This window comes from Apus apus, chromosome 11, assembly GCF_020740795.1.
Source record: "Apus apus isolate bApuApu2 chromosome 11, bApuApu2.pri.cur, whole genome shotgun sequence".
NCBI lineage: Eukaryota > Metazoa > Chordata > Aves > Apodiformes > Apodidae > Apus > Apus apus.
The window spans coordinates 7,506,441-7,794,798 of NC_067292.1; the positions used below are offsets into that span (position 1 = coordinate 7,506,441).

Sequence of the window (288,358 nt, forward strand, 5' to 3'; positions counted from 1 at the left end):
TAAAGCAGAAATTTCACTCAAACAAAATCAAGAAGACAACAAAAGATGACAGACTCTGCTTTGTCCAGAAAATACTATTTACAAACCAAATGAAAGGCTTCCTTCTTTCACTCTTTACTTGCACCCTCCAGCTTAGAAAACATCTTTTTCTTTTTTTTTTTTAAATAAAGATTGATGTTCTCTGATTGTAATATGTTATTTCACTGCACAATTATTTTATATCAATAAGAGGAAGAGAACTTCAGCACTTTGCATTTACAGTTAGCACTCAAGCACAGAGTGAATATTTACATGAATGTTTCCTTTGCTGTTCTAAGCTTTCAATTTGTACTCAGAACAGTGAGCTTTATGACCATCTTACTTTATTACTATTACCATACTTTCGTTACCATTGGCTACTGGCAATTTTCAAAAGCATGTGAATTTGTTGGTTTTGTAGCATCTGTAAAATTTTTGAGAAGATGAGTTTCCAACCATATAAATTAAACCATTTTGCATGTGCAAACTACTCAACATCGCAAGTGAGTTGCCTCACATGAGTGTGAACAAAAATTCTCAGGAAACAGTTGTCTGGTCTCATAGTTGAAAACCAACTGAGCTGCATTATATTTTCTTGCAGAAAACCGCTGCAGTCTTTTACAGGAACAATTTCACAAAGATTTCCTGGGACATATTGAGGGAATTACCATTAAAAAGCCTCAAGAAGCTAGGACTCACTGCTGAGAAGTACTAGCACTATTACATTTTTAACTAGGCAACCACTTCAACAGAATAATGATCACAGTTTTAAAAGTGGACTGACACCTCTGGTCAAGTGTGGGTCCTTCCCATTTTTTCATGTGCTTTCACTCATAAAATAGAAAAGTTAAATTTAGAAGACCAACACAGTCAGTTCATCCTTATGTAACAAATCTGCTCCAGATGTGTTTGCTCTGATACAACAACAACAACAACAAAACATGTGATATGGTTTTAAGGAATAAGTATGTAAGAAAATAAGATCAAGGCACAGTCTGCCAGTTTAAGTGGAACCAACTGTAATCTGCAAACAAAATATTTCAAGAGGCATAAGCTAGATTTTTTTTTTTTCATATTTAGTGGGTAGGGTCAATTTTCCATTGAAGTTAGTAGAGAGGGTTCCAGTTTGAACACTTTTTCCATCTTAGGCAATAAAAAAAGTACAAGCAGGAGGGGATAATGCTCCTTACTCACTCTGATACAGTAATTTATTTTCCATAGTGACTCAGCAGTAATAGTGACAGAATCAGCAATAACATAAACCTGCTATCTAAATATTGCTATTTGTACTTATTAGGAGCAGTTTCACCATCCCTTGAGCTCAGTCATTTATGCAGCTACATCAACAAAAAAACTCACATCCAAAACCAGCAACAGTAATACTAGAAAAAATAAAAATAATCAAAGCTTTGAAAGGCTCTGATATTAGATAAACTTTCATCTGCTTACAAAGAGGCCTTTAGCTCTGCTGTCAAGTAGCCCATCTCTTGTTGTAAACACTGATCACAAGTCCCTTTGTAAATGTCATACTATTCTACAAAATAAAGGTTTATGCATATACCTTGTGAAGAGAATTACCACAGTGCATATTCAGGGGTTAAAGAAAACCTTCCTTTATTTGATTTTTATACCTAATATTTGTGTTGATTACAAACAAAATAGTAAAATTAATCTGCAGTTAATGAAGAAGGCAGACATACTACCGGAGTGGGGAAGGAGGATTCCCACCCCCCACAATCATTCATTATTAACTGTTCAGATTGTAATTACAATTAAAATTTCTGTGGATTCTCAGTTTTTTTAATTCATACAACAGAACATTCTACTGATAAATGGAAAGTGTGTAGATATTTATTAACCTACTTAAGACATACTTCATGGTTCTATGTTGTGCCTAATAAGGTTAGTACCCCTATAAACTCCTTCACACCCTACCACTCAGATTTTCCCCAGTTGCTTCCTGATAAGGGCACTTTTTCCCTGCTTCTAGCAATTCCCAGTAAGAGATTTTAAGTCTTGGACCCTTTTATCCTTTCCTCCCAAGAGGCCTCCTGAGAGATACTTTGCTGGTCTATCAACCTAAGTATATGCTCTATACAATAAGATATTTGAATTTCCCAGCTTCTATTTATCATATTCTCTTCTGAACTTCTCACTCACAGCAATCCCCAAATCATCTCAGTACTTGAAAAAAACTGAGTAGTCTCTTTTCTGTGGCAAGATTATTTAGCTCTCCTAATTATCTTCTACACTGCATCACTCTTCTTCACTGTTGCTTGAAACCCTCTGAACAGAAAATCAGCTTTGTAGTTTTTGCCTTGATATCTTCAATTTCTGAAGCTGTCACTGGTAGTTAGTGTCAACATAAATAACACAGTTTAGTGTTTGAGAGCATGTCTTTTTAACAGCTGGCTGTATCCCAGTTTTACCATTTACTGTTGGTCACAAAGCTTTTCTCATTTGGAGAGACTTGCTGTTTACCTTTCCCTGCCCAGCCTTACGGCAATACTGTTTGACAACACTGTTTGACAACATGAGGAACACTATGCTACTTTGTATGCATTTATAAAGCCAAATTCTGCCTATGGAGACTAATTTGGTTTTTATTATAGGTAGCATAACTGACTGATCTTCTTCACCAGCAGAAGCATTTATGTGGCTCAATACAAACAGTGCTTTTAATGCTATAAAGGTTTTTTACTGTAGTGATACTTTCAACAGTAAATGTGACATCTCTCTGCATTGTTTCTGGGAAAATTGATTGTGCCCTGTGTCAAACCACACATTCAAAAGTGCAATATCTAAATACATTTTAATGACTGTACCCATCACCTGCTCACTTGGCCACTATAAATATTGCCAAATAATTTGTCTCTAAAGAAATGGGCCTTCTAGCATCCTTCTCAACACCCTATTAAATTTGTTGAGTTTCCCAGTTCTGAATCAGTATCCAGTTTTGAAGCACTTATGAAACTTTTTATACAATGTAAGCAAGTTAGATACACAGTACTGGTTGATGTTCTGTTTTACAGGTTTCACCAGAGGCAGACTTGATAACAAATCCACTGTCAGAGCAGCTTCTCATTTATTTTTTAAATTCCTATATTTTTTTAAAATACCAAGTACGTTATTTGTTCAAACACCTTAAATCAAGTTCCTTCCTGTCATCAAATTCATTACCTGGATCATTTTTCATTACTTTACCTCAGGAAGTGATGTTTCAAAATAGATTTTAACACCAAATCAAAAATACACAAATATTACAAAATTCAAAATTTAGATGGTTGCTTAAAGAACTAATGTGAAAGGAATTTAAGATTATTCTTTATTTCAAAATTGAAGCAACTGTATAGATAGACAACATTATATCGTCTGCCTTTAGGTTTAACATCTTTAGTAAACACTGAAACCGGACTCCTCTGTTAAGAAAGGGTGATTGGTTTAATTTCCTATTCCTTAAACAGGATTCAAAGGTCTTTATAGACATATGACTGCACACATAAATGCAAACACCTTAATGCTAACATGTATAAATATGTTCTATCAGTATTGACAGTTGGCCAGACAAGGAGAAAAAGAGTCAGATTTTATTAGGCAGACTGCTTCCTTCTAATAACTGGCCCTCTGTCTAATAACTGGCCCTCTGACTGAGGGGCCAGACTCTTGATCATACTCCATAATTGAGAGCTGATAAGCCTATCACTTAAAGATTATGTACAGTTCCAAGCAAAGCAGTGCCTGAATTAAGACCTTGCCTTGTACTTATCTAGAAACAATTGTCTTTTTATGTTTGAAGATTCTCAAAAAGCCAGATATTTGCCTTTGAAATGCAACTATCAGTCAGTGACTTTGCTGGCAGAAAGGTGAAGAAGAAAAAAAAAAAAAAAGGAAGCTTGTGCTATGTTTTGCATAATAAAATTGCAGAACACAAACCTGATGTGCATAATAGATGTTACATGTATCAAATTACACATTCACAGATAAATTTTTCAAAAGGGTGACCTTCTACAATCTCTTATGCATTCTAGGGCAGTGTTAAAAACACATCTAACATTTGAAATTCAGATTGTTACAGTTATAAAGCTGCTGACTCATAATATCTGAAAATGTAATAGCAAGTAGGATTTTGATGCAAGATTTACTGAACCTTTATAATTTATATAAACTATTAAATTAACTCTATGCTACTTAGATGCACTTGTACAGAATTTCTCATAAATTTGAGCAAGTAATACTTGTATTTGGCCTATTTTCTTTTTATTTTATTTTTTTCTTCTAAATTTAAACACAATCAAAATATCTCAAAGCTCCTCTATTATTCTCAAAATCCTCTGAGAGGAGAGGGCCAAAATAATAAATGTATTATTGCATTTGTTTTGCAGGCAGATGGACTGCAATCCAGTCTAATGAGGATCAACTGTCTTTAATCCTAATAAAAGGCCAAATTCTGCAAAGCACAGCTGTGTGACCTTGGCTCAACTTCAAAGCAGAAGACTACAGCTGAACTGACACAAAGAAAGCATATAAGCTAACAATTTTTTAGTAAATTGAAATAAACAACAGAAACTTTCAAGTTGGTAGTTGTTCACAACTCAATTAGAGAAAAACACAGGCACGAAGAGGCATAAAAACTTGAGAGGGAAAATAAAATTAGTTGGGAGGCAGTGATTCAGGAAGATCAAGAATCACCAAATTCCAACAAGCAACATGGGTTGACACAATTCCACCTGACTGATGACTTCCTTGCCAGCAGTGACTCATGGGTGAGTCCACCAAGGGCAGTGAATACTTAGCCTAACCTAGTTCCAGCCACTTGCTTTCCATATTAGCAAATAAATAGCTCCTTTCTATACAATCAAAATCATATCTTCCATTCTTTATGACCTTTAATGACTATTTCTTGATTTTTTTTGCCCTAAACAAAATCAGACTAATAATTCTTCGAGACCCAACTGGGTCATTATCAATACCTTGTGCTTTGCTATTTCTGTGGGTTCCGACTGCCTTCTGATTTTCTGTGTTCTAGTTCTTCACACACAACTCAGTTGTCTAGAAAATAGGTGTCTACCTCTACTCATTTCATCATAAAGATTTGCACTACTCTACTATCTCAATTTTTCTATCATTGCTTTCTTGGTAACTATTTTGAATTCTCAGCTCATTTAGTCTTTCACGCATTCATACCTCTGCCTCACATGTTCCTCAAGGTTTCACTCCTACAATCAGTTATCACCCCAGTGTTTTGTACTCCCCTCAAAGAAACTGAGAGGGGAGGTGTTTTTGTGGTGGTTTTTGTTTTTTGTTGTTTGGGTTTTTTTTTTTTTTCAAAATAGGTCAAGTAATCTAAAAGGTAGCATGTAAAATTCCATTCAAAAAACAAATTATGGACAAATAATAATGCACTTAAGACATACAAAGAGTTCCTGGATACATGCATTTTAGAACTTTTTTAAAGCTCTGGTTGCAAATGAGTGAAAAACATCTGAAGTTCATTTTTTTGCAAGGAAATTATGCATTCCCTGTCGGCTTATGTCATAAGGGTCTTTCACAGCAATTTAACACACTGTTAATTTTAATTTTCTTCCAAAGTACTTCTCTCCCATTTACCTCAATCTGACATCAGTGAATGATTTCTTCACAATACCTGAATTCTGCTCTCATGAAAATGCACCATTTGCAAGGACGTCAAAGCCATTAATGCTCCAATACATTTCCACAAAGTATCTGCAGGGTAACATTGATGCAAGGTCTGAGACCTTGCATAAGTCCTCTGCATCAGGAAAAAAGCTCAAGCATGTGCAAATGCAAAGACAAATATAACTGCCCCTGACGGTCCCCAGAAAACCCTTCAGTTGTACTTCTGATCTGCTTCATTTCCTCTACTATATCACATAATTATATCTTTTGTTTTGTATTATACCTTCACATTATTAATCAACCTATGGATAACTGTGAATGTGCATTATCTACACTCCACATCAATCTTCAATTTCTTCATGCAATCTTCAAAACATCTCTTGTTCCTTATACTTCAATATATTCTCTCTCATAGTCCCCCTGTGATTTCCCCTACCATATCTTTGAATGTTCTCCCACCAGGTATCAACATGTTCTGTAACCTTTATAGCTTTCCAAAGCCTAAGATCTCTTCTTTGCTAACAGATACTCCCACCCATATTTTAAATTATTTCTTTATTTTATTATTTCTTTTTTGTTCAGCTGACTCTTTGTGACATGGCTCCTTCTCACCCCCAGTCTCAGAGGACGAGTGGCTCAGTCACAATCAGCTCTCCTTGATTATTCAGTAAAGATGGAAGGCACTGTTCAGGGGTGTATCTTGAACAACAGGCAAACTAATACATTTTGTATGACTGCTAGTAATATAATTTCCTGCTAAGTGATTTCCAAATATTTTTCTTATTTACTAACTCAGATACAGATGAAAATCACATAAACAGTGTCTGAACAGAAGGCTACATTTTATTTACACCTATATAGAGAGACTTTTATGAAGTGGTATGATTTCCTGTGCTTAAATACACTGTTGTTACTGTATTTGGACAATTCCAAAATCTTTAGGCCAGTCAGGAATCAGTTTGAGAGGCAGCTTGGCACATTAGTATATGAAGCTGAAGGCCTACCAGCCCAACCTCTTACTTGCAACAAATTGGAACCGAGCTACAATTCAAGCTCTCTCAAGCCTTCTACCCAATCTGATTCTGAAAAGCAGCCATTATTGACCTGTATACATCAGACACCCTAACTAGACATTACATAGTTATATCTAGTCAACCTATTGAATACAGTTCTAGTATTATCTAAACAAATACCCTCATAGTCCACAAACAGGTATGACCATTTGCATAGTATTTTCTTGTGAGCAATTTAACAACCATGTAGTTGAGTACAATGCATGCTTTGATAATGCACTGCAGCCATGTGCTGCAGCCTAGTAATTTCATCAGCATTCCTGAACCATAGAGAAGGACCATTAGGGTGTGAGCAGCAGCACCTGTAGCCATCACCCCCTCTATCCTTTTCAGCTCTCCATAAGATAGCTTTCTATAGTTCTGTCCCTCACTGCTGGACAGAAGGCTGTACTCTAACAGCTGAGGCCAGGAGCATAACTTGGTCTTGATTTAAGCTAACTTGGCAGCAAAGCATTAACACATTGCAAAGCTTAACTTCTATTCCTCTAGTCCCTCGTACTTGGTTTCATTTGCAAGATGTTTCCCTTACTGAAACAATGGACAAAGCACAAGCTCTCAGACTTCTGCCTCATGATTAATAGTATCATTTGCTAGTTATAAATCTGATTTTAGTTCTATAAATAATTCTAAAATTTTAACAAAAAGGTACCCTGAAACAAAAACGTAATGAAAGCAAACAACCAAAGAAAGGATAATTGGATTTTTCTCAGGCTATGCTAATCTGTAGACTATAAGTGCTGTCTGGTTACACTTGAATAATGCTAATTTGCATGTAGCTGGTAGCACTGGCACGAACCACTCACACATTAGATCACAACACCTGACACTAAATGCTCTTTCAGACACCTAGAATTTCATACCGGAATTAGTTAATGTAGCATACTTAGACACATAAAGCTACACTTCCTCTACATCTATAAATCACAGGAGATCACTTCTAATACAATTTTTTAAAAATCCAGCATGCAAGTATTTGATCCAATATTTCTAGTAAGCAGAAGCTAGCTCTAATCTATGTATGCAATAGCTGTTCATGCTTTGCTTGGTGAAAAAAATCATTCACACATTGGTATTCAGACAGTAAAGATCATAATGCTAATGATTGCTTGCTGAAAAATCCAGTTGTTCCCAGCTGTAGTGAAAGCAACATGGCGCTAGAAGCAGCTGCAGCACATCTTCACTATCTAGTCTTAACTGAGATAGGATTCCTATGCAAGCATATCAGTGAACGATCACCAATGAGTCCCAGAAAATGTACCAAGCATGGGAATCTCATGTTTGCATTGAACATTAAACAAAATGAAATTAAATTGGTATCAAAAGTCTTGTAATTCTTAAATCACAATGCCACCTTTTCAATTGGTGTGTGTGTGTGTGTGTGTGTGTGTGTGTGTGCGGGGAAAGAAAAAAAAAAAGCATTCTCTGAGGTTTCCAATAAAGCTTTCTTTGAACAAAGGATTTGCTCATTAAATCCAGGGCAAGTCACAAGTGTTATTCAATTGTATTAAAACATTACATTAAGTCATACATATATTCTCACATATATTCTTCCTTATAATACCATTTCTCTAAAGAAATTAAAAACCTATTTAAATTGCTGAATATTTTAATCTTGCTTAGGCATTTTGAAAAAGAGCAAAGTTTAAGAATCAAATGAAGAAGAGTTATGATAAAAGAACAAATCCACTGTTTAGCCTGCAATCAGATTGAGGTGTCCAGGACCCTTGCATCAGGCTCCCTGGTTTCACAGCAGCACTTGAATCTATTCACAGGGACTTGATTCTAGAATCAGAGCCTAGACCATTGCATGCTATAAACAAAAACTCTTACATACACCCTTTGAGCTACCATAAGCTCTGCAGCTAGAATGAGGGCTCTCTATATTGTTATGTACTTACTTACAAGTTGGCCTCTAAATATACTGCATCATTCTGTCCTAATCCTGGCAACCCATCAGCAACTAAAGGCATAGTCTGAAACAATAATGAAAGTATTATAATATTTTAAAGCCTTTATAAAATATCACTTTGCAATGCAAAATAAAATATATAACTAAATACTCAATCTCAAAATACAGCTTATTAGACCTACCAAAAATACTACTTTCACCAGTCCTTCCTTCTCCAAGGAGCTCAGAGCTTCAGTGAGAATTGCAGGGGTTATGACTGCTCATTCTCTAACCACAGGGAAGAGTCTGTTCCTGTTTGGAAGCACATTATAAACACAGTGTCCCAAAAATACACAATCCTGAATTGAAGACCAGTTTTAACAACCAAATTACACAGGAATATTCCTTGTTGAGCAAATGCTGGCTTACTCTGTCCCAGGGATCTAATTGTTATGCTCAGTTTGGTCCTAGCTTCTCAGTCACACAAGATGTTGTCCTCGCTCTGGACACCCTTGATCTTTCTGTTTAATCCTCTTAATCGGCTAGTATTTTGATCTACTTTCATCTTCTGATGTTATCCTCTTCTCTTGTAAAGCATCTGATTCCAAGACCATGTCCATCAAACTACAATTTCTTAGCCTGATGATTTAGTTCACTGCATGCTCTATGATCCTTCATGAAATAGTTATAACACTAGATATACTACAAATATTTCTATAGTTTCGTAGTTTACATTCCTTCATATTTTGGGAGTTTTTCACACTGCAACATAACATACTGCAGTTATGACAATAATTGTATCATGGAAGAGGGACTACAGACAGCTACTTTGGAATCCAAAACCTGAAAATAGAAACATTTCTACTCTAAGAGTGAAATACCACTGATATCAGAATAGCCTAACTAGCACAGACACAGGACTTTGGAGTCCAAAGTTCAGTTTCAGGCTCTACGAATCACCTCAATGACTTAAACAAGTCACTTTCATTTCTGTGGAGGACTACTGCAGTGTAAGAGCTAAGTGATACAATGCTGACTATTGGTAATAATAGCACAGAAACAAATATCAAACTCTGTCAGACTTCTGCTAAAGCCAAAAAATGCGAAGAGAATTGTTGACACATACTTGACATCATTAAGTTTTGTTTTTTTCTGGACAGCCATCACAATTACAGAGTAACCAGGAACACTGATGACTGCTACTACTGCCACACAGTATTCTTACATTATGTTTTGTTGGGGGTTTTTGCCCTCCCACACCCCTCCCCTTCACGCTCTCATTTGAAATATTAAGTCTAATGACTTTGTATACATAATCCACTTAATTTCCAGGAACACCCTATTCACCTACTTGTTTAATATCAAAGGCTATTGTTTTAAATAATGGAAAAAGATTGTTTTAAGCTGGCTTGTTATCTAGCTGACAGATTTTATAACATGCTTGTTAATGCCTGACTACTAATAGCTTCTTTGGGACTGCTTTTTATCTAAAGATTCTAGAAGGATTGGAAAATCATATGGAAGAATTCTGAAACCAATTCCACCTTTACAAAGAAAAAAGTAAAAAAATTAATTTAATTTTGTAAATAGTAATTGTATCCATATAGAATTCTGGAAGTGCACAACCTTACTGCATTGAGTGTGCAAAAATAATTTAATTCAATTTTGTTACAAAAATCTGAACTTCCAAACTTTTACTTGGGGCTATAGTACTGTTTGTTCATTTGCCCATTACCTCTCCCTTGTCAAGTATTAAAAACAGGAGGAAATTTTGGGACTGATATGGAGTAGCCTGTAGGTTTAGACTGTTTATATGTCTTTCATGTGAATCTGCAGGTACAGATATAAATAAAACCTATACTTCTATACATCATGGCCTCAAGAATTCAACAGTGTGCCTTGAGAAGTACTGATGCACAAATTTCAGTGAACTCAGTTGAGGAGCAGCATTCAGAGGTACTTCTCTGTCCCAACAGCATATGTTTAATTAACATTTTATATAGTGTTTTGCAATGAAGTTTACAGGAAAACTGCATAGGATAGCCTCCTAACTTTATTAAAACAATTTTTATTATTTTAAATTCTAGATATTAAAGTTTGTCTGCATAAAAGTGTCTCAGAATCAAATACTCAATCACCATTTTTTAATATAATTTCAAAACTCCTATTGGAGAGAAGAATCTTATTTTTGCACATAAAGAAATTTCACTAAAACAATTCACTGCTTGAATTTAGCACTCTGCGCTCATTAGATGCTTTGTATTTAGCCCAATGGGCTTTACTGATGCTACAATTTTTTCAGCATCATATTTTTCAAATAGATCCCATGATGAAACAAGTCACAGCTTCCCTAGGCAAGTCCAAATATTGGCTGTTACACCTATAAAATACTTGCCTAGTACACACAATTGCAATCAACATCCTTCTAATGCAAATGTTGAGGAGAATAATATTTAAAAAATCAGTGTATTATTTTCTTGGGCATTGCACATAAAATTCAAAGTCTAAAACCAATTTGTTATTCTGGCAACAAGCAATTTTGTGAATAATCAGATCCTGAGCACCTTTCTGAGATGCCTGAAGACTAATAAGTTACAACGGAATTGCTCTATGTCGACCACCACAAAATTTATAACTCATTCTGTGAAGGTGTAATCACTTGTTTTCCACCTCCTGGTTACATAGAGATGCATCTCTTTTTTTCTTTAAGTTAGCACAGCCATCTCACTGCTTTAGAGCAGTGTAACACCTACGATAAAGCCAATAAGCAATTCTAACAAACAGGTTTTAAACTAAATTTGAATGCAACTTTTAACAGTGCATACAGTTTGAGACTGTGCAAGCCACCAAAGTTACATTAACTTACTGAAAAGTCTGACTTTAGTACCAGAGACTTCCCAAATGGCACTTCAAAGAAATATGAGTTTGCCTATAGCCTTGATCCCAGTTGTAAATAAGCAATACTACTCACAGCATGTGATTTGTAACTTTCATCTTCAAATTATAGACAAGATCCTTTCCTGCACCCCAGCCACTTGGGTACAGGACAGACAGCACTCAAGAGGATAAAACCTTCAGACATCTGACACAAATGCCTCTCTCTTTCTCAAACATTTTTCAGCTGCAACACCAGTAAAAAGTGTCTTTGTATTAGCTTTGTTGTTTGTTGTTCTTTTTCCTCTCTTTTTCAAGTGTACTTTATATATGGGTGACTCACAATGTAAATTCTCTTCCAAAATAGTAAAAGACGACAGGACCCTGTTATGATCAGTAGAGAGATGTGAACTTTGTAGTAAAAGAAAATTTTGTTCACCTCTGTTTGCCAGAGTTAAACCCCAGGTCCTGATAGTTTTAGATATACACAAAAAATCTAAGCATATGGAAAAAGTGACTGTAAGGCTATCATCTGGCAGTGACACTAAGAGACTGAAAAAGAACATCTACTGAAGGGTAGACATTTTCCCCAGTACACTTACAACTTCAAAAATATGCCTTTACAGCTCACTTGCAGAAAAGCACTTCCAGAAAGAAAGCTGTAGCTATATAAAATTGAGGCAATGGTAGCAATTTTCAGATTTCAGGAATTTGCAACTTAAACAGACTTATAACAAAAGGCAAACACTATTTGCCTTTGGGTTAAAAAAAAAAAAAAAAAAATCAATGAAAACTAACACATTTCTGGAAATAAAAGAAAGTGCCACCAGATAAATTAAATATTGGTTTCTACTATTCACTTGCTCATACAAGATGTCTTTAAAGTGTAGATAGTCTCATTTTTTTTAACATCTAACTTCCAACAAAATAAACTGACACAGTCAAAAAAAGTCTAAGAAAAAAAAAGCAAACAGCAAGTCACATATCATGCCTACCTAACTTGTTAGATGCCTGATTGTCATTAAGATTCTAATGCGTATTGTTTGTTCCCAATTCTGTTATTTGTAAAAAAGGACAAATAGTATGTCTCTATGTGTAGTACTCACCCTGACAGCAGAGTGTGCAAAAATAATTTGGTTAAGATTCTCATTACCTAAACATTAAAAATTACAGAGCTATTATGTGTTTGTTTGTATGCATACATAATAAATAATATTTGCTGTAAAATGAGCCAAACTGATGAATACATTGCATGGTTCAGGACTTTTAGCCTAAACGTCCCTGTGTAGAACCTTTTAGATTTTCAAGAGATTAAGACAAAATACAGCTTGAAGGAGGGTTTAACTTGGTACTTAGGTGGACAGATTCACTGTTCTTACTCAGTTACCAGGAAGCAACCTGAAGCTATGTAGAGCATAGTGAATTATCATCTTGAAGTAACCTCCACTTTTTACACCCAAAATAAGAAAAGAAGCCATGGTACAAAGTGCCAATTGAAGATAAAATTTTGACAGCTGCTCGTTGTCAACAGACACAGCTGATAAACCTGCTTGGATGCAGCTCCAGTGGAACATAGTTGTATATACTTGTCACTAATGCCCCAAAATATATTTAATTCAGAAAATGCATTATTCTGTAGTGTGCTCTTTCATTTACATCCTAGCATCATGGATTCTGCATTCCCCATTAAATCCTCTTTATCAGAAATGGTATGATATGCCTCTCAGGTGTAAGCCATAGATTTAGACCCATTATAATTGCAAGTATATTCACATGCCCAACCAGATGACTGGTACTTTCTGAAAGCTCATCTGTATTTGCAGTTCCTCAACTTTTCTTAAAAAAAAAAAAAAAAAAAGACAGTGACTTGAGAAGAGAGTAACCATATGAGGGTGACTGCATACAAGGTAGTAATGCTCCTGCATTTAAATAACTGCTCACAGTATTTTGGTTTTCTAACAGTCTTACTGCTTCATGGCAAAAAACATTTCAGAAGTAAATAAAGATCACTTGAACAAAGTTCAGCTTAAACATCCAACACAGCTACCTCAAAAATTAGTACAAGCCAGCCTGGTCTTCCTCCTTGTGCTATTAGGAAGCCACTAAAAGACAATACAGACTTAATGTAAACAAATAAACAAAACCACAACCCCCCAAAAAACCAAAAACAACCAAAAAAACCCCACAAAACAAACCAACAATGAAAAACAAAAACAAACAAACGAAAACCACAAAAAAACCCAAACCAAACTAAAAACCCCACAAACAAGAAAAAGCAACCCAAAACCAAAAAACAATAACAGGGAATGAAGGAGAATGAGCTCTTATTGCAGTACAAATGATTTGAACTCATTAGCAATAAAACATAGGTACACATTATAGTTCTAACTTAATTGCATTTTTATGCATTTACAAGCATGTATATTTAGAGAAAATAAAACCACTGATACTGGATTAAATTCAACAAGAATTTGCAACATGACTCACCTCTTCTTCTGCCTTAATACTTCAAGAATTAACTTATCTATGAATTATCTTATAAACATCAAGCTTTAAACTGGCTCATTATTTACAAGATACTTTATACACATAGACATTACCATGAAAGAAAGAAATACTAAAAACATCACATTTTGCACACTGTGCCTCAGTTCCCCAAGTCCATATTTTCTTTTTCTACTGTGTTTTTTGTCTGCTATTTTCACTATAACTTTTTCAGATTGCTGCCATGTGGTACATGGAAAAAGTATCTTGAATATACACAGAGATATGCATGCAGGTTTTTTACATACATACATACTGTGCCTGCATATACACACACTCGGAAAAAATTATTTCCGTTTCTCTCGAGAAAAGGAGTAGAGTTCTTATGTTTTTCAACTGGCACTGAACAGAGCAGCACAGAAAAAACACCACACAAAAAAATCTCTGGCAGATGATCTGGTAGATCTATGCCAAACATGGGTTTGAGCAGGATGCAGTCCATGTGCTTCTCACCTTATGACAATATTTATACATAATTTTTTCATAAGCTTTATTTTTACTGCAGCTACTCCCTGTAAAATTAACATTTGTTCATGTGTTTGAACACACCACTGCAATAAAGAAAGAGTTTGAAAAACTCTGAGTAGGATTACTATTCTGCAGTGATACCTCATTTTTCAACTGTGCCAGTGTTATGGAACACTGAATATATTTACTGTGACAAGTGATCTAGTCACACAGCTAAATCTCTAGGGAATGATGGTTTTGCCCATCTGTCCAGGACCAGAAACTAGATTGTATGCCACAGTATTTCCTTTTCCATGCGTTAGTCTGAGCATGCTAAAGCTGAATATCTATCACATGCCACAGATAAAAACAAAACAAAAAAAACCAAAAAAACAAAAAACTGCAACCTGTTCAAAGAATTTCAGTAACAGAAAACATGTAACATAGGTGCAATCATGACATACAGTTCTTGTTATAATTTATTGCCAAAGTTGTTCAGCATAGTTTATACTGTAAGTGAAATCACTTAACAAGGATACTGAATAATAAATTTTAATGTAAATGTAACCGCTCTACTGTTCTGAAAAACAAACAGAGTAGCTTCCTTATTGCAATTAATATTTACAGATTTATAATATACTTCAGTTGGAGCTCACCTCAACCTGAAGACAGTTCTGTTTATGAATAAGCTGTTTAGTTCCAGTTAGAAAATCTGAAGTTTGGAGTTTTTTTGTTTTGTTTTTGTTTGGTTGCTTTTGAGGGCTTTTCCTCCCAGCCTGTTTAACTAATGAGTTTTAAATAACTGATACAAGTTATGGACCTTCCCTTAGCCACCTTGGGAAACCATCAGCAAGGCAAAACTTGTTCTCCCACAACCTGAAAACAAATTCCAAACAGATGACTAAAGTATATGAGATACTATGAGCTAGATTAAAACCTGACAGGATAATCTGCAGAGCACAAAAGAACATTCTTGAGATAAGAAATAAAAAAAGATTCACTGCAAGTAGAGAAACTGTTGTATGCTTTGCACTTAACACATGTAACCTTAGAATCACCAGCACATTAATATTCAAACAATGGGGCTTGCAAAATATCTGATGCCTTAAACATCCTCCAACGTTTCTGAGGCCTCACTAGGGACACACACCCTCGATATCAAGGTTACCAACATACTGCTAATAGAACAAAACCAGATTGTCTTGCTCATTCTCTTCCCATAAGACAAATATACACACAGGTATACATGTAATCCTTGCTAAAGTGTTTAACTCCTGTATCAGTTAATTTAACTTTCTGCAGACCTCCAATGTTATCTACTAGCAAGGAAACCTATTTGTCCAGTATTGTGTTCATCTCTATATTCCTAAAATAAGTTTTCATATTCCTAAACTAGAAAAAAAAAATCCACCAAATTCGAGTCCATTAGCATTTTATTGTGAAGATAAATACTGAATCCTCTAAAAGTCCAAAAGTGCTTCAAGTAATTCAATTTTGAAGGTCTTCATAATATATGTAGGAGCATTTTACCTGTAGTGGCAGTAATATTGATCTCACACCATTAAGGTTTGCAGCATTTTTAAAACCCATTACTTTTCTGCATATTAGCTCTCACTAGCAGAAAGGACATCACTTTCACTGTTAACTTCTGGCAGTCATCAACACAAAAAGGTGATTTACCTGCTAGAGAGTCTGCCTGACTGCTTGATAATGTCAATCAATAAGCAAAATCACTTTCTTACAGTTATAATAAAACAAGATGTCTGTTACAAATTCAAATACAAAAGTGATCTTTGAGTATTCAAAATATTAATGAGCCTTAAAATACTTACTTGTACATCTACTAACATACACTTCATGAATAGCAGAAAATACATTAATCCACTACTTTTCATAAAGCAACAGTGGCTGGATGACACCAGAATGGATTTACAACATTGACAGCCAGTGTGTACAGTAGGTCACCACAGACACTACTGAATCATAAAAGAAAGACCTGTCAGGTTTCAGATAAAGCTGGCACTTGATGATGATAAATTATTTACTAGGTGCTCTTGTTGAACCATTAGAGAAATCCTTTCTTCTTCCTTCACCATCCATTCAACTCAAAATAACACCATGTGCTTATTTTAAAACAATATATAGCAAAAGAAAACACATTTTCAGGACAACAATAATGGAAGTCAGTATTAGGACACCAGCTAGGGATAATGCTGTGTTACAAATCTGAAAGTGTCAGGTTTTTATTAGCAATATCAAAATTGTTCAGAATAATGTGTCCTGTGAAGGGTTATCATGGGGTTAGCCATACCCACTTGGTGGGTGTGAAAATATTGAGAATGCACATCTGAAAAAAAATATTAAGAGGCATTGCTGCACCTCTGGTATCAAAGATTTTTCTCTGAGTTCTTAGGATTTCCTTGGAATGCCAGAAGAAAAGCATATCTATCTTCGTTCCCAGACAAAATCAGGAGATTATTAGGTCAGAAATAATTTCTGAATAGTAAGCATTGCTATTTGTGTCCTTCATACCCATTTTCAAGAACAGTCTTTTTCTACCCTATGAGCTTGCTGCTGAAGTCTGAGCTGTGCATGCAGGTACCTGAAGGCTTCAGAACACCAAAGAAATTCAGCTCCATTACCAGCTTGTCTGAAATCCAAACAATTCCACCAAGAAACAACATATTTCTAGGTTCAGACATCTCTAGTAGCTACTTCGGACCTCAGAGGATTTCAGACAACATCAGTTAAGTGCCTTATCAAAAGTGGGTATTAACAGAAATATTTAATAAAAAAGTTATGTAGGATTTGCCCAAACACAGATTATTTTGAAAATGAATTAGTAATTTGTTATTCTTCAAATGCAAAAAAACCCCAACAAAACACCAAACCCTTCCAATTTTGAACAGGCTACAGGTTTTCCTCACTATAGTAAAACTAACACACCTCAAAAATCACAGCAGGAACCTTTTAAGCTACTCTGGGATAGTGTATAATTAACTAAAAACTGAAATAACTTGAAAGCAAACAGGTATATAGTACATGGTATCCATTAGTGCATTAATATCAAATGAACCTAGTACATTGTTTCCATGTACTAAGATAATAGGATGCTGAGAAATCAATCATATATAAACGTCAAGAGAAATTACAGTATCCATGATGTTTCACAATAATTCAGATTTTAAAAGAGATCAGTGATTCCATACATTGTGTCTACATTTCTAGGCATTCCATTCTTAAATTATACCAGGCAAGCATACAGTTTCACCTACAAAATTCCCAGGTGAAAAAAAAATATCAACAGAAAAAATTTCAAAAGAAAAAAAAACCTCAAAGACTACTACAGCTGGGGCACATCTTTTGTTCCACTTCAGTCACTCAACCTATGAGAACTTACACCAATATAAGATTTGTCTCTGAAAAGCTGCATGCCTGTAATATCTATATGCAGGTAGGGAGCTGATCTCTGAGCACTCAAACATGCACATTAATGACAACACGTTTTTACCAAATACTCCATTTGAATCTAAAAAATACAGCTTTGGGAGTAAACTTCATTAAAAATCACATATTAGTCCTATTTATTCTAAACTTGAAGCCACGAAAATGGAAAGAGATTTTAATGTAGACTTGTCATTGTCTAGGTACTTCACCATGATAAATAATATTAATCAGGATTCTTGCATACAAGTAAGCTGGAGCAAGACTTTAAAAAACTTTAGTCCCTTAAAAATGCACTTTCAAAATTTTAAGTGTATAACAATTTACAGAACTATTTTTCCCATTAGATTTCAGCATGCTCTAATATTCTACCTAGTGCTATAATTACCCTAGAAGACACTTTCAGACACTTGCTAAAGGGACTGCTGTCTTGTTTGGAACCTGAGACTTTTCACCCTTACATCCACTGAGACTTGGCAGCACCATGTAACAGTGACAATTTTATCCTAAACAGACAGTTCCAAAAAACCCTGATCATCTATTAATAAAATGCCTGCCTTACTCTGCTCAAGGTACAGCACATGACCCCTGGGAAAGATCCAGGGGTCATACATCAGTCCATACTGCAGTATGCATCCAAGTGATACAAGTTCTTCACACAGATTAAAAAAAACAGAGAACTGCTATTTTTAAAATTCAGTCATAATTGAATTCCTTATTAAGGGAACAGAAGTAACGTAGATACAAGAAGTTCTTAGCTTTCATCTATTGTGTTCATAGGAAAAAAATACCTTTTATTTCCTCTACTTACTCTAAATAGAAAGAAAATCCTCACAGAAAATATGTTCTTTCACAAGATCAGGAGCTATTGGAGCTCAGGCCTTCCAGAGAACCTAATCCAAAGTCTTGTAACTGTTGATGAATGCTTCTGTAGGCTTCAGTGCTTTTCCATCATGTTAGCCCATAATTAATATCACCTTCTATGAAAAAGACTTAGGTTACTAGACATGCTTAAGTATAAAAATCAAAGCTCACTTGCAACAAAAGGATTATTTGCTTTCACTGCCTCAGAGGTCAAAGGTATTTTCAGCTTTAACAAGTACGCTGATTACCTAGTTCATTAAATACATAGGCGATTTAAAAATAAATAAATATATAAATAAATATCACAGCTGAAGTTTAATATGATTTCTAGCATCTAATTTACATGGCAAGGTGTTTGTGTTTTGAATTTCTGAACTGCTTCTGTGTGAGAGACAGACTTTGATACGTTTTTAATTAAATTGATAATATCTCTTTAAAAGAGAAAACACCTACCAGTATAAAGGACACAAGTAATAACAGATTTTATAAGGCTTAGCAGCTTTATAAGACTTGCTTGCTTTGTGGAAGAAACTGATTTTGTGAAAAGGTGCATTACCATCTGATAGCTTCTGAAAAACATTTAAAGAAGGTTAGACACCTCTGGCTTTAAGAAGTACTGTGTATTAAAAAATACGGTTTTGTTTCGTATTTCAAAATGGGAGAGCAGTAAACCTTTCCTCCTGAATTAAATAGCTCTGCATTTCATGCTCCTCTCAGAAAGCAAGCATTGCCTGTGTGTTAGATTTTATGCTATCAAATGACATTTCTACTTAATTACATTGTACTTGCAGTTTAACTACAACAATTATTTAGAAAATATTTCTAACATCCTAAGAAAGAGCCACCTTTTAAACAGGTGGATTCCAGTCTGGCTCACTTAAATTAGGTAGTACATCATCTGTGGAATGTTTTACATGCAACTAAAGGAGGAAGAAAGCAAGCAGTTTTCAAAGAAACAAAGAGGCTGTTATTGGGCATGAAGTACCTTCCAACTGAAACTGAACATTCTGAGTTTTAAAGGACCACTGGCAAAATGACTAAATAACTACAAAGGTTAAAAATTGGCAAGACTCCAGCACATCTACCTACATGGAAATTTACTAAACTGAACAGTAGAACTGTACTATATGGGAACAGATATCAACTAAAATCCAAGAATCAAGGTTTCATCTGCCACATTAATGATTTTTGATAATTCCATCAAATTCTCTTCACTGAAAAGAATATAGAAAACTTCAGCTGACATTAACTGGAAAATTCATAAAAGGCGTGTTGCTGAACAGTTTGCCCAAAGTCTCCACATCTTGACCTAATTGACAGAAAAGCTGATTCATATCAGATACACTGGAAGTTATCTACTATTACAATTGACTAGATGTTTTTTAAGTGAAACATCAGACAACAGTAGCAGGAGACAGAGGACATAGGTCAAAGTCAGGCTGTTTAAATTGGAGCCAGATACCTGTTCTTTAATTCAGTCTCATATTTGCATGTCTTACCACAGAAATTCCACTGACATCAACATGATTCTATGCAAAGATAAAATGCATAATTTTTAAGTGTCTCACAACATAGAAAAGATGAATACTGCAATCCTGTCCTTGTTTGAATTAAATATTCAAGGTCTTCTCAATGTTGTCTTAAACCACAATTTAAACACTTATCAAGCATGAGTTTGACCACACAGTACTGTATGTTCAACACAATGAGATTCTGAAATACAAAAGGGCAAGACAATACTGTTTGTGATGTACCTAGAAAGCAAACACAATGTTTTTCTGTATTTCTCTTGGATCCCTATTTTCATGGCAGATTTCCACCACCTTAGCATTTCAGAAGCATCCTGTGACACAACAGATTTCTTCATTTTATAAATACTTTAAGTCCTGTCATTTCTTAAGGAGCACTGAACAGACAGATTAAGAAACCAGAAATTCTAACTAAGAAATGGTTAAAAAGGTACTTCACCAAACACACGCTTGTCTTCCAAAAAATCCTTCCATAGTATAAATGTATTCATTTTGACCTCAAAAGAGAAAACTAGTCCCATACCTTATCAATACCAAAAACATAAGATTAATTCCAAATATTAAACAATTTTACAGAATTGGATTCAATGCATATTATTTCATTTTTAGTTTTGCTACTTTTCTTTCTGAGAGTTTGTATAACCTGACTATTAACCAAAAGTCTGAAAAACATCCCTGCACACATTTTTCATGCTCCACATCAAAACAAAAATTAAGACTTCTTTGTTTTTTTCTGATGAAACAAGTGCAGCACATGTAAGCTCTGGAGTAAAGTCTCTTGCTGTGCATTTGATTATCAAGGATACAATACAATAGAGATCTTACTTATTCCTACAAATAAAAAATTTTGTACAGCTAAAGCAAACTTGGCTCTCCATTTGTATTTAGCATTGAAAGGTGCTATCTCAATTTCCGACAGTGAGAAGGGCTTATGTGCTTTATAACTCATCTAGATTTTCCAACATCTGGTCTAATAAAAGTTTCTGTAAGCCTTGGTCTCCTCTGCTTCCTTAGACCATCATGCCAAAGTTCCATCCTATACAGGCCTTCAAAATTGTTTGAAAATGTTCATTCTCAAAGATTTTACTTTAAGTTTCACTCAACAGAAATTACCAGCAAGTGGAAGGCAAACTACTTTGTAGTCTTCTTTATCTGGTACAGAGACAGGGAAATTTTCTCACTAAAATTGAAATTTGTAGTAATTTGGCTACCTTTGCCTCACTCCCAAGGGAAATATTAATCTGAAATAACATACCTGGGGTGCACATGCCCCATAGTCTTTCCATGATCAATGCAGAGAAATAATAGTTTGATATGTATTTTACCATGGCATTTCCTAAAAGTTGTTTCTGAAAGTGCTCACCTGGAGAGGTCCCTACTTGATTTTTTCCATATAGCAGGTCAGTATCTAAATACTAACCAACCAAGGCCCAAAGTCTCTGATGAACTAATCACCATTTTATTTTTTAGACTGCTAAAATAGGCTTATAACTCAAGAAGTCACACAATTGAAACAGAACTCTAGATCTGCCAGAACTTTGGCATGTTTGAGTCTGTTCTCTTTCATAAAACAAAGTTCAATGATAAGAAGGTCACAGAGAGGCTACAGAAAGCAACTCGCCAAACAAACATAGGAAATCAAACCAGATTCTTGAACTGCTTAAAAATTTCTAAAATAGTAGACCAAGGCAATCTGCAAAGCAACATAGTCAAGAATTGCATTTATTTATAATCTTAGATAGCATTGATAATCAATATTTTGCCCTTCAGGGAAAAGGCTGTCTTAGTAACAGAAATCAAATGACAAACTAATGAACAAATATGATTTAATTAGCTATTAATTTTAAAACAGAGGTCTTTTATATCTGTATATATGTTACTAAAGAACACAGAAGCTGCATGCTCAATGGTTATGCATATGGCCTAGGCTGAAATTCCTGAACTGTGAACCCTAATCTTAAACCAAGTTTCACAAAAGTATAAACATCCCTACGAAAACGGGTATAGTAACATGAAATTCATCCAGACACAACCAAATATTACAGAACCACCCAAAAAATAGACTCCTTTACATTACAACATTTGAACTGTGGTTAAGGTACCACAGTTTTTCATGGCTTTCTACACTAAGATCTTCCTCTAAGGGACTAATTTTAGCAAAGCTGTGAACAGTCTAAGAAAAACAAAACAAAAAAACAAACAACAAACTAACACAAAACATTTTATAAATTCAGGTGGATTTTTGTTTGTTTTCCTTTCCAGAGAGGTTTTCTGTCTAATGGAAAGAATGGCATAGCACTTTTAGAAAAGCCTGAAGAGTAATCATTAGTTAACATTACACAAGAAACTTATCTGTCACATTAAAACCCTACATGAAGATATGCAGAGAGGTAAATTGTTTTGAGATTGAGAGAGATTAAGGTAATGTCTGTGAACTGTGATTCTTATATTAAATAGACAAAAACATTAGTACAAACTAGTGAACAAGAAAACAAACAAAAAAACCCAGCATGGACCACACAAAATGTTCCTCCACACACCCATAAGAACTCTCCTTTTCTTCCAGAGTAGCATTGTAAAATATGTAAGTGACCAAAGTCTGTTTTTCTTTAAGACTTTACCTAGACCTGGGAACAGAACCACAACCTCATTAGAAGGAGAGGTATGTAGCATATGGGATAGCTAAACAAAAACTTTTTCTAATACATAAATGTGGGTGATAAGTGTTGTCCTGCAGATGAGTTACATGAAAGTGCTATGCAAAGGTAAGAATTCTCAAGGCATCTTCTGATCTAGATGAACACCAAACAAGGATTGAAGATACACACAAGAATTCCTCCAGAACTTTTCATAGAAGGAAAATAATGGTTAGCTGGGCTGTGGTTTTTGTGTTGTTTTTAGGTTTGGAGTTTTTTCAGAAGACAGATAACTCCTAGGGATCTCAACATCCCCTCCTTTACATGTTTATGTGCATTAAACTCTTTCTCAAGTCACTTACCTCAGATAATCCCATTGTGCCAATGATCCATACCTACTAATAAGATACCAAGAACAGTGTAATAAGGACTATATGTTCTTTTGGTAGAGCATTTATTTCCCTACCAAGTAAATAAACAAACAAATGTATATACTAAAATATACACAGTATATTTTTCAATATACAGTACAATACAGGGTATAAAATACTTGACTGCCAGTATTGTTGTCTAGACTGCATATTTCAGAATGACTGCACTGTGAATCAGATGCTTGCCTGGCCCAAACTACAGTAAAAGTGATCTTAACTAAGCAGCAGCATTATTAATGTATGACATTTTAACTTGTTTATTTTTTTGTAATCATTTTGATGTATAGTGCATTCTTACTGTTCAGTAAAGTATTACCTGAATAATTTATTTACGGGCAACAAAAATTCGTGTCTGCCTGTCTAAGAGCTGTTCATAAGGCTGTAGGGCTTTCTTCATCTTTCACTGTAGAAAATATGTAGCAAATTAGAGCGAGAACAACAAAAATTTAGGGGAAGATATTTTAGCCAAGTGTCACACAGAAAGAATAATAATAATAATAAATAAATAAAAAACAACAAAAAAACCCCACAAACACCACGACAAAAAAAAAAACCAAAACCCCAAAATCCTCACTTCCCTCTTCTTCCCAATCACTTCTTAATCTCTTCATCTACAGGCCATTTTCCTTTTTTTTTTTTTAAATTGAGATGGCAGCCACAAATAAGTAATTTAAGTTTTGCAAAAAACTGGATAGCCTGACAGATAATTAGAACCCTTCTTAAGAGATAAAAGGATACAAGAAAATCTACCTAAGAGAGACAAGGAAGACTTCTGTACAAGGGTGCTTATCATCATGGATCTGGCAATTCTGCAAGAAAATCCCTCTAATATTAGTGTTTTCAGGACTATTTGCAAGTATTCTTATCTAGAATATAAGAATGCAGCAATGTAAATGCTGAGTATATTAAAAGAGATGGATAGATGTGTTTTGATATGTAGTTTGACATAGAGTTACAAAAATATAACTCCAGGAGTAAGTAAACCCTGGAATAAGGACCAATATTTACAGTGGTAATAATCCAGGAGTAAGTTTTTGAGTTTTAGGCTTTAGATTTCGATAAGATTCTCTTCTGATTGTCCTCCTCCTCTGGGAAATTAAATATGTTTTGATGCTTTAGAATCATCAGTAACCATCAGCTAATGCAAACACCTGAAGCCAGATCAACTGACTTTATCACTGAAGCTCCAGAGCATACCTACAACCTGTTGTCTTCATTGACAGCCTTGGGGAGACATTAAGTAAGCATGTCTTTGTCTGAAGGTCAGGCAGTCTGTCTACACACCACAGTGACTACCCAAATCACCTTACCTCCTGTTCCATTCATCAGCTTATCAAGCTAAAACTAGATGTGGCAATAAAATTGTCCAGTGACCACAGTTACCACTTATTTATGACAACTTCATTTTGCAAACACAAACCCTATATAGATGGTACACAGCCAGGGCATCAATCACTTCTCATACGTCATATCTGAAGGATAGCCCTACTGGAAAAAGACATCTACTTTCCCCTGAATAAATATAATAGGGGGAAAAATAACAAACTTCAAAGTGAAACAGAAGAGTTGTTCCATTCCAATTCCCCAAAAAAATCCAGTGATTGCTTTGCAGAAAGCTCTCTAATCACTGTACTGAAATTTAATCATCTGTAAGACCAGACTTGTCAGAAATCTATTGAAGAAAGTTGAAAGTAAGAACCTGCCTCCATAATCCAAGCTGCTTTAGGTCTGTGCTGAGTCCCAAAGGGGATAATTAGGTTTGCCAGTGCAATCATCCACTGTAATAGAACAGCCTTTGTTCTTACCAAGCAGGCCTTGTTTCAGTTCACCATCTGAGGAATGGGAGTATCTGATGTCAATAGTCAATTGACCTAAAGAAAACATTTTGCACTTCAAGAACTTTAGAGGTTTTGAAAACAAAGAGTTTTCATCCTCTTCTCCTACACCAAATACAGAAATTTGTGAAGAATATTTAAGATTGGCTCTTTGAATCGTAATTATTCAAATGCATCACACAATCAATTACAGATATAAAGTACAGATCACACAGTCTCTCCTTATGTAATATGTAAACAGAATTTGATATGGCCAGATCTGCTGTAAGATTTAAACAGTGTGTAAGTTCCAGTCTACAGTTCCCAGGTGTCAAAAACTTAACAAATATATAAACACTTATGCTACCATCCTTGATATCTCACAGTCTGACCAGGTATATTGAGAATGCCATAAAAACAAAACAAACAAACAAACCTCAAACAAACAGGTAAACATTTTAATTAGACACAAGACTTCTCCCTTGGTGCAGCCTCCCACACTTCTGCAGCAGAACATGTGCTAGACAGAAACAAGTGCACATGCACTTTTCTTGATGTAAATTATTTGTTACACAAATTATCTGTACGTAAGCACTAAGTCCAACATGTACCATGCATTTTGTTTTGCAACAAGTCCACAATTGATCTTGTGAATTCACAAAGTATAAAGTTCTTGGGCTCAGTCTAAAAATGTGAATTGGATTCCTCAATGTCTATCTGTTTATCTGGAAATACTGCTCACTATGCAAACACGTGAAAATTCTAGATACTCCTTGAGCAGTAGATCTGGAAAGAAAAGATCAGCTGCTGGTGGAATTAATTTGCAGTATCAATGAGGACAAGAATTATTAAATATCACACAGTGCGGGCATTTTTTTAATCTTTAAATTACTCAAATATTAACAGTCATTATTACTGTTCCCTAAATGAACCACATTTTCTAATGAATTTGTACACAAAAACATATAGCAAAACACCTGAGCTGGAAGTAACTGTTGCTCAAAATTGTGTTATTTAAATGGTTTCTCTGTTCGTTTAAGCAAGTTGCTCACTGCTGGAAGAAACATACTACATACTGATTTTACATTAATAATCTGAAAGCAACGTATTCTTAAAAGTACAATTTCCCTCACCCTTTTACAAATATGAAAATGCAAATCCACCTAAAAAAATTCTCTCTCTCATTAAATGAAAACTTAAAAACAAATAAAAGGATGTTTTAAATACATTATAAATATAAATACATTATACCACTCCTAAGTTTCTGCACTTTCACTACAACAATGAATTTTACACTAAATACTCAAAGGAGGGGAACTCTCACATAATGTGCAGAAAAGGCCTTAAACAAAAAGCAGGAAATCAGTAGCCTGAAGTTTTAGGCAGGCTTCTTTCTTCTGAATTCTTAAAAGACTTTTCCCCAACACACACCCTTCTTCCAACACACCAGCTTCAACACAACCACTATTCATCAATAGTGCAAGTCAACTATCACATCATCAAGAGTCACTGCTAGATATTTTTATCGAGCTCAGGTTTCACATAATGAAAGAATTTTCTTGAAATGGTATTGTGGTGATAGGCATTACTATACCAAGCTCCTGACACCAGAATAAGTGTTTGTTTTTTTCTTTTTCTTTTTTCTTTTTTTTTTTTTAATTTACAGAACAATAAAAGTCCACGCCACCCCTACTGATAACAAAACACATCATTGAGACAGATCTGGCTCCATGTTTGAAGTCTCTGCATTCTAGACTTTTTTTCATTTTCATTTAGTGGAAAAAGTGGGGAGGGGGGAATCACAGTTGCCAGGGGATGTGACAGAAAAAGTCTTGACTCTGGAGTCCCTCTCTCAGATACCTTTCAAAGATGAGCTTAGAAATTAAAAACAGTAATTTGGATAGCAAACCACTGACTCAATAGAAAGGACAGAGACACTTTGAGATCAATTTCATAAAACTGTAAAGCAAGCATGACTGTACCCTATTCTAGCTATGAAATGAAAAATATTAGTATTTCCTCACTTACTGCATTGCTCCACTTCCTGGGTTGGTGATGCTGATTCCAACTGCAGCAAGCTTTGCCCACTACCCTCTGGGTCCACAGGTAATTCCTCTTGAACTATCTTTGGCCTGTCTGGCTGGGTCTCCCTCTCTGCATAGCAAGCTCCAGTGGCACCATTCCTATCATGCCCTGTGGCCTCTTGAAACTTCCATTCCTTGAGAGCGCCTACTTAGCAGATCCCTTGGCAGGCAATCTCTCCTTTCTTCCAGGAGGGTCCTGTCAGCAGTAAGTTCAAAAGAACAGAGAAAAACAAAAATTAAACAAACCTCAAATATTTCTGTCACAATCTTTCACTTTTCTTAAAGCAATTTTTGTTACACTTTTGAAAAAGCAAAATTGTTCCCTTACCTAGAACTCACAAAAATGTTGTTGGGAAGAACATGAAAGAAATAGGAAAGCACAAAGGAAAAGCAAGTAATTAACCCCTCTCCCAGTAAAAGGTAAAAAATAAATAAAAATAAATTTTTAAAAATCTGTTCCAATAGTATTTATTTAGGAAAATATTTCTTCATTAAAAAAAAATAAAAATAGTCCAGCTCAAACATTTAAGACTACTCAAGTGGTAAGGCTTTGTAGTATATCATCTGGATTCCTTCTCCATTTCAAGGAAGTTGGGAACATTACTGAACATACAAAAAGAATGTAAGAGTGACTCCTCTAACATGTATAAGCTCATCCCTGCCACTGCATCTGATAGAACAGGAAACCTACTAAACAAAATATTTTAGTTTCACTTCTCTCAATGAGCACATTCTGCATCATCTCTTTGCCCCACACTGGCCCCTTCCCTTCAGGAAAGCCTACCAAAGGTCACTCTCAGGAATACAGTCATTCACTTCAGCAGGTCCTACGCTGATGACATTTGCATTTTTTCACAGCTGGAGCAGGGCAAGTGTGAACAATGTCTTCAGATTCAATCTTAACAGAATTTGTAGCAAGGCTGATGAAAATTAAATCTCTGAGGCCACCCTGAAGAATGCTCACCAGTGAAACTTGCAAGCTTAGAACAGCTTTGTTAGCCTGTGGACACTGCTGAAGTGCATACCTCCATGTAGCCCCAAGTTATTTGCAATTCACATAGGCGCCACTGCAAGTGATTCCTAATAATATTATGAACTACAAATAACATTGTCCATTCCATATACCCTTATTTATAAGTTTCATGAAAATCTAATCTTACTTGAAAAACATGACTACGATTAATTCAGTATTTCATGTTCTTGAGCCTCCATGAAAAAGAACCTTGTTTTGGCACTTGCATATAGCGTATCCTTTTATCTATTCATTTTTATAATACATAATAATTCCCCTCACTCCCCTCAAAAAATTAAAAAAAAATAAATAAATTGAAGTTTTCCTTTCCTTCCATAAAATAAATGCTGAGCCTCTACAGAAGTTTCACCTGCTAAACATGAATATATTTACAGAGCAATTAATATCTGGGACATGTATCTCATGGGGGGTGAGGTCGGAAAGCACGATTTTATCAGAAGTCAGAAATTAACCAAAATTCACAAATGATTCTCTACAAAGAGATAGGGCTCACTTCCCTAGCTTAAAAAATAAATATAGTGGGAGTTACACAGTATTGAAATATTTAATGCTGTTGAATTGAAATGAGAAAGATATTGCTTTATTCAGTTTTCTGTATTAATTTTCTTCTCTCTTTTAAAAAGAGTTACTTCAATGTTTTAAGAAGCAGAACATTTTTGGTAGAAAACAAAGAGACTGTTCAACGACTTTTTTGAAAAGAGCTTAAAGAGCAGCAAATTTTCTTCTTATGGAGCATTTGTTTTAAAAAAAAAAAAGGGGGGGGGGGGGTTGCCATGGGTATGAAACAAAAATATATTCCTTCCTGCCTGCTTCAGCTAAAACACAAGTATTTTACACTACATTTGAAAGTGTTTCAAAATGAAAAGAAACAGATACTATGGGTATTAACAATGTAACTACTCTGCAAATGTTTACTAACCAAAGGAAAAATTCCAAGTGTCTTGTTTCCACCACGCCCTGGTTACTTCTGTCGGTTGGTGACCACGCACTTAGGTGCGTAGAAGTTAAAGGCTTCATCGTTAAGCATTCTGGTTTGCAGTCTCCAAAAGCAATTAATAAATTTCGCATATTTCCCCCCATAGAAGAGACCACACCCCATTAGTTTCTTGACAGCTTCACCTTTACGCGACATCAAGAGGAATCGGCAACCAAGCGGGCCCAGGTACCGCTGCCGCAGGGGCTCCCACCCTCACAGCAGCCAGGAGGAGCTGGAGGCCGCCTCCCGTGTGACTCATTTTAGAAACAGAGGTAACAGACGCTCACAACAGCAGAATTCAGTCACACCAAGAAACGAAAACTGTGGAAACAGCAATTCTCACCTTTTTTTTTTTTTTTTTTTTTTTCCAGGGGAGCTTCCTAGCAGCCAAGTCCCCACAGCGCTGGCTACCCAGAGGGGTCAGCCACAGCCAGTTTCACAGCTACCGAGAGAAACTCTGCAGGATGCACAAGGCAGAGAAACCACAGGCAAACAGAACACGTCAGCACGGTCACACCTGCCCCGCATGACCAGAGCCCTTCAAAACACAGAGCACTCTCCGCCCACGCAGCAGCAATCGGCACCAGCTGCCTCCGCTCCACCCCGTGGCTTCCAGAACGTTCGGTTGCCGGGCGGGCCGCGCCTCAGCGGGGCCGCGCTCAGCCAGCCCCGCCCCGCCCGGCAGCGCGAGCCGTTCCCGCCTTCGCGGCCGCGCGTGAGGGGAGAGGCCGCGGGCGCCAAATGGCGGCGGCGCGGATACCGGCCTCCCGGGTGCCCGGCGTCCCGGGGGGTGAGCCCGGGGGAGGGAGGGCGGAGCTGTGGGCATTTCGCGGGTGGAGGAATGTCCGAACCCGGACAACGCTTTACTGCAGGAAAAGCAGAGCAGGGGGCAGGGACAGCCCTTTCCTGACGGCCTGTCAACGTACACGTGCCCAGCTGCCGTGTGCTGCTTTTGATTTTTCTCCCCTGGAGGTTTTTTAATATATATATTTTTTTTTTTTCCTAGGGTTAAAAAAAATAGAAAAATTAGGAAAATTCATACAAATGTTAAGATTTCAATGGTATCTCCTAGACAAGAAAGGAGAAAATACCCTGTCCAAGAATGTACTTTCAGAGGAAAAGATTGCCTTTCATCCCTCAACGCAGGCGAAAGCAGGACTCCACTTTAGGAGCTGCTTGATAGATCTTTTGTCCTGTCTTGTCTTGCACTCTTTTCTCATCCCAAAAATCAGAGAAAAACATTCAAGCTGGAAACCTTTTAAGTTCCATAATTTAAACTTGTTGAAGTAAAAATGAAATAGAAGTAATTTCTTGTAGAGAACCATACCAGAAAACTTTAGTGATAGGTGACTCCATCATTCCCTCAGGTTGATTTCATTGTACTGAAAAATCTAGCAGCAATGACAAACAACCAATGCTCTTAAAGACTTAAAACTATTACTTGAATCTGTGAGGGAAAACTTTGAGAGAAGGATAAATAAAGCAGCTAGAGGAAAATAAGTAGTTGCTAGGGTTAGAGTACAGATCACATGAAGGGGATTGTAGCTACTTGTCCTGTAATTGAAACTTAAAAGGGACTTCCAAGGCATTGGTCTGAGTTTTATATTTGCCCACTAGATGTAAGCTCAATGGACTGTGAAGAAAGGAAGAAGAGAGGAAGAAGAAGAAAGCCTAACTGCTTTTTCTATTGGAACAGCAACAGTGGAGATAAAAGAGCAGAACAGCTCTGAGTGGAAACATGGAGCTTATGAAACTAGAGAGGAACTTCAAACCTCAAGTGAAGTGAATTGCTTTTGTCAAATAAGCCAGTGCAGAAGATATTCTGAGGTAGGGCTTTTGTTCAGGCAATGTGCAGCTCAAGAATGAGGAAATGGCTAGGCCACTTCTTGGCTAATACTCAGTACTCACAGGACCATGCTTGACAGCTACTCCCAGTTAAGTCAGCCTTCTGACAAACATGAAATCCGATTTCCATCATTCTGTAGGCATAGAGCTTTGGGGGTTCACTTTTGCCTGTCCTTCACATTTATATCCCTGTAGTGCAATAGCTTAGAGCCATAGAAAAGAGCTTGGTGTAGGGCCATAAGAAGGAGCTCAGTTTCACAGGTAAACTTTTCCTGAAAACTAATAAGGCTTAGGCAATACTAATAGATAGGTTATTGTGTAGTTACAATGAAATCAGCTAATTAAAGTGATGCCAAATGGGAAATGTCCATGTTCTGTTTTGGCAGGCAACAGAAAAAATTACTCACTGTGTGTATGTATCCCTAAGTCGCTTATATCTCAAATTCCAGACTTCTTTTCTGTCTGATTTAAGGATTAAAATATCTTACGAAAAAAAGTGTTAACAGGACAAAAGCAAACAGGAAAGTTTTGAGATGGTAGTTACATTCTGAAATTTCAGTCTGTAAAGCGTATCCTTCAATCCTGATCAAATTTGATCTCTACAATTCTTCAGCAAATGCTTGTTTATGGCAAAGCCCAAACTTATTTCACCAAACAGTGAAATCAGAGACCAAATTAGAATAAACTATTTTAAATTGCTTTTTATAGTGTTAGCCTTCTGAATTAAGTATGAAGGAGTAAGTGAGATTCTGTCGTGTCTTCTGAAGCTGTAGAAAACACTTGCTGAACGAGGGACACACAATTTGTTGAAGATTTCTGGTTGCAAAAAAAAAAGTTAAAATAAAAATATTATCCTATCCTTTTGCTGCTTAAGGAATATGTGGGACAAGCATGGTGCCATCCTCTTTTCATAGAAGAACAAATGGTTTGACTGGACAACAGCTCCAGTCTGTGGGCTGTGGATCCTACTGACCCCCCTACTGGTGTGCAAGGTGGAGCAATGACAGAATAGATGAGAAAACAAAACAAAAATTACTCAGGAAGTTCACTCATTTTTATGAAATGCTGTGGGTTTTATGAAATGTGTTGTCATGCAACAAATCTGGAGTATGATTTTTTTTTTTTTTTTTCCTCACTGGTATGATAGGAAAGGCCATGATCTCTCTCTCTATTTTGACCTGTAGAGTTTTTAGCAGCAAGAACAGTCTTTAGAAATAATAGGATGAAATACATAAATAAATAAATGTAGTGGACGCAAAAGGTATAGGGATAATGTTGATGAAATACCGGAAATCCGTTTTTCTCAACCTTTCTAAAGGTAGATAGAAAAGCCATTAGTAAAACTAATGTAAAACATAATCCTACAGTAGAAAAAATGACTACATGACTTAATGCATCTTTTCCATTTTTCTGTCTCCCAGAATTCTTTTGGTAATCTTACCATTGTGTAACCATCACAAGCAGCATCACCAGAAGTAATTGTTAGCCATTCTCAGACCACTTTTCAATTATTCACAGCAGCTACGTTTCCATTTCTCTGACTCATTCTTTTAGAAATAACAGGGAGTAGAAAACATGAAAATGGAAGAATTATGACATTACATTTTTAGAAAAAGAGAAAGTTAAAAATCATCTAGTCTACTATTTCTTTTCTCAGCAATGCAGGAAACATTGTCATCTTACTTGACCTACTGAAGCATTAAAAAAACCCAAACAGACAAAACCAAAAAAAAACACCACCAGAATTTGCTCAGTGCTGGACAGATCCGTAGTTTCTTGTCTGCTGCTGTTTTACTGGAAAAGTAAAAGAGTAAAGATGAAACCTTGCTAGGAAACACACAAGACTTCTTTATTTTAATATTAATCAACATCTATGGTAAGAGTAGCCCCAAAGCACAACCTTGACAGGCACCTTTTAGCACACCTTGCACAGGAAGAATGCTTTTAAGTGTCACACTCTGGCCCTCCCCAAATACTTCAGTACTACTTTCTGCTTTAAAGAAAAAAGTTACCAAAAAGGATAATTGTTTCAATTTATGCTTTTTATCAGAGATCCTCAAGTAATTTACAATGATCAGTTTTGTTATCCTTATTTTAGGGAAGAGAAGGCTAGGGCACAAGGAGAAAAGCTCCAAAGAGTTCCAAGCAAAGAACAGACTTGAGGTCTGAAACCCAAAAATCTACACACCAGCTCTCACTACCATTTAGAAACTGGGCAGGTTTAAAAAAGAGAAAAAATTCTCTGTAATGCATTTCACTGTCTTCATAATTCTTAATCTTTTTTGATAGTGTTATAAAACAGGACTGTAACAAATAAATAAGCTGATATTTCTAGAAGGTATGAGAGGGAGAAGACACAAACATGACAAGGGGATGGGGACTCTATAGCCATCAGAGTATTCCTTCCATTAGAAGAACTCCACTATTGTTTTTTAAGTTGGCTCTAGGGCTGTACCCCTTACAGAAATATAGAAAAATACAAGGAAAAAAATAGCTTCTAAAAGGGTGATCTGGCTCAAGATCTGTATAGTAATAAACTATTGGACAGAATGTCTTAAACAATCTTCCAACAGCAATTCAAAATAACTTGGAAAAAAGCCAGCTGGACTGGAAGCTGGCTGAAGAACTGCAAACAAATGGTGATGTTACACAGTAATGTATCAAGGTGTCCTCTCAGACACCAGAAAGAGCAGTGTTCTGTCAGGTCTTATTTAGAGCATTGCTCTGCTCTGGAAAGTGACAAGATAAAATAGCACCTTCTTTCTCAAGAAACCTGATCTATATATGTATCCAGTCATATCTAATTAGTGACAAAAGTTTATTCTTGTTACTCCTGCAGAGCCAAAATAGTTTAGAGTTAGCGAAAGGGCATTGCTGCCAGTACATCACCAAAACAGTCTGGTGGGTTTCCGTCAGTTACAGCTGTACTACATGGGTTACAGAGGTGCCACTAGGGTCTTAACTTAGTAAATTGACTCCTTATTACTGGTAGTAATGCTTGAAATGGGGAAAAACCACCCAAAACAAACAAACAAACCAACCAACCAAGACCAACCTCTCTCTGAATCTCTGAGCACAGTTTTCCAGACTGGCAGCTAGATCCCTCTTCTTGAGGGTTAAGTACATTCGGTAAAGACTCATGCAGTAACAACACATCAAGAACAAGCATGGATCCCCTTAACACTACATTTACCAATAAACTTTTCATAGTGAACTGAAATAGTGAGCTTGTTTGTGATTAAAAAGAGGCCAGCTATGGGAGTTCATCACCAGGGCTAGTGAACAAATACAAAATTATGACCTAAAAAGAAAAGTAATAAAAACCTTGGTAAGTATATAAAGTAGATACAACTGGCCTCTAAGTGTAATTTCAGAATTTAAGTAGTTCTACCCTTGAACCCTCTTAAAATGCTTTTAACATTAAATTTCTCTAAGTGTACACAAGCTGCTTTAACTGGAATGGTTTTAAGATTAAAAAAAAAAGAATATACACTGTGATTGGGTGCTCATTTTCTTAGCCACAATGCTAATGAATGTCCTGGAAACTACCAAATGCAGCAGGTGGTATTGATCTATCTTAAAATAAACTGAGCTAAATAATAAAATAGCCTAAACTAAACACATACAATATACTACAACATTAAAGACTGTAGCATACCACATATAAATGATTTAATGTGGTTCATGAATGTGTCGAGTATTGACTGCTCATAATAGCATCTAGCACAAATTAGGGATGGCAGGAGTCTCTGCAGACTCCAGATGCTAAAATACTGTGAACTTGCAAAAAGTAAACAGGAAAAGTCATTACAAAATAATAAAATTTTAAAAAGAATAAGAAATAAAGAGAAAAAAATTACTGCTTTCTTGTAGCTTTTGATATAATGACTAAATACATCCCCATTAATAAGCAGAAGACTGAACCAGCCGATTCTGAAAGTCATCTTCCCACTTTGTATAAGAATGTTTCCAGCAAATGCCTAGGAAACAGGAATGCAGCCTAGATTATTTTTTCTCTCATGCTGCCACACTTACTACTGCAGAAGGTCACCTGTAATCCTTTGTGAACATGCCTGGTATAAGGACTTGCTTATGTTTGCATTTTGAGATACACGGTTATGAGAAGGCCTTACAGACGGCTTCTGTCCCACAGTCAAAATCAAGACAGCTTTCCATCTATCCTTAGTTTGCCCTCACAGTCCCCAAATGTGAAACAAATCGTTTCTACAGCAACCAAAGACTAAAACACAAAATGAAAATAACACTGAAAACAAAACCCAAACTCCCCCTGCTTACTCATATGAAAACTTAGCAACAAAACAGAGTTGTTGCCCATGCCACAGGATGTTTTTGTTAAAAAAAGTACTATCACAGTTTATCAGACAAGAGAAACTGAATACAAACTTCATAGCTCCTTGCAGAAACGCACCGGTGTTAACTTTCACCATTTTTTGGGTACATTTCAGCATGTTCATACTGCTCCAAACTTTGCAATTCATTCTATTTTTCATTTTGACCTGCAAAATGAGACTGAGACCTAAAGGCTACTGCTATGCTGGCTTATAAAAAGAGGCTCAATAGCACTATCTGCAGTTTAATTAAAGATATTGTTTCTCCGAGAAGACCTTGATTCTCTCACACTCTTACACCAACTCTCAGTATGACTGCTGCAGACTTCTAAAAAGTTACCAGCCATATGGCTGGGATTTGTGCTTAAAGTAAATTGACATGATTACTTCTATTACTTCAAATTTAGTCCCAAAATTAAGATCTTCTTTCAGGAATCCAAAATAGACTGCCATTCTGTGATTCTGTAAGGAACTCAAATTTTATTGATTATAACTAAAGCCCAGTGAGCTTCACCTTATTATCTCGCTTTGTTGCGAGTCAGTGCCCATGACAAGAACTGCAAGGTATAAAAAGTTGTAGTTGTCACTAAAAATCAGTCAATGGGACTGAACAAACAGATAAAATTGGTAAAGAAACTGAAGTTTTTATTACTACTTGTGAATCACGTTGGATCACCTCATAATGATGTTTTGAATATCTCTACAAGTAGATGTGTCCATTGCCTAGTTTATCTCATTGTTAAGGATTTTTTTTTCCCTAATGTCTGATTTAAATGTTTCTTTTTATGCAGTAATTTCATGCTATTGCTTCTTAGTATGCCATTTTCAGCCACTGTCAATAACATAGCAGGGATTCTTGCTGCTCAATTATTTGTAGACATTTACATCCCTATCATAGTCCCCCTTTGACTCCTTTTCTCCTGGCTGTGCATATCAAAGTGTGGTTCTGTCTGCAAAGGGTGAAGTGTATATAATGGGATATGGTATTTATCATCCATCATTTGCCTTTGTACCAAAATGATACAAAATTTGCATGTCAAAAGCCTTTCTCCCACTTCTCCAACTGCTAGAGCAGCAAACTCAGACTAGGATCTGAAATTCAAGCTGTGTTCCTTCTGTTTCATACATCATCTTTCTAATAAAAAGTTCTACAGTGAGACCCAGCTGCATTTCTGCTGATGACGCATGCAACAAAATACATACCAGCTCATAGTGCCATTGGCTCAACACTTGTAAGAGTGTAAAACAAAAGTAAAAACTAGATGCCACTCTAGTGAATGTGTCTTGAATTAATCACCTGGGACAGTGATTTTTGTCAGTAGCTTATGCCCAATATCTAGCACAACACTTTAGCTGTAATTTTTGGGCTCAGCACTGTGTACAAAATATTCTCATTCTAGAATGTGGAGTACATAACCTTACAGCATTTTCTCCAGTTTAGTGACTCATATTTTACCATTTTCTTTTGAGTTGCTTTCCAAAAGACCTAAACTGTCTTCAAATGTACTTCCTCCTTTTCTCACTGCAGGATTTAGACATTGTTCTTCTGACATGTGAGGGGAAAAAAAGAAAATATAAAACTAATGATGAGTTTTAACTGAGTAGCAACTTGTTTAATTTAATCCAGGAGCTATCCAGAATTAAAACCCACAGTATGGGACACAAAATTCCTTGCATAATCCTTCCACCAAGGTATAAATTGCCAGTGGTCATCCACAGCTAGTGTTCAACAACTGGGGACATGGTAATTTTTGCAATTGTCTAGTCCATGCTAAAAACATCAGAAGGCAGATACAGATCATACCCTTCTTGCTGTGAAAATTCCATATCCTCACTGACTTCTTGCTAATCTGAATTTAGATTCACCTTTTAATGGAAGCCCAGGAAAAGAAGTCATAACCTTTATAGAGCCACTACCCTGATAAAAGCTCTCTCTGCAAATAACTGGATTTACATTCATGCTGTGGGATGAGTTAGAACAGTTTTATGTAACATTGTATGCTCTGAAGGGCATTTTTTGTATGAGTACTGTATATTTACATGTTGGTTGTCTTATTAGTTACAGAGTCCCCAGACTTCTCAAAAATCATTGGCTTTTATTAGATTTGTGAAGATGGTCTGGAATCCTGACTGGATTCTGTTTTCTTCCATTTCTTTTCCAGAAACAGATGACTATAAGGAGCTCAGAATTCCTGAAAGCAGCTTTATATTTCTCTGCCTACCCATATGCAGTATAAAGAGAGGCCAGAGGAGCACAAAGCACAGTGAGTAACAGAAGCATCTTTCCTTTGAAGTTGTTTTGATAAAAATGTTTCTCAGGCAAAATGAGGTATTGAAACAAGGGAAAATGATAAGTTAGGACTGGATTACATTTATTTCATGAAGAAAAATTTTTAAAAGAGTCCACAAAATTGAGGCAAGCTTAAACACAAAATGGGGCAAAGACACAGACTTCTGAAAGTGATAAGCAATTTGAATAAAAAACAATTAGTAGACTTTGTATGAGAAGACTGAAACTTAAGACTGAAATACCTGAAAAAATTAAGGCTGAAAAAGCAAAACTATTGAAATGAAGAGTCCCTTTGACATTAACTAAAGTGCTTGTACACTTAAGTTAGTCAGTGCAAAATATCATTAGGCATACTAGAAATCTGGTCTACCTATTCTTTAAGAATGTTACACATATGATGTCACAATGTATTTCTTTTTCACACCACGCTCAGGCTGATAGGTTATTTGAAAAAATACTACTATTTTCAAAATACAGATGGAAACCTTTCCTAAAGCCATCTTCCCAGATTATTGCTTTTAAAGTATATTTAATAAAAACCCTTAGATAATGGAGACTGTAAATGCACTACTGAGCTACTCTATTTGTGGTATTTTAAATTTGATTGAAAACAATTAGCAGATGAGAGAGATGCCTGTGAGCATTCATTAAAATGAGCCTTGTGGATTGTGACTGCTGAATTTTGCTCTGCATCTGGAGCTGTTTACAGTGATGGCACGATTTTCCATCATAATAGAAAAGGGACTGTTCCCTATAAAGGTTATGCTGGCAAAAAATATATTAATTTTTTCCAAAACTTCCCATTGAAAAAGCAACAACTTGTTACCGAAGGGAAACTTCTGTATTGGGTGATGATGGGTCATGAAAAATTTAATTTGTTGTTTAGTTTAACAGCTTGTAAATCCCTCTCCTATAAATAACATGCAATTGTAAAAGCTGACTGCTAACGAGATGATTGACCCTAAAGGTCATACTGGCAGAATCCCCCATTGTTTGCTTAAGGATATAATTTTCATTTCATCTAACTGTAAACTGACATTCAAGCATAATGCAATGAGAAATTAAAGTATTGCATTACTATGCAGTTGTTTTACCTTTGAGAAAAAAAAATAATAAAAAAATAATATATATTGTTAGCTTGGACTGAAATGCTACTAAGGCATTCAGTTGATGAATATGTGGCTCTCAGATGGATTGTAGGAAGAAATCAATACACTGAAAAATACCTAGTGAAAAAGTACAGTATCAAAAGTGAGCATGTTCTGAACTTGAACATTCTATTTTGTTTTTCATGAAAATCAAGTTCTCATCCAAAACTCATCTCAAAGTGAGGTGAGTGGGTAAGGAGTGCTTTTATTAAGGTTTTGATTGGTTTATATTAGAATTTTATTTCATTTTTTTGCTGCCTGCATTTTTAATATTGAATGGATAGAAGAATCTTGGGCAAGATTTAAACATAATGCACTAAAGGATAAATAATATGGACAGCAGTCCTAACTTGAAAACAGTTAATAAAGTAAAAATCTTTAGACTTCCTTAACTAATTCTGTGTATCCAGTAGTGTAAAAAAAATACACAATCAAGCATGAGGCTGCTATGTTACCTTATACTTTCTCAGTGTTTACAATAGTAGGTGTACTCATATTTAATTTTCTTCTGCACTCCTGACTGAAATTTATGCAAAAGAACTCCAAGTCAGTATAAATTTGTTTAGCTTCTACCAGCTGTACATCATCTCCAGCATTGCTTGAATGATTTCAACTACACACAACAGATTTCAACAACTGGAGTTGTGAAGAATCCAATAAGAATACTAACAGAGCTAGCTCTAGGGGAAAGATCAGGATCCCCTCTTAGATTAGCATTAGGAGTTGTCAGAAATTCTAGATGTACAGTAATGAGTCACTACAAAATAACTACTTTGAGAAGTCTGGAATTTAACTTATTTACTCAGACCCAACATTAGTTCTCATACACTTTAGTTATCATTTATGAATAGAAAACATTTGGAGTTTTTGTGTCAATGTGCTTCTTGAATCATGAATTACTTGGTTAATATCTAACAGTATACCCAAAAGTGAATTATTTAACAAATCCAGGAGAGAACATGCATTACTCATGTAAGTTAATCCAGTAAGACTAAATAATGTAAAGTGTGCAATGCATTATAATTTTCAACACATTAATTTGGGATAATCATTGTGATTACATAACCAGCTGTCTGATAAAGATACACAGGAACAGAGCTGTAATAATGCCTCAGATACATCAAATATATTGACAGATAGCTCAGCACCATTGTAAAACTGATACCTTCTAAGAAAAGCATGTCCACAAGAAATACTATTAGTATTCATATATCGTTCTTCTCAAAACACTAGTTATGTAAAAAGCTCAAAATAATAGACCACTAGGCAAAGGTATAATAATTTTACACAAAATAACTTTGTGCATTATTCCAGCTTCTGGGTACACATTTGAAAATTCAAGGTCCTTTAAAAGGGCAGTCTCTGCCATTTAGTTCATAGCAAACATAACGGATATTAACAGAATGACTACAATTAGCACTAATACTCACAAATCAATCTGAAGAAAATTATAGGCTGTATGTAGGTAGATGATACCTAAATTTTGTATTTATGCATATTCAAAACTCAGTAAAAGCTATATGCTCTGGATGTCCCATTTACATCTCTAAAGGTTCAACAACAAAGTATGCAGTAATTCTGCATTACTGCATAATTAACAGCAGGCCACATCATCCAAGCAATGTTTCACATTACCTCTTGATACATCCAGCCTTTACATACAATTACTTTGCTGATACAAGAACTAAAAGTGTTATTCAAGCCTCTTTTTATTTCTTGTTAATACATTTTAAATGTTCTTATTTAATCCTTAAAAAAAAAAAAGATAAGGTGACAAGGAGTTGAGGAGGTTAAGTGATATTAAACTTGCATGTCACAGCATAAAAATGCTGCAAAAAGAATTAAATAATTTTTATTTCCTTAGATTTTGTCACAGCTGATACTTTCACTGCTGCAGAAACATGGAAACAAGGTATTGCAGACTTCTGTTTTGGGGAGAAGTAAAGAGCAAAAGATTAAAGTATCGGAGGCAAACAGACATGTTTTCACAAAAGGGGAAAAGCTGTCACTTTGTCACTGCCATTTGACTTCTGAAAAGCATTGTTTTCTATCAAAAGGCTAAAAACTTCAACTCTGAACAAGTTTCTGAATCTTCTCTTGTGAATTTTAATGAAACACTGATAGTATCCATTCCTTTGCTTTCGTGAATATGCCATATATGTGCCCTTTTTCACTTGCTAGCCACTTAATTAACTATCTGCATATGTTTTTGGAGTGATGAACATGGGTGATTGCATTTACACAAGTACAGGAAACAGTATGTAGTATGTTTGTGTACACCATCTAGGAAATCACAAACTTGAATGCATTATACTTATGGCAGAGACTTATGATTCAACAAAGTGCCTGCAAACAATACTTAAATATTTTCAATAAAAAACAGTTGAAATCTTTACATGACAAGAACTGATTGTTTAATGGTACTGGAGAACCCAGAAGAATTAGCAACTCACTGTGTAGAAATAATTGTTTAACAGATATGAGAGATGGCAAGTTACAACGAGAAGGAATTGAACACTGGGTTAGTATGACATATTAGCCTTATGACTCTTTGCACTACCAAAAATTTACATGAAATTGCAACTGACCAGCGTTTCCCTTTATTCTCCAAAATGGAAACTAACTCATCTTTAAGTTCTCTGTCCTGTGTGTATCTTACTGTGCTCCCGTATCTTAATCATACTTGCTGCTTCCTAGCAAATACTTCACCTCAGCAGTTTCATATGGCAGTACTTGCAGATAGGAGTATATGAACAGAAACACAATATATAGTTTACTTGTATTACAAATGTAGAAATATTATTTCCTTGTATAAATGCAAGTCAGATGGAGATGGGGGTCATCTGCCAGCTTTGTAGGCACACTGACAGTAGGTGGAAGAGCCCATCTGATAGGTTGAGCTTGTTTTACTGACTGCATTCGTACCACTTGGAGGCACAGCTTTGGCTTATAGGAAATCAGTAGAAAGGGCAATTGTAGATGCTGATGTGCAACATACCAGTGCAAATACTGTGAACTGTTCACAGAGCTGTTCTTTGCTTTCTTTTTAAGGAAAAGCATCTACCAGTTAAATGATTTTGGCTGTGGTCATTTGGAAGCAAAAGCTGTATAGTCATTAGACCTTTTCAGAGTGCAAATTTCCCTGCTGGGGAATCCATGATCATTCTCAGGTCAGACCTTAGATTTCTAGATCAGTGTTGAATACTGAGAAACATGAAAGAACACAAGAAAAGCAGTTGTGTTGTGTATCAATGAGAAAATAAGTGTCTCTGGCTAAAAAAAGTTTTACTTCATTCGTAAGCTGGCAACACGGGGTACTTCTCTGAAAGACTTGCACAAAGGATTTTATTGGACTAATTGGAGCCCCTGGTGAACAGGCCTAATTACAAAACTGTCATAGAAACATCAGCACAGTTCCAGGTGATTGATAACTGTTATTTCCAAAACACAGAGAGCAGGGAGAAGGAAATAGATGACAAATAATGCATAAATGCAAGGAGAAATGTCATACCTTTAAAGTATGTTATTCTTTTGTGGAACTACTGTTATCTGATCCTTTTATCAATAATCATCATGAAAGGCAAAACAAAAATCACTTGCAGACATTCTTTTCAGGCCTACTGTTTTTCCTTAAAGCACTGAAGGAAAAATGCCTGGAACCTCTTATCATATGCGACAAATAAAATAGTAAACAAGATGAAAGCAAAATTACACAGATGTTACCAGGGATCAATGTCCATGTGTGAGCATGATTACTGTATTAGAAACAGAGCAGCAGGATATTAGGCAGACCCAGTGATGTCAGTTCTTTTCACTGGCTTCATCTGGCTCTGGACTACAATTTTGCTGAAATGATTGCAGATTCATATCGGAGCAAAAAATGGTGAGAAATCTAGATGGCTAGCTTATGGAAGGTCATTACCTAAAGCAATCTGGATCACAAGTGTTAAAAAAAAAAAAGGCTTGTCTGTTTAGAAAGCCCCCCTGTTTATTTAGTTGAGAACCTTGCACATTACGTTGTAATAAGAAGAACAACAAGGTTGACAAGCATGTTGCATTTCCAGGATTTGAATGAGAAACCTGAAAACTTTCTTCCAGTTTTACAGAGTGTGTTATTCCCTTTCACAAAGCACACACTTCCATTTTTTTGCCCAGGATGAGGCCCTTTGTATTTCCTCCTTGCAACCCAGCTGAGAACAGACAATAATCACCGTTTGTCCAAGATCTCCACATGTCAGAGCTGCTCATTCAGAAGAGTAGCGCCTTGCTATGTATGCCAATCAACATCAGAGCATTGGCTCAGCAGGGCCAAACTATCCAAGGATACACCATATTCACAATGCATGCAGTGCAAGGCTAAGGTAAATATCACCTGCATTTAGAATCCTCCCTCTAGTCCCAAATTCCTCAAAAACATGAAAACTAACCTGTAATAAGTACATTTATTCCCTAGCTTGCAGACAGCACATTCCAGATTCAGGGCATGCTCAAATCACTACTTATCTCTATCTGCTTAGATCTAGAAATACAAAGATATCATTGAAATGTAAAATTTCTGAGCATGGGAACAGGAGCCTGTGCCACACGATCTCTGCTGAGCTTGCTGTAGAGTGAATAAAAGCCAAATTCAAACTAATGACAAAAAAATAATTTTAAGCAGAGTGACCTTTACTCTGAAGTGGCCTTCTATGAAGAAGTAACTATGTGGATAGATGATGGTAGGGTGGTAGATGTGGTTTATCTTGATTTCAATAAAGCATTTGACACTCTCTCCACAGCATCCTCGTAGATAAACTGAGGAAATGTGCTCTTGATGGTCAGGTAGTGTGGTGGATCATGAACTGGTTGAAAGGAAGAAGTCAGAGAGTTGTGGTCAATGGGACAGAATGTAGTTGGAGGTCTGTGACTAGTGAGTCCCTTAGAGGTCAGTACTGGGACCAGTACTATTCAATATTTTCATCAAGGACCTGGATGAGGGAACAGAGTGTGCCCCCAGCAAGTTTGCTGATGACACCAAACTGGGAAATCACTCATCTGAATGTTGAGAAATCAGTTGATCACACTAACATTAGACTCAATGGAAAGTTCTTGTTCACTTCAGTAGAAGCTGAACAACTTCACAACTATGTTAAAACAAGTGATTGTTATCAAATGACAGAAAAATGAAATCTGATATTTTCTAATACACTTTCTTCACTTGTAGTGTGTTCTGTTAATATGTTCAAGCTACTGTATAGTCTGCTTTAACACAAAAAGGAAAGAAGGCTATCCCAGTCTTACAGGACATGCATAGGCTTTAGGTTAAGGTTCCTGTTTTATTACATTTTTCTCTGTGACCCTACACAAGCCCTTTAACATCACAGTTTCAGTTCCTTCATTTGTACAAGGTGGTTAATAGCACGTTCTTACAACACAGAGGTGTTGCATGGGTAACTGTGACAAAAAGTGAGGCATTCATCTTCTACAGTAATGGAAAGTAATAATGTACATTAAAGAGACAGAAGGATATACCTCCCCTTCAATTCTCTTACACTCTTGACAGAATCAATCTCTTAAGAAAAAATTCTTCTAGTCCCTTGAAATCTAGAGCCTCTAAAGTCTGGCTATTAATTAAAACTATTAATATGTTCTTTGCTCCACTACAGAGGCAAATAACCAGGGTTATGCTTTAGGAACCTCCTGTGAATAACAGAAATATTATTTTAACCTCCATTATATTTTTTTTCTCTCACCAATACAATATAATTTACTTCTTTTTTTTCCTTCTTTTCTACCTCTCAGCTAACCTCAGGCAATGTAAGGGCTAATTGTTAATTTTCTTTCTTTATTGATGAGCTAGACTTCAGAAATTATCTAGCTTGAATGCCACATTTTAATTTTTTTTCTATAATTGAAAACAAGTTCATCTTCTGTTCTTTTCACAGAGATATCTATGAACACAGTATCAGTTCCTGAAAAGGACACTATTTTGGCACCTAACATTCCTTTGAATGAATGTTAAATGAACGAAATTGTTATCAAATATCACTTATTACCCAGAACTCAAATGTACCTCAAAACGTGATATTCATAATATCATTTATATTCATCTATCTATAATAGCATAATATTCATCTATACCATACCAAAGGAGGTTATAATTAAAATAACTGAGTAAATGGTGTTCACCTTAGTAAAATACATCTAACTTCTTTTCAGAAAATAGTGTTGAGGTGGGAGAGGACAGCTGTCAGGAGGTTTGATTTTTTAAATTCTGGCCACCCCATATTAAATGAAAAGTTTGGCACGCAACACCTTCTCAGGAACATCATCAGCAAAGCACACAGACAGAAGTCAGGAATATTTTTTGAGAGAACAGCACATAAACAAGGACAGAGTAAAGAGTAATGAGAAATTGACCATTGTTCTGAAGTATCTGCTTGGGAACTGTATAAATCCTCTTTATTGATCCATGTATTACAATGACAATTCCTACTCAGAAATTCAAGTTATAGTATCATATAAATTCTTTAAGCTTATTACATATTTTTATAAAACCAGATCTGAAAGTAATTTTTTCCTAACTTTCAAGAGGAATTATTATTGTAGGGGACTAGATATTTTACATGTAATCTTTGCCTTTCGTGGTTTTGATTCTAATGCCTTTCTTTACTTACACTTAGTAATATGGTCAATATTACTTTAAGAGAGCAAAAAAGTTACACTGGTCCCCTGATGAGACAGAATAACAATTTTTTATAAACCTGAACTCATTTAGCCTATACATACAGTCCTAGGAATACATTCAAGGCTCAGTATCTTATGGCCATATACAGTCTTTTCTGTATATAGCTTTCACAGAAAGACATTCCAGACAGAGCAGGAAGGAAGCCACTATACATTTTGGACTTATTTAGAACTTGTACCAGCAGGGGAATAGATCTCTAGATTTTTCTCAGAACCATTCATTACCTTTCCCCACCTTTATTTGACATGCAGTCTTAGATTTCAGTAAAGCATTTGACACTCTCTCCACAGCATCCTCATAGATAAACTGAGGAAATGTGCTCTTGAGGGTCAGGTAGTGTGGTGGATCATGAACTGGTTGAAAGGAAGAAGATACTTAAATATCTAAATTGATATTTACTTTGCTTTTTAAGTACTTGGATAACAGAAGTCAGATGTAGCTGACTGATCCAGAAATGTTGGGGGTGGGGGATTGTGGTTTGTTGTTTTGGGCCTTTTGTGGTGTGGTTTTTTTACATCTGGCTTACAGAAAAAAAAAAAAAAAAAAAAGTTAAATGCTGAATTCGTCTTGTTGCTTAAATTGCTGAAGACTTCAACTTAACATAATGGTTTAAGCCAGCATCCACCCCAGAATCTTAACCACTTCTGTTGTGAAGATTCTTTCCGTCTCCCAGAACTACCTTTGTTGAAAGTTGTGCTTGTTGGCTTTTGCCCTTTCGCTGGGTTCTTTTGGCAGAGTTTGACTCTGTCCTTTTTTATTACCCCCCTTGGGTATCTGAAGACTGCCACTACATTCCCAATTACCCTTCTATTTTCCAGGGTAAATAAACCATCCTTTTTATTCTCCAGCATGGTTTAGGCTTGTTACTTTTCACAAACATAATATATTTTCAGATATATGCAACTAGAAAGATGTGTAGATGGTTAGATGCACAGAGAGGCTATAGAATTTTCACCCTTGGATACTTTCAAAATTTAATTTACAAAGATGTGAGCAACATTGTCTAATTTTGAAGTCAGGGCTTTAAGAATAAGGTTAGACTAGAGACCTCAAGAGGTCTCTTTCAAACTATTTTTTAATATGATTCTGTGGAAAGCATGAGAATTCTCTCTCACAATTTTTCTGTGATATTCGCTCTCTGCTAGACAGCTCTGTGGTGTGGATGCTCATTCACAGCTCAGGCACTGTTGTCCACAGAGTGTGTATCACACTGAAGGATTCATTGGCAATCAAATTCAGGCTTAAATCTGTGACTTCAAGAAAACCTTTGAGTTATCTAGCTCTTTTTTAGCAGCAATATTAAAATAATCAGGATCATTGTCATTCTCTCCCTAACATTTGAACGAATTAGTGATAATGGGGAAATTCATCTTTTTTGGAAAACGGTCTCTAAAGAAAAATGTATTACTATGTTCCTTTGTTGTTGTTGTTAAATTCTACCAAACTGGAAGAAAATAATTTACCCAATGCTGTTTCTCTGAAACTGACCAGTAAGGCTGGTTTCTTTTTTAAAAAATAAGACAACATCACATATCTGTCCTTCAGTTTTCAATAGGCAAAGAAGCTGTATAAATACCATCAAATCAAAGAAATGAAACACTGCAACATCAGAGAACTCTAAGATGTTTGATTGTCTTTCACCTTTGGGTGAAAGGCAATCTAAACCACAAAGTTATATATAAGGCATAGTGATATGATCAACATATGTTATTGCTCAGATCATGTGACTGATGATGATTCCTTTTATAACAAGAAAAAATAAAGTTGCTGGTGTTGCAGGTAAGAGCAGTGGAAAAAATAACCTGAGCAAATGGCTAAGTTTTCTAATGGTTATCTCACGGGAACAGAAGCGCTTGAGAACTGTACAAGCTGGATCATTAATCCTATTTATAAAGACTGAATGTCAGGGTGTTAAACATCTGTGTTTGCACAATCTTTTTCAAAATTTTGATAATTTCTTTGTCATTCTCTCCCAGACTCCACACTCATACTCTGTCTCATAATGTATATGGGAGAAAGAAATTATGGGGGTTTTATTCTCATTTATACTGCTTTCTGCTCTCCTACGCATCCCAGTAATCACTACATTCCCAATCTGATTTGGGGTTTACTACATACACACTAAAACCAATTATACTCAGACTCAGATTGCAACACAGTGATTTGATGATAAGTGACACTATATGTTTTAGCTGCTCATTCACTTTCAACTCTTGTACATTATTTGAATTCTCACCAGCTGACTGGTACAGTTTTGCACATTTTCAGCTTACACTGCACTACAGAATTGTAAAGCCATTGGGTACAGGCATGAAAGTTACAATGATGTATGAGACTGCCAACATAATGGCAATAGCCTGCAAGTTTGAAGATTATTCTCTATGTTTGTGTCCCAGAGAAAATCACTGAGGTGCTGAGGGCCATATTTTGTGGGTTTAAGTGTTAATTAAGTGGTATATAGTTCTCACTCTGGTACCCTGCACAGGGGAATTTTTACCCTTTGAGCCAGATGAACTATTCACAGCAGTAATTTTTTATTAGGTTTTTTTTTTATCCCTTTTTCATCATTAGCCCCTCATAACTTCCAAATAATAATTTGGATGTTCTACCTAAATCATCAAGTACTAGGAATACAAACAACATTCCAGAAGCACTCACAAATATTCATAATTTGAATTTTAACTTTCAAAGAAAAATGTTTGAGTTCCCAGGAAATATTATTTCTACACACTTACCTGATCAGGTACAAGGTTAGGATGTGTTGTATTACATCTGACTTAGTCCCTCAGTTTGTTTCTTACTGTTTTTTTGTGCTTCATCTTCCACCTAAAAGCAATCAGAAACAAATGGCAAAAGGGAAATTGGCAAATTAGCCATTCTCAGAATACAGCATTCACACCTGGTGTAGCAGGTACTTGCTGGACCTAAGCAGTTCATTACCCTTTTACTCAGTAGTGCATTCCTTATCCATAGAAATCTCTACAGTAACTTATCACACTGTATGGAGCCCTACACACTTCCACCTCTATCTTAGGCTACTGTGGAACACAAGGATTGTTTGCTTCCCACACAGAGTTTGTCTGTCTAGGTCCACTCTTTGAAATGCTTATTCAACCTGCTGTTTTCTAGTCTCATATGAAAAGAAAAAATTTTGGTGAGAAGCATTTAACAGCACAACACTAAAACCTGGAGCAAAATCTGTGTCAACTTTTGTTTCACCCTGTAAACCTCTGGTTCACTCTGAAGTTCTCACCTTTTTTTTTCACCTGTCATGACTTCCAAGAATTGAATGTATCCAAGTTCCCCATGAGGACTGCAGCTCCCATGATTCCTTATTGAAAACTAAATTGTTATCAGGCCATCTAGTTGTATGATTCACATGAAAGACCCACTTCCCCTCAGTTAGCACACTGCCTCAGAGGAAAGGGTCAGACTAGAGTTGGAGTGAAAAAGCTCTCAAACAAGCTGCCACATGGACAAGACCAGAAACCATGCTGAACTTAACCAATTAAGTAATTAATTAATCATGCCCAAAGCTTTCATGAGGATGGACCAGAAAGAAGAGAGTAATGTAGTCTTCTGCTCTGGTCAGATATTAGGCTGGGTCTATACAATAATAGGTTGAAAAAATCCTGTGTTTTTTAAGTATAAAAAAGGATGAGCAGATATTATGCCAGTCTAAATGAAGCCCCTTTTTCACCAACTGTTACTTTTATTTAGGGAAGAAATATTGCATATAATAAAATAAATGGCTACTGTTTCATGTGAAATAGGAGGGTTGGAAAATATCCATGAAGAACTTACAGCATTTGATGATTCATGCTTGACCTTTTTCTGCAAGGATTAATTTTATCTCCTGCTCTGTGTTGCAATGACATTTTACCTAACAATATCCTGCCTTTATTGGTGTAACAGGTTATATTGGGTTGCTACAGCTCAAAACAGTTAACACATGAAATTGCAGAAATTCAAAGGAAGCCAGTGGCCCCTGGAAGACTGTTAAAAATGTCTTAATACAAACACTATAAAGCTACATCTACCTCTCTGTGAGATGACAGGCTCCTGGCCACCTTCATCACTTTACCATGGAACTTACCTGGCAGGAGGCTGGGAAAACCTCCTGCCTTGGGTAACCTACAAAATAACCATGTGCTTGTTAGTTGCAAAAAGATGTCTAGCTTGTATGGAGGGAGGTCATGTGTACTGCCAAAATAACCTGTTACTGACCTATAATCAGCTGTCCACTTGCCTGTATCTTGCTGTTAAGACACTGGACCTGGACTTTGAATCCAGCTCTGGATTCTACTTGTGCATGTGTTTTTGAGTAGAAAAGCCTATATTTTCCTTGTCCATCGGTCTAAGTCATGACATAGTTGTCTGATAAAATACAGGAAACTTTTTCCGTAAGGATGTCTGAAGAAACTGAGGTGTTCCCTTGCATGTAAAGCTCATACCAACTGCATGTGAATACAGCTATACCAGTGTATTTGAAAATTAGTCCAAAAGTGATCGCTGGATGTGTAGGGCTGTTGGAGTTTATTTTAAAGGTGATTCAACTAGTTTTGCATTGCTTCCAATTGTATAAATTGTATTTCAGGTAAAAAAAAAAAATGCACATCTGTTCTTTTCATATTAATTGTTAAAACTGTCAGCCTGTGGAATTTGGCAGAATGAACTGCAACAATGCTGCCATCAGTGAAAATTCCACTGACTAAAAAAGAAATGACAAAAAGACACACACCCCCCAAATATGAGACCTGTTTTATAATTAAAAAAACAAGCTGTTATGATGAGCAGGGAATTTATATATTTTTTTTATGTTAAAAAAAGATTTGGAAGGTAAAAAATCAAGTCTAGACTTACACAACATGAAGACTAAAGTAAGATACTAAATTAGGACGCATTCCAGAATCATCCATCCTTTTACCATCAGTTATCTATGCTACCTGCCTTCTGTCTTTCTGGCTGTTTATTCACAACTCAGAACCTTTCCACATCAGTAAAGAAACAAATCTCTGTGTTCATAAGCGAACATGAGTGAGTCTATGTACAGGTATTCACCCCAGAAGCTGGCCCATGTTCATTTGATGAGTAGGAATTGAATGCCAGTATCGGATTTTGAGTGGTTCATTGGGAGTGCATGGAAAAAGAACAGCTCTATTTTGTATATGTTGAGGAGGACCTTTCCCTGCCCTCATACCATAAATGCTTTCCCCATTAATGTACAGGTAACCTCCACTCATTCCTTCTATCTGCCTGTCATCATCACACAGACTTCATTCAAGCAAGCATCTGAAATAGTGGAAGGAGAAGAAAGGAAATTTTTTAAATTATTACATATCCTCTCTGAAGAGAAGGCTGAAATTTTCATTTTACTCATTACCCTGGTTTAAATTTTGCAATTAGGGGGAAGGAATAGGAGGAGAAAAAAGAAAGAATAGTTGTGTTGCAATGCTAATGAGCACATTTACAAGGCTCTGCCAGAAACTGTGCTTCAGCTTGCTTTTATTAGCCATTTTGGAAGATGTCTTAGTTGCAATTGCACAAAAAGCATTGTCAGGGCTTTTATGTTTTCTCATTTAGAATACTATGACATTATTTGGAGAGGGACTAGTTCTGCAGCATACAATCCAGTATCAGTGTTGTATAATACAGCAGCTAGACTCATTCTGCAGTGTGATTACAAAACCCATCACAGTGAATTATACAGCAAGCTAAATTGGTTTCCACCTTCTGAAAAGCCACAACATTATCTTGCACAAATAGTGTACAAATGCAGAAATAATACAAGTCTAACTTATCTGAATGATAGACTACAGAAAGCTTCCACTGCTCCCTCTATCCATATTCTCTGTCTGCTGCTAATGACACCTGCCACATTCTGAAAGCAAATGCTAATAATGGTGAATATTCTCACTTTTTGTTTTTTTCTTCCCCCCCTTTCACTAAACTTCTATTTACTAGGACATCCTACCACTGCTAAAATTTTTCCAAATCTGAAAAATATTTTTTAAGGAACCTTATTTCACTTTATTGATCAGAAATGCTAGTGAATGTGTGTTGATACTGAACATTATTTTTATTAACTAAAAAGCACTGTCATTGGCTGTAGATTTTTCAGCATAATTTTAAATACAGGAACAGTCCTTTAGTATAAATAAACCAGCATGTTCACTATAAGTCCTCCTATGATAGGTTTTTGAATTGCTTCTAGTCATGCTTTTTATCTTTTTTATGCAACACTTGAACTCGTTCAACTAACAATACATCCTTCTGACTACATCTGAAAAGTAAGCCACCTGCATACAGTTTGAGTTTTGTTTTCATTTTTTAAACAGAAATAGAAGAGAGCTGGGTGAACTTAGCTGTCCTGGCCTGTTTGCTTTTTTCCAGTTACTGAACACACCAACTCAAATCAGGGGAAAAAGAGCTATGTGGCTGTAATTAACTAACTTCCTAACATTCTGTTCACAGTATTACAGATCAGGATAGGTGAATTGGTGGAGAGAAGGGCAGGGAAAAGGAGAAAATTGGTCTGTAGCTCAATTGATACTGAAAGTATATCCCATGAAAATGAGCTACAGAAACAGACTACCAGACAAGGTTTCCTACAGCTGGACAGACCTTGAACAAGCTTTTAAACCTGTTTATCCATTTCTAGAATTCAATGACCATGCAAGCTGTTAGAAAATTTGCTGCACGCAAATGTAGGTACATGCATCTGCATGGATATTGTATAGTTGATTTATTTTTATATATATATTAAGATCAGCAGATCCATCCAGCAGAGCTGTACAAAGTTATTTCAAACATACTGTTTTGCAGATATCTGTCTGTTTTCCAGATTGAGAATTGTTACTGCTGTGCTGTGACATAGCTGATCGTATTTGGAGCTTCCACAGTGTTTAATGCTTCTCCTGTGATCAGCAACTGCTGATATAAATGAAAACCTTCAGCCATTTTATCTCCTGTATATTTCACAGTCCTTTCAAATTCATCATAGACAAAAAGGCATAAATGATACTGGGTGAAAAATGTATTGTGTCTATTTAAGCTTTCCATGACTTGCTTTCAAGGTCACAGCACACAAATAGCATGTGTGTTCTGTTACTGTTAAAGGATAAAACACATTGAAGACCTTTAGTAATTTGTATTATAATTGGTAGTCATGTACACTCAGTCACTTCACAGTACTTGCATTTTGAAATGACTGAGCTGATTTTTGTGTCTGGACAAAGTCCAGGCCAAAAATTTAGAATTCCAGCTTTTATGTGTGGGATGATTTACTTTAGCAGTTCTGACAAATGAGTATGAGACATAGCTAGGTGACGGCAAGCCAGAATCAATGGCACTCTGAGGCATTTGGCACTTGTAAAAGATGTTGAGAATTTAATTCTCAAATTTATCAGTATTAATAATTCTAATTTAATGCATTTTCCTTGTCAATTACAGTGAGTCAATTGCTAATTGAATGCTGTTGAAAAAGATGAATTACCATTTTACATGCTTAGAAAGAATGTCTCTAGTATGTCTAAATCTAGATGTGAAATGTAGAACTATGATTCTAGTCCCCCTAAATACCGTAGTTATCCAAAAAAAAAAGGCAAGTACTGGAAAACTGAATTATAACATTTAACCCTTCAACATGTGTTGATAAAAATTTTATATTCAAAGTACATGGAATTAGTTTGCAGAATGAACAATTTCCCTTTAGTGGAGTAGCAATGACTTCAAGAAAGAGCACGCAGGTCACGACTAGATCACAAATTAATTTTTTTCTCCCCTTTGCATAGTAGATATTCATGTTTAAAACCTGTATAAATGCACAATTTACAGCTATGCCCACCAGTAGTAGCTACCATCTCTTTTTGACTGACAATGATGAGATTTCTGTCATGCTTTTCATCTCCTACAGTGCCAGTGATGGGATTTTTTTTTCCTGGAAATCTTATTACTGAGTGCACTGTTGTGGTCTCATATGGAACTTTCAATCAAAAAGGCAATCAGAAGGTTATCCATTTGTGAGTTTTCCTACAAAAGAGCTTTGCAATACTCTACAGTATGTATTATAACTCATAGTCAGAGCTACTTGCCCTAAATGCTTATGTGACTATAGACAATAATGTGATACATATCTCACAGCACCTTCCTTTGCTCCCAGGAGGAGGATGTAAACTAGAATTTGGCTCAGTCTACGTTTTAGATCAGACTTTTCTGTTTACACTACTATTAGATTGGTCATGGCAACTATGAACTCCAGGGCACTTTGTGCAAGTGAATAGTAAGAATGTGCTTGGCTGTTATTACCATCTGTTACATAAATATGTTTGATTTAATTGAAATCCTGATGACTACTTCTTTTCTATCTTCAGATGACTTAACTACTTTATAGCATTATCAAAATTGCTAGATAAAGTTAGTCAGAGGCAATTTTTTTTTTTTTTTTAACACAGTGTAACTTAAATGGACTGGATACTTAATTCATTTCAATACAATCTTTATAATACATATAGAAAACATGTTAGTGTATTCCTTGGCCAGAAACTACAGCCATTAAAACCAGCCATGCCTCAGCTAGTGTGAAGTAAACGTTTTCAAAACTGGGGGTGATGCATTAAGACATTTTTGTTTGCAGAACAAATAATACCGAGGAGCTTCAAGAGAGGAGATTGTTTTGACTAGCAAGACTTAAACAAAAAAGCATGAGGTTATTTTTTTTAGCATGGCGCAGTGAATTAGACACACTTACCTCCTGTGGTCACAGGCTGCTGCATATCTAATTCTGCAAACACTGTCAAAAATTGCTTCAAATATTATCCTTCTTTATTTTGAGTGTATTCAAATAATAAAGAAGTGATTTTGAAGGAACTACATCCCTCAACAAACTATTAAGTTATTCAGGCAAATTCCTTTCAGCAGTGTAGAGGTAAAACTGAAAGAAAAGCAATAACAAGAAAAGTATTTATAAAAATATATTTCACAAAGTAGGAAACAATACAGGAGTTTCTCTGGATACAATACATGGAGTAAATAAACAAACAATAATATAGCTTCAAAACAAAGTAGAAAATTAAAATGATTTGCATGTAATACATACTTTTATTATACAATTGCTACTTCTAAATGGCAAGTTTGCATTACAAATCGAGTATGCTTGCAGCTTCTAGAGTTGTTCTTTCTCTGTGTGTAAGAGCCCTGGTGCATCACTATGAATATTATAGAAAAGGAATGCTAATAACGTAAGCAGTAAAATTATGTACACACTGGTTCCTGCTCTAATACAGTGGAGAACTATAAGCATGTTTTTTACTGTACTGTGTTATGTGTGGATTTCTAAAAGTCTATAGTTTAAATATTCACATGAACCAGTTTACTTCCAGCTGTTTGTGCTTGTATTAAAAACACCAGGTACTAGAGATTTATGAGGAAGATATAAAACTGTCAAAAGCTTTATCTGGGAAGTTTTATTCCTGCCAGCATTCTCTTAAAATTCAGCTACTGCAAATGGATAGGTTACTGCCTTAACCTGCAACAATTTGTCATTTTTCTTTTCAAAATGTACATGTATTAAACATTCATTATATATAGAAAAAAAAATCTAACAGATATCTTTTAGTTTTCTTCATAATCTTACGCCATAGATTATCAGTCTTAATAAATAAAAGCAGTAATGGACATCAACAAGATATTTGTTTCAAAGATTAAACAAATAAATTCGATCTTTAGCAATAAAATCAGCAATTCTTTCATATATTTAAGTCCAACCCATTTCACAGTTTTTTCTTTCCCTTCAGAAGATGATGCACAGAATTGATCCTTCTTCTAGAAAAAGATTCTTTTATAAAGCAAGTTTTTATAGCCCTGCCTCTGAATCTCTGCACATTAATAGGATTTATTACCCATCACTGGAATGGAATAAGAACATGTGAATATTTTAAGGCTTGACACAATTTTTAAAGATGATATTCAGTCTGTGATTACGTGGCCAACAATTACTATATGTACAATGTATGGTCACTACACAGTAGAAGCCAGTAGGAATTTACAATGCTATTTCTATTCAGCATTGCTAAGAAGACCAAGATATTGCTTTAACATTTCTGTGGTGGGATCTTTGTTGGCAATGCAGAAACAAACTATTAGCTTTACACATACTGGCAGGGCCGACTGCTCAACAGTAAAATCCCTGCAAGTCCATTTTCTAAGAAAGCACCAAGTTCTTTCTGTTCTTTTCAATTCATTGAAGATAATAAAAGATCCAAGTCTCCATCTTCAGAGTGGTCAAGTGAATATCAAATATCCAAAGACTTCTAGACACTCCACATACTTTACTTCACACTCCACAAGACTTAACCTCCTAACATATACTTTTTTTTGGTTCAACATTACAATGTAGTTTTTTTATAGATGACTGGCGCTAAACTTGCCTCTAAAACAAAAAGCCACATTAGTTTTAACTAACAGCAGTGGCCCTAGAATATTACATGACTGTTAACAGTGAAAAAGTTTGTAATCCACTGTCAAGTTTCTTTGTCACTTTCTCCTACGGAGTAAAGTTCTCCAAGTCTTTTAAAGCGAGGACCCCATTCACTGAGGTAGTCAAAATTCTGATCTGAGTCTGATGTAGAGGACTCCAATGAGCTAAGGGAACCAGCCGCTGACCCTCTTCCTTCATAGCCATAAATCTGGATAGAGTCATATGGTGGAGCTGTGGGATCATTATCAGCTTCATGAAGCCTTACATTAATAAATTCATCAACATCAACACCATTTGGAACAGGTGCAAGACCCTGCCTGGGCATAAATTGAAGATCAGGCTTAATATCCTTACGAGGCAAAAATCCATTAATTCCATCTGGATTTTGCAAAGTTGCAATGTCAAAAGCTTCTGTATCTTCTTCTCCACCTCCTTCATCATCATAGCGTATAATATTTTCTCTCACATCTTCATCATCTTTGATGATTAGAGGCTCATTCTTATGTCTTCTTAGTGTCACAAACAGCACTACAATGACTGCAAAGAAAGCATCACAGGCTGATTCAGTAAAAAAATTCCAATCAAAGCACTACATGTGGAACGTGATCAGTTGCTTTTTGTTAAAATAAGAATATTGGTAGTGAAAAGCTGAAATACCTGTAACTTCCACTCCATATGAAAATTTGATCAGAATCTCTGGATAGTCCTCTAATTTTCTATTATCAGCTCATATTTATAACTGAAGTTCCATTTTACACAAGCAGTAACATTTTGCATACTTTCGTTTTTGAGCCTCAAATTCAGACAAGAACTTTTCCCTTTGGAAAAGTTACAAATCAAGGTAAAGTCAAGATACCAACACCGACTGAACATTAATCTATATTGATCTATATTATGGATGGGGTTTTGCAAAATTAGTGGGGATTTTTGGAAAACATATCCCTGATGACTGTTGTCTTTGGTTTTTTTACATGTTGCAAGAGACTCACACTATATAGTTGAAAAGAGAATGAGACAGTAAGGGAGAATGAAGGAGCTTAGATACATCAGTTTTGGAATCATGGACAGCTGCACAAAAAGCTCTGAATTGGTTTCACTTGTTTTTGCAGCTTAGTGCTGAAATGTCAGTTACTGATGTAAATCTGTTACAAAGCGAAGTTGCAAAGTGCAAAAATAGACGTCTTCCTTCACTGTTCTCTCCCTCACTTCTTGATGTCTATACAAGTTTTCTATTTTTTATTAAAATATACAGTGCTTCTTATCTTGTAAAACTGCAATGTCTCCTATGCCATTACAGTCCAGAATAAAGACATACGAGTCTTAAAAAAGGCAACAAAGCCCTTTTCCACCATGTGCAGTATAAGCTCTCTTCACCTTGCTACTTAACACACCTGATCTGATTTTTGGTTTCATATTTCATACCTTACATGTGAGACTACTTCAGATAGTGACTTTGCTTTCTATGCTTTTCTCCAGTTCTTAATACAGCAGAGATGCAGCCCCGACAGGTCTCTCAGTACTGCTGCACATTATGTTGTATCAGATTGTACGTCCTTCTATGTGACTTCTTTGCTTACTTACAGCCACCCAGGAATCTGAAAAGTTTTTAACACTACGCAGTGAAATGCATAAATACCTAGCTGTGCAGTGAATACATACCTAGCAGCAAAATGATGCATGCTAATATTGCAATTAGGGCTCCCATACTGAGTCCAATGGGAAGAACGTATGCTTCAACATTGCAGGACTGGACAGTACCATCACTGCTGCACCCACAGACGCGAATAGTCAGAGTGCTAGTACTGCTCATGGGAGGATTCCCACTATCACTGATTATGATTGGCAGTAGATATACTTCTTGCTTCTGCCGGCTGAATCCACTATGCTTCGCCAATATGCTGAGAGTATTATCTGGAAAAGAGAAAATTTGCATTGCTTCACCACACAGAATAACTAGTAAACGCACAGCTTTTCTTAATGACTTCAGAAAACCTCTGTACAAACACACCTTACTATACTCATTGTACTGGCAGCACGTGACATAGAGGTCCTTCCCCTTTCTGTCTGGCTGCACATGCCCCAAATGAATGAGTGTAATATACACTTTTGCTTGTGCCACGTGGTATGATCATGACGACAAGCCCTCACTTTCTTCTCTGCATACCTCCCTATAGACATCCTCCCATTATGAGTCATCACTGTTTTTCAAGTCATTCAGGCATAAAAATTCAAGCAGTACAACACATAAATGAAATGTTAAGTAACCTGAACTTAATAAAGCACATTCATCAATTAAAATAAATGCTCTGCACACTAGAAGCAGAAATTGCACAATATTTTCCCCTGCTATAAAAGATTATTCTTTTTTATTAATAAGCAACACAAAGAAAAACACAGAAAAGCTGAATGTATTAAAAGTTGTAAACCTAACCTTTGGTGATCTAAACATTTATTAGCCTTGATGACGAAAACAGAACAAACCAAAACAGAATGTGTTTCCTAGGAAGGCAGCCAGAAGAAATAAGTCTAGGATATTCTTACCTCTGCACACATACACTTAATTTTAGAAATATAGAGGCAAACTGACTACATGGCACCCCACCCAGACATGAAATTACTTCTTCTCAGCTCTCATAACACATGTATTGCTATCCACAGAACTGGTAACAGTGCTCAGAAGAATACAGGTAGCACAAAAGCAAAGATGGGGAGATGAGGGACTTGCACAAATACAGTTGGAACTCTCTTCCTTTTTGTAATGGTTTAACACCATTTCAGTAAGGTGCCAAGTTGAACTTCTCACAGGATACCAACAGAGACTTGTTTAGCCACCTAAGTTTAGCCTCAAACATAACAATGAATAAGGCTTTGCTAGTATTAGGACTCAGTCGATTTACTGGCAAATACAGACATTTGCCTTCCCTATGTATATAAAGCTGAGCATTTAACTCATTAATTACACATGCATTTTTTTGTCCTGTTTTGCATGCACAGTTAAACCCTGCACAGTCTCTCAGTGCTAAGTTCACCATCAAAATGATTACATTGTAACTCTTTGCTCACTTATAATTTGGCACGTGATACTTTAAATACTATTAATAATAATTGATCATTGTAATCAATTAAGAAATAAGTTGATTTAAGTTACAGTAATCATACAGATTCTTTTGTGAATAGTTGTAAGAATTATAGATTATAGCCATTTAATAACATACTATCAAATATCAATGATCTTGTATATGCTAGAATACTCAGGTATAAACCATGATTAATGAGAATATCAGATATGCAAAACACTTTGATTTATTTACATACTTAAATGTTCTCTTCAGCTTTTAACTGCTTTATTCTGTGAAATAAATTAGTTTGGTATTATGAGTTAATATATATAACAGAATACATGCTGACTTGTACTAGTTTGATTTTTGTGTTCTTTCATCAATAATAACACCGCAAATTAATAAATTCATTCCAGACATACAAAGTAGGAATGTGGGTGTGCTACTGAGGAAACCAGTGACAATTTAAAAATAAAGTTGCACATCACATTTGGGAGGAGATTGTAGCTCCTTTTGTTAACCTCTCCTGCCCTGTGCTACCAAAGTTAATTTTCCTGAAGGATCAGAGGAAAAGTAAGCCTCCTGATATTTTGTGCTATAGAACAGGCCCATGCAATCACTAAATGCCATTCTACGGAAGGAATGAGAGTTATGTGGCAGGCATAAGGAAAAGAAGAATTGAAAGACAGGCAGTGTTGATATGACAGATACAACAAAGACGTGATTCCTGAATTTAAATCAAAAAAGGTACCTGAAGTGCATGGCAACACGTGTATGCATATACATATAGTGACTGTAAAAAAGCTCTGTATCGACTTTGATCTTGGTACTGGTGAGGTACTCACTTGGAAACATGAAATAGTTTAGAAATGTTTAATTTGTACTGTGATCAGCAACATTTCTGACAGCCCATGGTATTTGTGCAGCATATATCACTGCCCCAGTATAAAAGACACAACTATGCTTGAAATAACTGGCAGTCTACAAAGTACAAAAGACAGAGGAAGATGCAAAGAAGAAAGAAGGGGAAAGCATTAATGAAGCAAATACTGTAAAGATATTTTTCACATTGAAAAAAAAAATGCAGTCTTTTATGCTTTAAGTCCTTCTTAGTAAGGAGGGACATTACTAAACAATAAAGGTTGTTACAGACTATAATGATTACAGTTGAAACATTACCAAACTTTATCCTGTCCTGAACCTCTATCAAGATACCAGTATATAACTCCTATAGTTAATTAATTACTGCCATATGAATGAAAGAAGAAGAAAGATTATTTTATATTTAAGCACATGGGGTAAATGTCTTATACAAGAGAAAAAAGAAGGCTTCTTTTCCCATTCAGTGACTAAGAAACTGAACTTCAAGTAGGCTCCCTCTGAAGTTTAGGATCTTTGATTTTGCAGTCTTACTTTATCCCTTCCATGATGGAACTAATCATAATTCATCAGCCTTGAGAGTTCTTGATATAATTGATATTGCAGGTGATGTAAACATTTCAGCATTTTTCATATCTCCTTGATGATGCCCAGTGTTTTCTGTGCCACTATCATGCAGTGGAAAAGTCAACTGTGTTTTAAGGCAACCATTTTTCCAAGAAAGTTTGGACCAGATGATCCTTGAGGACCCTTCTGACCTGGTATTCTATGATTCTAATTAGCACACATTTAGAATTAAGCAAAACCTGATCACTTCCTTCTTGGTTGAAATAATTTAAAAACACACACACGTGTGAGTTAAACCACTTCCAGCGCGATACTTGCTCTCTAGCTGAACTGCAAGGAACTGTGAAGTTTAGTAACTGTTATGTCAGTAAAATAATGTTGTAGCTAAGTTTTCCTGAATATCAGTGTGTGCCGCTTTGTCAGTGACTACCACATCTATTGTAATGTGTAACAGGTGCATTTTTTATCTGATAGCACTCTTTTCCTCCTCTGCACCCCTTAATCCTTACATCCTTAATCTTTTTGCTTTAACCTTTCAAATGAGAAAAATTATGTGGGGCTCAACTTCCAGCTCTTTCTGTCTTTGAGACAAATCCTCCTCACAAGTGTTACATCTGTGATCTTTTATTCAGAACTCCAGAGATTTTTACAGTTATACTACATAGTGACTTCATGTGCTCTAGAAATCTGTATTGATACAGCCTGTTCCTTTCTATAAGCCTGGCACAGTCCTTCTCTGTCCAAAGTGGAGGTTCCAGCATTCCTGCCCTTTAAAGATATGCAAAAGTGGTAAAGACACCTGTTTTAGGATGAAATGGTAAAAAGAAGCTACTCTTGCTGGCAACAGCTTCAGATCCCTTCCATCTTTTGCACAGACTCACTGCTGCTCTGCCTGGTTCTGAAAATTCTAGCATGACAGATTCAGAGAGTAAAACAAAGTAGAAAAGGAAGAGTACTATAAGGAGACAAATAGAAGAAGGCAGAAAAATAAGAGGAAAGAGGAGGGATAGAGAAAGTAATGCACTTTTCTGCCAATGTGAAGCTATGCTGAGTACATGGAACTACCTGGTTCCAGTAGTGGTTATCAATTCAATTTCAAAAGAAAGAGATAAAGTAAAATATAAGCAAGATATTAGGGACACTACCTGAACTATTCATGTGTAAAAGAAATTCTAATGGTTGAATAGTTAATACTATATAAGAAGAGATGAAAGACAGGGAAAAAAGAGAATAAACTTTCCTTTAAAAAAAACCCAAACCAAACCAAACAAACAAACAACTGCTGTTTTAGACTAAAGCTGAATTTGCTGTGCCTGAGAAGAAACTAGCAATCAGAAGTAGTCACTAAGAAAAGCAAAATTAAGTGACCCAACTGTTTTGTTAGTGGATGGCAAGTACTCAATTTTGCCTTGGGAATTTTGTTTAGCAACAAATTCCTCCCCCTTCTTTGCTATGTCCTAAAATAAATACACCTTGGTGTTGCTAGAGACGTGACTCTTGAGTGAAGAATGACTCTCTAATTGATATTTTAGTTGGCTCCTACAATTTGAAAATAAATCCTAGCAGCTGATAAGCAATAAACTCAATTTATCTGATTTGCTTTCTCCTCTCTTGGATGTTCCTCTTATCCATAGCTGAGAAAACAGCAGGAATCTCCTTCAGGAACAACCTCCAGCACTGCTGCATGAATTAACTTGGCAGCAGGTGCTCAGCTGGAGAGGGGACAATCACTTTACACTCATCTTTCCAATTAACCTGCTGATCCTTCATTATAGCGCTGTTCAGGTTATTTATTTATTCATGTTACTTTTAGCAAAACAAGGGGAATTATACGAAGAAAAAAAGAACCCCTCTCTGTTAATAAAGCTCTGAATTAACCTGCCACAGGCAAAGAGAGACACTCGGCTTTTACCTGCAGTCAGTGAGGTGTATTGATGAGGCCCTTTGACATTCTCAGTTAAAATAAGCCTCTCTTAATTCTACACCCTTCTGTGAGGGAAGGGATTGAAGAATGTCACTGAGATGCCAGAGTCCTATTAACTGCCTTTTCACTGATGATGTACCAACTAGCAGGGATGGCCTAGGAGCTATATTCTGTCCTGCAGGCTTAAGGAATAGTGTAAGATAAGTGATCTTAGTAATTGCCTCAAAATTGTCAAAAATTTTTGCATCAATGTAAGGTCAGAATAACAGTAACACAGCTCCAAGAAAACATAATTACAATTTAGATCTGAGGCTCATTTTTACCTTGTTTTAAATATAAACCCAAATAATTAATTTAAATTACTGGATAACTGTCAATTTCTGAAGTTTACAAGCAGGTTTGCAAAACAAGCACGAAAGAGCCTGCTATGGGAATATCTGGCTCACAGCTGGAACACAGAAAGACAATGCAGAAGGTCTTTGCAAGATGTTCAGTGTGATTCCTCAACAAAAGGAATTTAAATAACCACAACCGAAGACATGCTTACAACAGGGCCAAGTGATTCCTGCAGGTTCCCAACTGTTCTGAAGAGTCCCTGATCTCTTTTGAGGTTCTTGGATGAAAGATTTTGAGAAAAAGTGTATGTCATTTTAATACAAAGCTACTTTTGTATTTGCGGGACATGAGTGAATTTAATGGCATTGACATAAATCTGGATGTGAAATTAGCAGGAAGGAGTTAACTTCTTCATCTTACACTTTGTACAAGAATGCATGTTGCTATTTAAGTCAGACAATAAATAGACAGAAAAAAAGTAAAAACAGAAGCAGTCAGTTTACACCCAACTGTCATTTTCTTTGCACACATTAATGCAATCCTTTACTTTCCTTGTGGTTTCTTTAATATTTCAAGATCAGTGGACTTCCCTGCTGTGTAACCTTTCACCTACACATCTCTTTTTCTGTCTTTCTTTTTCTATCCCTTTTATAATGCTCTCAGAAAGATCAAATAATTAATGGCATTAATGACTTTCTGATAGAAATTGTTATCTATGCTGGATATGTTACTTATGCAAAGGAAGAATTTAAAATGGAAACTTTACAGCTGGAAACACTAGAATGACAGAAATTTATGTTTCTCCATGTTTACTAGAGCTATCTTTCGTGTATGTTTTTTAGTCTAAAACAGATTCTCTCCAATAAAGAGTCCTTTGGCACAAATGGAAGAGCAGCAAGAATATTCTTACTCTGATGCTCCCTGATTTTTTTGATAATCAAAAGGCAAGGACAGCTCATTCATTTCCTTTCTCAGTTCATAAACAGATATTTTCACACAAAGACTTGAAAACACCGAGTAATTAAGTTGTTATCATAAAGTTTTCAGTGGTAACTACCAAAGTACAGGCAGAAAGAACAGAATGTGCAACATTCTAAGAAATGTTAGCTATATAATATTTAGCAGTCACCAGCAAATGCTCTAGAAGATAAAATTCAAGAGAAGAATAAGACAGCATTTCAGTCTTTGCATAACTGTGAAATCATGCCTGCACTGCCTGTAATACTTACTGGTCAGTACTGGAGACCTTAAAGTGTTAAACACAGATTTTCAAAAGATCTGTAGGAATATTGATATTTTTGTTCTTCTTCGAAATTCAAACTAATGACTGAGAAATAGTGGAACATAGGGAAGATTCCCTTTTTAGAGACTGAGAACTAATAAAGTTGTCCAAAGACAGAGAGGTCTCTCAGAAAGTCTCTACTATACTCCATGAGCTAGAAGCCACACCTTAATCCTTATTCTTTTGCATATTTTATCAGTAGTATACAACTTTCTATGAAAGGATTTACAAATAGCACATATTTAGATTGGTAATATCAAGTGCAGAAACAAGACCCATGAATGCACTCACAACAACTCACTAATAATAGTCCCAAGTAGTTAGTTAGAAGTATCAGTTTCTTGCTTCCAAAGGAATGCAATTAAAATGCTTTGAGAGATATACATGTGTCTATGTAAGGAAGTTGTATTTGTTTCTGCCTTAGGCTGTACCACTTTTTAGAGGAAAACCTGATTAAAAGGGAACAATTCTGAGTTAGCGTGTTATAAATTTGCCAGTCATTAGTAGCTGAAAAAAAGCTATTTCATGGATTCATAGAATCAGAATTATTTGGGCTAGAAGGGACAAACACAACTTCCCTGAGCAACCTCTTCCAGTGTCTCACCACCCTCACAGAAAAGAATTTCTTCCTAAAGTCTAACCTAAATCTCCCCTCCTTCAATTTAAGGCCATTACCCCTTCTCCCTTCACTTTATAAAAATTCCCTCCCCAGCTCTCCTGTAGCCCCTTCAGGTACTGGAAGGCTGCTATAAAGTCACCCTGGAGCCTTTTCTTCTCCAGGTTGAGTAACCCCAGCTCTCTCAGCCTGTTCATAGGAGAGGTGGTCCTCCAGCCCTCTGATCATCTTCATGGCCCTCCTCTGAACTTGCTCCAGAAGGTGGATTTTTAAATTAGTATTAGTGTAACAACTTTGTTTAATGATTAAACTTAGTATTTTCAACATGGATGTATTAACGCATGCCAAATACATTTTAATGAGAACTCCTGTATATATGTTAATATATATACATACACACACATGACTGTGTCATGTGTAATATTTTACACGTGTACTAGGAAGACCTTCTCTGATGACTATCTCAAACAAAATCCTGTGTAACAGCAGTTTACCTTTGCCTAATCTGTATGGTAAAGGCATAAGCGTTCTATTGAAGTAGAAGGCTTATAAAATAATCTGAAATAAAAAGATGCCATTTTTATAGTATATTTTGTCTGATTTATGATAGCCAAACCATATGGGCACTGAAGCATTCACAAGTATTTCAAACTGACCTGCTTTTCATGAATGTCAAAAATTTGTGATGTCTTCAAAAAACCAGATTGATGACTGTTATCAAATTTGATAGCAGACATCAGGTTCAAAAGAAAAAAGTTTCTGTGCTATAAAAATTCAGCTGACTGATCAAACTGTGTCTCCCACACCACAGTAAGTCACATGCCATACTGACATATATGATGGCAATTCACACAATATTCCTTTGATACATTAGCAAACATCTGAATTAATTATATTTTTCTAGAGACCTGGACTTTCTGGAATCCCTTAAAAGACCAATAATAATACAGGGAAAAAAAAAGGTATTTAATGGGAGAAAATATAATGATGATGATTATAACTGGAAAATGTCACATATTTTGTTTCTTGATTACTTTTTTCTTTACCAATTGGCCTAAATAATAATAGCTTATGCCAGAATCGAACTGCTGAATCAACTAATGAACAAAAAATCTAAACACATTTTCAGGTCATGTATTCCGCTGCAGAAATAAGAAGAGCTGCTGGGAACTTTGAATCATGAGCAAAGTAATATTTAATAATATATAAGAATACATCACTCACATGTAAAAATTTCTTGGAAAAACAAAAGGGGGAATATTCATGTTAATACCACTGTGATCCAGAAGTTGTGGTAAATAAATTCTTGACAGAATGAAAAAACCCAGACAAATTAACAGCAAAGTGATGGAATAAGCATTTCCTCCTACCTTTTTTCTTTGAAAACTGTGAACTTTAGATAATAGTCTGTATAATTTTTAGTTCTATTCCTTTGGAAAACTGTGAACTTTAGATAATTGTCTCTTAAGTATTCTAAAACTTTCCTTTGACCTTTAGTCCAGCAGAGCTATAATCAAACATATCTATGTGGTCACTTGCAGTCTAGCAGCAACTCTAATATTTTGTACCTTGGTTTTTTAACCCATTGAAGGAAGGACAGAAAATCTCTATCAGTGAAATGATGATGCAGAAGCATGCATTGAGTCAGAAACAATACTAGTTTTATGGTTAACAGGGAAGGTATATAATTAGGACACAATACCTCTCTCTCTTTAATTTACATATATTTATAGCAAGTCAAACCAGGACACTTCAGGCTGCTTAGGCTACACAGTTAACACTGTTGTCTGAACTGTACCCAACACACCTGATTTTAATCTCACATGCTCTCCTGTTATGCCCATTTATCTCTTCCGAAGGCCCTGGTGCCAGTTATGACTGACTTTCCCCCAGTCTGAAGCAAATTCAAGCCAGTGAAGATGTAAGATATGCTAAAACAGCACTGGCTTTTGCCTCTCATTTTCCTCTTCTGTATTCAACAAGCCAGCCACAAACTTCTTTGCTAATAATCACATTGATTTGACATGCTTTACTTTATTCGGATCACCTCACTACATGGCATGTGCATTGAATGTTACATCTGTAAAGTGTAAGAATTCATGCGGGTTGCCAAGCTCTAGTTTAGAAAGAGAGGTGAAATGGCTGTTAAATATGCTTAGCATTAAAAATACATTATTAACACACCAATTTGCATAGAGTGATGGATAATTTTTGAAATCTACATATTCTAGTTAATTCTATTATCTTGTTACTTTAACCAAAAAGTTTCAGAATGTAATACTGAGTTTTATAATGCTTTGATAAAATATTGGCTATATTTTGCATTTTAACCAAGAACTTTCCATTACTGTGTTACCAGATTCCAAAACAATGCTGCAACAATAAATGAAAAATCCCAAGGCTTTGCCACCTGTATTTCTCTTTAGGGATAATGGATTCTTATTCAATGGATGTGTACTTACAAGTGCAGTTTAGGAGGTGAATCTAACAAAATATATCTATGAAATGCATCTAAGCCCCTTAGGTCACTGTGAGATTTAGTTTTACACGTTACATTGATTTGGAGTTCTCTTATGTGTAAAGCTAAGTCTCCAAGATTCAGTGAAAATCATGGTACTTTTGGTAGGTGATGGAAGAGTTCCAAGAATTCCATCTGATGTTCTTCACCTTTCTCACTTCACACACATCCTTCAGTTCTTACTTCAGTGACTTATTTTTAGGATCTGATAAAGTTCAGTCTTCATGACTTATGAAGACAATCACAGATGTTTGAAGTGAATCTTTCCTTCTAGAATGTAAACTAGAAATACCGTGGTAAAAAAAAAGAAAACATAAGCAGGAACATTTTAGTTTTTAAATGTGATGTGTTCTTCGTACTTGAGTTTCACACTAAGGCATGCACTTCTCTGTGTCATGATGATTGTCTTTTCTGTTCCAGTACTGCATGGATCATATACATTCACATGGCAAGAATTTTAAAACAATTTACTAGTAGATTATGTAACAGACCTTTAAAACTGAATCTGTAATAGATCTTATCAACCATATAGAAGTTTAGTTTAGAGAGCTAAATACAAGCCACACTACTGTATTTCTATTTTGTTATTACTTTTTTATAATGTTCATTTTGAAATACAGTGGTAGAAAGTAACCACCAGACTATAAAAAAATCAACCAGCATTTATTGGAATGTCACCTATTTGTACTGGTGTAATAATGGTCTTGTCAGCACTTCCATTGCAAAATGCCAGTTTTCAAGGGTTTATAACTCTGAGATAGCAACTTACTATGAGAAGAAATTTAGAATGTATACTTTCTGCCAAAGAGCACAGAAAGTTAAATGTGACTTATGGTGGCTGAGGAATTTTAAGTCAGAAAATATATTAAAAAAAAACACACCTGACTTAACATTTTCTTGAGCTGGTACCGCTTAAGAAAAAATTGTGGCTTTGATTTAAAAAAGTGCTAGATCCTGCAGTTCTTATATATGCTGAACTCCCTTTAACTTCACTAGTAATAATTTATGTGAGAGAACTGAAAGGATTGCCATTAAACATTTTTGTAAATGTCATCAAGAGTTATATTAGCCTTTTGCAATTTGAAAGAACAAAATGCTATAGTATAAGATTGCCCCCGGGCACACAGGCAGCAAGATAACGACTTTCTGAAGACATTCTCATATGCAGATTACATAAAACAATAACAATTTGTATCATCAGGCCACTAATGGCAGTAATTTATACCTCTGTCTTATATCCAAAGTATACATGTAAGGTCTTAGTAAATGCACACCCCTCAATGGTGCCGTGCCTCCTATGATGAAGATTAAAGGTCACTGGAAATGCAGGGAACAGCAAAATGCACCCAGAGAATGAATTTCAGTAAATGAAAAAAACTATTACCTGTCTACAGAGTGGGATAGATTGTATAAAGTTTTCAAATGAAACATTCCAGATATCCTGGGAACATTTCTGCAAACCATGTAGAGAAAACCTGGCATAGCCAGAACTTCCAAACTAGCATACACAGATTACTGAGAATAAAAGTCTGCAGGAACACACGTGCATATGCATTTAAAGTTCAAGACTGGACATACTGCAAGGCCATAACTTTGCTATATACGTTGTGTGACACAACACGTAACTTGGAAAGAAAAAGGAGCCAGGGAAAGATGTCAACATTTGAATTCTGTCTCACCGCTGTAGGAATATTACAAAGTCAATGCTTATATTGGTAAAAACCTGCAAATTACAGTATCAGTTCATAAGATATTCTAGAGTTTTCATAGAATCACAGAATGGCTGAGGTTGGGAAGGCCCTCTGGAGGTCATCAGGCCTACCAGTTGCTCAAGCACAGCTACCTAGAGCCCAGGATCATGTCCAGGCAGATTTTTAGTATAACCAAGAATGGAGATTCTGCAAATAGTAAAACATTTATCAGTCACAATTGAAATACATGTGCAACAAAAGAGAAGACATCTTATTCATTAATTCTCTTTGTATCAAGCTGAGAAGTTTTAAGGTATAAATATATAATGCATCTCTATGCATTGTGTATCACACTGAAATTGTTCCCTGTTGCCTTGTAACTCATGATGATGAGTCGGACAAAGTAAAAATGAAGGGTATAGACAGAACCTGCAATCAAAATACGAAGCAGGATTAAGTAAAAGTGTTACAAGACAGAAGGCAAATCTACTGGCAAAGGAGAATACATCTTAATATGCCAAAAATGCCACCATGATCATGAAAGAAAACTTAAAAAGGAGAGCAGAAAAAAACAACATATACTTTGAGAAAGATACATGTTTCTTTACTGGAAAAAAAAAAAATATATATATATATATATTTAGAAAAAACAATTCAAGTCCAGAAAAGGCTGGTTTTATACAAAGTTTTGAAACAAGTGGTTCTATTAGACAGACTGCATATAAAGCTTTTAGCAAATACATCTTTTTGCCTTACATATTAGCACAAGAAAAGCACAAAATAAGGGAATGTTGCTTTGCTGGAATTTTTTTTCTCATTTCAAAATAGAAAATAGTAATATAAAGACAGAAGTTGTAATGCTGTGGGATAGATAAAGATGTTATAGAAGACGTACAGCACAAAACTGAATCTAAACTACTTTTCTCTATATTAGTATTTTAGCTTGTATCAAAGATGCAACAGTGCTTTAGCTACAGTTATCATTAGATTGGGCTCCCCCATTTCCTTCCCTGAACTGCAGAAAACTTAATATTTTCTAACTGGAGGTTTCAGAAGAACCCAAAGAGACACTGTAATGCACTCTTGAAAATCTTAGTCTTTACCAGTCCATAGGGAGCTGCTAATAGGTGTCATTAATGTCATATAATGAGTATCAGATTAATGTTTTAAAAGAATGTCTGCAGGGTATACATGGCACAATGACAGGCACAGTGACTAAATGACTTGTCCAAAATCATACAGGAAACTTGTAACCAAGTTATACAAAACTATTCTGAATTCCATAATAATTCCTTAACCAAAAAAGCATCACTCCTGTAGAGTGCCCTTAGATCACAAGGACTTTATCTTTATTGGGGTGAACACAGTATAATTTACAGAATGGGCATATACGATGGATGAAAATGGTACAGAAAGTGACACAAGAGAGTTAAGCAAGGTTAGGGAGTGACAGGTTCAAAAAGGCTAACTGAAATTTTTTGAATCTTATTTCTTATTATTTCCTATACCCTAGCTTTTAGCCTTAATTCTAGGTTAGATTTAATGGAAGATTCCTAACAAAACACACATAAAACCCAAAAGTTCTGTGTATTTTTATGAAAGCAATTTGAAACTGTTATGTCACTCATTATATTTTAAAAAGTAAAGAGAACAAAAAAAGTCAGATCTCATTTTCAAGACAGTCCAACACTCTATAGAATATAACAAAGTACTTTTATCAACATTTAGTGATTATTATTGATGCTTCTTTTAAAGTTTGACTGCAATAACTAACTCCATTCACAACTCCACAGACAGGACTTCATTCCTCACTTTTATTATAGAACCAGATGCATGGAAAAAATAATAATAAAAAAAAAAAAAAAAAAACTACTGCAGTGCTACAGTTACTGCTCAAGAATGTACATAGACCTTAGCCTACAGCAAAAGGGAGGTTTACTTACTTGAGCCCACATTTAGGTTAGGCAAAGCTGGGGTGACCTGACTTTGCTGTCTCAATATGAGCTGACAGCTCCCACTGCTCAGCTGCTTTACTGTACTCTGTGCATCTGCCTGTGTTACCTTCGAAGGACCCCACTAGCTCTCCCTCTTCAACACCATCAAGCAGACATCTGGTCCTTTTCTTTAAGTTCTTCTATTTATCTCTCTGTAACAAGCTGGCTTATTATCTCACTTCAAACAGGGGCCCATCTTCACTCCCTCTATAATCAGCACTGATTACCAAGTATGCACATCCTATCATTTTAGGATATGCAAACTCTCTCCCCAGACTAGACAGGTCAACTTATGCATTTCATTTATTTTCTGCATTTGGCTCAGTATGTAAGATCCTTCCATTCAGTAAAATCATATACTCTACCTCTTTTCTGGCCTCTGAATGGAGTGCTTTCTAGGCGTATTAATTATATAAATATTAAATACTAATAATTACATAAATATATCACTAATTACTGGATGCTCGCCAAACAGAATGCATCCTAATTAGATTGAATTAAATGAAGACAAACAAAGTGACTCATTTTAGAATAAGGGCACCCATACAAATTGCAAAATCAGAAGTCAATGGGAAAATATCATGAGTGGTACAAAAAACCTCCAACCAACAGAAAAAAAGGTTTGTCTCCCTTACTCTTGAAAGCCTGACATGAGAAGCTCTGGTCAAAATGATTAAAAAAAATGTTCATGTTTCCTTCAGTTTGTCACTGCTATATTTGTTCTTCCCAAAGAAATACAGCACATTCTATAACAGTCACCTCCTTAAAAGGAGCAAGGAGGAAACGAAAGGGTATGGAATAAATGTGACCACACCAGACAGGTCCAGGAGAATGTATAGACACATAATTCATCAGTATAATGGTCATCTCAAAGAATGACTGTGATTCCAACAATACTTCCTTCCTTATAGCACTTGTGTAATTTGTTCAAAACAAGATATAAATTTAAACACGGTTCTATGTCTTTTTAGTTCACATTATTTTGTTAGTTGTGCAATAGTTTTACAGACAAGCCTTGAAGCTAAGTGTGAAAAATTAATACTTTCTAATGGAGGAATCATACATAAATAGTCTGTGTACTTTATATCTGTTATAATGATAAAAGGAGATTTTTACTAATCAAAGGAAAATTTAGTAGCTAATGTGTGCTAATTCCTTCTTACATTGTTTTCATTTTTAGCCTGTTTAGATTCTTCCTCTGGTAGAAGAGTGTTTGGATTCTTTTAATCTTTACTGCAGCTGAAACTTTTAAATGGGACTCCTGTGAAGTCTCCCATTAACTGATGAAAGTACAATTAGAGCAACTAATAAATTAATTGGTTTTCTCCCTCAAAAGCCTGTATTTAGAACATGATAAAACAAAGAAACATTCCATAGTGACAGCAACTAATAAACTTACAAGGTGCAAAAAAGGGAAGAAAAACAGTATTGTGGCATGATTATCAATTAGATACTTAGACAGAAAAGCCAAATATTCAAAACAAAGCCAAACAATGAGGTGAAAACAGAGTGGGACTTCTTAAGATGCAATAGGTCTCTGCCAGCTAATACACTGAGGTCTTGAAGGTGTAGAGGCCCTACCAGAACCCTCAGCTCTAGGTCATCATTCCTCCTATTGAATTAAACCCATTTTAAAAGAAGTCAAGCATAGTCAGTGCATTGTCCACAAACACTTCTAGTACAGGAATTGTTTCTTGCAGAAAACCTGGAGGAATCAAATCCACCCAGGAAAACAGAAGTGGTACTTTGGCAGAAATCTCTTAACATATTTTCAGAAGACAATTGATTAAAAATCTGGAAACTTCTTTCCAAATATACTATATTCACTTAGTTATAAATACTGCTACGAACTACTTTTAAAGTCCTAGAATGTAATTCTCATGGCTGCTGCTAGCTTGCAAGAAGTTATCTTTTTAAAGCACTTCAGGAACCTTTGAAAATTAAAGAGCTACTGGAAGAATGTTTCACTGGAAGACAAATTCCAGAGAGGTGGTACTGTAGATCTTATTGTTGTCATGATAGCACTTAGTTGAGAGATCTTGTAGTAATTAAAAACTATGTCTTTCTGACTCCTAAACAGTTGTTTTGAGACCCTAATTTAATGCTTATTTCCTCCATTATGTGTCTGAAATCAAGTTACACTGAAGACTCAGTTTGTTCTTATCTGTTATTTCTTTCATGTATGTTCCATATAATTACTAAAATAGATTTATTTTCATGCTTGTTTGCCAACCAAATTATTTTCCTCTTCTGTTTTATTTTAAAAACTTTTTATCCCTTACTTAGTCTTTGAAACTAATGACTGTTGCTTTCTTTTCCTTAGTTTTATTATGAAATTAAAGAAATAAGCTGGAAAAAAAAAAAAAGAGATAAGAATGTTATACTATTTGAGCATGATTAAAATCCTAGAGCAGGAAAATTTACAGCTGTCCAATCCATCTCCTCATCATGAGTAAGCACTGTCATGCATATGGTGCACAACACTGACCTCAGATCTTTTTCACTCAGATTGCATCTGGTTCTTAATTAGTTTGATTTATAAAATAAAACATAATTGGTGCCTTGGTAACATTACGTTGCTGGCAGCACAAATAACAAATTAAGAATTACTGAAGTAAAAGTCTCCTTGGTCATGTATGCATAATGGTGTGCTGCATATAACAGCGTTATCTTGTATTTCATCACTCACATTTCAATTTGTTTCAGGCTGGGTCATGTTCACATAAATGTCATGAAATAGCTATGTAATTGTGATTGAGTCATGTGACTAAAAAAGTAAAAGGCACTCTCTGTAAGGATGTGATGCTGTGGAAATTAGTCTTATTTTCCAATGTGTATATACAACTATTCTGCAGTTGCCTGAAAGTTTGGTGTTTTTGTGAGGCTTGGAAAGAAGTTGTCATCACAGAACTAAACTACAACAGGACTGAAAGGTTAAACAGCATTTGGAAGAGTAAGCACTCCCAGAGAAACACTTCGCCATGTACAAAACTATAAAAAGTACAGACGTGCTGGGGAACACAGCAGAGCTGAAGAAGAGCCAGAAGATGCCTGAAAGAGGACAATCAGCTTACCAAATGGCCCCCTCCTTGCTGGTTCATTCATCAGCTTGGCCTGTCCAGTCGAATGAAGACTTGATGGATCACATCTGGCTTAGGGCGGAGGAGAGAGGGAATCTGTCTGGAGCCCTGCATCCTGAATACAGGAGAGGAGTGAATAAGGTTTCAGATGGACAGAATAGACAGAATGGTCAAAGCGTGGAGGAGCTTGATAGCTGAGTTAGCCTTTGAAGAGTTGATTCTATTTTTCTGACATTCAGGTTCAGCTATAGCAGCTAAGTGCACCAAGAAGGATTCATCTCCTTAGCCTACCAAAGTGGTGAAATGCACATAACCATTTTAAGAAGGTGTGAATCATTCAGATAGGGCTAAAATGTATGAATGCAGAGGATCTGAACTTAGTCTTCACTTGTTCTGTGGTTCTAATTAGAAGGGAGTCCAGAAAGAGAAGTGATCTGCATGCAAGAAGAAAGATGGGAAAGACAGCAGAAGCAGGTGTCAGTGAAGAAAGTGGCACACAAAGGACGGGAGTGGAAAAACGCTGGTTTCCCATCTACATTAATGTAATCTTCATTTCAGAAACTAACATCACATCCTTCTATTCCAGGGAAGTTGTTTCAAATTGCACTCAATTGATATTCAACATCAAGAAAAAACAGAACATCAGGGAATAACAGAATGTAGTCAATAGTGAAGACAGTAAAGAAATAAGGGGGAAAGGAAGCAGAAAGGTATCAGGTATGAAAGATATATACTGAGAATATTTTCACCGACATTCTCAGACTAGATGGGACTCACACTGCTCTACCATGGAAAAGTGTAACTTCGCCTGGACCACAAAATGGTATAGTTGAAAGGAGCTGAATATATTGCTTGAACTGGAGTGTGAAATTATACAATGGAAATGGAAATGCAGTCGCTGCATTAGTCAGTGGTTAGACACCTTCTGAGCATTCCTGGAATGTATTGGGGTCCCTTGCTAATATCATTAACTTGAAATTCTACCAGTCTTTTAGATTTTGAGAACAGTCTAAACACCTATATTACTGATTTCCACCTCCCGTTGCTTAATACTTTGGCACTAGCAGAAAGGGCTCATGTTTTTGAGTCTTTATACACAGTCTTACTTCACAGGATGATATTTCATTTTAGAATTCTGTCAGATACGTAAATAAGAAAATTCATTACTTTTCCTACAAAGGATGATCTAACATAGTTTCTGATCCAAAGCAGTTTCAATCAGGTCAGCTGTCTAAGGACTAAGGATGAAGGAACCTGAGCATAATAAAAAATAAGGAACTGCATTTCCTCCGTTATTAAATAATCTCAAAGACTCGACACTTAACACCTAATGCACAACCGCTCACTCCATGAAAAGTACTTGCACTGGCTGAATACTATTTTTTGCAGATTAATTGAGTGGAAACTATGATCTGTCCTTTTCCTCTTCTCAGGCCACGATATCCTTGCCTGCCTGATCCAGTAGTGAGGGAGATAAGGTAGTGTTCTCTTATCACCACACAGCCTGATCATAATTCAAGACACACTTGAGATGTCACTCCTAGAAAGGGACTTGGGCCCAGCAGGAGTATAACTTGTAGATCATAAGTAGAATATGGTAGTTCAGGCCTGTAAATCACATTTTGTTTTAAACCGAGAAACATATGTATGCATCCAAAATAGAATCAAGAGCTTTCTGAAATATGTTTTCATGTCATATTAGTCTAAATCCACAGAATTAAAATTATTCATTGAGCTTAGTAACCTTAACTATCACAGAATTTGTTTTGATGAAACTTAGACCTTTCTACTCAGCAAAATATCAACATAATCATCATGCTTTCTTGAACTTCTGTAACTTACAATTTATAACATAAGCAAAGAAGAAATTATTTATCAAAATTTTTCAACCACACTATAAAGGAAATACTTCAGTATTTTCATATTAACAATTTCATTATGAACTATATAATTCATTAAAAAATCAATAATATGAGGTGGCTCCGGTATCCTCAGTTTATAATAAATGTTGAACTTTGCTATTTAAACAGCTCCAGCTTTAATGCCATGCTGAGAAAAAGATTGATTGTATGATATTTATCATACTTTTTTTTTTTCACACTATGAACATTCCTGGAGAAGTATGACCTGTACCTGTGGATGGTAGATTCTGGCACAGAAGTGTCAGATTATAGTTAGTTTGTGTTTGTTTTGTTTTTGTTTTGTTTGTCTGTTGTTTTTTTTGGGTTTTGTTTTGTTTGTGCTTTTTTTAAACATTGGAATAATTAGTTTTTATCTCTACTACTTTCACACTGAAAGCACTTTGCTATGAAAGTAGTCCTTGAAATATCTAGTGACAAAACTATGCCTATTAATAAAAATGCTGTTTCCTATATTAAGCAGCATATTCTTTTACAATTTTAGATGCAGCCTGCTAGCCATTACTCCATACCACTAATATTGGTAGACATGGTAGAAAAGTACACTCATAGGATGTAAGACACATCTCCGATCACATAACTTATTTTACTTTTCAAGAAAACCACTAACAAGGATGTGATTTGGTACATTTTAAAGTTGTACTTTCAAAGTCTTATTATTGATATATAAAAGCAATGAGGATGATAAATAAACACATTAGAAATGTGTAAACATGTGCTTTAAATTGAGGAATGCCATTGTGAAATACCCTCTGGAGTAGATGGCAGCTGAGCCATAAAGTTTCCCAAGGCTCTTGAAAAATTGAATGAAACTGCAAAAATGTATGAGGTTTATTGCTCATATCCAAGGGACCCTATGGGTGTTGTTATTCTAGATGTTCATTGTACATCCATCAAGAAATGATGAGTTTAATGATGTCTTTGCTAAGGCAATTTGTACCAGAGGTCAGTGAGTTAACTTTGAAATTGGGCAAAGTGGAAGGAGGGCAATGAAATAGTAGTGCCACCTCTTAGCTCTCTGAGGTATAGATTTGGAAAGAAAAGTCAATCAAAAACACAGAAGCAGCTTTAGCTGGCAGCTGAGACAATGGCAGAGACCTACTGAGAAATGCCAAGAGAAACTGATTCAGGGAAAGAAACTCATTTTAACACAAGAGTTACTCTTGTGGGAACAAAAGACTCACTCCCCAGTTATGCATTTGACAGATGCTACTAAAAATATTTCAGGAAAAAGATGTGGAAAAAACCTAGGTTTTAATACAATAAAAAAACAGTGACAAAGAAGTACTTAAAAAAATGAGGTGCTAATAATTTGGTTTTATTTTTTTTTATATCTAAAGGAGAGGTTGCACGTAATTGTCATCTTCTACTATTTACAAATAGTTTAGAAGTGTTTGTTTATTAATGGTGAAGAGATGATGAGAAATAGCAAATATTTTAAAATAAGATGTGCAATATTATACAAAGGTGTGCAAACCAGTTAGTGACTGAAGTGACTATACCAGGCTACTTCCTTTTAAACACATGACACATTGTCTATACTTTCATGGCAGCACAATGAGGACATAAATGACAGGTTAAACTTGCTAGATGGAAAGAACAGAAGAAATGGACATTTAAACATGAATACTCTTGGAGCTATTATAGGTATTGTAAGTATAATAGACAAAGCCTGGCACAGAATAAATATTAACTTCATTACAGAGAATCAACAGAACAGTTAATTAGTGAAGAATATATAATGTTTCAACTTAAAAATTAAAAAAAACCCACAACATCCTCTAACATGAATCTAGGCTCAATTCAGAGCTGAAATCACCAAATGGACAGGGAGAAGGGAGGCTGATTACTTGTAAGGCCATTGGACTTCTGCAGGAATATGAATGCTTGCAATTAAAATGGTTCTCTTAATGCAAAGATAAGGCCTGCCCATGTTTCATGCAACCCTGTGATTGCTTCTACTACACAAGTCCTAGTAAGAGGTATGAAGTATCAAACCTATACAGCAGAGATGCACCATTTCTTCTGTCAGAAGAGTTACTGCATTCTAAGTCACTGTAGAATATTTGATTTGGGGATATATATATCCCCAAATATATTTGGGGATTTGATTTCTATTAGGAAACAGAATTTGGCAAAAGAAAAATGAAATAGCAACAGAAACATCTTTTTGGTAAAACTTTAAGTCTCTTTACTTTATGGCAAAGATGTATTTGCTAGGTTTTAAAAGTAAAAGTTACATTGGCAGCATATAAAAATGTTTACATCTGTGAAAATGCTTTTATTACAAAACATTTCTCTCACTTGAATAACCTAAGGAAACCATAAGAACATTAGGAATTCAATGCTGAAAATAGGTATTGCTGTGAGCATCTTGTTTGGGATGCAGGAGGTGATCCATGTACTGGCATTAGATTTTAGGTAATGCTTTGTGCAGACCACTCACCTGAAAAACTGACTATCAACAAATGCTAATTCCATTTCCAGAGGCCTCACTTCAATTTGCTGATGCCATGACAGGACAAAACCCTTACCAGTTGTCTAAATTCTTGTAAGCTTTTTTTTGTAATTTATTGTGATCTTATAGCTTTTTGGAAGGGTTAATTCCATTCAGCTAAGGAATACATAAGACATTGCTAGAGTGTATCAACACCTATTTAAACACTAGATATTTTCATCTGAGGTTTTAGGTTTGTTCTAGTTTGAAGTTTGTCAAACATGCTCCACAAACAGTTATTTTTATTTTTCCCATTTCTGCTCCTATGCAGAAACCCAGCACAAAGACACGTGAAAAGTGACCAGTCATTCTAGAGGAGTTTATGCAGTCAAGGTTTTGTTATGCCATGGACTCAGGTTTAGTCACCAGGACTAACACAGAAAACATAACATGATTTTCATGTTGCATTAACTTATTATATTTTTATTACATAATTTTAGTATTTATCTTCTGAAGGGATAAAAGTGTGTGCATCTGGCCACCTCCATGATCAGTGTCCCTTCCATTACAGTTGGAGAGAGCAGGATTGCTTTACTTCAGATTATCAGTAGCTGCCTGCTTAGCAAAGGCACAAAGCCTAAGAAAAACTACTCAGTAACAGACACTGGAGCTGGGAAAAGAACAGAAAGAGGTCAGGAGATAAGAGGAATTAAGATTTCTAAGAGATGATCCACAGATATTCAGTGAAATGGATGATGACATTTAAATTTACATTTTTACACTACTTACATGAGAAAGGCACTACAGCCTCTACAGTTTTGGGCATCCTGCCTACAGAAGGGATTGTAAATATGCAAATTTAACAGACCAAACAAATACAGGAGACTGGTACATCATTTCAAGGAGCAGCTTCTGCTATGATCACAGGATAATTTCTATAACACATAGTATCTTAAGAGAGAACTGGGGTTTTTTTTTGTGATTTCTGATGAAGATGCACTGCTGTGTCACTCAGTTAAACATAGTTGGCAGTAACAACATAGTTGATCACAATATTTGAAGTACATTTAGGCAGCACAGTTAATTACTGAAGTATCATGTGAGCTTGCCTTAAGGCAATCTGGAAAGTTTAAACAATAGAATTAGCCTGTAGGCAACAAACTAAATTAATTAATGGTTATGCTTATGTTCCATATAGCAATAGAAAATTCCAAAATACATGCATCTAGTATATTCTTTCGTATGAGGGACAGAAACAGAACATCACAGCTTTCTTCCCATGGCAGATGCCAAATTGCATTGTTTGCATACTAGTACCACCAAATCAGATGATGTAATTTCTTAATGCAGAAGTAATTGCCAAATACCACAATGTTACCCAAAGCACAAAAGAAGAATCCCAAAGGCTAACATAATTTCACAGCTGCTCTTAAGGAGGGGTACTTTTGTTGATCTCTGCACTTGAGAGAATTTTGGAGAAAGACAAGATATGAACATAATTTTTAAAAGAAAAAAAATTACTAATTCTAGCCAAGAAAAGTTGAGGTTTCTACATTAGATTTCCTGAGAAATTGGAATACATTTATATGAAGTGTAAGAGGATAGCATTTCTTCAGCAGCCACCAAGGCAGTCTCTGACACCTTGAAAGATTTAGCAGGACCAAGAATATGAGAGGAAGTTGAGGGTGAAGTCACAGTCAAGAAGATGTCAAGGATTTTGCCACCAGTATGAGGAAATATTTTTCTGTTTCAAGTCTAAGTGGGTTATACACTGAACTGACCCTAAGAAACACAATTCTGCAGAAATGAGGGCAGGGTTTGTTATTGACATTTTTGACATTTCTCCTAATAAAGCACACCAAACTGGCTTTTGGGCAGCCCAGACACCTACTAGTACAACTAAGGAGAAATCTGAAATTTAAGTTTAGGTTTTTTAGGAATACCAGGTCTTTTTCAACAAGAATAATCACTAATGCATATCGAGCAGATACATGCAAGACAAAGTCATGGTTAAATTCACTGTTTCAGTGGCATAACCAAATAAATATTTACTAAAGATTTATGATGTTTAAATGATGTGAAACCTCACCTCAACCAAATTATACTCTAATTTTGGCTTTGACAGAAATGTTTGCTTCCTGTGGGAGATGATGTTCTAGCACCAACCATGTACTTCATCCCTGGCTGAGCAATCTTGACAGACAAGGATGGTATGCATAGTTGAAATTTTATTCCTGGATACTGAAAGTTTAAATCAGAAAAGTCTCTTTAAGAGGATTTTTAATTTCAGTAGATCGAGTTGGATGTTTTAAGAGGATTTACACATTCAACTGATTCAATTGCATTAAAAACTGTGTGCAAATGAGTTGCAATGTTGTAACAGAATTGGACTTCTTTTTCTAAACCATGTCACATAGAAAGGTTCCTCACTCCTACTCAGATCACGAGTAATTTTGCTGTTACTAGAAGTAAGAGGGGTCTTAAACAGGTAACAGATTAGAAGGACAAGACTAGTTAGTGATGTGAGCTAAGTAACATGAAGAGAAATGCTAAGACCCTTTTTACTTTGTCATGCACTGTGAAGCAAAGCACGTCACATTTAGGATGCTTAATTAAAGGTGTGTTACACTACTGATGATTGTGAAATGCATTTTCGAGAGATTTGTTTTATCTTCTCTAAGTGCAGAAGACATACAGAGATTTACTTCCTACATGAAAGTAGACATGGAAGTCCAGACACACTCTGTGAATGCTACAAGAGAAAAACATATCTAATGAAAAGAAAATTTCAGAGATACTTAACCAGATGCAAGAATTTAGGTTTTTACAGTATCATTTAACAAAATGGTGCCATCATTCTTCTTGGTTGAAATAGCTAGAACAAAAAATGAAAACAGCATTTTCTCTTTATTTGAGATTCCATGTATTACTTTTACACTCATGCACATATGCCTCAGACATACATCTTCCTTCTAGTAATGGACTAAATAGGGATTTCCTTCATTATAATTTCAAATAAGACAAAAAAGAGATGACCGTGACTAAAATTCCTGACAGGGCAGTATTTTATTAAAAAAAAAAAAAAGCCTAGATGGAAAAACTTTGCTGAATATTCAAGTAAGCACTAATACCTAAAGCAATATTTATAGCATTCTTGTGATCATTCCTAGCTCTTTCTCACCTGACCTTCAAATTTATCTGTGTGCCAAAGAAAAGGATCAGTGTAAATTTATTGCTCAACAATATTAAATGGTCTTTTTTTCCATCATGCATGAAATTCCACTTCTGTAATACTACAAAATGACATTATGCCCTTCCAGAAGAGCCCTAAAGTATAGTGATACAAAGTGCCCTTCCGGGCTTTGCTGATCCAGCAGATTTCTCTTTCTAGTAAACGTGCCTAACTGAAATAGTTTGGAACCTTTATGCACACAAAGGTGTTTCCTTTGGGGGATGTAGTAGATACTTAATTTTACACTCCCATCTATATCAGTCAAAGTAGGGTCAACATTTATTTATCAGCATAGTTTTAGATTTTCATCTTACAGCATATATCTGGAATTTCAAATTAATAGAAATGTAACAGACAGTAAATCCATCCTTTCATTTTATTTAAGCCAATGAGATGTCTTCTGGATCTAAATTCAGTATCCATTTTACTTTCTTCTTGTGTACTGTGAAGATTATAAAAGTAGTTTAAGAGATGTAGTGAAGGTACCATTAAACAGATTATCTGCATTGTAATAGCCCAAGAGAAGAACCAGTAAAGTAGCTGGAAGTCAACAATGCAATTCAAAATTAAGCTCTTCAGATACACATTTATGTTTCATATTTACCTTCATTTTTCTTGATGGTGAAATTTGGATTGTTGACCATTTCAGGTAGAAGACTGTACAGGAAATAATGCCCATTTTTAGGATCATCTTTGTCAATGGCACTGACAATCTGAATTACCTACAACAGAAAATGCTCTCATTAAGTATTCACACTCCTGATAAACACACTGCATTGAAAAAAAAAAAAAAAAAAAAAAATTCATTCTGTCAGACACATTCTCATTTGTCTGCATGCCAGATTAAAAATGTTAATTTATAATCTTGCAAGGCTTTTACAGACCTTAGACTGAAAGTCTGGGGAACAGGGAGGCAGAGAATAAGGACTGACAGATACATAAGAGGGGCCAGTAAAAGCTGCTACTGATTTAGGTAAATAATAAGTTTTTATTCAACGATAAAGAAGGAGGAAAATTGTGTTTCAGAAACACTTATGAAACCTATGGTTGTCTTTCACATAGCTGTGCTTCACACTGGACCAAAATATATAAACTATCTTTAATCCTTTCTCTTTTGCCTCACCACTATTTTTTGCTTCCTTCAATAAATATTTTAAAATCAACTTTTGGTGTGAAGTTTTGCAGGCTAAATAATATAATCTGAAAAAAAAAGAAAGTATCTTAATCTGTATTTGTATTTTTACTTCATTTTAATACAACCTCACTTATTCCTGTACTAGAAACATAGGTTTGTTTTAACATACCACTATTAACAAGTGAATAATGCAGGATACTAAGGCTAGAAGAGGAGAGTGTATTTGGATAGACTGAATAGTTTTGAATAATCCAGTAACTTTGTATGAAGCACCTCTTATGATTTCTATGATCAATGACAGTATCTTTAATATATTTATCTCAATTACCTCTTTGACCTACAACATTACCCAGAAAGATACTGCAGTTGATCATCTTCAAATCACACAAAGCTGTACTGGAATATGAAAGGAAGAAATATTATTTTAAGATAATCAAGAAGTTTGAATTTTTTTAGAGTTTGATGCGACTACATTTTTTTTTAATTTATTCTAAGAGTAGAAACAAAGACAACTATGGATCCAGATCCTGCATTGAGAGATGAATTTTTGGTGGTAGTTAGCTCATGCTAGATGAGGTTTATAAGAAATTTAATGAGAATTATTGACCTTTCCCATGTTTATTGACTTTAATAACAATTCTGTCTTATGTAGCTACTTTTGTAATGCCTAAAGCCAAGGACCAATAATTTCTTGGACAATTAAATTCAAAGTAAGAATCACTATGAATTTCTTTTTTAAAAGGTGGCATTTTGTTTAGACTTATGTGGGGAAGAAGAAGAACCATTTCCCACATTGATTAAAAAATGGAAAGAGGGTCTGACACTGTTCAGACCTGGACTTACATGATTTCAAACACATGAAGAGATGGACAAAAAAAGGCTTAACAGAGTTTTTGCTTAAAGAAATAGCTCTCCAATGTAACAGCTCCATAACAGATCCTAGAGAGCTACACAGTGTGAAAAATATAAGCAGCTGAAAAATATCTAAGCAGATGTTGTCTGTCCCACTGCAGAGATGGACTCATTTACAGAGGTGGAACATTTTCAGCTCTCATTTTAGAGAGGTGTAAGGTACTAAACTATCTACAGGCATCAGGCCCAGGGCTGGACTAGGTACTACTAGTTCTGCATCACAGGTAAGTGCCGTTTAGAATAGAATCCTGAACAAGCGTCTTTAGACAGATCTATTTGATGACTATGCCATTCTTCAAATGCTGCTAGAATGGGAAAGCAAAAGATGAAAAAGGATAAGGGCACAGCGGAGTCTGAAGGTCAACTGAACATAATAGATGTAGTTTATCAGATGGTTATGCAATTTTGTCTCTACTGGCTACATAAGTGTTAATTCCTTCCAGAATTATGTAAGAGAGTTGACTGTAAAAATTCACTGTCTCCAGGTTTTCAATTAATATACCTGAAAGCCAGTGGCCAAGAACATTAGTAATATGGGTTTTCAGCTCACTGAAAGGTTTTGAAATAAAATTAGAATATAATCTAGATTGGAAATTTTCAGGAAATAGAAACTGGGCATACTCTTTGTCCTTGTTCTGTTTTGTGTTGTTTGGGTTTTTTTTGTTACAGTTGTTGTGTTTTTTGTTGTTGTTGTTGTTGTTTGTTTTGTTGATTTTTTTTTCCCCAGGGACTATAGATACCTCTCAATCTCCTTATAGAATTCTTCCTTATATTGTAATTCTTTCTATCCATTCCTTTCATTATTTTCCAAATAATTCTTTCTCTGAAACTGCACTGAAATAATGGGCTTAGTGGAATACTACATTTGTTGTGTTACATGCACACATCAAGGAATTAAGAGTTAGTGTTTCCATAGCAACCTACTTCTTTGTGCGTTTGCATTAAAATAAGCTCTTAAAAAACCCCAAAACATAACATATATATATAGTGACACAAAGCTGCTGCATCTTTTACTCCAGAGGGGTGAGCACAGTCCAGTAACTCTCATCACACTTTTTTATTAGTATGCAGATGAGCACACTTTATTGCTCAATGTGATCGTGTAATGGAGCACTACTGAAGTAATTCTCCAACTCGTAATTTTTGGTTCATAACATGGTAGACAATGTTCCAGGGCTGCCTTGTCTTTCTATCACTACAGATGTTTTTTCTTTCCTAGCAACAACACACAGAACAAATAATGAAGAAAATAAATGATTATTTTTTTCACTACGTAAACACTAAAGTGAAAGTTAATAACCCTTTGGCTGTTCAGTCTCAAAATTTCTGAAATTCTTCCATGTAAAATTTCTGCTTTGATGTTAAATTAAATATTCATGTGTATATTTGATTCTGTAGATACATTTAGTAGAAACAGTAAATTGGCATATTTTGCTTAACAGGCAGCTCTGGACTGAAATGAATAGTTAAATTATCCCCTAGGACAGCTCAGCATTATAGTCTGCAGGTTCGTATTTCATTGCTACAAAGCCACATAGGCCTGAAATATTTATAAAAGATTATCAGTATAATCATCATGAATGATGCAGAAGGAGAAATAGAAAAACAAAGCTCTTATCAATGTATCATAGAATCGGTTTGGTTGGAAAAGACCTTTAAGATCACAGAGGCCAGCCATTAACCTAAATCTACTGAGTCTGGTGCTAAACCATGTCCCTCAGTTCCACATCTACATGTCTTTAAACACTTCCAGGGGAAGATGTACAATTTTAATATATGATGGTCTTCAAAAGTCTTCTCCTGCAACACAAATTTTTAACCTCACTTAGAATGGTTTCTTATCATTAGTAAACTTTTATCAAAACTGTTCTTCCAACTGTGAAAAAATGTGTGCAGTTATGTTGGCGCCCATGGCTATTTCTGAATTCCTTTGCAGACTTCAAATACCATAAGCAGTAGACTCATCACAGTAGAATCCTACCTTTGCCTTTTCAGCTAGAGCCAGCCCTCTACTGCTAGAACCTGCATTTTGCCATTTGAATGAGCTTTGACTCTTCAGAGAGACAAAAATCTATTTGAAGATTTCTTCCTTTTGAAAAAGCCAATTCTATTAGAATTTAATAAAACAAACTGCAAGAGACTGGAGAAACGTTGTATTGTTGTATCATTTTATATTGCTGTACTTTAAACACTGGCTTGAGCACTGATACATCATTGTCTGCACTGCTTCAGCATTTGAAAGTTCTGTAGCTTTGGAGCAAACAACACTTCACTTGAAAAGTCTCAGTATGGACTGGGGAAGAAACAGTGAGTGAGGCACTTTGCTTTCCCAACAATACAGATTCTAGGAGTACAGAAAAACAACTTAGCAGGGCTGGAGAACAATCAACTGTACAACTATAGCCAGCAAAGCTATGAATGTTCTGGCTTTAGTAAGTGGAATTATGAAAAATAAGAAGAAAAAAGAAAAGAAAAAAAAATAAAAGGGAATGGCATGAGATAGTTATGGTTAGCTTAGAGATATTGTAAAATAACATTCATATACTTTTTTTTTTTTATGCCCCTAAGACTGAAAAAAACCCACATTTCTGTTGTTTGTAAAAATGTGCAAGGAGCACATAAATATGTGCATGGACAAATACATTTCCTCCTCCTCTCTCTCTCCTCTCTGATTAGCTCTAGTACCTGCGCTGTAAGAGGCCGGTTAAGCAAAGAAAATGCATCTGGTAATGTTACACATCAACAGTTTTTGATACATTCTGTCACATCACCAGCAGCTGCACTTGCTGCTTGCAATTATATCTGAACCCAAAATAGAACAATTGGAAACTGGAATGGAATAGTTGTTTCAATCTATTTAGGGGCTGCAAAATAAGGTTTCATAAAAAGTTCAAATGTCATCTCCCTGATGGTAATTCAAATTTGATTTAAACTTAGATTTAAGTAAAACTGCACATGTAAATAGACTGGAATACCATGACACAATTGTGTCTTTCCTGCACAGGTAATGTTCAAGTTAAAAATTTGGAGAACTATCCAAGTTAGGCTTTTGCTACCATGTAAGATAGCAGAGTCTTTCTCATATCAGCTACTTGATAGGTGAGACATATTTCATTTTTTAATTCTACATCATGACTGAGTAACAAAAATTTGTTAAAAATGTGAATATAGAATAACAAGCATAAGAAAAAGTAACCAGGTAATGTAGATACTTTACAGGAGCAAATAATTCGTGAATAATGACTTAAATTTAGAAGCTAACCTTGCTGAGTATTCTAGACTGGCTACTGTTCCAATTATGTTATTTGTTTAAAACACAATAAATTACAGGATCAGTGCCACTTCATCCATGCTGGCAGCCAAATATTTAATGACTATCTGCAAAGTTCACACAAGGATTCATGCTCAAGAGTGACATCTGCCATCAGATCAAGAGTGTGAGATGAAGAATATCATGGTTTAATAGAAGTTTTCCTTAAGTGCTTAAACAAAAGCCTCTTTTACCAGCGGACTCTTAATAGTCTCATTTATTGTTTTATTCAAAAATGAAACATGAACATTTTTCACCACCTCTTAAACCACCTGAAATTTAATAGGAATACCTAGATAAATATTTTTGGAAAACACTGTGCAACACAGCTTTCTGATTTCAGCATTGTGAGCCCTGGATAAAAGTATACTCATTAGAATTTATGATATCCTTGAAAATATTATTACTCAGAATCTAAAATCCACCCTGAGCTAAACAGAAACCTACTGGGAGCTAGAACTTAAATACCAACAGTAACAAAACTGTCTGCCCATAAGGGCACATTTCAATAATCTGCTTTTCAGTGGTCAGAGAAAATTGTCATTTCTTAAATGACACTTTTTTGAACACCTTTTTTTATAAACAAAAAGGGGTGCTGTAAGTCAAATCATATTCTGCAACAACCCAGGCCTGGCAGAGGTAGGTTGTCATATGCTACTGTATAGGTTGTCATTTAAGAATACTAAAAGAAAATTATTTCTAACTCTATTGTCAGGCAACCTTCTTTGGAGAATAGTAAATTTAATGCCTAACACCCAGAGGAGACATAAGAATAGTTGGATTAACGAGCCTAGTGTCATGCTGTCAGCTGCCATTTATTTAAATAAAATGTCACACTCTAGAAATAAATTAGAAAGTTAAAAAACACTGAATTGTGATTGTTTCTCAAGCTGGACAAAAGTTAAATCTCATTTATACTGCATTACTTTCTAAAAGTCTACATTTTCTTGAGTCTTCATCTTGTCATATATAAGGCATAAAATATATTCTTCCCTATTTCAGGACATCTGTCCTTCAAAGTGAATGCCTTTAAGCAATTTGTTTAATTTTCTTTGAAAAAAGCTACACAGGTTAAATCTTGCTTCTGATATCTTGCTATGTTTATTTCACTTTGTAATGTGTTGTGTAAATTCCTTTGCTAACTCTTTTATTTCATTAAATCAAGAAGGAAATAACATTTTAAGCCTTTTTTGTTTGCTTGTTTGGTTTTTTTGTTGTGAAAGGTAATGAAAATTTGAACTCCACTTCTCCAACACCCCACCCCTCTTTAGATACTTTAAATGCAATAAAAATTTAGTTGGCTATCCTTCAAGTTGTGGTTTGCTTTCTTGCCTTTTTTCCCAATTGTCATAGAAAAGTGAGTAAGCACTAAATAGAGATCATAACTGAAATACGGGTAAAGGGAAATAGTTTTAATGTTTTAATTGTTTTCTCTAAATTGTACCTGGAACCATCTGCAATATAGTTAAAGAACTGAACAGGAATTCAGGCTGGAATATACTTTTACCTGTTAACATACATGAAATGAAGTGATGAGCTCCATCAGAGTGGAAACAGTAGGAGCTTAAAGACACTCAGCAACTTCTTCTGGAAATTGTCCCAAGATACCTACTTTCATTTAAAACCTATACTCTAAAAAAATATTTATGTCCATATATACTACCACAGAATACAATCATAGGTTTATCTTAGCTGTTAGCATGAAGACAGAAGCATGCATTTTAGGAATAAAGATAAGATGATATGGAGAAACTGCCCCCCATTCTCACATAGCAAAGTACAAAACATAAAAGCTTGGAGAGACTTACTTGTCCAGGCTGCCCATTCTCACATAAAAAGGCTTCATGCTCTGATGCAAACTCAGGAGCGTTGTCATTTACATCAAGAACTTTTATAGCTACAGGCACCCGGGACACTTGACTGTGGTTCCCTAAATCAAAGAAATCAAAGAATAAAAGGTAAGCATACTTACTTTGGGACTGATCCATAAATGCTTACACAGTAACCATACTCCTCCTCTCTTCTGTCCTTTCTTAATTGGGTTGTCTCATCTGTAATGGATCGTAGAGTTGGAGCATGAGATAAAGAAGGATGGCCAGTAATTTATGGCTGAAAAGAATAAATAGTTCCCTATTGCAAACAGCATTTGTCGGAGATTAGCTCAATGAAGACCTTTCTTGGACTAAATTGGTAAGATTTTTCTTTGATGAAGTTTGTATTGTTTTATTGATAAAGTCCATTATGCATGGAAAAAGGAAAGCTGTAAACAACATAGATTTATTTCTTTGTTTATCTTTGGCAGAGCACAGAGCATTTTACTCTATTAGTTGTTCTGACTGCACATCTATTAGTTCTTCATTACAAATACGATGAATGCAAAGACCCACATTGTGAGAAAGATAGATGGTAGATTGACATAGGTGAAGACAGATAGTACTTTGGACTATTAAAGCACTTTGATTCATCTGCCACTGACCAAATATATGACCTGTGAATTTCCTTCTTCACCAAAACAAAGCTTCCTTATATATAATATAGATCTATTTTTCATAAAAAGTTTATCACTGTAAGTAGAATAACCTTGTTAGGATGCAAGGAAAGAAACACTAAACCAACAGCTCACACTCCATTTTGAATAGATTTCACAGTCTGTTTCTACTTCAATTCAGTACAGCTAATTCATTTTAAGAGGCTGTTTATAAATATTTCAGACTATTTTTCCCCAAAGAGCAAAACCAAGAATATAATTTAAACTGAGGTGATTGGCTGAGCTGAAGAGTTTAAAAAATGGTTCTACAGCACATGCACACCTCCACAAGTTACTCAATACTAGTTTCAAAATCCATCTCCTAGTATTACTTTACAACCATAATATTTTACCTTGTTTAGATCATCAGTAACTGAAAGAACTGCACAATATGTGAATTAAACTTTGGGTCTGACCTGCAACTGAACTAGGTGCTTTTGCCTAAATTATTACTGCAGGCAAGAAAGTTCCTACCAGAACTTACTCACAGTTGTGACAGCTTAGCAGCTGTCCAAAACTGCCATCAATCCATGTGGGTCCTGCTCTCTGGCAGGGCAGAACTGGTGCAGGGGAAGGCAGGACACAAGATCCTATTGCCTGGTATTCAATGTACCTCTCACAACAAATGTAAGAAGCACTTACAAGTGATGCAGGTGATTAAAGGAAGAATCACTCTAGACACTATTTTTTTCTGGTTTCCTTACAGTTAATTATGTTGTGACCTAATCAAACTCTTCCTCTTGCATCCTATTTTTTACCTTGTATGCTAAACACAGTTATAGTTTTTCTGGCTCTTCCAGTAAATCCCAAAGTGTAAATTTCAATTGCTTTAACTGTACTTTGAAATAGTATAAAAATAACTATTTTAAAAGACACAAAACCAGGCTATCACCATATGTGCTATTGCTATAAACAAAGGCTTTAAGTGTGCTGGGAAGCCTGAAATGTTACAATTCCACTCGTACAGGACATGGACGATTACAAGACATCAGACTTTAAATGCTTCCTAGCTGAAGAAGTTAAAAGTGTTAGTTCAGAAAGAAACATGTTACAGAAGAAAAAGAAACTGCACCAAAATAATTTTAAGAATAGTATATATATCCATTTTGCATCATATGGTCGTACTTAATAACAGGTAAACACTTATGCCATGAAATAATACTGCATTTGAACTCAAATAAAATTTAATTTGCAAATCATTAATCCCAAACATTTAGACACTTTTATATCTAAACTTGATAAAAATACAGACAATGCATCTTGAGCTTATCAGAATTCTCAGCACTAGTGTTGTATTTAAACACTAAAGATTTACTTTTATCTAAATTAATGAAATGATGGCAGTTCAAATTTTAAAGACATTACAGAGAAATGTAATTAATTAGATAAGCTTCTAAAAAAATTATTCATGTCCCTTGTGACTGCCCTCCAAAATGTTTGTCTTTCATCAGAAAGACAAACATTAAATTTAAAGATATTATAATTAGAAACTTGATGAGAATTCATTTAAAAAATTAATTTACTAAATACAAGAGAGACCCAACTGGTTTTGAAATCTCCAAACAAGGGGATTTCCACCATCTATTAGGGTTCTTGTGACTGTGGTGAAATTTATTGTTGAGAAAGAGAGATGGAGAGGGAATTTTATTCACTGCTTGTACTGCCCACTACACTGAATCCATTGCATTATTTTGTCATTGCAAGCTTTCAATGATACTTCACTTTATTCTAAGTATTTTCTCTGTAAATTAAAACCACCCAAAGCATACCTATTGAAACAAATTAACGAATTCTCACTAAGCAAATCCAGATTTCACTTGTGGATTGGAAGCAATGTCAAAATAAAGTAGTTTCATTTGTCCATTTTCATACTTTTAATGTCTGTAAACTCCTCCGGGGTAAAACACGCACAAAGAGGATGACCCTCTCAGGTGTAAATCCAGCTCTGAACTAAAAGTAAAGTGTATGAAGTGGATCCACTCTGATCTTTGGAGTGCACAAACTGCTACGTTTGCATGGGCAGCCATCCTTCATCCAGTTGGTCTTCATCCTGATAAGCATTCAGTGTTTGGAGTTGTTCCTCATTTGTATGAATGGAGGGTCAGTTCTTTCTAAACTAGTGACAAAACTGAGTTGTAAGTACTGGGCTTTTTCTGTTTTTTGTTTGTTTGTTTGTTTTTCTCAAAGAATTCAGCCAGAATTAAAGGACCCAAGTCTTCTTGCATGTACCAGGTAGATAGTAAGACTGATTGCTGAAGTTGCAATCAATTATTTAATGCAAAATCATAGAACAGTGTAAAGTTGGAGACACTCTCTCTAAGGAACTAACCAAATGTGTAAAACCTTCAGCACCTGTTTTTATTGCGATTCATAGTTTAAAAAGGACTTTCTTGAGTCTCACAATACAAGTATATCATTAGGACTGTCACTTGCCAAGCAATGGCTTGGTTTGAAAATTTAGCACAAAGCTGCAAGATAAAATAACATTGAGAAAATTCTCAATGGTGTAGTTTACCAAAACTTTTTTCAGAGTAAATCAGCAAAGAAGGACTTTTTCATTTCAACTACACTCCAGTGGTCACCTGTGGACACCACTGCCACAGCACAGCATGTAGCTGCAAGAAACACATGCAAATTGTGTACATAATTTCCTAGAAAAGCAGCTCTTTTATGTCTCTGCTGAAGTTTCAATTACTGCCCACAGTTCCAAGATCCAGTAGGCTGCTGCTGCTCCAGATGAGCACAGCACACACACAAAGAAAGGAATGTCTAGACAGATAGAAGGAAAAGATGACTCAATGTAAAAATAACTAGTGGAACTTACTACTGATAATAAATATATTTCCAGCAATAATGGAACATTCAGATTAGTTCAGAAATGCATACTGAAAGGTTTGCAAGAGTTATAAGGACCTAAAAAGCTCTTTTGTATTTCTCCCCAGTTCTCAACACCCTTCTGGAACATTAAATGCTTGAAATATACACCATGTTGGTGCTCCTCTTTGAGTAACACACCCACTGAAATGTACTGAGGATTAAAAAAGGCTGCAGAGTTCAATACAGAAATGAAGAGGTAGATGAGATAATCATAGATAAATTTTAAAAGATCCCATTATCAAGCAATTTAGTGTCTCCAAACCTGAACTTCTGGAGGCGACAGACCCACGCTATTTCTCTACTTACTGTGATCAACATATTTCTTCCTTCCTGGAAAAGCATCTGAGATGAGTTTATCATTGGAAATTTGCAATGCAAAGCACTAAGCATTGTTAACATTGTTACTATGTGCAGGAAGTTACACTAGGGGTAATTAGAGCTTATAAATCAAATTTTTGGTCTTGTGTCTTAACTAACACTACATAATGTGGCTTTTCAATTCCCATAAACACTTAAAACACTTCACTGTCTTTTCTTGACAGATAGACATACAAGTGGCTTTAAAGAGTAGTGGTCTTCAAGACAGAGAATTGTTGGCTGCACAAAATGAAGTTCATCATTTGTTTAACAAAAAGAAAACCAGTTTAAACTAGTTTTCCTTTAATTAAATCATGCCAAATCACTGCAAGGTTCTCCTTAAAACCTCATAAATTGTCTTGCATTTTAACAAAGATTAACCAACTGAATTAAAAGCAGATTGCTAGAAAATAACACATCTTTTATTATTATCATCATCACTACATGGCTTGGAAATGGCTATTTCATGCTTCTCTGATTCAGTTAAATTTCTACTATAATAGTATTTAAAATTAGAAGTAAAGGAAGGCCTAGTTATAACAATCAAAACAAAATCTGAATCATTGACTTAATAACAATAACGTCACTTCTTCTATAATATTTTAAACTTCAGTTGCATTTTAACAGATCCATTCCCCATTACTTGACCAAGGTTTTGTCTGATGACTTTACTAACATAATCTACATGCAGGAGAAGTTTATTTCTCCTGTTAGGGTTTATGTTGTTATTTTCTTTGTGCAATCCTTTACCTATGTAACCACACAGCTCATACCAAACTTTTTGCCAAATAAAACTGACAAATGAACTTCAAGAACCTGAGAAACAGATACTATCGTAAAACTAAAAGTTTATTTGTGTTGAAGTTTAGCTATCCAAACCACATATTGCAGCAAATACTGCACTCATTTGGCTGACAGTATTACATGATGATGTGATTCAAGAGACTCAATGCCTGAAACTGACTCTGTGTTTGTCAGAAAAAGGCAGCAGTAACTGGCAAAATTTTTGTTAAAATAACAAAACATAAGCTACTTCTCAATTAGACGAAATTCCAGCAGCCAAAATAAAAATATAAACAGGATTGGTCATCATGAAGATTTAGATCCTCCCTGAAACTCTTGTATTTTTAAAGGATGCCAAAATACTACGAGTTGTGGAATGTCTATAAAATAATATAAATGTATCAGTGCAGAGCAGAAAGGCTTTGTACAAGTTGCTAAGCCAAGAAACAAACACTGCTTCAAATTTAATGTTCCATTTATACTTATTTCAGCACACTGGAACATATTAAGCAGTACAGATTGTGGCGAGTCTCTGCAAGTACACCTATGTGGGAAGGAGGCAGAAAGAAGAAGATGTGAAACATATTTCTCAGAATTGTTCCTTGAGTCATTCTTAGGAAAAAAAATAATAATGGAGTTGAAAAGTTTTGCCTTCTTTCTGTAGATCACTTGGTTTATTTCGTTATGGTCTCCAGAAGATGAACAAGTCAAGAACAAAGCTACATTACATTCTATTTTTATTTCCTTCCTGATAGACTGTAAAAAATTTAACCAAAAGGTTAAAATCTAGAAAATGTCTGCAATTTTTTGCAGAAGTATCATATTTTGTTTGGTGTATATGCATGATATTGCTCTTTCTGAATGCAGATGAAAAGGGCTTAGAAAGGCAAAATTAAGTTGGAAAAACAGAACATCCCCTCAAATATAGTTTACAGCTGTTCAGGGGGTCTCTTCTACCATAACCCTGGTTAAAAGGGAAAACCAAAAGACACTGTTCCATTCAAATCTGGCCATGCAGGAAAAGCTATCTGCTGATGCAGTCTGATTGAGAACTGAGCTGGAATTTTGTGCTTAAGGGAGCAGAGAATTCTAAAACTACTTATTCACCTTACAGCTAAAGGGGAATGGGAAGCATAGGCAACCCTCACCCCTTGTGCCACTCAAGGGTTTCTGGTTGTTATATATCACTTTAAATGGCAGTCTCCCACTAATCACAATGTTTATGTTTTGAAAAATCCATCTTAGTGCCACGCCTTCCTATTAGTTTTCATGGTCTCCAAAGAGAAAATGCTAGAAGATACAGTAGATACTGGAAGTACTGGGTGCCATGAGTGCTCATTACATGTAACCTAGATATTGAACAAGAGAGTGATCAGACTGCTTGGGATACACACTAGGAGAGAGAAAGAGGGATACTAAAGTAGGAGGAACAAAGGGATGGGATGAAGCCTGAAAAGAGTTAGAAGGGGTACCCTAATCAGAAGTTGTAGCACCTTCTCAGTTTTTGAGTAGCAGTTATGGGTGCTTGTCTCCTGTCAGAAGCTCTGGACGCAAACAGCACAGACTTGGAAACTGTTCCTCTGCACATCTAATTTTGACCACAGCGAGCTTTATATTCATAGTAACACATAATCAAGATATATGTGACACATCAATATGAGTAAACAAATACATAATTCAAAATAAATTATTAGTATAGCTGCTTGAGTGGCTTGTATTGGAAGCTGCTTTAGACACGTCAGGCTTATGACAATGAAAGCAATTCTGTTTTATTCACAGGTTCTAAGTAAATCCTTAAGGGGAAAAAAAAAAAAAAGAAAGAAAGAAAAAAGTACACTGCCAACACCTTTCCACCCACACATCCATCCAGAGACTAAATTGAAACAAATGCTGATGGAAAACAATCTGTACTTCTGATACAGCCTGTGTAATTGAGCCTTATTTGTCTCTAATGAGAATGTAAGACAGGTTGTAGTTTGCAGTTATGTCACTGCTAGTAAATGAACTGTTAGGTACTTCAGTGGTGAATTGTTACGTGTGCAAAAATAAAAAATATGGTATAAATTCTAGCAACTATTAGCAGTGGACTTATTAAGAAAGGCAAGCTAGAAATATGTGATGTTATGCAGTTACATTTTTTTTCAAAAAACAATGTAAATTAAATATATATATATACACCTCACTTCAAGAACGAACAATCACAAACCAGCATTTGCAATCTTTGGAAGCATCTGCAATGAGGAAGCTCTACTCTACAGTCCCATAATTTTAGCAAAGCTCAGAGTCAACTAGAAGCTTTGAAAAAGTTTTTCCCAGTTCTTTGTGGCAGCTACCAACACGAAGGAAAAATAGTAAAGCAGGGAACTGCAAAAAAACATAGGCAACCACATATTTCTGTTACCTTCACGGTAACACTAGCAGTAACAGTATGATGAAATGCTACTAGTGCTTTATTTCTTGTGGATCACAGCACCACAAACCTCATTAGGATTCCAGATTTTCTGAGGCAGTGTAATGCCTTAATCCTTGTGAGGAAGTAACAAGTTTTAATTTCTAAATAGAACAACATGAAGAAAATTCCCCAAAATAATATGGTGCCATTAAGTGAAAGAAAAGGATTTGCCTTAAAAAATTGACCAGTGACAGGCAGAAAGAAAACTTGCCGAAGAAAAGTTTTAAGACACAACAAATGTATCAGCGCATGATTTGCTGCTGTGTTGCTCAATTCCACCTTAATGAAGGGTGTTGCACTAGCATAAACCAGTCAGGAATCTGGCCCACACTTTAGAGTAATTATATTGTTAATATGCTAATACATCATGCATGTTAAAATGTTATAAAATATTGATTATATATCATAAATTAAAATTAGCTATGAAAGTGTGTAATGACTAGCAGCAATAATAACAACAATAAGCAGACTGATTGAGGACAAGATATCTAGAATATATATTTTTTTAATGTAAAGTGATTTCATGACTGAAGTAAAATAATTAATAGCCCAAATGAAGTATCTCCCTTACTGATAAACAAAACACCAAAATGCTTTAATAACAATATTTTTTTATACAAGAATTTGTTATGGAAGTATTTAAATGTCATTTTTTAGAGCTCATGTTCCTTGCTGGGGCTAATTTTCTTTAGAGTGCTATTCAATTGCTCTTATGTTTCCTTCACATAAAATGTTTTTGGATATCCTAGATTTGAATCAGGTTCTAAGAGTTTAGCATCTAACCGTTCTTACTTGCATACCTTAAGCAACGAGCAAAAAGATCTCACTAGCCTATCAGTATGTGCTTCCAAAAAATCCTCAGTGTTTTTCAGCCAGAAAATACTGTCTTTCTTTGCTACCTAGCAAGTTTATTAGAAGCTCAATGCGTGCTACTCTGAGTCTTTATTCTAGAAAGAAATGAGCTTAAAGATAGACTAAAACAATACTCAGTTACAAACACTGACTCTGACCTACTCTCACGCTTCAGCCTTACAGAAAATACAGTGATTTCAGACAGTCATATTCTGCTTAAAAGTAGATGACTTCTCCTTAGGCATGCTCTGTTCCCATTCATATTCCTGATAATATGGCCACTCCCATGCTGCTATCCATGTGGATCACCTCTCCTACTATTCTCAAGCTGTGAGAAACACTAATGGGAAAGTTTGTGCTATGTCTGGAGGCACTGTCATAGCTGAGAGCTGCAAACCAGCTTTCCATGTTACCTCCACTGAGCTGTGACCCATTAGAATCCATGCAGCTCTGTGTGACCCTGTATTTACGTGCAAATGAATAAAAACTACCTTACTAAATTCTGTGTTTCTGTGCAAAAATGATGAATTATCTACTTTGAGTTCCACTAAGCCAGAGAAATAAAGGGTCAGAGTTAAGGTTAATATTCCTGAGCTGTTTCTGTTTAAACCTCCATAAAGTCTTTCTTCCTTCTCTTTCTAAAACTTGCTGAAAGTTACTCAGCCCTAAATTAGAGGTAATTATATGATGTACCAAAGTAACTTAGTAAAATGTTAGAATTACTGTTAATACTGCCTACAGTAATTTTTACAATAAAAGGCTAAATAAAGTTCAATAAATGAAATCAGGAGCAAAGGTATTAATGGCATTAAAAAGCACATTGTAGCTGATGGCTTATTCTGAAGAGTAATTATGGCTCTCTTCCTTTTTAATTAGTTTCCTTGTATTTTTTAAAGGAATATACAATATAGATAACTTCAGCAGAGCATGTGCCGGGTGATGATTCAATTATTATATTTATATTCTTGGTAAACCATAAAGAGTCTTTCTGGCTTTATGCCCTTTCCCATTAGGTGATGAAATTGCCTCATACTTCTTCATTTCCAAAGAACGCCGTTGGTATGGGTAATTACCCTTGTCAGATAAAGCCCACAGCTTTGTCCTTGAGATTCCTATACTCTATGCCTGGAAAATATTTATTGTGGTCAAATCACCACTTCCATTTCAAGATCTTATCTATATTTTCACCTATTGCTTTGGCTAATAATTCATGAGAATTTCCAGTAGTTGAGGCAGTTCTGGTCCTTTGCCAAGTACTTGGGCGGGGGGCTTAGCTTTTTGTTTGGCAAGTGAAGCTGAATACCAAGAGACATTTGAGAAAGCTGTCAATCAAAATGAAAATAATAGCTCCATGGCTGCAGTGCCTGGAGAATAAGGAAAACAGAAATTCCATTAAAATCCTTCATTCAGAGATTTAAACTTGTCTAAAAGTATTGCTCTAGGCTAAGAGAAATATCCTCTTCTCAGGCAGTCCTGCATTGGCTTTGGAATTCCTTAGCAGGCTGATTTGTTGCATGTCTGTGCATGTGATGCACAGAGTGTGAGAAGAGGGAGAAGTTTTAGAAGACCCTTCTTGTAATCTGAGGCAACAGAGCAAATGGATGCACGCTTCACCTTCTATTTTTTCCCAGGATGTCTGAAAAGACTTGAGTCTACACTCATTTTAGAAGAACCTGCCTGTGCTTGAATATGCTCATGTTAGTACCTCACAAACCATGACTGAGATTCAGCTTGAACACAGTTTGAGGAATCCAGTGCTGCTCAGGGTCACAAGGAAACTAGGGAAAAAACATAAATCTTGAGTAGCCCACTCAATGTTGTAACAGGTGGAAGAAAGCTTGAGGACTTTAAATGTATTGTCATTTAATTGGCTTTAAAGTTTATAAGCTGCAGTTTCTGTTATTTCTTGGTGTTTTTCACAAATCTCAGAGCCTGCCAACTGGAATGTGTTCACAATTTTTTTTCTTGTTGAACACTATGGTATCATTGCATTCTACTATGAAATAGATGTATTCTTGAGAAAATAATTCACTTTTAAAAAGAGAATTCCAGATAAGCACTGATAATAGTGAGCACATTATAGTGTACTTTTTGTTTTCAAAGAATCACTAGAATCCTGTATCTCAAGCACACCTCACCAACAGTTTAGGAGGGATGAGTATCCAAATATCAGGATATTCACATTTAAATTGGAGTAAGGTTGTGCAGTTGAATTATGTTACTAATACAATTCTTTCTTGCCTAAGTTAAAACACCTTCTCTGAGAGAGAAGGTTTCAAAGTACATTAGAACACCATTCATCACTGCTTTTGTTAGATCAATTAACCAGCAATGACTGAAGTATAGGGCAATTCTGTGGTATTAATGAGACACACAGTGAGGATGCTAGGGAAGTATCAGCAATGGGGAGATCCATGGAGCTGGAGGCAGTAAGAAGAAAGAGTTTAATTATTATATGTCTTAGACAATCTGATAGCTGGAATTACCAGTGATTCTGAAATCCGTTCAGAATCTGTGCAATCTGTAACAAAAATGTTCTAATAAATAAAGAATGGCTATTTGATTTTCTTTTAGTAGCTGAGCAGCATTGACAACATGGAACTCAGAAGGAACTGCAAAACCTGTACCAGAAACAAAGCATACTGAGGAGCTTAGCCCAGCCTGAACTCTGCTCTGCTTCACTGCCCAGCAAAATTGCTAACCAGTTAATGCAAGCAACACAGGCATGTCAGCATGAACAGTAGTTATAGCTATAATTGTAACTTACACAAATTAAAAAATGTATTTTTGTGATCAGATGAATGGGATCACATTTGACTGTAAGGATCCCGGCTTTTGTAAATCCTACTGAATGGCAGAAAATTCCATTTCAATAAAGAACCAAAGATGTGAGAGCCTTTCTACACATTAAAAAGATACACCAAAATAAAATTCTGTAAGTTAATAATTCATCCTTATTGCACTGCAATTCAGGCTCTTGGAGAATACTTGCATATGGTCCCAGATTCCTTTCATGTTAAGGGCATAGCTGCAGAGAGCCCAAACATACGAGCAGCATCACTAGGCCCAACTTACAAAGCAAGCCTATAGCCAACCCTGTTCTCGCAAGTATCTAGCTAAAATAAGCCTCCCAACCTTGGCATACAATTTTAAGCTCACATAAGTCTCAGCTACACCACAAAACAATTAGAAATCTCATTAGTCCAGCATTTAAGGTTTAGAGTCAGCAAAAGAAAACCAAGTTCACCTTTTATATCCACAGACTGAAAAGTACTTTCTCAGCTTAAGGTCAGTTTGCCAGTGCACTTGCTTCCTCTCGCAAGGTGATCACCTAGATGTTCCTGCTCCTGACTCATTCAGCAGAATAAACTTGGAGTTATTGCAATTTAGAAAGAAAATTTAAGAATAAATTCATAGGTGCAGTAAATTTCAGTATGCCTCTTGTCATAAGGGTTAATACATATATTTTTTCTGTGAATCCTAAGCCTGTATTTTAGAGTGATCTTTCAAAGATGTCAAACTTCTTTGTAATACTCTCCATGTGACAGAATTCATCAACGTAGAGAGTCACCACATGACCAGAGAGGAAAAAAGTTGAACAAGAAGTAAAAATTCTTTTTACAACAGAAGAAGCATTAGAAATTAAACAATAGAACACAATATGGAAAAGGAATGGAACATTTCAGAGCAGACAGATTTAAGGGTAGCAGTTCAGAGGACCAAAGCTGTAGAGGAAGTTACTGAGGTTAGTGATTTTTCTCTAAATTAATGGAAAATGTGTAACTAAATAATAAATACTTAAACTGCCATCTAAACATCACCTGTACCATGTTGATCACCTTCACTCCAGTATTTTACACTGATGGCTTTTTGCATTGTTTAATCTTTAGTAACCAAAAAAAGGTTCAGATGGATGAGATATTGGAAGAATTCTCTCTAGGGGGCATGAAACCAGTATGCAAGATAGTAACTGTGATTTAAACAGCAGGCATAAAACAAAATTCAACCTGTCTGCTTATTTTGAGAACCAGAACATAAAGGAAATACAAAAGTTTGGGGAACTGTCAGAGAGAGAGCCACTCATGGCAACCATTCCTTAGTTTGTCTGGCTTGTTAAACCACCCAAAAAGAAAGGCTGCAGAGAACTGGAAAGTCCTTGACAGAGTCTGGAAGGAGTCTGGTAGCAATGAGGAAGTGAAAGGAGGGAAATGCCACCCTCAAAAATGCCTCCCCTGCCACAGAATATGATGGTCATACTATTCGCCACCAGTAGAATTAATGTGTTCTAGAACTAGCCAGTCACTTGCCTATGAAAAGAAAATCTTCTTCTTCTAAAAAAAAACCCCAACAAACAAACCCCCAAACCACAACAAAACAAAAAAACAAAACAAAAAGCAAAACCAAAAAAACCCCCCACAAAACAAAAAACCCAAACCAAACAAAAAAAGCCAAACAATGCCCAAACTGGTCTTTTATCTGTTAAGTACTTACATAAAAGAGTCATAGTCCCCACTGGCTCATGCTTTTGTGTTTCTCCTCCTAGTTTTGCAAGACATGAAAGGGTTAAATTCCTATTTTGGGGCACTCAGATTAAAAAGAAGTAGCATGTTTAAAATTACGGACACACATTCTAAGTCTAAAGGCTTTCAAAAAGATCAGCCAGTCTGAATCTAAATATCTTCATCCTCAAGCCAAGTGAAAATGCTCAATTCAGCCAGATCAATCTTGCCTTGGAAGATTCCCACCTGAGTCAGTGGCTGAGGGATGATGCAAAAGAGTAACTTTGTCATTGTGACAGCAGAAAACTGCCAAAAATTTCCTGTGCTTAAAGCACAAATGTAGCTGCAGGTAATTTACCAGCACAAAGTTCTAAAATAGCAATTTATGTTTTGGCAAAACTTGGTGTTTATCTCTGAGAGTGCTGATAAATCAGGGCGTATGTAGGACCTACTGTGCTCAGAAAAGAGAAGAAAAAATCAGTATCGTGGCTTCTGATTAGTAAAGCAAATGTCATGGCAATAAAAAGGTCTGATCATTGCCCCATACAAAGAGAGGTGAGCCCTGAACTGAATCAGGAACTCAGCCTAGGAAGAGAAAATGCTCTTGCATGAATTATGCTGACATCTTTATTTTTATGGGACATCAGTGGTCCAGTAATATTACAATTGGTGAAAGCATCATAATGACATATTTTGTACTTTCATTCGATGCTGTGTCTGCCTCCAATGGGTTTGTTATTTTTATAACAGAGATCTTGCTTACTATTGTGTTGGAAGAAAATCTAAAAATGCCCATATTACCCTGCCTGACAGTTCTAAGGACACATTTAGTTTCTGAATGAGGGGTTTAAAAATAATTCCTCTTAAATAAGCAAATACAATAGTCTATGAAATTAAGCTCTTGTTTTGTGTAAATGCCAAATAATTGTATTTGGAGTGAAAAAAGCAGCATCAGCAGGAACACAAATGCTTAGAACAAGATTTGTGTTATTATTTTCATAGCCAGTGTGGTAAGAGGCAATTTTACAACAGTGACAGATGCTGAGGCTCCCATGAAGTGTAATGACAAGGCTGATTTCTCACAAAATTCTTGAGTATAATTATGTTTTAAAAATCTGAAGATGCAGCAGGTAGACTTGATTCTAATGTGGTTGAGTGAAGTGCACTTCTGTTAACTTTGCTCTGACACAGGGAGAATAAAAACATTAATTGGAGGAGCTTCTTGAAAAATTACACATTTTATTTTGTTATTTTTTGACTTTCTGGAGGAAACAAAATGTAAAATTACTTCACTTTTCTATGCCATTGGTAAATCTCCTGATGTGACACACTCCTCATGTCTTGAGAAAATCGGTATGGAAATTTGTCATGTTTCTCTTTTGAAAACATCAAAATTATTAACTGGTGTGATACCAATATGGGCAAAATATGCCCTGTGAACCCAGAGCTTAGTTTCTTTGCTTATGCAGTTTGATTCCCTGGGTCAGCTTGCCTGCAAGATTTAACAGGAATTAACAGGGCACTGTCAGCACTACCAGCAAGGAAATACCCATTATTACGGTAGGTGATGGAAACACTGTTACAGGGGCTGTAAGCTCGGAGCTAAGGTGACACTCAGACCTCTCTCCCTCTCTGTCTCTCTCTGTCATCTATGCATGCCATTTCATTTACCTGATAGAGATCCCTAATATGTTTTTTTATTGAAAACAAGTACCACAGAAAAATATTTGACAACAAAACCGGGCCAAATAAGCATCTTTCATCCTTTCATTCATTATGTTCATAGCTGCAGCAACATGAAACTGAGCATTAAAAGTTCTGTCTCATAACACTATATCCTTTAGAAAAAGGCACTCTGGGGAAAATCAAGCATTAACATCATCCTATTTTCTACACGCAAGAATTAGCAGCACTGATCATCAGGGTCTGAAGACAAATATTGTCACCACAATGTGTCAAGCATGTATGTGCGTATTGGAATTAGGCATAAACATGATTGCAGAATAGATACATTAACAGGAACATTTTCATAGTTTGTTTCATTTAAGACAATGACAAGGGTTGACAGACCTACATTCTGAACCTGTTCTTTCGCTACAATATATGTATATCAAATGCATCCAAAATACAGTGCTGATATTAATAACAACTTATATTGTCATATGCAATCCTGCCAGCAGTGCTTACTGTGTCAAAATTCCAAATTATTCAAGAAATCTGTTTTAAAATCTAGGACCCATATTCCCAGAGAAGGTGACACTCCTGGTTTCCAATGACTTAGGTGTAGATCTAAGCAATCCATGCTCTTATCTATAACTGCCTAGGAATAAATGTATTCACATTTATCAAACAGGATTACTTTCATGCAATGTTATCCACCTGGCTCATCATTTATGGTACAGAAACATAACATCACTCAGGGTAAAGAACTTCAAGACTGAATCTACAACAACAAAGCTTTGGTTTTTTTGCCTTAATTTAACTAAATATAAGGCTCTGGTATGGGGTTTTGCAGAACATTTTTTAACATTTACACTATATACCCTGTACAAATGTACTCATGTACCTCTTCTAAATCTTAACTACTGTATGGACTGAAAAAAAAAATGCAGTTTTGAAAACAAAACAAAAAAAAAGGAACTTCAGTAAAAATTAAGGTGTTGGTTTGTTGGTTTGGTTTTGTTTTGTTTTTTTTAAATTCTGTAATTCAAAGATCCAATGTTTTACTTTTTACTGAATTACTTACAGTTCCCACTGCACATGCTGTTAAAATTAATTACAAACCCAAGAGAACTAAAAGTCAGTCTACACAAATACTTACTAGTTTCAGTAGCTACAATAGTTATGTTGTGCCACATATTTGTTTCTCTGTCCAGTGGTGTTGCCAAAGTTATTTTCCCATCTTCTGCATTAATGTTGAACTGTCTCTCAAGGTCAGTGTGCCGATCAATGGAAAACCTACAAAACAGACATCCCTGTAATCTACTTAATGAAGTTGGTGCAATCCATATAATCAAAAGACAATTTAGGGAGCCCTCTGAGAGCTGCAGTGTTGTAGCCAAATGGATTGAGAAGCTCAATAGTGTAATAATTTATAAGACAAAATGACAAAACTGAGACTAAAAAAAGTTAATAATTATTGCCTAAGGAGTAATTAGCTGTATACCCAGTGTGAAGGTCATAAAATGCCCTCAGGTTCACTGGGTAACATCTTTGAAAAACGGTGCTGATCAAGAGTTAATTACATAATCCATCACATTTATTAGACAGTTTCTATGGTATTTCACAGCTACTGATGATAATTTCAACAGTAACATATTAAGCACACAAAAATGGTGGGCTTCATGGTTGCTTTTTTTTTTTTTCAAAAAAGGGCTGAATAATATTATTTTGCCAATAAATTTCAGATTAATGAAGTGTGAACTGTTCTCCAAGCATATTATTTGGTTATGGCTCTAGCAGTTCCTCGGGCAGAAGGCAGTCAGTGAAACACCATTTTCTTATAAAACACTTAAAACACTGAAGGACCAATTGTTTATGGCTTGAGTGCACTCATTTTTAACAAAATAAGTTTCAAATCACAGAGAGTCAGAGTTTGCAAATTTGAGCGCCCAGGTAAATTATGCAGCCCAAATAGAGCCAGCCTGACAAGAGCAAGCTGCAGTGCACTGCTCCAATAGTGCAGTAAGCAGGATGATGATTTGAAGCTCAGAACAGGATCTCCAGGAAAGCTTTAATGTTTGTCCATTTTCCCAGAGTTATTTTATTAATGCATTATTTGCAAAAAGACACTAAATCACAAAACAAAGCCTTCCAATTTTTTGACAGGAAAGGTATGAAATGAGAGAGTTTAGTGATATACTGTTGATATGGTTCAATAAAAATTGACTTCAAGGGGTTTTACTGAATCCTAATTGTGGATTTATATAAAAGCCTTTTAAGCCTTTATGTCTATGTATTACAGAAGCTGACAATTCTTACATCTGTTCTGCATTATATCTATGCAGAATAGGGTCAGTTAGGATACAGTATCAGACTGGATTGCACTATATAGCGGTCAGAAAACCAACTCAGACTGTCAGTTTCTTATTGCATTTCTGGTCTTTTTGCAAATACATGGTTAAATTCACTGATAAAAGAGCAAGAGCATATTTTCTACAGTGACAATGGCACGGTTATCCAAAAATCAGTTATTCCATTCTTGTTTCTGCTTTATCATAAGCAATTTCCAAAAAAAGTTCTGCTTCAGAAGTTCCTTTATAAGCTACAATAAACATATTCTGATGAACTCAAACTCTTTCCAGCATAACACAATTGATTTTGATAGACACAGCATCAAGATCTCATTTCAAAGCTGAGGAATACAGCATTCATTTTTTTTTTTTTTTTATTTCAGTGTCAGATATTTTCATATTCAGAATGAAAGATACATTGCAATTGGACTGCTCATGCAATGCATTTAGTAAGATAAAACTCACTTTTAGAAAACTAGTTCTGAATTATGAAAATTTATCAAAACCTTAAAGCTTAAATGTTTAAAGACCGTATTACTAAAGAACAAGACCACGCTGGTAAGGTACTTAACTAATGGACTTCAGAGTGAAAATCTGATAAACTAAGGAATGGTATTTGTTAGACATTTAAGTTTCCTGTTTTTAAGCTAAGAAATAGTTTTACTCACTCAAAACCAGGTAGTTTTTTTAAGAGGTATCATAAAAGAAAAAATAAGTAAAAGTCCAAATATATGTGCCTAAAGGTAGGCACATGCATCTGTATTTGGACATTTAAGTTAACTGATTTTCTACCAAGGCCCAGTATATGGCCCAGTTCTCATTTGTAGAATCACAAAATGGTTTGGGTTGGAAGGGACCTTAAATATCCTCCAGTCCCAAACCCCTGCATGGGCAGAGAGACCTTCCACTAGATCAGGTTGCTCAGAGCCCCATCCAACCTGGCCTTGAACACTTCCAGGGATGAGGCAGCCACAATCTCCCTGAGCAACCTGGGACAGTGTCAGTCAGTTTCTGGGAATTGTGCCACCTTCAGCATTTCTGAAAATCAGGTCACTTGCATGAAAGAGTGAAGTTGTAGTTGTCTAACTTCAGGCAATCATTTTTGAAAATGTATAAACCTTATTTTGAGGTCTCTCTAGTTCCAACTGAAGTATTAAAAGTAAAACTCTGGTACTAGTGAAGTTAGTAAAAATATTTTACAGACTTACACAGGTTTAAGATTTCACTCAAGAAAATATGAGAATGCATTTATGATAACTTTTTAAGATGTCATCACTCAAAACTATCTTTTAATTCTTTGTGTAATGATGTAGGAAGTACTCTTCTGGTATCAAACATTTGTGGAATTTTTACAGTCCACAAACAAAATAAAATACAAAATGCTTGTATGCTATTTAATGTTTAGCTGACCTGGGCTTGACATAAATGCCAGTAAGATAAGACACAGTTTTTCCTTAAGGATCAATGCTTTCTTAGCTTTCAGTTACCATCTTCCTGCAGTACATTTTTTGAAGTTACAAAACTGAGAGTGTAACATCTGTGAGTTTATTATATTACATTTCATCTCATCCCAAAAGTATTTATTCACAAAGCAAAACTAGCATTCAAAATGAAACATTTTTTAAACCAAGTTACATGGATTTACAAGACTACAGAGAGGTAAAGCCTTCTCCTGATTTTAATTTGATAAATATTTGGTACAAAATAAATAAAATCTGCAGTGTCATAAACCTGGGAAAACTAACAGTACATTTGCAGTTTCCTTTTCATGATAATGGTATTGTAACTCTTTTTAATGGGAATGCATTGTCAGATCCATAAGCCATACATAAAACATTCATTTCTCTAAAAATGAGAAAAGAATATCTTGGGAAATAATAACTTCTGAAATTGCCATAAACCCAGCACTGGCTATTGGGAAGTTTCGGTTAGTTTATGGGTCTGCTATGGCAATTACAGGAACAACCCTGTAGTGGTTTAACAGGAGACTTAAAATTATTCTCAGTCCTGCTTCTGTACTATTGATATTGCTGTTAGGACTTAATTTGATCTTTTCTTTATTTGCACCAAGGTAAATAAGAGCAGAAATCCTTTTTTTCTGCACCTGCTGAGATTTGAATCACAGTCCTGATACCTCATCAGTGGTAAATCACCATTGTTTATTAATGCCAGGCAGATCAGACATGCTACTTAGTGGCAGATAAACAGCTGTACCATTACGGAGGCAGAAAATAACCTATCTGGGTTTTTAAGGCCTGCTGTGAATTAAGAAAATGATCAACTGCTGCCAAAGATGAAATCTCTGTCAATATGAATGGGGAAAACCTGCCACAGTGAAGCTTATCTCTCCACAGAGAAAGGCACTCAAGGGCAGTGATTTATAGGAGGGCAGAGACAGTATAGGAAGAAAGATTATTACTCGTGCTTTTCTCTATGCACTTGGATCATGCTTCACTCATGATAATTTACTGCAGATAAATAGACCATGGTTATAAAATAACAACAGAAACATGAATAAATACTACTGCAATGCACAGATTGTATGCTAATAGATAATGATCTTTCAAGCCTAATTATTCTAAAAGGCAGAATGGACTAGCCTTACTAAACAAACTGCAGTGAAGCTTTACAAATAGCTTAGCTGGATTCACTGGGTCCCTTTCCCAAGAGAGGTGCATGGGGTCTAGAAGCAGGAAAACATGAGCCACTGACACATGCTTCTGGGATGACTAGGCTGGAAGACAAACTACTGGCCATTTTTACAAGTATTAGCCAAATTTGTAAATCCTTTTCACCAGCAGGCTTAAAAGTGAGCCAGGCCCTTAAGCAACATGCACACCAGAAAAGCTAAGAAAGATAAAAGAGAAATGTTGCTGCTTATTTAAAAAATACTGTTATCAAAGATACAATATAGTTAGACTAACCAATATGAAGAGATAATTAATATTCATTGGAGAAGCAGGTAATGACAGCATAATTCAGCTGAATAGCACATTACCACTTAGCCATTCAAAGATGCCTTTGTTTATCCATAATTAGGGCTTAAAATCAACAATAACAAAGTCATGCACAATACCCACATCCTTCAGCTGCATCCGTCTAAAGGTGTCAAAATCTCTTTGGCTGATACAAAGACTTTAGACTAATGACCACTGCCAAAATTCTGCATTTGACACAAGATATTGCAAAAAAACCTTCTTCAAGTGCTTCCATAAGGTGGGCACATTCAGAACCAGATATAGTAACAGAAAAATCCCTTGAAATGCACAATCAGAATGAAACATTCTAATCCAAAACACCGTTTCCACGTATTTTTGTTAGCTCCTCTCCTGTTCCAATTTTGTTCTGAATTGGAAAGAAAGTAACTGCATTTCTGCTCCTTACTTGGTCTGAGGAATATTTTTGCTCCCAAAATATTAGAATTTCTAACTTAAAATTTCTTTTTTTTCTCCTTTAAATATTTTTTCATGCAAAAAAAGGAATTTGGACTTTCCAGAGCTATCCCAGATTAAACCAAATCAATCAGAGAAGCAAATAAGAAAAAAAAAAAAAATTAGTTGCATGGAAAACTAAGCTCTGCATATTCCTTAACTAGCTATCAAGCCAATACCATAGAAAAATTAAATATTTTAAAGTACCACAGATAACATTTTAAAAATAAGATAAAACTCACACTAGTGAATTACCTTTTTTGTTTAAATGTAATTAATTTTGGCCAATTCTGTTTAATGTATATCAATTGTTTCTGTATTACTTGATAAGCAGTAACATTCTAATTCAGTTGCACATATACAATATTTTGCTTTTGAAAGCTTGAAAATAGAGTGGAAAAAATGGAAATAAGTAAATATTTTACTCACCTCAAGTTTTCAAACATGGACAGAATAAAGAGGCTCAATTTTAGGACATAGGTAGGCTTGTAGCTGGTCTAAATTATTAGGAGTTTGGGGCAGGTCTAGAAAAGAATTCTAGGGAAACAGAACAAAACTGGAAAAATAGCCAAAGTAAACTGAAGCAGAGACGAAGCCAGGCTGAGATAAGAAGGGGACACAATCAAGAGGCAGAGGAGCACAGGACCACGCCAAGCACAAGCCAGACCAGGGAAGAGGGAAGGAACTAAGGTTATATTGACAGAGAAATTGCTATTGAGCTGCAGTAAAGGGACCAAAGCCAACTTGCTACCACCATGTCTGGTCTCATACACCTTTCAAAAGATCCTGTCTTTCTAGCAGCAGTGCAAGCCCATTTTTAACAGATGCCAGTGGACAGCAGGAAAATAATTAGGGGTGGAGCCAATGCTTAAACTGTGATAGATCAAAGTCTGCACTCTATAGCAGCGTTTTTTCTGTTCATGTGACATTTTTCTAATCTGGGCAATTACCCTCATTTATTTCCCCTTTCTATGACCAGATTACCATCTTTGATCATCCTGAGAGCTTCTCTGGTAAGAAAATTAATTTGGTGTCTATTAACCCTATCTGGGTTGTGTGCTGCAGTAGAATATATATAAATCCCTTAATTTGTATAGAGATGTGTGATAGTTAATGCTGTTTAGCTAGTTTTGAAAGGATGATTTAGAAATTGAGAGACTCTAACATACTCTCCAACATCCTCATACATAAGTTCTAATACATTGAAACATGTTGGAAATTCTGAATTTCTAATTTTGAATATATTAAAATATGATAGGCAACATGTGGGCTCCATAAATAAAGGTTTAAAGTTTGGCTCTGTGACAAACCTGATGCACATGATGATGATTAGAAAATTGTCTTGGGTGATAGATTATAACAAGCAGCATCATCCTCACGATGCTGAAGACTGTGTAGCCTCAGTTCCCTAGAGGCAGTAATGTACAGGGATGATTATTATTAACTAGACTCTCTCCAAATATACCTCTGAGGTGAATTGGATGCTTTGGTGTTTTCAGAATGCTTTCAGCAGGCAGTACTATACACAGCAACATGTGTTTTGGTAACACTTGCATCATACCATACTATCCATTACAAAAGGGAGGGGAAGATGTGTGCTTATCAAAATGAGAGAGGAAACATTGATCTGATCAAACTGGAAAAAACAAATTTTGTTCAAGTTTGATCAAATAGGGAAAATACTGTAAACTGAGCATGCAAAAGTCATATGGGTATAATAATCTCTGACTTTCTATCTTTAAACCAGTAACAGGTTTAGCCAAAGGAATACAAATTATGTTTTGACAACCTTACAACTACATGGAACAAATACAGCCTTGTTCATGCAGCCAGAAGCTGATCATTTAAAGTAACTGGAGAGATACACACTGATGATTCAAACCCCTCTGACCTCATACACCCTATTTCTTCTTTTCATTACATTCCTACTGTTTCATAAGACTAGCAAGGAACATTTCTGTGATTCCAAAAATGATCTGAAATAATAACAAACATCATAAAACAGATCCTATACAAGTATTTTCATAGAAATAGTGGCATGAGTACAAGAGTGTCATACAATCTATGGGAAAATCTACTCAGAATTCTGCCAGCAGTTTTTTCAAAGAGAACTTTACAGCAGCACTACCTTATGGGACTGGAAGACACATCAGGGTCGTGGGCAGTCACCTGGCCAATCACAGAGTTAATAGCAGCATTTTCATGCACTTCCAGCAGGTAAGTAGGTGATGAAAAGACTGGTGGCTCATCAGCATCCTCTACTACAATTTTTACTGTTGCTGTATCCTTGAATGGTCCTCCACTGATGAAGCGAGGATCAATATAAATGTTGGCTGCTTCTACCTTCAGTGTATAGGATTTTTTGGTCTCAAAGTCCAGTGGCTGTTCAGAATGACAAAGATAAATGTCTTTTACTAATAGCTACAGAGAAAGAACAAATTAATATAATGCTGATGGATGAAAGTTATGTGCATTTAAGCACATTCAGTGAGTTTTAATGCAATCACTTCCCACTCTGAGAAATCTGACCTGCCAGTTTTCTAGGCATATATTGATATATGTTTTTCAGAGAAAACAAAGACTCTTAGTTTTCTTGCTTTTCACAAGAAATTTACCAAAATTTTCTCTCTCATGAATGATACCATTACAATTACATACCAAATATAATACGACAAATTGTTTGGTGATGACATGACTTGCAGACTAATCATGCACTTAATGAGTGCTTTGCTAGTTGGAGATAAGAAAAGAATAAATATTTTATTACTTCCAGAATAATCTGAGAAATGTCAAAAAGTAGCAATTATTACTTGTTGGACATGAGAGACATTATCTGCAAAAACGTGGAGCTAATCATATGAGGCTTCAAAATTATTGTCCTTCAGGTAACTCTGCAATTCTGTTTACAGGAGTAAATGTGGTAGACATCTCTCAGAAATTTCTTAAAACTGCAGCATTTCCTGTTTCTCTATCTTATTTTATTTTCAGAAAGAGAAACACAAAACCAATTACTCTGTTCTATCAATATACCCACCATGTCACCATTGTTTTTAGTGTTTTACAGTTCCATATTAAAACATAAAGGATGAAAACACAGTGAATTTAAAGGAATGAAATACCAAGTAAAACCAAATCGGTGACACTTCTGAATATTGTAATTTTTCATTATAGGAGATTCAAATTTGTGTCTTGAAGCACATCACTTACTCACTATATAATTCTCTTGTGTCTCACAATGATTCAAATCTCAAAGATGAAAATTGCCAAGCACTGGAAAGATATTAAGATTTGCATTACAATGTCCCTGGGATAAAAAGCAAAGGACCTAGAAACTCTGAATCTGCAATGCAAGTACCAGCAAGAGCACAAATAAGGACCTTCAGGAAGTCTGTCAGAGCCTTCAATATGTATAGTTTAAAATTCTGTTGATTTTTTCCAGGTATGAATCAAGCTCTAATGGGATTTGCTCTTTTTCACAGTTTCTAGTAAACAGGAGAAAACCCCGCATCTCTGGCAGCTCTTAAATTAATAACCTTTTGTAATTATGAATGCTGATTTATAAATCAGCATATTCACAATTTGCCAATCCTATATAATTTTTTCAGTTGCTTTTCATATGCTTTACAGAAATGACAGCACCCCAACACATTTAGTTACAGTGAATCAGAATATTACATATAAAATTTATTCTGCATTGTCTAAAGCCCATGAATTTATGCTGGAGAAAATCTGTTGGTGAATGGTACCCTCCATCCATCATCTACTGTAGTAGAACCAAAATTATTATTGCTGTCAAAATGAATATATGGAACAACAATATGTTAGAGACTCAGTTATGAACCAACGTCAAGGGAACTGGGGCAAAAGGCTAATTGCCTTCATTTACAAAAGAGACCACAGCACACAATAAATAACAGGAAGGAAGATCAGGGATCTATATCATAATTTTCTCTTTAGGAAAACAGATCTAAATTTAGATAAATGTCCATCATTTTATTATGCATCTACAATGCTGATGTACTTACTGAGAAACAGAAAATATAAACTTTTGATAGGTACCTTGCCTGACCTCTTTAATTACAGGTACAAGCTGAATATTAATTACCTGTACTCACCAGATCCTTCTTTTTTTTACTGGAATGTCATGTTTTCATTTTTTTTTATTTTTATGTTTTAAAAAAAAACACAAAACAACAAAGATACTATGCTACATATTCAAAACCCTCTATGCCAATGTTAAAAATTATATTAACATCATTTTTCAGACACAGCTTGAGAATCAGCTCTCTTCTCCTTCCTCAGAAAATAATGAAAACTAAGTCTGCTATTAATGTTCCTTTGAATTTACTAGCCAAGTTTTATTCTAGAGATGCTGTCTCTCCCCATATTTCTGTGGGTGGTCCTGCTTTGTACATGCAAATACCTCAGCTTGCATACATCAAGACTGTACAAGCATAGAAAAGGTAACAAAGTTGTAGCCTTATTTAGGCCCCAAATTTGGCACTTCTGAAGCGAAACAGTAATGACAACCTTGATAATCTTCACTAGAATCATTACTCATTGAGCAAAGAGTTCAACATGAGAGAAGGTGGAAGATTAAACCTCTCACACACCAGGTAATTTAAATATGCTATGATTTGATTTTTTTTTCTCTGAACAGTATTTGACCAGCTATACAGCAAATCAAATAGTAGAGAAAAGGTATTTGATGAAGACTCAACCAAGATTTAATGGAAGTTTATACCACCAACAAAGCAAATTAAAATCTACTCTTCTTCTTTGGATCCAGGGAAGCAAAACATGCATGATTTGACTGTGTGGAAGCCCAGATAAGATAAATACAGGCTTAGCACAGGAAATACTTCCATTGATACCCCAGTTGTCACCTCAATGGCGATTTTGTGGGATGTGGCTAATATATCTTTTTCACTACTGTACTGGCTTGACATCTCATTCATAGATAAAAGAATTCTTAGAAATCCAGCATCTTCTCACAGAGCACAGTCTGGCTGGGCAGCTGTATGTACAAGAAACATTTTTTTTTTTTTTTTTTTTTTTAACAGAGATATCATTTACCTTTCTCACTCTAATAATGCCGTCCTGAGTTTGGGCATCTGTAGTAATTTCAAATATATCCATTCCATCTCCTTCAGTAATATCATAGGATGATTTAGCATTTTCTCCAATATCCAGGTCATTTGCTTTCACCCTTCCTATTGGTTCACCAAGAGCAACATCTTCCATTACTGAGAAGTGATACAGACCTTACAAATAAGAGGAAAAGACTAAACATTACACCTGATTTCAGTATCCCTTGTGTGCTCTTCATTTGTTTATACTTCCCCAATGCAAACTCTTGAGATGTGTAACTGATACAAGCTATATCTACCCAAGTTATTTACTGAAAGCAGCAAAACATGTTCCTTATAAAGGGATATTTAGTTTACTGTATGGCAATATTTTCATTACAGAAGTACCCTCCTTCTTCCTTGCAGGGATGCTCAGTGTTGGTAAACAAATTTTAAGATACTTTCAACACTGGAAGTATGCAATATTCTCTACTGCAGACACTCTTGAACTTACCATTTCATTTACATACATGTAGTAATTTATATTTTTTTTAATAGAATTCACCTATGAAACTGGCTTCTAATCTATAGAAAACTGGTCTAATACTTCAAATATCCCTTATACAGTTTTCGAGCATTACTACTTTTTAAAATCTTTTATTTGATTTTTTTAAGCCCCTCCACCTCCCTTTTGTTGTAAGAAACTAATTAAGCATTCAAGGAAACCCCAAAATTTGTGTTTACAAGGAAATAATAACTTTTCATAGCAATCATTGGTGTATTTACTATTTATTTGTAGGGTTAGACTAAAATCCACTAGAAAGTGCTATTCAAATTATCAGCATTTTATTTTTTGTAATACTTGCTTCAAACCTTCTGACTTAAGAAGCATCAAAAACCTATTCAGAACTTTTAACACATTATTTTATGTAAGTATTTATTAAGAGAAAAAACAAAATACATATTTTACTATTATATCTCATAGTTCTTTAAAAGTACTCTGAAAAACAGAAGAGACATGCATACTTTGCAGCAATAATTCTTTATGAAGTGCCTTTTTTTAGCTCTTGGTAATTTACACTTATTGAAGCTAGAGTTAATACATGATCTAATCAACTGCAGTGTTACTTAGTAATTAAAATAGTCAAAGGGAATTCAAGGTTAGCAGATGAGACCATAAAAATAGTTTTTGACAAAGTGTTCTGGACTTGTTCTTTTCTGTCCTCACAGTTGTTCTAAGACAACGTGTGATTTTTACTGTAATGTGCAGCTAGTAGTTTGCTAAAACAAAATGTTCTAGAGTTGTTGCTTTAACTGTTTGTAGGCTGACTACAGTAGCAACAGTTGAAAGTAAGAAGGTAGCTGTGAGAAACTCACAAATGCATATATTAGCTACACATGCAGTCTGTCCCAAAGTGAAATATGTTGATTTTAAAAAAAATATTTCTAGGGTAAATTATTAGAGATAATTTGGAGATCATCAAGATTCCTCAAGTATATTCATAATGGCTCACAAACAATAAAAAGCCAAAGCAATCAAGTGCCTCAGAAAACTAAATCATGTGTTCATAATCTATACTGCTGTCCTCACTTCGTGGTTTGAATCTTCAGACACAGTTGATTACATTTTTAAGTTGATATTTTTATCTCAGATTTATTAAGATAGTCTATGAAATAGTGTTAAAAATATTATGTTGCAGCTGACTGTTTTAGACAAATTACTCTCAAGAATTATGACTTGTCCTATCAAGATGTCATAGTGCAAAGCTGACCAAAACCACACTTTAGGCACTTTTGAAAAGCCTTGCTGTTCACAGCAGTGCACAGATCTCAGTACAATCCTATGGTAAACTGCCAGGTTAAAAAACTTCTGTGACTTATAAAATGCCTCTAAAATTATTTCAAAGAGATCGCAGAAAGTGAAAGTTCATCTTTTTCATTTCTAAAACCCAGGAGGCTAACACTCTGAAATCAAACCATAAACATACATTTCTGTCCTGCCTGGAAACAATAAACCAATAAAATGTATTGCTTTCTGAGTTCATTATAATTTATTGTGAAAGCAGCATGTATTACATCTTATGAATTTCTATTTCCTTCTGGTTAGACTCTATTGTAAGTTTGATCCTTTCTTATTTTCTCTTCCAGGCAAATGCAAACTGTGCTACATTGGTGTAAAAAAAAGTTGAAGGCTTGATCAGCCCTTGTATAAGGCCAGAGTCATGACTAGTCTCTAATGCTAGGCAGCATGCTATGAACGCTTAATTTTAAAAGGCAGAATTTGTAAAATATCCAATTATAGTATTTACGATGGCTCATCCTCTTAAATGCAATATATATAAAATACAATGTTATAAGACATGCAGGTATTTTCTAATGAAGTTGCATAATGGTCAGTGTTCTAATAGGGTGGTTATTCCTGAACGGTAGTTTGAATTCTGCACTGGAATGCACTAGCTATAACAGCTTCAAAACCAGCAGCTCTCTCTTTGTTGAAGTAAATCTGTTCTACATTTTCCACATACAAAATATATTTCAGGGATCTGTGATGAAGCCTTCCTCATGCTATCCAGTTGGTTTATCCAAACTACAGGAGAACAGACATGAGTAAATGGCACAGGAATAGGACAGTTTCACCTCCACAAGCATTCACTCCTGTGATCGCTGCTGAGACCACCAAATGTACCAATCAGCACCAGTTGTGTTGCTGAATTTCTGATCAGCTTTTTTCATACTGGCAGGCAAAGGCTTTTGGAGACAGAAAGTGTTGATACTATAGAAAAGCCATGTAAGCCAGCAAAACTGTATCTATAGCAAAGAGTTGGAGCTACAGTACATTGTACTTACGAAAGAAAGGTCCCTCTGCTTCCCAGTGATACAGTTCAGCCAAGAGTATCATCTATAGATGTTTACATTATTAGGAAAATGATCACATGTTGGAAAACACCACTGCACAAGTGCAAGCAGTGCAATGTGGCGTAGGAAAAACCTATGCATTTCTTATTTTGTAATGAGAGAAAAACTTTTCTTTTGCACACAGGGTTTATTTGTTAAAAACCTCTAAGATGAGGTAATAAAATATATATCGTGCAAATAAGCTTTTACCTCTGCTTAGTTATTTTATATTTTTGCTCTGTCTCTATCTCTGTATGCATTTTCTAGACTATAGGAGAGTAATTTATCATGTGCTGAGTACTAGGACAAACTAATTTAACTCTTTGTGTCTTCAGAACAGGGCCAAAGCAGACTTCAAGTCATGCGTACGGGGAAACTAATTAATTTTACATTGGGTGCATAAGTACTTGTTAGAAAAACATGCCTCTATTAAAGTAATAATGATACAAATTCTAGATGTGTACATTATCCAAGCCCAAATCAGACTCTTAATACCTTGCAACTTTCATTTTTCAGAACAAGCTGGATAAAAAGATAAGTTTATAATACTGCATTAGATTTCACCTGTTCAAAATAAAGTCGGTCCAGTAATTCTGCTCTTCCCTGTTTGTTTTTGGTTTTGTGGTTTTTTTTCTTAATCTTTGAAATAGACTACAAAGTTTGCAGAGTATCTCAGCAGGATGCCAGATCATTTTAACCTAGCCCAGCAACCTACCCATTGGAGCCACAAAAGTAAATATGGATTTTGAATTAAAGATCAACAATTATATAGACTCAGACTTATCTTCTTTGTTTTCTTCACTATTACCTAATTAGTAAAACTTTTATTTTAAATTTTATTTTTTTTCCTTTTATCATTTATTTATGTCTTTTACTGGTAGTTTCACTTGTCTGCATGAGATGGAAGCACATATATCAGCAACTAAAACTAGTACTTAGAAATAACTGCCCTGAAAGAATATAAATATAAGAAAAAAGTCCTCAAGCCCTTTTGTGTGGATGTAAGAGGGATAACAAGGAGGACAGAATATGTGTACACTTGTGGACCTAACTCCCTCTTTCCTAAGCTCTTAATCAGGCAGAAGACTATTGATCTTCCTCTAGTAGCAGCTACATATTTTTAAATTACATTACAAACCCAAGCAATACAATGATTAAAAAAAACCCCAAACAACTTGAAAAAATAATTTAAAAAACCCCACTGCATTACTTTCTTATATAGGAGAACACATACATATAATGGCACTTACTCTGTGCAAACTTAGGAGGATTGTCATTAACATCAGTGAGTGTAATTGTCACTGTTGTAGTTCCAGAGAGTCCACCCATATGTCCTCCCATGTCCTTTGCTTGGATGACCACAAAGTATTCTTCTTTGGCTTCTCTATCCATGTTGGGAAGAGCTGTTTTAATTATAGCTATGATAATGGGAGGGAAAAAAAAGTCAGGTACAGACCCAAATTCAGTGTTGCAGCTATTTTAATGGATAGATGTAAATATTGGTATAAAAATGGAACTGCTAAAGATCCAGTTAATTCTCCTGTTAGTACCAAGGATAAAGAAGAATTCGAGATTTTCAAAAAAGTGTATTAGAGGTCACCTACCTTGATTTAATTAAAAGTGCATTGAAATTGTGGCCTAAAGTCCAAGAACTAATCATACCTGCAATAAATATTAATTTTTACATTTATTTTCCTGGTAAACTTCTTGGTTTCTGTCCTACCTCCCACAGAAATCCATCATTTCAGCACAAAATTCACAAACAAAGACAACCATGTACTAAACTTAATCTGTAAACACTGTTAACCATATCTGTCAGATTGTTTCAAGTATTTTAAAAACGAGTGCCAAGGGGAATTGAATCCACCAGTGCAGTGGTTCCCCTAAGCCACAGTGCTTGGGAGCTTGTAGGAGGCCCTGGACGTGGACCTGTTACTGGGCCTGATCACACATTCATTAGCTCTCACACTATTTTTTTTCTTAACCTGTTCTTTTTTCAGTATTGTAAGGAGTTTTTAGGTGTCAATCAATACTTATTGCAGATCTGTTAGCTTTGATTTCTCTATTGGTAGCAGCATAGCTGTGGAGGCTTCAAACAGTTCTTTTTCTTTCACATGGAGCAGTTTCTATTAAATACACTTCTTAGAAATTCTGGGTGAAATGCTGAGATTATCTATTCATGTTTTCATGGTGAATAAACAGAGTTCCTGGTCTTACCATTAATAGAGATGCATTGTAGTAGATTTTAGACTCTATTTCTCTTTAATATTGTAATACTAAGAATCTGACCAGAGCTTTTTTTCTTGGCTTAGAACAAGACTAAGCTAAGTGCAAGGGGATGTAAGGTATTTAGAATAAAGCAATATGCTTGCTACATAAACTACCAAATACTACGTAGTACCAGTCTCGCAACCTACCATTTTGTAAAAGACTTCCATAAAATAGCTTGGGTTGTCATCTTACATATTTTATAAATATAATTCTGGATGAAAATGAAACCCCTACCTTACATCTGCAACTGCCAAGCCAGAGTAATCTCTTGTTCCCAAGGAAATGGATACCTAATCAGTGATTTTTTTTTATCCCAACGTGGTGAGTGGGATTAGGAGCAGCAAGAACAACTGCACTGCAGTGAAAGGTGAGTTAAGAGCAGAGTGGAAACAAGGCAGACAGGAGCAGAGACCCCACGAAGGAGCCAGACTGCAAAGTTGCAAGTCAGTGTGCCACTCAGATGCAGAGACAGTTAACCAGGCTGAGCCACAGCCTGATGATCACCCAGCAAGTCCAGGGCAGCAAGGCAGGGCTGAGGCCAGGCTAGGAAACCTAGCTGTAGGGTCTGGATCTGAGTCAGAACTGAGACAATATGAGCCCAGTGCAGATGTAGCACAGCTGGGGGAGGGCAGTAGAGCCTCAGCCCAAAACCAGCTCCCAAGGAAAAGGAGGGGCAGCCCTGCACAAATCTTCACAACAGCTTGTACTGGCAAAGGAGCTGAGCTTGGATACAGCCAGCTATGCTTGTCAACTTAACCAACTAAACTCCTTGAAGGAGATGGGTGCTCAGACCTCTGACAAATACAATGTAATCCAGTGCTTGTAAAACCAATGGAGAAGCCTTGAAGTAAAATATACATGTAATTAAACTATTCAGTACCATCTGTAGAAGGTGGAAATAAGTAATTCCAGAAAATGTTGAAGAATATGCTTCTGTTAATTTTTTAAAATTAAAATAAGGAAACAGTAAAACCCAGAAGATAATAATAAACATTTATCAGATGTGACAGGTGGAAAATACTTTAAGAAAAGAGACATTTCTTCCACAGCAGTCTGGGTAAGGAGAGTAAATTGTGTTTATTTCAAAAAGCAAGTGTCAGTTGTGACTGGTTTGGATTAATTGATTTACTATTTAGGAATGATAATCTTTCATTCTCTGAAAAATTCTATTGTTATAAATGAGATGACTCAAGTGCAGAATTAGGGTATCGGAATTTGGTCCACATTCATTTTTTTCACTAATAGAGCTGGATACAATGATCAGTGAAACCTGACTTCAGTGGGCTTTGTATTAAGCCTAATGTAACTTTCTCCATTATTATTTTTTAGGCAGAGAGTTTCTCTTGTTTCTTTGGGTTTTTTAAAACCTACTTTACATAGTTAAGTCTAACCTACAGATTACTTGTGTAAGACGCCACATTTCACATTCTGCGGTTTTCTCTGAGACATGTTAATTATTTCAATAAGGTGATGACTTTTCCTAGAAATGTATTTTATTTCTTATCTTACTGTATGAAAATCTAACCCTGCTCTATGGTTTGAAACATATCTGGAAGATTAAATACCTTAAAAAGTGCCTAAAACAGATTTAGAGTTTCTGACTTTTGAGACATAAACACTGGGGTTTGTTTTTGTAGAAAGATATACTGCCTCAGCCCATAAACCATCTGCCAGAAGCTAAGTGTCAAAAAGTCAAGTTTCAGTTTCAAGCACAATAAAAAGCTAAAAAGCAGTGTACTGTTTGAATTACTGTAAGAGGAACTGAAGGTTTTTTGAACCAGATACATCCAAATTACACAGGCTGACTGTTACCACCAATATTTCTATATTCAGAATCTACAGAACGAAGGTCAGCAAAAGAGAAGTGTTGGTATCTCTTCTGAGCCAAATAAATAAACATAAAAGGCTCCATCTTCCCCTGAGTAATGTGACAAAGACAGACAAAGAGTTATGCATAGAGGATTTCAAGGATATTTATTTGTTCTTTTGCTTTATTCATCAGTTCTCAGGCTGGGCTCTTGAGAAGTACTGAAACTTTCAACCTATTATTAGAAAACAATCCAGGCTCTCCAAATACTAATGCACATACAGCACAAAGAACACTAACTTGTTGAGCATTCAACCTGTTCTACCTCAATTCAACCCAGAAAGAAATTGAGAATAAAACATAAGCACTGTCAGCATGCTGTGATGGATGAAAATGACATGTGCCAAATGAGAGAGTAGTTTAAAAGTGAGGTGGAAGAAGTAAGGCAGGTAGATGCTTGTTGGAAGATTGTTTTCAGAAGAGTTATCAATGGCTTACTGCCAAAGTAGATAGATGGATGAAGTGGTTCATAGGGTTTGTTCTGCTTCTAGCATCATTCAGTGTTTCCTGAATGATGGAGGACAGGAAGAATTTGTCAAGCCTTTTGGATGATATGAAGTTGGGAGCCATTGCAAGAGAAGAACAAGAGTTCAAAACAATGTTGACAAATTGCATACTCTAAAAAAGCTGGATGCAACTCAATTTGGCAAGTAAAAAGTATTTTGTGTGGGTGAAACAATTAACTTCACAATTACAATAAAGCAGATGACTCAGGAAACAGAGAAGAATTTGGAGTCAAAATGAGCTGAATGTGAGTTGACAGTGTTTTGCTGATAAAAATGCTCAAAAATGTCCTGGTATATTAGCAAGTAAGTTATATGGAAGAACTGTGGAATAATAATAATCCTTATATTAGTAAGGTTTCACGTGGAACAGTGTGTCTAGTTTTGAAATAATTGGTTTACATAGTTAGGAAGTATTAGGAAAGACTTTACAGTCAATGATGTAAAAATTACTGAGAGCTACTCTCCTTTTCCACGCAGAAAAGAGAAGAAATGATGGGCCTAAAATGTAAACTACAGTGTAACATTAGGGGAACACTTTCTAACAGAGAAGGTAAGTACAGAGAGAGAAGGCTGTCTGTAGAATCTGTAGTATTTCCATTAATTCAAGTTTTTAAGAATCTATCACACAAACATCTGTCAAGAATGAGAGGGGATAAACCTGATCTTTTTGGGGGGCAAGGGTGCTCACTGCATTCTCACTTCCCTCCATATTGTCTAACAGAAGGCTTTATTCTCTATGTACTCTAAATAATTTCACAACCTTGTTCCTGGGAAAACTTTCAATGGGCATGTAATACAACCACTGAACAGATACCTACATCATAATTTGACTATGGATCCTCTGACTAAAGCTGGAAAGTGGGTTGGGAGCTAAAGAAATGAAGATGTAATATATTTCTTCAAATAATGAAAACACTCCTGATAATGGAAGCTTTTTTTTTTTTTTTCCTCCCCTGTTTGGCTGAGTTGCTTTTCCTAAACAACCACTGGTGTCACACTGCTCAATAGCAAATAAAACAGCTGCAGAATGGGATTTACTTTTTCAGTGGTCCTAAATGCACACACTGAGCAATTTGCACAATCTGCCTCACAACTTGAATCAGTTAAAATGCACCCCTGTGGACTACTTTCAAAAACCTATTTGGAAGAATATATACTGTCTCACACTGAAGAAGATCTGCAGAAAAGAAGCAATGTGTCAGAGGCTACAGCTGATGAAGAGAAAGAAGAGAAGCAAAAGGAACAACAGAAACAAGTGCATGTTTTTCACTTTTCACTTTCCTCTCAATTTTTTAGAGGATTTCTTTACAGTAATGCTGTAAAACTACACATAATAATAATTGAGAACATGGAATAAAACCAAGCAAGCACTATGTAAAATTGGAATCTCATCCTGAAAAGCCTTTCTTAAGCATATCATTAATCTCACAAATTTTGATGAAAACTGCTTGCTATTTCATCTCGAATACTTCAGGATGTTCCTTCGGCATCTTGGAAGAGCTAAGTAATTGCTTTCATCTTCCTTCCACGCTTAAATCTTGGTGGAGATTCTTATTAAACCTAACAGTCATTTAGGAACTAAACTCCTGAAAAATCAATCTTGTAATTTCTTCAGAGAGTCGTGAGATGCATTCTTTGTATTCCCATGAAGCACACTGACTTCAGTGATGATTAGCAGTCTGTAAAAAAGGTTCACTTGGAGATCTGTAGAAAATCCATATAATAAAATCCCTAAAAATGAACAGATCACAACTAACTTTCTTGAAAATTTAAAAAGTGCTAGTACTTCGATGATGTGATAACAGGCATAGCAATCCACTATTTTTAATTAAATTTATACTTCATAAAAATAATAATCTTTCAATAAAACTAATAAATTATTGTCATCTCTTGCTTTGCTCTAATGCCTTAGTGTTCTTTTTTTTATTTCAGCAAGACAAGAAAAATATCTGTAGTCTCTAGCAAAGTTGGTTAACTTTCTAGAAAACTGATCAATTACAAGAGCTGTCTGAACTACATCCAGATGTAGACTTATTTCAAATAAAATACATTAGCCACAGTAAAGACAAACAGTGGGTGAGGAACCATTTTATGTGAAGTGATTTTGTGCCATTTTTATATTTTTAGAAGAGAAGGAACAGTGGACATTTTATGGGCATGCTTCTTTTTTAAAATTGTATGGGGAAAATGGCACCGCTTGCCTTTATGTTAAAGAGTGAGATGAATGTCAAATATCACTTTATTAATTCTCTTACCTGTTGTGCAACTTATTTTGTTTTTGAGCCCATATTGCTTCTATGTTTTCTGATCTTGCTTTCATTCTAAAGCAGATCTGCTAGTTTGCCATTGTGTGTAAGTTAGTACTAGCTATCTTTTACTATATGTATTCTGCTTGAAGAATATTCTATATTATATGGCTGGATAACACCTATAATAATGGTGCTTTTTTAATTCAGATGAACTCATCTCTGGGTTTTATAGTATAGGTAAAAAGCTATCATCTCTACTTACCAACCATACCCTTTTCCCTGGGACCATGTTTCACTGGCAGTGAAATGATCGCCCTCTCACCAGCTGAGAAAGAATGCAGTAAAGAAACATTCTGTACTGTGTTTATGACCTTATTTCCTTAGGATTTTATTTGTGATCATCTTCTAGTACCTATAATTATGTTAGACATTTTACAGAAAGTAGCCTTGCATTCTTTTTCAGATGCTTTCCAAAACTAGCTGTGTAGTTGAAATTCCTCTCTGTAATTCAGCCTCTTGAAGCACATTATTTAGATACATAGCCTGTTTTCCTCCTCAGCCTGAGGAAAGTGCTAAGTTAAGTAGTTCAGTAACTAGCTTTCTAGAACCACATAGCTTTTGCTCTGAAATACAAGAATTGTGTGGTATCAGCTTATTGGCACTACTCTTATTAGATAAACTTCAGAAGCAGAAATCATGTTTTTTAAAATGCCAATCTGTCTTGATCTTAAGCCACTTATCTGTACCAACTATAGACCATTCTTACTGCTTTCAAATGTCTCAGCAGTGACTTTATACTTCCTTTATTAATCAGAAAAGACATGTCTTGCTGCTACCCTATCCCACATTCCTTACCCGTAATAGTTGCACTTTATTCTTCTAACTAAAAAGCAAGAACTGTAGGACTGACCCTCGGGTCTGCTGCACTAGTGGCTTGTCAGTACAACTCTCTTTCCTAATGGGCTGTCACCAAGACAACTCAGAATCACCAAAGAATCCCTGTGCAAACACCTTAATGCAGCTCCTAGGGTTGCACAGTATACTTAGTACACAAAGACAAGAAAAGGCTTATACAAGTTTGAAAATATACTCTGTTTTTAGCATTGCACCCTAAGTGCATCAATTGCTGATGACAGAGCTGAAAGTGTTGTACAGAAGCTACCAAGTGCAAATTCCATAAATCCTTGCATGTGCTGGAGCTGATTCTGCTACCTTGGAAATGGACTGCATGGACCTACCTTCTGCATGCTGCTTCTCCTCTAAGAAAGGAATTTCTGCACCTCACTTGCTAAAACAGAACAACGTCTACCCATCCCTCTTTAAATTGTATCAGTGAAAAGTTTAGTTAACTTTAAATATGTAGTAATTGGCAAGGATATCACAGCAGCACTAGCTAATAAAATGAGCTAGAAAGCAGCAGTTCAATCTCATGTTGAACAAGTTCTTTCTCTATGCTAATTCCATGAGGGTTTAAATCTCAACTATTTAGAAACTGAATATTTAGAAAGGCTCTGTTGAACACAAGTTAGTTCTGTTCCTACCAGCTCATTACTTTCCCCTTACAGTTGCAGATTACTTCCTGTATTAAAACTGTTTCCCATCTCTCTACTTTGAAAATGCTACCTTGTCACTTTATGACTAACTACAGAAACAGTCCCTGTGCCTCTCTTTTATTAACACTTCTCAAATATTTGTTCAGTGAATTAATATCCTCTTTTAATCACCTCTTATCCAGCTTATACAAATTAAGTTCAATCAATCTTTCATTATAAGTAATATTCTCCTCACCTTAGCTACCCTGCTTTGAACTTTCTTCAGTATTTCAGTTTTCTTTTCTATAATGAGGGGTCTCATCAGTACTGCATGAGAGATTCTGAGGGCAGCTTGTGCTAATTTTGATACTTACCATTACTAATAAACTGGACACTGACAACCAGATAGAAAAAACAGACTGTAACATCACAAAAATATTTGTAACTCAAAAGTTGCTGTCATTTATCCTCTCACTACCTTACTTGTTTTTATTCTGCTGGGCTGTATTTCAAGGTCTAAGTGGAGGAAGATAAGAAAGACAACAAATTAAAATAAAAGATTCAAGCCTGACTTCTGCTGAATGCCATTTTTATTCCTCCTAGGCCTACTCATTTATGTTGTGATTTCAGAACCACAGGGTTCAACACACTGTGGTCGAGAGAGGGCCATATACTAAATCATTAAAAGCTCTCTTGATTAAAGCATGTGAACTCTCACCTGAAAGTTAAAGCTGGGTACAGGGGAAAAAAATAAAAGCAAAAAAAAAAATAGCAAAAAGCAATGATTCACTCTCCAAAGAAATATCCACACTCTATTAGGAAAGACTTTCTCTTTCTAGGGCTCCTTACTCATATAGTCATTTCAGCTTTGCTGACCTGAACTTTGGCTTTGTACTAAATGACCATATCCAAGGTGCCAGTGTTTAAAATCTATTCTTATTCACATAAGGTAAAGGTTTATGCCTGAACAGCACAATGTGTTTTCCAGTGCAGTAAGGTGTTTGCTGTAATTTGCCTTGTTCCTGTACTGACATTTCAGGTACGTGTAGGAGTGAAATTATTTAAGTTCATGTGAAATGTAAGTAAGTCAGACACAGCTGAAAATGTATTTTCTCTGCCATTCCTATATTGCAGAACACAGTGTCACTTCATATTAGCTTCCATTATGATAACCTTATTTTAAATATGACAGTCATCTTTTAATATAACTGGAAAAGCTTAAAAGTGAGAAGTGTACTTTAGCTACTTTTAGCAGTCTTGAGGAACCTCCTTCAGCATTTTGATTGTCATCAGTTGGATTATCAGATAATACACACAACTTGTATACCTTTACAAGTAATGCACACTAGTCAGGAAACCTGATGCCAGTTACTCAGATGTAAAAATAATGATTTATGAAATATATTTTAGGCCACTGTGAGTTTTGTTACTAATCTGGTGTAATCACATTGTAAGTTTAGCCTCCCATAGAAAATCTGAATCTGTAACTTTGTAATGTATTTTTTATGTTTATTCTCTATCTAACAAACCCATAGTCATATTAAATTTCACCTGTGAAATGTGAAAAATATTCAGAACAAGCCATCAAAAAAGCATTTACCCTGAGCCATATTCAGAGCACTGAATGAAAAATAACTTCTGAATTACCTTATTTCATGTGTCTATAACTCATACTGAAGAACTTGTGAACTAGAACTACAGAAGTATATGCATTTTTCATGTAAGGTAATGGAAAATTATTGTTTTATGGGTCACTTACAAGTACTTATTTCTGTGCACCCAGCACTATAGAATTGCTTCAGCAAGGAGGTTGAGAGTAAGTTCAGAGTTTCAACCAAAGGTGTGATTCAGATAAGGGCTACACCTAGCTAATGACAAGTTAGTAGGAACAAATAAGCAGAAGAGTAAGCAACTGCTTTCCTCACATTTACCCTCAGATATAGCGACCCTTTCTACCATAGGCTTGAAGTCATATCCTACACCTTTGCTCCCTCTTCTTGTTCTGTAGTTCAGAGTACTACAGAAGGGAGAGGACTCAAGAGGTATGACTGGGATTATTCCTGACGGGCAGTTCTCACAACTATTAAAACAGCAAGGTCAGACAATCATTTATCTGAGTCAGGCAATGACAAAAAACATCGGCAGTACAGCCTATCTATGGCTGCCCTGGCACTGGTACCTGCACAGATCTCAATCTAGTCTTAATTTCTAACAAAAAAAGCTAATGAAATGCCAGTCATCTAGCAAAATAGTAAGTAGGTCAGCTTTAAGGAGCTATATTGTGATAACATTTGATACACTCCCATGAATGACACAAAATATTTACATTTTGAAGCAGACTCCTTAACATAGTTCATTTCTTAAAACTGATTCTATTTTGAGAAAGACCCGATTCTGGACAAAATATCTGTGTTCAGAAACAATTCTGTTTCAAATGAATTGTAAAGACTTTTAACTTAGCTGGGGCTTTAATGAAACGTAACCACAGAGATCCACATCTACGCCCACCACCACCACCCAAAAAAAACCCCAACCCAAACAACCCCTTAACCCTAAAGTATCTACCACTCTTGGAGGATCACCTCTAGGTTTTAATTATTTTGGATAAGACACAAATTTTCTTGGCTGTCCTGCTTTAATTTGTCACAATAGTAACCAAACATCTTCCCACATAAAAACTTTCACTGAGGTCCCTGAGTAATACGTATAGATGTGTAAGATAATGTGTTTTCCTGGCCTAGTTACTAAGGGTAAACAAATGTTAGTTGTGTTGGTTCACATTGCTAAGGATGGATATATATAAGGAAACAATCAAACATCCATATCTATTTGCTTTGGACATTTTCTTTTTGTTAAAATGCACCTTCCACTCTATCTGTCCACAATAACAGCACCATTGCCCAAATGATACAGCTGCTGAACTAGTGTGCATGTTTTATGCACCACTACCTCTAAAATGTTAAAGATATAGTGCCACAAGCTACTGCAAAATTGTAGCTATTTTGGATAATACTATTGGCATTCTGAGACTGCATGTAACTGCATAAAACTCTCTCTGGTATACAATAAATATTATAGTACCCTTGCTCTAAAATTCTGGTATTACCAAGAAAGTCTGTTGCGTAGGTCCTTATGTTTTGTGAAATAAACACTTCTCTTGAAAAGAACCACAACTATAAGACTACTGGGTTTTGAAGCAATCTTTCTCACCCTGTATAATATGCAGCTGAGGTTTCTACATCACTACCTGCACCTTGTTTGTTTAATGCCTAGACTTTTATGCGTATTTATTGTTTATATATCCTAAACCAATGCTGGAGAGCTCTATACAATTTAACATCTAGTATAGCTAAGATTCCTCTAACTGAATGAAGACAAATCTTAGACACAAGAACAAGTTTTGCAAATTTTAAAACATTACAACAAATGGAAAGGTTCATCTAACATTGCAGAAATAATGCTCCCTCTGTCTGGATTTAACAAACTATTTGGTGGATAGCTGTATGAGTAGTATGATAGTTACACTACAGATGAAACAGGACAGCCTCAGTAAATACAGTCATTCAGTTGTAATAGTTTAGAGAAGAACACAATTGATGTCCTCCACAGTTCCAGAAAAATAGAGAATTTGAAACAAATTATTCATTCAGGAGCAACTCCACAATATGAAGCTACTTACTCAGGGACTGTGGCAAAGCCACAGCTGAATTCTTTATGATTAAATTGCCTTTAGAAACTAACATGGCATTTTCATGGTAACTGAACTGCTACTCAAAGGAATATTTGTAACTAGAAATGAAGGTAGGAGGGGGAGTTTAATGCTAGTAAAAGAGGAGAAAAATCATTATTTTCAGGTTCACCAAAAAGCTTTAGAGTTTTCTCCAGCTTTCAGGGTAATGGAAATCACTTCCCTAGGTGATGAATAGTTACTTCATTGGATTAAACATAAGGCTTTAATGCAATACAAATAATAAACCTGAGTAAAAATAAATATTTTTTTAATATTTGGAATATTTCTTTCAGGCTACTTTTGTGTGAAAGAAGTGAAAAATCTTCTGTGTAGGTGGAGAATACACTTCTCAGCTCCTCTGTGAAAGCTGAAGTGTTTCCGTGCTAGAGCACTATCTTTTCCTAGTAGAAACTGAGCAAGAGCCTACAGCTAATCCCTCTCTAAATAAGACAGAAAACAGCAGGCATTACTGAATGCAATAATTTGTAATATTACAGAAAAATAGATAATAAATTCTGATACCTGATGGTCAGAGGTGTCCTCACAGCTGTATTTCTAGACCACTTGTGACAAATAAGCCAGCATCAACTAAAGGCCTTGACTAATAACGCTCTCTTGACACACGGATTTTTGCAACAAGCTACTGCTTTTCCATTGTGCTGTGCTTGAGCTATTCTAGCAGAACCATACTTCACTTGCAACATAAAATAGAATTCTGAACCACATTCCAGATACTGTTTTCACATTTAGGATAGTTGTCCTTCAACCAGAATAACATACTTTAATGGATTAATCAATGAATCGATTAATGTTTATCAAACAATACTATTTAACTAAAGTTCCTGGAAATTAGGGCAATTCTAGGAAAGGGAAATAATTTATCCCATGCAACTTCACCAGAAAGAGCTAAAGAACTTCTGGACTTAAAAGAGGCTAAAAGTACTCTGTTGAATGTTGGTTAGAAAACCGAGCACACTGATCCATTAAAAGCATCCTTTGATATTTTTTCCTAGCATTTATTTAATAATTTTTTAATCTGCACGAGGACAATAATTTTTACTCCTGCTTTACGTCTTTACGGTCATACAAGTTCAGTTGGGCTTTTTTTGTATGTTTTAAAATGAGTTATAGTTTCCTTCTCCTTAGAAGAGTACAGCTTCTAGTAACCAGTGAAAGAATATAAGAAATACTGTAAAATCACTTTTAAAAAAACCTTCCCAGACATAACTAAGTAAATTTGATATAACTACAACAGTTATAAAGAAAGTAAGAGGGAATGGATTTATTGGCAGTTCTGTCAGATGACTTTCAAGACTTTAAAACCACAGAGAAATAAGCCATCCTAAATGCATGCTAATGAAACTTCATACCAACACTCAGTATCGTACTCATTCGTTCCCCTGATTGATCCAATCAAGAAAGAAAAACAATTTTTAATGAAAACACACAATATATTCACCAAAATGCCCAAGCTAAACTGTACTTTACCTAACTGGAAATACTGTAGTCTCATACTGAAAATTACATCATGCTCATTAGATTCCCCAGGCCAAGTCTTTCAATCCCCTATCAGTTATAAGTCACACAGCACTTCTATTACCTTCAGTTTTACTTCAGTAATTTCTGTAACATTAGCACTACCATTACTTACATTATCATGCATACAGATATTGCATTGTTTTTTCCCATAATCAGACTGATGGAATACCAGTGAGACGTGTTACAACTGGATAATACTGGCAGACATCTACTTCTGCTCCCAGTTTAAGTGTATTATATGAAATAAGTAAAGAGGCATGGTCACTTGTGCAAATACAACCCAGTGATTCATATTCACTCACGTACCTGTATGTGGCTCAATAGAAAAGTAAGGCTGTCCTTCCAGAATGCTATAAACCAGCTTGGCACTATTTCCATAAACTGGATCATCTGCATCTGTAGCTGTTACTTTAGTAACAAAGGTGCCTAAATAAAAAGAATATATATAATGAATAGTTACACTCTTATTGAAATTTGCAGAAGTTACTCAAAAAATAACTTTAAACAATTTTTCTTCCTTTGTGAGTTGAGGATAATAATAAGAAAAGAAAAAACATCAGTAACAACTTAAAATATTATTTGTGGAACATAAAACGTTCTCCTTCAAGGTGATATACGCCAGCAGACTGAATTTTTAGGTAAAAGAAAAATCTTTTTAGTAGCTGTATTATTTAAGGTTTCTTTGTAGAATGCATTTAAAGCAACCTGATAGATCTGTGTAGACTTCAAGCATTTGCAAAGGAATCATATCAAAGCGATATGAAATACAAGGTTAATAATACAATATAATATGTTGCATTTAAGATTTGCAAAATCCCATTTGAAAAAACCTTGCCATGTCACAGAGACTGCACAGAAAAACAATAATATAAAGGATTATTTTTTTCTTCTCTTGGCTTGTAGCCATAAAAATGGTTTGATGTGGCCACAGTGACATAGCTAGGACATCAATTGTCTCTGAAATTAGACTCTGTCACTGAGGGGTCCATTGTCTAGCCAGAGTTGTAAATTCCAAGCTCTGACAAAAAAATAGAAGAAAAAAATTAAGGAAATTGCCCTTAGGCAACACTGAGCTTTCCTAAGATGCAAAAATTGAATGAAATTCAGTTGGTTACACTAAGCTTGGAGCAGAGACTTTTTTTCTGATGACTTCAAGATATAATAATGACATTATTAGGCTAACAATAAAGACAGTATCTACAGAGGGAGAGAAAGAAAGAGTAGAGACATTAAGGGCTGAGTTATGCTTCTAATGCTCAGAAAGGAAGAGAACTATAGCACCCACAAAAATAACCCCTGTTCTGAAACTCACACACCAGTTACAAGTTCTCTGTTTTGTTCCTACAGAAAGCCAAGCTGTACATCTCCCCTTGCAGAACTCAGGCTACAGCCCCACCATCCCAACAGGACATTCCTGCAGTTCACAGCTGCAGTCCCATGTGTGATACCAAGTGTGAACAGAGATCAGTGCCTTCTCCAACTGCACTCAAACTGAAGTAGCAGTTGATATACTAGGTTTCTGTGCTGCTATCGTAAAACTTTTGTTTTGTAACCTAAGACAGAAGAAGGTTGTGCAGAACATCATACAATGGTATAGATAAAGCTCATCACAGCACAGTGAATTTTTTTGTAAGAATATTTAATCTAGGCCATTCCATTTTGTTTCCATTATATACTTTATACACCAAGGAAAATAAAGAAGTGAAACTGTTGACTTCTTAGAGATTGCATTTGATTTGCCTAGCTGGTTCTCATTTCAAAGGACTTCAGAAATAATTATATTGCCTGTTTAGAAAGATTTGATATAAAACGTCTATTCTTTTCTTATTTCACTTGAGAATTCCTGACAACTTGTATAGATATTTATTTCAAGATTTCAAAACTTAAATGGGAATGCTGATGCTTTGATAAAGACATCTTTTATCCCAAATGTTCATTAAACATTATAGTTGAATATGCCTTAATAAAAAGAGGCAATCAGTGTCTAACATTGCTTCCAATCCTGATACTCAACCCTCTAGATTTTTTCTTGTGATATAAAATTATTTAATCACTTATCAAGGCCCCAATTTTATCTGGAGTTTATACATACATTAAATATATATATATATAAATAGTCAGTATTCCCATTAACTGTTTATATACACAAAAGCAGGGGTGGATTCGCATACCTTTCTTTTTCTTTCCCTTACAGGTCACTTGAAGTGTGACTATAATATCACATAATAAAACTAACGAATGGAATGGAAAAATAAAACACTCGCCTAACTCCCAGAAATCAATTTCTTACACTGCCAACCTCTGACTCTCAGCACTTCATTTCCGAGCATTATACACAGTTCTGAGGTTTGTCAAATTCAGTAATTTGCTCCTAACCATCTTATTGATGCAAACTGTTTGTGCAAGATGTAAGCAATCATGAAACAGAAGTTAAAAAAAAATTACTTCCACTATTGAAATTAGTTCAGGTTTTACATAGCTGAAATTTTATCACCTTGAATTTGATTTTTTTTTTGTTTTATGCTTTTAATCAAATCTTCTGCAGGTGTGGAAGACGCAACACTGGCAATAAGGAGCAAACCCTTTTCCCTCTGCAGCTGCAGAGGATGTTGCTACATCACTGCTGCTCTGGGGTTCCACTGTAAGATGCTAAGGGTCCAGAAAGAGCAGCAACTTACCCCACTCCCAACAGGCAACAGAACCCTTTTCAACTAAGTACGAACAAAAGATTTGGAGAATTGACAGATTCCTGAAAAAGCAGTAAGAATGCAGGGAAAAGCATTTATTAAGTGCTCTTTTAAAAATAACATTCTGGGTTCTACCCAGCAAATAAACAGCTAAGGTTTCTGTTTGTGTTTAATTTTTACTGCATTTGGCTTTTGTTTGTTTCCTTGTCAATGCTACAACAAACTCATTTAGCTAGAGATTAAAAATTTGAAATGGTGCCATATTTACAAGAAAGCCACTATTAGAGTTGAAGTCACTGTTGTCCTAATTACAATAATACAGCAGTTTTATATAATCTGGCTCAACAACATAACCGCTGTTTCTTTTTTTCTTTATGTACCTAATACTGCCTTATGTAAAACAAAACCATTTTTTCGATAGAGGAGGCAAATTTTAAGATGTTCAGTTAAAAATCTTTCTGCATTTTTTTCTGAGGTACACTTTTGCAATGCTAATGACCCTGAGATTAAATATGGACAGTAAAGAGATTCTACAGATTTGAATTAATGAACACCTCTAATGTGATCTAGCCATTAACCATCACTGATGGTTTTACTCTGTTAGTGCCAGGTTTCATAGTTTCTCTTTGCAACAGGCAAGCAATCAGAGATGCCATTAATAATAAAGTACTTTTATATGGCTAGGAAAGAAAGCCTGTGTTTCCTGGCAAACTGAGATGTAAAACCTTCATAAAAATAAGATGTGTTTGCCCAGCTACTGCTCTTCTGTAGTTTTGGCTGTGTTTTTATGTGCAAGTCATGGTACAGATTCTGCACATTAGTCAGAAAGAAAAACGCATACAATGCCACAGGGAGCAGGAAAGCACATTTTTTGGTGTGGCAGTGAAATGTGAGGAGTGAAAAAAAAAATCAAACTTGTATGTTTTACAGGAGGTAACGCACAGTTGGTGCTAGAAATTTACATTAATCCATATTCAATCAAGGAACCATTTTGTTGAAAGATTGTAATGGCTGGTAAAAATACAAAATGTGACCATAATGTAACCTAGTGGGACCATGTTTTCACGTTTTCACAGGGACTTCTGTTTTTTTTTTTAATTTATTTATTTTCTGATGCCCTTTTTGGTCTCCTTCAATCTTTCTCGCCTATTCTTCCCAAATCTTGACAAGCTGAAATGTCCGTTTCATTCGCAAAATCTGATTAACAATCTGACAGGGCATTAAGAGTAAATTTGAATGAAAAAGACCTACCATTATTTACTAGCTGCTTTGTTTTACTAAGAGGATCACTCTGCTTCAAAATCTCTAGCTAGAGTTTGAGTTTGGCTGATAGTAGCTGTGCAGGCAGTAGTGGTCAAAGCAAAGCTTGTATTCAGCAGGTCAGATAAGCATTCTTTCCAAAATGAAGCCTTTTCTTCTCTGTCCTTCTTCGCTATAATCTCACAGGTAGCATGACAGCTGTTGTCATGGCAACAACTTTTATTGAATAAAACAGCAATAATCTCATAAAAACCTGTATAACTTCTTGACATGTAAATTATTACTGCCTCAAAGCTGAAGAAACTTACTCTTATTTGTTTTTCACTGTTGTTGATTTTTTAAATACAAAAACGTTGTTTTAAGCCTTGTCATCCTATATTATACTATATGAGACAATTTCTAAACACAAAAGCTATGAATTAGATAATTCACTAACCAAATGTATGTTATATCAGTGTTTTAGGGTTCTTTTGCAGATCGTATTTTATTTCACTCCCACCTTCTACATCAGTACCTGTATGCATCTTTATTATTAATAGCCACTTTATTGTCAAAGCTCAAAGAGCCCAATATGTCGATCAGATGCAAGAGAGTCCTGTTCCCAAAGACTTCCAGAGCGAGGTGCCTGGAAGGACAAATGCAGACAGACAGCTGAAGAGAGACAAAGAGGTGACAAGAGGATGTGCATCACCCAGGGAAGCAATGCTCTCAGCACACAGAGACACTGACCTGCTTGGTGGCAGGTTAGCACACCTACGCCCCAGGGCCTGCAGTGCACAGGCATCATGGAAGAGTTTTAAGAACTGCTTTCAGAACAGATGACAGAGGTCATGTGTGGGGTTTTTAGGAGAACTTCCCACACTTGAAGGAGCGTATGTGAAAAACAAAAATGAATTTACTTTTTAAGTGGCCAGTGGACACCTTTCAGTGAGGAAAAATTAATGGAGGTGGAAGATTATATTCTAAGCAGCAGTAAGGGGTAGAGATACGGGCCAGAATGGTCCGCTAAAGGTAAAATGGGCAATTTATGCTTGACATACTAGAGACAGGAAGGCCAGAATGTGTTCTGCTACACCTACAGTAGAATCTTGTATACAGCCACTCCTAGAGGGAGAAACAAAAAAATATTTGTGTACTTTACAGATGTAATACTGATATGTGGGTGATGAGAACCATATAAATACATAGATAGATACAAGATAATTCACTTAATCTTCTGCAAAGAGAAAAATAACAAAAGCTTCCTTACAATGAGAAATTGTACAAGGAGGAATAGCTCCCCAAGGGAAATAACAATCCTCCTTACTGAAGAGTTCACTCTGTTGCACAGGATGCTAGATAATGTATTCTAAGGGAAAATCCTAGAAGGACAGGAAGATTAACCAACAGGGTGATTTGTCTTTCCCAGCTGTAATTTATTTGACTCTAAGCAGTGAAATACCGTGATGCTGTCATGATCTTGTTTATGATGATTAAGGCAAGGATGAAGGAAAAGAGGGTTATTCGTACAACTCCGTTTCAGGCTCAGCTGGCTAAATTAGATATCTGGTTGCACTAGCTTTCTGCTCTGTCCAATGGAGGAAGGCAGAATTTTCCTCTCATGAGATTCTTCTTTCTTGGTTGTCCACAGGGGAATCTGAGTTAAATTAGCCAGCTAATATGAATGCCCAAATTACAATCACTTGTCTACTCTTTTATGTGTACATACTCAGAAGAGGCCAAACCAGCCTAGGAACTTCAAGCATGTAAATTGGCACACCAACATACAGGACAAGTACAAATCTTGCCAGACTTTTGGTTTAATTTACATTATTTTCCAAATATATATGAATTCCTATGTGAACTCTTCCCTGTTACGAACAGAAAAATAATCTTTTCATACATCTGTGATAAACTTAAGTCAGGTTTAGTTCCATAAGCAGCAGAAGAATCCAAGCTGTTTCTTCCAAATGTTACACATTTCTTGATGCATTTTTAGAGTACATAGTTTAGAAAGTTAATGAAATCCTGAAAAAAGGTTAGTATCATGCAGTATGTGTATGAGTTATAATCTCTGAACTACTGAGCATCATGACACGTTTAACAGAACAATGTTTTTAGATTGCTCATGTGTCATTTTAAGAACTTTTATCATGTGAAGGAAATGGGGAAAACATATTGTATGCAAATGTGTAACTGCAGAAGTGTGAAAGGTGCTTGCTATGCATAGGAGAAAAATACCTTCTGTATAGATCACAGACAATGGAGCAAGCTGGCAGCCTTCAGCATTTTACAGCTGTATAATGAGGACTGTAGGAAGCATGGCTGTGAAATATAATAAGCTGCATATTTTACATTTTTTTCTGCATAAACTAATTGTTTTAGAACTCTGATGCTGCTTCTTTGGATCTGATATTCTACATCAGAAATTCATATTCAGATCTAGTGATAAAGATAGTTAACAATTACTCTTGCTGATGTTACCTACTGCTTGGATTTACCTGGTGTGAATCTAATAAGAAAGGACACTGCCTTTCCAGTTTTAAGGTTGGCAGTTCTTTCTTGCTACAACTTATAAGATGGTGCCATTACAGAGCCTGCAGGTATTCCTTTATGAACTCCCCTGGGTGGCTGTTTGTTAGGATTAGAACACAGCCTGTAGCATCCCAGACAACAGTAGAGGGGTAAAAGATATTTTATGTTTGGCTTAAAGAATTATGTTTTCTTTTCATGTTATTTTTTTATTCTCCCTTCAGATATCACCCTCACTATGGAATATTAATTGATATTTGTGAGAGATGTGGGAAATAGCTTTTCTTTTTGCTCATGACTTTTTGAAAGACTGCTTGTCTCTAATCAATTGACTATTTCATCAGCATTCACTCTGCGAGGTCCCCAGGCAAAGACAGTAAAATTGGATGATCACTGTACACTATATTTCCAAGCAGGAAAAAAAGTACTGTAAAGCTTGGTGATTTCAATGGAAGTTTCAGGTTATGCTCAGGTGTATTGTATAAAAATAGAAATAAATAATAAGATAGCCCTGGCTGTTTACTGCAGAAATTCTTTAATTCATAACTTTCTGGTGTGAAAACAGAAAATGGCTGGTATAATCTTGCAGCTTTGATACTCTGCCTGCTTTGTTTGGCAGAGTGACGCCTATAGGGCTAGCAACTGTAATCCAGGTTGCAAAAGCAGATTCTGAAATATTGCCCCCTCAGGCCACTGTGGAGCAAGCATATGGCAGCAGAGACCTGCTGGGCCCTAGGGAAAGGGCAGAGTTGAATCAGCTGCCCAGCAGTACTCTGTTGGCTGATTCATGAGAAAGCCATATTGACACGAGCTCCACAGGCAATGGCTGATCTGTATTCATGAAGAAACACTAAGTGCTGCAGATTCTGTAACTAAACAAAGACAGATGTACCAGTTTGGGGCAGGGTGGGGGATGACCAGTGCCAGAAAAAAAAAATCGATTCTACATTGGATCTGAATCTCATTTTTCCAAATGCCAAGTGTGTCCATCAAAGAGATGTCTAGCACAGGCCATCTGAATTAACAGAGTATGGGGAGTATTGTCCCACAGCACTCTAAAGCTAAACCTTTTGTGTCATATATAAGTGATATATGTTATACTAATAAAAGTTTCCATGAAAACATCACCAGACTGAATCTGATTTTCTGACCTAGAACCTTTTACCTGGTGGTTAGAACTTGCCTACATTTCCCACAATTGAAAAAAGAGAGGATATGTTCCAGTCAAGTTCTGGAATATTTCATAGAGCCTCAGTCTGGTAGAAATCTATACTCTTATTTCCTCTCATCTGTCTGTGTTCCACTTAGGCATCATCCACTGGCCAGCAAATGGGCTCATGTCACAAGCATAGCTGGTTTGGAATAAAATATGGCATGCTTTCAAGGGCAGCAAAACAAAAACCCTAGCACTGTTTTAAATTCATTTTTCTTCAAATTTTGAAATTTGAGACAATCGTGAAAAAACCCTTGCTAACAGTAGATTTAAACTTGTAACCAAAAGCAAATGTAACAGAAACCTGAGTCAAAGACTTATTTTCATATAGTCACACAACAGAAACATGACAATGTGTGTGACATGTACAAATGAAAGCAACCAAAAAGAATTTCAGAAGCAGAATATCTGCAACAAGAACAAGATGTTTGTGACTACAAGACAAGAATCAACGAGAAATATGACAGCAGGACAGACTCTTGTAGGTTACATAGAACTAGAGAAGCATGATTATGAATACTGGAAGAGTAACATCAGAACTTTAACCATGGTCCTTGAGTTCATAATGGTCATTTAACAACAACTATAAAAAGAGAATAAAATTTTCAATCAGACCTCATGAGAAATGGAAAGTACAAAAATAAAAGCCCATACTCATAAATATGTTTTTAAGGACTCAATAACAAGATAAATTAAGGAGAAGACTGTCTTGGTTTTGAATATACACTAAAAAATTATTTAGGGTTACTTATGACTTTGCTTTTGGAGCCGTGTCTCAGTCTCACACACAATGCACAGAAAATTTTCAATACATGCACACCCACTAAATAAACCTCTCATGTAAAATGCTCTTCAATACCAGAGCGTGAATTTGATTACGCACAAGATAAACAAGGAAAGGAGCAAGAAAACATGAAGATACACATTTTCTAACAGCTGTTACATTGTTGCCGTACTCTACATCTGCTGGTGTTTTCCTTTGCTTTTGCACTGCCTTTGCATTTACCCTTTGGGCTAATTTGTAGTTGACCCCAGTAATGTAGTCCTTTTACTCTACAATTTTGTGACAAACTATCATTGATTTAACAGTCACGCTCAGTGCCTTAAAAATCAATGAATACATAGGGAAAAACCCAGTAAGACAGTGTGGTTGATCTTGATAACATTTCAGTTCAGGTTTTTATCGCAACTTTCTAATTTATCAAGTTATTTTATCACTTTTCATATCAGACACTGCACGGCGATTTTATATTTAGCAGATTTTGTCCTCTCGGAAACAATTTGTAACTGGAAGGGGACTAATATCTTTGGGAGAAATGGAAAGGAAAGCTACCATACATGCAGTGCTCTTCTACTATACATAGCTATACTAAATAACTCTGTTCTGCTTTTGAAAAAAAAAACAACAACAACACAAAAACCAACGAACACAAAAAACAATTATTGAATTATTTCTTATTTGCAGTGGTGTAATTAAGGGCAAACTTTGATCCAAAGGAAAACCTTGCTAAGTAGATGTACTTGTGCTGAAATTAGAAATTGATATTTTGACTCAACTGAAAGTCTAATTCCTTTCCAATAAAGACAATTTTCCCCAAGTAAATAGTTTTGATGGCAGCATTTAAGGACAAAAATACCATTCTAAGTGTTTTCACATTGTTAATATTTTCAAGTTTTAAAGGCAAAAGCGTTTCTAAAGCAATGGCAGACTATATTCCACTGTATGTATATTTTAAGATGGGATGGGTTTTTACAACTATCAGGCAAATTCTTAATATTTGGAGATTATTAAAGTTTGTCCATTTGCCTTAATTCAGGCAAACTAGGAGAGAATTCTCTTCCATTATGGCTTTTGTTCTTTTTCCATCTGTGTCCTTTTTTATTTCACCAACACACTTGTCATTCTTCTTCTGTCATATTCTGTCTTTCAACATGACACTAGCTGTCTAAACACTCTTGGCTTCACTAAGAATGAATTCAAGAAATTTCACTCCTCATTCCTCTCCTGAAACTATATGGTTGGAAGACAATATCCATTTTTGCTCCCATTATCACCTCTGCAGCATGCTTTCAGGGAATTAATGAACCTGCGTGTAGCTGAGAAGGCAACACAGAAACAGAACAAGCTTGGAATGGGAGGGCGGGATGGGTCTTTTTTTTTTTTTTCCTCCCCCTGTTTTTTTTTTCTTTCTCCTCTTTCCTTTAAGTAAGCTACACGACCATTTCCAATTACCCTTGTGGATCTTCTACAACTGCTCATTCATTTCCATACTATGTTATCTTCATTGCAGGCATATATACAGAGCTCAGAGACAAACGGGAAGAAAGAAATAAATCAGTCATTGGGTTCTTCCTCCCAGAAGCTTAGCTGAATCTCTTTGTAAAAGGTTTTAACTAAGTTTCATTCCCAGTGTGTCCTTTTACATTTAAGTGATTAAAAAAGATTTACAGAAAAATTAAATTATTTCCTATTTGTGAAATGCAGTACTGTCACAATAAAGTCATTTCACAGATTACACTTTTTGATCTTTTATTCCTTAAGAAAATTAATATCAGAATTAAAAGATTACAGTGCTCAGTTTAAGCAAAGAGCATATTCTCACTATACACTATTAGCTCTCACAAGAAAGTTCATTACAGGAATTAATTAGAAAAAGAAAGGAACAGAGGGATGAAATAAGGAAAAATTCAGTTCTCAAAAATTTTTCTGAAATGAACTCCTCTCTTTCCTCAAAGAAAGAAATAAATTATTTCAAAATAACGCTGAACACAGTGATGACATCCACCACTTGGTACACGTGTGGGTGTGTGTTCTGGGAAGACAGCTGAAAAGTGAGCATCATTCCTGCTGGAGATAACACAGTGTAATACTAATCGTCTTTGCACCAGTGGGAGGAAAGCCTTGCAAATCCTTTTGTTTTAGTAGGGAAGCAGGATTTTCCAGGTATCATCAATAAACAATAATAATATTAATAACAACAACAGCAATGACAACTCAACAGGCTGGATTGTGGCCACGTATGTGTGGAAATCTCATCTTGTCACACACGCACATTGATTTATATGACATAAAGTTTGTGTGTACATTGCAGTTTTCACATCCCCACAGTGAATCATTCGTCTTCTAAATAGTCATGTGAAAATGCCACTGACATTCATATAATATATCTCTTCTAGCAAGGAACATAAGATCAGTATCTAATGTACCTATCAGAAAAACTGCATTGTGTTAGAAACTCAACATTTTGGTACAGACTATTGAAAGGTTAATGAGTCCATCTGTACTTTATGCATTGCTTTCTACAGAGGTCCAAAAATAAAATGCCTTGTTCTGCATCCTCATTACATAAGTAGTATATATATAGTGTATGAGTCCCTCTTCTGTTTCAGAGCAGTCAGAATTGGTATAAGCATTATGAGGAAAGAAGAGGTTTAGCAGAACTTCATTTTATCTTGAATAAGAACATTGCCTGTAATGACAGTGCTGTAGAAATGTCAAGGCTGAAATTAGCAGTGGGTGGAGATGTCTTTAAGGGGAATTAAGTAAGTGGATAATGAAGGTGAAATACTCTTAGTGTGGTAAAAAACCCCTCCAAAACCAAATTTCTTTAACTCTGAGACAGTTTTCTTATAGACATTATAGAGGAGTTAAATTAATGTTAAAGAAAGCTAAAATTATTTATGGAGCACCTTTAGTACAGCTCTTGATACTGCTACCTGTGTAGCAGTGTACCTCTTTTAAAAGAGGAAGCCAGAAAAAAATAGTAACAACAATATTAGCGAAGGGGTAACATTCTCATCTTCAAATTCCTAGCATTGAAATTTGGTTCCATTAGAGATTAAGAAACAAACCTGACCCCATATGCTGCACAGATTTTACATTTTGCAATGGTAAACATACTCTTGAGTTTTGAACTGGCAGCGAAGAAGTAGGTTTTACTTTTCAACAAAAGAACAGGAGTGTATGTTTGTGCTTCTTAAGAGAAAAAGCTTTGAAAACCTGCACCCCTAGGAATGTCACATAAAAAAACATGCAAGGTTCAGGGATCATAAGGGATAAATGTGTATAACGTTCATAGTTTCAGTAATAAATGGTAGAACTCTGAGAGAATTTATAGTTAATTTCTACCTATATTTGTATTGTTAGAATGAACTCTTTTTGGACCAAACTCTTCCGTGTAGCCTAAGAATACATAAAAATGTGGAACTACATGATTGCAGATGCAGGCAAGAAGAACTGTTTCTCTTTTCCCTACCATGCCAGGGGAAACAGATGAAACAGTAACCCTTTTTTCCTAGAATAAAGCAAGTCCCACTCATATAAGGATTGTCTCCCATTTCCTTTCCTCCTTCTCCTACTTTCTCCTTTTATCTTTTTTTAATGTATTTTTTTTAATTAAGCCATTTTTTTGCTTAGAGCTTGGCAAAAGTATCTTCCAAAAGCAGGTCTACATTATGATTGTGCTGCTGTATAATTAAATGTAACTTAAAAAAATTAAATCTATGTTTTGTTAAAAGAACTCACACAGACTTAAAAATTCCCATATTGGTTTCAGCACAAGCAATTCAATGCAATCAATATATTAAAATCTCTTAGAGAATTGTTGATTAAAAAAATGAAGCCTCAGGTATCACTATACAGTCAAAACACCATGCTTAGATTTGAAAATGACCTGGTGCGACTCATTGTACTGAATGTGAGAGAGATGATGGTTCTGGCTCCTGACATTCCTCCTCTTTTTAAATAAGACAGAATAGGCTTTATGGAATTTTTTTAATAGGTTGCTGCTTTATTTTACAAAGTGTCTTGGCAATCCTTCAATTATTTTGTTTTGAAACATGTAGACAAATTTCTGAGAAGCACATTATCCTCAACCTAATCCTAGAAAACATCAGAATTTACTCTTTGTTTTATGGTCAGATTTTTATGTCTTTTGCTTATACTGAATTCTTATATTACTCTGAAATTGACTCTTTTGGTTTCATGAGTCTACTTCCCTTTTGCTTTAATGACAGCTAAAGATCACCTGCATCCGTTATGTATGTTTCAGTAGAGACTGAGGACCCGAGTATGTAAATATGTACCTCTAAGAACCTGCTTACACATTTTCAAATACAGAACAAACTATGCAAAAAAAACCAAACCAAACCAAAACACAAAAACCTAATATATGAATTCAAGGGGAAACAGATTCACACTAATATGACAAAATGAATAAATGTATTAAGATTATTTCCTACTCCTACTTTTTCTCCCCTTTCACACTGTTAATTCTTTTCATCATCTTTTTCCACAGCTTTCTCTGTTTCCCCCTTCTAACTTCTGCACAAATCCTATGCCTAATTGGTTGAGTCCACTCTAGAGTGTAACCATCAATTCCCAGACACAGCATCTTTCATTTCAATATTTTTGGCTGATTACAGTTGCACTTAGAGGAAAACAAATAAGTATGTATCAACATACTGCAAGTACTATATCTGTGTATGAAAATACACAGATAAATAAACATCAACAAAACATCAATAGGATTAAAATGTCATGTTGGAACAAATCTTGATAAATACTTCTCACTAAGAATACTCCACAGCATCATAAGGGGAATATAAACTTAAACCATTAAAATGTTGTTGGACAAAGAAAGACACATTAATACATCTGTTAGTCATTTTCTTACTACTAAGGGATTCTACTGTTGTGCTGCAGTCGAAAGCTTTGGCCAAGAAGAGATTTGAAAATATGCAAATTAATGCTAACAACATAAAAAATATCTTACTATTCATCGACAACTCCATGGCATATTAGCATAGTTTAAACTGTGAGCAGTCAAAGTTGGTAGATGTTTAGACATACATACCTACAACAGACATTTCTGGAACCGTAGCATGATATGGACCATCAACAAATTCTGGGGCATTGTCATTGATGTCTTGAACCTTAATAATGAATTCTGAAGGAGGCTCCAGAGGTTTATTTGTGTCCCTGTCAACTGCTTGAGCTGTAAGAGTGTATTCAGCTTTTTCTTCACGGTCAAGCCTTTTCATTGCATGAATGTCTCCAGTCTTGTCATTGATCACAAAGATTGTTCCAGCTCCATCTCCTGACAGAATGTACTTGATTTTGCTACTGCCAGGATCAAGGTCTGTATGTAACTAAAAGTACAAAAAACAAAAAGCATTTTAGAGACTGAAATTACACCGAGAATTTTTTTTGCATTGGTTTAACCATACATTTTGTCAAGCTATTCTTTTGTAGTTTAATCTTAGCACCAGTGATCCATATCTCAGCTTGAATACACGAGTAGAGTAGGGATTTGTATGCATACTAATCAAAAGTGAATGTAATCATAGGCATAATTAGACTTTCTCTTTAAAAAGCAGCTGTTATATATATTTTAAATCCCTGTTCTAAAATGTAAATGTCTTCAGGACTATTATCAGCCGAAATGAACAAGAAGAAAATGTCCTTAACCTATTAGATCAAAGGTTGAATAAAGGATTAACAGTAATACATATATTAATCTAGTTTAGTATTTTTAGTTGTTGTTACAGCTTATTTTAAGCTGACTGAAAATGCCTAAACACTGGCATTTATTTCAATGTCGTAACAGACAACAGTCACAGAAATTCAGAACCGTATCATAACGCAGATGTTAGCAGAACTTAAGAAAGTTCTAGGGGTTTAATTCTACAAGCACTTCCCCTGAAAAAGGCTTTGTTTAAGCAAGTTTCCAGAAACATAAAAAGAATCCTTACACACATCTTCCTATTCTCCTCAATGTTCCATTAGAAAAAAAATCATGTTTAGGTTGTACTTGGTTTTTCAAAAAATAAGAAACAGTATGGAAAAACAGGTTTTCTTCTTTACTTTGAATTTTTCTGTTAATTAAGAGCCCAAACTGAAGAACAATGGAGACAACCAAAGGACTTCCACTGAATTTTTCGTAGGCTCAGAGCCAAGTACTAAATATCAGATTATCTCCAATAATTTTTAACTTGCAAGGGTGAGCGCACCAATTGGTGGACCATATGTATTAGTGTAAACACATTCTAAAACACAGGTTGGTAACTTGAATATACAGTAACGGTGTTTAAAATTCTATTTACTATTAAATCTAACACACTCAAGATGAACAATAACAAGTCAGTAAAAAAGTAACTTGCAATTACTATTTATCTCTGCCTCACAAATGACAGTCTGAAGAAAATACGTACAAGCTGTTTAGGATAATTGCAACATGACTTAGAACCACTACTACTAGACTTGTTCCAGTTCGCTAATTTTTTTGGAGACAGTTAAAAATAAATGATTGCTAGTTATGCATTTTACTCTTCAATTGATAGTGGTTACTAGGGCTGGGCAGCATAGTAATTTGATTTAAGAGCCTATACTAGAATATTAAAATAGCTGTGGGAAAAAAGCCTTGCAACACTAGCCACAGCCAAGCCACAAGTAGATTTTTATGTCATACCACCAGTAGGCTCTGCAGGTTCTTCAGTATATAATTGGTTACATATCTGCAAATTTGCTGCTCAGGAATAAGTGCTTAGAAAACTTGTTAGCAGCACCTTTCAAAAAGGAATCTCAAACTGTTGCAATGAGCACAGCGAAGAATGGCAGTCATGTCTGATTTTCCGGTTGATCTGATTTATTATACATACAGAATCCTAGGCCACCAGTGTACTCTCTGCTCTGCAATAACAGCAGAACTCCAAAAGGGTAGCTTCATCTTCTGGGTTTTGCTGGGCAGCACATTATTACCACACCATTGTTCTAACAATTTTCTTAGATGCACTTTAACTGTCTGTCAATAAGAATGACTCACTCCAGTTCCCCCTTCCTTCCCACCCCACAAGAACATACATATAGACATCAAGTGACAACTGAGTCCTTTTTTCAAAAACCCAGTCTGGTTTTCTTTTTGTACTTGTAATCAGCTTTTACATGAGAACAATCAGCATAATGTACATTATCTCAATTTAACATCACTCTCCCATTGGTTGGACTGCAGTTGTGTCTGCTCAGGATGACATGTCAACACACCTTTTTTTTAATCTTTAAGTTTATTGTCATTATGAACAGGAGGACACTCAATTTAGGTGTCAGTGGCTTAAAATAATATTTTCAGGGTCCCAGAGCCTGTCAAGATCAATGCAGAATCTGTGTTTTAAACCAACTGTTTATACTTTAGGCATCTGTTTGACCCCTGAGACTGTTGGTATAATCTCCAGTATAAATTATTAACCAAAAGAAGTTATGGTTCCTAAGTTAGTTCTGGAAAAATGAAGTAGAGCTATAAAAACTTTGCCATGCTAGTAAGATACCAAGAGTTAAAATGAAAACTAAATAAATACTTAAATCTATGATTAATATGAATTGCTTCCTCTAATACTTTCAAGACCTTTGTATCAAAAGGACGAAATAGATACTGTTCTTTGAAATACTACAAAATGAAGGACTAAACATTAAACAAAAGAGTGGAAGAGTTAGAAGTATCTTATAATCTTAAGAGTTGAAATTAAGTCTGATTAGCAGATCAGTTTTTTTAACCAAAGATCAATGGTGGAAAATGATAGCAATTTTTTTGGTTGTTCTTAATAAAAAGAAAGAAGCAATAAATTACTACAGAAGAGTAATTTTTCCAAAACAATTTCATTGCTTGGATATAGAATTCAAGCATCATCATCTCCTTAAATCACAGAACTGAAGTAAAATTCCAAGGCAGAAAGCATACTCTTTTTTCCAAGTAATATTTCCTCTCTTTTACCAGATGTGAATGATAATTTGCAGCAATAGCCAAGCTTCAGCAAGCTGTGTTCATGTGAAGGTAACAGATCATTAAACACATAATTGTATAGGGTCTAGGTGACTGATAGAGATACTGAATATGATAAATGAGTATTGGTTTCTGGTGAGAAATCCTCACAAATGTTGCACATGTGAAACTGCTTTCCAAACTTGTAGCTTTATTTGTTGTGTTTGTGCTTGAAGGCTGACCTTATGTTTTACAGAGCAATACAGAGAAATGTAACAATAATTTCTATTGAAAAAAGGAGACATTGATAGCCTATGTCCCACTACTAGACAGCATTCCAAAACAAACTGAAAAGCATGTTTACTGGAAAACTTAATCATGTTGAGAGTGACTCAAATGCACTCCTTTTATGTGAGATTTAGTTAATGGCTTCAAAGGAAGTGAAATCTTCTTCCTCCATCACTGTCCGGCTTGTGATGCAAATATTTCTCTCTCTTAAAGTAGCAGATGCAATCCCATCACCCAATTTGTGTCTGGATTTATGGCAACAGGAGAGGTCTTTTATCCTCTCCTAGTTTTAACGGTGATGTAGATGCCCTGTATGAATACCCTACTAATTGCTCCCATGAAGCCTCAGCACAGGTCTGGTCCTAAATAATGAATGGCATTCAGAATGAACCCTATGAGCACCACAGTTCCTAATCTTTATGAATTCCTTTGCCATTCTATGTTATAATACAGATGATAATCAATGAAGCCAGTATCGATGGTAACAGCACATGCAGTGTCCTGCCACAAATCTAACGTTATTTTCACTAATAATGAATGCATATCTAAAAGCATTGTCAACACACTATTCAAATATAACATAGTTATAGTCTCCCATATACATACATTACAAACACGCATAATTACAACCAATGCAAGAGAAACTGCAGAGATTAAACTTATTCAAAGAGCATCTATACTCTGTAGATATAGAAGTACTACTCTGCAGTATCACAGAATTACAGAATCTTAGGGGTTGGAAGGGACCTCAAAAGATCATCTAGTCCAACCCCCCTGCCAGAGCAGGATCACCTAGAGCACATCAGACAGGAACGTGTCCAGGCTGGTTTTGAATGTCTCCAGTGAAGGAGACTCCACAGCCTCTCTGGGCAGCCTGTCCCAGTGCTCTGTCACTCTCACAGTAAAGAATTTTTTCCTGAGGTTCACAGGGAACCTCCTGTGTTCCAGTTTGCACCCATTGCCCCTTGTCCTATCACTAGAAATCACTGAAAAAAGCCTGGCTCCGTCCTCCAGACACTCGACCTTAATGTATTTGTAAATATTGATGAGGTCGCTCCTCAGTCTCCTCTTCTCCAAGCTAAAGAGACCCAGATCCCTCAGCCTTTCCTCATAAGGGAGATGTTCCACTCCCTTAATCATCTTTGTGGCTCTGCACTGGACTCTTTCAGGCAGTACCCTGTCCTTCTTGAACTGAGGGGCCCAGAACTGGACACAATACTCCAGATGCAGCCTCAGCAAGGCAGAATAGAGGGGGAGGAGAACCTCCCTTGACCCACTAACCACACCCTTTCTAATACACCCCAGGATGCCATTGGCCTTCTTGGCTACAAGGGCACAGTAAAACACAACATGAGCTTATTACTGATATTAAATTATCCTATTTCATAGATACTTGTTGATCATATTTTTAACCACATTTTCTTAACATATACTTGGTTCAAAACTATGTATGCAGCCAAGGACTTTATGTATGGACAAAGGCTGGAGAAGGTCCAAGGTAGGTCTATGAAGTTCTTTTGCAATTCTGAGTACAGAGTGAAACTTACAAGTCTCTTCTGCAGATGGAAACTATCTCATCTGTTCTAAGCTACCTGGCAAACCAATGGAAATCAAAACAACACTTTGCTCAGCACAATGCATTTCATGTTCAAGCCACATGTTCACCATCAGGGAAGTACATAATGCACTTGGGTCTGGTCCATAACCAGAGTGAGGAGAAAGTTGTTGGCTGGCCTTTGTAGGAGGATTGGGCACTTCAAGTCCTCTCAAAGTACGTTATTAATGCACGACTTGATACAGACTAGCCCGTAATGAGATGCATCATCAAAAGGATGATTTATAACCCCCATTTCCTCATGTTAGTAAAAAAGCAAAGATATATCAATAATTCACAAGAGGGGGAAAAACTACATATTACAAAAATGCTCTTGGACATATTTAATTAAGAAAAGAGAGGAAAGCATTATGTACTCGAGTTTTTATTTGAGTTGGTTATAAGGTAATTAACTCATTGTCATGTAATTACAAGGGAATTACACCTCACGTCTTTCAAGGGAAAAGGCATAATCTGCCCTTAAAACTTCATATTAAAATTTGCACCACTCTGCTCCTTCCTAACTCTGGCATCTTTTTACAGGATTAACTGGAGCATCACTGATTTTCACCTTATGTTACACAGATACACACACAGCCACATCTTAATGTTTCCAGTTCTTCTAGTTTTGACTTATACCTTGCAAAAAAAGTCTTCATTTATGAGGCAGGCCCCATTCAACAAACTCAGAGAGAATGTTCAGCTTTTATGGCTCTTTTGTAAAACTGCTGGGTTCTAAAAAGGGTTCTAACAAGCTCTAGCTCGTTCTCTGAAAGTATGGAAGGATTTTAGTGACTTTTACAATAATTTATACGTACCAATGCTTTCAAAAACTATAATGCACCTTACTCATTGTGTGTTTCTTTTTGTATGTGACTTTGTAGGGTGTTTTTTTTTCCCTAAAAATATGAACGTCATTAGGTGTTACAGAAGGTTTTTGTGCACATTGTTTACATGCTCTGACACATAATAGACAACAAACACATTTACTGATGACCCAGATTTTAAAAAAATAATTCATAATTAAACTAGTATAGATAGATTCAATTGCACAATTAATAAATTTAATGTAATTTCTGTTTAATAGAATTTCTCATTTTCTCCACAGACAGGCTGATCCCATGTTTAGTAATGATGCACTATGGGGAAGAGCAAAACCAAATATTCTGCATTATTATTCAGGGTAATGACAAATTGGGTCACAGATTTGATGTACCTGACATAATGTCAGTGCTTGGAACACTTTCAGAAAGGAAACAGACATGTCTGTGGATGACAAAGATTTCAGTTAAGATATGAGAACCATGTAACTTGAAGCCTCTGGAATAATTGTCAAAAGACATTACTGCTCACACTTCTCAGCTGCAGTTTCATAACTATATTCAAAGAGAATTAAAGCAATAATATCACTCTAACACTTTCATTTAAGAGTGTAATCTCTGCTTTTGTCTGCCTCAGTTTCCTACCATGTCATTTGAGTATCTTTGATTCCAGATGGTTTCTTTTATGTTTCTGTTTATTCTTTGCTACTGCTTTTTTATTCTATTTGATTTGCTAATTTTGTCTCTGTTTATATTCATACTGCAACTGTGCACAAACTGCTTTTTATTGCTTACCTTTTGGCATCATCCTACAATACACTAGAGTGAACTGTTGTTTAAAAACTGGAGACAAGACTGGGATCCAACAATCTGTTTTTCTAATTCACTGATTATGACCAACTGATACAAGAAAAGAGCTCAGGAATGTTACTGAATCTTGGAAAAAACACCCAGATCATAGAACTACCCAAGCCCTTCCTAAACAGCTCTACACACACATTTATCTCCAGTTAATCACAGAATTGATTTTTAATTCAAATTGTTATGTATTGAAGTTTGTTCCCCCTGCCAGGAAACTCCCAGACAGGGAGGAAATCATGCTCCGAGATGCAAAGTCTTCCCCAAATCCACAATTCCATGTTCATCTTCAGTGGTTCTGATGTCTACAAAGCTAATTTGTTTCTTTGCTATCTTCATTCAAAGCATGGCCTCAGGTTAATTTTTCTGTATGCATTTCTTACATACCTTGCTTCTGTATCCTTATGTTGAGCCAGATGATTCCTAAGCTTTCATGTTTCCCTAGTTCTGGCCTTGGCCCTTTCCATTTGGGAATACCATCTGTCTTCCCTTCTGTCCTGAGAACACCACCACCACATATGACCTGTGTCCCACCACAGCTTGGTCTGCTGCCTTTAGTCACTTCTTTCTGCAGCTATTTAGTGCCCAAGTGTCCTGTGTCAAGTGGCCCCAGACGGCTGGCACCTTTTTGTATTTGGCTTTCTGCCTAGCTTGGAGTTCATGTAACTATTTCTGAACTCAGACTGCTGTTCCTTTCCTATGTTCCAGCAGACACTGCTCCTGTAAAAAGGTCTTATTTTTTTTAACCCAACTGTTTCTGGTATTTGGAAACACGGAATGAAATTATTTCATATTGCCAAGGAGGAATAATTTCCCATCTCGTTTACTTCTGTATTATTTACTGTGGTTCGCCATGGGAGATCCAAATGCTGGGTATAGAGTCTCAAAAATTGCACATAGTTTTAGTATTGTAAAACATATCTCATCTTCTTTGACTTTATGGGGAAAAAAATGTATCTGTCTGTCATTTATTGTTTGGGGTAAAACACTTATATTAACAATTTCAGTGCTTCAGGCATTGTAATTAGGAGTATCTTCTGCTCTCATCACTCTTTGAAACTCAGTGAAATACCAGTAAAGTAATTTATGCTCTCCTCCATCTTGTCAGTCTCAGTACAGGCTAAGCTGTGGCCTGTAAGATTGTGTGAAGTCTCCAAACATGCCTTCAGAAGACTGCTCCCTTTTGGCTGTCAATTTCTACTACAAGCAGAGTCCTTCTTGCCACTCCATCTTCAGTATAGACCAAAGACAGGAAAGGATGTAAAAAAACTTAAGCAATGGAAATTTCCCATTCAATGTGCTAGCCAGAAGCCTGGCAGTTCCTATATACCAAATCCTGTTCTTTTGTTCCTTTAATCTTCATCTTATTCACACTGTTCTGAGTTTTTTTTCCATGATGTTTGAGCTGTATTTTTTCTTTCCTCTTTATAAACTTCTTATACCTTGCTAGGTTTCAGTCTCAGGCAGAGAGTACATTGCACTTGAGCACTAAGACCTCTTTATGTTTTTCAAATTATTTTCTCAAGTGAATGTCAGAGCAATGTCTTATAATAAATACTCTTAGGATTGCAGAAGAGGAATAAAAAAGTTAATCACTACATTACCCACAGCAGTAATTTGATGGCTGCTCACAAAATCTGTCAAAGTAGACAAGCTATAGACTAGATCAGCAAAGGCAGAATAAAGTACAATAGGCCAGTGTGGTCAAAGGTGACAGGATATTTCTATTTCTATAAGCATATTTAAGTTGTCATGATTTTACCATCCTTCAAGGCTCTACTTTCAGCTGCTTTCACCACCCTGATCATGCTTAGCTCATGATGATTAGGAGGATCAGAGAGATAATATATTTACCTTATCTTCCTTCTTAATCAAAGAATTCCAAATCCATTAAAAATGTAATCTGTCATTTAATAATATTTAGTGAAACAAACTTGAAAGCATTAAAATACCTATTTTTGAAGGCAAATTTTCAAACTTAAGATGACTGCTTAACATACTTCAGTGTCTGAGCATAAGGAAGTAAGTACTGTCTAAAATCAGGTAATGTGTAAAGCTGGCAGTGCAAATAGAGAGCTCTTTTCTAGCAATTGGCTGTCAAACACATCTACAGTGCAGAAATACAAACACCAGCTATGCAGCCAGTTTTGAGCTAAAATTGAAAACTGTTGAGAAGGTAACTGAGTGAAATAAAAGTAACTGAAAAATTGAATACGTAGATGTCGATTATCTTATAAACTATCAGCTTACATTTGAGAAGATAATTGTTTCTACATACACTAACCTGTGAACTGTGCACTTGGGTAAAGTATAAATGTTTTCTTACTATAAATGTTTTTCAAGTTACTTGAAACATGAAAATAAACACAGCTAGGAAATGCTACAAAGCAAATTCCTTATTCTATCCACACCAAATAAAACAATAGTTCCTCAGAGTTACTATGTTTGCAGTTCCATAGTAACATCAGTGTCATACATTAGAATAAACAGATGTAACAAGAGGATAATTGGATTCTTTTCCCCCAGTATCTTGCAGTTAGATGTTTATTAGGGAGAACTCATGCACAATTGCAAGTTATTCAGAAGAATCTAGTTCAAACTAGTTACTATTATTTCCTGCAGCTTCATGAGAAATTATTTGCCACAACACTTGTGTGGTTTTCAAAGCTTCCTAATGTAATTTCCCATGCATTTCCACTAAGTCCTGCATTCCTGTGAATTTCTTACAGTCTGACTCACAGAGGTTATGTCTCCCATAATGCAATCAATTTGCAGTACCATTACATTTGAAATATTTTTAAGCCACCAGAGATAGATCATAGCTTCTGCCTTTGTTGACGCTTTTCTAGAAGAATTGACAGAGGAGAGGAGAACACAAACCATTACACATAGACAGTATTAAATATGCGGAAACAAAAAACTGCCCATTCCAGCAGAGTTTGGTATTTAGTAATGTATTATACCTCGGATTCTCTAGCAACTTGTACCAAGTCCTGCAGTCCCCTTCTCAGTACCTATGCAGACTAAAGCCTCAGTGACAATTATCGCTTTCTTTGGCACATCAGATAACCTGACCTATTTCCAAGGACAAAAAAATAGCAGTGCTATGAATGTGGGCATTGTTAGAAGTATTTGAGTCATTTGCTCTAAACCTCTACCCTACCTGTGATTCAAAACATCCCAAATTTGGGGTCAATATCCAACCATAAAAGAAACTGGCTCAGCATGAATGCAGACAAATTGTATACAAACCAGTATCTCAGAAGCTGTAAGTGTGTAACATATGTCAATCTCAAATGAACCAGAATCCATACAGACTTAGCAATGATTAAGTCTAGACCTTGATCCAAGTTGTCTGAGCTCATGGTGAAGACTACTGTGGGAGGCTGTGGGAGACATCTGTACTAATTTAATGATGCTTGAATCGCTGTCTGTTTTCTCTACCCACACAAGCTTGGTAGTGCTCATATCCCTCTGTGAGCACAGAACAGATAAAACCCTATATGGTTCATGCCCCATCCAGCTGTTATTTGCATTTCTCTACCAGAACAGTCTTAGAAAGGACAGGTGACCAGCTATGCTGCACTAATACCTTTTGGGATTGTGAGTAGCAGAGAAGATGCACAGTACACATTAGATTGAAGTTAAGAGGCAAAGAAACATTGTGATTTCTCAGGACCTCTTTTGAGATGATACATGTATTCCCCCCTCCTTCAAAGGACTTGTTATTAGGTTGTACAGTGGAGAATGTAGTGGCCATAAAAGGAACAGCGAAGGAGGGAGATCCCTGAAGATCTCCAAGGACTCTGCTGAGTTTTCTCTAATAAAATGAGCTCAGGTACATATTTGAAGGGCTCTAAAACACACACACAAAAAGTGAAATCTCACAAACTTAAAAAAGAAAGAAAGAAAAAAAGAAAAGAAAGAGGTACAATATTGAGAATTGAAGTTTTTAAATTATCCAAATGATACCCTGGATAGAACAACATAAAATCCAAATATCTTATGTACATTCCTGCTATTAATTTGAAAAACACTGAGTGAACCAAATGACAGCTGGCTAGCTGGGCAGCTACAACAGCAGAGTCAGTACTTATCTATAAGTAATGATTATTAACTACTTGTATTACAGTAACAGAAATAAGCCCTTGCTGACACAAGGGCGCTTTTACACTCTGTGCTGCACCCTTGAGTGAGCCTACTTCACTGTCCTCTGCTTCAGGTGAAATATCAAATGGCTTGATTTCCCTTTCCCTTTTTCTGAAGGGATATGGAAGAATGAATCCTGAAAACATAATTTTAGTTTCTAAGACATTGGCTAACTTCTACAGTTACCACCTTGAGATTCAGTATGGCTCAAACTCACAGAAAAAAATGGGGTTTGTGTAAATTTCTAGTCCTAAAATGATTATTTTTTAATTTTCCTTTTTTTTAAATGCAAATGGTTTAAGGATCCAGTATAAGACCCAGGGACTCAGTAAGAGTTCTCAGTTTCAAGGGACACTGGACAAAACTCCTTATTTGAAACACAGAGAGAGTTACAAAGATCCAGAACCAAGGACATACCCCAGAAAGAAAAAAAATAAATAACCACAATTGACAGCTAGTTATTAATTAATATTATGACTCTATAATTTATATTCAAATTAAATTAAAAATTAACCACTAGCCTAAATTTTTTTTCAGGCTTCTCTGCTACCTAACAGATGAAGTGTAACTGACTTTCCTACAAACTATATAATGAGACTAACAATTATCTGACTGTGAGATAATAAGGTGTTCAAAATAGCAAGACCCCAAAGTAAAATATTTGAGATTATTTACCAAGTCAGTAAAGCTGCCTTTTCACATTTACTCAGGATACAGGAGATGGAATATTTTGTTTGCCTATAGAGATGGGATCGTTGGGTATGTAAATGGACATTGATAGCAAAGTTAACTGAAAATATTATCTGTTGTATGAAGTTCTTCAACAAAGCATCAGCAATACAAATGCACTGATGCTCAGTTCTGTTATGGCTCTTCTGACACAAAATCTGATAGCTAACAAATGCTGTACCTTGGCTTATCAGATGTTAACTATTCTTTGACACAAACTGGGATCATGCCATTCAATCACAATCACAGCCTGATTAAATCAAACTTTTTTTCCACCCATACTGAACATTTAAAACCATATTAAATATCTCAGTACTGACCACAATTGGTCTCTGAGTTTGTATATGTTTATCAGCTGGACCATTGCTCCCTGTCTTAGCTATGCCAGCTCCACTAATAGCTTTTCTCAGAAAAAGACAGTTTGCAGGATAAGAATGCTTGGAGCTGTAATTTTCTCTGGTCTGGTGCTTAACTGTTTCTGATTACACAGCATCAATGTCAGCAACGTGGCTAAACAGGTTCTCCAGTCTCCTTTTTTCTGAATGTGCTATGAGAAAGTATGGCATAATAGTGGAACAGGCTCAAACATTATTTTCAAAGAAAACAAAAACAATAAAACAATTAGCCTGAATACAACCCTGACCATCTAATCAGCACAAAACCCAAGCAATCTCAACCTGAAAATGAGAAAACACAGCAATTCTGGGCAAATGTAACACATTTCCTATAATAGGCTAGAAATTGGTAAGAATAACAGAGTCCCTGAGCAAGCGATATATTCTGCTTTTGTTTCATATATTATTGATACGTAGGTTTAACAAACAGTTCCAGGTTTGTGAAAGAATCCAGAAAGACCGAGTAATTCTTCTATGTCAGTTGTTACTAATAGGTCATGAACAGTCCCTTACAAATGAGTCACATTCATGGAGATCACAGTATGCATAAGTATTGCTAGAAATTACTATTTAAAGATGTATTCCTTCTTCTTGATCTGTGAATACGATGGATTTCTTACAGCTGACCTGTAACTTTAAACCTTTGTATGCTGTTTGCCAGTATTATCAGTCACTAACTCAGTACAGTTCTAACAGTTTAGATGAATACTACACTAATTCCAACCATTCTCTAGACCCAAACAAAATGTATATTTTTAAAACAGAATTGAAGATAGTACTGAATTTGTATTATATACAGGGTACTTATCCTTTATATCTTAAAAAAGAACTTTAGTACAAGAGCTGAATAGTTAAAAGTCTGCCATCTGTCCTTTGCCAATGAAAAGGAAGAAGGTTATGCAGATTAGGTGATGGATACCAGAGAGAAAGTGAAAAGACTAAAAAGCCTTCACCTAAAGTACACTATCTTGTCAAAAGAAAATAAAAATTTCTCATATTTCATCTTTATATCTGCTGAGATATAGCTCCAAAGGGACAGTGGTAGTGAAACTCAACAAACATCGACCAGTTTGGAGGAAGAAAACAACCAAGAAACAGAACTATCTTGAGTAAACAAATGGGAAAGGTGGAAGAAACAAAAGGAAGAAAATAGCAAGCATATGGTTCCTAAATAACACATAGAAAAAAGTTACATGAATGTGAGGCAATTTAAATCCTGCCACAGAAAATGAAGCTGAGGATATTTAACTTCCAGATGCCAGTTTATTGATTACAAGATGGTCGGGTTTCGGTTTTTTGTTATGAAAAGACAACCAAACCACAGCCTAACATATTCCTAAAGCAAAGAGGAAAAAGCCCCCAACAATCTAGTTATGCTTGTGATAATATTCACTTTAAGGAAGTAATACCTGATTTGGATCTCATTATATTCCATAGTGAGTGTATTTCTTTCCTAAGAATACTCCCAAACCTTATTTATTCTGCCTGGAATCTTACTGCCAAGCTCATTTCCTCTCACTCCCTGTGGCTAAAGCTCTCTTCTGGCCCAATTCTCTTCTAGAAGTGACACTTTATATTGATAGCCTAAGCGAAGAGAGTCATCATCAAACTGGCCGTGTCATTCTGCTCCAGGGTGCAATGCTGAGAGTGATCACACATCCTGAATACCAGCAATTCACTCAGAGCTTTGCACAAACCAGAGATAACTTTTTATTTGTCTTCATGCAATCAAGGTAACATTACTGTCATCTAAAAATTAGTATGTGCATCATGTGCATTACTCCCCACTGCAATGTATCATCACTGTCATCAAATGAGCATCATGACTCCACTGCAAAGCAAAATTTATTTTTTCTTCCCATTTTGCTGATGGGGAAACGGAGTCATAGAAATAAAAGATGTCCCACACATTCAGAAGAAGTGAGGTAGTTGAAGGACCAAAAGTCAAACCCAAAATACAAGCCTTACCCTTGAAGCTGCATATATTTTTTCATCTCTATTTTCCTGGACGAGGATAACGTTGCAGTGACACTCACTTCAACCACACACCTGCCTATTACTGAAACATTGATTTAAGAAACAAATACAGTTTTGGCAAAAGAACAATGCAGTATTTTTTCTGAACATTTCCTGACCAGAATGCTTCAATGCTATTCCATATTAAAACATGTTTATGCCTGTATACGCATTAGTTTCATTCTTTCAAAAAACTTAACTTCTTAATATATTGAAATTGTAAATAAAATACTTCCTTTTAAATTAATTACATTTGCTATCATATTACTGGTTTCTTTTTCATATAACAAAAGTACTATGCCTAGCCCAAAAATTTTTTGATTTTCCAAAAATGTGTACTTGAAGTGACACAAAAGAATCTTTTCTCACCAACTTTTCAAATCTGTGCATGAAAGGAAAATCTGTTACTCATCTCAGAAGAAGCACTCGAGTTCTAGGATAATTAATTTTTTATTTGCTTCAAAAGCAAAATCATTCCTGCTTCCTACACAAATCCTCCAATTAAACCTTTCCTTCCAACTAAAACAAAGCAATTTCATTCCCTTTGTTTGTCATAATTTAATTATTTTCCTTATTAGAACCAGCTTTATTTTAGTGTTTTAGTGCTTTTATGCTATGACTCATTATGTAGATATTAAAAACAGCTTTCTGCCATGCCTTTACTTCTGCAGCATAGCAAACATAATTAAAATATATTTGCTGTGATTATATTTCAGCATATACAGATCAACATATATTTTGCTGTTAGGTACAGAATCCCTATTGCTTATGTAATTACTATGAAGAAATAATGCAAATGATCCTGCTGGAGACAATTATTGGGCCTTTTTTTGAAATGTATAAAGTTGTAAACAAGAATTGGCATTCTACTCAGGGGTGGACAGCAAACACTCATTTATGGAATGCTTTAAAGAATTCAGATTATTAAAAGATAAGTGACCATTTTAATAATTAATCTAGTACATACTAACATCTCTAAAATCAGAATTCAGACTGTGCTCTAGAATTATACAGATCAAGATCTCTCTGATCAGTGTATCTTAAGAATTAAGTATTGTGCTTCTGTGATAAAGAACATCACATCTATGACTTGGCAGCTGCCTGCCCAATTTGAGTAACCACAGCAGGTTGGGTTAAGGCTGGAGTCAATCCACATTTATAGTACCTGCTGAGAGCACTCCTTGTGTAAGATTTAGAAACACCTTGAAGTTATTAAATATTTTTGTGTAGTTTGTAATAAAAGTCAGTGAACTATATCACAGGATGATAAACATCCACATACTATGTTCTCCTAAATTAGTTTCATTTCCAGTGACAGAATTCCCCTCCAGTTACTCAGAAACTGACAATGAACATAGAGAAATCTTGCCTGTGAAGACAATCCTTTTCCCCCTGTAAACAATCTCTATTAATCACATACATACATTGTCATGGTTGGAAAGAACACAGAGGCACAAGCCACTGCAGAGGTCTGTCTCTGAAATTGATGGGCACAATTGACTCCTGCCACTAGCTCAATTGACAGTATTCAGAGACAGGGAAGTGACAGGGTCATCCCGCAGTGTCAAAGCTTCAGATGTTCCGTAAAATCCATCTCTCAATTTTTGCCTTTTTTTTTTTTTTTTTTCCCTCCTGTAGCATGCCTTTCTTTACATTATTTGAAAGGAATATCCTGCTGCTTTATCTAATACCCATCTAAATTTTTTTGTTGAGTACTCTGCTGACTAGGATGTGCAAACCATCTGTACCAAAGGAAAAGATGACAATGGCCATTCTAGATGAATGATCCCTTAGACAGGGTCACTACTAGTGCCATCTGATTGATCTATAAGGCACTACAGGCTGTTTCCTGTTCCCAAAGTTTTCCTTTGCTCTCATCAGCCCAGGCTGAGCCCACAAATACTACAGGAGATTCAACTGCTTATTTTTTTTCCAGAGATCTGAGAATTATAATTTTGATATATAGGATATCATTATGAGGAAAACTCCAGCTTTCATAAATAGCAAATACCACACAACAGCTTAATAAACCTAAGGCTTCAAAGCATAAACATGTCTGAAAGCCGAGGACTGAGTTTTGGGAAAAGAAGACATTATTAGACCTCATAACTGCTTAGCTGTTCAACAGTCTATTTCTAATAATTTCTTCTTGTTTATCTTTTATGGATGCTAACTTGGCCAACAGAGTTTGAAATACAAGTTTTGATGAGCAAATCAAATAATTCCTGTGCACAGCCCTTTGCTTTGAATATATTTAACTAGAACATTAAAGTCTATGTTTGCTCTGGCTTTTAAAAATCTCCAATCATAATTTTTGAGGTTCTTTTTGAAATTATGTATTTGTGATGCAGTCCATATTTTTGCCCTTTAAAAAAATTGCAATCAGAAGAAAGGATACCAACTCTCCTCTGAATGTGCCATGATGTCCAGCTGAAGAAAAAACTATCAAAACTGAAGACAAAACAAACAAACAAAAAATAATCCAAGGAGGAAAATAATAAAGCAGCTGGTTTTATCTATGCTGCACTAGTAGACTCTGCCATCATTTCAAATGCAGAAAATATACTTGGGTATGTCATTATGCTAGATTTTTGTCTATCCCTATGCAGAACAGATATCCAATGTTATAATTATGCCAACATCCTAAGAATTTTCCGAAATGCCTGTATTGACAAAGTTGCTCTTTGACACTAATTTTTTCTTATATATTCTAGTGATTATTTTAAGTAAGGGAATGGAGGAAGAACTCAAACTGTATTTGTTCACCTGGAAAGCAAAAGCAGTTTTGAGAAAACTAAAATCAAACTTCAAGAGCTTTGATATGTTTATCATTTTTTTTTGTGTCTCTGTATTATAAAAATGGAAAGAAATTTTCACTTGATGCATATCTAAACTCCTTCAAGTTCTGTAATACATGAGTTTGAATTAAGTTAGCATTTTTGAAAGGCTAAGAAGTGCAACCATAGTTTAGCTCTGTTCAACCAAGCAGTGTCTGTGCTTTGAATTGACAGAAGCCTTTAAGTGCAAAAGCTTAGATAAGCTGATAAAGATGAAACCAGGCACATCTGCAGATTCTTAGATCAAATTCAATTCAGCCCTATCACCTCCCAAATCTCAAATATTATTGCACATTTTAAAACATTATTACTGTGGGGTGGTAAATAATATGCTTGCACAGATACGAGCTCTCAAACAAAAAGGGGAAATAAAAGATCACTGATTGTTTCCTGCTCTTCCAGAAAATAAGTTGCTACCCCTAAAGCAAATACATTATTGTAAATCTGAAATCTCAAACAATTTTACTGAGTTATTAATTATACATTTCCCCTTTATCATGGAAAGGTTTTCTATTCCCAACACAAAATTAACTGGAACAGAAGAGCAACATAATTTATGCACCACTCTGTTGTTACATTTCTATTTGGCTAAGATCAGGAAGTTTGGCTGACTGGCATTGTACATACAGGAAAAAATGCAACAGCGGCATTACCCTGCATTCAGTCCTCCCTATACCAGGATCCCAGATGAAATACAGAAGGTGGACTACTACAAATTACAGTTTACTTTCCAGGAAAAAAACACAGATCATTTGGTCGCATTCCCCCACCCATGAGTTTTAAGGACATTGGAATTAAAAACACTGGTCAGATACCTTCTTCTCAGAGACCTAAAAAGCTCTCTGTGCACAATACCAGAAAATAAGTAAAATAAGAAATGCTACATCTATGCCACCCGAGGCTTCTCAAGTACCAGGGCAATCAGGAGAGAAATGAATCCACACTACTATACTGGTCCCATGGTGGCCAGCTCAGTTGAGTAAATGTCTTTTAGCAATCTGTCTGGCATAACATAGTCCAGCTCCTTGTGGACACAAATGAACAGCATAAACTCCAGATGTAATTGGCCCTGCCATGTCCTTATCAAAGTCAATGCAACTCTACAGTGCCATCAAGTTTTGTGACAATTTTCAATTAAAACAAATAAACAATGAGGTTAAAACGTAAATTACAACAACAACAAAAAAAGTAATTTAATGTTGGTTAAAATTCTATGTGGCCACCAAATGCACACAGATAATTTAGTATTTAAAACAGATTTTGTAAATAGATTAGATGTTGGTGTAAAATTGTTAACCAAATTATTTCAGGAGAAAACCATTCTGGGACAGTTAAGGGAAGAGGTCACATATGCAAAATTCAGTTTTGCTCAATTGATTTCTAATTATAAAACCAGAGGCTCTAGAGTTTGTGCTTAATAGTCCTTTCCTTAAGTCTGAAAAAATAAACTTACAGAGCATGCTAATACACAAATACACATAAAATGGTTCTCATTGTTTCAATAAGCAAGTATGTGTGCTGGCACCACTCAGCTAAGAATGAATCAGACTACGCCTCACTGAAAGCCATCTATGGAATTCAGTCTACAACGCCTCACTGATGGCCAGCTGTGTCACAGCAAATTGCTCCTTACAATAAAGCTCCAATAATGTCCATTTGGGGGGTGGGGGGAAAGCCACAGGCAGATTCTACAAGGGCTGAATAAATTTAAATGCCAATATTGTATAATTACGTGATTTCATGTTTCCCTTTGTGAGAAGACAGTGGCTAAAAATTTCACATATTTAATTCATTCATTCATAAGCGCCAAGTGTAGACCTGCCAGGACATCTGAGTCTCTTGTCTCATTTAATCTTTCCATGAAATTGGATAATTCAAGGGACGAAAGAAAGCCAAACAGCACAGTTCTATTTATTAAGTGTGCTCAACATAAGGATGCTCTCTAAATACATTCTGCACCTTCAGCATAGACTGAAGTGTCATAAAGCTGAGTATACTTTTTCTGTAATAGAGAGAAATTCAGAGAATCTTTAATATAATGATGTGCTAGAGCATTTGATTCACAGGTCTACCTGTCTGTTTTATACAACAGCTGCATTCAGGGTACATGCACTGCATTTTTGAAATTTATGATTTCTTCTGAGTTTATAATTTTATAATGATAAAATGCTAGCACATTCATAAACATTGTGAATGTTGTTCTTGGAGAATCTAAATTTTGTGCTGTGCTGCATGAGTATTCAAATTATATGTTACTGCTCCTCACAACAAACGGAAAATAATTGTGATCTATATAACTTGTCATCATCATGGAACCTGAAGGTGCACCAGTCCACGGGACCTGACAGTGCCTGAAGGAACTGGCTGATGAAGTTGCAAAGCCTCTGTCCATCATATTTGAAAAGTCTAGGCAGTTTAGAGAAGTTCCCACTGATGGGAAGAAAGAATCATAGAATCATAGAATCCGAGGGGTTGGAAGGGACCTCGAAAGATCATCTAGTCCAACCCCCCCGCCAGAGCAGGGTCACCTAGAGTATATCACACAGGAAGGCGTCCAGGCAGGTCTTGAATGTCTCCAGAGAAGGAGACTCCACAACCTCTCTGGGCAGCCTGTTCCAGTGCTCTGTCACTCTCACAGTAAAAAAAATTTTTCTGATATTCACCTTAAACCTCCTATGCTCCAATTTGTATCCATTACTCCTTGTCCTATCACTGGTCAACACTGAAAAAAGCTTAACTCCATCTTCTTGACACTCACCCTTTATGTATTTGTAAACACTGATGAGGTCACCCCTCAGTCTCCTTTTCTCCAAACTAAAGAGACCCAGCTCCCTCAGCCTTTCCTCATAAGGGAGATGTTCCACTCCCTTAATCATCTTCGTGGCTCTGCCCTGGACTCTTTCAAGGAGTTCCCTGTCCTTCTTGAACTGAGGGGCCCAGAACTGGACACAATATTTCAGATGCAGCCTCACCAATGCAGAATAGAGGGGGAGGAGAACCTCTCTTGACCTACTAACCACACCCTTTCTAATGCACCCCAGGGTGCCATTGGCCTTCTTAGCCACAAGGGCACACTGCTGGCTCATGGTCATCCTCCTGTCCACCAGAACCCCCAGGTCCCTTTCTCTTACACTGCTCTCCAGCAGGTCAGCCCCCAACCTGTACTGCTACATGGCATTTTTCTTCCCCAAATGCAAAACTCTACACTTGCCCTTGTTGAACTTCATCAGGTTTTTCCCCGCCCAAGTCTCCAGCCTAAGTCTCTCTGAATGGCAGCACAGCCTTCTGGTGTGTCAGCCACTCCTCCCAGCTTGGTGTCATCAGCAAACTTGCTGAGGGTACATTCTGTACCCTCATCCAGGTTGTTGATGAAGATGTTGAACAACACCAGTCCCAGTACCGACCCCTGAGGGACTCCACTAGTCACAGGTCTCCAACTAGATTCTGCCCCATTGACTACAACTCTCTGACTTCTTCCTTTCAACCAGTTCTTGATCCACCTCACTGCCTGATCATCAAACCCATACTTGATCAACTTATCTACAAGGATGCTGTGGGAGACGGTGTCAACTGCTTTACTGAAATCAAGATAGACCACATCCACCGCTCTACCATCATCTATCCACCTCGTAATTTCCTCATAGAAAGCTATGAGGTTAGTCAAACATGACTTACCCTTGGTAAAACCATGTTGACTGCTCTTGATGACCCCCATGTCCTTGATATGCCTAGAGATAGTGCCAAGGACAAGTTGTTCCATCACCTTTCCAGGGATGGAGGTGAGGCTGATCGGTCTATAGTTACCCGGGTCCTCCTTCTTGCCCTTCTTGTAGACTGGAGTGACATTTGGTATCCTCCAGTCCTCAGGGACCTCTCCTGTTACCCGTGACTTACTGAAGATGATGGAGAGTGGACTAGCAATGACCTCCGCCAGCTCCCAAGAGGAATCATAACTGCCATTTTCAAGGGAAAAAAGGAAGACTCAAGGAACTACAGATCACTCAGTCTCACCTCTGTGCCTGGCAAGGTAATGGAGCGAAAACTCCTGAAGGCTCTGCTAAGGCACATGGAAAACAAAGGGGTGATTGGTGACAGCCAACATGGCTTCACCAAGGGAAAATCCTGCATGACTAACTTAGTGACCTTCTACCATGAGGTCATGGCATCAGTGGACAATGGAAGAGCAACTGACCTCATCTACCTGGACATGTGCAAAGCCTTTGATACTGTCTCACATGACATCCTGGTATCAAAATTGGAAGGATATGGATTTGATGGATGGCTCACCCGGTGGATAAGGAATTAGCTGGATGGTTGCACTCAAAGAGTGGTGATCAACAGCTTAGTGTCCAGATGGAGACCTGCGACAAGCGGTGTTCCCCAAGGGTCAGTACTTGGACCGGTGCTATTTAACATCTTTGTTGGCAAAATGGACAGTGGCATTGACTGCACCCTCAGCAAGTTTGCCGACAACACCAAAGTGCGTGGTGGGGTTTACATGCCGGAGGGAAAGGATGCAACCCTTGACAGGCCTGAGAAGTGGGCTCATGCTAACTGTATGAAGTTCATCAAAGCCAAGCGCAAAGTTCTGCACCTGGGTTGTGTCAATCCCAAGCACAAATTCAGGCTGGGTGGAGAATGGACTGAAAACAGTCCAGAGGAAAAGGACCTGGGGATGATGGTGGACAAAAAGCTCAACATGAGCTGGCAATGTGTGCTTGCAGCCCAGAAAGCCAGCTGTGTCCTGGGCTGCATCAATAGAAGCATGGCCAGCAGGGCCAGGGAAGTGATTCTCCCCATTTACTCAGCTCTTATGAGACCCCATCTGGAGTACTGTGTCCAATTCTGGAGCTTCCAACATCAGAAGGACATGGATCTCCTGAAGAAAGTCCAGAGGAGGGCCACAAAGATGATCTGAGGGCTGGAGCACCACTCCTTCAAAGACAGGCTGAGAGTTGGGGCGGTTCAGCCTGGAGAAGAGAAGGCTCCAGGGAGAACTTACAGCAGCCTTCCAAGTACCTGAAGAGGGCCTACACAAAAGCTGAGAAGGGACTGTTTACAAGAGCTTGTAGTGAGAGGACAAGAGGTAATGAATCAAATCTGGAAGAGGGGAGATTTGGTTAGACATTTGGAGGAAATTCTTTAGTGTGAGGGTGGTGAAACACTGGAACAGGTTGCCCAGGGAAGTTGTGGAAGCCCCATTCCTGAAAGCATTCAAGACCAGGCTCGATGGGGCTCTGAGCAACCTGATCTAGTGGGAGGTGTCCTTGTATATGTAGAGGGGTTGGAACTACATAATCTTTGAGGTCCCTTCTAACCCTAGCCATTCTATGATCTCCATTACCAATATTTACAAATGAATGCATCAAATGATTTGGCTGCTAGAAATTTAATCCTGTGGTATTTACTAAAACTTCTTTATCTTCACTGTTTTTGTCCCTAAAGTACAAGAAAATTACATTTTAAAATGAAAAATGTTTTCTTAATAAATTATTACTTTCCATTCTGGGCTTGATTTTCTGCAGCGTTATTTCACTTGCATATCTATGAGAGTCAGAGTAGGTATGACATTTCCTGAACAAATAGGCCTTTCCTTGTTCTGTTCCAGTCCCCTTATCACCCATTCAAAGTTACTCAAAGTAATTTGGAAAACAGCACCAGAAATTCAGTTGCATATATCTGAGCAACAGGTTTTTAATCATGCATTGCTAGTAGACCAGCTTACAAGCCAGTAGTCAAATTTTGTGGCGGTATCACCCACAGATGTTTCACAGAAAGTGAGACACAGGGAATTGTCAACCCACTGTGAATCAATTTATTTATTCTCACCAACTCTCCAGTCAATTTCATCCTTCAAGGTGCAAATTAGAAATACAGATGTATTCTCTGAAAAGCCTTCCAGATTTTTTTTTTTTATATAAGCACTTTAAGAGCCTTTTGGCTCTCAGCCAGTGTAGTGTTGGTTGAACCCTGGAGCAATACTTTCACAGGGACCCACATACTCAACTCTAAAATGAACTTTATAAACATATATTTTTATCAGGCATTATGTGTCTGCAGATCTCAAGTCCTAAGACTTCACAACCACAGTCAAGATCTGCCAAAATGCTTTCTGACTTCTAACCACTTGTATCATAAGCGGAACAGATAAAGGTCTAAGACTGCCATAGTCTTAAACCACCTGCTTGACATTGTTAGTACTGGTGGCAGAATTTGCCATGACTGCTGCATGAATGAGAAGGAACTTCAGTACTTTTTAGCTATGTAGAACTCTGTAGAATCTTGCACTAATTCAAGACATATTCCATCTGCCAGGACCTGGAATAGAAGGTAAATGGAAACTGGCAGCTGAGTCATTAAACTATATATAAAAGTCATTAAAGGTCTGCCACAGGATGAAACAAAGAGCAGCAAAGGATAAATAATGATATGTTAATCTGTTGCATATGCTCTAAGCACTGCTGAGTAGAACTGTGTTCTTGCAATTTATTTTTATTTGCTGTAAGAATTTCACAGGCCAGCATATAAATAAAAACCATACAAGTTTGTCAGGTCTTCCACTGGATCTTTGTAATTCCAATGTCCTTAAAATTCAGTGGTGGGGGAATGCGACCAAATAATCTGTGTTTTTTTCCTGGAAAGATTTTTTTCCCTAACAATAATGGTGCAATATTAGTTTGACTGCTAGAAAGTCGATCAAATTTACTTGCCTAAATGTGCCTCACTTTGGCCTAACCACAAGCACTATTAAGAACAGGCAGCTCACCCCAGTAGGCTGTTCTCTGGTTCTGGGACATCAGTTGCAACTGTGGTTTCTCTTGGTAATACATTTCAGAGGATGAAAGCAGAAGACTATGTGGGTAAAAGGCAGCAATAAAAATGTTTCATTCACAATATACCTGCTACCCCTTGTTATAAAGCTAAGACTGCTCAGAGCAAAATATTTCATTCTAGCCTGGAGATATTGCTAAAATTTTTATTAATATACATTGTTCTTTCTTTTTAAACCTTACAAAACTGAATATAAAAAAATACTACTCTGGATTCTGAAATGTGTTTGTACCTGAGAAATATGATTTATTATTAGTCACACTGGCAATGTTATCTACTTATTTTCATATGCACCTTTTATTTTAATATACATATAATAACAATGCACATAAATGTAGAAACCAGAGAATCCATTTTAAAAAAAAAAAAAGTGTAGAAAAAGCAGTACTTCAGAGAAGTAAGAAGTCATAGACAGAGACAGTTTACATGTTTATTATTGCCAGTGAATTCCTGACTTGGTCTTGCAAATAGCTGTAGGATAGTGACTCAGGCAGCATGAGCATCAACCAAATCCAGTCAAAGGAGGAAAGCCAAAACATATATTTTTAATTTTGTTTATGGCACAAGACTGAATAATATGCTCTGACCAAGACTATTTCAAGACTACGTATGCTACAAAAACTTTAGGGTGCTCTATGAATGACTATTTCCTTTTAAGCTACAGAAAAGCTTGTAATGGACTTTTCTGTCTCTAGGGAAACTTTTAAGTGTAAATATAGTTTCAAGGATATTTGGCAGACAGTATGAAATTGTTGCTATACATCCTAACTGCACACACACAGATTATATCTAAGCCATATTTTTAGAACAAAGAAGTAAAAAAATTGTTTTTGAAGGGGTAAGCTTTTATCCAAATTAATAGGGCAGTGCATACAGCTGGCTGACTTACGGCTAATATGGTACTTTTCAGAGCTTTTTACACACTTTGCTGATTGTTTGCTCAAGGCATATGGTTTGAACGAGCTGGGCAGTGCACAGTACAGCTGGCAGACTAGATATCAAAATCTGGCAATAATCCTTGGAGTCATGTGTGACTAGGTATCATATTTGCCTGAACTTTATGTTATGATTGCTACTGTATAGGTGCAAATTTGAAGTTACTCCAGATTCTACTTCAACAGATCCTATTGCTTCCAAGCTTGCAACAATTAGATGCAGCTAACCCATGTTGCGGAGGAATGATCTTACAAGGGTAAAAGACTCTTTTTCCTAGGCAAAATAATTATGAAAAGCTTTTATTAAACAAACCCAGTATTTTCAAAATGGGCAAGTATAATTTTCTCTAGTGCACAGACTGGGAAACTGTGACAGGTGCTGTTCCAAATACACATTCATTTCAAGCAAGCAAAGAATGGGAAATTTTTGGCAATGTTTCCTGATTTCACTATTACCTCCCATAACCTAAGTCAGTGGTTTCAGCCTCAGCTCTGACATTCACCAAGGTCTAACATAACTCTCCAGCAGTATCTGAATAAAATTTTTGTATTAAATTAATAAATGAAGAATCATTTTTAGACTCTCAGCATAATAAATTTCTCATTTGCACCGAGTAGATTCATAAATTCATGCTGTTAAAAACTGTTTTCATCAGAAATAGGCCAGCCTCCCATGGTGTCCATTTACATTTCAGTTCTGAACTGCAGGAGGGTGCTTGCCAGTCACAAGTGTTTAGTTGTTACGACAGTTTTCTTTATTGCTGCTTGAAAAGCCAGTATAGATACTAATAGTGACTCTCACATCTCAGTACATACAACTGCATATTTCTGGGTACATATTCACAGTTTTTCAGTGAAGTGCATCACATTTTTATGCCACATGAGCTCAATGTAATGAATTAAGATGAATACTAAGAGGAATAGAGATGCAGCAAGTCCCCTGCTACAGACCTGCAAGGCTATGTAAAAATACTTTGTAATAAAGTGTGCTGTAATGCAACTGCTTGACTGAACTCAAAAAACATTTTAAGAACAATGGACCTTTTCAAGTAAAATAAATAAAACAGCACACAGCCTCTATTCATCTCAAATATTATTCTCCTAAGTTTAGTAAAAAACTTATTTCCAGAAAATCCTATCTCCAACAGTATCATAGAAGGCCAGCTTGGAAGGGACCTCAAGGATCACCTGGTCCAACCTTTCTAGGTAATATTATAGTTTATATGAGATCACTCAGCACCTGAGTCAAGCTGAGACTTAAACTGTCCAGTGTGGGGGAACCCACGACTTCCTTTAGGAGACTATTCCAATGTTTGATTGTCCTCACAGTGAAAAATTTACCCTGTGTCCAATCGGAATCTCCCCAGGAGCAACTTGTGCCTATTATCCCTTGTCTTTTCCATGTGGCTCCTTGTAAATTGGCAGTCTCCATCTTCTTGGTAGCCACTCTTACAGAGCAGTACAAGTCATAAATCTGTGAGGTTGACTAGTATTCTAAATAACAATTATCAGATGGACAATTTTGTGAATATTTTCCTTTGAAATCTTTCTTTTCACTGTTCCCAAAATCCTTTATTCCTACTTCCCTAATTGGTCCTACTCATAATAATAATGAACATGGGGGTCAGCATAAGTGTGCAGAGATTGGGAAAAATTGAAAGTAAATAGTAAAGGGGTTTTTGTTTGTTTTTTACATCTCTCAAACTTCACTTTCCTTACCAACAAAAAGGAACACAAAGAGAACACAGGAACGAAAATAAGTATAAGGAAAAAAGGCTGCACATTCTTATAGTAGAAGTACTGCCAGTAAGTTCTGGAACCTCTTCAAGACGACCCTCTGAATAATAAAATGTGCAAAGGACACTCTTACAGGACAAAAAGACTCTCCAATTATATTCTATCGCTTGTAGACATGATCAGTTAATCAGTACTTTGCTTCTATTTAAGTGACAATGCTTAAAAATTTCACCATGCATGCTCAAAGGTTAGGGGGTTTCTTGTTAGTAGGGGTCCCTCTAGCCTATGGGGAGGGTATTTTAGTATGCTAATAGCATGTTAATAAGGTAAGTCCAATTAGTCTGCATTTTCCACTTAGCTCAAAACTATAACCATTCCCACACCAAGAGAAGTTACAGGAGTCCTCCCTTTCATCCACCATGTGGGCCTGTTTCTCAAGGACAGGTTATTGACTTCTAAAGACATGTTTTTTTCTAATTCTCACTATCTTAATGTTTTGCAAATTCTATTCTTATTCTGTGTGTCTCTTTGTTTTCCCTCATGTGATTTTACCAAAATTTTAGATATTTTAATTAGTAGCCTACATCAGTACCATTTCTAGATCAGCAAATAATACACACATGCTTGTACATGTTAATAGGAGAAGCTCTTCTCCCTGAAGAAAGATGGCATGGCACAGCACATGTTCTAACACATGCAAGTGAGCATGCCAGACCTCTGACTTTACTGCTGGGGCCTTCAGAGTGCCTGTACTCTAACGTCAACTTTTCATTACTTCTAAATTGTATTTTTAAAAATGAACACATTACCCAGCCTAAAACTTGACTAAATGTACAAATACGCATTCCTTTACCTGCAGGGCCTGATTTACAGGCATGCTCAAAGGGTATGTAAGCTTCACAGGAGCAACCAAAACACTGAACACTATTAAAAGCAGCTATATAGAAAACAGACTAAAGATGAGTTCAAAGAACACTGAGAGGAAAGTCCGGAATGTCAGAGGTCACCTCACCTACAAAGAATACATGTCATCAGAGGATTACAGAATTTTATTTCCTAAGCAAGTCTCAGGTCAGTTAGCTACCAGGTTCATTTCAGGTCAATTATGTAGCATTAATACAATTAACAGACGGCTTCCTGGATTCACAAAGAGACTTAGAAATCTACCAGCAGCTTTAGGCAACTATATCTAAACTTCCTCTCTAGCCATTAAACATCTATATGCCCTTTTCCAGGTTTGTGCAAAAGCTGACAGCTGCCCGTTGGCATTTACTTCAGCCCTCCACGTCACTTGGATGTAAAAATAGACACGCCCTCTCACAGAGGGCGTGATTTACAGAATCACTCAGCTAACTTTCAGAGAATATGGAAACACGCTGACACTTTCCTCATCCCACACAATACTCATATAATTAGGCAGGTACTTGAAAATCCTCTCCCCCAAGACCAGAACAAGAACAGCAGCTTTCACCTTACTTAATTCCCTTCCCCTAGGTTCTACAATTTCTCTTTATCCCTGTTCTCGTATTTTGTTCATCGATGTTTAATTTTTTGTGCAAAGGGAAGAACTTTAAGGATAGACCCACCTCAGACTATCAGGACTCCTTGAATGAAGGCCTTCTCTTTTCCAGAGGAGGAATATTGACCTGAGCTATGAGCCTAACACAGGAAATTATCCATACTGACTCTGCAGTAGAGATACTTTTTGCCTGGGCTGAAATTCTAAGCAGAGGCAGGTGATCTGAGTTTGTTCTGTCAGCAAATTAACTCAACAGATTATCAAAACTATGAGCTGAGTTACCTCACCTCCATGCTGTATTAACTCAGTGTAAAAATATAACTCTTGTATTGAGGGTGTGGGTTTTTTTGCCTTTTTTTTTATTAACTATACTTGCACAAGATTTAAGAAGCCAATTATTTAATATCTCATTTTTAACAATGTTTTCACAAAAAATTAAGACAACAATTCATTAAGCTAATTATGTTAGAACTCAAGTGTTATAAAAGGAACAACTCAGTGGATATTTTAACGGTAATACAACATAGAAAAATATTGGCCTGAGAACATAAATTCAGACCCTGATAATTAGGCTTTACATAGGATAGCCATGGAGTAATCTGGCCAACAGAAAATGGAATTTAAAATAATCCAAAACTTGGTCTTGGAGAATTGATATCTTCACATCACAGAATTCTTAATTACCAACATAAGCCTACTTTTAAACATGCAATTAATGTTAAGTTAAACTTTTAAAGAAGGAAAAAAGAAAGTATCTTCACTGAGAGATCTAGTGTCTTCTTTCAAACAAGCACTGTGAAAATGGCAGCTATTTTGCTGAGTTACATACTCCCAGACTCCTGGTAAATTGTTTACACCTGGAGAGTTGTAGCATCTTTCAGTATCATCTTTCTTTGAGTTCTGTATTCACAAGAGCCCTTGGTACCAAAATGAGAATGTTCAGTTCTGCAACAAACACAGAGACTGAGAGGTTTCATTGTAGGTCTACCACATACTAGCCTTGGAAGTGTCTGCTCTGCCTGACTGAAACCAGTCCTTAGCATTGTACCTGCCATGCTGCACGGCTTTTGTTGTCTCCCACTTCAGCCTAATTTATGTCAGAAGGTTTGGAATAAATTACCTGGTCTACAGTGTATTGCAACCAAGCTGATTCTAAAGACATGCTGATTTCTTCCCCCCCCTGCCCTGCAGTTATCTTGCTCAACATAAAATATGTATCAAGATGTGGTTTTGAGTCCTAAGTACTATAAGCCAGTGTTTAAATGTCAGACATACCGATATATACACACACCAAGACATATACCCACTTAGACTAATATATATATTCTTCTGCAGTACTGTATTAATCATATGCAATACCTTGTAGTAGAAAAACAGTACTAATGACCCAAAATAGCACTTCTGTTGAAGTTGCCTTGTACAAGCTTACTTGAGTTCTAATTGTGTGCTGAAATTTTCTCTTTTAATGCCTAGGTCTATTTGAGGGTTAGCTTTTGATCCCATGGAGACAAAGGAAAATGTGCCAACATTTGAGAGATTTGATTACCTCTATAAAATTATGCCTGCTCATTTTTCCTGGGCAAGATACTCTTGGGTAAAGTTATATTAAAGAGGGAATAGAAATAGTGTACATCCAAAGAAAATATTTTCCAATTATGCTTCACAAGATCCCGAAAATATTACTTGTGATAGAGGATTATGAATGAGATAATTACTGAGAGCCTAATGTACCTAAAGCTACAATAAAGGAGGAGAAAAACATTAATAAGTGGTCATTGACTGTTCTTCCTGCTCTTTGTAATAAAAGGCCAGCACATACCAAGGACAAACTTTCCACGGTTTTGCTGTGATACCACAAACACCCTTTCCATACAACACCAGCCTTTCTACTTGCACGGCCCAACATTACTTCCTATAAATGAAAGCTTATCAGCTTTTATTTAACACTGAAAACACTTTATGCCTTTCAAAATAAGCTTAATAGGATTTTTTTCATATTAGGAGTAAATTGAAAATAATTGAAATTTAGAAATATATAAGATGTTTCCTCCTTAAAAGTATTTCACACATTTCAAATTAGCAAGATGCACTTTTGAGAGAATACAAACTAATGTTAGATTGGTAAGGTACAGAGTAACAAAATACACTGACTTACAGAAATTAAAGTATGTCTCATTATCACTCTTCGATTCTCCAATTAAATAAATGATAACTCAATTATTTCTAGGAAGCCCTAGGAAATAATATTTGAGCTTCCACATGCAGTATTTCAATACAGGTGTGATCAATATGAAGACTATAAAAAAATGATTTTTGGTAGCTGCAGCTCTTATCCTGCTGCAAAGCAGAACTTGGCACATCATGCAAAATTACCTTTGGTGATTTTTTTTTTTATTTCAGCTCACAATACTGCTGCATCAAGTGTGAAGGTACAGTCACTACAGAAAAGGTTAACAGTATTTCTAGAAGAATTACAAAGGACATGAACATTACAAGGGTCAGTCTACATGGAGAGGAAGCTGTGTGAGTGCTGGGGCTTTTTTATGCTCCTACACTTGCTTAATTCCAGAAAGAGCAACAGCTCCACTAATGAAACACATGCCCTACTCATTCCTGCTTCACAGGAATCCTTTTAATATTCTCTTAGATATGGAGTTTCTCAGAGCTAAATATAAAGGCGACTATCAGATGAGTATTTGTAGTCTTCCAGGCTGACAACCTGCCTTCCTAAAGTGACATCAGAGATTTCCTCTCACAACAAAACTGCCCTTGGAAACTGAACCTTAAGACAAAATGGAGCCACGTCTTCCTGTTTCAGAGTGGGGAAGTATCTCTTATGTTTTCCAGTCTCTCTGAAATGTATAGACTTTACAATGTATTCCTGATTCTGCATAGGGGATATCAGTTGGAATACTGACTCCATCACACTAGGTGCTTTTTTCCCACTTTGCAAGTATGAAACACCTACATTTCATGACATATTCAAGTACTGCAGTGAACTTACTCTCAGAGGAGGCCTCTGAGATTGACTAGTAGAGCAAAATTTTGCTTTAATAACCACCAGACTTTGTCCCACAGAGAACTGCCCATTACAGTATTTGTGCGGAATGCACAAATTTGATTTAGATAAAACATTTACAAAACAATCCCTAAAAATCCAAGTATTTATTTACACATATACAATGCTCAATACTTGGCATTTCTTTGCTTATTGGTAATTTGCAGTAACTAGCAGGTGGTCTCCTGGAGTGACAGAATTTAGGTCAATTACACAATGATTATTTAATGGGATGATCAGTGCAGCTGATTTCTACATAGAACGAGAAGCCTAATCCTGCCCAAATATATTTAGACTGTTTGCAATTTTCTGTATTTTTGAGGTAGTGACATGCTGGAGTTATTGTAAGCCTTATGTTCAATATCTTGAAGTGTACAAATATTTGTTAATATATCACATTTATTAATAAACTGCATAGGATACATCCCTTACAGAAGTTCCCACACACTTGAAAAGCAATCACATGGTTCTCTTAAGACTTCCCAATAATATTTGGACTTTACACCTTGCAATACCATTACTGGCTCCTGGAAGACAGCACTGTCTATTGAGGTGACCAAAGAGTCAGAAAGCTTGTCCCTCAGCAATGCCATGGACTTGAGGCATAACTATGCACGTGGAAAAATCACCTCTGCCCACACCACCTTTCTGAGTTTACCATTTTCTTCCTCAATTACAACCTACAATCCTACTTTGACACTAACAGCTTTGAGGCAGGAATTGTCTACTGCACAACAAAACGGAAAAATATTTTAGCTAAGGCCTCTTAACACAAAGGGCAGCATTAACAGCTTTCACATTTACTGTTACTGGGTGGACCATTCCTCAAATGCTATAGTACAGTTTGTAAAGACACCACACTGAGTTACCCTTAAAAAAAAAAGCAGCCATGACTTAAATCTCAATAAAAGTTTGTAAATCTTTTTGTGCCAATTAAAATCCTGGTATATGCATTAAATTATATAAGTAACTTCAGTTTACTCATATGAGAACTCAATAAAAAGTAAAAGTCCTTGTATGTCTAGAACAGCGCCTCCCAGTTTATCAAATATTCTAACAATTATGTGGGTTATCTAATAAACTACTCAAAAGCCATTAATTAGCAGAAATAAACTAACAAATTTGAAATACTGAGTTGGCATTAAGTCTTGTTTCAAATGACTTTGCATGAAGGAAGAAACAAACATTTTGCCTCTGGACATTGTATTTTCTTCTCGATACAACAAGACAACACAGGAATTGCAAGATGTGCCAGTGGTCTACATTACATACTTTAGACGACAAAATAATTAAGAGAACAGGTTGCCTGCAAAACAGACAATTAAATAAAAAAGGCAGTGAAAAGAGAATAGCAACTATATCAGTAATTGTATTTAGAAAACTTATTCAGTAAAATATGGTATATCTTAATTAAGCTGTTAGAGTTGAGTAATATCAGACTGAGTATGTGCATCACGCTTTAACATACAGGATTATGTTGCATCAATTATCTTGCAGATTACCCCAAATTAATTAATTAAAAATAAGGTGTGTTTTTTTTCCATTCACTTCAGTATTGCAATTTCTTAGGTTGGGTTTATAATATATCGTAGCTCTTAAAGCTTGTAGTTTGATGACCGGAGAAAATAATGTGATAGAAGAGCTATGGTTTGGTTCAAGTCCTCTATTCTCTATGTACTTCACATCTGGATGCCCACCACCAGCTCTAAATATATTAAAATTCACCTTTTTTCACTTGGTATCAATACCCCATTGTATGTAAACATTTCCCTCAGGAAGGGATAGAAAATTGTATTTCTGGATTTAAACCAGCAGATGACTAGGGCACTCTGAACTGCCAAGAAATATCTTTTGCTGGTTCTCCCTACAACTGGGCTCCTTACCTCCAATGATCTGCTCTGAGTCAGTCCTTTATTTCACTACATTCCCCCTCATCGAGGCCATCTAACAGCAATACGCAGCACACCAAGTTGAAACACAAACCCTCAGCTTTGCTTCTTATTCACCAGGGACTGCGTGAGTAACAGTTATTGAGCTCAGACCCTGAAACAAGAAAAGGGATTTCTTGTTGCTCCTAATGATTCCTCTGGTTAATTCAGGAATGGCATTGATAGTCTCTAGGGAGAGCTACACTTACTTTTTCTTAGCTGCTGGCATGACTGTGGGAAAATAAAGGCTTTGAAAGAAATTATGGAAGAGGAATCGACACTAATAGAGAGTCCTCAGGAAAAGGAAAGTTATAGATTCCTCTATATCACCAGAGGCCTTCCTCAGGGATCACCAACAGGCTAGTCAGGTACATAAATATTTCCCTAAGTATCTTCAGGAAAATCATCTACATTTATTTTCAATGTCACATGCCCTATACATTATTTTTTTTTAGTAATAGTTACCTTTAAACACTGCCAAAAATACATATTGCTGCAAATTATTCCTGTAATGAAGCTGACTGCTTCACATCCAAATTAAATAGCACAGCATCAGCATACCTGGATTTGTCAAAAATAGAAACCGACCAGAAAACAAACAAAAGACTCTGGGCTGTGAAGTTCTAGGTCTGTTTCACAACATGTTATGCCTTCCTTTTTCTTCTTTCACTTTACTAGAGCAGGAAAATACCCGACTTTAAAACCAGAACTTTCAAGAAACAGAATGTATGCAAACACTCTCCAATTATGTTCACATGCAAACTATTTTTTCTTGTGATTACTGTGAATATCTACTTACTACATTCCAAAACTACAGAGCTGTCTACCAACTAAAAAGCCATTCTTTCTCAGATGTAATTCAGTTCATGAGGTATCACCCACTTCAGCTCTAGAGCTCTTACTGGAAGCCTGCAGACACTAAAGGGATTAGTCCCAAAGCATTTCGCATTTTATTGCAAAATTATTAAGGTTTTCATTACATGAATCCTTAGAAAACTGAGGAACCTCAAATCAGGACCCGAAAACAATAAATACACTTTCACTTTACTGGTTGAAAGGCAACACATTCTCTCACTTTTGCAAAGCCCCTAATATCCGATAGCTTTTCAGTAGCCTATGGAAAATACGTTTGTCAAGTTCAGAAGGGACAAACTTTTAGCAAAGAACCAGTATCACAACTGGCATTAATTGGTAGTTAAATTGACAACTGGAACAGAAGCATCCTGACAGCACCAGAGGTGGGCCCTACAGGTAGAAATTTAAAACCATTTACTAAAGCAATGTTGGAAAGACTGAACTATCACAGGACATCTGCAGAATATCATGTAGAAAGCTCTACTTAATTTTTCACACTGACACTCCAGCATTTTGCATGCATACTTGGGAAACAATTCAATTCATTGTGAGAAATATAAAAGTGTTTACATCAATATATTGAACAAGAATACCCAAGCTTCTAATTCTTCACAAACAAACAAAAAAAATAGTCAATGTTAGTTACTTCTTTTCAGAAGATTAGGAATCTTTGCAGCTTTAGAAAAATATGACAAAGAAATTAAACAAATAATATTAAAGTGACATCAGGGGACTCAAATGCCTAAGCACACAAAGTATAATCATGTCAATCATATATACCACTCTTTAACAAAGTAAAATCCAACTAAAAAAATCCAAACAAAAAACCCCAACCCAACTCTTCGTAGTTATTCTGCACTTACTGTCTATGAAGTCTGAAGTTTAAGATGCAAGTCATATGACAGGTGTTCCCACTGCAGTAAATACTGATGGTAAATACTGAAGGTGCCTGGTGTCTTGCAGGGCAACTCCTCACTACACAGGTTTCATAAGTAACTTGACATTATAATGCATTCTTTAAGTGCTTTCCACATTAGTGTCCCATACCAGTATGTGCCACTTTTTTACTCTATTGTTTTCATTCTATTAAGCAGAAATGGAGTAGGCATCTGATGAAAGGCCTCTTTGAAGTTATTACCAGTTCAGTAGTATCAGCTGACATAAAAGTTTAAGTTGTGAGTCTATTTTAATTGTGTTTATATCATGTCCCCGTTCTGCAGATGAGGGAATATGAAAGTGTTTAACCTTACTCAGTGATACTCCCAGAAATATACAGAAATGAGATGTTAGAGTCTGAAGAATTGTCTTGTTAACTCTAAGAGAAATCAGTAGAATTACTTCTACACTGTATTAGAAAAGGTAGATAGTGTTGTTTCACTTTTGTCAAAATGTCCTTGTTTAAATTTATACATTCAAAGAAGGAATTTCTTGGAACTTGAATTTAGTTAAAAATAAACAAATGAAATTTGTGCAGACTCAGAAATATTAAAAACCCACTACTTTTATCAGGCCTCTATAAAATTTTGTATACTAAATGTATTGCCTTTGCAGCAACATTTAATTAAGAAGAGTTTTTCTTAGAGCTGCTTATACTGTGGCTCTCTAAGCTGATTTAGACCACCTAAACTGGAGCATTCTATGAAGTATCCAGTCGTCTCTTCTCTTTCAAAATCACACAAAAAGCAGGGGGAATTAGTATTTTCCATAAAGAATACAGTGGCAAAACAAATGACACAGTTCAGCTTCTGGGAGTTTATTAAACGTAAGTGGGAAAATTAGTGTTTAATTATGGTTGCAAAACAACAACAAAAATCTAGGGCTCAGAAAGCAATGTTGACTTTGCAACATTTATGACATGCATTTAAATCATATATAGGAAAACATGCAAATGTATATTAGAAGGAAAAGAGGACACTCTATAATATGGTGTTCTGATTTCTGTTGTTCTGTGAAAACTTTAACAGTGCATTAATGCAGGTCCACATTACACCCTATGAAATCTATGCTAGGGCTATACTACACCTACATTTCACAATTATTTCCTCCCTTCAGGGAAACAGCATGTAATTCATCCCTAAAGTAGTCAGAGCCCTAGTTATATTAGTCTCTAGTTTGTATCACTTGAGCACAACAGTGTTTTCAGGCAACCATTATAATTACAAGCTCATTGCAGGAATAAAAAGGAAAACATATGGAAAGAGCCTGGTTAATTAAAACCTTGTTTACTTCGCATATATGTATCACTTGTACCTCAACAGAAGTATTTATAATTTTAAACAAGATTTTACCATTTCCTTGTTAAGGAGGAAATGTATGTTAGTAATGAAATCAAAGATCACATAAAGCATGTACAATGTAGAACATACAGCTTGAAGCTATTTTTAAGTCCTCCCTGCATTTCCAGGTTCAGCTTTTACAGTAGCACAGCCTGAAGCACTTAACTGTGAAAACATGTTGCCTCTCTGCCTTCAGCCAAGGGGTACAGGCATGATGGGGGACCTGGGGCATCTCTTTTATGAGGAAAGGCTGAGAGAGCTGGGTCTGCTTAGCCTAGAGAAGACTGAGAGGGGATCTCATCAATACTTATAAATACCTAAAGGGCAGGTGTCACGAGGGTGGAGCCAGACCCCCTTCAGTTGTGCCCAGCAACAGGATGAGGGGCAAGGGGCACACAGTGGAACACTGGAAGTTCTACCTGAACATGAGGAAAACGTACTTACTTTGGGGGTGACAGAGCACTGGAACAGGCTGCCCAGAGAGGCTGTGGAGTCTCCTCTGGAGATACTCAGAATCTGACTGGATGTGATCCTGCGCAACCTGCTGTAGGTGAACCTGCTTTAGCAGGGAGATTGGACTAGATGATCTCCAGAGATCCCTTCCAGCCCATACCATTCTGTGATTCTGTGCTTGTCATTGTTTAGTATCTTTCCAAAGATGAGCCTGTTCTCATCCCTAAATAGCTCCCCTTTGATGCTTGCATACATGTACCATTCCATGATTCTGTACTGCTCCTCCTACGGGAAAATTATTTCTCCTCTAAAGCCCTGAACCTAAGCCCCACACTTCAAGGGAAATGTTTCCATTGCTCTAAAAAGCCAAAGTGACCTAGCTTCCTCATTGTATAAGCCATACAAGAAAATCTGTATATAACATAGTGAAAAGACACATACCATGTAATTCAGATGCAAGGAAGAAAAACTCCAGAGTCACAGATAAAAAATTAAGACTCCCCTGCAGAAAAGAGTTGACCTGGTCATGGTCTTTCTGAGCCTCAGAAACTCAGTCTGGTTTGTTTCCTCCCCTGTCCAGGCTTTTCAGAGTAACTTCTCAAAAGCTAGCACAGCTCTTCTACCAACCACATGCCACAGATGTGACACAGCAGCTGTGCAGGTGACACAAGTGCTTGTTCTCCCTGGCCCACTCATTTTACCACTTTCTCATCACAGAGACTGTGTGCAAAATATGCAGTATAATACTTTGAGACTGGAAATAGGTGAATTAAAAAACAACTGGGAAAGGGGAAAAGTCTGGGAGAAACCAGGGAGTACTGCCAGAGGAGTGGTATCACAGAAACAGCACCCGTGGGACTGACCATTAGTGGTTTTTTGTGTCTGGACCCAACTGCCGATTCATTTAGTGGTAAGTCAGGGAATATTAAAAGAAAAAAAAAAGCTAAAACCTTTGTCACTCATTCCCTCTTTAGTTCCCTTCATGCATTTTACTTACAAATGACAATTGTTAACACATTAACTACCCCAGATTTTTGCTTAAAAACATCTATTAAACCAGTTCCTATCCAATTTAAAACATCACAACATATGTTCCATAAAACAGGAGCTACAATTATACATCCAAAACCTAGTTTCCTAATGTTTTTAATCTCTAATATGTATTTCATTGTGAATTTGGTGGCTGCCTTCTGTCAAAGAACAGTGGCATTTGCTACAGCACAGATTTCACAGCACATCTGCCATGGTGCTGTAAATGCATGCAAAGGAGGCTGAGAAAATGCAGCAGTGTGTATCAAGCAAAAGTTCTGTCTAACTAATCAAGTCCATGGGGACAGCATGTGCAGTGTCACAGGACCCATCACTAAACCCTTGAATGAGGCTGTCAGCCACTCGGAGGCCTGCAAGCTGCTGACAGCAATGTGCAGTATATGGAGTCTTCGGTAGCTTTGTAAACTACATACCTGTTTCTATGGATGAAACAAAACAGACAAACAAAAATAAATTATGTATGAAAGAGTATTTGTAAATCTATCTTTCTGTACAGTATTGCTATGAACACAACCAAACGCATTTGAAGTACATCACTGAACTTCAAAAAGGTTACCTGCTTTCGAGGTTTCTCAAAATGCATGTATACATTTCTACACATATAGATCAAAACAATATGGGACTTATTATAATACCACTTGTCAAAATAAATGCAATATAAATACAGACAAAATAGAAAAACTAGAATATCCGTAGCATTTTACAAAGAAATCTCAAATTCAGAAATCATCCTAAGAGATAATTATTCATATAGGTTTTTACAAATGTGTGAACTCAAGTTGAGCTGCTTATTTTGTTTGAGCTTGATCCTACTGAATACAGTGGTGAAAACTGACATTAAAAGTGCATATTGTTCAAATTCATTGTAAGAAGTTCAAGTCTGAAAGCAAAAAATGTTCGCCTGTTCTTTACTTGAGTCATTTAAGAAAATCACCATGCTTGAAGGAGGTTACATTAAATCCTCCTATTAGTCTCACCCCAAATTCTTTCATTTATTAGAGCAAATACATTGGAATTTCATTTATTAATATATATTCATGTAGAATAATAATGAATAAGTACCTTTGAAGATTGTGTAGTTCTATTGCAACACTTAAAAATTCTGAAGAAGGGTCTTTATACCTAGAAGCTGTTTCTCCTGGAAAAATTGAACTGCCTAATAAAAGATAGAAGGTATCTCTTTAACTCCTATTGTGCTAAATTTTCTCTGTATTTCAGAAAGTTCAGATAACTTTTTAACTGAAAGAATGCATATACTCTATACTCAGACTTTTCTTTAGAGAGTGGTTTGTGTTTTGTTTATATTTATTATTTATCTCAATTTTTTGTTTTATTTTGCTGATGCCTGCTCAACTCCATTAGAATCAAATCCTTCTAACTCAGTGTCTTTTCACCCACTGACATAAAACCCCATAATTTAAGTATCAATATTATTCTGAGCAGTTCATAAGAGCTTAATTTCTGCTTTTGGGTATACTATTTCTGTTAGTACAAAAACTTATTTTTAAAATTCACTGTCTAGAACACTTGATAACATGTTTGTAAAAATCATACGTGACGATAAGAAGTACCATGTAACCTCTACAACAGTGTAGAAAGAGACAAAAATGCAACCAAAAGCTACATAATTAGATTTGCTTAAAGAATGTTCCCTTTGAAGCAGTTAACTGTCAAATAATAAATTTGTATTGAGATTATACTAGAACTTTAAACATGTAAAAAGCATATAAATAACACTGCCCCTATAATGGCACATCAGTACATCTATGTCCAGAAGCTGCAGTAATGGCATATATCTTTGAGATAATTCTCTCCACAGTATTAAGCCTCTCTACATTAATTCTCAGTACCATATTTTACAGAGACCCTTTCACTCAAAGGAAAGAAAAAGAAGTTTTTTTAAAAAATCAAGGCAAGTCATCGGACAGAAAAATAGTTGATAACAACAGTCAGGGGAGGAAAGAGATACCCCAAGGTCACAAATCCTTTGTCAGGGGCAAAACTGCATGGTTGGAGGAAGAGTTTAAGAAGGAGAGGGGAAGGAACTAGGTATCTGCAAATCTGCTGTGAGTTCTGAAAAGGTGGTTATTTTTAAATTGTTAAATTGCAATACATAAGAAACCAATGAGGGTGACAGCAGACAAACCATAGCCCAGCTTTGTGGAGAAGGAGAGCATTTTTTTTGTGACATTCTGTGCACCTTTAAAATTTTGGGATTGGATTGCCAAGAACTCTAATAGAGGGAGTTGCTGCTTTATAGTCAGGAAAGATTAAAGGCAGCTCCGAAAGATGTGGAGTGCCTCTGTTCTCACTGAGTACAGCAGAGTTTGAAAACAGTCACAGTATTTGTCAACCTTAGGAAAAAAAAAGTAAGTCAACAATACAGATTATTTTTCCTGAGTGAATAAAAAAAACAAACCAAAAACAGACGAGAATTACAAGAATATTTTCAGTTGTTTTCATGAATAAACCAAGGATTTCTCCCTATGGGAGCAAACTTAATTTTTTGCTCATTTCCATTTATATCATGCAGTGTTGTTTTAATTATGCAGCAGTCTCAACAAATAGATTGTCACAGCATTTTAGAGTAACTAATTCTATTCAAAATGCTAGCAGAAGATGGGATAATGTCTTTATCGGTTTGGCTTGGTTTAACCCACCCACTTCTATTCACTAGTGTCTAACAATTCTGGTTATTATATCCATTAAAAATCCCCGACCTAATATTGTAGAAAGATTAAGACTTGGATACACCCTGAACATCAAAGTACTATAAAATGCCAACTCAAGATTCTCCCCAGCTACTCAAAAGCAACTCAAAATAATTTTTAAAGCTTGACCAAAATATTATTAAAATAATGGGTTGAATAAAATTATTTAACATCTCAAATAAGCATATCCCTATGGCTCTGAAATTGAGATTTGTTACTAACTACAGAAAAACAAATGAGAATAGATACATAGGGGATATAAACGTAACTTAACACAGTCCCCAGAAGCCACTGGATATAAAAGCTCACTGCACTTTCTGACCCTAAGTTTCCACTAGAATGTGGCTACGCTAGGGAAAAATAGGAATGCCCTTGATCACTGTTCTCTTCAATAAAAGATATAGCTATTGACAATGCCTGTATTACTTACAGTGTCTACATTTACCCAGAAAATTTTCAAGATCATAATGAAATTAATTGAAAACCATAATTTCTGTTACCTAGATTTTTTTTTAACTCAATTCCAGTAGCCAGGCAGTATGACAACAATGTACCGGATTATTCAAAGGGAACTAAACTTCTGTGATAAACAATCAGGATATTCATAACTGCTCACTTTAAGTCAAATGTGTTCAGGAACAGACAATTCCTTTATAATAATATTAATTCTAAAGATAATGAATTCCTAATGAATGCAGATGGCCCATGATCTCATTTCAGAGACAGTGCAAGGCTGATTCACTGACTAGAGGTATACACTGATCTACAGAATAAGCTAATGCATGGCAACAACCAAAGCTTTAAGGCAACAGGCAAACTGGGACACACAGAGAAACAATAATTTGCCTTGTGTTATCTTCCTAACTTTGAAAGTAAATTACAAAACCTGTGACAATAATGTTATTTCATATACGTGCATATCAGTACCTTCCTATAAACTAGTATTTTGTAATTTGCTGTATATACCACACTTCCCTTTTGTTTTTAAAAATTCTCAGGGCATAAATAACTCCCGTGTAATCAGACTTAACGTATGGGTGTAACAACCTTTTGAATGAATTAATAGGAACATACTTTGAAGGAATAGGAACAGAATACAAAAAGCTGCTTTGGCGAGCTGACAAAGGTGAAGAGTCGTGACTAATGATATTAAAGAAAGGATGTGTACAAGCTTGTGTATTTTTGAACATATATAGTTTTGTTGTAAATAGCAGTATATAACCAATAGCAGCAAATAACCAGTAAACCATATCCTTAAAATTAGGTACACTTAAAGCACAAATTATGGAAGTTAGAGAATAATTTTAGAGTAACAGACCACCTCAAATTTGCATTTCTTAGAATCCAAATGACCAAAGACCTTTGCAAGCTGGACATTCACATACTCATAGAAAAAAAAAACCAGATAAATTTGGTCTTACCCGGCCAACGAGTATTGGTTCAGGTCCAGAAAATTCTTCTAATACAAACATTTGATTCCAAACCCAGCCTCTCTTGAAACGGCTCAAAACTCTTTGTTCTTCAGTTAGCCTTTTTAGTCCTGAACTGGATCCACTTGGTAGTTCTTGAGATTGATTCATTGGAGCCATATAAATGGAAGGAAGGACAGTAATCCATAATATTATTAATGGAGTCCATGTATCCATAAGCATTTCCGTTAGTCTTTCTGGCATTGTACCCCAAGCTACGCAAATCACCACAGAAATGAAATTATTATTTTGCTTTCCTCCAGACTGCAGCAATCCAATTCATCATGCAGTACAGAATATTTACTTACAGCTCCTCCATGTGTTTACAGCACAGTCAACGTAAAAATAGCTTAGATTATAAAAATATGATCCTTTGAGTTTTCCAGTCATTAAAGATTCCTGGTGGGGGGAAAAAAAAAGGTCAAATCAGTGACTAAAGAGCTTAGGAAAGCATTCTGAAAAATCCTATTTATTTACGTATGATAAGAAAGCCATATTAGGTTTTAAACTTGTAGTACTAGTAGTAGTATTAGTGCATATTAAATGGATTTTTTAAAAAAATAATCTGATTCTCTGTATTCCTTCATTGCCTAAGATAGTGAGGGAAGACTCAGAAAAATGATTACACACAGGAAAATATTTTATTTGCAATTTGTCTTAGGGTCTCATGAAGCACCTGACCTTCTTGATAGTTTGTATTTTTTATGTAGTCAACTATCAGCAACTAGCATATCAAATAATAAAAGTCAAGCAAAATAATGTTCTTGCATACAGACTTACTCTCCTTTCCTCCACAAATTAAAAAAATGGGAGTTACTTGTGGTACATGTACAAGGCTGAGGCAGTACATTCTCATTTTAGTAATCGTGTAGCCACAGCAGTACACAGCTCAGTAAAACCTTCACAGTCCAGCAGAGGAACAGGACTGGTAAATCTGCTTGGAAATCCATGATCCCCAAACCAGACCACTATCAGACCCCAAGTAAGCTAATTTATGTACATGTCCACCACCGGACTCTCAGTATGTCTCTCTGTTTCAGAGAAAACACAGTCAGATTTTACTCCAAAGACATCTTCCTTAACAGACACTTGAGAGCATTTTGCCATTCTTTCCCCACCCAACATTCCATGTATTAGAAGGCCACATCAGGTTTCATCTCAGTGTAAATATTCCTTGAAAAGGACAAGCAAGTTAACATAGTAGGGCATGCTAATGACACTGTAATTGGTAAAACCTGAAATGCAGCCATGGATCACTTAGAAATAGATGAGACATGGCTCAGGGAGAAGGACTGCATTACAGCCACTCTAACGAGGCTGGAGTTACATCAAAACCTTCCTGATATATTTTCTTTGACTGATTCATATCCAAACAGTCTCATGAGAAACCACTATCTACAAGACATGTAGAAATATCTACTCTTAAGCTTACACCATGTCTTAGGCTGGTTTTTTCCCCGCTGTAAAATGAGATACTAGTGGTGCATGTCTATTAAAATCTTGGGGGGTTGGGATTTTTTGGGAGGTGGGAAGGTTTGTTGGGTTTTTTTTCTAGTTTCATACACACTCATTGAAAAAATACATGAAATACCTGAAAACATTCAAGATCAGTAAAAAATCAGCTTTATTTTAAAAGCAAATATTGTAAAAAAGTAATTTATTTTTTTTTAAACTTCAGTAATTGCCAAAGCAACTGTGAAATCTGTTGCATGAAAATCTGAAACTGTGAGAAAATTGTCACATTGAAAGGGGAGAAGAGCTGTTATCAAACCAAAACTCAGTATCTCAAGTAGCATGGAAGAATGGTAAGCTAATAGTGTAGTGCTTTGACAATGCATCAAGCATGATGTGAATATCCATTACAGAAGTAACTGTCTGGCTCAGAAAAACCATTTAGGCCTCATTGCTGACTGAGATGGAAAGCAAGAAATCAGAGATTACAGCATGCATTTGCAATGAGATTTTGAGGAAAATGTGAGGGAAGCCAGAGAGAGGCCTTCAATCTGTCACCGTTCTCTCCATCCCAGAAAAGAGAAGCAAACAGTCTAATGGTTTGATAGGAAGGATCTGTCAAATTCACCTCCTGGAGCCCCTCTCTTCAGCCTAAAGAATTCAACAGAGATTACTAATGCTTGTTTTCTAGTACATGTTAAAAAGAGAGATTTCCTGGGGCATGTTTGATGGTAGAAGGAATGAAAAGAGAGAAACAGCCATACTATCCAAGAAAGCAGTTAAGTTTGTGTGTATGGGATCCTTGTGCACATTAGAGTGGACTTGGGAGTGTGAGGGTCTGTCAGGGCAATATTTTTTCTGATTTCTTCAATAGAGCAAGAATTGAAACACAGAAGAAACAATCACTATAAACAAAGCAATAGACATAATCTTCAAAAAATATTCAGAATTAAACTGAAAACTGGGGGTATAAAATGAAAACCCACCTTGACAGTCCTTTTCTGTAGCTGAGTCTTTAGATTTTATATACAAAGTGATTTTTGACCCAGAAACAGAGGCCCACCAGAAACAGAATAGTGCATTACACCTTTGTCCAAGTAAGCCTTAAAGAGAACTCAAGGTTGCCATGACTGACTTTTTCACTCTTCCAGTAGAAACTGCTCTATTTCTTTTTCTCAAAGGACTAAATAACAATAGAGTACTTTTTATATTCAAGAAGCTTTTTGAAAACAATTCCTAACTACACAGGCTGCCTTCTAAAAGAGATAAATTAAATGAGATAAAGCAATCCAATGCTCACAGAAACATTTTTTTTGAAGAAGGAGCAGGATATTTGTTTTTCAGAATGCCACTCTGAATCCTTGGCAAGCACTGAGTTCATTTCAGTGCATCCCGCCTCAGTTCCTCCCCCAGACTTCCTGCCTGTTACTCTTCATTTACTCTAATCAAGTCCACTAGCACTAAAGCCTAAGATTCATTGTGACTGGACCATCCTCACAGTAGCTCCCTATTCAACCATACCTTAAGGAAAGCAAGAGTCAAAAGTACACAAAAATTATTAGCAACGCACATACCATGTCATTATACCTAACTCAGTGAAATAACCCCGTGAAGGGTCCTGTTATGTGAGCTCAATGAACACAAAACTGCGAGACTCGACTCCCAAGTACCAACAGCAAGGTCAGGCAAGTGTTAGGCAGTGCAGGGTAAATTAAAAGTCTCATGGAGCTTTTGTGTGCATCTGTGTACTGCAGGGGGATATGATCAGTGTGTGGCAGTAAAGCTGGATAAATTTCTCTACAGTTCAACCTCAGCTGCTGCAGCCTTTCAAGATTTGTTTGAGAAACAGACTCTTATTTGGGATTCGCTGCTCTACCAGTGAATCATGGTATTTACTTCATGTAATGGAGACTGTATTGTTCCCAGATTTCTTTAGCAAATTTGGAAATGAATTTTCTTCTCTGTTCCTGGGAGCAGAACACCAGGTATGTGTTGGGAGCTCATGGAAGGTATTATTAAATATTTGGCCTGGCAGTTTTCATATTGGCTAATATCAATAAATGCCTGGTAGTTAAATTACAATCCCCTGGATTCAATATGTAGGAGAAACTGATGTGGCTGCTGAATCAGGCTACTAGAATTATATTAAAAAGTCACATGTAAAGGGAGATGTGGTAATCAGGGGAGATCAGCAGGTGAGGCACAGTAGCACTTCCCTTATATTTTGGCAAGGCCTAAAGAGGCAGCGAGTATGTAATGACAGCAAAATTCCTCCAGTGAAGCCACAGCTGCCTTTTGCTAAGCAACCAAAAGAGGACAAGCACATGGTGCTTCAAGAGCATACCCTAACAAAGATATTGTTGGTGTTAATAAAAGCATCACATTTGCTTTGAATTTCCATGTATTCAAATGGTCCTGGGCTGTTTTCTTTAACTAAACTTGACTATCCTTCTAAGTGATTTCCCTGTGTAGTGTATGATATACACAAGTACAGACACAACTCTAATCCAGCAAAGCTGTTTACAAAACAGCTTTAGTTCTTCATTCAACCCTAAGAGGGGAAAATTATATCTAAAATAGAAAACAATTATTTAATGTAGCAAAGAGATGAAAGAAAATGTGACACTATGTCATGTAGCAGAGATTCGGGTAACTGTCTTTTGCTTCAAAAGCATAAGACTATTCATAAAGTTGGTTCTCCATGCACAACCTACAGAGAAATACAGATAAAGCTGAGCAGTTTGTTTTCCACTTACTGTATGTGCTGATAAAGCTTTAGAAAAATATTATTCCACTATCAAGAACATGTATGTTGGAACACTACTCATACAGCTCTAGGCCATGAGCGTGTAAGTTTCATACAACAAGTACAACACAAAAAGTGATTACAATGAAGTAGAAGTTTATAACCTAAAGCCAGAACATAACTAGCATACCAGCTTCAGAAACTAATGCAATATACATTGCAGCCACTTCTGGAACTAAATCTTTGTAGGTTACTTGCATGAGTTAATCGCCTGTATACAGTATGACAGTAAATAGTGATAGCACATACACTAACTAACAACAGTTCCCATTTCGTATATCCCATGGTAGAAAGTTTTATGATGACTAGCATCTCTCATGTAACTAATTTAGCAACCAATATTTCAGAATCATCTTGCAGCTTTAAAATGGGAACACTGGAACACAGTAAACTTATTAAAAATATTATTAAGTTAATACAAGTAGTTTTATATACAAACTTCTTATTGAAAAAGAGGCAAAGTAAGATCATAAAAAGCTTTAAAATGCTCTATTTATTTTTAGACTTCAAACCACAGAATATCTACCTGGTCAAGGAAGCCACTACAATGCTAATCTACCTGGTCAAGGAAGCCACTACAATGCTAGTGCACTGATTTACACCATGATGTTACTTTAACAGTTATTAGAGCCACTAGTGTTTCCTCACACCAGAGACATAGAAGGTTCTCTTCAGAACTGCACATTTTTTTTTCTTTATTTAATTATATATTTACCTTACAATTCATGGTGATATGTACCAGGTAAGCCCTTTGACCTCACTATTTCATTAGGGTGGATTTTATAAATTCCTAAACAACTCTTATTAAGGTTAAAATATAAGTAGTGTTTTATTTAAATAAGTTACACTACAGATGCTAGACAAAAGCTGATGATCTTCACCTGAAACAGATGGGGTTTTAGAAAGAATTTTCAGGATCATTTATATTTTGTACATTAAATGACCCCTTCATCATGCATTCAGAAGACTGATATCAAACTGCCACAAGATAAGGAGATAAATGATACATAAAGGCAGTGGAGTTCTAGTAAAAATGTTTTAGCTATCTTCATGCATAATCCCTACCTTTGATGCTCATTCAATATAAGCAAATCCAAGTTACAAAACAAGCAGCCTCAAACATTTGATGAGAAGAAATAATTTACTGATCACCCAGAGAATTCCAGCTAGTGCTGTGTGACAGCAGGCAGATAGCCTGTGCCTTTTGACCCCTTCCTTTGCAGCCTCAAAATTCCATCCAATCCATGTGGGATTTTCTGTCCATGATAATGAATTTAATTTAATTTCTGCCAGAAATAAGGATCCTTACTTCTGCAAAACAGAGTTGTGGGCAATAGTTTTAACATAGATTAGGAGAATAAATAGGAAGGTTAATCAATCAGATGTCCTTGACAAAATTTTACATCTTGTGACTTCCTTTATCTGAAACTCATTAAACAATGTGTTTCCCTTTACATTATCACAGGTTTGCCTACAACTTATGATCAGGTATTGTATTATCCCTGTCAATAGGCCTGCAATCTTGGGATCCATTTTGACAGCCTGTACACAGGTGTAAGTATTTTATACCTTTTAGTGTTTCTGTTGTTAACATTCAAGCACATTCCTTGTTACTGTTAAATATTTTTTTTAACCTCTGGCCATTCTCCTTCCTGTTTTATTTTTTGTCCCCACAGTAGCAAGAGTATCTATTGGGGTTTTTTTTTGGCTTCACATTATTTTTTTCTATTCCTTCAGCTCCTTAGGTTTCCTTTTACTACTACAGGTATTGGCTACTTATGCTTCCCAGTCCCATTTCTCAAGGATTCAGATGGTCCTTTTCCATCAACAGGAGCAACATAATGCACTATGGGAAGCACAATTATCTTCCCTTCATTGATCCTCTCTTGGAAGCACAATAGAGCCTTATGTTTTCAGTAGTAAAAACATAAGGCCTTAGCACTCCAGTCCCACTTGTAGGAATAATTCTCAAATTAAAATCCTCACCACAGTTCTCTTTTTCCATTAAAGCAGAACAAATCCAAATTTCAGAACTATCAAGACACCCTAACCAACAAATGAACATGTCATCTCTCGCCTGCATAACTTTGCTACATCCTCATACTGTTTCCAGTACATATCCATTATATGGTACATGAACTTGAATTTAAATTACCTCGGATAAGGCAGCATTCTCGTGTTTCTGCTGGAAAGCAATGAGCACTTCTGGCCATAACTAACTACTATTACTCTTCAGCAGATTACTCATTTGTATAAAGATTCCTCCATACCCCAAAAACATTAAAATTAAAAAGCAGTTCTCCACCATGCTGCAAGATGAAGTGGGACTGAAACTGTAATCAGACATACTACTATGACAGCAGCTAAGATCACGCTTACAGCGCACACTGCAAAGTGCCACTTGCCTGCCCTGGCTAGACTTTACTGCCTCCCTTATCTCCAGCATAAGTGTATGTGTAGTCACTCCCTAACCCAGTTCTGTCAAAATGATCTTGTTAACTTAAACGCTTTTAATAGTAAGGTGTTTTTTAAACCAAATCATTTTGACAGAGCTGGGTTAGGCCATTGTTCATGCTATTCTTCCACCAAGAACAATTTTAATTTACAAGGTTTTTGCCCTTCTCCCCTGCCCCCAACAACATACAAGCTGCATATTTCCAAGAATACTTTCTTCATTCCCATTCCTTTCCTTGCTGCAGTTTATTATCCCTGCAATTGTGCTTTTCACGAGACAGGACTGTGAGCCAGATCAGTGAAATGTAGGTTTTAAACAAAATTGCAATAAAACCCTGTCTCAGGAAGTTTTTTTCAAATTTATAACCCAGATCATTGCACTGATCTAGTTTACAGCACGGCTGCAGAAGCCGTTGCATCAGCACAACTAAAGAGCCCATGAACTACTGGACAACAACAGAAAGTTTTGCGAACAGCTGTGCTGCTAAAGAGCATGTGAAGTTTGACTGTACGGTTTAGAGGACAGTCAGACAAATAGTTGACTCAACCAGACTGAGTGGAGGATAACGCCTGGAAAAGAGGAGAGACCAAGCAATAAGGGACAGTGAAACTACTTAAATGAAAGAGGTGTGCTGTTCCAGGAATGGTCTCTGTCAGCAGGGGAACTCCCAGTGATCCCGATCACGAGCAGCACACACCACTGCACGGTGGAGAGAGGCTGAAATAGGCAGCAAGCCAAGCACCAGATTGTGGACCCTGTATGTTCTAGGCACAGTCTCAAATCATAATTACACTTTGTAGCTGTTCTAAATTTCAATGACTAACAGCGATTTTAAGGGACTGCTATGTCACCTGGTATTAAGTGTAACATAGAGAAGCATTATCAATAGAATCTTTTTTTTGCCCCAGTGCCTGAAATTCCAGAGGAAGGAAAATGAGGTGGGAAATGTTATATGAACTCCGCTATAGCAGCAGAGTGACATGCACTTGAAGTACCCTTTGTACTGTCAGTTGTGCAGGATAGAATCTTGCCAATACAGGTGCAAATCAATTGTCCAAATCTATGTTGAGTTATTACATGTGGCAATTTTCTTATGGCTGCTTGGAGAATCAAAGGCAGGTATCTAAAGAATTACTTATTTTAACAGCAATGGTAACAGACACCACCTCGCTTATTTTGGTGTTAGATGTTCTGTCTTACACACACACACAATGTGCAAAGAGATGCCACTATTTTTTAAGGTTGGTCGTGCATTACTCCTCTTTATAGTTAAATACATCTGAACAGTTCTTTAGATTTCTAAGCATAGGGTGTTGAAAGAAAAGTTTGCCAACACCTTTTGTTCTACAGAAGAACTAAAATAACTCTCTTGTCATTTTAATGCCTGTTCCTTCGGTATCAGCAGTCATGAAAAAACCCACACCAAGAAAATCCAGAACAACAAAAAAGCCCCACAACACTAACATGTAGATACTAATTTCACTGGAATGGAAATATAGTCAAACAAGTCATATTACTTCAATTGAAAACTGTGGAGGAACTACTGCCTCTTAGTTCTGTATCTGTACAATGTCTAGTACAGTTGGATTCATGACTGGAATTCTTGAGCACTTCACAATGCAAGTAATAATAAAAGAAATAGAAAAAAAAAAGTTTGGACGTGCTAACAACACACTTGGTGATTAATTTTTTCTTTTAATGCATTCTGGTTCTGGACATACAAAGTATCAGAGCCTTGGCAGCTTCAAAATCTGTTTAACCAACTACAGTGGTCCATGGCATAGTTTTATCTGCATTGCTTTCATTCTATAGTAAGAGGAAGAAATTAACTGAAGTAATTTTTATTCTCTACAGTCTAATGATTAAAGTGATTTTCCTTTGACTAAAACAGAACTGCATTGCATATAGATGTAATAGCTTCAGCTCCTGCCAGCCTCATCTCTCAAACCAATGCTCATTTTTACAAGGGTGTATTACATAATTTGAAGACCTATATCGCTTTTAAAGGAGAGAGAGGAAAAAAGGCAAGTTGTGCACAACATGAAGAAAGCTCATAAAAAGGCAAACAGATTGGCCTGCAATTGAGAATTAGGTGTTAACCATGCTCTGCCTAGGGCATCGTTTATCATGAGAGTTTCAGCAGCTGGGATGTGCTTATCCTGTACTTGCTGAAAAATGTTTTAAATATTAATGCAGGACATAAATATCTTGCTTCCTGGGCTTCCTGGGCTTTCTTTTCAGTATTTTTTTGATATACAGAGCTTTAATTTTCATTGGTTTTCTTTAACGAATGTTAGGTATTCTCTACATAATTAAACAAAACATAATAATTAAGGAAAAACTCCTAAGTTTACCTGACATGTATTCTGATTAAGCTAAGAATATAAAATTATGGCTGGGCATCATGGTCTAGTGAAAGCTATACAAACTTTACAGATAAATGCATAAATGTGTGTACATATTAAAAAAAAAAATTAAAAAGGAAAAATGTGAACATTACTTTTCTAACTCCATACAGTACTGCTGCAGTAAACCTGCTCAAATCTTTTTTGCTGAAACATATGAAATTAGAAGTGCATGTCTTTTTGCATCGTTATATCATTGAATTTGATGGCAGTTTTACCATCAACTTAAACAAATAGTTTGGAAAGAATTAGGGTCCTCCAGCATGAAACATTTTCTTTTTGGCAATCTTTCGTTGCCAGGACGAGATTTTCATTTTGGCATGGTTTTTGTTTTTGTTGTTGGTGGTTTTTTTCCCATTTGTTTGCTTGTTTTAATCCAATTTGAGAAGCCCACAGATTAGAATACAGAACTCAATGTAAATTTCAGCAACCCTAAGAACTTATTTCTGATCTCTTACTTAAAAGGCAATCATGGTTGTTACCTTTTATCCATAAAGTAAGTTCACATCTAAAGCATTGTTCAATTGTAAAACTCAACTAATGAATTGCACTCCCTCTGAATACAGTTCATTTGCATTAGTATTTCAGGACTTCAGTATAATGATTGTTGTATATATATAAAGAACCCATAAAAATATAAAATATACACATGTATACAATTATGATAATCAGTGACTGCAAAACAATTAGATTTAAATGGCTATTCAAGTTCCTCAAATCAGGCTGAGCATTGCTTCCCAGGAGTAAGCTATTTCAACTGAACCTACACCAAATTAAAAAGTCAAAATTGAGGACTAATGACTGTCAAGACTGACACTTTTGTAATGTTTTGAACTCCCACATCCAGTGTGAGCAAGACACAATGATAAACACATTTCTGAGCTTGTTTGTGACTTTGGCACCAGAGGGTAAAGTAGACACTCCTCGTGAAAAGGATTCACTTATTCAGATCTAGGACTGGTTAACATTACTAATTTCAAATCCAAGGCAATGTACTGATCATTCTCAATTTAAAATTATTTTCACAAGACACATCATGCTCAACATCTTGGAAGAATCAATTCTATTAATATGATCATTGCAACTTGCAAAGGCTACTCTCATGACTAAGAAACCAGTCTCTTGCCTGGACTCAGATACTTTTAAGTCTACCTGTTGGTAACTGAACTAGTACAGAACTCAGCTTTCCTTTTCACTTATCACTTAAGATACCATTAGTATACAATGGGGTTTTTTGGAACAATTTTATTAAAACAGTTAAAATGTCATTGTGTTGATGTTATTTACTTGGTTGAGAAAATGAGAAACATGCTGAACAGATTCCAGAACAAATGGTGTATCCAATAGGTGGAAAAAATAATATATAAATATTTGAAATATCAAATTGGACTATTTCTATCTACTGCTTAAACAGTTATGTTCAAAAAGCTATAATGTGAGACACCTTTTCTATGGCAACAACACTAAGAAAAATGTTGAGTTTCCACCACCTAATGTAATTCTCTTGATGTGATCTTATGGCAGTGATGATGCTTACAATGTTCCAAGCTCAAAACACCTGAACATTTCCCTCCTACTGAAAGAAATTAGTTTGTATAATTTTAAACTCTTAGTTGAAACACCTTATGATACAACTAAAGTGTATACAGTAAACATAAAATTGTCAGTATGAATACTATATCCAAAGGGGCAGTCTCCAATAATATAAAAATGGAAAACAGAATAGAAAAGGAATGCTAAGATATACAGTATCTTATGGTTACTGGATATGCTATAAAAATACCTGTTTATACAATGTAGCATGAGCAGTTGCCTTCTGTTACAGTGTACGCATAATCATCACTTAGAGATACGCAGCACCAAGAGCTTAAAATACGTATTTGTGTTTCCTTCTTGTTCATAAACTTACAGGTCAGTATTTTTTTCCCCAAAAGTATTTTAAGTTTTGGAAATAAAATTGTATGTATCAAGGGTCAAGTAGGTGGGTTCCAGGTCCCTAATTTCACTCAGTGGATGAAAAAGCCCCAGGCTAAAGCCTGTAGGGCACTTAGGTCTTCTGAAATTAAGATTTTAAAAGACTAAATCTGCAACTGTGTGAGAAGAAATAGAAAGAAAATTCACCAAGTACTTCAAGGGGTAATAGATCTAAATCTATATCCATGGCTGATCGTGTGTTCTTCCTTGTAACAGTTCCAAAGTCTGAAAGAAGTAAAAGCATATTCTTTGTCTAGAAAAGACAATGCAGCATATGTTAACAGCGATATTAAAAAAAAAAGTGTCAAGGGATCAATTAATTTATTTATCAAAGGTGCAATATTATTGGGAAAATTCTGAAGATTACAAATGACAGAGAAAGTTAATTTAAATCTGATTGTGGAACTACTTCCTCCTTTACAACTCTGTTTTGGACTTCAGGAGCAGGAGCTGATGGGAATGACTAATGCAAATTGAAAAAGCACTGATCAACTTAATCTAAGGTGGATTCTACCTCATCTCATGGAGAAGAAAACTTTTTTCTTTTCCTAAATGACAGGTGTAAAAGGCATGGATGTCCTATTTAGGGATACTTCTTGTTAAAACCAGCTACATTTATTAAATAGACACACATACTTCTTATTGATTTTTTTTTTTTTAATATTGAAGGAAATGTCCAAAGTTAGTCTCTTAGCTAGCAGCCTGCCCAGTTAACAAGCTGCTCACCCTATATAAGAGCTAACTTTTATTAAATACTTCAATCTCTAAGGACAGTGAAGGCCCTCATTTTACAGCTAGGCACTGAAATAAAAGTTCTTGACAGCCAGGATGCAACTTTTACAAAACAAAGAGAAAGTTAGTAAATAGCAAGCCTAGGCAGAAGCTAGCAGAAAGCTGTGCTCATTCTGTATACAGTAAGGTAGAACAACAAGGCTGAAAGGACGAAAACCTTAAGACTACAATATCAGATGATAATCACTTCCTCTCCTAGTGGTTTTGTGTTGCACACATTCTTAGAAATAGGATTGGAGGTGACACCACTGAGAATTTTTGGGTTTTGATGTTACCAGATTTTATGGGAGTGAAATTTGATAATTTTACAGGTATGCAAAACACTAACTTCCTCTAGACGCTTTATCATTTTATTTATGACAGGTAAAATGTACACTAGGGTAATTTTTCAGTCTTCCGAATGTATATATTACTTACTTATATTTACTGAGAAGCCTATTGTAAAGTCTTATTATTCATAAGAGCCTGGTATTGAACGTAAAGGAGGAATATAATCCATACAGAAATACTACATATTTCTTTATCCTTATTGCAGAGAAACTCTTGAATACTTCCCAAAAGAGAATAACTGAAGTTAAGAGGATTCTTTATGGCTTCAGTAGTTAGCATCTGTATTCTTTAATTGAAACTGAAGTGCGCAGCTTTTAGCTTCCCTCCTATTGAGCACTAACATAATATATTTGAAACAATAAACAGTTAATGCTGTTTGGTATCTTAAAATCAACACCCCCAAAAACCATTTGGCTGTGATACCCAAAGACACAAATAGACCCATTTATGCCACAGAGTTGGCTGCTTAGAAGTATCAACCTTTATGAAAGTTGTACAAGTATTTATTCCTACTTTCACAGGAAAGAAAGATAGAATAATTTGCATTAAACACAGCCTGTGTGTTTGTGCCTGTCTGAAAGAGGAGGGAGGGAGAAGTGAGGGTATAGAGTCTGATACCTGTTGGCAACATAAGCAGGTTTGTGTAATGCCGTTATGTGCCAGGTTGGATTGATTCCACTCTATTTAGTCTGGTACTAAACGCAAACTGTTTAAATTGAGACAGATTCTAGACATAACTGAACAGCAATGAACCACAAAGGAATTCCTGACTATGTTAAGTGGTGTCACCTTCATGGCGGTAGGCAGTGTCTAAATAAGGATTTGAATTAATCTCTTCCATAATATCCACATAGAAACTGCTACAGGCTTTCTGTGCTGAAGCTTTGCAGTGCCTCCCAGGCTCCCCAGCCAAGCACCGCACACGGGTCTGATACTGTCTAGCAGGGATGCTGTCTCACAGCTCAGGGCTCCCAATTGGGATGCAGCTACCCAGCAGATTTTGTAGCCAAGCAGAATATAAGGACTTGTTTCTCCTCTCTCAAAGAGAAAATGAAGCATTTAGTGCAACAGCCAGCTTCATGGATCAACAGACTCCTGCATTTCTTCTCTGGGAGCCTTGGCAGTGGTGCAACTAACCAGCAACTGGAGCTAAGGGGCTTTCTCCCTCCAAAGTTTCAGCCAGGTGCATTATCTTCTGTTTAATCACCCAAAGAAAGGGAAGGAAAACAACTTGTGGGACAGGGGTGACTTCTGGCTAGTTCCAGCTAAGGATCCACCCCCATATCAGCTTTTCAGAAGACGAGCAGTATTTCTGGGATGCCTTCCTCTCTGAAAGCAGAAAAGGAAGCTAATGTACTGTTCCTATTTCTTTATTTATTTAGGGGGTGCAAAGCTTTGAGAGGAGGTAAGGTGGTAATAAATCAGGGGGATTCCCCCCCTCATGGTTCTTCCAGCCTCCTCCTCCCTCATTTACATATCTGGCTGGTGGGTGATTTTTATTCTCAGCACGAAAACTGCCATCTATTTCAATGCATGAACGCAGCCCTGCATCTATTCATCAAGAGAAATAGCCCAGAGATTTACTGTACTAAATAAAAAAAACAAACAAGAAGAAATGGGTTCTCCAGCCTTGGATTCAAAGTCCTCCTGATCCTTTAAAGAGAGGGGAAGAAGGGGGTGAAAGAAGGAAAAAAAAAACCCCAACAACACACAACAAAAATACCAAAACAACAAAACCAAGCCACCCTAAAAAACAAAACAGAAGGAGAAATAGCAACACCGCCACAACCACTCATCTTCCAAAGGGAAGAAGAATAATCCTAACTAGAATCCCATGATGTTTTCCTTATGAGGAATTTCAAAATATGCAACTTAATGAGCCACTACAGTTCAGCCTAATACTGTACCTATTAACAAGCATGGCACTTGCACAGTACACCTTGCAAGAATAGACACTAAGTCAAAAAGAAATCTACAAAGAGACAGCCCTCTGCCAGCGAGACATAATATTAATAAAATGAATACTCACTCTTTCAAGGACCAAGGAAACCGCTTGATGACAGCCACTTCACACACGGTTTGAAAGGGTAAGGTAAAAAATTACCCAGTCCCTGTGAACAGGCAGGATCCTTCAGATTTTCTTTTCATGCTTTTTGAGGCTGCCGATGCTGGAGGAAATGATGGTTACTTAGCTTCTCGGGTTTCTGTGCCTGCATGCTAAAGTGCAGTTATTAATTTCTCCCTTTGCGCAAGCCAGCGGCAGCAGCACGTCTCCAGGAAAGCAGGGATATTCCAAATAAATCCACTAATTCCGGGTCTGAGCGCTCCAACGTGCCTGCCTGCCAAATGTAACTGTGAAGTGATGTGGAAAAGTGAGCTGGGAGCCTCCCCTGACAGCTCTTATTGGGCTGATCTCGGAGGCAGGTCTAGCGCTTGGAAATTCATGTAAGCAGTTCTGGGTGGCGGTTTTTCCCCCTCCCTCTCCTTCGCACCCCCCTCACCCCGCCTTTAACCGGGTAAGCACACAACTTTTCCACAAACCGTGGAGGCGGTCGCTGCCCGGAGCCGCGGCGGACACGGCACGGCCAACTCCGGGGGGCATTTCCCTCAGGCCGGGCGGGAAGGGCGCGAGAGCGGGCGGCGCCAAGGCGGCTCCACGGGGGGAGGCCGGGATCTGAGGCGCGGGGCCCCCGGGGAAGCGCCGGCCGGGGCGGCTCGGCGGGGCTGGACGTGCCCGGAGCGCCGGGAGGGAGAGCGGCGACCAAGCGCCGCGGAGGCAGAGGGCGCGGGAGAAGGAGACCCCGGCCTCTGAGGCGATGCCCGCCACGGAGAGGAAGCCGAACCCGCCGGGAGACGGGCAGCAGGCGCTGCGGGTCGGGATCGGGAGACGTGCAGGGAGGGGAGGAGGCAGGACCCCGGAGAGAGCTGCGGAGGGGCAAGGGGCGGCGGGAGGCAGCTGTTCGTCTCCGTGACGGACCCTGCGGGAGAGACAGGTGGGCGCTCCGGGGGCAGGCAGGGCACAATTTAGAAACCCTTTTCCAAACCCTAAAGAACTGCAGGCATTTACATTTTCTCCCTGTACTGTTTTAAAGCCAATGCTGACAACCAAATTATAAGCAGGAGCCTCAACCAGCCTAAAGGCAGAACAGAGCCAAGACCTTCACACAGCAAGAGACGGCTGAAGGGCAACCGCGGCGCAGTAAGTTGCTGACCATCGCCCAGTTTCCAATCCTCTTTGTGACTGACAGTGCTGCTATCCTGCACAGCCCCAGCTTGTGAAGTGCTGGAGAGCGGCTAAAGGACCCTAAGCACTGAGTATTCCTCAGCTGCCTTTGATCTTAACGAGCTGAAGGTTGCTCACCCCTCTGAGGGCTCGGCACGGGTCCGGGCAGGGCTGGCAGTGCCCCGCGAAGAGGCTGAGGAACACCAGAGCCAGGCCAGAGGGCAAAGTGACTCCTTTGCCCACCTTCTTCATCAACTGAGTGTAGGCGGGTTTTTTCCTTTTGATGCCACGGGTATTAGCTATTAGCTGATTACATTTATTAAATCTAAAAAGTACATACACCATAGCTCTGTTACCACCACCTATGTTTTTCCACTGGTGTAAGGCTTACCAGCAGAGAAGGGAGGACAAGGTACAGACATGGTCAGGTACAGATGAAGACTCTTTAAATGAAGTACTTAACTATTACTGTTGTGGAAGCTTAAGTGCACTCAGTTCCATCCTCTTTCCCCAACCTTCCCTGACCAGTATTACATTGTGTTTAAGATGAGTGTTCAGATCAGTTCTGTATTATTAACACTGGTTTGTTGCTTAACTTTATTTTTAAAAAGCTGGTCATCTTATACTCAGTGGTATAATCTGCAAATCTTTTAACCTTAAATAATTTAGTATTTTTTATTGCTTAAGATTTATCCAGGATTAAATAAAGACCCTAATATTACTCTATCTAGTAGGAACATAATATAGTTTCATGAACATTAATACTATTTTTCGTGTTGCTACTATGGTGTGCCTGTATGCATGTAAGAGGAACAAGAGAAAGGGAGAGACCTGCATTTGGCGCTCGTAGCTGCTTCACTTTCTTTTTCTCTAAATGCAAGTTACTGCAGAAAACAGGTGAACTTTTGGCACAAATATTAATTCTGGAAAGTGTCAAACTCATCAGAATGTAGCAAAATGTACCTAGAATTTGACATTTTTCAAGGGCAATGAAGAAACATCCAACTGTTTCTTAGGTTCCCTCAGCCCAAACATTTACTTTCCAAACTGTGAGGCTGGGATGATTCCTTGGAGAAGGATGGATATAAAACACACAATATGTACTTGAAGCAGGCAGAGAGCCTTGGGGGAAATACCAAACACTTTGCAGTACAATAGATAACATCAGAAAAGTGGCTTCCCTTTACCTGGGGTTCCCACTGAGGCAAAGAATATTTTTCTCACCTGTCCTTCCACCAACCGAACAACACACTGAGAATATAGATGCTGTCACAAGGAAACATGAGGACATTTCACCTGCCTTCACTCCTGATAATTAGTAACAATTTTCAAACTTGTTTTGCTAATGTTGCAGTAAGGGTAGCTGCACACCTTGTTTTCATTTCTACTACTAATACCAGATGGAAGCAGCCAAGAACAAAAATTCTCACTAGTAAGAATGGTTTAGATTCCTTGTGTCTGTGCTTTAAACAGGCAGCACAGTTGTGTCTGGGAAAAAAGCTAATGGAAGAGGTGGTACCTCCAAGTTGAGCTCAAAAGTTTAGTTTTTGTTTTGATTTCAACCTTTGACTTTTGCCACTTGTTCTATGCGACCTTTCTTGCAGCTGGAAATTGCTGGGGCAAATGCTATGCTCTTTCATCCTCAAAAGTTGTAGTAAGGGAGGGTGGTAAGTGTCTTGTTAAAGTGGATTATGTCATCCATGGATTCCCCTGCTAGAAAGCTTTTCATATGATGGAGTAAGTCGTGACAGGAGGAACTGTATGGACTCGTATTTAGTTTAAAAATAATCTTGGAATAGCAACTTTCTGCATCCTATCCAAATTAAGTGATTTAAGGATATTTATCATAGTGATATATTCATACCCAGTATCACATAGCACTGATGAGTATGCTTTCTAAAAATGGTATTTACAATATTTAAGAGGAAAATGAGGAAAATACTTCCTCTGTCTCCAAAAAAGGTAATTTCATTTTTTTAAGCAAAAAAAGCAGCTGTGACTCCAATTGAAATAGGAACAACATTTTTAGTTAAATAACTGTAGTGAAGAAAAAAAAAAATCTGCAAACTGTGATTGAATGCATCCTGAATCAAACTGGAGTTCATTTTTTAATATTAAATCTTTCTGCCAGAAATTCAGAAGGTTCTCAAAATGCAATGGTTTGTAGTGCATGGGGGTTGGGGGGGATGGTTTAGAGGGGGTTTTTTGCCCTTTTTTGCTGTCTGGTTGGTTGGGTGTTGGGTTATTTTTGTTTGTTTGTTGATGTTTTGAGGGGTTTTGGTTGCTTTTTTGACTGATGGGGGGGGGGGTGTGTGTTTAAGAAATTAACCTCTGCTTGGAAGAGAACCTGGAAGTTTTCTTCCACATTATTTTTATGAATAAGGATTAACACACCTATATAACTTCTCATTCACATATCAACAGGAAATATCTGTCTATCATCTAAAAATGTATGGCATAATGGAATACAAGCATCTTTTCACTCATTTTTTTTGAAAATAATTTTTTGTGATCACACAATTCTTTGTTCCTCAGCATTGCAGAGAGGTGCAATAAACTGTTTTCTGAAGACTGAGAATTCAGACCTTACTGCTTAAAAATACTTAATAGAAGTGACATTAAATGAGCTCTTTAAGAGGAAACTCAATCACAACACAGCATTACAAGGGCTGCTGCTGATGTAAGTGTTCAGCGTCATCTCATTTAAATAACAATGTACAAGTCACAAACTTGAAAGGGGTGGAGAGGAGAGTGAAGCAAATCCTGCCCGTGTTAATTCCTCATATGCTGATTTTATCCATTAGAACACCTAGTTATGTTATTTCCCTCAAAGTATTAGTAGCCGATTTCAGTTTTAAATACACAATATAGGGCCTGATCTAAGACTACCTGGGGTTAATGAGTGTGAATTACTTGATTAGGATAAATTACTTTACTCCAAGCAACTTTTGCTTACAGGGATTATCACTAGCATACCACGTCAAAATTGTATTAATAATATAAAATTAATAACTGATCTGAAATTTATTAGAGCAGCTTTATAGAAAAGTGTTTTGTCCTACCATTAGTCTCAAATTCAACGCTGTTTTGTCAGGCAATTTCCAAATGCTCTACCTAGTTTGTACCTTTTACTCAAGTTACACATGGGAAGATTCCTAAATTTAATTTGCTATGAAAGGCTAGAATTCACATTCCATAAACTAAGATGAAACAAGTCCAGAACATTTTTTAATAAAATGTGCTTTTATCAGTTTCCTACGCCAGTACAGAGACATAATTATCTTTAGAATTTAGGTTCTTACCACAGTCCTGTTTGTATACAGTTATCAGAAGTTGGTTATAATGAAAAATAAAGATCCCCTGTGTTTGGGAAGTCACATAAGACACGTATAACTTGAAAAATTTTGTCATATAATGCTTACAACTTATACTATAGATTAAAACAAAGGAAATTATACAATGGCTCATGAGATAAGAGGTATATGGTTTGGGGGTTTCCGTGGGGTTTTTTTGTACTGTCAGAAATTCATTATTTCATTTTTGCAGAGACAATTAGAAACATAGAGAAACTTAAGTAAGTAATTTGCAGGGGAATGCTGAATCTCTTTTATAGAGACCAAAACTGGTTAAAAGCCAATATTCAACTCTGGAACAGAAAACATGAAAAAACACACTAAAGAAAGAACAGATCATAAAGCTGCAGCATCCAAAGTGACAAAAATTATTCTCAATGACCTAAAAGTACTTGCTTTCCAGTCTGGCCTTCTGTGAAAGACATCTAATCAAGAGAGAAATAAATGTGTTGATTTTGACTAAGTTACTTTTGCTTTGGTTGGAGAAACACATTCTTATAACCAGGCAAATTCCTTTTCCAGCCCATGGACTATCAAACAGAAACAAAGATTTTACCCAACAGCAGCACTGGGCTTTTGGGCCCTTAGCAGATCCTCTTCCCCATCCCAATATTACTCCATTTAGTAAAATAAAACGTAACTAGTTCTGAGCCCCCATAGTTCTCTAGAGATTTTAAAATATAAAAACTTGACTACTAAATTGTCTGCCTCATGCACCAATGATATTATCAAGTGCAGAAAAATAACAACACATTATCAGGTTTTATTGTTCCTTGGGTACTGTTTGCAGTTTTGATTAGTTGCTGTCAGGTTGGCCATTAGAAAAAACAAATACTTCTTTTCTACATCACACACTAAGATAAAGACAAAAGAAAATTATATCAAGCAAGGCAATCAACTTTTTTATATTAATGTTCTGGATTCCATTTGGAAAGTTAATGTTTTGCTTTTAGTTTTCAGTAAGTCTTGTGAATACAGGTAGCTGGATTGGTTTCTGTAGCTGTGCAAGTATTGTTTGCTCTACCTCAAGTGCCCTCTAGTGTGCAGTAATTAAGCAGGTTAAAATATTTCTTTTTTTTTCCTTTTTTCCTAACAGCCACCCTTCTAAATCCCAAAGTAACATGTAACACTGCTTTTCTTCTCAAAGGAAAGAGAAATTCAATGTTCACTGCATTAATTGTGTGGATATAAGTGAATTATCTCCTCTATGTAAAATCAAATCACCCCCTTTGCTTTTAGGATTTTATTCTCAGAAGTATTAGTTAAATGAGCCAAATAATTCTTCTGGACATTGTGCAAATGTTGTTGGTACACAAACAGTTTTCAGTGTTATCAGAATCAAAACAACAGTCTTCTCTATCTGCAAAACGAATTAACATTCATCAGCAAAACATGACCCTAGAACAGGATTAAAAAAAAAACACCCTAATTATGCTTCTAGAGTTTTGTTGTTTGGGTTTTTAATGTATTTTATAAATTGCTGAACAACACTGATAATCCTAGCTTTCAAAGTTATTTTTAGCCATTCTAGGCAAACAAAACCCCTCTAAAATACACACAAATTTGTGAAGAACTGAAGTATTCCTATAAAGATATTTATATCTCATTTGTTACCAGATTGTGATTGAATAAGGCCATAATGAAAGTACTTTTTGTCACCAGTTTAGAAAATAAATAATTCTACATGAATATAGAAGATTACTGAGACACATGTAACAAGTTCTGTGTGTTCTCATCCATCTTTCACTGCAGGATTAATCTGTCCTTCCCTTACACTGATGTGCTTGGTCAAAACTGATGTGACTTGGCTGGACAAGTTGTGTCCTGCCTGTCAGTGATAGGAAGTTCTGTACAATGCTGTCTTTTGGCTGCAGGAGGCATTGCAGGCAGCCAAGTAGTTGTAGCTGTTCAACTGCCACATCAGCTGGACAAAAGGCAGCTGCCTGACAACAGATAAAGAAGAAAGGAGGGGTAGGAAGAGAGAGATATAATGCTCCTAAGAGGTAAAATCACCAGGTGCAGCCGCGAGAAGAAAGAATGAAAAACACCAGTAGAGGTGCCTGCAAGAGGTGTCTGTTTAACTTGCTTACAGTTCTAAGGGGCTTCCCTGTATTATAAAAGCAGACTTAACGCTTGAGTTACCTACCAGACTTTCTCCACTTGCACAAAGGACCAAATTTTGGGGGGAACCATTGAAGATTTTTTCCCGTTCTTCATTTCACTGTGGTCTGACTTCAGAGCCAAGTATTCACTTACCATAAAATTCCATGATAATAGCAAGCTTAAGCAGACTCTAAATAAAACAGGTTTTTTTTAAATGGACTTCTGAGGTAAGAGGGATGGGTGAATCCCAAGAGAGGTGAAAAGCTCGCATATGCTACAAGGTGAGAGAAGTGAATCTTTTATGAGTTGTAAAATTAGTAGGACTTCCTATAAGTGCAAAGAGTCATCACTGCTGTATCTGAGCTAGGGCTGCGGTTGTAGGGTTGTGGTTTCCAAGTGAGGTGCTGAGAGAAGCAAACAGGATTGTTTCCTGTTTGCCAGCTTAGACTCTTCCCTGCTTAGAATCTTGGCACTTCTGCATGTTATTTTTTCTAACATAACTATTCCTCATGCATTCCCTAGAGAACATAGTTTTCTAACACAGTTTTGGCATACACAAGAGGCTAACACAACAGAAAACTAAATACCATGGTATGCCAAGAGACAGTTTTCTAACACTGAGTGGCCACTTTTAATCTATCTTAATAGCCACAGTGCATCTAGAAAACATGATGGCAGTAATAATACAACAACTAGATTTATTCCAGAAACAATACCAGAAGAGACACTTCAGAGCAAGTACAGACCTAGTGTCCATGTTAGTCTTGGTGGTGATTTGGGAAAATAAACTGCATCCATTACCATCAGATTTCAGTAAATTTATCCAGACTGTGTTCAGCCCTCATCATAACAGTGCAGTGGTAAGGGTGAACTGCTATTAAAGTAGTAGCAAAATATACCTGCTATGGTTACTAGTATAACATAATGAAAGGAAGAAGTCATTCAGTGCTAAAGGATACCAATACCTCCTTGCCATAAAATGGTTAACTTAAAATTTGATAGCATGCTGTTACCTCTATATTCTGAACAAGATATCTCTTAAGTTTAGACCAGTTCTTCATGCCTTCCTTAACTAGAGTAGAAATAGCATAACTACATCAATGCAAAGGTGGCAATGATAGCAGGTAGAAAAAACAAAAGTAGCTGTGGTTACTAATAGAAGCAAAAGGTAAAGTAGCACAAGCCTCAGGTGTCAGCATCGGAAGAAACTCCCAGAAAGGTAGTTTTGCATACCTCATAACGCCAGTCTAATAGCAACACAAACCAAAATTTGACTGCTAGTCCAAATTGTGTTATTTTTTCAGTCTGAACGCAATGACAGATTAGGAGTTAGTGCTTATTTCAAAGCACTTGCCTCCAGAGATTTCTGCTTTGTTTATTTAATTAAGAAGGTAAGTCAACATATTGCCCATAATGTGATTTTTTTTTTTCAGCAACTGCTGACATTGTATTTTGGCGAACTGATCTTAAAAAAAAAAAAAAAAAGAAAAAAAAAAAGAAAAAAAAAAAGGTAATGCTGTGGTAAAATAAAACATCCATTTCCCCTAAAAATATTTCTGGTGCATATGTAACAAATTGGTAATGAAGGAGAATATAAATAATTTAAATCCTCACAACCTGATGCTGAAGTACTTTTTCACTAAGTAGCTAAAAAAGCAGAGCATGTAGAAGACTCATTTTACTGAAATAACTGGTTTAAATTCCAGTAATTTAGTAAATCAACAAAATATATCTTGAAATATATGCATTTTACATTCATTTAAGAACTCTGATATGTAGTATTTATTGTCAAATAGCAGTAAAATCAAGTAAGTATTTGAGACTGAGACTCTGGAAGTAATGTCCCCCCCAGGAAACAGCATGAAAGGGATGTGGCTAATACTTCTGTTCCTCAGCTTCTTTGCAAGCCCTTTTATGTAAAGAGACAGCATTTCAAGGCAGTCTTCTGCGTGGATTACTTGAGTCAAATTGTGGCATAACTGAAGGAACAGTAGGGCCTGATTCACTGCTGTGCTAATTGCACAAATTCCAGCTTAACACTGGAGTAGCACTGTGGTAAAAGACAAACCATATTTTTATTTAAATTAAAATCTCTAATAATCATAAAATATTTATAAGAATATATAACAAATAATTGTGGCAAACATCGCATAATAAAGATGAAAGGCAAATTAACCTTGTGAATTTTTAAGCTGCAGAATAAAGACCATTACATTAATAAGACTTAATTATATCATTAAATATTTAAAATTATGTCCTCTAATAAATGTTTGTATTTAACGTATTTCTTTTTTATCTATTACTTTAGTAAAATGCCTTGAAGATATGAAAAAACAAAACAAAACAGCAGAGCTCTCATTTTTGATAGCCATGCAATTACAGAAAAAGCAATAAGGGAGCCATATGTTTCCTCCTCAACTCAAGGTCACATTTCAGGACAGAACAATCTGTATTTCCACAAGCCTCAACTCCCTGCCTGGATGGGTTGGTGAGGGGCTGCATCTTTGCTAAGCATTTTTGTTCAATTACTCTTTTCTTTTTGTAGGACTAGCTTGGGTGTTCATGCTAGTGAACCAAGTGAAGCTAGCAAAAATAAAGCTTTTTGCCATTCATATTTCTGGCATTCAATTTAATATCTAAGTCTATTAAAAAGGGCATAGAGGACAGCGTGTGTTCAGAGATGAGTTTCTACCCTGCACTGACTCATCCTTTGCTGCCACTGACAGAACACAGGTGTCAAAGCAACAGTTGGAAACTATCAGGAAATCTTCAGGGAAGTCAGCACCCTGTAACAAAGAGAAAGAGTCTTTTTGCTTGCAAAGAATACTACCCGCCCCAACATCCCAGTGTCAATGTCACAAATTCTTTAACTTAGGTTTATTTATTTCAGCTTATTTTCTTTAGACTATTATTCTAGAAAGAGAAAATCCAAGGATGAGTTACAGCAAAAAGTCAAACCAAATGCCAGGCAACAGTTGAACTCACAACAAAGTTACAGCTCTGCCAGAAAAATTACTTCCTCCAGCACACTTCCAAAACTTCTCATGTTGCCCTATAATTATGGTACTTCAAAGCAACATTTGTCTCTTCAGTACACTCCAGTTGTTCTTTCTGCCTTGGCTTTACATATACACCACACACCCAGGTAGCCTGAACATCTCAGATTTCCACTGAAAATCTGCTTTGCAGGCACTTGCAGAAACACTGATTAAAATAAAATGGCAAACACTAACAAATCAAATCTAACTCATCAGCATTTCAGATTTATCAGAGGCTACAATTTAATGATGCTTTAGATGAAATGCTCCTCATTTACAAGCACACAAATATGAGGCCTTATCTGTTCAGCTATTGTGCTTTTTCCAGTTAAGCCGTTCTTTGTTTGCCACAGCAATATTCTGTTTTAATCCCCAAAAATTCTTGTTTGTTTTTGTAATATTATTTGGACTTGTCTTTTGTAGATTGTGTGTTTTGTTGCTATGATTGTCTTCCCACTATCCCTCAGCATTTCCCACACATCTATCCATCATAACCCATACTGTAATTACAGAAATATTATTTGCTGGTATACAGATGCACAGGGTTGCTGGCAGGAGTACAACCATTATGCAGTGCAAATACTGTGCAGAATATTAAAGAATCATATGAACAAATCTTAGTAAAAGATTATTCTTGAGAGTTATCAAAAAGATTGAACTAAGTCTGGTTTGCTTGTTTACACATTGGACAACTCATCTGAAACTAGGTAACATACATTTACATCTGGCAGCTAAGAGTGCACTGGAGATAGAGTCTTCTAATTAACATGCATGATGCTGCAAATATAAACAGGGTTAAACACATATTCCATTATGTATAGCTGCCAGTCACATTGTTACAGTATGCTTTTCAGTGCATAAGTAAAACAACACTACAAAGCAAACAAGCATTGAGCTCTCACTTCAGTACCTGCTTAATAAACAGTCTCCTGCAAATAAGGTTAAAAAAAAAAAAGCAGCAAGTTTCTCAGCTGTCATATCCTACCACTTCATTTAACTAAGGCTCAAGAGGCAGCTGAAATATGTGAGTTTCCACTAGTGTTATGTTTTATTGTGCCTTGAGTTTCCACTAATAAGGCATCTGTTTCTAACTGACAAGGTTCCAAAGAGTGAAAAGAGACACTGCTTACAAACAAAAAGCTTAATCTGTAGAGTAAATAAAGAACAGAACATATACTATGGGTCCAAATCGATCACCACTGAAACGTAAGGTAAAGCAGCCTTCCTAGGCACATGTACAATCCAGCACAGTTAAATGTTGAAAATTCCCTGGCAAATGCTTATCAGCTGTATTCCCACTAAAATTCCACCTGGGTGCATGTTTCAGACATACACAGTAGCATGTGTGGTCTAAAAGGGTCCACTGCCACATCTTCCTTCTGTGTTGTTTAGGTTGATAAAGGCAGTATGAAGATGCTGCTAGCAGAGACAGGAAGGCTGGAACCACCAAGCTACAGGTGCATTTCCATGGAAATTTTTGCCTTTCTTTCTAACTTCAGTGTAAGTGGATGGTTCTCAGCAGCATGGCCAAGTGCTTTCCTCCCAAGTGTAAGCCCCATAACATACAGAGGTCAATGTGCGCATGTGCTAATGTAGTAAGACTGCTTATACCACAGAGGTTTGTTCAGAACACAGGGAGATCTCTTCTGAAAAGTCAGTGACTACTGTCACTGAGAGCAAGGCAGGATTTATCATTTGCTTTACAGCTCAGCCCAGACATGTTTGGAAAGGTGTATGGTCTTCACAAAAAGCTCTCTGTAAAGTGCCTTCAGACAGACTTTAAGTCTCCACACCACATAGTTCACCACACACCCTTACCTTGAGTTCTCTCATACATAATTTAAATTTTTAATGCAAAGTAAAGCTAGTGTTAACAATACATATTTTTGAAGACTGATGTTATAATGCTTTAATTCCTAAAGGAATAACTAGAGTGATCCATAAGCAGTTATAAACTCAAGTAGCGCTGTCTGAACAGATATAAATTGTGTTCATCCTGGAAAAGTCTCAGAGCATATGCATCCCTTCCTCCTTCTCAACTATCCAAAGTGTGATATACTGTGTGGTTTTCTTTCAGATGAGGTATTAAAAGCTGCAGTGCACTCTAGTCTGTATTGGTATTAATGATACCTTTGGAGCTGTGATGTCTTTGATATGTATTGTGTGCAGCTGAGTGATGGCTCTTTCAAGCCTCAAAAGGTAACTTTGTCTTAGCAGGTTTGTGTGGGCTGAGAGCAGCAGCCACGAGAATATTTTGAAGTTGATGATTTTAAATTAATATGAAGTATCATATAATTGAAGTTGAGATACTAATACCCTCTAAAGTTCCCTAAAATTTCTTTGTCCATGCAGGAAATTATTAGACATTATCTGATCTTGGTTCTGGATATTCTTTATTGCTATTCATTCTCATGGTTGGTGGATGAGAATCCATACAAACAAGAGCAGGGACAGCAGAATCATTCTCTTTGTGCACGTTTTCTTGCATACTTGCTGCAAGGGCTCCCAAATTATTTTATAAATGCTCAGAAGCAGCAATTCTTGTAATCATATGACTAATATCTTCATTATCAGGAAGCGGTATCTTTCACACACAACAAATGGAGATTATACTAACATCAACACTGAAAAAACAATTTAGGAAAGGGGAATTATTTCTCAAAGGGGAAATGATAAACAGATTAATTTGTGGCACATCTTTTTCTTAACCTATGTTATAACCTGCTGTCTACAGTAAACATACATTAGATAAACAACACCTTGCCAACCCATTCCACATTTTCTTGTCTATTTCTTTTACTATAGTAGTAATAGTTAAAATAATTCTGCATAAGGAGACATGCTCTGCTATAAGATTTAATTATGCCATCTGAAGTGTGAGCAGTGGTTAGGAACACAAAAGATGGAAGACAGAATGAAAACTTTGGCTGGTGTAGGAAATCAAATGGATGTTAGCAACTGAAAACTGAACAAATCAGCTGGTTAGTGATCAATGCAGTTTCTAGGAGAGAGCTGTTTACACCGCAGAACCACTTTTGCACCATCACTGAGCATCAGCCATCCCTGCAGTCTCAGAAGAAAAGGACTCTGTACTGTTGGCTGAACTCCTCTGTCTCAGGAGCAGCCTCTTGAGGTCAGGTTTAAGAAATAACAGCAGGGCAACATGGAGAAACAAATGGTACTGCTGCCCATGCTGAACCTGTTCTATGAATAGACAACTTCATTCTCTGGGCTTGTCAGTCTGTCATCAAGAAAAAAATAGAACAGAAAATGAAAAGGTTATGATGTTATCTTCTCCAAAAATAGGATTTCAGTCATCCTGGATAAGTGCTGTGCTCAGTTATTTTCACTCAGGATCTGCAGTCCACAGACATGTCCCTACTGTCACCAGTACCGAGTTCCCTTTTGATACCACTAAAGGTCACAGAACACCAGCAAGGTACAGGGATATCTCCACTTAAATGACCATAAGAAAGTGTCTTCTGAATTAATGTGAAGAACTGAAACAGTCTCACTTTGTTTCTCTTTGCTGTTGCTGACAACAGTAAAACAAGTAGTGCCTTGCTTTGTTCAGCATTGTCTCAAGTATGTCAAAGACCACAGGGTAGTTCCTACGAAAGGATCCTGCTGACTGAACCAGTCACTCAGGGAGTCTGGTTACTTATATTTCTGAGCTAACATGGAAAATGAATGATCACAGATTGCAAAAGTGGAAAAGACTAGTGGAAAATGATGTAAGGAAAATGAAGACAACTGGTAGGTCTCAAATATTACCTTTGAGAATTAAGAGAAATTAGTTAATGACACTATGCACTTGGAAAGACAGGAGTTCAATAGCTTCAATATAAATTGGAAGAAAATCTGGTATAAAAGCAAAGTAAGAGACTACTTCAGTTCTCAGGGAAAAGCAGAGGATAGTAATGGTAAGTCTGACCCCATAAGGTGTCAAATGCCACATAGGAGACTACAAGCTTAGAGCGCTCAGCACTTCTGAGGGTCAAGCCTTTGGCACTCTGGCATTTGAGATTCAGTCTCTCTATAGATTAGGATTGATCTCCTCTGTCTGTGGATAAAAAAAATAAACAAACTGTAACCTTTAAATTGTCATCCAAACTTGGACTCCAGCCAATACAGCAGAGACAGAATCCCCTTGAGAAGCAGAACAGCAACCCCAGAGGTCACTATTGATGCATCAAATAGAAACAGTAGCTTTTGATATAGCAAGGACTTAAGTAATTTCTTTAAAAAAAAAAAAAAAACCACAACAACAACAACTAGAAGTGTAATCTTTTTTACTCCTGAAGTGCAAAATTTCATTCATCTCCATTTAAAAACAGATATGTAAAGGGTATCCTAATATCCTTTTGGAATTCAAAATGCACAAAGAAATGTCTGGAAACAGTGTGGTTATAGAAGACAACATTCTTATTCCAGGGCAACAGGATAGTGATTTGCTACCCTCTTTGTTGTTTCTGGGAACAGGACTTACCAGCAGCTTCAAAGCTGTACAGAGGAAGAAAGCCATACTGAAGCTAGGAATGGCACCAGTCAACTTTCCAGAAGGAGGGATAACGAGTGGCCAAGGTTTTACAATCCACTGCAAAACAAATGAGTTTGGATTCTGGGATATTTTTGTTGTTGTTGTTCTAGGTGAGACAATATTCTGAGTTCAAATTAATAAAGAATTCAAGCATGTTGTAGGTTCTGTTTCTTCAAAAGGCTAAAACTCTAGTTCAGACTCCCTGAAACTGAGGAAAGCAAAGACCAAAAAGAAGGATATTTCACATGCTTATGCTCAAACATAGCTCATGGCAATATATTCCTTGCATGCTATTTCCTTACTCTCAATGGCGCCACAGCAAGCAAAGCAAATATGCAGCTGTACAGAATGATGTTCCTTCAATTCCCAGTGGACATCCGAATCTAAAATTCTAGACATTTAAACTCTAGACCTTAAGAGTATCAGCCTAAAACTATGAAAAACAGGAAAGTTAATGGAAATCATGCAATAGTGCACATTATACATAAAAGCAGCTGAAAAAAAAAAAAAAAAGGTAAATTAAGAAGTCCTCAAAGATTCAGCCAAGGGAGAAGTACCATCTAAATAGGAATAAAAATAGAGAAGCAAATATTTTGAGACAAAGTGCAAGGAATATGATTGCTCTATCAGTGACTACATTGGTTACACAGCACACCTACCAGGAATGCATTTCATTACCTAATATTTATCACTTCTGACAGTCACAGGTGTTCTACTTCAAAAAGATTTCAGCAAATGCCCCTAACTGTGTGACATCTGGATACTGTCATCACACTAACAAGAGGTAACTTTTGCCAGTAGGCTCTGCTCTGGCAGATGTGTTTTCACTGCCACTGTTCATTTCCTTCCCTATAGAATGCAAACCATTATTTTCTTCAAATAGACATAACCTGTTCTTCTCTATACCATTAAGTTAATCAGATCCTTGGATACTGTTAGTCCAACAAAAAAAAAAAGTTTTACTTGCTAGAATACTGGGTCATAGTCTCAAGTAATATCAATTAAAGGCCATGGAACTACTGTGATTGACACTTTTAAAAGTATCCTTAGCATGTTTTTCATGCTGTTAAAAGAGTGTTTAGTAAAAAAGCCTTAGGAAGGAAATGGGAAGTTTTCTGTAAACATGCAGAGAGAACAAGCTGCTTTAAGGTAAGGCAGAGCCAAGCTTAAAATATTTTGCAGGAAATACTTTTCACAAAAACCTCAAAAAAAAAAAAGTCATTGGAAACTCATTGTTTCTGGAGTCCTATACGTAGCTGAGTTAAATGAACATATTGTTAAGTCCTGATGAATATCAGTTTCATTCCATTGCCAGGCACTCCTAAGAGCCTGTGGAGGCATGCCCTGGGGACCCCATGTCTTCCTTTGGCCAGGAGGGACCCTTTGCCAGTTGGCTTTTATGATGTCTAATTGGTTCTATGCCAGTGACTTCATTATTTCATTAGGATTTCATGTCCACAATAATCTAACACTGAGCAAGATCCCTGACCTCAGGTCCAAGCTGCCTCACAGTGAGCTGTCTGCAGAGCACAGATCAAAGAGATGTTACTCAGCCAACAGCTGGGAAATTGGATGCTTGCTGAGGTTCAGCAAGTCCTGTCTGACACTGTATGGTTTTGCCTGTTTGCTGTAAAGCTTTTTCCTGATGAAATCAGCTTCACTGGGATAAGAATACAATGGAAGACATCTAAACATGTTTTGCAGGAGGGTTTTTAACAACTTGTACTTTATTATTAAAAAAACAAAGTACACAATCTAAAAAAAGTATACCAAAAATATGCTTAGCAGAACAATTATCTGTATTAGTTTCCTGTCACGTTTGTAATATGTACTATGTTTTACTATTAATTGGCAGAAAATGATGATTGAATCAACAAGTCTATGATTTATGCACAACCCACCAGAGAGCTCAACGATCCAGAGTGCACAGAGAGTAGGTCAGAATTATAGGATAATGTTTAATTAAACAAAATACTATTGTTTGCATATTACTAAAGATGGACATAAAATTGCATCTACACATTTTTGAAAGTGTGAACATTAAGGATCTGACAAAACACTACAGGTCTAAGAAAGTTATTTTATGTAACATACTATTATCAATCTATGTCAGATTAGACAGCCTATGCTGATAAGGATAGCAATTCTATTCTCTAGTCTGAGGGGCTTTTTTGTGTAGTAAATTATATAAAGCAATCTACGCGTGTGCCCAGTTCTTTAGGAAATTAAAGCCTATGATTAACAATTGCCTAACAGCATCAATGCTACAGATGAAAATCTTTGAATAATGGCCAGCATGCATCTTAGTGATGTTTAAAACTTTTAGAAAATAATAAATTTTTGGCAGACCATCTAACAAGTTCACAACTTTTTATCACAGCTTATATTATGTGGCATCAAGATTCTGTTGTTCATCTCATACCTATCAATTTTGTTCATCAAAACCTAGGGCTGTTTAAAACATGGAAGAAGTTTGGCATGTTATGTGGGTCATTTATGGAAATCAAGAACATGATTTAACATTAATATACATAAAAATTACTAGAAATTATGCACCACAAATCCAGATTGGTTTGTGTCCTTTTAAACTCCTTTATATAATGCAAAGCCTTTTCCCAGTGAGGGACAGAAAAATTCTGGTGGAAAAAAAATATAATTACAAAAAGGAAATCTAGCTTAGTTGAAGCTATGTAGGATATTAACGTTATTCTCATCACAGCAGGATATTGGTAAATAAGACTGAAGTCTATGAATGTTAATTTTTAAAAGCAAAAAACCAGCACCTCTATTTCAAATGCAAACTAACTCCTATGTGATTCTGAGTTCTGGTAAAATTTACTGCAGAACTATAGCACCACCATGTATGGGATGATCCTTGCTTGTATAAAGAGTGAAGCAGAGTAGTCACTACATTAACTGAAAATAAATGCAAACACTATAGAAAGTTATTTTCCTTGTTTGGGGCCACTGATTTATTGTAAGTACTTTTGTAGAACATTTTTGCAGATATTTTATTCCACGACTAAAATGCAAAGGCTTATGTGCAACAATGAAACAGCACAAAATGAACAAAAATTATAGACTCCTCTCACCCCACAATTAGGTGGGAAATTCTGCATTCATTAAGATTTTCTAAAGCTCAAGAGTTGAACTTGAACACAAGACAGCACAGCTTATATCGTACTAGGAATAGTAGCCTAGTGTTCATTCTCTTGTCTCATTTTATCCTTTCAACATCACAGCCACATTGTTCCCTTTATTTTCTTCCCATTTTTGCCCTTGCATTTAGCTCACTAACATTAAAAACCTTGGAATAGGATTGAGGAGATGACACAAAACAAAAAAAATGCATTAACTCAGTACATTTAGGAAGGTCTATTGGTCCTACATTAGTGCGCCTTCCAGGCTTCCACAGGGCATTCATCTCTTACAGCTATTTATTCCTTGTGCGTGACCTGCATTAGCTTTACCGTGCTCTTCTTGTGCATCATCAACACAAAGGTGATCTCCATAACAACAAAAACAATGCTTTATAAAGCCACCATGAAATAGGTTAAAACTCTTCCCTGGGTGAAACATGCCTAGGAAGCCACAGATCACATTGTAGTGCAGGGCTGAACAAGTCACCTGCCTTAGTGCTCAAGCACCAAAGCCAGTTACGGGATAGTTTGTTGAAGAGCAAAGCACAACTGAACATAAATTTCCCAACTTCTGTCTGGTGGATAGTATATTTCAGACATGGCTCTGTCAAGACCTATTGCTGGAATACTGCACTAACAATATGTAACTGGGGTTTTACAGACCCTCATGCCATCTGCACTTCCTGGCCCTGCTCCCCTCCTGCTCAGCATGATCAACACACAGTGTCATACTCCCAGGTGTATGAACATCTAACTATACGCCCCCTCCAACAGGGGGCTGACAGCCAGTAACATAGCAAAAAAACCAGCAGCTGAGCTGCTGCACTTGGATTACAGCTGAATGGTGCTGTAGCCTGGCCTACTGGCACTTATGCCCTGGCTACTTAAGTAAAATGCCTCTCACTTTCCAGGTTTGCTTTAGAAGTTCAGTTCAAACAATATTCTTAACCAAAAAGGATCTCTGATGCAGTAAATCTTCAGGCTGTAATGAGCTTGTGAGGGAATTGCAAACAGTCGTTTGCAATACTGCTATTACCTAAGTGCTGCCAATTCCACTTCAGGCCTTGTCAGAGGCTCACAAACACACTTGGGACTAAAGGCGACATGCAGCATTTTACCAACCCTTGCAGGCAGTACCAACCTCAGGATTGCTAGGGTGTCGCTGTGGTTAAATCTAACTTTACTTTGTACTTGAAGCAGGATGACAAACCTATGCTGGAACGAAACCATGCTGCCTCCAGTAGTTAGTTACTCTGACTGCGCAAGAACCCAAGACCATCCTGGCCCCACAAGCCAGGACATGTCTTGCCGGACCCATTTGTGTCATCCAAGGGTCCTTGGTTTCTTGCTGAGCAAAGGGGGTTCCCTCTGACTGAAGTATTGTGCAGAGTCAGAACAGCTCAATCAGTAATGCTTCTGCTGTTTGGGGCTACTCCCTCAAGTGCTTTTTAAAAAATTAGCATCTTATTTGCTGTATTGGACAGGTATGCCTCAGATTTTTCCTTGGCATCCGAGCTTGCCTACAAACACAAGGCTACATTCAGATAAAGCCATAAAGAAGTGTGTAATCCTGCTAATGTCAAAATCAATAACTTTGCCATTAACATCACTGTGACTTAAGTCAGCACACTAAAACTTTTACTGAAAATATATTTCCTCAATCACACCTGGCATAGTGATTCAGATTTGCTAATCCATGCAAATAGTGTGTGCCCTACATCCTAGTCACACAACACCTTGGTTTCACAGACTAGTTCTGATTACAGCAACTCATTGCCCCATATAAGAGAAGAAAGAACATGACAAAACTCTTTCAAGGGACAGTGTAATGAGACTCTAGCTACTAATTTTCTGCTCCTCACTTCCCTTGATTTTATTTTTATTCTCCTACTTCTTGACACACACCAAATGACTTTCTAAGGCTCAAAAGACTGAATTCAGAACTGACATGTAGAAGATAAGTTACATATCGTTAAGTAGCTATTGAAGTTAGTTTTATCTTCATAGCCAAGTATATGTTATTTAGTAGCCAAGTAAACACTTTGGAACATGCTCTTGTGAGTTTGGTAATGATTAAGTTCTTTTTGATACATTAAACTATGTTTTGCATAGTTGAAAAGAGTGTTACACTTCCGGTCTCCCTGAAGATGCAAAGAACATGTAAATCCCATTATAAATGCTGACTCAAAGATACAAGTATTTAAATAAAAGTTCTGAAAAACATAGGGCAAAGAGCTGTAGATTATGTTATTGGATATAATTGCTCTAAGTGAGCATTGGGAAACGTTCTATAGTTTTAATAATATACTAAATTTTGTTAAAAGAACAACTTCCCTCAAAACAACAAATATTTCTGTAATTTTCCTCAAATAGTGGGCATGTGGGGATACAGAGAAAAAGAAAAACACCACAAATGGTCACCATCTCCTCCAGATCTGATATACCACAGTTTATGGATTCATGAACATGAGGTTTTACTCCCCCCAAAAAAAACCCCAAGCAAACAAAAAAACCCAAACAACAAACAACTATGGAGTTTTATTCTGAATTACTACTGCTCATAAAACTTCGGGGTTGGGCTATGTAAATAGGTAAAGTGCACCTACTTCAACATGTACCATGTAGAAGGTGGACAAAAACATAAATAATAAAACTATAGTTATGCTTTTCATCTTGTTTTGTAACTCCAAAATGCATTAGCAAGAAGTCAACCTGCAGTCTCCTATACTGGCTCTCTTATCTATTTATTTCTTAAATTTTAGGCTTTATTGAAATCAACACCTATCAGGGTAAGAATTTCTGTATTATTTGTTTGCTCATTAATAAAAAAAAGCGCATAATCCAGAAGGACTTGATGTACAGATGAAGCTGTCAAGAGCAATATGAATTCTAATAGAGTAGTTTCTCAAATGTGATAATTACTATTTATTTTACAGACTTACACATGACATCCCATTATTAAAGTAACTCCCACTTCAGCTTTTATTATTAACCAGATTTTTCAATCTCTTATCAACCCCAAGCAAAACTGTATTTTTCTGCACAGCAACAACAAAAAGTTAAAGCTCAACATTTACAGTATCAGGAATTATTCTCAAAGCTATTTCCACAATTTAAAAGTGCCTCATTTGAAAATACCGATGGCATCCATTAGAGATTGAAATTGCCCTTTAGAATAGGCTGGATAAATCACTGAAGTGCAGGAAAAACCAGCAGGACTTTTAAAAGCATTTGGAACTAGTCCAGCTGAGTTCCTATACAGATCAATGGGGATTTTAACAGCACTCTCAAGGACATAGCAATGGGAAGGGAAGAGCCATGTAGCTGCTTCATGCAGAATTCTGTGCCATTACACTGAATAGTTCTGGGGACACCACAGACCTCCTAAAAATCTTTATCTGGCACAGTTGGGTAAACCTATGGTTACATTCAGAAACACAGTAAATAATCACTTGGTCGATGCTTCATACAAGCAGATTGCAGTCTTGTCATAGGCTCCTACTCAGGATGTTATGGCTGAAGATCCTCTCTCCAGCATTGATCATTACAACCTCCTTTATTATTCCATGAGTATGAAGTGACTCCCTGTCACAAACTTGGTTTAAGCCAATGTTCTCATGAATGGAGTTCACTACTGCATGTGGGGGCAAGACAAACATACCACGACCTACAAGCTCGAAATGCAGATAGCAAAACTACTTTGAACTGTCAAGAGTACGTCCCTCTTTCCTATGCCTATGTAAAGAGATCTACCTAGTAGTACTATAGAAAGGGGAGAATGAGGGGTGCTGAACCAAAACATTTAAATCGACAAACTCAGAACAAACTAAAAACCTAATAACCACAACACTAGGAATAATCTCTCACTGGAAAGAAGGAAGAAGAAATGGAAAACCTATTGATTGAGTGAGAGAGGAAGAATAATAATAAGAAGGGCCAGCAATAGTTTATAACAGAAGCAGAGAAGCAGAGGACACGCTGGATTGTGTCCAGTGGAAAGTGGACAAGGACTAAGATCAAGAAGAGCAGGAAAGTCAAAGAAACCAGTCCGGAGACCATGTTTGAGCTTTGGATGAAGAAAGGAGATGAGATCACAGTCTTACAGATTTTGAGAATTCACCCAACATGTGAAGCAAGTGTTCATCCTCAGTGGTTTTATAAACATTTTTGTTACATGGATGGTCATATGTGCTTTCAGAGGTGCAGTGCTGTGGCAAGCACACTAGCAGATATCATTACACTAAATTTGGCAGAAAGCTTAGGATTTAGGGGATTTTCACTGATTATTTTCAGAAAAGCACAGCTGACTGAAAAGACTACTGAGAGCCATTGGAGATTATAATAATAAGGACAGTACATATATATCACACAGTTAACCCTAACATTTAGACAGCCTGCTTTCTCCTAACAAATGCTTAGCTTTTTCATTAATAAGGTAAAAAAAAAATATATAAAATCTTCAGGACCCTACTTCTAGCTTTTTCCCCACGTGTCAAATGGTACAAACACACAGCTGCACACTGCTGCCATGCTCCTTCATGCCCATAATTTCCATAAATATACTAGTATTTATGTATGTTCAGGTATTCCTATATTACTAAAGTTTCTGAACAAAGGAGAAATAATGAATATAAAATACCTGCACAATAGTGAAAAAAAAAACGTGAAGTATCCTGCAAAATTTTGCTACAAGAACAGGGACAGTAACATGTTCAGTTACTGCCAGCAATGCAGGAGATCACCAGGCATCCTAGCACTCCTGTTCATACGGCTTCTTTTGATGGATTTCTCTGCTGCACTTGTTTTGATATGCTTTTAGTCTAGTCAATTATGCTGCTTTTTCAATAATTGCAAGTCATGCTATAATTTTTTAAAGTGTTAATTTTTGGAGAAATAACACTTTTGGGGGGGTCTGAAGTACTATAATTATATTCAATGCACTCTTTATTGCAGTCTTTTGTCCAGATGGCCCTGCAGGAGAAATGGAAATTCTAATATAATGTATCAAGATGAAAATGACTAGTAGATCTGATGCTGTTTAAGTAACTGAAGACTTCTTTCCCCAGAGATAAAATGCAGTATCCTCAAAACTAGCACCCAAATACTGTAATACAGAAGAAAGCAAAGCTTTGTAAACCCTTAAGAAGCACCTTTGATGTTTAGGTTTTTATACTCCTTTGATCAGAGATTAGCTGCTAAATTGCAGAAAAGGCACTGCTTACTGATACACAAAGAAATTTAAGAACTAACATGGAAAAAAGCCTCTAAAATATCGGATTTATTTGCCACCACAGCTGAAAGAGAACTCCCTTTTAAGCACAGATAAGTGGAACACTAATCTATAATTTCACCTAAACATTTACTAAATTATCATCTTTTTTTAACTGAAAGGGATATGACAAGCAGGTCTCAAATGAGCACTGACATGTTCTACTATGAATTTCATAATACCATTGAATTCTAATGTTTCAGGAGAGGTATCACATAGAACTTAATACTCACAAAAAATGGCAACTGTAACGAAATTCATAATAGGATATAATGCGCATCTCTTACTGAATTTTTCAATTTGTATTGTCAGACTCTTTGGAATCTGAAAAGTAACACAGAAATGGCAAGAAGGTAACACTTTGAGTCTTAACTCTCCATTTCTTACTTGATTTAAAAAGTGGTTTTTTTTAGGCAAGACATCCTAACATAAAATCGCTGTAGCGAGAGAGAGCCATTAGAGGACAAAGAAATGAGATGCAACTTACTAAGAATCAGTTTAAAGGGAATACTGAATTGACACTTGGCAAGTTTTTTTCCTGTGGGAAAGTAAAATTATCTCCAGGTACAGAAGTCATTATGCAACATTTATACTGGGTAGCTCATATTTAAACATATATAAAGGAAATTTAAAGTCCACTGATTGAAGGCTGGATATACTGATTTTTCCAAGTTATTTCTACCCTATTTTACATGTTTTTCCTATGCATTTAGTAAGGATGCATATGCATTAACATGCATTTTATATTAGCATTTTGAAAAAATGGAAAAATTGGTTTGTCTTTCCTCAGAAGGTTTGACTTGGCAATTTTTACTACATCATTTTCCTCACAGCAAGAAGGGAATTAGTTATATTCCTTTCTTACTTCACAACTATGTTATGTGGCTTACTTTATTACAGTTGGTAAAGCACTTTAATTTCTTGGATGAAAGCTGCTAAAGAAGTGCAAATAATTTATGTTTTTAAAATAATTTCAACCTCAGTTATACTTAAAAAATGTCAAAGCTCTTAACAATCTTCTGAAATATGTAAGATTAAAAACTGGGATTTACATGTATCATCTAAAGGAAAATTTAGAATGCTGCCTTAATTAGTGCTGAGGGTGTCAAAAACATCCACAGATTTTATTCATTGACTACACTGATGACAACATCAAGGACAGCACTTTTAAGATTCTTAACCCAGTGACTTCTATTCAAGCTCTCCTGTGACACACCATACCTGCTTTTGTTTTTCTCCGCATTCTTTTAGTGGCATAAAAATAAGTCAGACTAGTCTGAGGAAGACTGGAAAGGGAAAAAAACCCTGACAATTCTGAAATCCACCTCTCATTCAGTCTCTATCCTCCATTCAGGTATGACGAGATGGAAGCTGAATTGTTCCTTTAGCTCTCCAGATCTAGCTGTGGCATGGGAAATTACAGAAATTGAGAGACAGTAACAGAGGCTGCTGCTACTTTTTTTTTTTCCCCCCTCCTGTCTCTCCAGATACACTGTGAACTACTTGAACACACGAGCAGCTCCAGCTATGTTTCCACTACATATAGATAAGTTACTGATGAGTATTCAATTTGATAAAGTCTACCAGCAAAATACTTGAGAAGAAAGTAGACATCAAAACCAAAATTACTTTCTACTTCAATTGATAAAACAGAGGAAGCAGGCAGTGATGGGTAGCCAGAACAGTACAGTATGCAAGAGTCCAAACGGTGACAAATATATAGAAAAATGCTAATAAAAAATAGTTTCACTCATCTTTGATATGGGTCTGTAAAGCAGGTTAGTTACAATGCTTACATGTGACTAATTATGTTACGTTGTCAAGTGGATCTCATCCAGTCTGAACTGAGGGATGGTGCCCCCCACATGATCATCTTGCTAGCTTGATAACCAACTTCATATAGCATGACAAGGCAACATTTTAATGAACAAGCCCAGTGTCTGTGATCTGCCTTTGTATTAAATTATTTTCTTCCCAAATGCCTGTTATTCCAGTTGTTAAATTACTTTAAGTCATGCTCCAAGGCATGTAGAGTATACTACAATCAAACACGAACAACACTTTGCTTATCATTAAATGCCAAATTCTTTCTGCCACTCTGGAAGCAGAACTGCAGCCAGGAATGTGTGCTTTCTATGCTTCTTTGCAATTCCAATTGCCAAGTGAACACAGGCTGAGGAAGCAGCTCTGCCAAGTGTCAGTGCTGCGTTAATATTGTTATTATTCTCTGGGAGTGAAGTATATAATGCTATTTTCTCCAAAGGCATTATTGATACCAAGGATTAGCATTACAATTTGTATAATTATTGCAGTGCCCACAGGACTTCATGTCATCAAATATTTATACAACTCGGAATACTCAAGCGCAAATTATTTCAGATGTCATGCTGAACCTTCGGAAGAAAAAAGTAATCAGATCAGAAAAAAGGAAGAGCATAATACAGTATTGTCACAGGGTGCTTGAGAGATTTGGTCTCAGGATAACCTTGAAATCGCTTCACACTATTTTTCTTAATTACGGGCCCTCAGCTTCTTGCTGTTGTTTGTTTTGTTTTTTTTTTTCTCCTAGAACCTATGTAATTTTAAGCATCCAGTGTCCCCTTGTCACTTCACACGGCCTGTCCCTCTAGTATCCAGGGTTTACTTTTTCTGCTTTAAGCCTCCACCCTACAAATAGCTGCTGCAGGACACAGCATGTCATGCAGAGTTACCCAACTGATAATATCTGATATAATAGCCTTCAATGATAATGTAGGATTGGTGGGGTATTTTTGTTTGTTTGTTTGTTTGTTCTTTTAATGGCAATAACAGAATTCCTTATGAAAAACATACTGTTTCATTCTAAAATACACCTTGTAAAATATTTCTAGATTAGAAAGCTATCAATGTACTTTGTTCAAAGCCCTATGTAACGGGAAGTCAAAGGCCAGTATCCATTAAAGAAACTGTTTAATATATACCTATTAGTACTCTGAATATTAGCCTTGATTCACTTCCTTATCTTTCTGTGTATTTGTTACTTTTAAAGAAACAACTGTACAGAACCTTAACAGAAAGCATCAGGTTTCAAATTGCTATGTTAACTACTGCTTATTTGGTGTCAAACTACTACAAAGCCTTAGTTAATTAAATAATCATCAATTTAAGTTACCTTGACACCTACCAACATTTAAAAGAGAACACTGAGTTACGTGGTATTAATCCAATAATGTCCTTGAAGGACACTCCTTTTATTTTGACTTATCAGGTGACAAGTGAAAAGGACAACTATAAAGCTGCCTCTGAGTAGCTAGTATTATTTTTTGTAAAAAAGTATTTCTAAAAATTGAGTTAATTTTGAACTACATAGTACATACTGCTTCCCAAGTCCTTATCTATGCAACTGTTCTATCCTGGTAAAGCTCAGTGTATGATAAAGAGTCCTTGATCTTTCCTTTGCTACATTCCTGCCTTTCTTTGGAGGCTCCTCCATGTCCTTCTCCCCAGCTCAGGGAGGCCAGCTGCTCAATCAGCACTAAGAAGAGTAAAGCAGAGACAAAGCTGACACCATGCTGTTGTGCTCCTTCAGGGCTTACCTTGGCTCATAAAAAGAAAATTGCCCCTTAGATTTCTGAAACAACTAATGACTTTTAAGCCAAGTAATTCTGACATAATAACTTCTACTATGTGACTGATATTTATAGAGCAAAAACTTCTGGAAATATTGGCAATCCTTTTTCTTCACACTGGAAAACAAGACGACAATCACAGAGCAGAATAATGTATCAGAAACAGTCAAAAACTTAAGACTGCTTAAGAGGGCATGAGCCCATTCACTTTTTTCACCAATATCACTGCTTAATTTATTAAATCCTATGATAAAAAAGTGTAGCCTCTTGATACTAGGTTGAGTATCAGCAAGTTGGGCTTTGTGGCAGAGAGATCGAGATGTTCAAAAAACCATAAGTTATTCTCAACCCATTATGCATGTTGCTTAATCATCATGTGGCAAACTGGAAGTACTGTGCAATAATTAAACACTATAGAATAAACCTGTCCACTTCTATTTTAGTCTTGAAAAGAATTGCATTTGAGGTTGTTTGAATGTAGAATATTGAAAAGATTAAGAGCAGGACCTAATAAGTAACACTCTATTGGAGATAAAGCAATTAACAAGTTCACAAGATATAATTTTAACACCAGCATTGCAAGAGAAACAGTAGAATAATGGGTAGGGATGTCAGCAACACCTTGCATTGAGATTGTCAAAACTTCAATTTTCTTTCTTCAATGGCTTCTGTTTGGTCTACTATCACAGTAAGTATAGGCAGTGTTACCTCTACAGCATTCTGAAAACCTGTATCTTCATTTTGCAAGCACAAAAAGGTTCACACTCAAAAAAATTCAAATATAGTATATGCTGCTTTGTATTTTCAACTTTTTTTCCTCAAAGTATTAACAACAAGAAATCTGAACTAGAAACACTGTAATGAAAGAAGTGTTGCATAAAAAAAAAAAGGTAGAAAAACATGAGGGAGTAGGTGGTGTGTGATCTCCTTTCTGCTAAGCTGGTTCCTATTCAAAACAGATCAGGACTTTGATGAGTACTTCCACGGAAAATGGGACCTCAAAGTCACTTTGGAAACAACATACTAACAAAGTTTCCAGCCCCAGCGAGGTCAAGTTAACTGAAGCAAAGAATCTGGCCCCAAATTTCACCACACAGAAATCTTTTCTTTATCAGAAAATTCAGACAACTGATTTAATTAAGTAAACATCTGAAGTTACTTACCCCAAGGCATCTCAGATACCCTTCAACTAAATTACATTAATAGAAGCGACTACTAAATGAGGAGAGGATCACTAGTTTCTAGATCAAATCTCCTTTTAGCTTTTCTTAACCACAGTTGTATCATGGCAACTGCAAATGACTTCACTATCATTACGATTGCTAAACTTCACGGAGAGAAAACAGTCTGCAGGGACATTAAAATAAAATCAACTTTGCAAAATTAAAAGACTCAACAACTCTTCTTTAAGGCACTGTGATACTAATTAACAACAATTGCTTTCTGGTTGAGGACTTCTTTTGGTTGTTTATGTCAGGGAAGATGCTTCGTTTTGACTTACAGCAGAGAAATCAGCCAGCTGTGGCTTTTGGGGGAAGTGGGGGGAAAAAAACTCAACCAACCAAAACCAACACCCCAACAAAAACTGACAAGCAATTCAATTCAACGACAAGGTAATGAAAGGCACACCCTTCTCATCCCAGAGACAAGAGTTAGACAAGAATGCTTGATGTCTCATGATAGCAATTAGGGAAGGAAAAAAAAAAAATCAGAACAGTCCAAGTAAACACCACCAGTTACCCCTCTAGTTTTATACAAAGTCTTCCCTCACTGATCACAATTTTTGCTTCTTACATGTGTGTCAAGATCTCTGCCTTTTCTATAAATGATCCTGCACTGTGTGTAGAACAATTGTAGGGAGCTTGGGAACAATCAACCCTCTAAGGAAAATATATGCTGCAGTTTCCCTACTCTAAGTTTTTCAGTTATTCTCTTGGGACAGAAAAAAAAAAGTTTTATATTTTTATACGAAAAAGTGTATTGCCATTATCTGAAAGTTCTTTTTTATTAAGTTTGGAATTGTGATTTATACTAATTCTTCCTAATTGCACACCAAACTTTTATCGTGCTTTAGAGACAGTTATAACATCCAGGCTGAAGGCTGAATATTATTATTTCTGCCTACTAAGGTGGAATGATGCCTATGCAAAAAAAAAAAAAAGGGATACCTCTGGAAACACAGTATCAAACAGCAGACCACATAGGCAAACTGAGCAATTAGAAATCAACCCAGAATTCAGATTGTAAAAGAGGTTCACACTCCAGATGAACAAGAACTACGGAATGAGGCTTAGAATTAATATTAGGTAAACCAGCTTTATGATGAATTATGATCACTATGAAAATCAAATTTTTATTTAAATTGCTTCCTTAAAGATAGAAACATGTATGAGACTTGTCTAAAAGTAAAGAGTTACATTTATTTGTAGGGTATATTTTTAGTAACTGGTAAGATGAATACATTAGAATTCTTCAACTAACAAACAGCAAAAGCACTGATTCTTTGGACTGTGCTACCATTATGAGATGCATTGCTTTCAAACTAATCTGCAGGTGGCTTTTCTTTGTCTTTAGTTCTTAATGTAGATAAAAAGCAATTAAGATACCAGAGATATGAAGGGAGCAATTTCTAATAAGTACTTACAGCTACGTAGCTGTGTTATGGAGATTCATTAAATTCAGTGCACAGAACTCTTAAATCTCACTTGCACTAAAGAAGAGAAAAAGAGTTAGGGGGAAAATATTTACTTAATAGTGCATTGTCAAAGGAGGGATATTTGACCCTTTCCAGTCCTTAATAACTACACTTAGTATTAGTAAAACAACTGTTTATTGAAATGATGGCAAAGCATAGAAATGCTTAACTGGCTGAGTCTCTAGGAGACTGACTCAGGTAAAATTCTGATATCCTTTACTAGCTGCCTGACTATAATACTAGTTTCAATAAGATGCTTCAGCAAGTGTTGGAGCATACACAGTACAGCTCTGGACCCTGGGCTTCTAATCCCTTCAGAGAAGATACCAGAGCCTAATCTTTAAGAGAACTAGATTTCATTGCAGTCCTTAAACACCTGAAAAGGTACTAAGTCCAACAGACACCCACCTGCATATGAATACAGACTTTAAGATCTGTCAAATACCATAATTCTGGTATATTACGATGTGGCAACTTGACAGAGCCAACCATGTAGAACAGAATACAGGGACCTTACAAATGAAAACCCACATTCTATTGAATCAGCGTGGAAACAGGTCCATTAAAAGAAGGGAAGTTTGTTCTCTGTTTTGGTCCCAGTAGAAGCAGTCCCAAAATAATGATAGGAAGGTAGTTAAAGCGGGCCCAAACAAGAGTAAATTACATGCCCTCTGCTCACCCCAACAGGAAAGATCCTTCTGCCTCCAAAACCTCTGGGGTCCTCTTTGCATCACCTCACCAAGAACTGAGACAGAGTCACCTCAAGGACATCCTTGCTCAGACTACTTTACTCCTGAGATTCCTCTCTCAACTGTGCCTATGCCCCTCCTGATCATGAACTCCTCCAAGGTCAACCTGTCTTCTGTCCTACAACAGTGCCCCTTAAAGCCTCTCCCAGCCTACAGCTTCCACTGGGAAAGAAACAGCTTTCCTCTCCTTCCTCCTCCACATAGTGTATCCTTCCCAGCTACTGGGAAAAAAAAAATTAAAAAAAATAAAAAAAATAAAAAAAAAATCAATTCTTAACCGTTGTAAAGGAAACAGCTGACACTTGAAGGAGTCACAAAAGTAGGAAAACAGCTGAGCTGGACGCAGTCAATTCCAGCCACCTCGTTCATGTAATTGATTTGTCCTCCCATCCTAGATTACAGATTGCTTTGCTTATGCCCTTAGCCTGCTCTGCACAACTCCTAGCTTCACTGTTCTGCACAAAGCAGTACCATCCCTTCAGACTCTACTATTTGATGAGGCTGCGGAATACATGTCACCACTGAAAGTAGTTAAGAAACATAGAGAGAAAATGCTAAAAACTTTGGATGAAAATCCTGTATTAGCCTACCATTAAACTAACCATGTGAAAATGTTTATTTTCTATTAAGTCACAGTTATTAAACAAATTGGTCCATTCTGCAGAGCCACAGTACTTTTACATGGTGTGGCAAGATTTCTTTAAAATTATGTTGAAAAAGATAGACTCAGCTAATGAAATTAATGAGTTGGATACTCTCTTGAAGTGCAGGTTTTCAGCACAAATTTGCTTCATTATCACAGCTCTGTATGCCTTGTAGTGGTCACCGAGCCTACGCAGAACACAGTTAAACATGGCAGAAGTTTAATTGTACATACACCTAACATTTTAAAGCAAATAAGGCAGTCTCCAAGGCTATTAATATAACAGACACCTTTTAAAATTAAAGGGATGATGTCTAAAGATTAGCTGGAAAATATTTTAATTAGAGTTAGTAAGTTACTGTTGAAGTCATTGTTACATGGTAACTCAATGAAAATTACATGCTTAATTTTGCAAAAGTATAGCAACAACAATATGTTTTCCAGCACTTAGGTCACATAGTGAACCCCATCTCACATGCTGAAACACCTGATTTGGTACAAGTTTTCCTCATTTCCTTAACACATACTATACTGTAAGGACAAGAACCAAGTCTGGTGCATTATAATTTGGACTTTATTTTTCATGCTGATGGTCTCAAGCAGAAAACTTCTAAAATCTCATCCAAAAGGAGTAATACCAGCCTTACCAGGCTCAGTTAATTAGAACAATTGTTAAATGGACTGTATATGGCAGACATCTTTTGAACCCCAGTAGCAACAAGGAGTATTTTTATTACTTGCTGTGTTAATTCACCATGAGTCAGCAGAAAGTTTAATTCTGTTAACTCAGCGGGAAAAGCATTCTGGCATGTGCACTACTGGTCAGACAAATGATGTTTAACATAACAGCTCATAATAGCTAAAATGTGGATAGCTACTTGAAATGTGTGTGACGTATTACATATCACTTTACCCTTCTCAATTAAAATTACTGTTCCTGCAGTGATGGGCAGAGCAAAGGTTAGACATACACAATTCATTTCAAGACACCAGAGTTTACTGCATGACTTGCACCTCCATGGCACAAATACCTCCTATTGAGTCACAAGCCGAGATATACCACAATGATGAGCATATACCTAAACACACTGTCTGAAGTGTTATTGATTTTTATATGTTCAACAAAATTGCTGGGTTTTTCTGGTTTTGACCAGCTCTGTTGACCCCACTTACAGGAGTGCTTTTGCATTACAAAAAGTCTTCAGCAGGGAGACATGGAAGAATCCATCAGAAAACAGCATACATTAAAATTGCCATAATCAGGCAAATTGTTAATAGCACTAACAATGCTGAAAATGCCTTTCTAGCTTGTTTGCTGAAGTCTTAAATATGTATATATATATATATGTATTGAAGATTTAAAAATGCCCCTCACCAACTCAACACTGTATATATTTTTTGTAACTAGATTTGCATAGAAAATTCTTCCAAGCATTTTTAACCTTTCTCCTACTGAGACTGCTGCCCATACCTTAGTTATACCACTCTCAATTACACAGTAACTTAAGAATTTCTGCCAGTTTGAACTCATGTGCAATATATCCTCCTTTTTCAATAACAGGATACTAATTAGCACTTAATATTTACTTAATGCATTCTATTAAAGCAAGATGAACTAGGATCTTTAAGCTGAACGTAAAAATTATTGTATTGTCTAGTCATTCACTAAGCATATTCACTGCATTTGTGTTGTGTTGGCTTTCTTAGGATTCTACTATGTTTTCCTCACGCTGGGATAATGAGTCTTCTAAATTGCTATCTGCAATAAATTTCTTGTGAAATGGTTCAGTTTCCTTTTTCCACTCCTTCATTTTCTGCTCTGAATAGAGAACCCTATAGTGAGATAGAAATTGCAAAGAAAAACAATTCAGAGAACACAAATCACTAGAGTTTGAAAGAGGATAAAACCAACAGGGATTACAAATGCACCAACTGGTCATTTCAGTTGTATTCATGCCAAGTCTTATTCCAAAATACATTTGATAAGTTTGTCAATAATGTCATTAACTTTCATATTTTAGGGGTTTTTTTGCTTCTGTCCAGGTACAAATCTGACAGCTATGTCCTATTGATGCTTTTTGTCAGAAGCACATCACTCATTCTACAGCAATGACACAACTCTTCTCTATCATGACTCTTGATTACTCCCCCATCCCCTTTTACGATGTAGATACACTCAAGCAACTTCTCCTTCCCCGTCTGGCTCTGGGAGAGAAGAGACCTTAGTAAAGGACCACAGTTTTTAAGAATAAACAAAGATACACCCTTACAGACAACTATTAATTGATTGTTTTCTGCTTTGTACGCCTAACAAGAAGTCATTCATAGAATTGCTCTAATTTAAATACTGTATTAATATATAAGGCTGATTTCATCACTAGGTTTCAATAAAGTTTAGCTATAAAGTAAAATTACTAATATTTTTCTATCTTACTTTCTTAAAGGATGAGCAGATTTGCATTGGATACTTAACTACATTTCTAGTAGTAGGGTGATTTCCCCCCTCCTGGGGGGGTGGGGGGGAAAAAAAAAAGAAAAAAAAAAAAAAAAAGCCTGCACAGTCTGAGTCAGCATTCTAGACCATTGACCATTAAAAGAATGCAACACATCAGGCCAGTTTCTTATTCCATATCACTTTTTTACTTGCTTGATATAAAGTGTTCCGCTAAATTTCTTTTACGCAAGATTCATAATCATTTGGCTATTTGCCTTATTTTTGCTTGTGTTTTTGCTGAGCTGAAGAAACAATATCTGCATGAGCTAATTTTTAATTAAACAAGCTGATCTTATACAGAAGTTTTCCCAGTTTTAATATTTATATACCTACACAAAAATTATGTATTTATCCACTATGAGATGTATTCAAAGGTTTCATAAGTAAATGGAAAGACTTCTGAATTCTTTGAACCTTTGAATTAGGTCTTAGAAAGAAACTTCAGAGATCTTGCTCAGCCAAGTGTGAGAAGAGAGATCAATGTTGTTTTTTTCTTGGTTGATCCTGCCCTGATTGCAACAGAAAGAAAATCAAATGCTGAAGAAACAGATGCTCTGATTTATTCAATGAGTGCTCTGAAAATTATCCATCCAAAATTTTAGATTAAAGTTAGTCAAGACTAGAGATAAGAAAGAAGATAATTTTACAGCAGATTTTTTTTTTTAGTTTAACATATTAGAACTTAAGATGTGGTGTCTCAAAGAAGGCAGAAGACAGCACAGAGGAAGTGAAAAAAGACTGCCAAATCCAGTTAAAAAAAAATTATCTTTTCCTCCCTGAAGTTTCCTTTGCTCTCATCTTTTAATACCACACTGTATGAATTGGCCCAGAATTTGGGGTGCAATAAGATGGAATTCTGGCCTATAGTTCCCTGGGTCTTCTTTCTTTCGCTTTTTGAAAGTGGGGGTTATGTTTCCTCTTTTGCAGTCAGCGGAACTTCACCAGACTGCCATGACTTTTCAAATATGATGGAAAGCTGCATTGCAACTTCACCTGCCAGCTCCTTTAGGAGCCATGGATGGATCTTGTTGGGTCCCACGGACTCGTGCACTTGCAGCTTCTTTACACAGAATCACAGAATCTTAGGGGTTGGAAGGGACCTTGAAAGATCATCTAGTCCAACTCCCCTGCCAGTTTGCACCCATTGCCCCTTGTCCTATTACTAGACATCACTGAAAAAAAGCCTGGCTCTGTCCTCCAGACACTCGCCCTTAATGTATTTGTCAACATTGATGAGGTCACCCCTCAGTCTTTCAGGTCTGTTCTCAGCCACAGAGAACTTAAACTCATCTGCTTTGGTCTTACTCTCAGGCTAGTGGCTGATCTCTCAGGCTGTGGAGAGTGAAACATTGAGGACAACTATCTAAAATTCCACCTCTGTACAAAAGTTTTAAGGTCAGAATTTGAGCTACTTATGCAGCAGCAGTGCCTGTAAGGGTTAAGCAACAAGTGTTTCTCCAACATTACAAGCTTTGACTTGGGCAAAAACACAGCTTCTGATGCAGGATGGTGCATCATGTTTCTGTAGAGAAACCAAATGGGAGGGTCTGTGTGACATTCTGCAAAGGTACTCTGATTAGGGGCTTCTATGCAGTGCTTAAACCTGTCCTTTTATCCAAGTTTCTCCTTAAGACATACTGCGCCATGGAAAGGAACTATCTCTGTGTCAATTTACACTGGATTCAATAGAAACAAATTAAACAGTTGTTTCCTATTAAAATCTACACAAGTTTTCTATTATCAGGAGTATTATTAACTGGAGATATATATGCCAGATCTTCTTTTAATTACAGCCATATAACTTACACAAGTCATATCTTCCAAGTAATTACAGACAGCTCTAAAGTATATGATTGTATTATTAAATTAAAAAATCCACTAGTAAAAAGAACAGAAATTAAATATAGAATCATCCAGCATTCCCAGAAATAGCAGACATTGACAGAAATAAGCTAAAGAATTCTGATTTAAACCACAGTTTTCACACAGAAGAATTATATGCAGCAGTAGTGTTTTGCTGAAGTTTTCTAAATCAGATTTATCTACCAGCAAGCTGTTCAGCCCTGATTAAAATAAGCAAAAAAGCAAACCCAGTTTATCCTGAGGAGCAGCCAAATATTTTTTTTTTTCTCCAGTGAAATTATCTCCGGAAAGATCCCCCATGCCTAGTAAGATGAGGAAAATGAACAACAGCATCATACAATCAGAGCATAATGCATTAAGCAATACTGTCTGACCTCAGTTCTTCAGATGTGTTCATATACATTTATGTCTTCCTTTTCAAGCTGAGGACTAGGAATCCATTATACAATTCAGCAGTAGCAAGACCAAACCTTGAAGAGGCACAGATCCTACTCTTGATGGATTAAGCAGGCCTGTAAATTCCTCATCATTAAGATACCAACAACTCAAGCCCAAAAATTTTATCCACACCATTGCTCAGCCCTCAAAAGACTAATCTGTTTAATGGCCACAGAGAACTTAAACTCCCTGAAGTCATGCTTTTTCGCTTACCTCCATCTAAACTGCCCCATAAATTGGGCTATCTGATCATAAACCAGTTCAACTTTCATTCTATTATCTAAGTCAGCAAGGCTCACCCTGAATTAATGATGAACCATGGTAAGATAGAAAATAGAACAGATTAAAGAGGATCATAATACATAAAACTGCATTTTGAGGTTGAGCTGGATACAGACTTTAAGCTAGCTGTTACATATTTTACAGTAGATTTAGAGCAGGATACCCAGGAAGCATTTTCAAAGCTAGTTAGTTCTAAGAGCCTTTACTATATGACCATACAGAGGCAAACAAGTTAGACACATATCTGAAGTGTACACCTACTGTTATAACTAAAGAAAATATTTAAGATCCAAAATATTGAAACATTGTATCTTTTTTACACTAAAACTGGTAAGTTTTGTCATGATATTGTAGTTACTGCCTTTTTCTTAGATTCAATTTATCTACATTAACAAAGGCTGCTACATTTTAGAAGGCAGTAACACCCAAGAAAGTGCTTGAAATGTCGATGCACCCTCACCATGACAAGCTGCCTTTGGCTGCACCTCAGTAGGGAAACACACCACATATATTACTTGGTCTACATAAGACAAAGAGTGTGCTGATCTCAAACTCTTACTGCACAAGTGTTTTTATTCTAGCTAATTCAAAAGTGTCATCAGAGTGGATTAAAGAGAGAAGGAAAGAGAAAGAGCAAGGGAGAGAAGGTAAATTAATTCCTCCATGCCAGAAAGCCAACTTTCAGTCAGCTTTTCCCTGGATGTTTGTATCTGCAAGTCTACTGAGGATTCCAGCAGAAGAAAGTCTATTAATTTTCCATGTACTTGTTGACGAAAAAGCTATCAGGATTATGGGTTGAATATTTCTAGAGCAAGGAAAGTAAAGGATGCAATTAATCTCTGTGAACTAAAATATACCTCTTTTCATTAATCTTTTATTGTAAATGAGCAAAGTAATTGAACCAGTACCACACTGTCAGAATAAATGCAATGCCAGTGGGATATGCATGAGAGAGCACATACTGATTGAGTATTAAATATCTAACGGCAATAATTTATGGTTCATTACCTCTTTTTGGAGTTCCTTAGTTGCAGAGTGCCTGAATTTTAAGTAGACAGACTTTCAGCAGAAATTGCTTTCAAATGCTGAACATAGCAAATGCGAAAAAAACTCTCAATCTACTCAATTTTAAGTTTAGTGCTTAGCTAAGCCAACCTCTACTGTCAGAAACATGCAAGATATTTGCAACTTGGATTAATGCAATTACAGAGGCAGTGATGAATACTTCAAGGATAATATGCAAAATGAAAATTAGAGATTATGAACAGAACATTGTATATGAGCAGACTTAGTATAAAAATGGTCAAAAACCTTTTTATATGTTTTCATATACGACTTCAAAAAGGCTAAATTCTAGAAGTGGGAGCAAATCATGGCCACTTAAATGACTGTTACATGGTATAATTTAGTTATCAAATAAAGTAATAACTTCAACTACTTGAGGAGGAAAAAGTCAGACATCCACTTGTCTAATTTTATGTATAAATAATGTTCTTTCTTTATTATGACTTGAGAATTCCTGACAGTATCAGTTTTACAGCTAAGTATGGCGATGGTAAGAGACAGTAAGCTAGTAAGAACGGTAAAAGCTAATAAGAATGTGGCCTCTTTCCTTCCTACCCCTTTCCCAGACTCCAAAGAGAATCACTTGCAGGGGATAGATTCACTTTTGCTAATTTGACATGCCATGACCTTCTTTACCAACAGGCCTTCTGACACATTCAAACTGTCCTGCTTTGACAGAATCTTCTAAGGATCAAAGCAAAGATCAAACTGCAAGTGGAAAGAAATGCGTCAGTGTTTTTATACCCTCTTCATACTGACTTTATATGAGTGTAACTGACCAAATCTGAGCCAAAATAGACAGGGGTCAGTCCAAACACACAGATTTTAATCCTCTTTCTGTTGCCTACTGGAACTGGTCCTAGAATGCACACAGGGCTTTGTGGCCTCCGGAGTCTGTTCCTGGATAATTCTGCTCATCTGTTGAAAACGAAACCGTCCTATTCAGACATGCTGACTTGGCAACAGACTGCTCTGTGTTTATCGTTTATTGATTTATGTTAACTGGGACTATAGAGAAGATGCATTTCAGTTTCAAAGTCGTCCCAGAGGACATTGGCAGGTTACAATCACTTGCACTGTAAAAAAGCTTCATGTTAATTGACTCTATATTTACATATTTTGAATGCATATTTTAATCTGTTTTACATTAATAAGTCCTCCATAATGAAGATTTCAATTCCTTTTTTAAAACAACATAACTACTTGACTTATTTGAAGAGACAAATCTCTTCTAAATTGTTTTGACCTTTCCTATTATCCTCTCTTAAAGTGGAAGCAGTATCTGCATTCTCCATTCAGGAATTTCTTATCTTAAAAGCAAATAGATGAACTCAACTTCAAACTGAAACCATTCAATCATGCTCTTTCTTTGGCAAGTCACCCTATCTGTATATATATTTGAAAAAGCCAAATTTTTGACAAGCTCAACTAAATTATTTTTAGTTGCAACAGACAAAAGGCTGACAATAGATCAACTCCAGCAATATGCTGGAAAAGGTCTCTGGTCAAAGCCAGAAAGACATGGACATATCCTAGACTTATAACATAGGAAGGTCAGGACATTAACCTTGCATAGAGCAGAACTGACTGAACATGGCACACCTACCTCTCAGCAGAGGCACCCTTGGCTTCTGAGCATCCTGCTACTGCTGTTCAATATTTTGTCCTCAATCCTGGCAAAGTTTTGTTCTCCTCCTGTGAAAATCTGCCATTTGAAACTTTCAAAGAAACTCTGCATTAACTCACTCAAGGCAAAACTGAGATTTAAATAAAATAACACCCACTTGTTCAGCACAGTCTTTAGCCTCAGGGATTCCTTTTCAGGCACAGATTTTTTTTTTAGCAGTAGTCGTATCTGCCTTCATCCCCCAAATATATATTTATGCTCTGCTGTTTTCCAAGACTACAGTAAGTATTAAAAGCTAGCTGTGCTAGGTTCTGAAAACAGCAAGAGAAAACTTTCCTCCAAGTACCTGACTTCCTTCGCATAGCATCCATGCACTTTCATAAAGTAGCTGACAAATGCCTCCATCTTAAGGCTTCAGGTGAAACCCTTACAGGGCAGCTTCTTGTAGATTTCTATTTGACATGCACCACATTTAAGGCATTGCAATAAAACAATTAAGCATATTCACAAATCACTCTAATATTCCACTAGTAAATATATGTACTGTAGGGTCTTATCTGTTACTGTTCTATATCCTTACAGCACCTTTGTAGCTATGTTCTTTTGTGTTCTGAATTACACCCTGCAGAAATTGCTTCCTGCAACTGAGACAGACCAATTCATTTCATTATTACAAATCTGTATTAATGTATTTTCTATAGTATTTAATTATGTAAGTCCTTCCAAATGTTACTCTTAGGCTTAACAAGGCCCATAAATCCAGAGCCAGTAATATGTGCAAAGTTCATAGCAGTTTTTAATCAATTAGAAACTACCTGACATTCCTATGATCAATACTGTGAAAACAGGTGCATTAAATAAAAAAGTTAAATATAGGCAATCGCATAAACAAAAACCAGTGACAAGCAAATGCAATGGATTACAAATAAATAGTTATACCTTATTATTTTTTGTCTACAAGCCTTTCTAACATCATAGTAGCATCAGAATACAGTAGCAGGGTGCATATGGAATTTAATTTTGAATGATATTGAAAGGTCAGTACAGAACTGCTCAGCTCATATTTTTGTGAAGATAACATGTGAACTAGTTATTGCCTCCTTTTAACATATAATGACCTTGTCCATTGATTTAATGAGAAAATTATACATGTGGTACTCGGATTTAACAAACTGTTCAGAATGAAAGATATACCAAAGGAAGGGTGGGAGGAATGAGATAGAGACGTCACACTTGCAACCCAAACATCTGGCAGAAGAAAGCCCAGAGATACCAACACAATAACCTGTGGAGACTTCGTTATGACACATGCTGGAGCAGAGAGGGCGAAAAGCTGTACAGTAACTCATTCTACCTCAGGTGCACTGACCTTATTAATTTGATATAATTTGAACAATGCATATGGTTAAAGTGACAAATTACGTATGTGTTGCTGATAACAAGGAAGGGAAAAAAGATGACACTGTCTAAAGCACCGATCTGCAATTATAACTTGAGAAGCTTTCTGTGATCTTAATGATATTAAAGTTGTTTAACCATTGTTAGGGCCATGTCTCAATTCCAAAGGTTGCAGTAGTACCATATGTCCCAAGGAAACATTGATTTGTTCATTAAATATCTTGTTTAAAATTCCAATTAATTTCATCATTTAAATTGATCTCCTCAATTCCTAGAACAAATTTTGAAACCTGATACCAGTAAAGAATCTCTTCTAATGCTTAAAAGTGGAGGAGTGAATAAGAAATCCTAATGTTCTTTCTAGCTCTGTTATATCCACTGCAGAATCCTGACCATGATTCTTTTATTCTTTATGCCTTTAGGCATCTAAAAATTGCCAGCATTCAAAAGATTTGAAACTTGTGTGAATATGCCCTGCAAACAAAACTAGGTAATGTAACAATGTAATGATCTGCATTTGCTTTCCACTGCTTCCTAGTCACAGCTGAAGAAATCAAGTTTGAGATATAGAAGTTAAAGTAGATTGATAATTACATGTACTAATTTTCTTGCTAATGAGATAAACCAACAGTCAAGATGTGAGAGAACAGTTTGCAGATTCAAAAAGGCAGCAAACTAGTTACAGTGCCTTCACTAAAGGGTGTGTTTCTTAAATTTGGTCTTTTTAATTTTGGATTAGATGTGATCAGGCTTCCTCACCTACTAGCCACGTATGATATGGCAAAGACACAGCCCTGGATATCTGCACTCAAGTGACAGAGGTCATAGTCCCCACAGCTGATCCCACCTGGCCAAGGTAGAACAGGGCTGACTGAGCAGGACATGGAGCTGTGTCAGAGACAGGGCAATACCTATGCTGGAAGCACTGCCTTGATGCAGCACTGACATTGTTCACAAACCATGAGCTGTTGGACCGGCACAGGGCCACTACTCTCTGGCCTGGGACACAGATACTTAAAGAAGAAGCTTTAAAACAGTGATTTATCTCCTCCCCACCCCGCCCTCCTTATTTCTTTAATTGTGTGCAGGTTTTTAATTTGACAAGCACATTGAGTGGAGAGACAGACGAAATCAGAAAGAGACTTCTGAAGAACAGCTCCAAAGGGACCTGCTAAGGGAATCTATAAGAGGTTCTAGTGGCAGATACCTATTTTAACAATCAACTTGAAGAATTGTTGAATGACTATTAGATTATATTAAATATACATAACTACATCTGAAGCCTGACCAAAACAACTAGGTATTGAAATTTGCTTTGCTTCGGAAAACACTGAAAATAAGAACAAACTGAAGACTACCAAATTTATGTGTTTCTCACAATATTCCCCTCTGCTTACTTCAAAGACGTTACTCACAAGAATATGAAAATCTTACAAGACAAGTGCAAAGACAAGAAAAAAAGAGGATTTACACAGTCCTGCTGTTGTTCTTCATTGGTATTAGCCTTACACAAACCTGTCCTATCTGAATAAGAGACTGATGTCAACCAAAACTCTGGACTTCGGTTTTAGTGGTCCACAAATGAGTTTCTTGCTTCTCTTTTATCTCCGAAATAACCACAGTGTGGCAATGAATCATTCCACCTGCAAATGTGTATTTATTTCCCTAGAGCTACAGGACAGCTAATAAAAAAAACCCAAACCAAAACAACAACAAAATGTAACAAACAAAAAACACTAGAAAAGCACAAATGGTGGATGACAGATCCTCTAAAACAACTACTTTGTTCTGAAGCTCAGCTTCCATCAGTCTGCACCAGTTGCAATCATGGACAGAGCCAGGCTCCCATTCTAGAATCTCCTGGGGTCCCATTTCACAGGAATGCTTGTGAAAGCAAGGGTGTGACACCAAGTGCTAGGTTACCAACAAGAGCTACTTGTTTTGGGATTGTGGAAAGGGAATTAAGAACGTTTCTTGCCTTTAGTTTTGAAAAAAATCCATCCTAACATTTTATATTCAGTAAATTACTTCTGACAAAGCAATCTTTTCCATCAGAAAAAAAAAAAGTAGAATATCAGAGTTCCCACCTCAACATCTATATGTCATCAAAGTGTCCTAGCTGGCTCCAGTGAATATTTCTGTAGCATTGCAAAACATGTCTCAAGGGGTCTTTAATTCTGAAGCAAATTTGCACTTGGAGGTCATGAGATGAAGCAAAACAATCAGTTAACATTCACAATGTAGGTTTTTTTTAGAAAAATATATTCTGGCCAGTGAGATTGCAAAAAACTGTTTATATGAAGTGTTACACAGGTTTTATTGACTGGTGTCTAATCAAACCTTCCAAAGTTTGGTGGCAGTTTCTTTTTTCCCCTCTTAAACATAAAAAAAAATCATGAAAGGCTATAACAGTTCAGTCCCTCTCTTTAAAGGTAGCATGAATTGTCATTAAGCTGTCCTGGGGCCTGCCACCAGCGCTACTGCATGCATCTCAATGCTTTCAATTGAAATACTGATCAAGTCTGGCCCTACTGAAATTTTACAATTAAAGTTTCAAGGTGACATCCTATGGCATAACATTAAGCATAGATTTCATTTGTCCTTCATTAATAATCAACCTTACAGTCAAATATCCATTAACATGAACTGCATAATAAAATCAACAACAATTTCAAATGAATTCCCATATGAACAAAACATTTCAAATGCTTAATATTTCACACTCCTCTCTCACCAGATACACTTCACTAGCAGACTAGGTCTTTGAAATCTTCATAATGCTTTTCATCTTTTGAAATGAAACATTTTCCTTAGACTTTCATATCATCTTTATTACTTTAAATCAGTGCCAAGTCAATTCTCTTTCTGGATTACATCTGTCCTCTCATATCTCCTTTATCATTTAGCAAACAAAATCCTTCCTCTGGATCTTCTCTGAGTATTTACTCACCAAAAACCCAACACAGTTCTAAACAAAAGTAGTAGAGGCAGATACTAAGGCAGCTCTCCTTTGCTAATATGTTGGCACATACAATAAGTAAAGATCCAGAGATAAAGCATAAAAGAAGCAAAATCAACAGTTGGCTTGCTATTTATAGATAGTTTGACTTGGCAAGGTTGGCTGTTTAGTATCATCCATTGGTGTATTGAATTGTTATGAAAATAACTCTTCAACAATGTAAGTTTAGGTCTTATTTGCATCTTTTTAGGCATGGCTTTTTTTCTAAGGAAGCAGAATTCAAATCTGGTGCACACATGTAACCTGGTGCTATTCTTTTCAGCACCATTAATGTTAACACTCCAAAACACCAAAATCCTCTGCCATTATCATTAATAATAAAAACAACAACAACAAACAAAAAAGCCCAAACAAGAACAAAAAAAAAAGCCCAAACAAGAACAAAAAAAAAAGCCCAAACAAGAACAAAAAAAAAAGCCCAAACAAGAACAAACAAACAAACAAAAACATTTAGACTAGAACCTCTCAAGATTTCAGATGTATATACTTCTCATGGACGTGAAGAGTGCAATTGCTTATATTCTGCAGAGTAGAGGTGACTTTGTCATGCTTAAAATCTGCGTTTTTTGATGTTAACTAAATTCCTATAAAAACCTGGGAATACAAGATAAGGAGGCTTTTACCTGAGAGCAGCTAAGTCTGATAAGTAATGTGTTTGATTAAGCTCAACTAAGATTAGGAGAAAGTTATTGATGCCTTATCTCAAAAGAACTACACTGGTAGACAGCTCTCTCAATAAGAAGCCGGCCTTTTTCTCAACTTCAGACAAAGCTAGAATCTCACAATTTAATCATATCGACTCACAAAATTCAGACAATACTATTCATTTACTCTAGTTTGAGTTGCAACACTTGTAGGGCAGATTAGAGACAATATTTATTACCAGATCCAGAACAGTACGTATGGAATTCTCAAGCATTAAATATTTTAGACAATAAAGATTTCCTTACATTTCTATATCTTGACATGAAAGCACACGATTCCTAAAGTACTGCTTCCATTACATAGTACTCTACATAATGTAGAGCAATTTCCCAGTATTTTATGAAATCTATTCCTTTAGGCTACCGTTTATATCTGAGGAATTATAGTGCTGTATTGAACATTTGCATGAAGATCATTAATATTTTAAGTGGGACAGAGAACTTGAGCAACTGAAAATTCTGCAGTCATAAAACACACGCCCCCTTCTTATATGCCAGCTTGCAGTGGAAATGGCTCTGCATCCCCTCTCTGCATTATTGGTTTTTGGGGGTGGTTGTTTTTTAAGTTGGAAAGTCTCCTTTGCCTAGACAGCACAAGCAATACTCAGAAGAATCCTGGATTCTAGGACTGTTTTATGAAAATACTTACACTGTTGGGAATGAAGAATGGAACAGAATGAAAGACTCTTAACAGCTATGTCTCATGAACAAAATGCCTCCTCTCATCTCTGCAGCCTGTGGTGCCCTAAAAACGAGTCCCAAGAGTAGTTTGCACACCTCCGTGCTCAGCTCTCCTTCCTTGTCAGATCCCTGACCTTCCAGTGCCCTGTTCAGGGTATCTGCTTTTTGGATATTGCTCATCTAACGAGCAGTTCTTGATTGCAGACTTCAGTATGTGTTTCAGTGGCCCCAAACATCTAGGGAACTTGTTTTATTGTTGCGAGATGCAAAACCAATCTTGGACTTTACTGGACTTTACCTTTTCTCTCTCCATCCTTGTGCCAATTGCCTGACACACTGCTGCAAGAATACAGACTTACTCAAGAAATTGTGATTATCAAAATGCATGAAACTGGAGATATAATTTGCACTTGTTGATCACAGCATTTAATTTCCAGACTGTTTTTTGTTTTTTTCTCTCATTTTAATTGAGTTACTATGCTGCAAATTAGAGTTACATAGCACTCCTGCTTTGTTGTTCTAGCTTAAAGCAATCATCTATGAGGTATCCCACTGCAACAGCTACATTCTTGCTGTAAGGGATATTTAGCTTTTCTTGCTAATCCCAACTGCATTAATTTAACAAAGGTTTAGCATTAGTTCTAAATTATTTTCCAGACTATGCCTACTTCCAACATATAAAAATGAACGTTAAAAAACCTCACAACCCTAATGTACTAGCTATCTGTTCTGAATAAATTCTGAGATCATGATGACTGGTAAAAAATACAAATAAGATCTCTGGAAGTTGTGCAGGTAAGCAAACTAAATAAAGCCAGCCAGTGCTGTATTTATCTAGCACGAATATGTATGTCCCTCAAATATAAAAAGAAAGTATTGATTTGCTACTGTTACAATATCTGTTTCCTCCAAGCACTACTGGCTTAAAGCCCTTTATAGTGTATTGTTGATCATCAAAACCAGCACATTCCTATATAGGCATTGTAGGGGGTAAGATCATTCCTCTAAGAATTACTGTATTAAAGAGGCAAGTGATAAAATAACTGCAAAATAGACAAGTCACATGAAAAGTTAAGTAAAATAAGCACCAGAGGCTTCAGCAGCTACCAATGCTTTTTTTTTTAATTTTCCAAACTTGTCTCCTACTGGATCAGACAGAACAGTGTTTTACTTCCATGAATTTTTAATTCAACTATCAAAACTGTGGTGAATTCTTCCGACCTCTTTTTTCTGCAGACTTAAAAACAGCTTGCTGAATTTTTACAGCTGTACTGACTAAAGGAGGCTCAAAACCTCAGATGAAAGCACCTATTTCACCTTTCAGGAAATAAACATGCTTTCCTTAGAGCTTGTCTTTTGACAAGTTAGGAAACTGATTTGTTTGCAAATTTCTTTCAGTGGTTTCATTCGTTTCATAACAGGTTGTAGGGCTCACATGTCAGCAACTTTATGCCTTGAAGTAAGAAAAAAAAAAAAAAATGAAAAAAAGAAAAAAATCACCCACAAATCACTTCACCATTGCTAAAAATCTGCACTGCATGCAGGTCATCAACTTCCCATGTAGTATTGGAGCTATACATCTAGGTATTCTCAAAGAAATGGTTCTTCCGAATAGCAATCATTCATTTTTCTGTACTGAGCTGATGTTGTTTCCTGGTGCAAAACTTTTCTACAAAGCAATAATCCTTTTGGTACAATCATTGTCATGGCAGTTTACACTGCAAGAACTACCAGGGACTTTGACTTTCTATACAGTGCAGGTGGTACTAAAGTACTGTAAAGAACACGAGAAATTGCTGTACTACTTATCTGATTAATTAAATTTAGGATTAATTTATCTCTCTTAATTTTTCCCATACTGGAGACAAAGAAGTTAATTCATTTTGCATGCAACCAGTGACCATTTTGGCTAGTGTGAAGAAACTATTTTGGACTGACAACATGCATCTAGGGGATCCTTGAGATAGAATTGAAGACAAACTGACCAAACATTGATTTATAACAACAGTCAGTGGAAAAAGGCAGAAATGTGAAAACAGTGTAAGCGGAGTGTGAAACAAAAACCTGAACTGTCAGGGAACTGAAAGAACAACCAGATGCTTTCTGCAGTGACATAAATTGAAGTAGAAGTCACCAGGCAGAGATAAGCAATGCTACCACAACAACACGTAAATAATCTGACTTACTCTAAAAGAGTTGTTCTGCAGAGCTGAAACCAACTACTGGTTGCATAAATCACATCCACTTTCGGACACTAACAGGCTAGAACATGCATTCTGCAGAGAATGGAAACTATGGAGCAGAGTTGGACTACTCTCTCCTGCTACAAGTGCAATCTAGAAGAAAACCACTTATATTTTGGGTCTGAAACAGTGCCCACGGATTAGAGAGTAGCTGTAGCTGGCATTACTCTTTCAATTTATCAGCAAGTATCACATGAACATTACAGTTAGTGCTTTCTTCTGTATTAAGAGATGAAGAAATTGGTTATATACCAACTACAGATCATCGAAACAGATGAGCAGGCTAAAAACTACAGAGCAGTAACTCTTTAGTGTACATACCACAGCATTACATAAATTTATATTCCATTCTACAGATGACTAATTTTATTGTTCCTGTAAGTCACCAGGAAATCATTAGTTAATAAGTTAAAATAACCAGTCTTCTGTGTTTCAAACCATAGAACTGATTTATTCTATGCACATATCACATTGTCATTGAATCTTTTAAATTCAAGTTTATATACAAGCACTTAATGAATTTTATTATGAAATCATAGTATCACTACTAACTACTCAAGATGAAAGCTTTCAAGTATGTGAACACTGATTTGAAAATAATATCTCCAAAAGCCAAGATCAACATGGAACACAGTGGTTGCCATGCAGTAATTAAGTCTAATTAACCTGACTTAAAGCATTTTTTTAGATTTTTTTTTTAAATAAATTTAACATTGATATTATGGAATTTTTTACGTCTCAAATGTACCTTAAAATACCCTCTCAAAGCACTTGACAAAGTAGAGCATTCACTGATTAAATTAATTAGCTATTACTTGTGTGTTTGCATAACAAGGCAAAGGCAAAAAACTCAGTTAATTTTGTCAAATAATTAAGACTTGGAGAAAGGTATTGGACTCTGCAAGGAAACATCTCTCAAAGCAAATTCCAACTCAGTCAACAAGAGAAAGGAGTAACATAATACTTGGATATATCTCAGCTTCTTTTTCTCATTTGACCATGCTTTAATGCAAGAAATAACTTACACTTTTCTCTATATACAAAGTTTTATTGGAAATAGCATACTGCAATCTAAGTGTATTTTAGTACTGGAGAACCTTTTTCATCTTGCCAAAAAATATACATCCATAGAGACATGAAGCAAGATAAGTGAAAAAAAGGGTATCATGTTGAGGTGCAAGATAAAGTTCAGTAAATCACATGAGCATTCATATGTCAGAACTCAGTCACAGGGTAAATTACTGAGTTCCACATAGTATCTACAGAAGGTTGTTTAGACATTTAAAACCTGTGCAGACTTGTCTGCTGGAAGAGGGTGGAAATCAGAACAATGACCTCAGCAACTCCTAATTAGAAAAAAAAATAAATAAATCCCAACATAAAGCTTTAAATGCTCACAAACAAAAGAGAAAAGCACATTCTCATGTTGTTCCCTTTCTATAAACAGCCATTTAATATGCACAAAACTTAGTGGAATGTTTTCCACTGAAAGAAAACTTTTCCGAACAATCACATCACAAACCACAGGCTCTCTTCACCCCACCACTCTAAACTAAAAATAATCCTACCTACTTCTGAGACAGCCTTGCACTGTTTCCTTGTTGTCTTCCTGACTGCTTCAATTTTGTCATCAGGTTTGTTTTGGCAGGTAGATCCATTAACAACCTTGACAGTTGTTTGTACTGTTTTGTTCTCTTCCCCATTCTTAAATATGTTGAAAGATTTGCCTTTAAAAATAAGTTTTCTGACAGCATCAACTGGTGATCTTACTCTAACACTCAAAAAAGGGATGAAAGGCTAGTACTACATGCCTTAACCTGAAATTCTGCACAGAAAAAAAAAAATCACAACAAACCAGCAGAAACTCAAGCTTTTTGTCACTTAATCTTCATCACCATTTTGCCTTTCATGTTTTATCTGAATCTGTTGGGAAAGAGGGGAACACAAGATTAAACCACAACTAGACTTAATAAATCTTTCAAAGCAAGAATAGGTAAGCAAAATGGTGTTGATTGATGGATCATAGTTTTCATGTCCACATGTATACGACCTGAATCATGAATAAATATTTTCTTTGACAGATCAGCTCGGAAACACTGCAATATTATTACATTTTCTAGGAATAGCTGAGCATCTGAGGTTTCAAGAGACAACAGAAAATATGAAAGCTAGAAAGACATTTCAATATTCTTATAAATATATGAGGATACTTTCAAACAATGCAACAAATATATTTGCAGCTTCTGTTACTTTTAGATGCACAAGACAGACTTTGTTTTGTAGTATTAACCTGAGAGAAGTAGAATTCCAGCAGGTATTTTTTATTTTGTCACTGTACAAGAAAATGTCAGGATTTAGGATTTGGAGCACTATGATAAAGACAAGTAGTATAAAGGTGCATTTTGGAAGTGGTTAAATATATAAGAGACAGTGGTTGAGAAGTAATTTATTTCCTAAGAAAGTGTATGAGAGCCTAATACATTAGTCCAAATGTACAGCCCTACACAAAATGAACTGTCTGTGATGCTTTCTGCTTGGTTTCTTTTCTCACAAGCTATCCATCAGAAGTTTACCACAAGAAATACAAAGTCCCATCAACACCTTTTCTTCACTAGTTCTTTCTTAAAAGAAATTACTTTAAAATGCAAAGATCAGCAGGTCATGCAATTAAAGAAGTGCCAGATCATACTGCACTGAGTGCTTCAGGAACATGGATGAGCTACTTCGTATCACCTCAGCTACCATAAAGTATCCAGTGAATTAGCTCAGTTGAGTCTGAAGGGAATGACTTCATCTACATCAACGTTTTATTGTATTTGACACTGGCAGGCAAGTATCAAGCACGGCAGGGACAATTATCTTCAGGCAGCACGGTAGCTGTGTGTGCTAGCTGTAACTCTCATTTCAAAAAAGACATCAGATTCTCAAAGCCAAAGGTTTTTTTGAAAAAAAATAAAAGAAAACAGACTTTCTTGAAAACTTTTCTTCATACCTTAAGCAACTCTCTAGGAGAGAGATATACATAACTCCTAATGGAAAACTAAAACCTATCTGTCAATTTTCTTTCCTATGTTTCCCAAACATGATATTACTCAAACATGATAACACATTTCCCCAAGTAACAGTAAGTACTATGTGTTCTATTGTCCTTTCAGCAATTTCCTCACTTTGCATTTAAAAAAAAAAATAAAATATTGTTGTGATCTAGCTTTTGATACAGTGACATAACTTATATATACTAGGAAGCTTGAAGTAATTTAAATTACATCACCCTGAAAAGTTACCTGGAAATCTTGCACAACCTTTTATTAGGGTCATAAACTGATTTCACTACTGTTGCTTTTTCATTTATCCTGATGTTTACTATTCCCTGTTTTTCTTCAACATTATTAATAAAAAAAAATAAATAATTACCAATTTTGTGAATCTCAGAATTTGCAAATTTGCAAGTTTTTTTCTAATCTCGAGATTATGCTGAGTAACAGACTCAAAACCACCGAGGTATATCTTCAATTAAAAAAAATTAAACACAGTTTTCAAGCTTTCTAGATTCCAGGGTTAGCCCTGTTTGTTTAAAATCAGGAGATCAGAAATGCAGTACATGTTCACATGCAAAGGCTTTTGGGTGTTGTTGTTTTTTCCCCAACCATTTCACTATTTTAAATTAAAGAAAGAACTGGGTGAGTGCTAACAATTCAACAATAATTTTAATCTCAGTTACTGAAACACTAAAAATAAACACTTTGCCTGAAGTGAATAATGTAAGCTTACAAACAGATACACATTCAGAACCTTCTAACTGCAGCTAATCAAGGAAATTGGAAAGGTATAATGCTCCTCAGCTAGTAAAATAAAAAAAATCCATAAAAAAGATGGAAGGATAACATCTCATATCACAACAGTTTTCACCATATTCTGAGCAAGAGGCCCTTAATTTTTTCCTGTATCAGCATATAGTTAATTCAAACAAAGAATAAAATTTATCTCACAGATAAAATCTTTTAACAATAATAACGGTGCAGTAAAAACTCAGTCTCAACTCTAGTTTCAGATAGAGAAATATAAACAAATCAAGTAACTGCAATGAAGTCAAATGAATAAAAAATAAGTATAGAAGCACATTTAAAGTCTTCTCAGTATCTGGTATTAAGATTACCATGCTGATGTAACAGATTTATCATCTCTTCTTTACATGACTTTCTAAAGAAGATTCATCACATTCTTACTAGAATTCTTACTTAAGACAGAAAACAAATATTTAATTAAGATCAAGTTTGGATTTTTAGACTACAGCTATTTAGCCACCTTCTCCATTTAGCCTTCCTGTGGAGCATAAAGGTGTATCCTGATCAATCAGAAGGAGTCAAAGAAATATAATTTATCCAAAACATATTTTAGACATTGGTATATAAGAAGAAAAACCATTTCAGTGAACTCATCTCTATTCGTTACTTTTTCTAAGTGAAAAAAACAATTCTATGTCAATAGGTATCAGCAGCAGATTTTAAATTCAATAATCTAAATTCTAATGAAGATTAATTTACTTTTCAGTTTCATGTTTTTTTTTCAAGGCAAGTCTTTCTCCCAGTGGAAGCCAATTGCCAAGACTGTCACAAATTAAGACAACTGAGTAGTAAACAGCAAGTTTGTTAATTACTAGGATTAATTTAATGAACTTACTCTCATTAAGCTTTATGAGCCATGCTGTCTATAGGAGTGTGTGAAACTGCAAAAGTAAAACAGTGATGTCAGGAGGCCATTCTGGGCCCTGATGAGAAATTGGGGCTGGGACAGAACCTCAAATCAAATGTATTGTAACAAACAACATTATTTCAAAAATTAAAAACAGTTAATTTAAATAATGAAAGACAGTTTCAGGCCCAACAAATTATCAGCAAAGCATTTTCTCCTCTCAAAGCAAATAAGGAAACAGTTCAACCACAATGTTAGGTGGCAGTCAGGCTGCTCCTCCTGGGAGGAGCTGTGTCACAGCTTTCCCACAATTTAATCTATTTATGGCTGAAACCTACTAGTCTTTTGTTATCAAAATGAAATCAGCATTTGTGTAAAAATATTACTAAGGGAATATCACTTAATAAAACACCACAATACAATGTTGCTTTTGAGCAACTTTTAATTTAAAAATATGTGAATTCATAAAATCATGAAGTATCACTTACAAAACAAGCCCTGATTCTCCCAGTTAAAGAAATTTACACCAGGAAAGACTGACACCAATACAGACTAAAATCTCGAGTTACACAAGTCTGAAGAACGTTTTTTTTGCTCTTTAACCCACAAGTTACAACCTCCAAAAACCTCTAATCTTCAGACAACTAGATTTGATGTACCAGAGGAACTTCAAGGGTCCCAAAAATATTTCAAAAAACTCCTAACTTTTCCAGCAAAAATGACACCATCCTACATGCTCGAGAGAGAACACCTTGAGCATATCATTGGTTTAACAGCAAACAAAGGCGATTTTGAACATACCTGCGCTCTGAAGGCGGCAGCAAGGCCGCCTGTTGCACTCCCGAGCCCTGCCCGGAGCTGCAGGCTGCCATCTTGCTGCTTCCACCACAGCAGCAACACCTCTGCCCCCCCGGCACAGCCTGAGGGGTGTGGGTGCAGCTCCCTTCATCTAGTGCAGCTGCCAGCCTGGCTTCAGATGAAACATACAACCGACTAATGGATATGTATACATACATATATATGTAGATACAGACACACATATACACATACATTTGGTTTAGGCAGCAGGTTTTGATGACAGCTGCAGGGTGGCCTCTGAGGAGCAGGGCTGCCCTGAACTGGACTCAGCTGGCTCCAGCTGCCCTGAACTGGACTCAGCCGGTTTCAGCTGCTTCTGCCCTCTCACAGCTGAGCCAATCAACAAAGCCAGTGGTGCCTCTGGGACAAGGTGTGTAAAATTGATGGAAGCAGTCCTGGGAGCACCAAAGTCAGGGAATAAGGTGGGAGTGTTCCCAGTGCTGGAGCAGAGACTCCCTGCAGCCTCTAGAGAGGATTATCATGGTTCAATGCTCCCCTGCAGCCCGTTTCTCACCATTCAAATCTAGTTTGATTAGTGATAAATAAAATTCATTATCTGAGTCTGGTTTGCCTGTGAAGGTAATGGTAAGTGATTTTCCTGTCTTTAGCCTGGCCTGCAAACTTTTTTGTTTTCCTCCAGTCTTGTTGAGGCAGGAGAGTTAAGAGCAGCTGGGTGGGCACCTGGCAGCCTGCCAAGGTCAACCCACCACAATATCACTGAATTATGCACTGATACACAAGCGTAATATTATTCCCTGAATTGTAGGTGATAGGCAGCTATTCTAATAATGTGACTAATTAGCATTTGCAGTAGCAATTACTATGTGGAAATTATGCACAAAAAAATATGTATTCTGTGTCCTTGAAAAGCTGTTTGTTATAAAGCTTTCAGAATCTGTCTTTTCTTCCATGGAGAGTAGATGAAAGTGAAAAGGTACTTCTTCTGACTTCTCCCTCTAAATAATTAAGGCTTGATATTAATGTTTGCCTATTTAAGGTTTGCTATTCTCTTAACTAAGACATAACAGATATTCTCTGTAATACTGGGTTTTGAGAGCTTGTGGTGTGAGTGTATTGATACTGATTAGGTTGAACACAGTAGGAAGAAAAAGAAATAACTGGTTTTTTTTAGTTTGCATATGAGAATTTGAGTGGGTGGTAGAGAATAAATCTTTGAAATGGCTACCCTTGGGGAAGAAATAAAAATACAGCAGCATTTTTCCATTTGTCTAAATTATGGTATAGATAAGCATCTGATGTTGTTAGTGAAACTGCACTAATTCCCTCCAGAAGGTCTTATCTGTAGCTTTGATCAGGACACAAATATTCAGATATTAAATACTGACAAGAAAAAAAAGGACATGACAAGTACTACTTTTGATGTTATTTGAATACATAACTTCAGGAAGTTAAATAATTTCAAATAAAAAGTGTTTTACAATTTCACAGATAACTAATAAAGAGCTACTCAAATACATTTGAAGAGCATGCTATCTTCTCCCTTCTCCATAAATTATTCTATAGCTGTGTTGGATTCCAGTAGGGATTTAAAAGTATTTTTTAAAATGCAAATCTAATTTGTTTGCTGTTTTGAGCTTCTATTTGATGTGTGGGTAGAAATGAGGTAGATATATCTCAAAGTGCATTATTATTTTTTTTTTTAATATTAAAATAAGAATGGAAAAAAAAAGCCCTGGAACATAAAGGTCTATCTCAGATTGCTTACGTGGTAAGTTTTGATGCTGCTGTGACTCAAAGGAAGCACTCTTTTAGATTATACAAGTTGAAATAGTATATTCATTTTAACAGTTTAATGTTGTAATTGCTATGATAATCACATTTTCCCTGCTAAAAATACAAAAATAAATAGGTACAGCACCTGAGGATAATGCTAACAGCATCTCTTTAAAGCAATTAGGTAACAGTAATGGAGTCTCTTGCAAACCAAATTCTTCATGCTGTACGTTTGACCATGGCCAGCTCAGTCTGAGAAGTGTGGATACGCTCCAAGGTACTTTGTGTGCTGCTTCTGAAAACTCCAAGGAGATTAAATCTGTGTTGCTATTTGTTACACATTTGAACAAAATATCTGGGTCTCTGATGTCAGAGCAAAATGTGCCTTCTGGTGTTTCATCTTTGATGCTACAGTGTGTCATACTGTTAAGTAATGAAGCAAACCATGCAAGTAAAAATGACACAGGTTGGGAGCTTATGTTTCTATGGTAAAATCTTGTAGCCACTCAAAGCTGACGGGACAATGAAGCCATAGACACAGTGATTTTCACTGCACGTGTTTCTGTTAATGAGTGTGTGTATATATGTGTAAAATGAAGAAATACTATGCACTGTTTTCTTCTGTCTGACTGTGATCCTCAAAGGGATATTAGATACTTGTATGTTTCCAACCAATATGAAGAAGATAAAGAGAAATATGGGATCAAAACCCTGACAGTAATTATTCAAAGCAATCCTTGGCACAGTGGAAATATGAAGATGACTACACCTTTTCTACTGATGCTGGAATGTTGGAAGGCAATACTGGAGGAGGTGTATAAACTTTGTATTCATTACGTTGTGTAAGAAACAAATAATGGCAGAAAACTGCCATGTATAATTTGAGATTAAATAGAAAATTACATTTTTCCCAATCTGTAGTAAAAGAATAAGGCTGGGATTAAAGGCAATCAGTAGCTGTGTGTAGACTTTTCCTTATAAAATAATATTTGAAAATAATATTTGAAAATCATTGCATACACTAGAATTTTGTACTAGTAATGGGTATGCTCTGAGTGCATTCATTCACCTGCAACATTATTCTTGCTTTGTATAAAAAATCCCCTGCCTCTAATAAAAAATAATTATCTTACATTATTTAATGAGTCCTGCCAATCCTGCTAATTTTCCCAGCAAAAGGCTACCGTGGCAATGTATTTCTACTCTTTTAGTGCTACTTTGAAACTCAGTTTCACAAGCATTTGATGACAGAAATGGTTCTTTTTCAAAGTAATTTTTGTATATATCTCTGTACATTATGAAATTGTCAGAATTATAACAAAAGACTTAATTTCTAAAGCCTTGATGGGTTTCTGCACAGCTGCATTCTGCACTTCCTATCTTACTAGCAGATGTCACACTACCTTGAAGGAATTTCTGCATCATGATTAATGTAAGGGCTTTCTGTGTGCAAAAAAATCCTTCCATTGATTTTGGCTTCAAAAGAATTACAACACAAAATGAAAGGGTAGAAGCTATTGCTTGGGGTTTTTTTGCATATATTAAGTAGTTCTCATCTTCACAACAAGTGCTTTAAATCCAATGTAAAGGTCTCTTACCAAACAGAAGTTACTTTCAGGACTACTCATAGAATTATGATTTTAAAAGTTCTAAGACTCACATCTAGAAACCTAAGTCCTTAAAATTACATCGGATTTGTAAGAAAAATACCTACAACCCTTTCTTGGCACTGAATACTTCTGTAAATTATTGGATAAATATTGAATAAATATTGAATTATTCCACAATAACATAAATATTACTTCTGACAGAAGTATAATGATGTTTATTTCTGTAAAAAAATTGTTAATAATCTAATTAACAGTAGTAAACAAATCTATACTCAGATGAGATGTATTTTTCTGAAATTCTTTAGTTACTTATACTATAGTGCAACAAACATAACTTCAATAGTGGCTTTTCAAGTGTAGAGAATATAGGATCATTGGTGCTGAATCACATCTTTCAAAATTCTGCCCATCTCCAATGGATATAATAATTCAAAATGAAACATTCTTTTCTGGATATGGGCCAGATTGGCCATTATGGCAGAGAACAACAAGCTAATGCATGAAAAGGTTTGTCTTTTTACATTTCCAGGTAAGTTTTGCAGGCTTTCATGTTTGGGCTACTTTTTGCACTGTCATCAGAGTTTTCAAGGCTTCTCTCAACTAAAATATTGAATCTGTCAACATGAATTAATTAATAACTAACACGCCTGTGACACAACCTCCTTTCTAGTATGTTGCTGGTACTGTCCTGCCCTTTGTATTGACCATCCTGACTTGAATCTGTTTCCTCAGCGTATTTCTTTGCCTTACTATGCAATTTGTCTTCCAAATTATTTATAATGTAAATCAGCCAATACATTTGAAGACAGGTTAGGAACCTGATCTTTTGTGCACCTGCATTTATATCTCTAATTCCCAAAGTCATGTCATTCATATTTGCCCTCTGTCACTGAGATCCAATCAAGTTCTGCATCTTTGAGCTACTCATAATTTGTAACTAACTGATCTTGCTGATTAATCATCTGTATTTTTAGATTGATTTAGATAGATGTGTCTTTTGAACATATTCACTGTATATATAAAGTCGTATCTTAAATGCCCTAGTAAATTGCAGCTGGGGATTTCCCACTCAATGCTTTTCAAAAGAAGAATTTATAAAATGTTTTGCAGTGATTTCTCTTTGATAAATATATCCAGATAACCTATAATCAAATAATAACCCTCTGTAGCTTCTCTTACCATAATATCTGATAAACTTTTTTACTCTTTATTGCATCCAAACTCAAACTTTCTTATCTGGTCCTATAAAAAAGGAACACTTTCCTTATTTTTCCTCACAATTTTGGAAGTGAGATTGTATAGCTCCTCTTACTCATAGCTGGACCTAGGAACAAATTTTTGATCATTAATTTCTATAGTAATGCAAACTTCTGCTGATTCTGGAATGGGCAAGGTTATTGGGCTAGGAGATCTAAATTCAATAGACAAGCTAGTTCTGACATTCTTTCAAATAACTGTGTTTTTAGCTCTTTGCTGCTTGTGCATCATCATCATCCAAAATGTCTGACCTCAGGAAGACCTTCTGACACAAGAGAGTAACATTCCAATGGAGATTTTGCTCAGGGCACTACTGACTTTTTGCCATCAGTTATAATGAACAATTTATGACAGGTACGACAAGAGTCATAATAATCTGCCAACCCACTAGTCAAAGCAATCTTGACTCAGTGGCCCATGAAAACCTGGATCGTAAAGTTTATAATCTTGTGTAACAAACAATGACTGTGATCAGACTAGGCCTGTTTTTATTACCTCTGTAGATGGTATAAATGTGTTGTGCATATAATTTAAATGTGAAAAATGCAAAGATAAAACTAAAAAAAAAAAAAAAAAGAAGATAAAGGAAAAGGCAGGTAAAAATTATTATTGTAACAGGAATCCAACTATGCATTGGGTCTGTTGTGAGTTATCTAGGTCCACTTGTCTTGACACAGAGCTGGACCAGAAAACCTCCAGAGGTTCCGTCCAAACTAAATTATTTTCTATCCTACTGGAAAGTCATGACTTTCACTCTGAAGGTGGTGGAAAACACTTGTCACTAAAAAATCAGAGAAAGCTTACTGATAGCCAGAACACTGCTGACTGCATCACTCCGTTTTCACATTTTATTAAAGTGTACAAATACTAATAATACTAACTCATCCCAAGTGAAGAGAGAGAAAATTAGACAGAATTACCTACACAATTCTTATTTTCTCACAGTTCCTTTTATTTTAAAATAACACATACTTCCTTCAGGACCTTTCAAACCATTTTTATCACAGCTCAAATGTTCTACACCTCTGACTTTTTTCCCAGTCTGTTAAAAATTAAAACAAAAAAAACCTGAAACTCCAAGGAAAAGTAAAAGGCAAAAAACAAAACAAACAAACAAAATACAGTCAAAGTTTAATACAGGCAAAACCAGACATGTTCTGTGATAATTTGAATTTTGAGCAATCTTTCTGTTCCAAGTGTTTTTTTACTTATTTTGCAATCTAAATAATTTTATTTTTTTTCCTTGGCAGACAGCTGTTTACCAGAACTCTTTTACATTATGTTTTGCTCATGTACAAGCAATCTCATCAATGGGTGTAGGCACAAACACAGGTGTTATTCTGCAATACTGATCACACAGCTGGAAGTACTGAATATTAATCTCATTTTTATTGCATATATTTAATAACCCTCTAATTACTTAATCGATGGATCCTATCCTGCAAACTGTGAGGGCATAGATAATAATCTGAAATGAGAGAGAATATATGTGTACACATGTCCAAATTTGCACAATATTTGTCAAGCTAAAGTCACACTATAATTGTCCAGAAAGAAATTCACTTAATTCAGAGAACACAAACAAATGCCACTAGCACTTCATAATTATATGAAGGTCACTCATAACAACAAGTTTTAAATAAAACTTAGAATATTCCTTCCTGAAGAGCATGTCAGTTGCAAAATAAAAAGGAAGGGAAAGATGAAAACTCGAACTTAAAGAATCAAAACAATAAACCACTGAGAGACCTGTTGTAAGAACAGGAAACTTCATTTAGCATAAGCCATATATGTACTCCATCTGCTCTGCTTTTCCTGCAATATATCTACCAAGTTTAATATTAAAAAAAAAAATTCTTCCCAATCAAAGATGACAATCACTTTAAAAAAAATTCTGATAATTATCAGTACCACTGCCTGTTTACACTGTAATCAGTAATACTTCTCTCATTGTCCTAAACTTCCGTTTGACCATCAGTGCTGCTGTTGCATCAACAAGCACAACTGAAGTTACTTTAAAAAGTTACCACACAGCACATCAGAGGTTCTCATTGAAAGTCTGTATTGCTGTATTTTAGGAAAAATGTTTAGGAAAATGGTCCCTTTTGCTGACCATTTTTGCTGTCGAATAGTATCACTGCAAGTCATTCCAGTTTGCTAGACTATGAACATCAGAGAAAATTTAATCTTTAGTAGACAGATACCTCACTCTTCTCAATGATTCCTATGTCCTTTTGTCCTTCATAAAATACCTGAGAATGTACAAATAACCATGATTTTTCTCGTGCCCAGTTTTTCCAGTACATTTATTTTCACTGAGCTAGCACCGATGTCCGTTTCTATTGCATTTTCAGCCACTATTACCTGTCTGTTTTCAAGTACCAAATATTTTAATTCACAGATACTGAGTTTCAACAAAACTGTCCTATGCAATCCCTGTCCTCCTGGATTCCTTCACATACAATTATGTGCATATTCCCTGGATAGTAAGACAATGTTTCCATTCATGTCCACTAATTCAGCTCCAAAACAGAAAATGAGTTAAGTAACTTTCTTTAATTTCTTAAGCCAAATTCTCCTGAGAAGCAGCTCCTTCTGCTTTTGGAGTCTATTTCTGTTCCAACCTAGAAGAAGGATAAGCCTATTCTTAAGCCAGAGCTTAGATAAGTTCTGACATATTTTACCCATCACTGATCAAGCACTTCATCTAATTAGCTCTCTAATGAAATACCCAATTGTAAAGCTACAGAAATGCTGCATCTTTTTTTCTGAACTCCTCAATAGGAAACCTTTCAATGTACCACATAAATATCAGAATTATGTTTTTTTCTCATTTACTACCTATGGGGATGGGGGCCTCTCCTTGTGCATTGTTCCAGGTTTCCTCTCTCATCTTACACAAACCCATGTATGTGTATTAACTGTTCTCAAGTATCTAACTGTATGTCTCAGCAGCCTCTGTCTACAAAAAAAGGGGCAGATACAGAATAGAATGTATACATTGTATTAAAGTAGGTAAGATAAACAGTAGTATTCCTCACTTGCTGTTGAATCGGAGAAATTAAATGTTGTGTGATCATTTTAAGTTGGTATTTTATGTGCTTTGTGTATAGCTCTGCAAGGACTTGATTCCCGTGCTTCTTCAACCACACTTTTTTTGTTGTTGTGACTTTATACCAATCAATTAAACCAGCGACTATAAAGACTAAAGATAAAATATCTGAGGTCCACACTTCATGGAAGCCCATTAAACAGTAGCATTGAACAGCAGCACAGTTGCAGACTTTACCATTTCATGTAAATCATGTCTTGCAGAATACATCTGGCTTGCACAATCATCAGCTTACCCAATGAATTCTGATGGGCTGCTAGCTGACCTACAAGGAGCCAGCTAAGTTGTCCTCTGCATATCTGACTTTGTGTGTCTGCCAAAAGACAGTATCCATCTGGCTCTACAGACATCTCTGTGTGTACAGTTTGACACACTAAGGCAACAGGTCTTCCGCAGAACAGCTACAAACAACTTTATAAATAGGAAAAAAAAACCAACTATGAGCAGCAATGGTTGCTATGGAAGTTGAAGAGTAGTCAGAATTTCTGGACTCCTTACTCTTTTTTTAAATACCTTATTTTTTAGAGTACTAATAGAAAAAAACAGCCAAAACATCAGAATGTAGGAATATTACTTAGATGATTAATACCATGGAATGATGCAAAAAGCCAGTCAAAGGCAACTATAAAGCACCCAACATGCTTAACAAGAAGCCGCAGGCAAGCTTTGAGTGCAAATCCCCTAATCCTATTGATTCTGCTTCTGAGAAAAAAAAAGAGAAGCTCTTCTGTGACTCAGAAGAGTGACAATATACAGTGGGTGCACACGGCAGGCAATGTCTGCTTCAGGAAACTTAATCACGTAACCTTCTTCATTATTTGAAAAATCACTTCTGTCAATACCCAAGCTGCATCCTCACTGACTGCTGCTGTTTAGGATGCTGTCAATCTTCCCATATGATTTTGTGAACCAAATAAATTCCAAGTAGTTTAAAGGTGTTATTATCTCTGCTGATAACATTACCCGATTCAGGAGTTGCAGAAGTGGGAAAATAAAACTTATTTCAATCCTTTTGTTCTGGCAGTTTCTCAGTCTCACAACATTAAAACATAAGGTTTCAACCTAGAATTGGAGACTGAGTAAGTATTTAAACATTTTCTCATAGAAATAAATCTGCTCGTAACATTCAACCAGGTGTATGTTTCTATTGTAAACCAAAGAAAAGTTATTTATTTTTCTTCTTTATAGATGTGATTATCTTTTGAAAGCAGGTATTTCATTCCCACAGATTATCTGACATGCTAGAACAACCTGTTTGGTTAAGTTTTCTGTAGATTGTACCAATTGGGCTTATAGACATTTCCCAGAACAATGCAAATTCTCCTTCCTGAAGCAATTGTTAGTACTCATGCCAGAGATTACTATTGCTTTACATGGTTTGATGTGTCACTCAAGAAGAAAAGTAATAAAAAAAAATAAATAGTTGATTCAGATTTGATTAGAAGTGTGTTCAAAAAACTCTGTGAGAAGAGTTTTTTCCACCTGTACAGAGCTGTACTTTTGAGAACTTGAGCAATACAAAATGCTTATTAAAGTGGAGGCTGAAATTACTGTGTTAATGGCAATTTCTATTTTTCTTTTAGTTCAATTGGAAAGCTATAAGCAATAATCTAGATTCCTAAATCCCTGTTTCAGAAAAGAAGACTTTTAGTTTATGGAGAAAATCTAGGGGAGAGACTGAAAACACATTCTGGCCTTTGACAATTATCTTGTGTTATCATAACATCAAGGAAGCAATGAAATGTCATTTTGATAAGCATAAAATATCTTTAACTCCCTAACTCAGAGAAAATAATCTGCCCTTGTGTTTCTCAATCAAAATTCTTTGTGTCAGTCAAGATGGGTGTAAAAAAAATAATCTCTGCCCTTTCATGTCTCTCTACCTACAATGAGCACACACACAGACACATGAATGAAAAAAAAAAATTAGTAATCATGAGCTACTTGTTCTGCTGGGCATATTGTGAGTAACTATTTGAATAGCCAGCAAAGAAACTGGGCAATTAATTATTCCTACTTACTGTCCTGGAAAGAACAGAGAATCATAAAAAATAAGGAGAGGAAAAATTTAAGATGATGATTCAACTGTTTCTTGACTCAAGGCACAACCAACGAGTGGCAAACAACCATCTAAAATATGCATAAACCAACACGACTGAAATTATTGTTCATCTTGTTGCTGCATGTTCTTTTTTTATTTTGCATTAATTTTAACTATAATTTAAATAAATATAAAATGCAGAAAAAATATCTGCTTGGTACAGTGGAAAGATACAAGTTCAGTTGCAGGAGTGGCTAAGAAATTGCAGTCTGCAGAAGAAACATGTTGTACATGTGGTTTTTGCACACTCAGTGGCATGGATGGACCCAGAATCAAATCTCACAGGAGAAGGATGCTGTCATTACAGACTTGTGGGAAACCAAGCAAAAGAAAATTATTATGTTTCCAAAAGATGGAAGATTATAAAAGAAAACACCGAATGGCAACCTTTTATGTCCCCTCACTATTTTCTGAGCAGGTGTTACATTATAAAACCATAAAATCATTTAAATTGGAAAAGACCTTCCAAGATCTACAAGTCCAGCACACCAAGGCCACCACTAAACCATGTCCCTCAGCACCACAATACACATCTTTTAAACATCTGCATGGATGGTGACTCTACTACTTTCCTGGGCAGCCTGTTCCAGTGCCTGACAAGCCTTTCATTGAAGACATTTTTCCTGATACCCACAATCTAAACCTCCCTTGGTGCCACTTGAGGCTATTTCCTCTCGTCCTATTCCTTGTAACTCAGGAGAAGAGACTGACACCCAGCTCTCAACAGCTTTACTTCAGATAGTTGTATCATCCTTCACTGGAAGATCTGATTTGCAGTAGCCAGATACATAGACACAAAATTCAATAATAAATTTCAGCCTATTCTGAGAAGACACCAGCAGCTCCCTTCAGGGAATTTCCCATAGCCCCAGTGTCTACCTACACTGCTAGTAGTAAAGAAGTGTTAATACTTGAAGGACAGAAATCCAAAATGTAAAGGTAAGGGATAAGGACTGTTAAGCAGGCAAGCTGAACATCTTGGAGATACCTTTTCCATCCTTTTTAATTTTGCATATGAATAAAATACGTAGAAATATTTTTTCTACATTTCCTTATTTCTGTATTTCTCACATAGTTATAGTGATGACTAGTGAAGCATGCAAAACTGGGTTACAATACTCTTGAGCAACTGAGGACCTTCATTTACAGCCACCACACTGCCTCCTCCAGAGTGGAGCATAACTGGGCATGAGACAAAACATCACATAAAAGAAATACTAGAGACATTCTGGGTAAGTAGGCAACTACTAGAGCTGGTGGGTAATATGTAAGAAATAATCACATAGGCTATTTTATTTTATTTTATTTTATTTTTAGCAAAGCTGCAAATTACACCAGAAGATGCACTGCAAATAGAAATTAACTTACTAAACATTCAAGCTTAAAGTTCAACATTTAATGGGCATTCTAATAAAGTTTGAGAGCAAGGATGCTTCTAGAGATTTATTTTTTAAAAAGTCATTAGAAAGTCATAAATTTGCTTTGAAATTGAAATGAAAAAAGTATTTTCTAATTGTTCACTCACTGATTGAGAGTGCTAATGATCACTTGACATGAAATCCTGCTATGACACTAAGGCTGACAGTCAGGCTCTTAGAAGAAGAGTTCAATGAAAACTCCAGTGCCTACAAGTGCCTATTAGTTAAATGTTTAAACCAGCACTTTCATTGCCCTCTAATGCCAGGGTAAGACACTCTCTTGCTATTTTCTACAGTCTACTTGAGGACTTTTTCCTGCACAGATGTCACTTCTGTTTGGCAGTGATGGATCAAGTGTCTTAGAAATATTCTGTGTTGCATTCTGCACCCCCCAGAAACTCAGCTGAGATGGACCAGGAGAAGTTGACTGAGTCAGAAAGATAAAATAAATTGTCTCCATCATCTCACTTGAGTTCTGAACTGCTTTGCTGGTGGTGGCCTTTTTTTAAATTATTTTTAAATTTCTTTTTCCTTTTGTTAACGATGTCCCAGGGGAGTTAGACATTTCTGCAACCATCTAAGGGTACTTGGTAAAGCTGCTTATTGGAGCTGAGGATGGATTCTAACTACACAGTCATCACTTCAGTATCAGCACTGAAATGGTTTTGAAAACTCTGCAAGTCCTTTATACTATAACTAAAGCAACCACACTAAGGTAAAGGAAACAAAACAGGAAAAGAGCAGCAGCTCACCAGAAAATGCATTAATTTCAGATTTCTTTAATTTACCTCTCTATTTCATTTTCAAAAGACCATTCCCTTACTTAGTCTTTCTAAACTAAGCTTAATCCCAAGTGGAATTTCCAGTGGAGTTATAAACCCCTGAAAAATGGCGTTTGCACCAGAAATGTTGATAGCTGGCTCTTAACAGTAACACAGTTACCCACCACTGCTACAATATACTAGTCTCTAACTAATTCTGATGAAAAGTTACTGTAATATGACTCCCTATCTATACCAGGCCACATCATTTTTCTTCTTTATGAGTCTGATTATGGTAAGAAAAATGCATGTCCCCCTGGAGAGCTGGTAAAAGAGGATCTAAGTACATATAAGCTATGTTTCTTTTACAGCAGTGCCTGAATATAAGGCTAGAATATCTAATGGGCTCACTGTAATAAGACACATTTTCAACACTCCTCAGAAAACACAGACTTAAGTGTGGCTAAGAATTTCAGCATAAATTAATCTAGTGCCTTTTATCTTGAGGGATTCCTAGCTGTTTCAATGAATAACGTCTCCAGAAAACATTACTCATCCCAAAAAATACAGCCATCTGTAGGATCAACAAAGCATCCTTTCTCCATCTTAAATACTATAACTCTCCTCACGCTTACTGACGAGGATGGAAACAGGTTCTCAGCTGAACACAGAGCTTCACATAGAATATATTCCAAAAATTAACTATCAAGTGGGAGGAATAACAGTTTTGCATCAAATGGTCTCCAGATACCTCCTGTAGGTGGATCAAATAATTCTTTATAGTGAGCCAACTGTGTGTTTGTTTGTATTAGAAAACACAATTCCTAGTGTTTATTCTATTATTCTTGTTATGGCACAGCAGTTAAACCACAGAACGCCTCTGTTCTAACTGCACAGTTGCACTTGCTATTTTTTGTACTACCAGGGGGAAGCGAAAAGATGCAGATATTATTTTGCAGATTTTAAAATGGAAAAATATCTTTTACATTAACCTTTCAAAATTGTTTAAGTATTCCTTCTTCACACGTTTTTCCACTATTAAATTAGAGATTTTTGATTTAATGTTTATGTTCATGAATATCTGTTTATACATGTGTTAGAGTGAGAGAGTATTTATTCACATAAACTGTCATTTCAAGGTCAGATTGTGAAATTCAATTGCTATTAATGACAGTAAACAACAGAGGTGGATAAATATGGGTAGCTTTTAGCAGATGAGCAGCTTAGACCATTGCTTAATATTTTTTAGAACAGACAAAAGTTTTTTTGATAGGCAGTAGAAAACAGTAGCAAAGACAGAGCAAAGTCAAAGCTATAATCTGAAATGTACTGTGATTAAAAAAGAATAAATCAGATGGATATAGGAGATCAGACCATCTGTATATTTTTGCCTCAGACATCACTCCTACCCTTGCTTAAGGTCTCCAAAAAGCCTCATCCCCTACATGTATGCCTGGGAATATATCACATTTCATCCTGTGGGCTAACTTCCATTCAACCAAACATGCAGCTCCAGAAAAGGTTAATCAATATTAATAGCTATTAAAAAAAAAAAAAAAAGTACTAGGAGATGGAAGATGCCTTTTTTCTATAGTTCATCACCTTGCAAAATCACCTTTTCCATGAGGTGAAACTTGCTTAAATGTGAATTATCTGATACCATATCTGTAATTACTGGTCTGGCCTGCACAAACATGTGATAGTCCTTGGTGAGTACTCAGAGACTCATATCTAACACAGAACATGACTATCTGTACAATTCCAACAAAGTGAGATGTAAGTGTAACGTTTATTGTATTTGTACACAAAACACCAGTTATCCCTTCTGGCCAAGAATCAAAATTTTGCCCATAGTAAAGCAAATAAAACGCTAATTTTATTTTGCCTTACTCTGAAAATGGAGCTAAAAGTAACATAACTCTGCCTTTCCATCCACTTGATGGTGCTGTTTCCAAAATCCATAGTACGTAGTGAAAATTAATAAATGAAACCCATAACTTATTTTACTCCCAGAAAATACGAATAACAAATCAATTTTCTTACAATCTGCTTTAGATGTGAAAGCCACAAGATTCTATCATTCCAGTGTTTCCTGCATTTCCAATTAAATGCAGCAATTTTTTTACCTTCTCCCACTGTATGACCAAATCTTTTAATCTTTACTTAAATCACATAGATGTGTGACAAGTCAGTAAGGTCACTTGCATAATTAGGAAGACACATCTAACAAAATTTGGCAGATCAGCATTTTGAATGGAAGATCGGAATTTTTGCCAGAAGAGAAAGCTGCACATTTAGACCCTGATCTTCAGTGGGCTGAAATAATTCAGAACTTTCAGGTGTACCCTCTCCTTACCCAATGGATCAAACCATGCATATTTGGGTTGCATCTACAGTCGCCACCTAAAAGTGTTAAATATGTAAGATTACATAAAGTCAGCAAGGTACATCAATGGTGCAGTCAAATAGATTATCTAAGTAGGGTGTATTATGCAGCAGAATCAGGAGGCTTATATTTGAAACCCTGCTGTAATAAAACACATCTAATGAGCCAGAATTAATACAATGTAATGTACGCATGCACAGTGTAACGGGATCTTGCGGAGATTAAAAAAAATGAACTATTTGTTGTGATTCCTTGCAATAGAATTACTTTGTATGATTTTTCTGTAAGAAGAGTTTAAAAATCAGGTACTTAAATTATTGAAAACTTGGTATGAAGTTCCACATAAAAGATGATTGCTTTTAAATAAAATGCAAAGATATTTTTAGATCTTTGGTACTTTACATTTATTAATAAATATTTTACAAAGTTCCACCACAGATGCTATTTAAACATGTGGTAAGCCTGAATAATTAGTCTGCAGCACATATCACAAATAAAACAGATTACTTGGAAAAAAAGGAAAAATGCCAGGCTTGCCTAAGACACAAAATGAGGATCTGAGATGGGGCTCTGAAATGACAGTAACCTTGTTTAAGGTTACTGCCTAAAACTGATTGTCAACACAGAGTCTTTCAATGCATTGCTCTTACTCTTCTATTTCACCCTATTCTGAATGAAATTTTAATGCTCTTTTAAAAAACACGTGAATAATTACATGGAAAAAGAAAGTGTCAGAAACAAATAAAAATTCTTCCCATGGTAATTTTCTCTTCACTTTACTCTCCCCTTTGCAGTGCCTTTAGTCCATTGAAGAGGGGTTTGTCCATAACTGTCAGGCTACGTACAACAATTTCAGGAAGAGTTTTTTGGGTCACTCAGCTTTGACCATCTTGGATCTTGTTATTTTGTGTGAGAGCTGGGTATCTGTCAGGCAGACACGATTACTGCTGTGTTTACTTCTGCCTTTTTAAAGCTTATCTGCAAGATACCCTGGCTCTGAGACCCTGCCCTGCTAACATCAGCCTGACAAAATCCATCCTGTTAGTGACTGATTACCCTCCCTGCCAGGCTGAAATGATCAATGAATGGATGGACTTGTCAGACAGTTCTTTTAGAGATCTCTGTGGCAATGTCTGCAGCAGTGTAATAGGGGAAAGAAAAACATCCTAGGGACCTGCTTCTTCTCTTCTAACATGCCTGTGTAGCCTTTTACTACTCCAGAGCCAGTGGATCTTCAACCTGGCTGGAGAACTGACTTTAGCTCTTTGTGCTTCAGAATGAAAAGTTTATGCAGTAACTTTGAAGATGCAGACTAAGTTTAAACTTCAATGCACTACAGATCTGCCAAGCAACCAGAAAATACAATCCCATACGTTCATTACTTCGTGCAACTGCATTAGTATTTTAATCATGACTGCACTTTTGAAGCCCATCTCTCACAAGTCTTCATTTACCACAAACCACAGGAGCTGTCACAGAGGGGACAAACTTGACTCCTTTCAGTCGTACTCCTGGACTGCATTAGATGCAACCACTAATGAATATTAGTCCATGGGATCAAATGAAAATTAGTCTGAAATAAACCTGCTTGAAATTCCCATAACGTGGATCAAGCTTTTAGCAACATTTGCCTTCACAGAGCTAGTGGTGTTGCACCAAATTACTTGCTAACGTAGCTATAGATAATGTGTGGCTACAGCTATGCATTAAAAAGGGAAAGAAAAACTGAAAGCAGGAGTGAAAGGACAGAAAAAGTAGAAGTGGTTGTAATAAAGATGTATAATTATATCATGTCAAATAATGAACAGTGAGGGGAAAAAAAAAAACAAAAATATATTATGAAATATTTTTTCATACAACAGCCAAGGACTTTAATGCTTTTGTTGATGTTGATGGATAATATCTGGCATGAGTAGTATCTTTAAACTATATTATAATTTATAAACATGCAAAGCATTCATTGTGAAGTGTCTGAGGAACCACACAGCTATACACATACACTACAAATAAGCTTCCTAGAAGATAAAAATTGGCAAAATTATATTGCAGACTTAGAACTGTAACTATTTTGATGCTGTCACTTAGCTGTATTTTGGTAGTACCTGGAAACCATAAACAAAAGTCTTGAAATAGAGAAGAGACAAGACTATTTATGAAACACCACCAAATCTCCATTCCACAGGGTACTTGAGACAAAATGAAATTTATTGACATGCCAGAGTGTGCACAGACAGTTGGAAAGAGTGAACAGTTGCAGAGTTCAAGGTCAGCTCACTGCAAATCACAAATCTGAATTCACCCTGGGGCTCTGGTACTGATGTGATATAGACATGTCCTAAATGTAAAAAAAGGATACTTATGCCAGTCCATATCTTAACCAGTGCATTATCCTTCTCAGAGATCAGGCATGGTTGTGGTTTAACTGTAATCAAATTTTACTGATAAAGTTTGTTGGGAATTGTGCCACTGAATCCTGACTACAAAATTATTGGTAATCAGATGGTAAAAATGTAAACTTTTTATAAGACAACCATGGAAAAACACTAGCTTTGTTATTCAATAAATATTACATTGCAGGACTGATAGAACACATTTTTTATTTACGTTGTAACCATCACAGATCGTTGCAAGAGAGTACCAAGTGGAACTCTGGCACAGCACACCAGTTTTGCACTAGCAGATGGTAAAGCAGAAGCTCCAATTGGAGACACTGACGCCATGCAAGTGGTACAGATTCCTCAGTGGAAAGAGTTGTGTTGAATTTAAATGAGAATAAAAGTAAAGTGCTGCAGTAAAGAGGAATTACTCTACTTCTATATTCAGAGTTGTCGCCTAGATGTGCTTGAAATCCTCCACTGTAAATGTTTGCAGAGCTATAGTATCACAAAAGCTACAGGCTTGCCAGATGTTGATAAAAAGGAAGACATGTAAGAACAGGACTAAGGACACATTAATTGTAGTGCTAGTAAAGAAATCAAGCAGTGAAAAAATTGCATCTGACTTTGTGATGAATAGTGAAGTCTTAAACACTGGCAGGAGTGCAAAAAGAGTATGGTAAATTGGGCATATTATTACAAACCATAAGGCTTTTTTCTGTAAGGATAACTGATGGTATGTGATTTTCTTTTATGAACAAAGTGTAAAAGCTATTAGAAAAAATCCAAGCATTTTGAAAACAGAGAGGAAAAAAGGATACAACCTTTTGTCTGCAAGTAGTCCTTCTAGAATCATCTTTAAACATTTGTAACAAATGGATACTAAAATATCCTACTTTTTTCTTCTGCTATTCTGCTGAAATAGACTCATACCTTTGTTAACAACTGTCACAAAAACTTAGGCATCATTTAAATTCTTCTATAACCCTTAAAATAGGATGTAAGTAGAATAGTCACTTTGCTGGTTGTTCGCATGAATTCAATTAATCCATTTTTTTTCTTAATCTTAAATAAAATTGGGAGAATTAGTACTTGAACAAAGTCTGAACAAACACTGTAATCAACAAATTTGGTCTTGTTTTTCTCTCAGAATACCTTGAATAGTTCATAGATTTACTCTTAAAAACATCTTGATGACATATTTCAAGATAAGCATTTGGTTTGTGGCTTGCTAGTCTTGTTTTGGTTTTAGAATTTTGAGATTTATTGCTTAGATGTGATTATCCATTACCTACAGGACAGCACAGTGGCTGAGACTGAAAATTAAGCTGTATGCAGGAATATGAAGCAGTAGATTCTCCACCCCCCCAAAAAAATAAAATATATATCTATATATTTAAGACCTCTTGTTTCATTTTGTTTATTGATATTTAGGTTGTGGGTTCTGGTTTTTTTGTGGGTTTTTTTGGTCTGTGGTTGGGGTTTTTTTAATGTATAGTCTTTCAGCTTATTCTGCTGACAGTCCTAGAACTGTTTGATATCTATTAGTGCAGCAGATATATGAGCATCTCTGGCTATGATGGCAGGGCAAGCAACCCTGCAGTATGGTCAGCACAAGGATGCTTTGGGGGTCTCTGACTACCCATAGCACCCCTGGGACATCCTGAGAAGACTTCAACCTAACTTCCAAGGGTAAAAACTCAGGAACTGGTAGAAAAGTCAGAAGAAGGCTTCAATGAAGCAACCTTCCAGTGCATTTTGTGTCGCCATAAGTGGATCTTATCAGTAAGAGAAGACATGAGAGGATTTGGCAGACCTTTCAAGTAGATGTAGCGTCTTCTCTACACCTGAGTTAAAGTGGCATCTTACAGTATGCTATGAAACCTTACCTTAGACCTATAAAACAGAGATCTTGAAAGAAATTTCCTTCCTTGGTTCTTTTTTTCTGGGATAATTCTGCCCCCCTCCTTATTATGTGATGAGCAGAACATCAATTCATCTATATCTAGATTATCCAAACTTTGATACTTGAAAGTCAGGGTACCTGTTGTATAGACCCATTTGTCCTCCTGGGCCACTCCATTTCCTAGGCCTTTCAAATGTTATCATTAAGGATGGAGGTTGATCCAGTCAAGCTGCGGATATTCCTAGGAGAACAATTATGAGCCTCTGTTCCTTAAACCACATCACTGAGAACAGTCCAGGGTACTGGCAAAGGAGGACCTTCCAAAACATACTGGTAGTCAATTTAGCCCGTAATCTAACAATATAGAAAGCTCACCCATGGAAACTGGAGATGCCTAGAGCATAACAAAGGTATCCTACAGGATTATAAGGTTCCTTTTGAGAAGCACTGGGTAAAACTGTGTGACCTGTCAATGGGTATGGCACAACTGGAATGAACTACATTCAGAATGCAATTATAATATCATTACAGATGAATGAAGCAGATAATCTATAAAATCACCATTTACCTAAATCACAAAAGCTGCAATGGGTATGTCAATGCCAGACTGCTTTTGCCACTGATTTACGGGTCTGGCAAGCCCATTGACTACTGGATTAGGGTGGGAGCCTGCAAACAAGAATTCAATATCTTCTGGTCCTATGAGTGGAGACTCTAAGATGAAACAACAGGATGGTACAGATCAATGTCTGGGTATTTTACTTTATGTGGTTTGAAATGAAATTGCAGTTCCATAGTTAAATGCACTCATTCTGTCAAGACTACTACAGGTTCACTTTTTTCTTCATGACTGTAAAAAGATTCAGTTTCCACTATGAAGTCTGGAAACTCATATCAACTGCCAGAGTAGAATTAGACCCAATAGAAGCTTGGTGATCTTAAAGAATACAAGATATATCCTCTCTCATTGTAAGAAGATTCTAGCTTTCCACTTGGCTTACTAATTTTTGCACTGCTGTTGCACTGTATTCTATCCATTTTTAATAAATAATGCTAGTGAAAGACCTTAATTGCAAATGTATACATTTATTTATTGATTCATTGTTAGCTTCCTAATTAATTTAGCTTTTTTTATAAAATGCGCATGGAAATAAGACAGGAAAATCTACAGTACCCTGTACAGAGGTAAAACAAAAAGTAAATGCAGTCATTGCTTTCCTCAAAAGAAATGTATTGTGCAGCTCCTGAGGAACACAATATTAAGATGAAAACAAAGCTGCAGTGGAAATGGAATGAGAATTAGGTATTTGCTTCTGGGTGAACAAAACAAACCTATCGGCTACATAGTTAAAAAGCAGCAGCCCCATCACACTAATTCCTGATGACTAAATAAACTTCAGGTAAAAGGACAGGGGAATAAGACAGAAGGAAAGAATGGAAATGAAGCTGCCAAATGAAAGAGAAGTGTTCCTGCAAAGGTCAGTAAGGGATAAGATTAGCTTGGAGTAAGCCAGTGTAATTTGCAATATTTTCAAACACTTCAGAATAACCATTCCTTGCTATCTTTAATACAGGTTTTGAGACATGACTATCTAAATAGACAGAATAGGCATTAAAAGTTCATAGGGCTTGATATTGCCTGTAAAGACAGAGTCCCTACAGAATTTTATTTTATTACTTAGCTTTATTAGCCTTGTAGCCAATGCTGATTAAAGTGTTGTGGCATATCTGTCAGCATGCATGAATGCATGGAGATTATTAGCAACTGCATTTAAAAGTCTAAGAGCCAAGAGGTAGAGTCAGAAGTCTGGAATACTAATTCCTATTTTATTCAGTGGAAACAGTCAAAGGGATGGATAATAGCTTACTTGTCTCATTTTATTGGCATGTTTATCTATCCTTTTGCTCTTCTCTCTCAGCAGAAGCAGACAACAGAAAATAATACAAAATATGAGGTATCTAAAGTACATGTCAAATTGATTTTAATGCAGAATATCCAAATTTGGCTGGTAAAAATAACCACTTTTAGCCCGCTCAGGCCAACAACTGAAATGTCTTCACTCAAGCTTCTCACAAGCAGATTTGAACTAAATATTAATGTTAAATATATATTCAGCAAATAAAGTTAAATATGTATTCAGCAAAGGTAGCCTTTTTGTATTATGCACGTAGAATGGAAGATGTCCCTGCTCCTGGCAGGAGGTTTGGAACTAGATGATCTTTAAGGTCCCTTCAACCAAAACTATTCTATGGTTCTGTATTCCAGGCCTTTACTAAAGTATTTTGTTGATCATGTGATGAAACATTTGTAGACACATCTTCTAATCCAATTGACTCAAATTTCTTCACTGAGAATATTCCAAGTTCACAATTCAAGTTCAGCTGCATGAGCAGTTAATTGAGCATACTTTTGTCTTAATTAATTATCTAATAATCTAAGAAATATAACCCCATATTCATTTTTGTGATGTCCAAAGCAAATTTTTTCTGTGACTGACTGTTGGTCAACATTCAAATTAGCTTAATTTTTCTAGTATGAATCTAGAACAAAATGTGAATAATTAAGTTAACAATGCAGTTTTAAGTGAAACTCTTCTTGGAAGTGGCTAAATATTTATGAATATTTTTCAGTATTTATGATGTTCCAATTGAAGCAACAGTTCAGAAAATCCTGAGACAAATTAGGCAAGATTAGACAGAGCTCTACTGGTTACTTAGAAGAACTACTTGAGTACAGGTCAAGTAATACAATCTCTTTGTTGAGGTACATCACAATGAAAAATCTTGGAAAGTTTTATCTTTCTTCCCCATGACAGGCAAACTTTTCTGTCTGGCACAGAACTAAAACCAGAATAACATAAACCACTGTTGAGCATTAATTTTAATAAATACAGAGATGGCTTCTATCCAAGACAAGCCAATTACTCATATGTGATCACAATGGGAACTAGAGGTCACCAAAGATGCTTTCGCTGCTTCGTTTTTTTTTTTTTTTCTGGAAAACATCTTATGAGGCTTAGCACGACAGTCTGGTAGCAGGATACCAAAGTTTTTAAAAAGAAATCTCTTATGTCCTCTTTTAAAATAACATGGAGAAAAAGTAATCATAGCATAATTGTAACACTGTTTGTGGACTGTAAATATATATAATGTAATTTTAATTAATTACATAAATTAATCAAAACAATATGCTGAGTTAGCAAAGATTAGATTAAATAGATAGCTTAAATTTTAATAATCATAATAGAAAATATCTCTAAAGGTAATAAAAAAAGATTAGTGTTGTCTACCAACTGCGTAAACGTCTCACTATTCTGGTTCTGAAAATGCTGTGTAATTAAATGTTGTCTGACAATCTGGTCCAGTTTAAAATCTGTACAAATGAATGTATTTTCCTCTAAGCATTTTTTTTTTTTAATAAGTCTTAGTATTTGAATATGCTTTGCTTCTTTATAACTTAATGGTTTTAATATGGCTGTCTATAGTACTTACAATTCCAATGCAAAGATGCATTTCGCTGTATTTCTGTAGTTAGAGGTTTTTGTTACCTGTATTCTAAGAACCCTGAAATTCTTCTTTACCAGGGGTACTAAACTGTAAGCATACTGTAGCAGGACACTCCATCTCTCAATATGCCTGGCTCAGTTTCACTCTATGATTCAACTGCTTTTTGTGTCTCAATTTTGCAGGCTCAGACCTGGAGTGGAAAGATGGAAAAGGCCTAGCAAGCTCTGAGCTGGTAACAACCCATAAAGGTACAAACAGAGGGCCAAGTTGATAACACCAGCTGCTGGGTGTTGAAGAACACGGACCCCAGCCTAGCCACAACTAGGCCCGAAATGGAGATCAAGTAAGAACAAACATAAACAAAAGAGTTTTCTTGGTGAGAACAGGGCCTTCATGGTTTTTCCACTGTTTTATTCTCCAATGAGAGACTTTAGAGGTACAGCTAAACAGTTAAATGACTGCATTTAACCCACTTAATTCTGTAAAAGCCTGGTCCCATCTTTGATCGGTGGACTTCTCATACACTTTCCCAGGAGGTTGCTGGATGCCTGCCAGAGAGATTAATTCTCAAGAATTAAGACCCACCCAGGGACATCCAGCTGTGGCCAGGCAAGGGTGAGAGATATTAACTACTTTATTGTCTTTATTAGCAAACTTAACATTAAGTAATATTCATCATTAAGTTTTCAGATTATAGAATCCTTTAAAATTGATAGTTATGGTCTAGGCCTAGTATAAAACTTGAGAAGTAAGTAAGTTGCCAACATTTTAATGGTTAACCTTTATTGCTTGAGCTAATTACATGGAGTAAATTTTATTGTTAAGATACCTTTTGCATTCTAACCTTGGCTTTTATTCCAATCTCCCAATTTCCCTACAATTTGACTCTGCTTATGCCTTCTACTTTAAGGAGTTAAGACTCCAGTGTTACATGCAATAAATCTTGATCTGTGCTTATACGTCTCATCTGCTATTTCGCCCCACTGGGGACACATGAGGTCTGATCAATGCCTGTTACTATCTCAGTGATCTCTGGGATCCAGCCATTAAACATGGTGGTAGACTTGAGTAGGCTACCCAAATAATACTCATGGTAGTATCTAGAGATATTGAATCTCATTTCCTAAACCTTAAACATCCTAATATGTCAAAGGAATTAATATAATGAATCACTATTATTTCTCTACTGAAGCAAAAAGTAGTTGAATTAAATTTCCCCAGTGTTTTCCAATCCTCTGTAGCATCCATATTATGCTCTCTAATATGGATTACTGTGATTTTTCTGCTCTCTCTAAAAAGAGCCATCTGTATTACTGTTTTTCATCTGCTCCCTCTCTTTATGCTGCACAATGTAGAGACCCCCTTGTCAGCTCTTTATGAAACTTACTGTAAAGCACAGATATACAGCTCCTGTGATTCACATTTTCAGTGCAGGAGGCCCTGAATATCTAAGTAAATTCTATCCCACTCTCTGACTAATAATGTAATACTTGTAGTGATATTGTCTTATCACAAAGTGTGAAGACTTTGTTTCATACTTCTCTTGATTTGTCTGCTGTGGATTGCAGTTCTATTCCTCACCTACTGCTTTCATTCTTCTACTTCTTCTGGACCAATTTCTTACTGGTCTTTTCACCTGACCTAACAAACTGGCAGTATATATTATAAATTTTGGTCTAAGCTTAACTTTCCTGAGATAGATATACCTGTTTTGTTCATTTGGTCAATATTGCTTTCATTAGTATTCTGGATTTAAACTGCTGCAGAACTGTGTTTCTCGAAAATGAAACAACTAAATCTCTATTAAGATGAATACCAAAATGAAAGTGTAAGGAGGCTTTAATTAGTACATGTTGATTCATCGTTCTGGCAACTATTTTAGTTTGGGTATAATAACTATGAATTTAAAAGAAGAATTGATGAAGCATAGCCTGAAAAAATGCAAAGTTGTAAATTATTTTCTATATTGCAAAAACTCATGCTAGACTACTAGCTTTGTCAGAAAAAGTGTCTGAGATTCCAAACCCATTTCTGTGCACAGAGTAATGGTGAAGATCATGCCTGTTCTCCTCTCCATACCGACTAACAGAAGTTTTATCTGCCTGGTTAAGATTCCCCTGCCACTGCTATTTAACTAAGACCTTCTGGAAAAGTTTGCTTGGCCTGCAAAAACCATCTTTAGTCTACTGAGAAACATTTTTATTTACTTAAAAACAGAAAACCCAGCATTTTGATAAGCACAAGCCTGCACCGGGACATAGTCTTACAGAGGACACAGAATCTCCTCCACCAGTGGCTCACTCTCCAAATGCTATACCAAACCCTTTAGTTACATCTAAGTAAAGTAGCCCGTGGAGTTACCTTTAATAACATTCAGAGAAGGAGTTCTGTTTCCAGTCAAGTCTGTCTTCAGTTGAGTTGCAAACAAGGAGACTTTTCTTCCACAGTTCTTAAACTAGAGCTGAATCTGTACTCAATGATGTTCTGTGTCTCTTTAAAGCACCTATCTCAGTTCTAAATGCATTTTCTATTAATTAATCACATTTGCTCCATTGCCAGCATGCAAGTGTTGATCAAAAATGCTGTCCTTCCACCATTAAGCTTTGCTGAGCATTAGGTATGCCAAAAGAATGCAACACCTGCATTTTGTCTCTCCTGAGAAATTAGAAGTTTAGAAACAGAAAACTGCGATGTGTTCAGTTTAGTGTGCTTCAGTTTTCAACATTTGTCTTTGGTTGAGTAACAAATAAAGCAAAAAAAGTAGATTTCTGCAACTCTTCCTGTGTCTATTAAGCTTCTGAAAGTCAGGTCCTTTCCTTTGGTCAGTTAAGCAATTCAGTGGCTCCCTAGGTTGCAACAAACTCCATGCTTCCTCATCAGCTCTCAGGAGTGTTCCAGTGTGTCTGAGGCCCAGGCGCAGTATCAAACTCCTGCTCTTTTCAGCCACCATCACTGCTCACATTCTCAAGTTTCTTTGCCTTCACTTCTGATGTTTCTTCCACCGAGTATGCTGTTCTTATAATAAAAAAACAATTTAACTCTCCCTGCAGTGAGCTCCACATGACCTCAGATGCAGCAGCAAGGACAAGGTAACTTTGCAGCTTCTTTCTCCGTGACCCAACTATTGTTCATTTCATGGAAATCAAAGTACCCAGGTAGTGACCTGCAAAACAGCAAACAACAAATACTGTAATCTTTCAATGTTCTGAATAAGTTTCAATAATAGATATAATTGTTCCTGAACCTGATGAAACTAGTGTTCTGATAAAGCACACCCTAAGCCATGTTCTGTTCCTGGTCACTACAGTGTAACTGTACTGAAAGGCAACAGCATTGACCCTTACAGAAAATAACATTCTTTGGGTGTCTTTCTCCTGATCCTCCAAGACTTTGGCTGTGGAATGGTAATGTTGTCTTGACCAAATCTGCCAGGGAGAACTTTGAGGTATTTCTGAAAATGTTGAGTAAGGGATTAATGAAAGTTGAAATGGCTTGTAGAGGCATTAAGGAGGGAAATAAACTAAGTTTGTTTCTCCCAGTGGCACCAATGGAGAAAATCCTACATCAGTTAACATCTACAAGGTATGACTTGATTATGTGGTAAGTTACTTGAAGAAGGCCTGAATCTTCTGTGAAGGCTCTGTGTGCCAGAATATTCATCTCTGCAGCTGTAAAGTATCTTGGAACACACACACACACATGTTTATAATGGCAAAAAACTAGGTGCAATTTCCCTGCCATGGTACTGCAGAGTGCTAGGTCTCTATCTTGTTAACTGGGGGAAAATAGATGAGAAAAAATATATTTGTTTTTCAGATATACTGGAATCACTATGAATGCCTAAAAGATGCTTCCATCATTACTTTCCTACCAAACACTAAAATTAGCAACAAGATAGTTATCATCAATGACTGTACTAAGAACTGTCACAAATCTGAGGTTACCTTTTTACATCAGAGATTAGCAATATGAAAGGCAGCAGAATGCAGACCTTTTAAAATGATGATCTAATTTATAATCTGCAATATGTCCACTAAGGGAGTGTCATTTTGAGATTCCAGCTCACTACCGACATTTGTTCCATTTGCTCACTTTCTGTATTATTCGTTAACTGGTTTTGATACTGAATAGTGCTCTCATATTCCAACTGCAGTTCTGAGAACGGCACAGAAACTATGCAGACCCTATCACTACCTCTAGTCTTCAGACTGTAAGGAAAAATGTGTTTGTGCTTTGCTGAGGGTTCTTACCACAGCACATCCAGATGCAGAATCCATATGGATTTTAGAGAATTTTAGGTTTTAAATATCTCATATTTAAATTCTATTTGTTTGGATTCCATATTGTATAAGAAATACGTCAACTGTAACAAATAATTAGGTTCTTATACAGAGTTATAATTTGCTCAACATTTACACAGTACAATTCCTGCAGCGCTAGTTAGCCCTACTGATAACTGCGTAGAGAATGTAAATTTACGTATCTATGGACAAATGTTAATTGGATCATATATTAAAATCAGATTAAAAATAGAAATATGATTATACTAGCACATCCTTGAAGATGATTGCTACTATTCACTTTAAAAAACACATGGCATGACAACATAATGTGCACTTTATTTAGCTGTTGTGAGAACAACTGTCATTTAAGAGACCTAGTAAGAAAATACACAAAACAGGGTTTTTTATCTCAGAGTAGCTCAAGTGTATTAGTTATTTTCTAAAATAAAAAATATTTCTGGTATTTGAATTGACTCAAATAAGAAAAGATCTTTTTGAACCTTATGCAGATACTAAAATTAGGTTTTATTGCTACTGCAGCATCAAATGTAAAATGTACTGATGCAGTTATCGTGTCAGAGTTTGATCAGTAGCTTCAGTATTTCTGTCTTCAGCACTTATTAAATACCTATAGTTGCATGTTGATTAAGAACTTGCCCTACATTTGTAATTATGCTTTCGTTAACATCAGAAAAAATTGGTCATATTGTTCTTTTTAGTATGATTAAGACCTCTTGGTATGCTTTTCTGGATAGGATGAAGCCAAATAGACTTGTTTTGTGTTCAGCTACCTCTCCACATAATAGATTAAACATTGGTTTAAACTGGAACACAATCTTAGTATTAAGCTGTTTGTTCTGTGAAATTCTGCTCAGTTATTTCTTTCAAAGCATGGACTAAATGCATGTCATGTTTGGGTACCTGATATCACATCTACCTGAGGAGTTAGCCTTTGGAAGGCAAGGCTGCAGAAAAGTTAAGCTGATCTAGCCTCTACACCTTTATTTCATCAGATACAGCTTTTTCAGATCATTAAGTCTAAAACCGGAGGTGGACTATAAAAATATTAATTCCCAGATCTATTATCCCAACAATTAATTATGTTCCAGGAAAACCCTACTTTGAGCAAAAACAGATTAATATGTATAATGGCATACTCCTGCTCTAAAAACTTTAATATGGAAAGTACTATGCTAAGCCATAGTCTACTTAAAAATAGATGTTATAATGAAAGAGCTTTGGTTGCAGATGTACATTTCCAAAAATCTGTTTAATGCACTTGTTGCAGGGTTTTGCAGTAAACAGTGGGTGATTTTAATATCCCATAAAAATCACATTTGCCCTATTTTAAAAAATGGTGTACAGATGTACTACTGTATGCACTATGTAAATTTACTATATGTAAATAAATACCACAGCAGACTTTGCCACTGAAAGGTAACACTGGTATTGCGCTTTTAAAAAACCCTCATTTTATCCCTACAGCCTTAGACTTACATGGAACAGAAATAAATACTTAAAATCATATTAATCACAGAATGGTTTGCTTTGGAAGGGACCTTTAAACACCATCTACTCCAACCACCCTGCAGTGAGCAGGGAAATCTTAAACTAGAGCAGGTTGCTCAGAGCCCCATCCAGCCTGACCTTTAATGTTTCCAGGGATGAGGCACCTACCACCTCTCTAGGCAACCTGTGCCAGTGTTTCACTGCCGTCGTAATAAAAAATTTCTTCTTTATGTATTTGTTATTCCTTATACAGTGAGAAATTGCCCTACAACTTGTTCCGAGTACAAGGATGAGAGCAGAGCAGATGCTATCAGTGTTGCTACAGCGCACATATTTATGCAAGGTTATGCAGAGTTTTAGAGAACCAGAGTTTAAAGAATTTCCTGATGGGTTTGATATATAAATATGCCCAAATCCTGAAACAATAAACAGGAAAATACAAACACAAATTAGAAAGTAACAACATACCCATGGATAATATAAGAAGTCCAGGAACTGATTCTAATATTGATCAGTTATTTCTGAATAATTTGTTGTTCCATCAATAGCTATAAAAGAGGCTGAGAATTGATAAAATGCTGTACAATATGAGAATGTCTTGGGAAATATATTTATACAGATCCATTTTTAATTTTAGAGATACTGTAATCTGTTTTTCTGTCAGTATACAATATGTTGATGGTAGGTTGCAAGAAAAAATGTTATTAGGATTACTTTTTCATACAATTTTCCTCAGTTAAATGAATTGATTTTCCTACTTATTTGATTTGTGACTTTAGAGTTCTCTGTGGTTTGTTCAAGAATGCAATCTCCAAATTTCACAGAAAATTTGGCACTTGGAATGACAGTGAAAATAATGGAAAGCAACAAAACCTTCTCCAGCATAGTTTTGATGGATAACATAATTACTTTGCCTTGTACTACTCTTACTCATCTAATGACATTCCTAAGCTTTGTTTCAATGTTATTTTAAATTAATCTTCCAGAAACAGGATGTCTACGATTTCAATCCGAGTAATCTCCAGGTTTACCAATGTATCAGGTGATTCCAGCCATCCTATCTGAGTGTTAAAGGGTCAGAGGTAAAAGCAGAATTTCTGATTTATTATCATGAAGATTGAGGCATAATTTCCAACTTCTTCTCTTTAAGAATGACAAAAATGTATTTCCCAAGGTTGCCTTAAGGCTATAAATGTACTGATAAAAAGGGGGAAAAAAAAATTAAAAATGGAGGAAGAATCAAGACAAAGAAGGAGGATCAGAAAATATTTTCAAGATTGAGGTTTATAGCCTCTGAGCTTACAAGAGAAACTGACCATGATCAAGCATGCAACATGATACAATCAAGACTTTGAGACTTATAAATTATTTCTATTAGTACTGTTAGTGATGAACAACAGAAAAAGAGAGATTATGGTTAAAAACAAATCTTTCATGAGTTAACATCACTTTGGTACAGGAAGGTAAAAGTTAATCTTCTGAGGTAGCTCTGGAGGTCAGCTGCTGACAAGGGGATAATTTTTATATGGATCTGCACAGTTCTGACGTAGAAGGCTTTATTTCCAACATAACCTTCAGAACAAATGCTTCGATTTATATTGCCATGAGTTTTTATATGTAACAGCTACCAGATTTCTTCAGTAAGTGCTCAATGAAAGAACTTTGAAGAATACACATCTATATTTGGGTTTACACAGTGGCGAGAGCCATGCAGAACCGTTCAAAGAAAACCTCAGGTAAAATTATCAAACAAGGTATCAGTCGTGCAGAAGTGAATACAGAAATAGCTTTCTAAGTAAGGGCATGTATTATAAAAGCGAAATACTGAGAAACAAGAAGAACAAATTCTGTTACTAAAGACCAGTAGGATTTGGACACAGAGAATTCTTGAACTTTTCTGGTTGAAGATGCGAGTTCTGTGAAATATATGTACCTAGCAATACCTGTGGGTGAGCCTGAAAGTCTCTTTGAATTAACTGAATTTCCTGTTATGTTTTTTGGTGATGCGAATTTGGGAGAATATAAAGGGAAGGATTATTTTCATGAAAAAGGTTTACTTAGGGTCCAACAGATAGAGGATTAAATATTGTTCAGTGTTAAGCAAGGAAAAAAAATGAAACAGTACAAGAAGTATGGATGTTATGCAGTGAGGGTGGGAGAGATACTAGTCTGTATCTAGTCTGACACACAGATAGGCTCTACCAGTTTACAGCAGGAACAGAATGAGAACAGTATGCCTAAAATGCATGAAGGTTCGAAAATGGTACTATGTCAGAGGTGGAAGCAACTATTAAAGATCATGGCCCTCAAATCACAATAACCAAAGAATCTCAGTTCTTACGTCAGAGAACAGGTTAATGATGACAAATCTAGTTGCAAATTTAAATACATTTATATAATAAAGAATTTTTTTTGGTATGGTAAAAGTTGAGAACAGTCACATAATCAGTGAGATATGGTTAAATACTTTTAATTAGTTTGATTTGAGTGGCATTCAAAGTCTTCCATAAAGAGAAAATGAATATATATATATATATACACAAGAAGAGAACTAGATATAAAACATACAGTCCCCACTTTAAGTCCTGTTGGACAACCTCCCCTAGTTTGATAGGTAGAGCAGCCCAGTATAAATTATATTTTGTGACCGACTTTGGTATGAGTAAATTTTTAGCACATTCCATTTCTCTAGAAAAATCTGAATTCACATTATAATAATAACTTGATTGTAAAATTTTCCATAGCAATCCAAAAGCCTAAGGAAAACCCATTGCAGTTGCTAGTTGAAGAAAGCTCACTGAAAAGAAAAAAAAAATCAGCAAAAGAAAAACTGGCTTTATCCTGGCTCAAACCAGGACAATTAGTGAGCAGTAAGCACTAGTTTTGAGTCTTCAAAAGATTCCTAGCAATCATGACTCCAAAAGCAGCAATTTGAAATTGGAGATTAAAATAACTACTTTGAAGGAAAGAATTTTTTTAACCTCTGAAGAATGGTAAACTACCTTGTGCCATACAAGGTACTAGCCTTTTTTTATGAAAGCTTGGAAATTAATCTGAATCTAAATGTGAAGCCAATAAAATCAATTACATAAAATGTTCTGATCGGATCATATTAAGTACAGTAGAATCCTCATCAGTGTCCACAGACATTGCTACCAGGGCTCTGTACAAGGTGTAGAGATTCTGCATTGCCTTCTTCCCCAAGTGGGTTTTAGCTGCCTCTCTTCAAGGCCAGCTCTGATAGAGTGCTGCTTTTCAATCTTTGATCAGACTTGTGTGAAAAAGCAAAATCGGATGAGAAAAAGATGTAATAAGGCTTGCTGTGTTGGCTCACAACTAATCTCAGGCCTCTGCTGTCTCTCCTTGTCTGAGCTACCATGTCAGGATGTCTGTGCTTGGTCCTGCATGCTGCCAGGGCTGACACTGACCTGCTGACTTGGCTTCAAACCTAACTCATGAGGACAGACATCCGGCAGTCACTGGACCCTAGGTTTTTTTGGCAAGGAGCCTATTTGTGGCTCTGTGTGACTGTGACTGCAGCCTCTTCGGGTGATCACTGCTCCCTCTGCTTTGCTGGGAGGCTCAAGCTCCCAGCTGGCCCTCCCTTACAGAGCGGCCACTGCTGCTGCTGAGTTACTTTTACAGAAAGACTGTGTATGTCCCTGTCTCTTTTTAACGGACGTGTCATCACTCCTGCAACCTGAACCAATGTTTCTGTCTTGAAAATGCATACTTTAATACATAGGAATAGAAATGCAAATGATTGTATCGATTTAAGAATTGCGTTAAAGTATAAACCTCCTTCAATCCCTTAATCCAAACTTGTCAGTGTTGGTTATAAAACCATAGCAGTGAGTGGTTTGAGGCAAATGCAGGAATGCCAGGGTGAAAGCTTGGATTTGTGTTACCTTTTGGTGTGAAATGAAATACATACCCAGAGGGAATGTGAGCCATTACCACATGCCCACATCATATGTTTGATATTTGGGGATAAACAGTTGCCCAAAAGTATCTGAAAGCCATTTCTTATAAAGCCTACAAACATGTCACACTTGTACTTGGGGCACACAACACTGTAACTCAAGTTTAGGCTGTCCTCACAAGCTATAGGTAAAACTAACTCCAGTCATTTTCTATGCAGGCACAGTGACACAGACTGCTCTTAGCTGAAGCTGAACCTGCTAAAATGCAACGTAGGTAGATGCGGAATACAAAATGCAGATTTATATCCGTTGTAAAACTTATGTATCTGGCACAAATTCAATTTGGACCCTTCTCTAGCTATTTTTTATCTTCACTTCATGGCACTAAACACAGTAATAAACTCACATTAACACAATGGTCAAGAAACATGCATTGTAACTCTAGGAATCCCTGCTAGGTCATGTTTGTAGTTCATTACTCTAGGACTTCTGTAATTTATTAAGCAATATCCAGAGAGATCCAGTGAGTTTTCACACAGCTAACACAATTAAATATTAAAGGAAAACATTATCTCATGCAGCTGAAATACAAACTTTTGTGTAAGTTAACTTATTGATATCCAAAATACATCTTTACATTATACTAGTTATTTCTCAGTAAATAAAAATTTACTTATCTCTACACTAACAGACAAATTTATAAACTGGTACCACATTCCAATAATGACAGAAAATAATTTGGAAAAGAGTTTGTTAGTTAGTAAATTGGTATTAGTAGCTAGATGGACAGTACATTTCTCTGCGGAAGGATTAATGAGAGAAGAAGAAAACTTGCTACAGACCTTTGAGTGTAAAATGTTCATGAGGTAATGCAAAAAGCTGTTTGGAGGTAACTCTGCATATACATCTTCAAGAGGGAATTTAATTTAGATGTTCAATATAAGTGTCAAGCTCTGAGAAGCTCTTTGGATCACAACAGCAGCAATTAACAAATATATTGTTGGCAGTCAAATCCATCCCACAGGGCATGAGTTCAGAAAAAGCACAAATCTCCCAGCTGTTTTGCATTTCATTCTTAGTGACCTAATTTTACAAAAATGCTTTAATTTATAGCTAGGTTTTTCTTTTTCACCTAAAAAAAGCTTCTGTACCCAGTTTGGAAAGTGTAGGTCTGCAAAATCTGAAAATTGCAACCTTTTAATTTGTCTGACACTGCAGTTTTGACAAGTCTCCATAGGTATCTTCTCTTGGGTCACATTAAGATCAACAATTGCATATTGAGCTTAACTAGTCTGCAAGTACTTCTGTCTACATTAATTACTGGGGCTTTTTCTTGTCTAAACACTACAATGAAGCTATAAAGTTTTGCTGACATAACCAGCATAGTGAATACACAACAACATCACAAAGAACTAGTGTAGTTCCACTATAGGTGCCTCAGATACATTAAGCATCATAAGTAGCCAGTTTTCTCTCACAATTATTAATTCTATGTTGTTTGACACATCAATCTTAACTAATTAATGCTAGTTATTTTGTCATTTCAACTAAATTGTTATAGATAAATAGAGGTACAAAGAATCTTTTTTCTAAAGTTCATTATAGAAAAGGCATTTTATTTGTAAGCTAATTAAACCAAAAACATTTTAAAAATCCACACTAACATTTTATTGAAAAGAATTTGTCATGGAGCAGTTCTGAGCATTTTTTGTTTGCTCTTTAACCAACAAAAACTTAAGCCTTGAAGATTTCTTTCAGCTCCTTCTTCCCTCTTACACTAAAAATAAAGGAAACAAGAAAACACTAGATTGTTATGGTAATTTTCCAGTCATACTGCTGGGAAAAAAATATCAACACCTCTAAAATTTTATATATTAAAGAAAACAAACAAACGTGCACACTGGGAAAAAGCAATTGGTAAAAGCAGTAATTCTACTGTTTTTGTTTAGTTTCTTGTAGCACTCATAAGAAAGTTGTGTCTTTTAAGGGAGACTGTGTTATGATCAGGCTCTGACAATATCAGTACGGATATGGCAAAGTCATATCCTAACCCCTCCACAGTCAATGCCTTGGATCTCTCTTAAGCCTTGACTTGTGGGCTGATCTGTGCCAATCTGTGATGGTGGCTAGCCAAAATTACAACCAAAACCAAACAGAAACAGGACAAACTGTAGCCTGTCCTGATCAAGGAGACAAGAGTAAACCCTTGTTAAGGAAAAAAACAAGCAGATATAATTTACTGTCTCAATGTCATTGTGCTTAATGTGCAAGGAAATGAAGGAATCTGAATAACTATTAGTAAGACCAATCAAGTCAACAGAATACAGAAAAAACATCTTGGAGGAAGTTCCATGTGACAGATAGCAATGCCCCACTGGAATGGCATGGAAAACTCTGGGTTCAATTCCTCAGTTTTGCACAGCTGGGCAGTTACTCACAAGCAACACACATTTTAGAAAGGAGATGCTGTGTCCCATTGTCACCGACACCACACATGAAAAATCTTTTCAAGTGAAAATTCAGGCTTTAATCAGAAAATGGATACTTTGGCAATATTTCTCCTGCAAAAATAATCAAAAGACTGTATTTACATGAAAAAAGAAACAATGGCAAAATTTCAAAAGCTGCTGCTAAATTGAAATATTCTCTGAACTCCTCTGCTGATAAAGGAGAAGAGGTTGACTCAAGCAAGATCATAATGAGATATTCTGGAATAGAAACCACATTAGTGTTACTAACATAAATTTGTTCATTTCTGAGGTTTTGAAGACTAATGTTTGAAGAAAACCCTTGTTCCACATCCTGGTGTTACATTTTCTTTGGGCACGTTTTTTACAACCCAACGTGACATGGAAGGTCAAGCTGGGAAAAGAACAGCTACCTGAATTAAATAAGCACAGCCAATTATGTATGTTCTTAGTCTATAAATAGAGAAATTGCTGGAAAAATATCATATTCTGCTAATGCTTTATTAGCAGGCTTAGGTCCTCTGTTAATTACCAGAATCATTTACCTAAAGTATGTGTGTTTATTTTCCACCAGCCTGAGCAAAAGAGGGAGGAAATAATAATACTTCCTAGAGTTGTCAATGGGACTTCTGCCTAGCACTGGAAAAAGAACTCCCTGCAAGGCTTCATCTTTTCTATAAACACATGACTCCTGCTCTTTTTGTCAGAACTGATGTTTACTCTGTCAGACCTCTTTTAACATTTCAGTGATAAATTAAAGGCCCTAATTATTGCTTTCCATTTTGTTCCTAAGATCAGGACTTTATGTACACCACTTCAAAAGACAATACTGAACTCTGTTGGGTATTCATATGTATTTGTTGTACCCTTCTACTGTGGCAGTAATTGTACCTGCTGTTTCTTTGTGGCTATGACCTTTCAGTTATCCAAAATTAGTCTAGATAAGGCTGTGCTTCTGGCACAAACAGTACTTTGGCTAACCCCTTTGAAAAGAGAAGTGCCAAGGTAAGACACAGCCATGACAAACTTGAGAGAAGCCACAGAAAGAACAGGCTTTTAAAGTTAGGTGAGAGATGACTAATAAATATCTTGATTTGAGGAGACTCTAGGAGAAACAGTTTTGCTGAGTAGTGATTTAGGAACTGAAAAGTTAGAGGAAATTCTTTAACAATGGGAAAAGAAATAATACATAAGATTTTGCCCATTTTACATATTGTTTGCTTTAATCCACAATTATTTCACATAACCAGTAATTAATAACATTAAAAAATAAAAGTTAAGTTAAACATCACTTGCTTTAATGTCTTTGGCTTTTAATGTCAGAGCTCTTCACATTGCAATTCTCCTCACTAGGAGGGGTCTGTGTTCCTGTAGGAGTTACCATCTTTAAATTGTTTTCCTCTCAGGACTTTTGGAGAGCTTGTACACCTAGTCCTTTAGCCTTACCATTCAGATTTTGTTTAACCTATTTATATTTATTTAGCTTTCACAATTGTTTATCATGACAGAGGAAAATCATCAGAATGAAAATGAAAATATTTTCTTTCCCCAAAACAATGGTCTCCAAGTTTAACCTTTTTGCATTTCTTTGAAATACTAGAGGAAAAAATAATGTAGCAAGACTTTCAGATGAAATACTGTGAAGGTGCTCTTGACACCTGATTGGGCTGCCAGAGGCCATGGAAACAAACTCTGCAATTCAGTAATGTCTGAGTGTGTGTGTCTTTGAAAGTCTCAGCACCTCAGGCACATGCCTATGGGTTTACTTTTCCTTAAATTAGAATTTTTGGAGTCTAATGTTTCTAACTTTAGTTCACTGGTCCTAAGTTAAACTGGTATGTGGGAATTTTCCTATGCTGATTCAAACTACAATTGTGAAGATTTCATATTAAGGGCATACTGTTCTTATCTTGAGAAGATTGCAAGAACAACAGAGAATTCATGTTGGTGAATACTCCAGACACATGACAGGGATGGAAAGAATGTGCGCTACATGAACCATTAAAAAACTAAAGGCTTTTCTCATTTTAATGTTAAGCTCATACAGTAAAGAGAAAAACAAACCTCAGTATTTATGCAACAGACAACTCCCAGAGCATTTTATATAACAGTAATAATGTTCATTGAAGAAACACATTCTCTCTGTATCTGTTTACCTGAAATACTCTTCCCTAAGCTAAACAACCACAGCTCCTTCTACCTTCCCTCACAAATTCCCTAAATTCCTTAGTGGCCATCCATTGGACTCACTCACATGAGCTCAAAATTAGGTACAGAACTCAAGATGATTCCCCAAAATGGCTGAGAATGGGGGCATAATTTTTTTTTCCAGGACTCCTGTCAATGAACTTGCCAGTGCAGCAAAGCAAGAGGGTGGCCTTTAGTGCTGCACAACCCACTGCTGACTCATGTTCATCTTGCTGTCCACCTGCCCCCACCTTGTCCTTCAGCGTGTAGAGATACCCACCTTGTCAGGCACTAACTGTATGATTCCAAGAGCCTTTTTGGGCCCAGCAGCAAGGCTTTGCATTCCTCTCTAGATTATATTTCCAGAGACTTCAATGAGACTGTCAAGCCTCTGTTTCACCACATTCCCACTCTTGCCTGGCATTAACATTTGCCATTTTCCAGTCATTTGGCACTTTCTCCAAGTGCCAAAACATTTCAA

General features: G+C 36.2%; 1 protein-coding gene across 3 annotated transcripts; it reads right to left on the minus strand.

The window, feature by feature from the left end:
* Positions 1-54,610: 54,610 nt before the first annotated feature.
* CDH8 (cadherin 8) lies at positions 54,611-200,076 on the minus strand. Of its 3 annotated transcripts, XM_051629597.1 has the most exons (14): positions 199,645-200,076; positions 185,710-185,800; positions 185,354-185,616; positions 143,995-144,289; positions 130,775-130,894; positions 118,025-118,192; positions 113,887-114,074; positions 110,939-111,192; positions 104,188-104,324; positions 101,359-101,406; positions 88,828-88,949; positions 82,267-82,384; positions 57,788-58,039; positions 54,611-56,665 (listed from the first exon to the last, which is right to left on the minus strand). In XM_051629597.1, exons 2-14 carry the CDS (start codon positions 185,789-185,791, stop codon positions 56,172-56,174), a joined length of 2,541 nt encoding a protein of 846 aa, XP_051485557.1. In that variant the 5' UTR covers positions 185,792-185,800; positions 199,645-200,076; the 3' UTR covers positions 54,611-56,171. The 3 variants fall into 3 exon arrangements, with proteins under 3 accessions (XP_051485557.1, XP_051485558.1, XP_051485559.1); XM_051629598.1 differs by lacking the exon at positions 101,359-101,406; XM_051629599.1 differs by lacking the exons at positions 185,354-185,616; positions 185,710-185,800 and having other exon boundaries at positions 199,645-199,664.
* Between the last annotated feature and the right edge of the window lie 88,282 nt (positions 200,077-288,358).

What these genes read in the sequence shown, in the direction of transcription:
- CDH8 (XM_051629597.1), bottom strand. Translation starts at nt 185,791, where the DNA reads ATGACTGGAAAACTCAAAGGATCATATTTTTATAATCTAAGCTATTTT. An exon ending in TCCTCCTAAGTTTGCACAGA is followed by an intron (nt 114,075 to 118,024) that starts GTAAGTGCCATT and finishes CTTATTTGTAAG; the next exon opens with GTCTGTATCACTTCTCAGTA. An exon ending in GCATTATTAGAGTGAGAAAG is followed by an intron (nt 111,193 to 113,886) that starts GTAAATGATATC and finishes CATTCTGAACAG; the next exon opens with CCACTGGACTTTGAGACCAA.